The sequence below is a fragment of the Diabrotica virgifera genome, chromosome 8 (genome assembly GCF_917563875.1).
Source record: "Diabrotica virgifera virgifera chromosome 8, PGI_DIABVI_V3a".
NCBI lineage: Eukaryota > Metazoa > Arthropoda > Insecta > Coleoptera > Chrysomelidae > Diabrotica > Diabrotica virgifera.
In genome coordinates this window covers 95,808,697-96,065,307 of record NC_065450.1, presented here as the reverse complement: position 1 = coordinate 96,065,307, position 256,611 = coordinate 95,808,697, and the positions used below count along the sequence as shown (strand labels likewise).

The following is a 256,611-nucleotide window of genomic DNA, read 5'->3' as shown; positions in this document are numbered from 1 at the left end:
AATTGGGCCACATATACTGCACATATAAAGGTTCAAATTTAGATATGAGGCCATCTCAGATTTTGCCTTTTACAAAAATGGCGGACATTCAAAATGGGCGACTATACATATGTGACTTATAGCACGATATCTTTTGAATGAAAAGTCCGATTTTAACCAAATTTGGTACATAGGTTCTTTTTGTAATTTATTCATAAGGTCTATGTCGTGAACTGGAAGAATCGGTTTACCACAAGTTGTGTTTTTCCTGGTTTTTCATGTAAAACTATTTTATATTATGTAAATAATTTATTTTTAATTTTTTTACCCTGTATATATTAATTTTTCATAATGGTAATACCACCATTGAAAAGAGCATAAGAATATGTTTTAGGAAATATTTTGAACTTTTTAGTTATGTTAATTACAATTTAATAAATGCATAACGTATCTTCACATGTACCTTTGTGTGGCAGATTCGTGCAAATATTATAAGAATTATTGTGAATTTAACGGTAGAAGCATATAGTTTCGACCACATATACTACACATACAAAAGTTCAAATTCAGATATGAGGCCATCTCAGATTTTGCCTCTTACAAAAATGGTGAGTATTCAAAATGGCGGCTATACATATGTGAGTAATAGCACGATAGAACGAAAAGTCCGATTTCAGCCAAATTTGTCATGACGTTTTTTTTGTGGATGAATAAGATCGAGGTTTTGAACCGGAAGAATCGGTTCACCAGAAGTTGTGTTTTTACTGTTTTTTTATGTAAAAATCTGTTGTTTTTTCAATTTTTTCACCCTGTATATATTAATTTTTCAAAAAGTTAATACCGCCATTGAAAAGAGTGTAAACATAGTTTTTACGAGAGATTTTGCACTTTTTAGTTATGTTAATTACAATTTAATAAATGCATAACGTATCTTCAGATGTACCTGTGTGCGTCAGATTCATTTTGAATGCCCGCCATTTTTGTAAAAGATAAAATCTGAGATGGCCTCATATCTAAATTTGAATCTTTGTATGTGTAGTGTGTGTGGTCCAAATTATATGATATAACCATTAAATGCACAATAATTCTTATATTATTTGCACGAATCTGCCGCACATAGGTTTATAGGTACATGTGAAGATACATTATGCATTTATTAATTAGTAATTAACGTAATTAAAGAGTTCAAAATATTGCCTAAAAATATTTTTACGCTCTTTTCAACGCCGGTATTAATTTTTTGAAAAATTAATATATACAGGGTGAAAGAATTATTAGAAACACAACATGTTTTTATATAAAAATCAGGAAAAACACAACTTCTGGTAAATCGATTCTTCCGGTTCAAGACTTTGGTCTTGCACATCAAAAGAAGAACCTATATACCAAATTTGGTTGAAATCGGACTTTTCGTTTAAAAGTTATCGTGCTATTAGTCACATATGTATAGTCGCCATTTTGAGTGCCCGCCATTTTTGTAAAAAGTAAAATCTGAGATGGCCTTTTATCTAAATTTGAACCTTGATGTGTGTAGTATATGTAGTCCAAATTATATGCTTCTACGATTAAATTCACAATAATTCTTATAATATTTGTACGAATCTGTCACACATAGGTACATGTGAAGATACATTATGCATTTATTAAATGGTAATTAACATAACTAAAATTTTCAAAATATTTTCTACAAAATAATTTTATGCTCTATTCAATTGCGTTATTACCTTTTTGGAAAATTAATATATACAGAGGGAAAAAATTGAAAAAAAAAACATATTTTTTACATAAACAACCAGTATAAACACAACTTCTGGTAAACCGATTCTTCTGGTTGACCACATCCATCTTGTAAATCAAAAAAAGAACCTATATTCTAAATTTGGTTGAAATCTGAAGTCTCGTTCAAAAGTTATCGTGCTATTAGTCACATATGTATAGTCGCCATTTTGAATCCCCGCCATCTTTGTAAAAGGTAAAATCTGAGATCGCCTCATATCTAAATTTGAACCTTTATATGTGTAGTATATGTGGTCCAAATTATATGCTTGTATCATTAAATGTGCAATTGTATCACATATCGGCCGCACTATAATAATATCCTAAGTGTCTATAATTGAATTTAATTTTTATCGTAACCACCGCATTTCAACCTCATTTTGTGCCTTTGGTATCGTAAACGGCAAGGTAGTACTGACAGATGATATTAAACGCCATAAATCTTGTCGGTTACGTTTACATATTTTGCCGCTTACGATAAGATTAAATGACCAAAATGACCGTTAGGATTACTCAGTGTTATCTTAAATGTGTTAGAACTCAGTGCAAATTTTATTTCCCCAGAACAATTTAAAACAGAAATAGTGGTAGTTTTGATAAAACCTCTTATTCAATAGATACGGTAAATTTTTAATACTTGTTTTTATGGTTTATTGTCTTTTTAATAGAACTTGAGGTCTAATTTACTAATTTGGTAATGACATAACCTATGTTTTTTAGTTGTTCTTGTGCAAATATCATAAATATTATATTTGGAACAAAAATATATCAACTTATAGTAAGTTATATAACAATTAAATACTATACTATCCATACTACCATCTATACATCCACAAAATTTATTACAACTATGTGACTACAGCTATTTCGGCAGAGTGCCTTTCTCAAGTGATTTAGATTACAATGGGTTTGCCATTTTGAAGTCTTTAACTGAAGAGGTTGAGGAGTGGGGAGCTGTTTGTCTCGAGTTGGTCATTCAGAATTATATCTGTATTTTTCAATTTATTAATTTCCATAGATTCTAATAAAGATAGCTTAAGGCCTTTATTTTGAATATGCAGAATTTGAAATTGTTCATTAAAAGAATGATTATGATCTAGAAGGTGAAGTGCGTAAGTTGAAGTGTCTGTTTTTCTATTGTTGAAAGCCCTTTTGTGTTTTGCTATCCGTTTGTCAAAAGTTCTGCCAATTTGACCGATGTAAGTTTTCGGGCAGTCACCACAAGTTAGTTTGTAAACACCACTTTGTAGTTGTTTTCTCTTTCGGCTCTTATTGTTCTTAATATATTTGCTTAAGGTGTTGTTAGTTCTGAAAGCTGGTGTTATTCCTTTCTTTTTTATGTATCCGGCTATTTTTGTTGTTATCTTGCCAGTATATGTGATAGGGAAGAAAGTACTGGGTTCTTTCTGTGGTGGTGGATAGACTAATTTCATAGCTTTCTTATGGAGTTTCTTTTAATAATTTATTTTCAACATTTTAACAATTTTCAAACAATTAACAACATTTTAAACCAAAAACTCCATAAGAAAGTTCTGAAATTAGTCTATCCATCACCACAGAAAGAATTCAGTACCTTCTGCTCTATCACATATACTGGCAAGATAACAACAAAAATAGCCAGATACATAAAAGAGAAAGGAATAACACCAGCTTTCAGAACTAACAACAACTTAAGCAAATATATTAAGAACAATAAGAGCTGAGGGAGAAAACAACTACAGAGTGGTGTTTACAAACTAACTTGTGGTGACTGCCCGAAAACTTACATCGGTCAAACTGGCAGAACCTTTGACAAACGGATAGCATATTATAGAAAACAAACGTTTTCAGTGTTTTATTGTTGTTATATAAAATGAACTTCCATCAAGTAACGGTCGAATTCATCACTTATTGTAGTAAGTTCACCGAAACCTGAAACAAATGTAGGAGAATCAATTTAGAACGAATATTTAAACATAGTTTTTAATTCCAAACAACTTTTTTTATTAACAATTTTCGATATTGTGAAATATAAAGCTACTTTACTCTTGAACAAGATTCATATTTTTTGACATACCTCGTATGAAATTAATAAAATTTAATATCTGATAGCTTTTTTTAAACTGATAATAAAAAGTTACCAATAGGTTCCAAGTTACGCAGACATACTGTATAAGAGCTCAAAAAAATTACATATTTATAATTTTTTAAGCTTATTATTAAATGTATTTTAGGTAAGCTGTACAGAAAAAGGTTTTGATGACTTTGTACAAACATTTTTTTAACTGATATTTTTGGGTCATTGTATTACATTTTTTTTATCTTTCTTAATTTTCTTAAACAGAAGTTGTTTATATTTCATGTCTAAAGCAAAATAGTTTAGTGCATTTTAAAGATTACATATTAAGCTTTAAAAAACACCTATAAAATTGTTATATCTGTTCAAACTTGAGTAATACCCTCTTAAAGTGGTAGTAATTCTGTAAAATAACGAAGTTTTCAAAAATTACATTTTTTTGGACGTCGTATCATTTGAATTAAATTTTTGAGATTTTTTTGAATAGAACATCATTTAGTATAATACAGTGTCACAGAGTGTCACATATTAATATACGTATTAAATTTAATTTTTCTTTGTTGATTTTTATTATTAAAAATATTTTTTCTGTTAAGATACTTACGTTATTTATGAATATTCATTTATAGATTGATATCCTGAAACTATTGTATGTTTATCTTAAGCGACAAGCTTCAACTTAAATTTACACAGACAAGGTCTAACAAAGTATCGTGTGTTACATAATTTAATAAAAGAATGTTATATTACAGTTTTTTTTCTTCAATTAATATTTTTTTATTTACTAATTTATCATAGTTTCAAAATTTTAATTATATTAAAAAAAAGTCGGTAGAAGAAAAAGTCGTCTCCTGTAAAATGTGCGTTTTATCGGTTACATTTTGTCAAAAACCCATCTATACAATCTTTCCTATTAACTACCAAATACTTATTGCTACAAAGCACCATAGTTTAATTCAAAGTCAGATATTATGTTGCTTAAATTTTACCATATTAGAGGGATTCAGACGTCATCTGAGTGACTTTCTTCAAATTTAACAAATATTATAGAAAATTTTTCAAAATAAAACTAGAATTTTATTTTCCACCAAATGAAATATTTTGCCATGTACTATTCATATCAGCTCTTTTTAGCTGTTATATTGTATGTGCTACACATTTTTACCGCATTTAGCGGTTTTTTATTCTTGTATCAGAAGTTTAAAAAAAAATTATAAACGAAATGTACAAACTTGAATGTAATGTTTCTCAATCGCACGTTAAGCGTCATAAACCATTTAAACATTATCGCCAAATTGATCTAGTCGTTACAACGCTACATTTGTCATCCGGCAATACGATCGCAAGTTTGGCGTCGTAACCACTAGACCATTTCGGCGATAATGGTTTAGTGGCTATTACGCTAATCGTGCAATTAAGAGGAAACAGTAGCGATCAACAGGTAGCGAAAACGCGTTCCAAGATTGCGGCTGTAATTTTGAATATTTTTTCGAGATATTTGGCACACGTATTCGTAATATAATAAAGAATGGCGGTACAGAGCCCAATTTGAAAAATATATTAATATGTGGAAATTACTCTGTAATTAAATACAATATTAAAAAAACGAGCCTGTACCGCCATTAAGAAGAACAAAAAAATACACTTTCTTCAAATAAACTTTTTTATCCGATGCCTAGGTTTTGTGTCATTTTGGAACTACTAATGAAATAAAAAAATTTAGTAGTTCCAAAATGACACAAAATCTAGGCATCGTATAAAAAAGTTTATTTGAAGAAAGTGTATTTTTTTGTTCTTCTTAATGGCGGTACAAGCTGTTTTTTTTAATATTGTATTTAATTACAGAGTAATTTCCACATATTAATATATTTTTCAAATTGGGCTCCGTACCGCCATTCCTTATTGTATTACGAATACGTGTGCCAAATATCTCGAAAAAATATTCGACCGTCATCTCTTCGGCGAAATAAATTTTGTAGGTATCTATATCATGTATATGTATACACATTGTATAGAAGTATTTAAATTTAAATAAATGTGAAACTTATTTTTGGATTGAGAAAAAGGATTTATTTCGCGACCGTCATCGCGACCGTCATCTCTTCGACGAAATAAATTTTGTACGTATATTTATTGAAGTGAAAATTTCTTTAACGACGTTGTGCACTTTTTGGATGGAAAACTGTATTATATTGGCGACCGTCATCGCTTCGAAGATACAAATTTTTGAAGTGAAAACTTCCTGAGGGACGTTGTGTAATTTTTGGATACGGAAAAATATTAAATTAGCGACGGTCATCACTTCGACGATATAAATTTTTGAAGTGAAAATTTCTTTAGGGCCGTCGTGCACTTTTCAGATGGGAAAAAAGTATTGAATTAGCCAGCGTCATCGCGACCGTCATCGCTTCGAAGAAATCAATTTTTGAAGTAAAAACTTCTTGAGGGACATTGTGTACTTTTAGGATGGTGAAAAAGTATTGAATTAGCGACTGTCATCGCCACCGTCATCGCTTCGGCGAAATAAATTTTTGAAGTGAAAACTTTTTTTGGGTACGTTGTGCACTTTTTAGATGGGGAAAAATTATTGAACTAGCGACCGTCATCGCTTCGACGAAATAAATATTTGAAGTGAAAACATCTTGAGGGACGTTGTGCACATTTTTGATGGAGAAAAAGTATTAAATTAGCGACCGTCATCGCTTCAACGAAATAAATTTTTGAATTGAAATTTTTTTTAGGGACTTTGTGCACTTCTTGGACGAGGAAAAAGTATTGAATTTGCGACCGTCATCACTTCGCTGAAAGAAATGTTGTACGTATATAAGTTACGTGTATGGATACATAAATAGCATAGGGTATACGCATGGCGTATATGATATATGTATAGCACTTCTTTTTGGATGAGGAAAAAGCATTGAGCTCGTAATTGATTTACTATAAGGAGTTTTCACTTCTGTCGGGACTCCCACGAGTGCCTTCATTTTTTTTTAAATAGAGGGAATTTTTTTATTACAAAATATGAGGGTACTTATCTAGAATGATATTAAACTCAAATAAAAAAATAATGAGTTTACAATTGCAAATACTTCTGAATTTATTCAATAAAAACATGTATTGGGGTCCGAATTTACCCCCCTTGCTCATCCGAAGGTTAAAAGCTGATTCAAGCGCTACGGATTTGGTTTATCTTTATTTGGTTTGGTTTTTCTATCTCTGTTTGAACCTGAAATACTCACCCAAAAAATATGCCCTCTTAACTAAGTCTGACTTAAACATTCAAAATTTTTGAGAGTTTTGGGGATGATGACTCATGACTCCCCAAATGGGGAGGGACGTAAAATCCACATCCTTGGACCAAAATGGATGGTTGGCATATGGAATTGGCGGGACTTTCCTAAACTTTTAGATGGGATTTAGCTCGTTTTTAAATTCAGTCAGGTTGACAGAATCGAAAACTTCGCGTAGATATATACAAGAATAAAAAACCGCTAAACGCCGTAAAAATGAGTGGCGCATAAAATATTCCAGCTACAAAATATCTGATATGAATGTTACGTGGCGCGAAAATGGATTTTCATTTGATGCAAAACAAAATTCTAGTTTTATTTTAAAAGATTTTTCCATAATATTTGCTAAATTTGAAGTAAACGCGCCACAAAAGAGTAACTTTGATACAGTTTGAATTTTGAAACTCTTTTGTGGCGCGTTTACTTCAAATTTAGCAAATGTTACGGAAAAATCTTTTAAAATAAAACTAGAATTTTGTTTTGCATAAAACGAAAATCCATTTTCGCGCCACGTAACATTCATATCAGATCTTTTGTAGCTGGAATATTTTATGCGCCACTCATTTTTACGGCGTTTAGCGGTTTTTTATTCTTGTATCAGGAGTTTTCAAAGTTATTTATAAATTAAATGTATGAATTTGAATGCAATGTTCCTCTATTACACGTCAAGCTTTATAAATGGTCACCTTTGTTGCATTATCTCCCAAATCATCTACAGTATTTCTCATGATCATTTTTCAGTGCGTAACAAATGATAGGAAAAAGGGTAAGTCCGTGATAATACACATTTATGACATTTATTCTAACATGACATTTTAGTTAAATCTGACAGTTGTCACATTTTATTTTCAATTTGGAATAAAAACAAATCAAAAGTGTTTCTTGCATTTATAAGGTGGTATTTTCTTTGATTTGTATAGTCTTATAAATTATACAGATTATATTTGTAATATTATTATCTAATTAAAAAAATATTTTTTTATTATGGCGCCGTCTATCGAAAACTAGAATAACTAGAATAAATGTTATAAAAATGTCACCGACGAAATGTAATCACCGACGTGCCTTTTTTCTGTCACATACAATTTAATGCGTTAGAAAGAAATCGAAAAACTGTGACGCACTGAAAGATGATCATGAGAAATACTGTAGTGTCCATCGAATGTACACTAGATTTTTTTCTATTCGAAATAGATTGAAAAAAAATATATTGAGATGGCCGGTAAATGAAGTCGGATTGCCCGTTGCCAGATCAAATTTAGCGTCGTAACCACTACAACTCATAAACCATTTGGGGAATAATCGTTAATTGGATTATACTTTTGTATCTTAATAACTTCTAAACGGCTTAACCGATTTTGATCAGTAAACATGAGTTTGAAACGTATTGACTAGTATCTGATGGATCTAAGGTAAAGTATGATAACTGAAGCTATTAGGTACAGGAATTACTGAGCTTTCGAAACCGTTTTTCCCACAGGAAATAGATTTTATTATATTTATAAAGCCTATAACCTAAAAATTCGAATTTTCCCGGATATGAGGTATACATCGTTAGATTCGTCTTGAGTCCTTCTACAAACGCTAATTTATTGTCGCAATTCGTACGTTGAAATGTTGAGTAATTGCCGAAAAACCAAAATTTTTAAAGTTTAGTTTTTCAGTTTTTCGGCTATACTGAGTCGTGTGTATGTCTGATCCTGACGGCTTGGACACCATTTGAAAGTTTAAGTCAACACTATTGATTTGGTGTATTTGCGGTTCTCCTGCCTCTTCTTGATCCGAATATATATACCCCCAAAAAATATGCTGTTTTGTACTTACCAAGTCCTATAGCTGGCTTATGGGTGGTCAAAAGTCACAAACTACACCGGTTCTAAATCGGCCCTGACCCCCTCTTTAAACACAGAGAAAAAATATCAAATCGGTTTAACTTTCAAACACACATACATACATATCCACAAACATTTTCTCTTTTTTAAATCAAAATTGAGTCACATTTCCAAGCTCTATAACTTTTGAATGGTATAACCGATTTTCAAAATTAGACATGCGTTGGAAAGGTAATGATCAGTTCTATTAGAAACCGCAAAGGTTGGACAAATTTTTAAACTTTTTGGGAGATTTGGTGACGAAAACGAAAAACAGACCCTAAATAGGAAGGGCCGTAAAATCTACAACCTTGGACCAAAATCGATGGTTGACATATAAATTTGTGAGTCTTTTCTGAACTTTAAGATGGGAGTTGGCCCAATTTTCAATTCAGTCAGATTTAGAAAATCGAAAATTTTGTGTATATATAGTGTCGCGTGTAGGGTGGTGTGGGTGTGCGCCACTGGCGAGAACTGCCGTTCTCTGGCGATGTTCAAAATTAGACATGTGATGTTGGGGGTTGCTGGACGAAGACACTCCCGAACAAACAAACTTAAACTTTCTACATATCTTTATTCTTACAAGGTTAAAGGTACAGTTACAACTACGTCGACCGACATTATAGTTAGGATAGGTCAAGGTGACCCATATCTCGGTAACTATATCCCCTGACCACGCGCCAGCAGAGTTCAGCGAACACACTGATACAACAATGAATGTCTCAGGTACTCGACCTTCCCACTTATATCTTATTATATTAAAAACAATGCCCATATGTATTACCATATATGGTTATGCTATACGTATTTCAATAATGACGTGTGCTGTGTTTGCAGTCTTGCGAATGAGTTGAATACTTTGAACTTTGCTACTATCGTAATAAATTATACAAATTGCAACTATAATATTGACCTTATTCTTATAACAAATAAATTAGGAAAATTCCGTGAGGGTTGTCGTGTACCATCACATCTCTCTGGGCGGGGAAAAGATGAAAGGGAATTTCAGTAACAATTTCCTTTCATCTCTATTTTATATTATTTATGCTGACTGACGTCTCTCCTTTATAAGAAAATTAAACAAACATATTAAAGAAAATGAGAAAAGAAAAAAAATGAGATATATAAATATTTACACTGAACCTTAAGTACTAGTAAAAGTCTTATGGTGGACTATTATTACACTTTTACACTATAACACTTTTCAGTACTTATTCTTTTTATATATTATACAGCTTAACGTTATTTTTATGTATGACTATTTGTTTACCCTTTTTCTCAATAATTACGTTAGGCGTTTCATCTTTAATTACGGTATATGGACCCGAAAACAAACAGTTAAGTTTTGTGTTTGGCTCCTTTTTTATTAATACCTTATCTCCTGGTTTATAAGTTATTTTACTCGTTTTGGCATCATATATTTTTTTTTTTGCTGTGTTTTGTATGTGTTAGTGTTTCTCTGGCCTCCTTTGCGGCTACTTGTAGTCTGTATTTCAGTTCCATGGGATAGTCGTCAAAATTATACAGGGGTTCTATTTCGTTTTGAACATTTGTCGGCAGTCTACATATTTTTCCGAACACTAATTCGAACGGAGTATAACCCGTTGCTGAGTGTACTGAAATGTTATACGAAAAACAGAAATATTGCACCCATGTACTCCAATTTGTAGGGAATTTTGATAGTTGTATCCTAAGGTACGCATTTAAATGTTTGTGAGTATTTTCTAAAGCTCCTATTGTTTCGTGGTGATATGCTGTTGAGTTTAGTTTCTCTATTTGCAATAATGAGCATGTTTCCTTAAATGTTCTTGCCATAAACTCTGAGCCTTGGTCTGTGACTATTTTTCTGGGTACTCCATACCTCAGAATAAAATTTTCTACCAATGCCTTGGCTACTGTTTCGGCTTCTTTGTTCTTTATTACATATCCTTCTATGTATTTACTTAGCTCACATTGCAGTGTCAATATATATCTATTCCCACTGTCATCCATCTCAAATGGTCCTACTAGATCTATAAATATTGTGTCGAATGCGCAGGTGGCAGTCGATGTGATAGTTAGAGGTTGTTTGGTTATGATAGAATGCTTATGTCTTTGACAATCGTCGCATCTCTTCACAAATTCCTCGATATCTTTTCGTAAACTATTCCAAAAATAATATTTCCTTATATTTTTGTACATTCTATTTATTCCGGCATGCCCTCCTGTTGGTAACATGTGAAAATCATTAATTATAATTCTTCTTAATTTTTCATCTGCTATATTCTGTTTGTCTTGTACTATACATATTTTGATATCTCTTTCTTTAAATATTTTAGGATCCTTTCTTATCTCTTCAATAATTGGCTGATTCTTATTATTCTTTACTAGTACTAGTTCCTTTATATTCTTTTGTGCGCACATTTGAATCAAGGCTCTCAACGATGCTCGTAGCGCAGACGTTGATCGAGGTTCTTGATATGTCGAGTTTCTCAACGACGCTCGTAGTGCAGACGTTGATCGAAAATCTCGAATCAGATAAATAATATCGTCTTCTTCATTGTACAATATACTACTATTTGTATTTTCTTCAGCCGAATCTAGCTTCATTGTTTTGCAATCGTCCTTGTCTATCAGTTTTACCTCTACCGCACTTTTCGGGAATTTCAACAATTCGACTACGTCTGGTTGATCAGTCCATTCGCTCTTCGGATCGGTGATTTCCTCCTGCTTTTTCGTTTGTGCTCTCGTCATCACTAATATACTTTTCTCTGAGTCCTTATTTAGTTGCTTTAGTTCTTCTGATGTAACTTCTATTCGTGATAAGGCGTCAGCTGTTACATTTTCAGCTCCTTTCACGTATTTAATTGTAAAGTCGTATTCTTCTAACTTCAATCTAAATTTGGTTAATCTGCTGGAAGGGTTTGTCATACCAAATAGGTACACCAATGGTCGGTGGTCTGTCAAAATAATAAATTCTTTCTGTAGAAGGTAATGTCTCCATTTAGCAATGCTCCATACTATTGCCAGTAATTCTTTTTCTATCGTAGGATAATTCATTTCCGCTTTATTAAGTGTTCTACTGGCATATGCTACCGGTTTGTCATTCCCGTTTGACAAAGTTGCTCCTAGTGCGATGCCAGATGCATCTGTCCGTAGAATAAACGTGTTCTCCTCCGATAAATCTGGGAATTCCATTACGGGGGGGTTTGATAATGACGTCTTGAGGCTTTCAAAAGCTTTTTGGCATTCTGTTGTCCACTCAAATTTTACATTTTTCCTTGATAGTCTATTTAGAGGTGCGGCTATTTCTGCAAAATGATTGATATGTTTTCTGTAATAATTTGCAAAGGCTACGAATCTTTTTGCTTCTTTTGCATTTTGTGGTATTGGATATTGTTCCAATGCGGTGATCTTTTCCGGATCTGGTGCTACACCTTTATTCGAAATCTTGTGTCCTAAATATAATAGTTCTTTTTTCATAAACTCGCATTTAATTGGATTTAATTTCAGATTTACTTTCCTTAGTCTCTCTAATACCTTCACTAAATTCTGATTATGCTGTTGTAGACTGTTGCCAAAGACTATCAAATCATCAAGATATATAAACATGTTTTCATAATTTAAACCTGACATTGCCATAGTCATGGCTCGTGAGAAACATCCTGGGCTTGTCTTTAACCCCATCGGAAGTCGTGTCATTTGATATTGACCTCTATCGGTTGCGAATGCTGTGTACGGTCTGGACTTAGAATCGAGTTCTATTTGGTAATATCCTTGGTATAAATCTAAATGTGAAAAATATGTTGCTCCTGATAAAGCGTCTAGGATTTCTTCTATGCATGGTAATGGAAATCTGTCATTCTCAATTTTGTTGTTTAGTTGTCTGTAATCTATCACAACTCTCCATTTCTTGTTTCCATTTTCATCGTTTTTCTTTGGCACTATAAGTAGTGGAGATGAGAATTCTGATATTGCATTTTCAATAATCCCGTCTTTTAACATTTTGTCTACTTGTCTATTTATTTCCGTTTTTTGTCCGTGTGGTAATCTATACGGTTTTGTATAAGCAGGTGATACTCCTTTTTGCAATTTTATTTTTGCTTTGTATACGTCCGTCGTTGTGCATGGATCGTTTTCTAAGAAAAACACATCGGAATATTTTACACATATTTTTTCTATTGCTCTTTTTTCCTCTAGCGATAAATTTTTTGTGTTTATTATATTCAAAAGTCTTTCGGCACGACTCACCGATTGTTTTGATTCTCCCATGTGGAAAACGTCGAACTTGTCTAATCTTTCGACCTTCGGTCTAAAATTCTTAACAATTATTTCTCTATCATTGATATTTAATATCCTTATTGGTATTTTTCCGTCGACTGGTTTTGAGACTGTTCCTGCCGAGAAAATTCCTTCCGCTATCTCCTGTGGTATAGTTACAAAATCTCCGTAGTGTGTCCCGATCTCGAAAAAAAATAATTTTTCACATCTCCTAGGTATTATTATCGTATAAATTTCTCCCATAGATAGCATTTTAAAATCTCTTCTCATTCCTTCTACATGTAACGATAATTTTAAGGATTCGTAATCTATTGTAGCAAAATATTGGTACAAAAAATCGCTACCAATAACCCCATCGACTTTATTTGTGAAACTCTTCATAACTGCAAATTCCTGTGTCAACGTTATCTTCTCTGAGTTATCTAATATTTCAAGGTCACACAATAAGGTTCCCCTTGTATATATAGTTTTTCCGGTAACACCTCGTAAGCTAATACGTCGGGTTTTGTTTATGTCGGTGTAGTTTTTATCTAAACATTCTTCAAATAAAACGCTGACTGTTGCGCCAGTGTCAATTAATAGTTTTTTGCGTTTTCCTCTGTAATAAACATTAATATAATTTAATCCACTTGCTGTGGAATTATCTGCCTCCATTTGATGGGCCACGAAAAAAATCTACTTCTTGTATTGTGCTTGTGTGTGGTTGCTCTTGGCGGGGCTGCTCCTCTGTTGCGAAATATGCTCCTGGTGAATTTCTGTTGCTGGGGTTTCTACCTTGCGACCAATTATTATTTCTCCCTCGATGACCATGTCCTGCTCCTCTGTTTCTTTGAGACCTACCTCTGTTATGATATTGTCTTACTTCGTTTCCATTTGTATTTCTATTATTATATGTCTTGTTACCTTCTTTTCTCCTGTCAAAACTATTTTTGTATCCGTTTGTTGTATTTCTTCTTCCGCCTCTATATGTTTTATTCATGTGGTACATTCCTGCAGTTTCCGTTCGAGTTAGCGATTCTTCGTTCTTTGCGCTTGTTATCGCTTCCGCTAAAGTGCTAAAGTTCTTGGCTTTCAAAATTGTCTTTATCTTGTCATTTTTTAAACCGTTAGTAAACACGCTTATTGCAATTTTTTCGTTTACTTTGGCCAGCACTTCTTCTGCATCTCTGTTTCCCTCTGCTTGTGCTATTGTTAATTTAGCCATGAGCTCCTCTAAACTTCTTCCAAATTTTTCTATTGACCTATTCTCTTGTTTCGCTGAGTTGATCTCCGCTGACAGAACAGGGATAGATTGTTTTACTAGAAACTTTTCTTTAATATCGGTTATTAGTGCCGCGTTTGAGTTGTAAGTGGTCTTCAGTCGTAATTTTGCTGCTTGCGTTAGTATCACCTTCAACAGGTACTTTGTAAGTTGCGGTTTTCCTTCATGATCTAAAAATTCATCGTACAGTTCAATTGCGTCTGTGAATTCTCTAATTGATTCTTCGGTGTTTCCTATGTGAGGGATCAGGTTCCCTGCTGTTTTCAGTTCGAATTTCTCTCCCATCTTGTCGTTGTTATGTTCAACTTGTCTTTTCCGTAGTTCTGTTTGGACTTTTCCGATCTTTTCTCCAATTTTTGCAATAATATCTGCAATGAATTTGTCTTCTGCTGCCTTACAGCTGTCACCTTTGTATATTTTATGCACCGTCCTAAACTGTTCCGTGATAGTCCTGAGTTTTTCCACCCATTTATCTGTGATTAGCTTATTTTTCCTTCGTTCTATAGTGTCTTTTGTGAGATTCCTATTTAATATAGTTATATCTTCCAGAATACGTTGAAATCTTTCCTCGAACATAAATTCGGCTTGGCCTGCCTACGTTACTCAATAGTATATGGCCTAGTGTCTCGAAGTCTCAATTACTTCGTAAAGCTTATCATTGCCGTTAAGTTTATCAAATATAACAAAATGTAACATATAAAATAATATAATAAAACATAAATGTAAGTAAAATAAAAGGATCAATAATATTGGATAACCGTCAATATTTAAAGTGTCAGTAAATAAGTAAGTGAGTAATTATATAATAAAAAAAAAATCAAAATTTCAATATGAAAATAAAAAAAAATAGTCATCAAACTTACTTCATAAGCAGTTAAACTGTATTGTATTAAAAAGAAAAATTACTCACGAATATGGGTTCATGTGTCTATGCATTTGGTCCTGGATTCTGGGCGTCTAACCTCAGCATCTCCATTGATTTAGATACTTCCTGTCGGATGTGGCGTCGAAGCTGCTTCTTCCATCGTCGATACAGTAGCCATCCGACGATGATTATGGCCAGGCTGAACGATACAATTCCCAAAACTCCAGGGATTGATAGCTTCTCGTTTTCGCCGGTTTCAGCTGTCACACCTCCGCTGTTGCCTGCTTGGTTTATGAAGATCTGTTCCTCTTTTTCTTTATTCTGGTTGTTTCCCATCTTACGTGTAGAGCTGCATACCTCAATCTATATGCGAACCAGAAAACTCCATTCTTTAACTTAAGGCACGGGTCGCCATGTGATGTTGGGGGTTGCTGGACGAAGACACTCCCGAACAAACAAACTTAAACTTTCTACATATCTTTATTCTTACAAGGTTAAAGGTACAGTTACAACTACGTCGACCGACATTATAGTTAGGATAGGTCAAGGTGACCCATATCTCGGTAACTATATCCCCTGACCACGCGCCAGCAGAGTTCAGCGAACACACTGATACAACAATGAATGTCTCAGGTACTCGACCTTCCCACTTATATCTTATTATATTAAAAACAATGCCCATATGTATTACCATATATGGTTATGCTATACGTATTTCAATAATGACGTGTGCTGTGTTTGCAGTCTTGCGAATGAGTTGAATACTTTGAACTTTGCTACTATCGTAATAAATTATACAAATTGCAACTATAATATTGACCTTATTCTTATAACAAATAAATTAGGAAAATTCCGTGAGGGTTGTCGTGCGTTGAAAAGGTAATGGTCAGTACTGTTAGGAGCCGCAAAGGTCGGACTTAAATTTTCGAAGTTTTTGGGAGTTTTGGGGACCAGAACGAAAAACAGACCCTAAATAGGAAGGGTCGTAAAATCGACACCATTGGACCAAAATGGATGGTTGACATATGAATGGGTGAGTCTTTTTCTGAACTTGAAGATGGGAGTTGGCACAATTTTCAATTCAGTCAGATTTAGAAAATTAAAAATTTCGTGTATATAATAGTGTCGCGTGTAAGGGGGTGTATTTCTGCGCCACTGGCGAGAACTGCCGTTATCTGGTAATCTTTCCGATATAAAACTAACAGCTTTGATAACTAGTAAATCGAAAACTATTAATTTTATCAAAAAAATGTATAATGAAAATTTTTTGTTTATAATTAATATTTTTACCAGCATTTGCGGTCGAAATATAAAAAAAATTCCACCCTCGAGATAAGGTGGCAACCACCCCATGGTAAAAGCGTCTTTCGGCATCATATAGATTTTGATCCTTGGACTATCCACTACTTATTGTCAATTTTTTAAACCGAATTTTTTAAATTTTAATAATTGCACCGAATAGACTACAACACGTTATAGAAGAAACATATGTTAACCAGAGAATATTATCGGTGAAAATTAAACTGATGGACGAAGAAATATGGACAATAATAACAGCCTACGGAGTAAATGAAGATGCAAGAAAGGAAGAGAAAGATAAATTTTTCGAGGAGCTCCAAATGCAAATCTATCCATTCTGTAAAAATTGCGAAGTGAAAAATTTCAGTTCCTGGACTAATTATACTTTTGGAGCTCTATAACTTCTGAACGGCTTACCTGATGTTGATCACTAAACATGAATTTAAAACGTATTGACAAGTAATATCTGATGCATTCAAGATCGAGTATGATAACTGAACGTATTACAGGAATTATTGAGCTTGAAAAACCGTTTTTCCCATAAGAAATAGATTTGATCATATTTATGAACCCTATAACTTAAAAATTCGAATTTTCCCAGATATAAGGTATACACCGTTAGACGCGTCCTGAGTCCTTCTACAAACACTCAGTTATTAGCGCAATTCGTAGGTTGAAATTTTGAGTAATTGTCGAAAAACCAAAATTTTCAAAGTTTAATTTTTCAGTTTTTTGGCTATGGTGAGCAGTGCGTATATCTCAGCTTGATCGCTTAGGCGCTATTTGAAAGCTTAACTCAACCCTATCGATTTGGTGTATTTGCGGTTTTCCTGTCTTTCCTTGAACCTAAGATATATACGCCCAAAAATATGCTATTTTGTATATACCTAGTCCTCTAGCTAACTTACGGGTAGTCAGAAGTCAAAAATTAGACCGGTTCTGAATCGGTCCTCACACCCTCTTGAAACACAGACAAAAAATTCAGATTGGTTTAACTTTTCCACACACATACATACAAACATACCTATCCACAAACATTTTCCATTTTTTAAATAAAAATTTTACCGATTTTCAAAAATATAACCGATTTTCAAAATTAAACATGCGTTGGAAAGGTAATGATCTATGCTATCAGAAGCCGCAAAGGTCGGGCTTAAATTTTTGAAATTTTTGGGAGTTTTGGGGACGAGAACGAAAATCAGGCTTTAAATGGGAAGGGCCGTAAAATCCACACCCTTGGACCAAAATGGAGAAGTAACATATGGATGGACGAGTCTTTTCCTAAACTTTAAGATGGGATTTGGCCCAATTTTCCATTCAGTCAGGTTTAGAAAATCGAAAATTTCGTGTATATATAGTGCCGCTTGTAGGGGTGTTGTGCGCCACTGGTGAGAACTGCCGTTCTCTATGGATGTTATAGTCAAAGCCCAAATTTCAGGCACTCCTAGGTTTCACTAGGCAATCCTCAGGTTCAACATACGGTCTTAGTCAAAGCCCGAAATAAATTCCAGTTTCGGCCTTTGACTCGTCAAACCTAGGAGAGACTAAGTTGGTCAGGCAAAGGTCGAAATTGAATTTTAGGAAATCGGGGTTTGACTAGTCAAACCCCGATCAGCTATTAAAATGTCGTAATTTGGTAGATTGTGTTTAATAACATTTTTTAATTTTAATGTTTATTATTTTGATATTGTCGTAATTAAAATACAAAAATTAGTGTTTATTCTCACATATTGAGGCATCGTGGCATTTTGAATTGCACAGTACGTTAGACCTTTTACACTTACATAATTTTGAAGAGCATTTCTTACTGCTGTAGCATGTTATAAAGCCTTGTCCTCCAAATTTAGAATCTTTTGGACTAATTTCTCTTAGAGACAGCTTAACGTCTGAAACGTCTTCGAAATTAAGAAAATTCTCCTAGCATTCTTTTATTTGATTTCTTGAAAAAAGTGTGTTAATTGTTCCGTATTTCGTACGAACTCTATATAAACCGTTAATCGTTTTATCTTATATGATACCCAACATATCTCGAGCATCTCCTTTGGTTCTATCAAAGCATTCAAAGCTGGGGATAGGTATTGTTACATAGACAGAAAAGATTAAAAAAATTGAAGGAGAGGCGCTTAAGGACTTCATGCCCAGGCTAATGTTATGAAACAATTAAGTGAAAAAAAATTTCCTCCAATTTCGATCGGAAAAACTGTAACAATACCTATACCCAGCTTTTATGGAGCCAAAGGAGGTACTCGAAATATTTTGGGTATCACAAGATAAAACAATTGACGGTTTATACAGGACCGTCAATAACGGTTCTGTATAATACAGGATACAGAACACTGTACAAAATAAGCAACAATAAACATACTTTTTTCAAGAAATCAAATAAGAGAATGCTAAGAGAATTTTCTTAATTTCGAAGATGTTCCAGACGTTATGCTGTCTCTAAGAGAAATTAGTACAAAAGATTCTCTACTTGGAGGACAAGACTTTATAAAATGCTAGTGCAATAACAAATGCTCTTCAAAATTATGTAAGTGTAAGAGGTCTAACAGTCTGACGTATTGTGCTACTCTAAATGCCATAATGCCTCAACATGTGAGAATAAACACTAATTTTTTTATTTTAATTACGACAATATTAAAATAGTAAACATTAGAAGTAAAAAATGTTATTAAACCTAAACTAACAAATTACATTTTAATAGCTGATCGGGGTTTGACTAGTCAAACCCCGATTTTATAAAATTAAATTTCGACCTTTGACTGATTAACATAGTCTCTCCTAGGTTTAACTAGTCAAAGGCCGAAACTGTAATTTATTTTGGGCTTTGACTAAGACCGTCAGTCAGACCTGAGAATTTCCTAGTCAAACCTAGGAGTGCCTGAAATTCGGGCTTTGACTATAACATATACATATAGTATCGCAAACGCACGCATAAATGCATGTATAGGTGTGCGCCACTATTACATCCAGAACTGCCGTTCTCTGGGATCAAATTACTTTTCAAAAGTTATGATAAAAAAAATCAGTCAAAATTTTCCTGCGTATATTCCTAAACTATGGTAGCTGACACATTTTACAGGGCATTTGTCATTACGTATAGGGATGTCCACACTGTCCAGCAATAAAAGAACAAAGATAATCATGTTAATCAAATTAAAATATTTAATGTAAAATTATTGAAATTAAAATACTAGCAGAATTACTATATGGTACAACACTAACAAAATAATTTAGAAATTAACAATAGATTACTCACCTTCTTTATATTATTATAAAACCACTAGTTAAATACTCAAATAATTTTATTAAGCTGAAAGGCACAATGACCCAAATTAAAAGCAGAGTACAAACAAAATAAATGTAACAGTTTTAATATCTGCCAATCTAATTATTTTTATCTATGTTTTTTATCTAATTAAGCAAGTAAAATTTCCATTTTCATTAATTTAAATTGATGATTTGATAGTGACTTTTAATTAAAGGAAAGACTATATAATATTATAATTTTTAAATCCCAAATGACAAAGATCTTAATCTTAATGTTGTATTAAACTATTTTCCAACATTCAGCAATCTAAAATTTAGTATTTTTATTTTGAAAATAAAATAAAAAAAATGATGAGGAGAAGTATCCATAATATATATAGTCTGGGCTGATTACCGGAGAATAGGCCATTTTTGGGAAAAGTTATTTACCAGCAATTTTATTACTGGAATCGAATCTTATGATTGTATATATTAATAATATAGGTATGCAAAGTCCGCAGATAGTGTGCTACTTTTTTTATAAACAAAATGGCGACCGAAAATCGTGTTTTTTTCAATTTTTGCTCTATAACTCCAAATATTTTAACTTTACACCAAAAGCACTCAAATAAAAATTCACCGCAATTAAATTCTGCATAGAGACGTGTTTTCCCCGATTCACTTCGATGAAAACTTTCCCCGGAAAAAGCGGGTTCTTCCAACAAAATCTTTAATTTTCAACTAAAATTTTAGAAAAGTAATTGTTAATCAATAACTAAATAACTTGGTAATGTAAAAGCTCTTTTCGTATAGATTATAACTCCAGAAGCCGATGGAAATTGAATGAACAGTTTAGCAACAATTGAATTGTTAATTAAAAATTTACGGTCGCTATAATAACGACAATAATTATGATGCATAAGAATAACTATAATTTTTTCATAAAAAGACACTATACCTATCTAACGTACTTTACAGAATTGAAATTGGAGTATTTAAGCGGCCTCAGGAATATTTTAAAATTATAAACAATTTTTAGGCTTATAAACAAATAGAATATCTCGGGAAATATTAAACTAAATTAAATTGTGAAAACGGTATTCGAAAAACAGCGGCAGGACGCTTGTTTTAAAAGAAAAAACGTTTAATTATGACGAGTGGTTCCTGAGATACAACCGGTCAATGTTGACCGGAATTTACGGCAAAGATATAAAAAAGAGGATCATAATTTTTAAACCATCACCTTTTTATTTTTGTCCTCTTTCTCCACACAAATTCTTGTATCTTTAAAATACTCATAACATATATTATTATAATAAAAACTATCGATAATACGTGTGAAAATTGCCAAAAATAGCAAAATTCCAGTCAAAAATTAGGTTGGAGAAAATGTATCCCTCAAAGTTCAAAATCAGTATACGTTAAAAAAATGCATTTTGTTGGCTTCCATGGAGCAATTTCCTTCATTCTTTTTTTGTTCCCAAGTAACTCGAGTAGAGTCATCGAACTAATGCATTATTAAATGTCAAACTTGCTTTTGCTTTGTTATAATAAATTAATTTATTTATTATAACACAAAATTTTAATTTGTTTAAATAAAAATTGTTTAAATAATTATACAGCTTTCAAATGAAAATATTTATGTTTTTAACTTTAAAAGGTACACTTGTAGTAAGTTTATCTAAAAAAAAGCTTACAACTGGAAAAAATATGTAGTTTTCTGTTCTTATAAATAAATAAATCTATTATAACAAAACAAAAGCAAGTTTGACATTTATAAATGCATTAGTTCGATGGCTCTACTCGAGTTATTACGGAACAAAAAAAGAATGAAGGAAATTGCTCCATGGGAAGCCGAGAAAATGCATTTTTTTTAACGTATACCGATTTTGAACTTTGAGGGTTACATTTTCTCCAACCTAATTTTTGATTAGAATTTTGCTATTTTTGGCAATTTTCACACGTATTATCGATAGTTTTTATTATAATAATATATGTTATAAGTATTTTAAAGATATGAAAATTGGTGTGGAGAAAGAGGACAAAAATAAAAAGGTGATGGTTTAAAAATTATGATCCTATTTTTTATATCTTTGCCGCAAATTCCGGTCAACTTTGACCGGTTGTATCTCAGGAACCGCTTATCATAATTAAACGTTTTTTCTTTTAAAAGAAGCTTTCTGCCACTGCTTTTCGAATACCGTTTTCACAATTTAATTTAGTTTAATATTTCCCGAGATATTCTATTTGTTTATAAGCCTAAAAATTGTTTATAATTTTAAAATATTCCTGAGGCCGCTTAAATAGTCCAATTTCAATTCTGTAAAGTACATTAGATAGGTATAGTGTCTTGTTATGAAAAAATCATAGTTATTCTTATTCATCATAATTATTGTCGTTATTATAGTGACCGTAAATTTTTAATTAACAATTCAATTGTTGCTAAACTGATCATTCAATTTCCATCGGCTTCTGGAATTGTAATCCATATGAAAAGAGCTTTTATATTACCAAGTTATTTATTTATTGATTAACAATTACTTATCTAAAATTTTAGTTGAAAATTAAAAATTTTGTTGGAAAAACCCGCTTTTTCCGGGGAAAGTTTTCATCGAAGTGAATCGGAAAAAACACGTCTCTATGCAGAATTTCAATGCGGTGAATTTTTATTTGGGTGTTTTTGGTGTAAAGTAAAAATCTTTGGAGTTATAGAGCAAAAATTGAAAAAAACACGATTTTCGGTTGCCATTTTGTTCATAAAAAAAGTAGCACACTATCTGCGGACTTTGCATACCTATATTATTAATATATACAATCATAAGATTCGATTGCAGCAATAAAATTGCTGGTAAATAACTTTTCCTTGTATTTTGCTAATTAGCCCAGAGTAATAGTGTATTTCACGAATATACGACTGTTTTGGATTATCGCGACAACGAATATTTTAGTGTGCAAGTACCATAGTAACTTTCTTTAATAGTTATTCCAATAAACAAAAATGTAATTTGCAATTTACTATCGTTTTTCGTATATTGCAAACTAAAATATTCGTTGTCGCGATAATCCAAATCTGTCGTATATTCATGGAATAGGCCTCAATAGGGTATTTTCATAAATGTGGTCTAGAGGCATGATCCTGTGACAAGAAGATAAATCAACCTGCTTGATTGTCTTGCATCCCTATCGCTCACTGTGACGTAAACCAGAGACAACTTTCCTGGCGCCAAGTTGAATTCTTTATTTGTGTTCATGTTCAGTCGTGTTAATACAATAGTTATCGCTCACGTATTGCTTCAAAACGTATTGAATGAGGTTTTTCTTTATTCGTTTATGTAGTAAAAACTTTTATATTATATAGTTATATAAATTTTGTGGTGAAAACCTTCAGTTTACTGTGTTAATATCACTTAATTTGTTTATCGAACGCAAGTTGTTCCCGGCCATCTGTACCTACTTTATAAAGAAGACTAATTTTTTTACCATGTATTGTGCAGTTTTCGAAGTGTCGTTTTTTCATGTTTCCTAGAGACAAACACATACGTAAAGTGTGGGTCTCCAAGTGTTTCAGCGAGACAAATTTAATGTAGATACCGCGAGAATAATATGCTCAAAACGTTTTACAGAAGCTGACTATTGTTTAAAAGAAAAACTATTGGGATTACCTGACAACAAGTGGAAGTTAAGAAATGATGCAATACCTTCTCTTCATTTAATAAAGACCCCAAGTGCTAAAACATCGATTGAAAATACACGCAAAAGAAGAATAGAGATAAGAAAAGTATTAAAAAACATGTAAGTATTTTGATTTTATACAAAATTTAACAACAGACAAAATGTTTCTATAGATACTAATCATCATCATCATTTGGCTCTACAACTCTATGTGAGTCTTGGCCGCGTTTACTATTTCCCTCCATTGTTGTCGGTCCTGAGCATTGCTGTACTCCCATTTTGCGTAGATCGCTGGCTACTGCGTCCTTCCATCTCTTTCTTGGGCGACCAACTGACCTTTTTCCATCGGGCCTTTCCCAGAATGTGGCGTTTAGAAGTCTTTCGTCACTTGATCTTAGTACGTGACCCGCCCATCGTATTCTGTTTGATTTAATGTAGCGTACTATGTTTTCATCTCCGTATATTGTCTGGAGTTCATCATTGTGTCTTCTTCTCCATTCTCCTGTTGTCTCTTCTCTGCAAGGCCCATAGATAGTCCGCAGTATCTTTCTTTCAAGTACCAGTAATTTTGTTGTTTCCCGCTGATTCAGAGTCCAGGTTTCGCTTCCATACGTTATTGTGGGACGAATTATTGTCTTATATACTCTTATTTTTGCTGGTCTTGAGAGTATTTTTGATTTAAGTAGGGTCCTTAAGGAGTAATATGCCCTGTTTCCTGCAATAATCCTGGCTGCCACGTCCTTTTCATAGTTATTTTCAGATGTTATGATCGCTCCCAAGTACTTAAATTCTTTGACGACTTCAAAATTGTATTCATTAATTGTTACGTTTTGTCTAATCCTTGGTCTTGGGTTCTTCGTAACCACCATGTACTTGGTCTTGTCCTCGTTGACCTTAAGACCAACTTTCTTGGCTCCGTTCTCGAATAGGGTGAAAACTTTTTTGCATCTCTGGTGGATTGTGCAATTGTGTCCACGTCATCCGCAAAGGCTAATAGTATTTTTGATCCTTGGGCGGTAAATCCGTTTGTCAGTTGTGGCTGAGCTTTCCTTACTGCATGTTCCAGTGCGAAGTTAAACAGCAGGGGGGCGAGAGGATCTCCTTGTCTAAGTCCGGTGTCAATGAGAAATTCCTCCGACGTGGTGCTGCCAACTCTGATTCGTGCGGAAGCGTTCTCCGTGCTCACCTTTGCTAATCGTACCAGTTTTCCAGGTACTCCCATTTCTACCATAGTCTCCCACAATGCTTCTCTGCTAACAGAATCGTAAGCTTGCTTGAAATCCACGAAGATTTGGTGTACATCGCGGTTGAATTCCCAGTTTTTTTCCAACACCTAGCGTAGGACGAAGATCTGGTCTATAGTCGACCTTCCCGGTCTGAATCTGCTTTGGGAGTCGCCTATTATTTCCTCTGCGTATGGAGTTAATCTTCTAAACAGTATTATGGATATAATCTTGTATGTTGTATTAATTAACGATATTCCTCTATAGTTCCGACATATTTGTTTGTCTCCCTTCTTGTGAATAGGTATTATATGGCTTTCATGCCAGTGTTTCGGTATTTCTTCTCTTTCCCAGACTTCTCTTATAAGATGATATATCTGAAGATGTAGTTTGTCTCCCCCTTTTTTTTTAGTAGTTCCGCCTGTATGCCGTCTGTGCCTGGGGTTTTATGGTTTTTTAGGGACGAAATTGCGGACTTTACTTCAGCTAGTGTGGGCCCTGGTATTTCAGGTTCGGCTAACTGGTACTGTCTTTGTTGCCCTGTCGTTGTGGGGTTTTCTGTATTTAAGAGTTGCTCAAAATATTTTCTCCATTGGCGGCTTATCTCTTCGTCGTCAGTGAGCAATTGTCCTGCATCGTCTTTTATAAATCTTGGGCTGTTGATCGTGTTGCCCGTCATTGTCTTTATGTCCCTATAAAACTGTCTAGACTGACCGGTTCTATGTTCCTCCTCGAGTTGCTGTATTCGTGCTTCTAGGTACTGTTTCTTTTTTCTTCTCAAAAGTCTTCTCGTTTGAGTACTTACTCTGTTGTAGTCTTCCCTGTTCTCTTCTGTAGGTCGCGTTAGTAGCTCCAGCCTCTTGATTGCTTTCTGCTGTAAGCTTTGTTCGCACTCCTGGTCAAACCACTGGTTTTTCTTCTTGTTATTCTTTTGTTTCCCTATCGTTTCCGCTGCGGCGCTTTCTATGGCGTTTGTTTTATTTTGCAATTTCTGGTCTATGGTCAATTCTGGTGTTGATGTCTCTTCCTCTTCCATTGTCTGCAATTTATTTTGGATCAGTGACTGATATTGGCGTTCATTATCAGGTAGATCGAGCCTTGAAATGTCCCATCTGTTTCCTTGTTGGCGTTGCTTTGGATCTCTCGTGTTTAGCCTTGTTCTCATTTTTATTCTGACCAGGAAGTGGTCAGAGTCACTTTCTGCTCCCCTTAAACTGTGTGCGCCGATGATATTGCTAGAGTGTCTTCCGTCGATGAGCACGTGGTCTATCTGGTTTCGTGTGATTCCGTCATTTGACACCCAGGTTACTTTATGTATATTTTTCCTTTGGAACTGTGTAGTTTTCACTACCATATTGTTGGCTACAGCGAACTCTGCCAATCTTGATCCGTTATCATTGGTGTTATCGTGTAAGCTGTGTGTACCGATCACCGCTCTAAGATGGTCCTCTTTACCTAGTTTGGCATTGAAGTCTCCCAGTATGATTGTGACGTCGTGTCTGGGTGCCATTCTGTACTGTTGTTCTAGAATTTCATAAAATTCCTCCTTGTCGTCTTCATTTGCTTCTTCAGTTGGTGCGTGGGTTGACAAGAGGGTTAGGTTAAACCATTTTCCTTTAAGCCTTAGAGAACACATGCGCTTGTTGATTGGTTTGAAATCAATTATGGCAGACTTGAGTTTTCCGTTAACTACAAACCCACATCCAAATTCGTGCCTTTCCTCTTCTCCTGACCAAAAAACCAGGGAATTTTCCATTTGCAGGCTTCCCGATCCTGTCCATCTCATTTCCTGGATCGCTGTTACGTCCATCTTATATTTTTGAAGCTGTTTTATGGCATGTGTTGCAATTCCGGGCCTGAACCAGCTTAGCACGTTCCATGTGCCTAAAAGAATGTCCTTATTTCGTAGCTTGGGTCTAATCCGTGTTTCATGTCTATTCCGAGGCAATAGTATTCGATTCGTAGCGTCTTTTTCCTTGTATGGGTTGCTGGTCCATAGCAAAACCCCTTTTTCGGAGGACCATTTCTCCCTTCCTCGTCAGCCCTGACCCTGCCTTCCACCGGGGTTGGTTACCCAATCTCCAGCAAGGTTGCTCAGGTTCTCCATAGATACTAATGGCCATTTTAATAGAACTATGAGTTCGAAGTAACACTTTATTTTTGATAGCTCCATAAATAACTCATTTTGGATGTATTTTTTACTACGAATATGGAAATGAAATGTGTTCTTTATATATTTAACTTTTATTACAGAGAAAACACAAATAAACTACAACCAGAAATGTCAAATGTGTTAGATCAGATTACAAAACAAGCAGTAGAAGAAACTTGCGACACAAAATTTAAGGATATCGCTACTCAAACTGTAATGTAAGAGAAAAAACCTATTTTTAAAATCTACAAATTTACATAATACATAATATTTGTTGTGATCTACTTAAAAATTATTTAATTTAAGTGAAAACGACATAGTCAAAAAAGCCATGGAATTTTGCAATCTTAATGGAAACTGCAATCGCGTGCGGAAAAGTATGACTTTCTGCACTTGTTAGTAAAATAACTATTTCATGAGCTACAACTTTGTTTTTACTCGATTGGTAGACTTTACTGATACATCATTTTTTTCGGTTTTTTATAAGCTACACTTTTGTTTAGGATATTTTTTCGATCAAATATTTACTTTCTGAGTTATTTGCGAAAAACCGTCTGAAAACGTAGTTTTTTTGTCGAAAAATAAACATTTTCAATCGCAAATAACTCGAAAAGTATTGACTTACATAAAAATCTCTATAGAACAAAATTTGCTTAAAATCAATTAATTTCTTCATTTCCGGTCGTATCTTGAACGTATGTTTTTTCACCCCCGAGAAGGGATGATTGTCACCCCCAAGTAAAAGCAACTAACGGCACAATTTCAACTTTGAAGTGGAGGATAAGTAGAATCTAAATCCAAATTTTCATGCAATTCGGAGTTGCCCCTGAAAATTACACGGTATCGCCGTATTTTCCGTTCATTTACTGGGCTAAGTAATGAAACAGCGTTGCCATATGATTCATCGTCAAAATAAGATACACACAAGTTCCGTGGTTTAGTCTCGCAGTGACGTCATGCGCCAGTCGATTGAATTTAGAATTGCAAGTGTGCATATCTTCCTGTCATAGTATCATGGTCTAGAGGTAACAAAGTACTAGACTCTAAGAATGTACCACAAAAATTTTTTTATTAAAAAGTTCAGTCTTACAAAAGGACGTGTTTTGGCCCAACACGAGCCATCATCAACTAATACAGGTCAATACATCAACACAACAACATAGAACTGACCCACCCAAGAGGAAGAAGGAAGAATCGATTGGTTCAAAACAAATTGTACTGCAAAAACATTCTTAAATTGGTATTAAATGATTTAAATCGTTTTATTTGTAAAAATTATAAGTTTGGAAGCTGAGGATGTTCTTTCATCATTCTTTCATCAAAAGTTAGTGGGATCCATGAAAAGAATGAAAGACAACATCATCATCATCAGTCCCGGATTAAGAATCATGGGGCCCCTAGGTAACCCAAGCTATGAGGCCCCTTAAGAAACCTCAGCCTTCTCCCTCCTAAACCACGGATAACCTCTCCATCTCCGAGCGGTATTCCATAGATATAAGTTTTTAATAATTTTCATTTTTGAAAATAGCCTTTCTTTTGCTGCATTTGTAATCATTAGCGTAAGATAAGTCTTAAAAGCTACTGACACATTTTTGGAAACGTCGATTCGAGTTTGTTCTCGTAAATAACCCAAAATTACTGTGAAGTAGGAATAAATTGTTTTCCCTGTAAGTCTATAAAATATTTGAACTATAAATTTTGGCTATAATTCAACTGCACTAATTCATCTTCAATTGCATCATGATAAGATGAGTATCATCAGGATAGTTTTATGTAGATTTGAAGCACACTTCTTTACTGAGTACCACTCAGTTTTGGAAAAACGTACAAAACACCAAAACACTGAGTTCACTGACTCATAAGCCGTTAACGGACGACTCAGTCCAGTAATTTTCTTATCCAAAATTGGTAGATACGTCTCAATTCTCAATCTTTAACATTTCCCCATCCTATAGAAAAACTTCATTATGATTAGCGTCATCAAAATATAGTTTTCTTGCGGGTTTTCTTTTACTCTCGTCGGAATATTAGAGTACATATTTATATAGATCGAAAGCCTTCTACTCGTAGTAAGTAAAAATTATCTCTTTGGGATTTTAAGAACTCCAAAAGTGAATTTAGAAGCTGAACTGCAGTTCAACCTCTTCTCTCTGTAATGATTTACTGACAGCGCTGATGCGTTCTAAAATTTGTTGCCCAAAACTCATTCAATATAAATGAAAACACTAAGTCTCATGAACTGATTCAGCTTTCTGATTAGTGTCTTGTCTTCAGCAAGAGTATAAAGAGCAAATTTGAAGACGTTGTAACTTTTGAAGCTATTTTCTTGTGGCATTTTTACAATTTTAACTATTTATAATGGGAAATAAGCCACAATATTATTAAAAAATTATTTTTATTAACGTTTCGACGCCCAAATCGGGTGCCGTTGTCAAAATACAAAATACTACTAACATAAACAAAAATCTTGTTGCTTAGTAAAAAAATTCTTCTAATAATTTATTTAATTTGACTCATTTATATCGGCAATTCAGATACATATGATACATTTTAAAGTAGAAGACTTTAAAATGATATTGCCAATATTTATGAGTTGCGTTCCTGGGACGACTTTACTGAAAGATAGTTTCATTCATTACATATTTTTGTTTATGTTAGTAGTATTTTGTATTTTGACAACGGCACCCGATTTGGGCGTCGAAACGTTAATAAAAATCATTTTTTAATAATATTGTGGCTTATTTCCCATTATAAATAGTTAAAGTTGTAACTTTTAGACTAGAAAAAGCTCTTGTTGCATCAGCCATTGCACTCCATCTAGTGTTGTTTGTTCTTTTAAGGACTAGATCGTGGCGAATGGGACCGCTTGTTGGAGTTTAATTTAAGCATTTGATCATACCTTCCCAACGGTGGGTATTTTACTTACTATTTCAACAACTACTGCACCTAACTACACGACAACAGGCATTCTCTTCCAAAGAACAAAACTGCAGACTGCAGACTGACAGGCAGTACTGTTCCTTCTACCAAACGGCTTCTACACTAGCGACTTATTCTCATAACATAGGCTTTCTATGTGAACAAAATTATGCATTGTAATTATACGTCCACCCTCACTTCTATGGTATTGCGTGATATTTTAATTTCTTAACATAATATGATTTATGTATAGTTTTTATTTAATTATTATTATTCATTTTTCGTTTTGGGCCTTGCGAATCCTCCTTTGGGCCCGAGGCCCCTAGGCAACTGCCTACTTTGCCTAATGGTTAATCCGGCACTGATCATCTTCATCATCACATAGCGCTACAACCCTGGGTGGGTCCTGGCTAACGTTACAACTTTTTTCCAATTTGTTCGCTCTTCCATCAACCTAGGTTCAAATGGAATGTTCATTTTCCTGAGATCTGGATGTTATCTCTCCATCGCATTGTGGGACGTCCGAGTGGCCTTTTGCCTGTAGGAATCTCCACTCATACCAGTCTTACAAGTCTCTCGTTATGAAGTCTGCGCACGTGGACTGTCCATCTTAGTCGCTGTGATTAATTTCTTGGACAATATCGGCGTCATTGTAGAGTGCTATTAATTCGATATTGGTTCTGATCCTATACTGGTTCTCTAGCCACTTCCGTGGTTATTTTAACCAAAAAATTTTTTACCCTCGAGAAGGGGTGGGAACCGCCCCAAGATAAAAGCGCCTCAGTATATAGGGTATACTTTGAATTATAAGATAAGTAGAGGCTATTTCCAAAATTGCATTAAAATTCATTCAGTAAGATAGAATTCGGTGGTAATATCCTGTTCTTGCTCTCATTGCCTAGCGTATCTATCGTGTTAGTGATAGTAGTGTATATTTTTTATATGATTATTGATCTGTTTATAACAAAAGTCTATTCTATGAAAAAACACTCATTGGAGTGTTATGTAATATCTATGAAAATGAAAATATCTTAACATTGCGTAGCATATATTTGTTTAATTATAAAAACGTTAATGTATAAAAAATTATCAATGTATGAAAGCATAATATTATCTAAAAAAATATTCATTTATTGATAATACTATGGTCTCTAAGTGTTTCATTGATTACATAGCGATAAAAAATTTGTCAAGATAAATGCACACAGTACCAGTATAACAAATCTACCTATTCCAAAGTCATGAATTTGAATTTGAGATTGATAATTATTGTCTGTTTGTTGCTGTATGCTGGAAACAGAAACAAGGGGGTAAGTTATATTTTGATTAAACATTTAAATGTACAAGCCTATATTTTATTTTTTAAACATATTTCATTAATGTTATTGTGAGTAAAACAATATTCAGCTTGTGGGTAAAGAATAAAATAGTATATTGTGCAACAAGTGCAGAAAGATACTAATTTCTCACGAGTTTGAAAAGTTGCGGTACGAGCGCAAGCGAGTGCCGCAATTTAAACGAGTGAGAAATTATGTTTCTGCACGTGTTTCACACTATACTTTTTCTACAAGCACAGTTTTTCCTAAAAATAAAAATCACAATTTCCAAACGACGATTAATTATAATAGGTACCTATGTGATAAATTTTAAACTGTATTTAATTAATACCTACTAATCAATTTAAATTCCTTATACCTAAATAAATTGCACAGAAATCAGTTAAAAAATTAATGCACTGCCTTAATTTGTTTAAATTTAAACAATTATTACACATTATTGACATTATATTTATGCAGTCACGGATTTACACAAAACCTACTTCATTCGACGTCTCTTGCACAGGTTGCTAAATCCTTATTGGTTATTTGATAACTATAAAATGTTTAATAAGAATAAAATTGTAAAATAAAACAGTTGTAACATCCATAATTTAGTTTCTATGCTATAGTTAAATATAATAATTGTCTTATAGGTTATATATTTGTCTAAAGTTTAACCACGGATGTAAACAGAATATAACGTTACTCAGAATGCGGTAGTCCACGGATGTAAACAGAATATAACGTTACCCAGAATGAGGTAGTCAACTGTGCAGAAAAGAACTTTGCGGCACAGAAACGTCACTTTGCGGCACAGAAACGTCACTTTTCTGCACACTAATGTCAAATATCTTATACTGTGAGAAAATGTCAAAATTGCTAACATAAAACCGTGCAGAAAAGTGCACTTTGAATAGTGGTTGTAGAAAATAGTTATTTTCCTAACTAGTGCGGAAAGTGATACTTTCACGCACCAGACTGCCGTTGACCCGAACGACGCGATAGCGGAGTTCGGGCAAGCAGTCGAGTGCGGGGAAGACACTTTCCTCATGAGTTAGGAACAATATTTTTTCTAGGGCCATACGTTTGGAAAAAAGCCACAAAAAATAGGGTCATATTAATTTTTATTTAGGAGTGAAAATACACAAATTAATTCTTTGACAAGGTTGTCAAAACCCAACTTTTAATATAATGGGTTACCACGACGACGACATTGGTTTCCATGACGGCGATTTAAAACCATTGTAATTGTCTAATGATTTGACTTTTAAATATTGTGTCTAAATAATTTTATTTCATCGAATTATTGCTTCAATTTCATTAAAACATGAACACAATAAGATACATTTGAAATAAATTAGTAAATAATATCTAAATATTAGTTTATTTCATGTATTGTAGTATAATATAATGCCATATTAGAAGGTATTCTACTTTCCCGCACGCCGTGCGGGAAAATTTACTTTCACGCACGCCGTGAGGAAACGAAATGCGTGCGGGAAAGTGGCTGTTTAAGCACGGAAAGTGGATGTTTAGACGTTTGTCAAGTTTGTATATTCCGAAACGCAACAGTCTATCAATTTTTTTATAGATATTTTAAAATGACTTCTGCAAGATGAAATCAAAAAACAATTGTGCATTTTGAAACTACTTGACTTAAGCTTAAGGAAAACTAAAAATATTTCTCGGAAAGTAATGACTTTAGCTATAGGCTTATAGGGAATCTTTATATTCTTCTTCAAATGCCTTGTCCGTTGCGGACGTTGGCTATCATCATAGCAATTTAAATTTTGTTCGCGGCTTTTCTGAATAACTCAATCGATGTTAGTACAAACCATTGGTGTAATTTTTGAATCCATGAATGTCTTCTTCTTCCGGGTTCGCGTTTGCTTTCTATTTTACCCTGTATTATCAGTTGCAATATACATACTGTATTTATCATGCCTCATAATATGACCGAGGGATTCAGGTTTTCGTTTCTTAATTATGAAAGAGATTTCTTTTGGTTTTCCCATTCGACACAGTACCTCTAAGTTGGTGGTCTGAATCGTCCTGGACATTTTAAGGATACGTCGGTACATCCACATTTCGAATGCCTCTAGCTTTTTCATTAATGTTTCCGTTATTTTCCAGGCCTCTGCGTCATACAGCAAGACTGGAAATACCTAGCATTTTAGCAGCCGTATGTTTAGTGGGAGAGATATGTCGCAATGGATGAATATATTTCTTATGTTGTTAAATGTTGCTATTATCTTGTCAACTCTAGATGGTATTTCGGTTGTTTGATCCCATTTCGAGTTTACGACTGTTCCAAGGTGTATAATATATGAATCCTACGTGTTGAATTAAATGATTTTTTATTTTCAATTATCTGGCAGATTTTTGAGTTTTGTTAACCAGCAACCTTTTTTTTATTTATGTTGAGGTTAAGTCATCTTTCTTCACTCATTCTTTATACCCTGTTTATATCTGTTTGTATTCTTGTTTATATCTCTACACCTCCGTATTAATACATTACCTCTACACGGAATGTTTATATTTACATATTACTATTGTTCACCTTATTATGTGAAATAAGTGCTTATTTTAATATGTTATAGCCTTATTATTAATCAATATCGCTGTAATAATATTGTTACTAAACAGGTAAATTTTCATTGTATACCGGGTGTACCAATCAAACTGTGTTTTTTTTTTCTCAAAATTCGCATCACCCTGTGGAATATTCTAGCAGTTATAAAATACTGAAATTAAAACCCAACGATAGCTTCATTTTTCTCAACCATAAAAAAGGTAGCCAAACTAGCTAAATTTTTCATTAATACAGGGTGTTTTTAAATAAGTATGGCAAAGTTTAATGCCCCCTTAAAATAGGGGATGATGAAGAAGATCCAGAGTTAGAAATTAGAACCACGAAAAGATGTAATGAATATAAATATCTCGGATCTATAATATCTAAAGAAGGCACTACCAAAAGAGACATCGAAAAGAGAACGCAGCAGGGCAAAAAAGCGGTAAACATTCTGAGCTCTCTACTGTGGTCTAAAGATATAAGGCAAGAAACGAAATTGACAATCTATCGTACCTTGGTAGAGCCTATTATGACTTATGGGGCAGAAGTTTGGCAGATGACAAAAAAAAGATAGGAAAAGAATAGAAGTAGTAGAAATGGATTATCTAAGGAGAGCGTGTGGTATATCTAAAAAAGATCACATCAGGAATGAAGATATTAGAAGGAGGACACATACTGTATATTCCAGTGTAGATAAAATTGAAACTAGACAACTAGTGTGGTATGGTCACGTGAAACGAATGAATGAAGATAGATGGCCAAAGAAAGCTTTAAATTACATACCACACCAAAGAAGAAGAAGGGGAAGACCTTCAGTTGCCTGGGAAGAAAATGTACGGCACATCATGAAAGATAGAGTCATTAAAGAAGACGAATGGATGGACAGAAAACGATGGCGGTCGAAATGCGAGAAGCGGCAGAGGCTGTAGGAACCTCGCTGATAGATAGATAGAAAGTTTAATGGGTAATTCTGCATGAATAAATAATGACTGTTTGCTTTATAAACGTATGTCCGCAAATGATTCGTTTCCGAGATAGGAGATGTTGCATTGACGATATATTTATTGCGCCATTGGGTAATATGACCCGTATGCGCGCCATTGGTGAATATAAAATTCTTAATTGTATGTCAAAAATGCGCAATAACTACATCCTAAAACTCACCAAATTTTATTTGCATGTCAACCGGTTTTAAAGCAATAAAAAAATGGCCCGTTTGTAAAAAACATTTCAACATCCCGTATCTATTAATAGTGCGGCCGATATGTGAAACAATTGTGCATTAAATTTAATGAGAGAAGCATATAACTTGGACCACATATACTACACATATAAAGGTTCAAATTTAGATATGATGCCATCTCAGGTCTTGCCTTCTACAAAAATGGCGGACATTCAAAATGGTGGCTATACATATGTGTCTAATAGCACGATAACTTTCGAACGAAAGGTCTGATTTTAACCAAGTTTGGTATACAGGTTCCTTTTTTAATTTATAAGATTGATTTCGTAATTCAAAAGAATCGGTATACCGGAAGTTATGTTTTTCCTGTTTTTCTATGTACATACATACATATATAATCGATGATCCTCTTATACCGTAAGGTGTCGAGGTGTCTTCTTTACTCGTTATTCTCTGCGAACTTACGCCACTTTTTTCGGTCCATAGCTAATTCTTTGTCTTCCTGCCACGATTTTCCTCTATTCTGCAATATTTCCATCACACTTGTGTTCCACGTTTTCCTTGGTCGGCCTCTCCTGTTTTTCCCTATTGGCCTCGCTTTCCATGTCATTTTAACCTGTCTGCCGTCGTTAATTCTAAATAAGTGCCCAGTCCATTTTAATTGCTTTTCATGAAATTTTCCTTTAATGATTTTACTTTTAATTCTCTTCTAATCTTCGCTACGTCTTTTATCGATTCTCCTAGCTCCCACAACTTTTCTTAAATATCTCTTAAATTCTTCTCTTGTTTGTCTTTCAATACCCAATTCTTTGCTCCATATGTAGTGATAGGTACGTAAATTGTTTTAAATATTATCATTTTGGTTTTCCTACTTATTTCTTTTTTATTTAAGAAGTTTATATACAGCGAATGATATGTATTTGTGGCTGCTTTTACCCTATTTCCAATTTCGTCTTCTTGTGTCCCCTTCTTATTTAAAATTATTCCAAGGTATTTAAATGTATCTATCTGTTCTATTGTTTTGCCTTGGATTTCAATATTTAAGTTAACATCTTTCTTGGATATTGCCATTACTTTTGTTTTTTCCATATTAATTATTAGATTGTAATTTTTTAATTCTGCCTCCCAGATTTTTATGTTCTCCTCCAAAGCTCTTTCAGTTCTTGCCACAATAACAATATTATCTGCAAATACACAGGCTTCGATTTTTAGTTGTTGTAGATTTCTGTATCCTATGGTATATTTTTTTGTTTTTGGCCAGCATTCTTTAATTACTTCGTCTATTACACAGATAAACAGTAGGGGGCTCAATACCCCTCCTTGTCTGACACCGTCGTTATTTGTAAATTTGCTGGAAATAAGATTGCCTGTTTTTACCTGATTTATGGTATTGCAATACAAACTCTGGATTGTGGTTATCAGTTCCATATCCACTTCCTTATTTGTCAAGCTTTGCCATATTCCCTCCCTGCTTACCATGTTAAAAGCTTTTTTCTTATCTAGGAATCCCAAATATACCGTTTCATCTTTTAGTATGACTTTTTCGAAGATCTGCTGTAGAGTGAAGATATGGTCCTGGACGCAATGTGCTGGCCTAAACCCACTTTGAATATCTGCTTATCTAGGCTCGACTAAATTCCGGAGCTTCCGTTCTAGGATAAATTCGTAGACTTTTAATGTTGAACAGAGCAAGGATATGCCTCTGTAATTTCCACATTCTCTAGAATCTCCTTTTTTTTGTGTATAGGCAATATTATAGCCGTGTTCCAGTCACTCGGTATTTTTTTAGTTTTCCATGTTAAGTTTAACAGTTCATAAAGTTACTTTTTGTCCAATTCTCCCCGATATTTCAACAACTCGGCATCTAATCCATCTATACTTGCAGCTTTGCCTATTTTTAATTGGGTTAAGGCATCTTCCACTTCATTCATTTGTATTTTATTATCCCCAATTACATCTTGTTCTTCTGTGGTTGTATTGTTTAACGTTACTCTTTTGCTGTCTGCTGTTGTCTTGTTTTTGCTTAAAAGTTCCATAAAATATTCTTTCCATCTTTCTATAATGTGGTCTTCTTCAGTTATTATATTCCCATTCCGATCTTTAACCTGCTGAAGCTTCATGTGTGGTTCCTTTCTCATATTTTTTAGGACTCGGTAAAATAATTTATTATTATGGGTTCTATTTTCTTCCATACTTTTCCCAAAATCTTTCCATGTATTTTGTTTTTCTTGTTTAACCATTGTTTTAACTTTGTTTCTTTGGTCTTTATATTTATCGTAGACCAACTGATTTCTGTTTTGTAGATACATTTTCCATAAACGTTTCTTCTCTTTCACTTCTTTTTTAATATCTGCATTCCACCAACTCGTCTGTTTTTTCTTGTTGTTTCTTCTTGTAAATCCACAAACGTTTTCTGCCATTGTCAAGAGTATTTTTTAAATCTAGTCCATTTAATTTCCACATTGTTTATATGTTCACTTTTATCAATCTGTTCAAACTTTTTTTCTGTTTCTTTTATACACTTATTCCTGGTTTCGATATTCCTTAGTTTGTATGTCCTAATTCTTCCGCTGTAGTTTCTTGTAGGTTCCTGAGTCTTATCAACTTCGTTTCTTATAATTTTAATTTTTCCTTCTAGTAAATAATGATCACTACTTATTTCGAAGCTTCTTCTCTTTACTCTAACATCTTTGATTCTAGTTCTTGATTCCCGAGAAACTATGATATAGTCTATTATTGATTTTTCATTGCGTTGGGGAACCTCTCTGGTTATTTTATGTATTTCTTTATGTTCGAAGAAAGTGTTCGTGATGATTAGGTCGTTATCAATGCAGAATTCTAATAATCTTCTCCCATTTGTATTTATTGTTGTTTCTCCATGTTTTCCAATAGTTCCTTGCCATTTTTTGTTTTCATTTCTCACTCGGGAATTAAAATCGCCCAATATTATAAGTGATCCCTTATCCCAGTTGGTACCAAAATTTATTTTTATTTTCGACATTATCATTTTCGCCTGGTGCGTATACTATAATTAATGTTACCACTTCATTTTTATTGCAGCTCATTGATAGCTTCAGCAATCTTTCATTAATAAACTCCCAATTTATTACCATTTTTATTTTGTTTTTGGATATCAAACAAGCTACTCTTGCTAAAGCCCATTCCGTTTCCTTTACCCCTCCAAAAATTAGCATATTACCATCTCCTATTATTTGAGTACCGGTGCCTTTCTTCTTTGTCTCTGTGATGGCTATTGCGCTATAATCAGTGTTACAAAGATTTTCTGTTAATTCCGATTCTTTACCACTTATTCCTCTGACATTCCATGCTGCTATTTTCCATATATCTGATGTTATTTCAATACTTTTCTTATTTTCGTTTTCTACATTTTTTAAGTCCATTTTCATTTCCTTTTTCTTCCAAATTTGTCTCCTTATCAGGTACCTTTTTTATCATACGTTTTTTGAATTTGTATCATTGCTTTCCTTTTTAATCGAGCAGGTCACCTTATCCCATTTCCATATTTCATCATTTACAATGATCTTTTGATACCTGACTTTGACGAATTTTCCTTCTACTCTTTGTTGTTTTGCAACTTCTCTTAATTGTCTTTGTACGTCCCTTTCTTGGGTTGTGTAGTCATCATCTATAAAAATCTTTGTTTCTTTAACATGTCTTAGCAATTTCTTGTTTTTCACTATTTCTGCCTTATCTTTGGATGAACACAATTCCACTTTACATATTCTTTTGTTTTGCTTGGTTATTTCCTTTATTCACATTTTGCGTTTAGCAATGTTGTGATTTTATCCTCTACTTCTTCTTTCAGGAGTTTTATGTCTTTAGTAGTTTCCAAGCTGGTTATAATTATATTGTTTTGGCGTTCCTTCTTTTCCATGCTTTCCATTTTATCTTCCAGAATTTTAATTTGAGATCGCATTTTTTCATTTTCCCTCCTTATTTCTTTTATTTTTCCCAGGCTTTGCTTCCAATCATTTGTCATTTTTTTAACCAGAGCTACTAATTCTTTTCGCTCATTAAGCATTTCTTTCATTTTTTTTCTATGTAAAAATATTTTATTTTGATTTTTTCACCCTGTATATAATTTTTCTTCAAAACTACCCAAAGATCTTGCTAAGTTATGCGCAGCGAAGATCCGGTAGTTCAGCGTATTTCAGCATTAGTATATCCCTGCTGCACAACATTACTTAAATGCAGTATGATTCAATTGTCGGCTTCTTCGTCTGTGCAAGGAGATAGTCTCAAGACATCTTAACGATTTATTGTTAGAGCATAACCACCGATTGTAGTAATTACCTGTGGGTGGAAATATCTGCTTCATGTATATTTAGCTAAAAAGGTGAAAAATGTCAAATCAACAAATGATTAATTTATTGTCGTCAACTCTTATAAACTCCTTCCAGTTTTGGGAAGTGGACTTTTAGGTTCAAAACACTTCCGAACACCTTTTCCTTATTTGCTTCGTGTTTCCCTGTTTAAGTCATCAGGCATGTATACAATACATCCCATTCAACTATATTCTTCTTTGAAGCAGATATTTGATATACCTAAGGTACGAATACACTATTAGAATATTCCTCAAAGGTTTTTGCTAACCCTGATAGCAGCATGTTGATAATTGCAGCACCGTCAATGTTTGTTATTTCAATAGCTAGTTTGCTATTTTTGGTAGGCGAAATTTTTTCAAAACAAACCAACAAGTCAGATTTTTTTCCAGTTCTTGGATTACCCAACTTAGAGAGTGCTGGAGGATAAACTTAAACCTCGTGTTTAAATAACTCATCCAAGTCTTCATTACGTGTTTAGGATGCAATATACAACCTCGAAAATAAAGCAAAATAAGTCATTCTTCATTGATATCAACTACTGTAACTGCTTATTTAATTTCTCACGAGGTGGCTGACGGCTGAAGAGGTTCATGTTGTTTCGTTTTACCGGATCTGATATTGGTTTGGTTTTAATGGTAAGCCTCTCGCTTACATATAACTCACACTGTTCAATTCCAATTATTTCAATATTTAACAATGTGTCTGCAACTGTCGTGTGTATCTACAATATATTTTTCTGCTGTTAGATCAGAGCAATTTTCACTGATCCTAGATCATGCATTACACTAGTTAGTAACTTGATATATTTTAGTTTCATGGTGTCGTTTAGAAGCCATGTTAAGTTTCGCCAATAGAAGCCATGTTAAGTTGTGTCCTGAAAAAATACATGTAGAGATAGAGATAGATTATGCATTTATTAAATGGTAATTAATGTAATTCAAAAGTTCAGAATATTTCCCAAAGAACATTTTTATGCTTTTTTCAATGGCGGTATTATCTTTTTAAAAAAATGCTATATACAGGGTGAATAAATTTAAAAAACATATTTTTACATAAAAAACAGGAAAACCACAACCTTCCGTAAACCGATTCTTCCGGTTTACGAACTTGATATTAGAAATCAAAAAAGGAACCTACGTACCGGGTGTCCCAATAAGAATGGCTCTCGGCCATATCTCAGGAACCGTTCGAATTTTGCAAACTTGGTCTTGTTGAAAACAGCTCTTTTTCGTTAACTTAAGTGTTATAATTTCAAACCAGCCTATTAAGTAATATGCCAGCTAGAAGCGGTTATTTAATTATTTTCAGAAATCTAGTTTTCTTTGGAAAATATTAAATACAAGTATGCATTTTTAAATTAGCAACAGAATAGCGAAAACCGCATGTCGATACCTTTTTTCTATTTCGATATATCTTAAGAAACGTGTAAATTTTAAACCTAACCGTTACTGTCACCGGTAAACGAAGTTTAGCAAAGGTAGTGTGCTGTGGAAAAAACAAAGAAATATTTTCCAGATCTCAACGTATATAATTAATTAAAACAACAATAAGACAAACAACACTATAAAATATAAAAAAGAAATAAGAACAACTACTTAGTGACGACTTAAATGTTCAAATTATTGCCCATCATTTTTGATTCAAGCATTTACTCTTTTAAGAGTAGATTGAACAGTAGTCGTAATTTCTGCTCTCGAAATTCTTTGAATGCGGTTTCGTATTCTCTGGATCATTTTTTCTGGAGTAGGCCTAGCTGCAAAAACAAGGTCTTTAGTCCGTCCCCATACCTAAATAAAAGTGAAATACCAAACCGTCCCCACACTAAACAGTTAAATCTGGTGACAGTCAGATAATTGGATCCTTTCTTTTCGATAATGCTATTATTGGTGAACGCTATCTAATTTTTTTAAGGAATGAATTGCCTCTTCTTCTGGAAGATCTACTGCTAGCAGTTTGTAGGTCCATGTTGTTTGAGCACGATGGTTGTCCCGCGCATTTTTTCAGAGTAGTAAGAGATTTTTAGATGAGTCATTCGCTGATAGATGGATAGGACGTGGAAGCTTATTTTTTGGCTAGCCAGATCACCAGATTTAACTGTTTTAGACTTTTGTTTATAGAGGCGGATTAAAGACCTTGTGTTTGCCGCTAGGCCCACTACTTGAGAAAACATGGTCCAGAGAGTAGGAAACGCCATGCAAAGCATTGCGAGAGCAGAAATTGAGACTGTCGTTCACTGTACTCTTAAAGAGTAAATACTTGCATCGAAAATTATAGGCCATAATTTGAACATTAAAGACGTCACTACACTCAACGAAAAAGGTACGTAATATCAATAAAAATGTTAATTCAGACAACAAACGCAATACTTAAAATTTGTCCAATTCTTGGTTTTATTGGGACAACAAAACGATGTTCATCAATTCATTATTTTCGTTCGTTGAGCTAATGTATTACGTTTATTGAATGGATGAATATTCATTATGTATACTGAAGCGTTTTACATGTCTGCTCATTATGGGGACAAGGAAAGAACTAACTATAAAAATACTGGGGGGTCAGAATGGGGCTAATGAAGAAGAAACAGACACATAAAGCCTCGTTGCAGGACGGCAGCTCATTTGTTGTGCGGGAGCTAGGTCGTAGATTCGTTAGGGAGGGTGAAGGGGTGTTAAGATGACTAAACTACCATAACAAATACAAAGGGTACTTACTCTGACTAGAGGATCTTTCTACTATTTAAAAAAAAGGACGCCGTTCGAAACAAATCCTCTGGTTCATATATGGGTACTTACTAAGACTTTTTTCTCACTTACGGGGTACCAAATGGGGGGACATTCATCATTGATTCCTCTTTGGGGTTAGACTGGGCAACATCTTTTCTTTTACTGGCTTCTATGCCATATTCTTTCTTCTGTACTAAAACTTACACACAGTTGCATTAGAATTTAGTTAAAATTTTTCCAAAACAAGGTTACAGAAATAAAATGGTAGATACACTTACAAAACGTTTATTCAAAACTTTAAACTCTTACCAGGTTTATTCAAAATTTTACTACAAAAACAATGATTACAATGATTACAGACAAAACAATTACAAGTGAACTTGTTGGCAGTATATGTCAAATAAAATTTGACCTATTTATTTCAACACAAGATTTGACGTAGCTGTCAAATGTCATAAGTCACTGCCTTTTTTTACCATTATGAAAGCAAATTTCTTTATACAATTATTTACCAGCAATTTATCCACTTGAAATTTAGTAAAATTAAAAAAACGTATCATACCTTAAAAACAAAAAAAAAACTCTTCGTCACAGTCACAAACTACAGGGGAGGGGTTCATCAACAAACAGGGTCATCGAACTGAGGCAGGGGGCAGGGGGAGGACATGGCTTCTTTCTTCAATTTCAGGACAAATGGGGACTTGGAGACTTCATTTCTGGGAACTGGAAACAAAACATCACGGAACAGGAACGACATTTCTTCGATGAAATCAGGGCTTGACCATCATACATAACACAGGAAAAAATGGGCAACAATGCGGTTTGTAGAACTGCGTGTTTGACTCTCAAGAGGCTTCGATTTTCCATTAAATCCAACACTATATGTGGAAAAAAATCCTCTCAGAGCACTCACCACACATTCAGATCTTCACAGCGACCATTCTACATTTTACCGGCGGGGAACAAAGGGACTACGCCCTACTTCGAGCGAGTACCAGCCGAGGAGCAGGATGCTATCCCCTCGGGACGTAAAGCTGGACTGATTTGCGCTTCGCTCTGAAGCTACTACAGGGGAAAAATACGACGGAAGTACCGAGCGATTTTGATCCTTAGGGATGCTTAGTTGACAAGAACTCAACTTTCAGTTCAAGATTTCTTCTAGAAAGTTCATCTACGCATCTCACTTCTTACAAATTGTAACAAATTGAAATGTTATGCAATACTTCATGGCTGATATTCATGGCTTATAATGATATTGAACTTCACAAAATAAATTTAAAAAAATGGACATTCTTTTTGGGAATTGGGATATTAAATTAATGTTGGAGTTTTTTCAAACGTTACAAAGCCTCCGCGCAAAAGAGAAACCTGGATAAGATTATCCAGTTTTCGATAACAAACAGAAAAAAATCCAACATGGACATCTTAGGTGTGACAGGACAACAATATCAAAATATTTAGATAATGGCTAGTGGGGATTAAACAAAACAAAAAAGTCGTTAGGGATTGGGCTAGCGTGCCATCAATCGCCAGACTCTTTAAAGTCGAGTAGACTTAAATGTTTCTTGACTCTACTAAGAACTGTAGGTGACAAGAGTTTCTGTGCCTTGGGAAAGAAACTAAACTTGTGCCCTGTGTGGACCTCGCTGACATCCACAGCAGTAGCACAAGTGACATACCAGGGCAGACACAGCCTTATCACCTCGTTGCCTAACCGCGAGCGGTTCTCAAAAACTAAAAAAATATGACAGATATACATCTGCCCAAACTCTGCTAACACCTAGCGAGTTTCACGGGACAATTTGGCAACGGTTCTGCAAAATGAGGATTTAGACAATCCAGTCTAAATACCTCAGTGAGATAAAATCTCACCAACAACTTACCTCAACAACTCATTCAAATAAGACAGGGCTAGACAAAGGGGTATATGACAACAACAAGGACTAAAATCAAGACAATATTAACAAGGGGGGAGGGGGGATACGTGTGACAACGACAAAAGACCAAAAAGACTAGTATACTGGGTTCAAACAGGATATCAAACTTTTTAAACAAGACTAAGGGAAATGAACGCAACATATGATATAGAGAACACTACATCATTACGTTTTCACTCAACAGTCCAATCTAGGACATAAGAACCTTTCATGAAAGTTCACAAGACAACTCTCTCATTTTCAAATCACAAGCTGGGGAAAGACTTCATTTTCAAAACAGGGCTACACTTCACTTTTCGAAACAGGGGATAGACTTCATTTTTCAAGACAGGGGGGTTGGGCTTTACTTTTCTAAACTGGGGATAGACTTACTTTTCAAAACTGGGGGCATTTCATTTCTCAAGACTGGGGGTGGACTTTGTTTTTCAAAATGGGGGGCTACTTTTTCAAAACAGGGGATGAAAGCAACACGCAAGGGGAAGACCAAAGGGACATTGGAAAGTATGACAGTTCTGACGAACAACCACTTCCATTTATCGACCGAAAGCAAGCTTCACCTGTACTCAACGCGGCCAGATCCTAACCTCACCAGCCTTGTCACAGCTTCTGCTCTTGGCCTACTTTCAATCAACAAACAGAAGAGAGGTCAACTAACTATTCGCCAAAAAAAATCAAACTCCAGCACGGACACGGGCTAATAGACAACACGGGCTAATAGACAACACGGGACAACAGACAACACGGGCTAATAGACAACACGGGCTAACAGACAACACGGGCTAACAGACAACACGGGCTAATAGACAACACGGGACAACGGGCTCTAAAACTTCCAGACAAAACAGGGATAGACAAACAAACAGACAACAACATACTCAATGACTTCTAGATATACTCAGGGGCTTACAAACACAAACAATATTGAAATTTGGTTCCTATATGAGCTCACACGGGATAAGACATTTCTTGCTCCGACTACTAATGAAAGTGTTCACAGATAGCTGAACAACACTTCCTTCATCACGAGTATTACACTTGTGACATGTCAGATACAAAAAGACATACTTCATTCACGGGGGGACTTCTTCTACTTCACTTCACGGGCTGTTTTCAACTAACCTCTGGCATCCTTTTGACACCTACAAAGATAGATTAGTCAAAAAAACAAGGGGCAACACAGACAAGGGGGGGGTTTTTCTTGAATAAGTGGGGGGCCTCTCGACGGTTTCCCTCTTCACTTCTTCATGAATAAGTGGGGGGCCTCTCCACGGTTTCCCTCTTCACTTCTTCATGGGGTTACTTCTACAAGGGGTGACTTCCTGAATAAGTGGGGGGCCTCTCCACGGTTTCCCTCTTCACTTCTTCACGGGGCCACTTCTCAAGGGGATGACTTCTCAATGGGATGACAAAACTTTCACAGACAATACGGGACTAAGCTCATACACGGACCATACCAACATTACACATCTACTCAAATGACCAAATCAATAAATCACAAAAAACGGTTATTCTGTAAAAAACTGTTGATCTATAGGAATACATGCAAAAAATACAACATACTGTTATACTTCATAAGTGGATTCAATATTCAAAATATTTAACGTTACTTTTTACCAAAATTTTCAAAAAAATTTTACGTTACTTTTTTATTCAACTGTTTGTCTATATATTTCATCAATATTTTCAAAAAAATTCAAATCAATGCTTTCATCATGGGTACAATATCAATACAATACAGTTAGTACGCTACAATAACATACAATTCTGTTCTACGATACTTACAATACAATACAATACCAGTATACATATGGGGTTACAAGTTAAATACACTATGATGTATGAAATGGTACATGCCTATAAAATCAACAGCATGACCAAATCAACATCACAACAAAATGTGTACATACTTACACCTCTTTGGAAAAATTATTAACTTCTGCAACAAAAACTACAAAAATGGGCTCTTTCATGGGGACTAACAGACTGAAACAGTTTCGGGGGCACTAAAAGACATGAAACAGTTTCTGGGGGCAAGACAAGAGGAATCTGGGCTAAACTACATGGGAAGACTGGGGCGATATTTACTCGGGTCAAACTTCAGGGTGTACGTTACAAATGTAACACTAAGTGGGGGGTGGCTAAAGACATTGGGGACTAGTAGATAGGCTAACTACTAGTTGAACATGTCTACAAGCTAGACTTGTAACAATGGGCATACAAAACATGACACGAGTCAAGCTTCCATGTTATCGGAAACACCTGCACCACAAACTGAGATCGGCTGCCCAAGGGGACGGGCACTGCCTAACAGCTGTAGTAGAAATGAGACCGAAAGGAGGCTAAAGCGATATGGTAGTGGGAACATGCAAATGGGGTCTGAGGGAGGCCAAAAAAGACATGCCCCACGTTGTCGGGGCCATTTGGAGCGTTTTGCGTACAACTGGAGCCGGAAGGAGGCTAAAAATGAGTCGGCCTCACACGTTGGGTGCCAGTTGAAGCATTCAACTGGACAAGACAACTACTGGATACTGAAGGAGGCAGAAAAATGAATCGGCCTCACACGTTGGGCGACATTTGAAGCGTTTTACATGTCTGCTCATTATGGGAAACAAGGAGAGACTATCTATAGAGATACTGGGGGGTCTAAATGGGGCTAGTAGAAGGAACAGACATGCAAACCTTCATTGCAAGACGGCAGCTCATTTGTTGTGCGGGAGTTAGGTCGTAGATTCGTTAGGGAGGGTGAAGGGGTGTTAAGATGACTAAACTACCATAACAAATACAAAGGGTACTTACTCTGACTAGAGGATCTTTCTACTATTTAAAAAACAGGACGCCGTTCGAAACAAATCCTCTGGTTCATATATGGGTACTTACTAAGACTTTTTTCTCACTTACGGGGTACCAAATGGGGGGACATTCATCATTGATTCCTCTTTGGGGTTAGACTGGGCAACATCTTTTCTTTTACTGGCTTTTATGCCATATTCTTTCTTCTGTACTAAAACTTACACACAGTTACATTAGAATTTAGTTAAAATTTTTCCAAAACAAGGTTACAGAAATAAAATGGTAGATACACTTACAAAACGTTTATTCAAAACTTTAAACTCTTACCAGGTTTATTCAAAATTTTACTACAAAAACAATGATTACAAACAAAACAATTACCATTGAACTTGTTGGGCAGTATATGTCAAATAAAATTTGACCTATTTATTTCAACACAAGATTTGACGTAGCTGTCAAATGTCATAAGTCACTGCCTTTTTTTACCATTATGAAAGCAAATTTCTTTATACAATTATTTACCAGCAATTTATCCACTTGAAATTTAGTAAAATTAAAAAAACGTATCATACCTTAAAAACAAAAAAAACTTCGTCACAGTCACAAACTACAAGGGAGGGGTTCATCAACAAACAGGGTCATCGAACTGAGGCAGGGGGCAGGGGGAGGACATGGCTTCTTTCTTCAATTTCAGGGCAATCACTGGAGGGTGGGGTGTGGGGTAGACATTCCATACACAAATCACAAAGGGGGCTCTTCTGGGAAATTGAAACTTTTCAGGGCAATCAACTGGAACTTGCATAGGGACAGGAACAAACAAAGACTTCTACACAATGCCGGCTTATAGAACTGCGTCACAACTCAACCAGAGTATGAGAGCACAAAATTCTACCATACAAATCCCTTATGGGGTAGAAAAATCGTCGTGCACTCACACTAGATCTTCATACGACCATTCTATGCTTATTACCGGCGAGGAACAAAAGGGACTACGCCCTAATTCAAGCGAGTACCAGCCGAGGAGAAGACGCTCTCACCTTGGGACATAAAGCTGGACTTATTTGCGCTTCGCTCTGAAGCTACTACAGGGGAAAAATACGACGGAAGTACCGAGCGATTTTGATCCTTAGGGATGCTTAGTTGACAAGAACTCAACTTTCAGTTCAAGATTTCTTCTAGAAAGTTCATCTACGCATCTCACTTCTTACAAATTGTAACAAATTGAAATGTTATGCAATACTTCATGGCTGTGTACAGGGACGGCTTGGGATCTTATAATGATATTGAACTTCACAAAATAAATTTAAAAAAATGGACATTCTTTTTGGGAATTGGGATATTAAATTAATGTTGGAGTTTTTTCAAACGTTACAATACCATAATACCACTTTATTGATATTACGAACTCTGTTCACTGAGTCAACGAACACTATTTATTGAAACAACAACGTCGTTAATTGACCGACGAAGACTATTCGTTGTGTCAATAACAGTGTTGTTTCTCCTAACGTATTTCGTTTATTTCTCCAATTATTTCCGTTTATTGTTACAATTAATTCCGTTCATTGCCACAATAAATACGGTTTTTCTTACAAGCAATTCTATTCATTCTTACAATCAGTTTCTTTCATTCCTACTATGAACGTATTTTATATTAATAATTACTGAATGCAATAGCCCAATGTATGATATTAATTGATTAATAATAATTTTTTAAATCCCCCTTTTTGTCCTTAACCTAAAGGACTTTATACTGTGTAATTTTTCGTATGATTTCACTTATACAGTGTACTGGAATAAGTGTTACACTGCCCCCACCCCCTTATTAACTTATTTATTTTTAGCACATAAGCAAAACGCTCGGACAGGTCGATTTTTAAAATAATCAAAGTATATTATAACATCAATGTTTCGAACTTTACACGATCTGTCTTCAGGTGACAGGCGCGGCGTAACTTTGATTTTTTTTAATGGGAAAGTACGTCATGTGACAGCTTATTTAAAAGCGTTTGAAATAGTGATTCCAAAAATGTATAACACTTTAATCCTTTTCGAGAGCGCAGGTGCAAAATTTCGATCGAATTCTTTTTAAACGCTTTCATTTTTTTGGAATTCTGAGAAAACTAATAAGTATTTTTGAAAAATTTAAACGCAGAATAAAATATTACATTATTACCGATGGCAGAAAGTCCCTTAGAATAAACAAAAAGTTTCTGTTGAATGGTATGCCTATTTTAAATTAAAAATCATACTAAATTTTCTCTTTTTCACCCCTGTGACTTATTAAAATAATCATTATAGAAGTTCTCAGGGACTTCAGACCCTCGATAATACTGTAATATTTTATTTTGCATTTAAATTTTCAAAAATAATAATTAGTTTTCTCAGGATTTGAAAAAAATGAATACATCTAAAAAGAATTCGACCGAAATTTCACGATAATAGACACACAAAAACTTCCTTCTACTACGGAATACACTTGAAAACGAAATGCAATTATTATTCGGCACTTCGGTAACACAGAGAAGCTAGGGAGGGGTATCACGATAAGGAAAATCCGTTAACTTTCAAATGGTCAAGCAAAACATTTATTCTCTCAACAACTACGATTATTGTCACAATGAACGCATTGGTTGTGGGTATTAAATGCAGTAGTAGATTGATTAATGCATTCGTTGTCACAACAATCAATTTACATCTATTCAATAATCATATATTACTCTATATTAACAACATTTGTACATTGCTTTAATGAAATCTGTACTTTGTCACGATAAACCAAGGTAATTGCTTGTCATCTACGAAATCAAGAACGTGAGTTGCTGCCAGAATTAACAGTATTTATTAAATATACGAAACTAAGTTATTGGCTGAATAAATTGAGTGTTATTGATTAATGTACTCTAGTTATTCTCACAATTATGATTCAATCATTGTGACAATAACCAAATACATTCGTCAATGTCTAAAAGTTCTAAAAGTTGTGACAACGAAATACTATTCAGTAATCACTGTTAATCAATATTACGAACTAAATTTTTTTTAAGTGTAAGTAGTTGTTTTTATTTCTTTGTTATATTTCATAGTGTTGTTTGTCCTATTGTTGTTTTAATTAATACACGTTGACATCTAAAAAATGTTTCTTTGTTTTTTCCACAGCACACTACCTTTCCTTTTAACTTCGTTTACCGGTGACAGTAACAGTTATGTTTAAAATTTACACGTTTGTTAAGATATCTCGAGATAAAAAAAGGTATCGACATGCGGTTTTCGCTATTCTGTTGCTAATTTGATCTAATTTTGTAATACAGGATAAAAATTTATTTGTATTTTATAATAAAAATTTTAATTGTATTTAATATTTTCCAAAGAAAGCTAGATTTCTGAAAATAATTAAATAAAGCCTTCTAGCTGGCATATTACTTAATCGGCTGTTTCGAAATTATAACTCTTACATTGATCAAAAAGAGCTGTTTTCAACAAGACTAAGTTTGCAAAATTCGATTTAGCAGAACCAGACTTACAGCCATTTTTTCATAAAAAGGTTCCCACTCACCCCCACCTCTTATTTGCAAAGGTAGACTTAAACTTGTGAAATCAAATATGAGCAGAATTTTATGAAGAATACGATGATTGGATTTCCAGTGCCCTTTCGTTAGGCAAATTTTGTAAAATTTTGATTTTTTAATTTTTGATATTCAATTACGCCCTCTAGCGGTTAACCGACTCTATCGCCCTCTAGCGATGAGATGAAAAATAGAATACAAAGTGTATTTCGATGTGTTAATTCTAGAGTGCGATGTATTAAGAGTATAAGTCAAAAATGAAAATTTTTTATTACGACTTTTCAGTCTTTTTTACCAGTGATGAAATAAATATTACAACTAAATATCAAAATGGTAACGAAATATGATTAATAAATTAGTAATGAACTATTTTACTTTCTACTTTGGTAATACCTTATTAATTATATATTTCAAAATATGGAAGAATCCCGAAAAATCTTTTTTATGACTTACACTCTTAGTACATAGCACGTTAGAATTTACAAATGCTCCGTACAGTAAGTAGCTCATTCAATGATCGTTTTTAGGCGTACATAAATGTGTTAGGAGATAATTTTGAACACCTTATGTAATTGAATATTAAAAATATTTTATTAAAAGTAACTTCTTATTTTTTCAAACATGTTTTTTTGCAAAATGTATTACTGATAAATTATGTTTCGTTCTTTATTTGTTACATTGTTAAATTTACATACAAAAGTAGTGTTTAACTGTCTTCACAAAATATTGTATTTTGTGTTTGTGTGTTTTTTTGTAAAATTTATTACTAATTTTCTTTGTTTATTTGTTGCATTTACATAAAAAATAGTTTTTAATTGTTTCAAAAATGTTGCATGTAGTGATTGTGTTTTTGTTTGTAAAATGTATTACTAATAAATTATTTTTATTTATTTATTTGCTACAGTGTTACATTGATTACCGGATTGATAATCGGTAATCTTCAATTGTCAATTCAGTCATGGCTTACTTAAAATTTAGGTAATTTTAAACACCTAAAATAATTTGCTCTGAAAATTGAAAATATCTCGAAAACTAATAAATTTGGGCATAGGGAATGTTATATAAAAATTAAAGTACGTTAATGTTGCTTTTCAATAATGATATAAAATACAGGGTGTTCCATTTAACATTACTGAGAAAATAATGTACTTGCGTTTTGACTCACCCTGTATTTGATATAAAGAAAATTAGCAATATCAATAATTCTTAAAAATTTTGACAATAAATAAAAAATATGGCATTAATAAACCATTGCTGTTGTGCTTATTTTTATTTATACAGGGAGTTGAACTTGTTACGATTTTCATACAAAATTGGTTATAACTTTGTAAATACCCTGTGTAACATTACAAACCTTTATATTTTTGTGATGGAAAAGTTATCAGGATTTCGAATATAAAATAAAATATAGGATGTTCCATTTAAAAAAAAAACATAAATTAGGTCTGCCACTGTGTTATCGAACACCCTGTAAGATTCTAACTAATTTTGTAATGTGAAGCTCAAAGGTGGCTAAAATTTTTGTTTTTAACTTTTATTGCTATCTATTACTATAGCGGAGCTATTGAGCTTTACCCTACTAATCAATAAATCAATCACCCTGTATATGCCAACTTTGGTTGAATAGTACGTTCTTTAAAGGTAAAATATTGCAAAACCTCTAAATTTAAAAAAACTGCTTGGATTGACATGAAATTTGGCATACACATAGCTAACAAGTCAAAGAAAAAAAGTGATATTGTGCCGATGTGTGATTTTGCCCTAGGGGTGAGTTTCACCCCCTTTTGGTGGTGAAAAATATATGTTCAAAACAAGTCAAAAAAATGGATAAAATGACTAATTCTAAGCAACTTTTGTTCTATAAAGTTTTTTCACCAAGTTAATACTAACTCGAGTTATTTGCGAGTGAATATGTTAATTTCTCTACAAAATAACCACGTTTTCAGACGGTTTTTCGCAAATAACTCAGAAAGCAAGTATTTGGTCGAAAAAAGTTCTTATCAAAAATATAGCACGTAAAAAAGTGAAAAAGATGGTGTCTATATTAGGTCTCTATACCTAGTAGAAGCAGAGTTATAGCTAATGAAATATAGGTTCATATTCGTCAAATTCCAAATTGAATATTTTAACGTGCCATAACCAAAAAACGAAGCACTTTTTTGGGAAAAGCTCATTTTAACTTTTTTAAAGTGTTAAAAACCTATCTTTGTTTTTTAAAAACAATTTTTAGCATCAAAAGTAAACAAGTTACGCTCAAAATAAAGTTGGTCCCTTTTCTTTGGTATGAAATCGGGAAAATCACCCCCTAATTAGCATTTCAAATGAACTTAATTGTTACCACTTCACAAGTTTTTTACTCACGTATGTATTGATCATATGATCTATAAATTTCATCGGTTCAAAGTCCTTATTTTAAAAGGGCTTGACCGAGTCACTTATCACGAGTGTATGCAAATTTAGAAACACCGAATCTTAACCAATTTTTGTCTTACAGAAAAACAAAAAAATACAAAATATTCAGAAAAGTAAAGCCGACTTTTTTTATTGTTTAAGATTTTTGGTATCTCTAAGAATTTTTAAGTTATTTTGAAAAAAAGCATTTTTTCAAAATTAAAATTTTTAAAAATTTTATTTTGAAACCAAATTGTTTCAAAAATAAGCACTTTGAATCGATAAAACTTACAGATCATATAAACACAACATAAGTAAAGTAAAACAAAAGGGACCAACTTTTTTTTGAGCGTAACTTGCTTACATTTGATGCTAAAATTTTTTTTATAAAAACAGAAATAAAGCTTTTTTTAAACACTTTAAAAAAGTTGTAAGTTTTCCCTAAGAATGCTTTATTATTTGGATATTTCACATTGAATTATTTTATTTGGAATTTTTCGAATACGAACCTATTTTTCATTAGCGATAACTCTGCTTTTGCTAGGTATAGAGACCTAGTATATACACCGTTTTTTCACTTTTTTATAGGCTATAGTTTTACTAAGAATATTTTTTTCGGCAAAATGCTTACGTTTTTAGTTATTTGCGAAAAAGGCGTCTAAAAGCGTGGTTATTTTGATGAAAAATGAACATATTCACTTGCAAATAACTCGAAAAGTATTGATTTGGTAGAAAAACTCTATAGAACAAAAGTTGCTTAAAATTAGTCAGTTTATCCATTCCGGGACTTATCTTGGATATATATTTTTTTACCCACGAGATGGGGTGAAATTCACCCCCAGGGCAAAACCACACATCGGCACCATATTACTTTTTTTCTTTGACATGTTAGATATGCGCAAGATAAATTTCATGTCAATCCAAGCGGTTCTTTAAAATTTACAGCAAAAACCGTGAAATAATGTACTAGAAATCGGACTTTTTGTTCGAAAGCTATCGGGCTATTAGATATATAATGTATAGCCGTCATTTTGAATGCCTGCCATTTTTTGTAAAAGGCAAATGTATCTAAATTGAAACGTTTCTATTATACGAAGGCGTAACTATAACTTTAACGAAAAATCCCGATTTAGGTAGATTTTTATTTTTAAATTAAGATATTTTGGCATATATTTCATACGAGTGACGTCATCCATATAGACGTGATGACGTAATCGATGATTTTTTAAATGAGACTAGGGGTCGTGTGATAGCTAATTTGAAAGGGTATTCAATTCTCTATTTAGTAATATAAACATTAAAATAATTGTTTGCGCATCTTGTAACGGCATCTTGTAACTACATCTTGTAACGGCATCATTTAATCACTTGTAACGCCGACCTGAAGATGATCTTTATATTGTATAGACCGAAACCGGTCGTCGAAGTAAATTAAATGATTGTGAGTACGTCTGTGTTCCTTTACTTCATTGAAAATGAAGTCACATATGCAACCCATTCAACAATTAAAATAATTATTTATACAAGGTATCCAAAAAATTTTTTTTTATTAAATTAATCGACAAAAAAGAAGGATATATGTAATTTATTTAATTCAAAATACATTTTTCTATTGTCAGAAAACAGAAAAATGTTTATTTGTCAAATAGGCATTGTTTTTTGGTTAAATTCAATGTTCAAACCAGCTCCCGGCAAAGACCGGCCTCTTGGAAGTTTGAACATTTAATTTAAGCGAAAAGAAATGCTTATTTTTCAAATAAATATTTTTTTCTGTTTTATGACAGCAGAAAAATGTATTTTAAATTAAATTAATAACATACATTCTTCTTTTTTGTCAATTAATTTAATTTAAAACAATTTTTTTGGATTCTGCGTATAAACAATTATGTTAATATTTATATTACTGAATACAGAATTAAATACCCTTTTAAATGGGCTATCACACGACCCCTAGTCTCATTAAAAAATCATCGATTACGTCAGTCGTATGAAATAAATGCCAAAATATCGAAATAAAAATCGATTTGTTTCGGGACTCTTCCTTAAAGTCGCCGGTTTACGAAATATCGAATGTATTCCAGATATTTGCATCATACTCTATGTCGCTCCCCGACTTCGTAAAAAAGTCGCGTTTACACGATGGCAATTGGCGAGACAATTGTCATTGGACAATTGTCATCACGTGGTTGCGGATTGTCGGAGGCCAGTCCAGTTGAAAGGGAAGATGTTTACACGGGGCCAATTGCCATGGCAGTAGACAGCTAAAACATGGCCGACTGCTCGTCATCTAGAGGGAACTGGCAAAAAAGAAGACAGCACTACTGGCCTACACCGTTCACACGGCGCCAATTGTCGCGACAATTGAGATTTCGAGTGGTGGGGGGCTCACTGGGCGCAGCTCATTGTCCTCAGTCTACTCCCGGAGACAACTGAATTTTGGGCCAATTGTGAGGGCAGTTGGCAAGGCAATTGGCCTGAAGTGTTTACACGAAGACAATAATTTCATGCCAGTCAGTTGTCTTCTGACAATTGTCTCGTCAATTGCCATCGTGTAAACGCGACTTGCCATAACCCTAAAATCGCAAACTTTTCAGGAGAGTAAAAACAAGGTTTTATGTCAACTTTTCATTTTTTTTTTTCTCTGGAACTACAGTATCTAAGTTAACCAAATTCTGCACTCATGTTAACTATATATGTATGTAGCTATCTAATGCTAGTATTTATTTTTAGTTATTGAGATTGCTTTACCCTGAAATTCACCCTTAAAATATGATAAGGCGCTATTGCTGGGGCGCCCATATTTAAAATTCGAGGCTTAAGGCCTATGAACCTCTATTAATTAATTGAGATAGACATCGTTTTCTTGAACTATAAATGAAATAAAACTGCAAAATTGTAAAATATTGGTGAATATATTGTACTGTATTTCATAAACTAAATTTGTCATTTTATAAATATACACATAAGGATATTATTCTAAAAACTAAACACTGTAATTGTTTAAAATGATAAGATCATTCATGACTTTAATGGTTCTTAATATGGGACCATAAGCTTCAGTATTGATATTCTCTTCTGTACCTGTAAAACAAAAATGTCAGGGTTAACCTTAAACTATACATCTACTATTATGGTTTCGAATGATCTCTAATTTTAGTCCTTAGGTATACCCTTACCAGTCACGCCTTCAATGCATTCGTACCATCAAATTCAATTTCTGACGTTATAAAATAATCACCGTCCTTTTCTACTTCGGATTGCAAGGAATTGTCGTGAGCTAGGCGCAGCATCAAGCCGGCTCTTGAATTTGTATTCATATTGTGCTAAAGGAATAGGAAGGAACATATTAATTATGTTTATTGAATGTATTTATACATACTGCAGCACATGTATTAAGGAATGTGATAATGCAATGTGTAAAAATTAAATTCGAACTCCGAACAATGAAGGACCAACTCCATAATACGAAGGCACAATGATAGACGAAGCAACGAAGCACAAAAAGCCCAAAACCTAGGAATTTTGTGCAGTAAGATGAATCGTCATGGAACTTTTTGCATTCGATTAGAGAGAGTGTCAGGCAACTTTGTGAACTAAATTTATCTAGGGCAAAAATTTTTGTACATAAGAAAATGCATTTTAAAAGTGCATCTCGAAGAGGTGAAAATGAAAAATTTAGAACTTGGGAAATATTGATGGAAATGAGTTGAATTCCGGGGTTTTGGAGATCGCTGAGCACGACGCACCTTGAAAACCATATGGCAATATCTGCAATTTTTTCATGAAATGACCTTTGAATGCAGTATAATAGGAAAAAAAATCTATTTTTTAATGCTATATAGCAGCGTCTGCAAAAATTTTAAGTTCGGCACCAGAAAGATACATCCCTATGGCTTTGTCGAAAATCGATTCTTCTTTTTATACCATCAGGCATTATCTGCAGTAGTTGATGCTCTACGGTTCTAAAATTGGAACAAAACGTCAGATCTATATGGCAATATGTGCAAAATGTGACCCACGCTCGTAAAATGAAAGCAAGATCTACTAAGGAAACATCCTTTGAATGCAACAAAACATAGAGTGCTGCATAGAGATTTCATTGCAACACTGGAAATAAGCGACAAGACTATAACAAATTGATATACAACGTCGTACTGCAGATGGGTTTATCCCAAAAGAAAAGCGAAGAACTCATAAGATTGGAAAAATAATCAACAAGGTCGTGAAACAATACATAATGATTTACATCGAGTCCATTCCTAGAGTAGAATCTCACTACCTAAGGAAACAAACTACCAGATAATTCGTCAGCGATGACAAAATTCTTGCTGATATTCATCGCGATTATATAAAATTTTGCAAAAAAAAAGGTTCGGTGTTCGGAAATTACGCTACGATGATGACCATATTTCACACGGAATTTAATATAAACTTCTTTAGGCCCAAAAATACTTTTGCTTGCTGTGAGAAAGTTACAGAAATTAACTAGATAAATCGACATTAGAAACAGCCTATAATACTCACCGTCGAGAAGTGGAACTCAATAGGAAAGAGCAATAAATGACTTAAAATCTGCAAAATCCAACACGTGTATCACTGCTTGTTTTGATTTACAATCATTACTACCGACGCCTTCAGGCGAAGTCTTTTTATTTTATTACAAAAGGAGATTATCAACATTTTTTAATTTCACAATTTTTATTTGACCACAAATGCAGGACACTTCTGTCTTTGGTTCGAGCAAATAGCTAATTGTGATTCAAATGAAATAGCGTTGTTGGGCAAAATAAGAACAAGTATATTGTCTATTAGACCAAGGCGGATCTGTAAAAATATTAGTACATTTGGACGTTGAGAGGTGACTCAATTTTTTTTGCAGAAATTGCTTGAAAATAACTCAAATAATAATATTTGAGTTATCCTCCCTCTCAAAAAGGTCCGGAACATTGTTTAAATAATCAAAATGTCAAAAAATTAAGGAAAAATTCGATTTTTTTCTTCGTTTTTTGATTATAACTTTAAAAGTATTCATTTCCGAGAAAAGTTGTACTGACATAAAAGTTGCATAATTAAATTTCCTACAATATAGAACTGGTTAAAAATTTAAAAAATAGTCACCCTTGCTGCAAAATAGCAATAATTGCGAAAAAACTATACAAAAACAAGTATTCGCATTTTACGTTTTTTCAACCATTTATGCTACACTTAAAACCTTTATATTTCACCCAGAAAAACTTTATGATACAGTAAAACAAACTGTAAATTTCATTAAGATCGGTTCAATACATTTTGCAAAATACATTTTGCAATCCAGCATTCGCAAAAAAAATCGTTTTTTTTTAATTGTTACAGGATTGAAAATACAGCAGATAGCAAGTTAAATTTTTTTTTGCGCATAGAAGTGTACTGTACCTTTTATTTGCAATTTGCAAAATTAAAACCGATTAACTGCCACGGCGTCAGGAATTTTTTTAAATAAACATTAATTATTGGTGCTACGCGCAGGACAGCGGATAGTTTGCTCTGATTGGGCATTTCAGTGACCTTTGATAATGATTGATACATTTTAATTTTTATTACATTTCGATATAAATAAATAAATTTGTTTATTGGAAAATAAAAACACATACTCTATCTTTTGAAATAACAGTTTTTTTAGCAAAAACTTTCTTTGTTCATATATATTAACTTAGAGAATAGAAGTTTATTATTTTTAAACATATGCAATTGTTTAAACAATATTTTACAAACAATAATAAAATTAATTTGATTTTTGTGAAATTAAAATATTAAAATACAACAAAATATAGAGTAAGAAAATAATATATTAAATAAAGGTCAGAAGAAATTTTGATGGAAATCAACTTGTGTGAATCGAACACCGCTGTCCTGCACGCAGCACCAAAAATTAATGTTTATTTAAAAATTTTCCTGACGCCGTGGTAATTATTCGATTTTAATTTTGCAAATTGCAAATGAAAGGTACAGTACACTTCTATAAGCAAAAAAAAATTCAACTTACTATCTGTTTTATTTTCAGTCCTGCAACATTTTAAAAAAATGAATTTTTTTTGCGAAAGCTGGATTTTAAAATTTATTTTGCAAAATCTATTAAACCGATCTTAATGAAATTTACAGTGTTGTTTTACTATATCATAAAGTTTTTCTGGGTAAAATATAAAGGTCCTAAGTGTAGCATAAACGGTTGAAAAACGTAAAATGCGAATACTTGTTTTTGAATGGTTTTTTTCGAAATTATTGCTATTTTGCAACAAGGGTGACTATTTTTTAAATTTTTAACCAATCCTATGTTATAGTAAATTTAATTACGCAACTTTTATGTCAGTACAACTTTTCTCAGCAATGAACAGTTTTAAAGTTATATTAAAAAAACCAATCAAAAAATCGAATTTTTCCTTCATATTTTGACATTTTGATTATTTAAACAATGTTCCGGACCATTTTGAGTGGGAGGATAACTCAAATATTATTATTTGAGTTATTTTTAAGCAATATCTGTAAAAAAAATTGAGTCACCTCTCAACGTCCATCTCAAAACAGATGAGCCCTGGACTATATCTTTACCAATCTGCAGTACAGAAAATGAACATACCTAAAATTACCCACAAATTTTTGATAACGTGTCACTCCCAAAATACGGTAGATAACGCGCAGTCTTTGATTGAGAAACAAAAAAAACTTTAAATAAAATATGACCAATTTACGTGCCTGCGCAATGGTTCACAGTACTTCAAACAGCAAAAAAAAACAGGTGAACTTTATAAAATTAATGAAATGATTACATCGGATATATTGGATTTAAAAAAACGATGTAAGGAAATGGGGAACAATTATAACATTGACGAAGAAGGAAATCAGGTCGTCTGGAATGACATAAGATGAGCTAGGTGGAGAAGACACTTAAAAATAAGTTTCAGGTTAAGGCAAGCTTCAAGGATACAGAGTTCAGAACCGTTGGCAAAGACAACGAGGGATGGTGGCTATTATGGAACTAAGTAAAGCATATTCGCATCCACCAGGAATATGCAATTTTAAAAAAACAAGATGTAGACTCTCACTATGTAAGGCTAATGTTATTCAAGAGCACTATCATAGGTTTTATGCAGATTTACACGTGACCAATGCAACAATAGAAACCGAACAGACAGATTATAATATGCAAGACTTTGATTAAGTGTTAACACTAAAAATTTGTAATAAATAAGTACAATCAATAAAAAAAACTGTTATTTTATATGAATTTTTACTGTATCATGTGCGAAAATTGATATTCTTTTAAAACCATATGGTCGTATGTGCTAAACTACCTATTTCCTGGGGGAAATTTTACGTACTTCTTAATTCATATAAAAATATGCAAAATTAAAGATAATTGTGCCAAATACCAGGTTTGCAGCTTAATTTTTGGAATTACAGTAAATAAAATTAACTTTACAAAAACTTAAAATGCTCATAACTCAATATTATGATTTTTGCAGTTACTACCCTATGGTTTTCAAGGTGCGAATTAAGGTATACAGGGTGAGGCAAATAAAGGGCCTATTAGAAATATCTCGAGAACTAAAGACAACAGAATCGTGAAAATTGGAATAAAGGGGTTTTGAAGGATGGTCTATTAAATGAAAATATTTTCATCTCTTTGCAACTTCCGGTTATACCGGAAGTTGCTTATAACTTCGTTTTTTTAAATGGGACACCCTGTATATTTTTACATTTTTGGATTCTATTCGATGTCTTCTTTCTTAAAATATGAGGTTTTGTAATATTATACAGGGTATTTTAAAAGATAATTACGTTCTTTTATTAATTTCGTAGCAAAATTAACACCCTGTAGAATTGTAGTAGTTTAACATCTAAAACTCTACTTACGTTCATATTATTTTTAATATACTTTACTATTGTTAAGAATCATTAGTACAGCTAAATTTTTAATTTTAGTATACAGGGTTGGTCGAAACTCAGAATGAGTATTTTCTGAGTTTTCTTAAATGGAACACCCTGTATTTTAGTATTGTAATGAAATGATATTTTATGGTACTTTTTTATTTCTTAAGCATTCCCTGTACCTAACTGCTTTAATTTGTGCTTAATTGTTAATCGCACCAACAATCTTAACTACGTAGGTATTTTGATAGCTAAACGATTATTGGTAATTTTAAGGACTAGTCTGGATTAATATGTATTTATTTTTGAAAAATTATTTAGGATTTAGTATTTTCACGGCCAACCTAATAAAATTTTACGTATTTTTTCTCGCAATTAATGTTTAGTTTGAATCACCAATAACTCACAAATTAAAGCAGTTAGGTATAGGGAATGCTTAAGAAATAAAAAAGTACTATAAAATATCATTTCAATACAATACAAAAATAGAGGGTGTTTCATTTAAGAAAACTCAGAAAATACTCATTCCGAGTTTCGACCAACCCTGTATACTAAAATTAAAAATTTAGCTATACTAATGATTCTTAACAATAGTAGAATATATTAAAAATCATTTGAACCTAAGTAGAGTTTTAGATGTCAAACTACTACAATTCTACAGGGTGTGAATATTGCTACGAAATTAATAAAAAAAACGTAATTATCTTTTAAAATACCCTGTATAATATTACAAAACCTCATATTTTAAGAAAGAAAACATCGAAGAGAATCCAAAAATGTAAAAATATACAGGGTGTTCCATTTAAAAAAACGAAGTTATAAGCAACTTCCGGTATAACCGGAAGTTGCAAAGAGATGAAAATATTTTCATTTAATAGATCATCCTTCAAAACCCCTTTATTCCAATTTTCATGATTCTTTTGCCTTTAGTTCTCGAGATATTTCTAATAGGCCAGTTATCTGCCTCACCCTATATACAGCTGTTAAACAGTCAGTTTCAAGATTTACAGAAAGGATGCTACAAATTCGCTTTAAATCTCTTAAATACGACTTTTAAACTACTAATAATAATAAGTAATAGCATCTTATGCCAGCATAGATAAATTATAGTTATCCTACAATAACGCCTTAGCACATAATGTAACAGTATTGCAAATGATCTACCATCGGAAATCTCTTTCCAATTAAGTTCGCATTACAGCCATAACACAGGTTAGGGCAGTCAGCAACGTTGAGTGTATCACACAAACGAAGAGAAGTTTTACTTGAATAATTTTTCTTGGTTAACAAATGCATGATCACATGTTAGAGCAATATTGAAAAATGAAAGCTAGGTACTTACCACACATCTACTCTCGACCACAGCGTGACCCAAACTGTCTTGTGGTGGGCTTGCTGTCACTGGAAGCGCCAAAACCGGAAAAACGTCATAACGACACAGGCCCAATATCTTGATTTTATGATAACTAAATTATATGAAATTATTGAACAATGAAGACAACACCTAAATGAACATATTAGGCCAAAAAAGCAATTTTCCATTTTTTAGGGTTATGGCACTAACGAAGTCGGAGAGCGATGTGTAGTATTTGTGGTCGAAATTTTATGCTTCTATCATTAAATACACAATTATTATAATAATCGCTGGTCACCGCTGGTAATCTGATCACCGCTGGTTGACCTATATTATTAGTCTGGAAAAAAGCCTTATCAAATCTCGCGACCCTAGGAGGACGGATGTAGAACTCTACAACCGCCTCTTAGAAGATGCTCTGCGGAATGAAAAGGCTTTAACTCCAGGAACTAATACAGAATTGGAAAGGTACACGGTATCTATCCAAAATAAAATAAGCTACGCTTATAAAAAATCCTGTCCGATAAGGATGGTCCAGGAAAGTCGCAAAACCAACTCTTGGTGGTGCACTGAACTGGAACACCTTAGAAAGACAGCAAGAACTTCTTTTAATAAAGCAAAACGCACCAAACTCAAAGAGGATTGGGATATTTATCAATCAAACCTCAGAGAGTTTAAGAAAGTCTGTAGACAAAAACAAAGAGCTGCTTGGAGGGCCTACTGTGAGGAAATCGAAGATTTTCCGCAAGCTTCCAGGCTACAAAAAGCGCTCTCAAAAGATCCACATCGGCATATCAGCATACTAACAAAGGAAGATGGAAGCAAAACTTCCAACCTTTGCGAAAGTGCTGAGGTCCTGATGAAAACACACTTCCCCGGTTCTAGCATTTCAAAAGCACCAAACTGGACGGAAGAAATAATCATACCCACACCAAATGACTGGCATCTTGCCAGAACATTAATTAGTGAGGAAAAGATAAGATGGGCCATATCGTGCTTCGCCCCTTTTAAGTCACCAGGGCCTGACGGCATATATCCAGCCCTACTACGGTGGGGACTGGATATTCTTTTGCCGCACCTTGTGGTTCAGAGCCTCCTTGGCTCTGAGATATATTCCTAGAGAGTGGAGAGAGGTACGTGTGGTCTTCATACCAAAACCAGGTAGGATGGATTACACCCTACCGAAGGCTTTCCGACCAATTAGCCTGACATCTTTTCTCTTGAAAACGATGGAAAGGCTATGCGAGAGGTACATAAGAGATGAAGTTCTGGTTCATAATCCACTTCATCCAAATCAACATGCATATACTTCGGGAAGATCTACCGATTCTGCACTTCATCAAGTAGTGGGAAGAATTGAAAGATCGCTGGATAATAAAGAATCCACCCTAGGTATATTCATAGACATTGAGGGAGCGTTTGATAAAACAACTTTCCCAACCATCACCCAACAGCTCAATGTCAGGAATGTCCCCCTGGCCGTGAGCGAATGGATATTCAGTATGCTGTCAAATAGAGCAATAAGCATAAATGTAGAAGACGTTTTGGTTAGAGGGATGGTTACGAGGGGATGTCCACAAGGGGGGGTGCTATCACCACTCCTCTGGAACATAGTGTTGGATACCCTGGTTTACCAACTCAGCAAGAACGGTTTCTACACAATAGCCTATGCAGACGATATAACCGTCTTGCAAAGCGGTAAGTTTAAGAACACACTATGCGAGAGATTACAAGTTGCTCTCAGACTAATAGAAACATGGTGTAAGGAACACTCACTGTCTATAAATCCAAAAAAGACAGAGATGGTCCTCTTCACCAGAAAAAGAAGGATCACGGGCTTAATACCCCCTAGGATTCTAAACTGCAGTCTGAATTTCTCTGAAGAGGTGAAATACCTTGGTATTACCCTTGACAGGAAGTTAACATGGAACTCTCACTTAGATAGTAGAGCTAAAAGAGCATATATTGCCTATGAACAGTGTCGGCGAACGGTCGGACGCACTTGGGGCCTTTCGCCCAGGGTGGTCGCCTGGATCTACACTACTGTCATTAGGCCAATGCTAACTTAAGGAGCCATTGCTTGGGTACCAAAAGTGCTACAGGCAACAGCGATCAACAAACTAAACCATATTCAACGGATGGCTTGCCTAAATATAAGAGGTGCCATGAAAACAACACCAACTGCTGCAATGGAGTTGCTCATTGGCATTACCCCTTTAGACATATATGTCAGAGAGGTGGCGCTGATGACGATGATGAGGTTACGCTCAGCGGGTGCAAACCTTTATGTAGGAATGGGACAATTGAGATGTCGTTTCTGGCGGGGTGAGCTGGAGGCACTGCCCCAGCTGCATGCGGGCCATGGATGCGACTCAATTAAACCTACGTTTGTCTTCGACAAACCCTACAAAATCGAAACAAGACAACATAGGGAGTCAAACGTGGTAAATGCATATTGCATCTACACCGATGGCTCCAAAACGAAAGAAGGCTCAGGATGTGGAATATACTCCAGATCATTGAACCTTAGTAAAATGCCAGCGTAGTTCAGACTGAACTGGCTGGTATCTCCATAGCCGCAAAAGAGATAATCGGGAAAGTTATAGCCGGCAAAACTGTAATAATCTGCACAGACAGCAGACAAGCGCTACTAACCCTGAACAGACCACGCGTCATATCAGGGCTAGTAATTGAGTGTCATGAATCACTAGCCCAAGCTTCGGATGGTAACAACATCATCCTGAGGTGGGCTAAAGGACACAGCAGAAATAAAGGCAACCGCATTGCTGACCAGCTGGCTAGAAGGACAGCAGGCCTAAGACTCTTAGGACCTTGTGATCTTTTTGGCTTGTCGACTACAACAATCGCGGAAACTGTCAAATGTCACTCCCACACGCAAACCGTAAGAAGATGGGAAGAAGGGCCAGGATGTAGACTTGCCAAGGTAACACTAAGGAACCTTGGGAAGTCAGCATCAGAAAAGTACTTGAGAATGACCAGGAAAAACCTACGCTTGACCGTTGGTTTTTTAACTGGCCATTGTCAACTAAGAAAACACCTCCACACACTGGGGCTAGTAGACACATCTCTATGCAGGTGTGAACGAGATGACGAAACTGTCGAGCATGTCCTATGTGAATGTCCGGAGTTATCGTCAATACGAGAGTATGCGTTCGGCGAGCCTTGGTCTACACCTGCCGAAATAGGGGAGATGTCACCAGGTGATTTGTCCACCTTCCTGGAAATGGCAGGATGGATAATGAACTAAGGACGACAACCCCCTGGGAGGATGTACAATGGGTCAATTGTGGCCTAAGTGCTGTGGGACTTGACTCACACTCCCTACTCTACAGATACAGATACAGAGAATCGCACAAATCTGCTGTACTAGAAACGAAGCATTTGCGGACATACGTTCATAAAGTAAACTTTCATTATTTTTTATGCAGAATTGCTTCTAGTACGTTCTTTAACGGTAAAATATTGCAAAACCTCTAAATTTTAAAGAACCGCTTGGATTGAAGCCCTTCTCGGGGGTGAAAAACTATATTTTCAAAATAAGTCCGGAAATGGATAAACTGACTAATTCTAAGCAACTTTTGTTCTATAGAGTTTTTTCAACAAGTCAATACTTTTCCAGTTATTTGCGAGTGAATATGTTCATTTTTTCATCAAAATAACCACGTTTTTAGACGGTTTTTCGTAAATAACTCAAAAAGTAAGTATTTTGTCGAAAAAAACATTCCTAGAAAAAATATAGCCTCTAAAAAATTGGAAAAAATGTTGTATATTTAATGTTGTATATATTTTAACCTTTAATAACCAAAAAATTAAGCACTTTTTGGGGAAAACTCATTACAACTTTTTAAAGTGTTAAAAAAATATTTATTTTCGTTTTATAAAAAAAACTCTAGCATCAAAAGTAAACAAGTTGCGCTTAAAATAAAGTCCCTTTACTTCGGTAAAAAATCACTCTCTAATATCATCATCTCAATTAAAGTTAATCCTCACCACTTCACAAGTATCTTCACTCGTGTCTGTATTGTTTATATGATCTGTATGTTTCGTCGGTTCAAGGTCCTTATTTTTGAAAGGGCTTGAACGAGACACTAATCACGAGTGTATGCAAATTTAGAAACACCAAATATTAACAAATTTTGTCTTACAGAAAAACCAAAACACAAAATATTCATAAAATGAAAGACGATATTTTTTATTCTTTGAGATTTTTGGTATCTCTAACAATTTTTGAAGTTATTTGAAGTAACAAGTTATTTTGAAGAAACGCATTTTTTTTTTCAAAATTAAAATTTTATTTTAAAACCAATTTTTTTCAAAAATAAGCACTTTGAATCGATGAAACTTACAGATCATATTATAAACAAAACATAAGTAAAGTAATTTGTGAAGCGGTAACGATTAATTTCATTGAAGTTGCTAAATAACGGATGATCTTCCCGAGTTCATTTTGCCAAAACAAAAGGGACCAACTTTATTTGAGAGTATCTTTCTTACATTTGATGCTAGAAACTTTTTTAAAAACAGAAATAAAGCTTTTGTTAAACACTTTAAAAAGGTTGAAATGAGTTTCCCCAAAAAGTGCTTAATTTTTTTGATATTTCACGTTGAATTATTCTGTTTGCAATTTGGCGAATATAAACCTATTTAAAATCAACTATTTATAATGGGAAATAGGCCAAAATTTTACCAACAAAAGATTTCATTAACGTTTGGAAGCCCAAATCCGGTTTCGTTGTCAAAATACAAAATACTACTAAAATAAACAAAAAATTCTTCTAATAATTTATTTAATCTGACTCATTTTAATTGGCAATTCAGACGTATATTATACATTTTAAAGTAGAAGACTTTAAAATGATATCGTCAATATTTATGAGTTGCGTTCCTGGGACGACTTTACTAAAAGATAGTTCATTCGACTACATGAAATCAATCCCAACTCAAGAATATCCGTCACAAAAAATATCATAGCATGTGATCTGTCTTTAAAAAGACAACCAAATGCAACGATGACAGTAAAATTCTCGTGTTGGAGATTCCAGAGTAATTGAGTTGGGATTGATTTCATGTAATCGAATGAACTATCTTTTAGTAAAGTCGTCCCAGGAACGCAACTCATAAATATTGACGATATCATTTTTAAGTGTTCTACTTTGAAATGTATAATATACGTCTGAATTGCCAATATAAATGAGTCAGGTTAAATAAATTATTAGAAGAATTTTTTTACTTAGCAACAACATTTTTGTTTATTTTAGTAGTATTATGTACTTTGACAACGAAACCCGATTTGGGCTTCGAAACGTTAATAAAATCTTTTTTTGGTAAAATTGTGGCTTATTTCCCATTATAAACTGCCACAAGAAAATAGCTTCAGAACAACATAAACCTATGCTATAACTCTTGTTCTACTAGGTCTGGAGACCTTATACATACACCATTTTTTTTTTAATTTTTACATAGTGCGGCAGATTCGTGCAATATATTATAAGAATTGCACATTTAATGATACAAGCGTATAATTTGGTCCACATATACTGCACAAATAAAGGTTCAAATTTAGATATGAGGCCATCTCAGATTTTGCCTTTTACAAAAATGGCGGTCATTCAAAATGGGCGACTATACATATATGACTAATAGCACGATATCTTTTGAATGAAAAGTCCGATTTCAACCAAATTTGGTACGTAGGTTCGTTTTGTGATTTACAAGATCGATGCCATAAACTGGAAGAATCGTTTTACCAGAAGTTTTGTTTTTCCTGGTTTTTTATGTAAAACTATTTTATATTATGTAAATAATTTATTTTCAATTTTTTCACCCTGTATATATTAATTTTTCAAAATGGTAATACCACTATTGAAAAGAGCGTAAGAATATGTTTTAGGAAATATTTTGAACTTTGTAGTTATGTTAATTATAATTACCATTTAATAAATGCATAACGTATCTTCACATGTACCTATATGTGGCAGATTCGTGCAAATATTATAAGAATTATTGTACATTTAATGGTAGAGTCATATAATTTGGACAACATATACTACACATACAAAAGTTCAAATTTAGATATGAGGCCATCTCAGATTTTGCCTTTTACAAAAATGGCGAGCATTCAAAATGGCGGCTATACATATGTGACTAATAGCACGATAACTTTTGAACGAAAAGTCCGATTTTAGCCAAATTTGGTATCAAGTTTCTTTTTTTGATGAGTAAGATCGAGGTCTTGAACCGGAAGAATCGGTTTACCAGAAGTTGTGTTTTTACTGTTTTTTATGTAAAACTATGTTGTTGTTTTTTTCAATTCTTTCACCCTGTATATATTAATTTTTCAAAAAGGTAATACCGCCATTGAAAATAGTGTAATGATATTTTTTAGGAAAGATTTTGAACATTTTAGTTATGTTAATTACCATTTAATAAATGCATAACGTATCTTCACATGTACCTATGTGCGGTAGATTCATTTTGAATGCCTACCATTTTTGTAAAAGACGAAATCTGAGATGGCCTCATATCTAAATTTGAATCTTTGTATGTGTAGTGTGTGTGGTCCAGATTATATGCTTTTACCATTAAATGTACAATAATTCTTATATTATTTTCACGAATGCGCCGCACATAGGTTCATAGGTACATGTTAAGATACGTTATGCATTTATTAATTGGTAATTAATATAACTAAAGAGTTCAAAATATTTCCTAGAAAATATTTTTACGCTCTTTTCAATGTCGGTATTAACTTTTCGAAAAATTAATATATACAGGGTGAAAGAATTGGTAAAAAACAACATGTTTTTACATATAAATCAGGAAAAACACAACTTCTGGTAAATCGATTCTTCCGGTTCAAGACCTTGGTCTAACACATCAAAATAAGAATCTATATAACAAATTTGGTTGAAATCGGACTTTTCGTTCAAAAGTTATCGTGCTATAAGTCACATATGTATAGTCGCCATTTTGCATGCCCGCCATTTTTGTAAAAGGTAAAATCTGAGATGGCCTTATATCTAAATTTGAACCTTGATGTGTGTAGTATATGTGGTCCAAATTATATGCTTCTACCATTAAATGCACAATAATTCTTATAATGTTTGCACGAATTTGCCACACATACAGTCGGAAAAATGAAAGAATACCCATAAACGAACATATAAAACACGCTGTATTTTCCTGTGATTGTGTCACAAAAAAAATTGTCCAGTGCAAGTACATGTAACAATAATTATTACATGTATTTGCGCTAGCAAATTTTTTGTGTGACACGGTGACAGGAAAATACAGCCTGTTTTATATGTTCGTTCATGGGTATTCTTTCATTTTTCCTACTGTAGGTACTTGTGATGATACGTTATGCATTTATTAAATGATAATTATTAACATAACTAAAAAGTTCAAAATATTTTCTACCAAATATTTTTACTCTCTTTTCAATTGCGGTATTACCTTTTTGAAAAATTAATATATACAGAGGGAAAAAATTGAAAAAAAAAAACATATTTTTATATAAGCAACCAGTAAAAGACAACTTCTGGTAAACCGATTCTTCCGGTTCACCATATCCCTCTTGTAAATCAAAAAGAAAACCTATATACCAAATTTGGTTGAAATCGGACTTTTCGTTCAAAAGTTATGGTACTATTAAACACATAAGTATAGCCGCCATTTTGAACGCCCGCAATTTTTGTAAAAGACAAAATCTGAGATGGCCTCATATCTAAATTTGAACCTTTAATATGTGTAGTATATGTGGTGCAAATTATATGCTTGTATCATTAAATGTGCAATGGTTTCACATATCGGCCGCACTAACAGGCATAATTTATCTAAGAACTTTTTTTTCGATAAAACGTGGTTATTTTGTTGAAAAATGAACATATTACTCGCAAATAACTCCAAAAGCATTGACTTGGCGAAAAATCTCTATTGAACTAAACTTGCTTAAAATGAGTCAGCTTATCCATTTACGGACTTCTTTTGGAAATATATCTTGTTTTCTATGACGTATTAGCTATGCATATGCCAAATTTCATGCCAATTCAAGCGGTTCTTTATAATTTACAGCCAAAAACCGTGAAATAATGTACTATTCTTAAAATTTGCCATACTTATTTAAAAACATCCCGTATTGATGAAAAACATGGCGAGTTGTTAAGTACCTGAGTATTTATGGTCCAACATTAGCGAATGAACAAAGAAAAAAACAGAATGTTGAGAAAACATGAGGGTATAGTTGGGTTTTAATTTCAGTATTTTATAAATGCTAGAATATTCCACAGGTTGATGCAAATTTGAGAAAAAAAAAAGAATGTGTGTGTACTTTGTACGCACGTAAGAAGTTATACTTCTATTATATGATTTCAACGAAATAAATATACTTTCAACAGGGTATTTGTATTTTATTTAAAGATTAAAATAATTTTTACTTACTACTTTCCAAAAATGTTTATTAAAACAATACCACAAATAAAAAAAAATTAGAAAGCACATACGGATTCGAACCGTTGGCCTCTCGAGCTCCAGTCGAACGCTCTACCACTGAGCTATACCACCTTTGTTTTTACGGGTAATAAGATTTCCAGACAAATTGATCAAGTGAAGTGACAAATAGATCAAGTAAAGTATAAAACTACTTTAAATATTACTTACTATCTTATTCCTGAGGAAGATAAATCGAAAGACACAAAAATTATAATAAATATATTTACTAAAAACACTAATATATTCTTTCCACGCCCTTTTTGGACTGATACATACATAACTTAAGAGATTTAGCAACGAACTCTATACTGTCTGTGTGCGCATGCGCGCAGAATAATAAATATTCACTCCCAATCGCACCTAAAGAAGTATAACTTCAAAAACTGTTTGAAGAGAGAGAGAGAGAGAGAGAGAGAGAGAGAGAGAGAGAGAGAGAGAGAGAGAGAGAGAGAGAGAGAGAGAGAGAGAGAGAGAGAGAGAGAGAGAGTGATACGTTGGATCTAAAATCAGACCGTGAAAGGGGCGGTTGGGTTAGTTGTACCACTAGTAATACCACTAGTCGTACCACTAGTGGTATTACTAAGAAAGTTGGAGCGTGAATGCCGATGTTGGATGTTGGAATAAAAATTTCCACTACACTGAAAGTCATAAGTTATAGAAAATGTATGCTCATTTTCATAGTTGATTTTTTCGTGAACGGATTAACGGATTTCGCTATTTTTTTTATTATCTTAGATATTTCTTTAGTATTTACACAGTTGTGCAAAGATTTAATTAAACTCCTTTTTGCACTTATACCGGGTGGAAGAATGAAAGAAAAATAATGTTTTTCTTATATTAAGTTTGAAACACCCTGTAGGGAAAACGAGGTACAAATCTGTGTATAGTTTGGAATCGTATTGTAGTCTTATGTTTTGTGAACATTTTGTTTTTTGAATCTCCCTGATATTTTTAGCTTTCTAAAGATAAAGAAAATGACAAAAAAAAATAGGTGGTTTACTCTTTAACATGTATTTTAACTGAAACAAAACTAAATTAACACTAAAACATAACAACATTAATTCAGAACAACATTAATAAAACATAACAGTTAACAAAACTTTAAAAACAGAAAGGCACATAACGTAAACAGTTCTTATCGACACCTATAAGATGTACTTGTCAATCAGGTAAGGGGTATGCACAGCACAAGATAAGAGAGACGAGATTGTTTAATGGAGGCTCTATGTTTTGAAAGACTAAGACCCCTATGACTTTCTCTGAAAGTCATAGGGGTTCGGTGTCTATCTGGAGGCTCTTTAAATATCGAGAGGTACATTACACATATTCTTTTTCTTTGAACACTCTTTTTCTTTCGCACTATATATAGGAAATCATTTCGTCTTAGTGGTATGATAAGACATGACCACCTCACGTATCGCAGTCGTCAGTTAAAACACATATTTAAAACCGTCTAGTTTATGTGTTATTAAAGATATCAGAGAAATTTAAAAAATAAATGGTTCAGAAAAGATGAGACTACAACTAACAACATAGTATCAATGCATAACCACCATTTTACGTTTTCCTCCCTAAAGGGTGTCTCAAACTCTGGTTAAAACACATTTTAAATTACAAAACCGTCTATTTTCTTTGTTTCTAAAGATATCAGGCACATTAAAAAAACAAAATGTTCACAAAACATAAGACTTATACCACGATTCTGATGCATACTCATTATCTTACCTCGTTCTCCCTACAGGGTGTTTCAAACTTAACATAAGAAAAACATTTCTTTTCCTCCACCCGGTATAAGTACAAAAAAGAAGTTTAAGTAAATCTTTGCACAACTGTGTTAATACTGAAGAAATATCTAAAATAGTAAAAAAAATTAGCGCGATCCGTTAATTAAATCACGAAAAAATCAACTATGAAAATGAGCATAAATTTTCTATATCCCTAACTTATGCCTCGCAGTATATTACGTATGGGATGTCTACAAGTTTCTTTACGCAAACATTCTTAGTTTGCAAATATTTAATAAAAAATAAACTGTCATAAAAATTACCCTTATTAAAATACACGATTCTTTATTATCTACTTTTTGTTGGGACCAATCATTTTCCTTTCTGTAAATAAAGACCAGTTTCTTATTAATCTAAAACTATTTTCTTTTGGCATCTTATGCAAATTTACTATTTGAATTGGGAATAAGCCACGATATTAGTTATACATTAAATTTATTTGATGTTTCCACTTCCACTTCGGAACATTTTCATAACGATTTCCGAAGTAGAAGTCGAAACGTCAAATAAATTTATTTTCTAAGTAACATTGTGATTTATTCCCAATTAAAATGGTAAATTTGCTAAGAGACCGCACTGTAACTAGTATTTCCTCCGTGTATACAATTTGCTTACAACATCAGCTCCAAACAAAGTATCAATTGGTACATCGCTGAACAAAGATCCCTAGGTTCGCAAATAAATAATAGAAAATAACTTTTAATGGCACGAAAAATTGCTACTATTAAAAATACATGATACACCCACACACAGCAAAGTAAATCCCAGCTCCAGTTTAGAAAAAGTTTTTATTTCTTTCTAAAATAGAATATAACTACCCTACATTTTAAAAAGTCGTAAAAATTACAAGAGTCGTAAAAATTAATTAGTTCATATCAGCCCTAGACAAATGCTAGACAAACGAAACTTATGGCATGCTTAATTATGAAACCTCACTCATGTACCAAATTTTTAAAAACACAAATCCTCCGAATTATATTTTGCATAGACATTACTCGATACATTTTTTAGTGTACACCACCGTGAAAACAGGTGGTTGAAAGGTAACACCTTTGTTGGCGGCTAGAAAGATAAAATGTTGGGGCGTGAATGGTCTAGTAGTACGACTAGAGGTACCACAAAGTAGTACCACTAGAGGTACTACAAATCAGAGTGTGAATGGCCCGCCTAAGGCTATAACATATTAAAAAATCACTTAAATCAGATAACAAGTTTAGGAAATTCGAGACACCAAAAATGACCCTTTTTTAAGGTGGACGGTTAATTTTGCCGCTGAGGTATAATGTAATTATCGACCAATATCGCACTAAAAACTCACCCTTTATATATTTCTCTCTTCCAGTTCAATATCTCCCTCTAGATATTATAAAAAGTATTGAAAACGTCTACCAAAACAACAAAATGGAAGTCAGAATAGATGGACAACTTACAGAGCCTATAGATATAGGAAGCGGAATAAGACAGAAAGACTAATTATTGAGTCCTATGCTCTTCAATTTAATCATGGATGAAGTCAACTAAAGAAGTGGATATAGAATGGGAAACCAAGAAGTAAAAATACTCTGCTACGCAGACGTCGCAATATTGATAGCGCGTGATGAAAATAGTCTGCAAAGATTAGTCCACAGATTTAACATAAAAGCAAAAGAATTCAATATGACAATTTCATCTCAGAAAATCAAAACAATAGTAATCAGTAAAGAACCAATCAGATGTAAAATAGAAATTGATGGTATCAGTACTGAACAAGTAATGGAAGTAAAATACCTTGGAATTACATTGTCAGGCTACGGAGACCTGGACAAACAAGTGAGAAATCAAGTACAAAAAGCAAATAGACTGGCAGGATGCCTTAATAACACTATATGGGGAAACCGACATATTGACACTGAGATGAAGTCAAGAATTTATAAAACCAGTGTAAGACCAATAATGACATATGCATCAGAAACAAGACCCGATACAGCCACAACACAGAGACTACTGGAAACGGCAGAGATGAGAGAACTGAGAGGAATTACAGGAAATACACTGAGAGATCGAAACAGGAGTGAAGATATTAAAAGACAATGTAACGTACAGTGTATAAACGAATGTACACTAAATAGCAAAAAAGAATGGAGCAACCACGTAACCAGAAGGGGGAGACACGTGTGGTCAAAATAGCAAGAGATAAATCACCAATCGGTAGAAGAAGTATCGGCCGACCGCGCAAAATATGGAGTGACAACCTTCCATAGAGGTATCAATCCGCCAATGAACAAGCAGAATTGCTTATAAAGAGGAAAAAGAAGAAGAAGTTCGATATCTTACAAAACGCAATATCTCAAGTCTCTGTAGATCTGCCTTTAGGTCGATCTTGCTTGTCATAATATTTGCTTTAAGAGGTATTTTGTTGTTAATTTGGCGCTAATGCCTTACCAGTCTAGTTGTCTTCTTTCTATAAACTTTTATCTTATTTTTTTTTGTTGTAGGTCTTTTCATCTTCTGAAGCTGGAGAACCAGCTGAACAAGATGAGTTAATAGTAGAATTGGAAAATTTAGGCAACATCCGTGGACATATTCTGCAAAGTGCCGAAGGAAAAAATTTCTACGCTTTTCAGGATATTCCCTATGCAGAACCTCCTATAGGACCTAACAGATTTAGGGTATAAGTATTACTTGTTCTGTACAACAGCTCTGAAAATTGTGTCGTTTTTCCAGGAATTACGATTTCTTTAATAATAGATGTAATGTCGTTTTTAGCCCCCCAAACCGCATGGTGCGTGGGAAGGAGTACTGAATGTCACAGAAAATAAAAAAACCTGCGTACAAGTAAACGACCCAAATTCAGTTGAGGACTGCTTGGTTTTGAATGTATATACGCCAGTAGTAAGTTGATTATGTATATAATATGTACGATAATACGTAGGTATGTCAAAATACATTTTTTATGTAGATAAATATGTCTCAATACCTGGAATCATTGACACATTTGTAGTAGATTTTGGCAATTTTGGTGTGGGGGTGGTTCTTTATATTTTCTTGTTAGCTGGGAAATAAGTGATAGATAATCGACAAAATATAAAAAAATAAAAAGGAAAATAGGTATTAGAGCTAAACTAGGACATAATGGATAAAAAAATAAATAAATAATGAACCAATATAAAGTCGAAAAGGCGCCACTTTGTTTTTTAGTTTTGAAAGGGAACACAAAGAAAAACTCTTTAGATAAGCAAATCAAATTTAAGTAAACACAAATCACTATCACAAAATAAATATAAATTATATAAAGATAAATAACCTACATTAATGCGAATTTTCTTACTTATTTGACCAAGATAAGGGAGTTAGATAATAACACTGGTAAACATGAATTTTTAGTCTGAGTTCTGTACCTCTGATTTTGATTACTTATTTTATGCCTAACCTCAATGGGCGGAACGCTGCGTGGCAGACAAAGGGGTGGGGGCAGGGGTGAATATAAAAATTGTAAGAGTTTTTTGTGACGTTCCTGATCGAGATAGTGCACCAAAATTTGGGAATAAGTAGACCATCACATTACTAGGTAAACTCTCCAGAGCCGGAAACCAGAGTGGGGTACGAGGGTAGTTATGACGCTCATATTCGATATAGTGCACCAAAATTTGGGACTAACTAGTGCATAACGTAACTAAGTAAAATACCCAGGGGCGGATCGCTGCTTTTGGGGACAAAGGGGTAGGGGCAGAGGTGAATATATAAATTATAAGGGTTTTTTTGTGACGTTAGTGATAGGGATAGTGCACCAACATTTGGGAATAAATAGGTCATGACGTAACTAAACAAAATCTCTAGGGGCGGAACGCTGTGCGAGGAACAAAGGGGTAAGGGCAGGGGTGTATCTAAAAATTATAAGAGGGTGACGTTCTTGATCGGGATAGTGCACCAAAATTTGGGAATAAGTAAATCATGGCGTAACTTAGCACAATCTCTAGGAACGTAATGCTGCGTGGGGGAACAAAGGGGTGGCGGGCAGGGGTCCCGCCCGCCACCGGTCCCGCAAAAATATAAGAAATTTTAATTTTTTCATTTTTTATGAAAATATTGTGACACCGTTTTTAACAAAGCTAGCTGACCCCACCTAGCTGTCCGCCCTTTTGGATTTTGATTCTACAATGAATCAATTGTGCAAGTTACGGACATATTCTCGATGACGAGCATAATCCAAAGATTTTGCGTATTCACCCTTGTCCGCCCTTGGAGATTTTATTTAGTTTTTTCATGATCTACTTCACTGATACTAATGACCAGACAAGAGAAATCAAGAGGCGAATTGAGATAGCGAGACAATCGTTTGTCAAAATGAAAAAGTTCCTATGCAGCCGACACATAAATATAAACTTAAGAACGAGAGTTATGTGCTAAGGTGCTATGTTTTCTCCGTTCTGTTGTACGGCATGGAAGCTTGGACACTGAAAAAATAAACATCAAAAACATTGAGGCATTCGAGATGTGGTGTTACAGGAGAATGTGGAAAATACCGTGGATAGAAAGAGTAACAAATCAAGATGTTTTGCTGAAGATGGGGAAGGAATGCGAAGTCATAAAAACCATACAAACGAAAAAACTGGATTTTCTAGGCCACATAATGAGAGGAGAAAAGTACTCTCTGCTAAGACTCATAATTCAAGGAAAAATCTCGTGAAAGAGAAATGTGGGACGTAGGAGGATTTCCTGGTTGCCAAATTTAAGGGAGTGGTATGGGTGCAGTTCAATACAGTTGTTCAGAGCTGCAGCCAACAAAGTTAAGATTGCTGTGATGGTAGCCAACCTCCGATAGGAGACAGTACTGCAAGAAGAAGAAGATGATCTACGTATTCCCAAATTTTGGTACACTATCTCGTTAACGAAGGTCACAAAAAACCCCTATATCTGTATATTCAAACCTACCCACCACCCCTTTATACCCAAGCAGCGTTCCGCCCCTGGAGATTTTAGTTAGTTATGTCATGATCTACTTATTGCCAAATTTTGGTGTACTATCTCGATCATGAGCGTCACAAAAAAAATAATAAAAACGGCGATTTTGACCCCCCATAACTACCCTCATGCCCAACTCTGGTTTCCGGCTCCGAGGATTTTACTTAGTTATGTCTTGTTCTACTTATTCCCAAATTTTGGTGCACTCTGTCAATCACGAACGTCGCAAAAAAACCCCTTATATTTTTTGTATTCACCCCTGCCCCACCCCTTTGTCGGCCACGCAGAGTGCCACCCCTGGAGATTTTACTTAGTTACCTCATGACCTACTTATTCCCAAATTTTGGTGCACTCTCTCGGTCATGAGAGAAAGATTCTAACGCTAGCCTAGAGATTTAGAAAATAATCCATAGTCGAAAAAAAAGATGGAGGAAATGATGAAAAAGATGAGTGAAAAATTAGGTTGTATGGATAATAGAGGCATAAGAATAGAACAAAAACTAAATGAATTGCAAAATGATTTACAGCTCATGAAACTGGAAATCGCAGAATTAAAAGCTGAAAATATAGCATTAAAATCAGAAAATAAAGTACACGAAAAAAGAATAGAAGATCTAGAAAGAGAGGTAAGAAAGAAAAATATTATAGTATACGGTATAACAGAGAAAGAAGGTGAACAAGAAAATGATATGATAAAAGTATACAAAATATGGCAATTAAAATCCAAGTTCCACTAAATGAACACACAGACATAATAGACATAAAACGCGTTGGTATACAAAGAGATCCCCTAAGACAGTTACCGAGACCTATACTACTGGAACTTAAAAGCGGTTCCAAAAGAACTGAAATATTGAACCAATCGAAAAGACTAAAAGGAACGGACATTTACCTAAGTGAAGATTATTCCAAGGAGATACAAGACCAGAGAAAAATACTGAAACAACACTTAAAGGAAGCAAGAGAAAGTGGTCAGAAGGCATCGCTAAATTATAATAAGCTAAAAATAAACGACAAAACATATAATGTGGAAAGCTTAGGATACAGAGGACACAAAGCGAAATGATGAATACTAAAACACCTCAAGGAAAACCCAGAGGAAGAACATATACGGAAAGATCACCAGGAGATGACGAAAATGAATCAGAAAATATGGCGAAAATAACCAAGACTGCACATAATTCCGGCACAAAGCCAAAAAACTGAGATTGTATGTAAAAGTAGCACATGGTAAAGAACAAACGACTAGTATCACTAAAACATACCGGCAAACGAATATGGAAAACGCATTTATGGAATGTAAAGAGACTGTAAAGAAAATGAATGAAAACCTGAAAACGAAACTAGCACGGAAAAAGAACAACGAATCAAACATAAGAAAAAGAGATAGAAAAAGAAAAACCAAGAAGAAAAATAGAGTAAAAGTAGGAACCTGGAACGTTCAAACATTATTGAGACCAGGAAAAATGGAAGAGGTAGCAAGAGAAATGCAAAGATACAGAATAGACATACTAGCACTACAAGAAGTACGATGGAAGGGAGAAGGAAATATCAAAAAGAAAAACTACACAATATACTACTCGGGAGAAAACAAGCAAGGAAAAAACGGTACAGCGTTCATGGTTAACAGTAAGATTAGGGACAAAGTTATAGAATTTAAAGCGATAAATGGACGAATGTCGTATATAAAAGTAGAAAACAAACAAGCCAATATGACAATCATAAACATATATGCACCCACAGAAAATGCACCAGAAAATGATAAAATTGAATTGTATGAACAACTGGAAGAATTATATGAAAGATTACCCAGAAATGATATAGTACTAATGGTTGGTGACTTCAATGCAAAAGTAGGCAAAGAACACCAGTATAAGGAAGTAGCAGGGAAAGAAACTATTCATGACGAGACAAACGATAACGGAAGAAAATTATGCCAACTAGCAGCAATAACAAACAGTTACATTATAAGTACAACCTTCATGCACAGAAGAGAGCATAAAGTAACATGGTTGATACCTGGCACAACAGATGGCAATCAGATAGATCACATACTAATATCCAAAAAATGGAAAGCAATAATGCACGATGTCAGATCATATAGAGGAGCAAACGCGGACACAGACCATTTTCTAGTAATAGGAGAAATCAAAATGAAGATAATTAAAGCAGAGAGAACAAGACAAAACAAAAGAAGATGGAAACTGGAGAAGTTAAAAGTACAGGAACTAAGAGAACAATATGAGACAACCCTAAAGGAAAACCTAACACAAGAAAATAACACAGAGGACATATGGAAAAATATAAAAGAATCCATTTTGAATTCAGCTGAAGAGGTGCTAAGACAGAGGGAAATAAAAAGAAGGAAAGAGTGGTTTGATGCAGAATGCGAAAACAAAATCAAACAGAAAAACCAAGCAAGAGATAAATGGATATCAACTAAAGAAGTGCATCATCGAAACGAATATAAAGAAAAAAAGAATTTATTTATTTATTTATTAAGCGCAACAGGCCTTGTAGGCCTAGGGCTAAAATGTTTACATTTCTGATTACATAAATAATATAGTAAATAACTTAATATATCTTACATGACTTATAAATTTTATTTAAATACACTTCAGTCTTTTTATACACTCCTTCACAACCTCTCTCCATCTCCTTCTGTCCAATGCTAGTTCTTTCCATCTCTCAATGTTACTTTTCTTCAAGTCTTCATATACACTGTCCTTCCATCTTTTCCTTGGCCTGCCTTTCCTCCTCTTTTGTATTGGTCTTCGTGAAAGTACCATTTTTGGCATTCGTTTACTTCCTATTCTCTCTATGTGCCCCAAGTATCGTATTCTCTGTGCTTTGATCGTCGTCGTAATCGTTGGCTCTTGATATAGTTCTTCCAATTCTTTATTGGTTCTTCTTCTCCACTGACCTTCTATTTTCACACCTCCATATATTGCTCTTTGCATTTTTCTCTCCCATCTTTCTAACAGGTCTGTTTCTGACTTTTTGAGCACCCATGTTTCGCTTGCGTATGTTACTGTAGGTCTGATAACAGTCTTATAAATTCTTATTTTTGTTTTTCTTGATACGTATTTGGATTTCAATAATGTGCGTAATGCTCCATATTTTTTATTTCCTTTAGCTATTCTTGCCTTTATCTCCCCTTCTTCATGACCATTTTCATCTATTTTGGCTCCCAGGTAAATAATTTCTTTGGCTCTTTTAAACGAGTATGTTTTTTCTCCATCTATTTGTACTATGATGTTATTCTCTTTTTCTTTTTGGATCTCTCCCATTATCATATACTTTGTCTTTTCTTCATTTATTTTAAGTCCGAATTTTTTGGCTTCTGTTATTATGTTTTTCATTAACTTTTGTAGTTCTTTTTTGCTTGTTGCTAATAGCGTCAGATCATCTGCAAATGCTATGCATTGGTGGCCGTTTTTAAATATCGTTTCTTGCATGTTTATTCTGCTTTTCCTGATTATTCCTTCCAATGTTAGATTGAATGCCATTGTTGATAGTGGGTCTCCTTGTCGTAATCTTTCCTTGGTTTTAAACTTTTTGGATGTATACCCTTTCCAAGCTATTTCGTTTGTTGTGTTTTCCATCGTCATCTTTATCATCCTGACAATTTTACTTGGTATCCCCAATTCTTTCATCAGTTCGTACATCTGCTGTCTACTTACTGTGTCGTAAGCCTGCTTAAAGTCTATGAACAAAGCATATAGTACTGTTTTATGTTCGTAACAGGTAGTCTGTATTTCTTTTAAGGCAAATATTTGGTCAGTCGTTGATCTGTTGTTTCTAAAACCTGCCTGGTATTCCCCCAGTATTTTTTCCGAATAATGACTTAGCCTTTTACTTATACTTTGTGCCAAGATTTTGTAAACTATTTCTAATAGTGCGATGCCTCTGTAGTTTTCGTATAGCATTCTATCACCTTTTTTATGTATAGGGCATATTCTTGCTATGGTCCACTCTTCTGGCATTTTTTCTACTTCCCATATTCTTTTTATCAGATCATATATCTCTTTCTGTAGTCTTTTCCCTCCTGATTTTATCATTTCGGCCGATATTTCTGTTATTCCTGGGCTTTTGTTATTTTTCAAGCTCTTTATTTCGTTCTTTATTTCTTGTTCTGTGGGTATTTCTATTGCTATCTGATCATCTTCAATTTCATGGTTTGTTTCCTTTTGTACTTCGCTCTTATTTAGCAGTTCTGTGAAATAGTTTTGCCAGTTTTCCATTATTTTTTCAGGCTCATTTAGCATCATCCCTTTATCATCTCTCATATATGGGTTGTTTTTTTGATATCCTCTTTCCATTTTTTTTGCTTCCTGGTAGAATGATCTTATTTCTTTTTTTTTGAAATTTTTCTTCTATTTCTTTCAGTTTGTTCTCGTTGTATTTTCTCTTTTTGCTTCTACATTTTCTTTTCATGATTTTTCTCAATTCTCTGTATTCTTCTCTAGTGCTTTCTTCGTCATTTGTGAGATTTTTGAGTCTTACTTTTCTTATTGCTTTTGCTATTTCTTGACATTCTTCATCATACCAATCTTTTGTTTTGTGTTTTCTTTTGGTTTTCGCTAGGATTGCTTTACTTGTGTCCAAGATTGCTTCTTTGATATTTTGCCATTGTTTGTCTGGGCTTGACGTTTCTTGTTCCCTGATTAGTCTGTTGGTTATTCCCTGTTCATACTTCTTCTGTGTATTGTTATCTTTTAGTAGTCCTATGTTAAATTGTTTTCCAATTTTTTCTGTTGTGTTATTGTTTCGCTTTATGTTATGCTCGATTTTATATTCTGCTCTCACCAGGTAGTGGTCAGAGTTACAGTCCGCTCCTCTCATGCTCTTTACATTTATTACATTGTTTGCATGCTTCTTCTCTATTAAAATATGGTCTATCTGATTTACTGTCTTCTTATCAGGGGAAATCCACGTTCCTTTATATATATATATATATCTTTTCGGCGTAATTGTGTGCTTCTTATCACCATTTGCCTTTCTGTTGCAAAGCCTATTATTCTTTGGCCATTATCGTTCGACACCTCATGCTTACTATATTTCCCTATTATGTGTTCGTATATATTCTCTCTTCCTACTTTGGCGTTGCAGTCTCCCATTATTATTTTGATGTCAAACCCTGGTAATTTATCATATTCTCTTTCCAATTGCTCGTAGAATTCATCTTTTTCTTCTTCGGTGGCATCTTCAATCGGTGCGTGTACATTTATTATACTTATGTTTCGTTTGTCCCCTTTTAATCTTATTGTGCATAGTCTATCTGATATTGGTTGGAATGCCATTACTCTTTCCTTCCATTTTCGCTGTATTATAAAACCTGTTCCTAACCTTCTGGTTTCTCCCCCGCTTTTAAAAAATACCACGTCTTCTATTTCTACTATTTCTGTTTCCAATTGTTTTGTCTCTTGTAAATCTATTATTTCTACATTATATCTTTTAATTTCTCTAATTAATTCTTTGAGTTTTCCTGTTTCGTATGTGCCTCTTACATTCCCTGTACCCAAGTTGACTTTAGTTTTCTTTTTGTTATCTTTACTTATTGCCTTGTCCATTGCCTGCGTCGTTTCCTTCTTATTTATCCCTGTTGCAAACTGTATCTTGTCATTTTTCGGCTTTTCTTTTTTATTGCTGTCTTGATTTGTTCTATTTCCATAGTTCGTAATCCTATTCTTTGCATTTTTCGTCGTCATTTGTTTCCTTTCATTGCTATTGCTTAGTTTTTTGCTTTGTTCTCTACCACCAACGTTTGGTTCATTCCATCCTAGCGCCATATTTCATGATCGGCATATATTTTCTTATACCCTACTTTCACTTTTCTCCCTTCCTTTCTTAGTTCTTGCGCTTTTTGTCTGACATGTTTCTGTACAATTCTGTCGTTCTTTGATAGGTCATCGTTGATATAAACTAGACCTTCTTCTCGATTTCTCAATTTGGTTTTGTTTCGCATGATTTTTCTTTTATCTTCTTCCTTTTCAAGCTCAACCAGACAAACTTTTTCTCCTAACTTCAGAGCCTTCTCTATTTGTACATCTACTTTTAATTCTGTCTGCATAGAATTTTTCATTGCATGTTTTAGGATATCTGGCCCATTTGTATCTATGTTCAATCCCTGTATAATTATATTTTTCCGCCTTTTTTGATTTTCTAATTTTTCAAGCCGTTCTTCTATTTGATAAACTGCCTGTTTTAGTTTCGTGTTTTCTTCTCTTAATGTTACATTCTCCTGGCGTAGCTCTCTTATTTCATCTCTATATTCTTTCTGCTCTCTACGCATCTCGCTAAGTTCTCTTGATTGTTCCTCGATTTTTAGACTTACTCCTGCCATCATTTCCATAATTTTTTGTATATTCTCCTCCATTTTCTCCTTTCTGTAGGAGGGAGATCTGCTTATTTTTCGACTTTTGTTAAAAGCCCGTTCCAATTCTTCCTCTTTTCTCTTCTTGTCGTTTTCGTCTGTCGTGGTACCGTCACTTTCTGTTCGAAATAATAGCTCTTCGTATTTTTTATCTTCTCTGCTCATTACAACTGGTTCACTTTACTGCGATAAAGGTCTCGTTCGGACTATCTCCGCGGAAACTTAACCTTTCTCAGTGTAGCGTCTTACTTTTTTTCTTTTTTTTTTGATAAAATTATATTGAGCAGTATATACTATTTCGCTCCTCCCTACTTACAGGACTTCCCTGTCGACTTGGCAACACCGCGTTCCAATCAAACAAGAATCCACTTCGAATATCGTAATATCGATGACGTTTTATTTGTTTATGTGTTACGCTTACCTTTGATTTTTGCCAATTTGGAGCACAATTTCAATATTTAGTTTATTATTTTTCGTTCAGCGCGAAGATTACTCACTTAACTTCACACTTTAGCGTTTGCTGTAATTGATTTACTCTGCATTTCGCGAAAAACGGGTTTAATGCAGGAGCAAAATACAATTAATATTTACACACTCAGCGCAACGTTGCCAATCAAAAAACCCTAAAGGAAAACCTAACACAAGAAAATAACACAGAGGACATATGGAAAAATATAAAAGAATCCATTTTGAATTCAGCTGAAGAGGTGCTAAGACAGAGGGAAATAAAAAGAAGGAAAGAGTGGTTTGATGCAGAATGCGAAAACAAAATCAAACAGAAAAACCAAGCAAGAGATAAATGGATATCAACTAAAGAAGTGCATCATCGAAACGAATATAAAGAAAAAAAGAAAGCAGCCGATAATTGTTGCAAGAACAAAAAAGAACTATGGATCGAAGAGCTGTTAAAGGAACTAGAAATGAATAGTAAAGACAGCGCCAAACTATTTGGATACCTAAAAGCTCAACAAAGAAAAGGCAGACCAGTAGTTAAAACTGACAATAGATCATGGGAAACACACTTCACAGAACTATATAGATGCAAAGAAAGCACGGAAGAGGAGGTAGGCGCAATGGAAGACATTAGAGATAATGAAATAGGGATGCCAACACATGATGAATATTTAGCCATCATTCAAAAAATGAAACAGAAAAGAACACCAGGCCCAGATGAAATTCCCAATGAACTAATTAAAAACGGAGGGGAAAAGTTATTAACAAGCATCTATAACCTAATAGTTAGAATATGGGAAGCAGAAGAAATGCCCGAGGATTGGAAAGAAGGCAGAATTATACCAATATTTAAGAAAGGATAAGCAATAAACTGTAACAATTATAGAGCAATATCTCTACTGAGTACAACATATAAAATTCTAACAGCCCTCATCAAACAAAAACTTAATCAATTCACAGAGAAAAAAATTGGGGACTACCAGCAAGGATTCAGAGAAGGCAGATCCACTACAGATGCGATCCACATAGTTACACAAACAATCGAAAAATGCCACGAACACAACATAGAACTCCACATCCTCTTCGTAGACTTCAGACAAGCCTTTGACTGTAATGGAAGAAACAAATTATTTATTAAAATGAAAAATCAAGATATACCAGCAAAATTAATCAGATTAACAAAAATGACCATGGATGGAGCTCGAGCCAAAGTAACAACAGAAGAAGGTAGCACAAAATCAATTGCAATAGAAACAGGAGTGCGACAAGGCGACTCCCTGTCAACCACATTATTCAACATAGCACTAGAAGGAACAGTCAAGGCCAGCAAAATTAAAGGAACTATAGCCCACTCCTCAACATAAATAGTTGCATATGCAGATGATTTAGTTCTTATGGGAAGAGACAAGGAAAGATTAAAAGAAGCAGTAACAATCCTGGCAAAAGAAGCACGGAAAAGAGGTCTAGAAATTAACGAAGGAAAAACAAAATATCTACTCTGCTCTAGAAGAGAAGATAACAGGATGAGAGAAATCAAAATAGAAAACTACACTTTTGAAAGAGTCCAACAATTTAAATATTTGGGAGTAATAGTGAATGGCCAAAACAAGAGAAGTGATGAAGTAACGGAACGAATACTAACAGGCAACAAAACATACTGGAGATATCATAGGCTTATGAAGGACAAGAACTTATCCAGAAATACAAAACTGAAAATATACAGAGTTGCAATCAGACCAGTAGTTACGTACGCAGCTGAGACAATGTGCCTCACGGAAAAAGATGAAGAAAAATTGAGAATATTCGAAAGGAAAATCCTCAGACGCATTATGGGCCCGATAAGAATGGACAACGGAGAAATGAGAAGAAGAATGAACCATGAACTAAGAGACATAATGAAGGGAGAAGATATAGTTAGATTTATTAAATCACACAGGCTGAGATCGCTGGGACACATAGAAAGAAGGAAAAACGACCGACTGATTAAGAAGATCACCAAATGGAAACCGGCAACTGAAAGACCAAGAGGAAGACCCAGAGAGAGATGGGAGGACCAGGTCATGAGAGATATCAAAATTCTGGAAGTGAGAAACTGGAGGGAACTATACACATATCGAAATGAGTGGAAGAAAATAGTAACGAAAGCCAAGTCATATGACAAACTTTGACAACATACAAGTGGAATGCGGAGTGATTCACCGCAATACGCGAATCTGAGAGCTCTAAGTAAGAGCGGCAAACATTCCACCTGGAATGAAAAGCCCTGATGATGATGATCTCGATCACGAACGTCACAAAAAAATCCTTATAATTTTTATATTCACCTCTGCCCCCACCCATTTTTCCCCCACATAGCGTTCCGCCCCTGGAGATTTTACTTAGTTATGCCATAATCTACTTATTCCCAAATTTTATGGGCACTATCTCGATCACGAACGTCACAAAAAACCACTTATAATTTCTATATTCACCCCTGCCCCCACCCCTTTGTCGGACACGCAGCGTTCGTCCTTAAAGATTTTACTTAGTTACGTCATGAACTAGTTATTCCCAAATTTTGGTGCACTATCTCGATCATGAGCGTCAGAAAAAAAAATAGTAAAAACCGCGACTTTGACCCCTTATAACTATCCTCGTCCCCCACTCTGGTTTTCAGCTCTGGGGATTTAACTTAGTTATGTCATGGTCTAGTTATTCCCAAATTTTGGTGCACTATCTCGATCAGGAACGTCACAAAAAACCCAATTATAATTTTTATATTCACCCCTTCCCTTACCCCTTTGTCGGCCACGCAGGTTTCCGACCCTTCTTCTTCTTCTTGACTGGCTTTACAACTCGGGGTGAGTCTTCGCCGCATCCACTTTGGCCCTCCATCGTCTGCGATCTTGCGCTTCGATTTGCCATTGTTGTACCCCAATCCTAGATAGATCGGTTTCAACATCATCCTTCCATCTTTTTCTGGGACGGCCCACTGATCTTCTACCGTCTGGTCTCTCGAAGAATACTGTCTTTAGCACTCTGTCTTCCTCTGATCTTACTACATGACCTGCCCATCTTATCCGATTAGCTTTTATATGTCTGACGATGTTTTCAGTACCATATAGAGTCACCAATTCAGCATTGCGGCGCCTTCTCCACTCTCCTGTCAATTCATCTCTTTGAGGACCAAATATCATTCTGAGGACTTTCCTTTCAAATATCAGCAATTTATTTATTTCTCGCTGATGTAGAGTCCATGTTTCACTCCCATATGTAACAACTGGGCGAATAATTGATATGTACAGTCTTAATTTAGATTGTCTTTTCAGCAGCTTAGATCTTAATAATGATGATAGGGAGTATAATGCTCTATTTCCCGCAGCTATTCTTGCTGAGACCTCTTTTTCTATGTGATTGTCCTCTGTGATTACTGCTCCCAGATATTTAAACTCTTTTACTACTTCAAAGTTGTGGTCATTAATAGTTACGTTCTGCCTAACTCTTGGTCTTGGATTTTTGGTCACCAGCATATATTTCGTCCGACCCTGGAGATTTTAATTAGTTACGTCGTGAACTAGTTATTCCCAAATTTTGGTGCACTATCTCGATCATGAGCGTCACAAATAAAATAATAAAAACCGCGATTTTAACTCCTTATAACTACCCTCGTACACCAATCTGGTTTCCGGCTCTGGGGATTTTACTTAGTTATGTCATGGTCTACTTATTCCCAAATTTTGGTGCACTATCTCAATCAGGAACGTCACAAAAAACCCAATTATAATTTTTATATTCATCCCTTCCCCCACCCCTTTGTCGGCCACGCAGGTTTCCGCCCCTGGAGATTTTAATTAGTTACGTCATGACCTACTTATTCCCAAATTTTGGTGCACTATCTCTATCAAGAGCGTCACAAAAAAAATAATAAAAACCGCGACTTTGACCCCTTATATCTACCCTCGGCCCCCACTCTGGTTTCCGGCCGTTGGGGAAAGTAATGTACACAACTAGTTCAACATATCCCCATATAGTTTTTCCATATTACTTATCACGCACAAAATCCGCTCCCAGCTCTTAGACTAATGACTTTGAAGCTGTCAACCTGTCAACCGTAGAAATAAGCTCTTTGTAATTGTCAACCTAAGATAGTTTCGGAAAAATTGTTTTAAAAATTGAAAGGCCTCAGAATCGTGGCTAATGGTCTTTACGAACTGCTTCATAAGACTTAATTTTATATAAAATGGGGGCATTAAAGCATGGTGGGGATCTACATTTGAAACTCGCTCCGATGAGACCATCAGTGCTGCTGGTAGTGAAGTACATCGGCTATACTATCCCATAAGCGAAGGTAATATGGATGTTTAGTGTTTCCGCCTTGCATTCGCACCTGAAAACCAACTATATTGAAAACCCTTATCACTGGCCACACGTACTCTTCATATTTTAAAACTTGAAGCACCATTTTATTAACGCTCTCGTAATTAACTTTGAGCATTACAGAATGAGCCAGAGGAAGAGATAGAATTCTATTTCCACTGTAAAGAACTGTTTTAAGCTTCTTGTAGAGCTGTCAAACAAAATTTTTTGGCTCCGACTTTAATGAATTTGCCTCAAATATAACAAAAACACTCCACGTCACACTGACTAAGCGTCCATGTAACCACTGTTACCATTGCTCACAGTTAAAAATCTTGCAAATAAATATTTTATTACTACTATGAAATAATTCCATTTATATTTTTTACTAACAGAAATATTTGTTTATAGTACCTAATTCAGTAAATAGTTTCAGCTGCGAATGGTTTCAGCTGTGATGGGAAAATATGGGAACTAACCATACATTTATGATTGTCTCAAAAACATATGGAAAGGAAAGGTTAATTATAGAGCAAACCAAAATAAAAAAAATAAAGACATACAGATATCTGGGAACCTGAGTTAATGTCAATAATGACCAAAGCAAAGAAATTAAAATCCGAATTGAAACTGAAAGCCAAGCATTTATAAAAATGAAGACAATGTTTACAAACAAAGACCTTCAATTGCCTCACAGATTGAGAGTTCTAAGATGCTACATATTTTCTATATTACTATACGGAATGGAAGCTTGGACATTGAAGAGACAATACATGAGAAAAATAGAAGCATTCAAAATATGATGTTACAGAAGAATATTGAAAATTCAGTGGGTTCAAAGGATTACCAATGCTGGAGTGCTACGACGTTTAAATAAGGAGTAAGAAATTATGAACAGTATTAAACCAAGAAAACTAGAATATTTATTTTTATTGGTCCCAATATTGCTCTTAGTTTTTTTCTTTCTTGTATTCTAAGGTTTTCCTTTTGTTTTTTTGTCATGCTAAGGGTTTAGGCTGCATACATCATCGTCGGTCGCATTATTGTTTTTATAGTTTCATTTTTGATTTCATTTCTTACTCAATAACTTATTTTTAAGTAATTTTTTATTTGCATGGAAGCTCTTACTTGCTGTAATAATCCTTTCTTTGATTTCGGTTTCTTTTTCTCCATTGTTTGTTATTAATATTCCTAAATATTTAAATTTTTCGACTTCTTCAAAAGTGTATTCTCCTACTCTAACCTTTCTGTTTTCAAAGATTTTGTCAAATCTCATTATTTTGGTTTTTTCTTGGTTTATTTTTGATCCCATTACTTTTCCTTCTGTTACCATTTCGTTTAGCATTCGTTCCATTGTTTTTCTATTTTTTGTTATTAGCACAATATCATCAGCGTATGTTATTGTTTGTCCTTCTCTCCTTCAGGGGGTGCCTTTGTTGATCTTCCTGACGATGTATTCTAGGGCAAGATTAAACAGAGTTGCTGATAATGAATCTCCTTGTCTCACCCCTTTATTGATGACAAATTCTTCTGTGTCGCCTACTTGAGTTTTTATACTAACTACAGTTCCACTCATTGTCATTTGTATTAATCTTCTTAATTTATTTCGTATTCCGATTTCTTTCAGAGCTACCATTAATTTTGATCTTTTTATTGTATCAAATGCTTGTTGAAAATCTATAAAAAGCAGTTTAATTTCTATTTTCTATCCATTAGCTTTTTCCATAATTTGTTTAACCGTATGTATGGCATCTGTTGTAGACTTTCCCTTAACAAATCCGCATTGATATTGTCCTATGATATTCGTGGTAGCTTCGGTCAGTCTTCATTGTATTAAGGCGGACATGATTTTATATGCTGTGTTTAATTGCGTCAGTCCTCTGTAGTTATTACACATCTGTTGATCTCCTTTTTTATATGATAAATACTGCATACTGTTAGTGATCCTTTTTATGGATATGGATAAAGGTAAATTAGCACCTCTCATCAGGCTTTTCACCTGTGATCCATATCATATTGCGCATATCTCTCTGATTGCATGTTTCTTGTGTTCTGAGACTGATGAATTTTTTGAAGTGTCTTCGTATAATTCTGAACAGTAATTTTCCAGGTCTCTGCAATGCTTTTTATGTCGGCTTTGACTTCTCCATGATTATCCTAAATGGCTTAAAGTTGTGGCTTGAACTCTCGGATCAATTTTTTAACTTTTTTAAATAGTTCATGACTATTATGGCAGTTCGCATGCTGCTCCGGTTCTTGAAGCACGTCATTTACCTAGTTTTTTTATCTCTGATACACATACATTTTATTTTCCTGCTTACCTACTGTATTTCTTGAGTATTAATTACTGTTTTTTACTAGGTTTCCTCTGCCATATACTCTTAAGCTCTGTATTTCTCTCTATTATGAGATTGATCAGCAAATTCTAATTTTGATTAATTACTTAATTATTTTAATTATTACTTATGTAAAACAAAACCAAAATTAAATTAAATTTTCTAACAAATTTTATTCTCAAGGCTATTTTAATTTTAATGCATTACCTTCGGTTTGTGGCTTCTAGTATCTCTAGTTGCTTACTTCATCCAGGGACAAAACAGGGAAATTAAACACACTCGATGTCATATAAATGTTATAAATATTTTTTATTTATCCAATATATCATGAATATAAGATTTAAAATTATACTAAAATTCAATTCTCTTGCAACTATTTCATATCTAATAAATTAAACTTTAGTTCTGATATCTCCTTTGTTTCAACAAAAATTTTATTTAAATAATTCGTTAGACTATTCTTACAAAAAATACTAAAATTTACTTTTCTACTTTTGAAATGATTACTTATTTCTTCTTTAAATTTTGGAATGACTAAATTATGCTATAGAATTGTTCAATACAAAAAATAAACAAATATGGTGTGGATATAAAACAAACTCTCTCCGTTTCACAAAAATTCTGACTAACCTTTTTGTTTCTTCTTTACTTCTTCTCCTGGATTGCGTAGTCCTCGATTCTCCCACACGTGCTCCTAGGATGTAGCGAAAGGTCCTCCTCGTCCAAACTGCTTCACAAACAAACAAACAATGGGACTCGCTCGAAATCTCTATTCAGTTTTCTCTCTGTTCGATATCTTGTGCAAATTGATACTCACCGGCTACTCGTTCTAGACAGAAAACAGGAATCTCCTCGGACACAAGGAAAATTAACTTCTTAACTCGGTCAACGATTTCGTTTTTCCACGATTCTGCTCGCAAAGGCCAATGTCACCACTTTATATCGACTTCTTAAAAACTGTACTGTACTCTCTAGATATTCATTACACAGTCACCATTTTTTTCCTCAAACTCAAACGCAACACTCTCATCATTTCCATCCATCTTTTTCCGCCAATCACAAACATCCTTTGTACCCACTACATCCATATTTTCATTTCTTAAGAACCAATTTATTTTGTATACAACTTTTCCGTTTTGTTAAATTCTAGGAGATACCAAATTAATTTCGTTGTTTCAAAATGCTAAAAAAAGCCTTATATTCTAAACTCAATAAATTTGTTTACTGTCTCTCCTTCTACGAATAATTTACAAATGTCCTATTGTCGATTCCAAAGCGAAATAAAATGTACTTTCTAATCTTCCCGCACCATTGTTTAAGTCCGTTCAGAGACCCATTAACAAACCACTTTAACGATTTCACTTTCCGCGAAAACACTGTTTACTAACTAAATTATAATATTTACAATTTTTGGTCATATACAGGGCGATGAAAATCTATGATCTCGTGGTCTCTGATATAAATTTATTTTCTAAATTTTTCCCATAAAGATTATACAACAATACATAATGTTTGTACTTTTGGGTTTTACGTGGTGTACATTCTTTTTCCGCTAAATATATCCAGCTTTTTATTTCATTTCATGTTTTATTTATGTCTTCTAATAGTTTTGGTTTTCCTTGTTTATAAGTTTCATCTGGAATTCTCCGCAATATTTACCCTTTGCTTTTTTGTTTCATATATGTATGTACATTTCTAGTTCTGCAGTTGAAAAAATAAGAGTATTACTAATAGTATCATTATTTCTTTTTAATTATTAATTTTCAGTAGTAATTGCACGAGAGCTTTAAAATTATCGATTTGTTTCCCGAGTGACACTTTGACAGTTTTAATTTTACGACCCGAAGGGGAGTGCAATTATGTCAAAGTGGCACGAGGGCAACAAGTCGATAATAATTTTTGAGATCGAGGGTAATTCGCTGAGATTATTTCATGAATAAAACTGTCATTTTAAATGATTTTAACTAATATCTTATTCATATCTTCACCTGAATATTTGCTAAACGTGTTTCTTGACCTATGTGACAAGTTGTGAAACATTAATTGTCATTAATGTCACTGAATGTTCATTTTTGCATAGTAACGAAGGGCATCTGACGTAATGCTTGACGACGGGATATTATCAAAAACTATCACTTTAATTTTTTTTCCTTAGCTTTCTATTGGTCGGAATCTCATATAAATAAAATAATCTGATTAATATTACCTTTCGCATAATGTTTTTGCTAGTTTTTAACCTTTTTCCGGACCTTAGACGGTTTTAAAGGATTAGTAATTCCACTCAACTAAACTTGCGTGAATGGAAATACGCCCACTTAAAAATTTGGTAATTTTTGATGTTTCGTATTTCCTAAATCTGTTGGCCGATTTAAGTGATTTTTTACCGCTGTAATTATATTGTTGCTAAGCAGGTAAATTGTCATTTTATACCGGGTGTACGAACCAAACTGTGTTTTTTCTCAAAGTTCGCATCACCCTCTGGAATATTTTAGCATTTATAAAATACTGAAATTAAAACCCAACTATAGCCGCAGGTTTTCTTATCATTTTGTTTTTGATTCATTCGCTATGTTGGATAATAAAAAAGTTAGGTACTTTAACAACTAGACATGTTCTTCATCAATACAGGGTGTTTCTAAATAAGTGCGACAAACTTTAAGGAGTAATTCTGCATGAGAAAATAAGGACGGTTTGCTTAATAAACGTATGTCCGCAAGTGTTTGGTTTCCGAGATACGGGATGTTGAAATGTTTCTTACAAACTGACGATTTATTTATTGCTTTAAAACCGGCTGAGATATGCAAATGAAATTTGGTGGGTTTTAAGATGTATCGGTTTGGCGTGCATATGGGTAATATAACCGATCATATTACCCGTATGCGCGCCAATGGTGAATATTAAATTTAATTGTATGTCAAAAATGTGTAAAAACTACGTCATAAAACCCACCAAATTTCATTTGCATATATCAACCGGTTTTAACACATTGAGTGCCACGCTTTAATCGGGTTACTACTCTCAGGGGCCACTGATATCCACGGCCATGAATGTTAGTCATACGTGTATGAACGACGTGGCCCCTGGCGAAATATCTGTGTCTCTCATATATGAGCGACGTGATACGCATAGGCGTAACCAGGATGATCCTAAGGGGGGGGTTACAACTACCTGAAAGGGGGGGGTTACAACTACTGGAAGGTCTCTGAGGGCTATGGTGTTAAGCGTATAGAGCTCAAAGTACATCCCAATGGGGGGGGGGTTACAACCCCCAAAACCCCCCCCTGGTTACGCCTATGGTGATACGCAATGTGTTAAAGCAATAAGTAAATTGTCAGTTTGTAAGAAAAAATTCAAGATCCCGTATCTCGGAAATGAAACATTTGCGGACATACGTTTATAAAGCAAACTGTCATTATTTTTTCATGCAGAATTACCCCTTAAAGTTAGTCGCACTTATTTAGAAACACCCTGTATTGATGAATAAAATGTCTAGTTGTTAAGGTACCTAATTTTGTTATTATCCAACATAAGCGAATGAATAAAAAAACAGAATGTTAATAAAATTTGAGGCTATAGTTGGGTTTTAATTTCAGTATTTTATAAAATCTAGAATATTCCACAGGGTGATGCGAACTTTGAGAAAAAAACACAGTTTAATTCGTACACACGGTATACAATGAAAATTTACCTGCTTAACAACAATATTATTACAGCGGTATTGTTAAAGAATCAGGCTATAACATATATTAAAAAAATCACAAATGGGCCAACAGGTTTAGGAAATACGAGACATCAAAAATGAACAAATTTTTAAGTGGGCGGATTTATATGCACGCAAGCTTATTTTGTTTTGTAGAGAGCGAGTCCAGTTATATCATTGCCAGTATTCTTTTGGATTCATGGTGGAGCATTCGTTAATGGTAATGGTTCAATACACTCTTTCAACCCAAAGTTTTTGATAGATTACGATATAATAATAGTAACAATAAACTATCGACTAGGACTATTTGGTAAGCATACATATTTTAGTAGTACCAGCTAATTTTTTACCAATTGTACCACTTTTGTCTTGTGATATTTTCACGTTTTATTCTTCTTAGGTATTATACGTAAGTGCACTATTGTATTTCTCTTTTTCTATTTTAGATTAATGAATTGTTACTTGTATAAAATATTGGTTACTTATTATTTGCCCTTTGGTTTTTTATACTATTCTCTTTACTTATAAGTTGCGAATATAAATGTAGTTGCAAATAGGTGTTACCCCGGTATATAAAAATGAGTAGCTAACAAACGTGTCTTTAAAAAACTCGTACAAGACTGTAAAGAATACTGATAGTCCCCCTTCTCACATATGGATCAAAGGCATAAACCCTAACTAAAATAGATGAATCCCCTCTACCGATTTTTGTAAGAAAGGAATCTTCTAAAATGGAATAAGGAAGGCGCAGATATAATCTATTTTCTAGAGACTTTGGCCACATCCCACCACGCTGGCCGATATCCCAATACTAACCTTCGGAGTACGGAGATTATTTGACTTACTTAGATTACGATGATGGGTCAAACGTGACCCATTCTCATTTTATTTATAAGGATGTTTTAAATAGTCAGTATTAATAAACAATATCTTTAATTCAACAAAAAATAAACAAACATGACAATTATAATCCTAAATTATTGTATTTAAATTTTTTAAGAGGGTTTTCCATGAGCATATACTAGTTCGCTCCGGCGGCCAGATTTTAATACCTTACAGAAAACGGGCATGGGTAAATTCGCTCCGGCCATATATTTGAATACGTATACCCGTAAACAGAGACGGCTGCGATTTACGTGTACCTACAAACATATTGAAAATATTCTTCGAAATCCGAAGACCGGGTCAGGACTGACCCGGCATCATAGATGTTACGTAGAGGAAAAACTGTAATTTGCATGTTCACGAATTATATACGAAAAAATTGATTGAAACAAATAAGGAGAACTTCGATCAATCGGATTTGTAAAAAAATTATTTCATAAAATATTAAGAAATAAGTGAATTTCGGGTCACGCTTGACCCAGTCTTCGTACTCCGAAGGCTAATAAAGCTAAAATTGCAGAAAAGGATCTTCTGTGTAAAAGGTATATTTATTTAAAACCCCAATGAAGGGCCACATTAAAAAACAGAACGTTTTCGCTCTAAAGAGAGCATCATCAGTGTTCTAAGCCTAAAATAAGTATAACCATAATTAGTGAAGACAAGAGTAAAAAATTTAAAGTTGACCAAGATAAAAAATTAGGTTGTACTTACAAGCTCTACATACTAAGCCATCAAAAAGACATGGGTTAAAACCCTTAAAATGCCGACCAAAAGTCTTACATTGGCGTGTTATATATTAAACCCTGGCAATGGGTGAAATTTAAACAAGATATACCTCAAAGCATCATATGACTATACCACGAGCATATGGGTGGTTGAGTTGATTTCTCTGTCTTCACAAAGAGAAAGGTGAAAGCCAACTGATTACAGGTGACAGGTGTGAAAGCGTTTCTGACTGATGACAGTACGAGACAGACGGTGTAACATGACGTTTTGTGAACTAATATGTAGTTAGGTACACTAGCCAATAAATTTAAAAAAATTATTTGTGGTAAAATTCGATAATAACAACAAACATCGTGCGCTGGGATTACAAGTATTCACTATTAAGCTAACAAGAATAATATGTTACTAAAGATAGGCAACCAACCATGCATGAGGTGTATTTTAAAATAAAATAAAGATCTTATTTTGTTTTAATAGTTGAAAAATAATAATTTGCCCATATAATCAAATGTATTTAGGGCAGAGAAAATAAGTAGATTTTTTAAACTATTTAACATGATGAGGGCAATGTCTAGGTTGAAGTTTATATTCTTATAAGTATGTAGTTATTTGACATCCAGCACAAAGATGATTGATGTACCTAACTGAATGAAATGAGAAAGTCAACAAAGGTGAAGTTTACAAAACTTCATGTTACACCGTCTGCCTCGTACTGTCATCAGTCAGAAACGCTTTCACACCTGTCACCTGTAATCAGTTGGCTTTCACCTTTCTCTTTGTGAAGACAGAGAAATCAACTCAACAACCCACATGCTCGTGGTATAGTCATATGATACTTTGAGGTATATCTTGTTTAAATTTCACCCATCGCCAGGGTTTAATATATAACACGCCAATGTAAGACTTTTGGTCGGCATTTTAAGGATATCTTTTATCCTAGTCTGGGTCAACCTTTAAAATTTTTTACTCTTGTCTTCACTAATTATGGTTATATACTTATTTTAGGCTTAGAGCACTGATGATGCTCTCTTTAGAGTTAAAACGTTCTGTTTTTTAATGTAGCCCTTTATTGGGGTTTTAAATTAATATACCTTTTACACAGAATATCCTTTTCTTCAATTTTTGTAATTAATGGTATACAGCCAGCTACAGGAAATTTTTCCATAGTGTCTCCATAATAGTCAAATCCCTATATTATAATATTTGCTCAGTCAAGTGTACAACGTATTTATAAGAATAATTAACAACCGGTTGACCTACAAAGTTGATAATTATTAACCAGTAAGACAAGCTGACTTCCGCATAACTACGAACAAACTAGCCACAACAGAAAGAGCAAGAGAAGGGGCAATATTACGTGTACAACTGACAGATAAAAAGAGGAACGATTGGGTAATATCATAAACAAAAGTCGAGGATATTATAACACAAATCAAACTCAAATGGAGCTTCAAAGGTCACACTGCTAGACAAAAAGACCAACTTTGGAATGCCACAACACAACATTGGAGACCTTACGAAGGTGAACGACCAAAAGGAAGAGCACATAATATGGGATAAGTAGATGATATCAGGAAAATATCGGAAGCAAATTATTGGAAGTATTTTGCTCAGCATAGAGATCAATTAAAGGAGTTGGGAGAGGTGCATGTCCAAAAATGGATAATACAAGGCTAAGAAAAAGATATAATCTACTAAGCGAAGGTATCTGCAATTGACAAGATATGTAATCCGGGCTCCAGAATTGAACATCTTAAAAAGGATTTTAACAGCTTAGCCGATAGGAATAGGAATACAGAGAAAATTAAAGATAAGGTGGATAGACGGCGTAACACTGAAAAAATGGTGATGAGGAATGCTGGGAAGATCAGTTCTGCTAATTGGAAAGCCTACAGCCGGACTCAAACGACTCGTGTACTTGGCGAATAATCGTCACTTGCGTATACTTGCCATGTCTTCTGAGTGGGTTACTCCTACAATTATTTGTCACTCGTTCGTCTTCCAACTGTTGTCGGTAAAAATGACCCGAGTCAAAGAGATCACGATTAATCGCACACTTGCGAAGTACATACTTGTTTATACTTGCAGAGTCGGTCAAACGAAATGTATAAATAATTCGCATTTACTGCGACTATTCATTTAGACCAGTGCATTTAGCACTAAAAACACCGGAATAAATCGATTTTTTAATACACCACCTAGAGACTTGCTAGTTTTGCATTGTGTTCAGGATGATGTCAGGAAAAAAGTCTACAATAGAAAAATGGGTGGAAATGCCTAATTAATAATAGGGATGTTCACAAAAAATTAAAAAGTCATTTCAAACATGTAAAACGATTAAGAAACACCCTAGGAATAATTGTCCAAAATTTCAACAAAATTGAAAAAGCCTTTCTATAAAAAATCTTTATTAGAAATCTAGCATTATTTTAAATTTCAAGAACGCTTCTCTATTGGCCTGACGTCACTAGTTGCATACCCCATGCGCGCGCCATTCTCATAGTGTTACTGTTTACCTGTTTGACGTTTCAGGTCATTTTATTTTGTTCTCTTCTTGTTTTATCAGGGTTAAAGTGGAGTTTTATAGTGAATTTGTTTAGTTTAAAGTGGATAGACTGTTTGTAAGGATATATTTTGGGTTTTACAAAAATAAACAAATAAAATGGAAGAAGGTTTTCAGAAAGCCGATTCGTATAAACTACCGACTGTAGTGTAGATGTAACAATGGTGTATGATTTATTGGCATCTTGTAAAAAAAAAAAAATCTACCACAGCTTTACTGAGTGTATATTCCATATAATTTTCCATGTCTTCTTTAAGCTAAAAAAATAAATGCTTAATACTCCACAAAAAAAAAATAGAGAAAGTTGTATGCATGCATTGTACGCATGCATATTGTATACATACATTGGTTGGTTATTACTTTACCTTGGTTAGGTGTATTAAAAATATTTTTATTCTTCTTCATGTGCCTTGTCCGTTGTGGACGTTGGCTATCATCATGGCAATTTTAATTTAATTTGAGGCGTTTCTGAATAACTCGATCGATTTTTGTCCAAATCATTGGCGTAAGTTTTTAAGTCATGAGTGTCTTTTCTTCCGGGTCCGCGTTTGCTCTCTATTTTACCTTGCGTTATCAGTTGGAGTATACGATATTTATCATGCCTCATGATATGACCGAAATATTTAAGATTTCGTTTCTTAATTGTAAAAGAGATTTCTTTTTGTTTTCCCATTCGACGCAATACCTGTACGTTGGTGTGGGTCGCCCAGGATATTTTGAGGATACGTGGGTACACCCACATCTCGAATGCCTCTAGCTTTTTCATTAAAGTTTCCATTGTTGTCCAGGCCTCTGCGCCATATAGCAAGACCGGAAATAATAACATTTTAGCAGCCGCATTTTTAGTGGGAGAGATATTATGTCGCGATGGGTGAAAATATTTCTCATGCATGTTGTTAAATGTTGCTATGTCCTTTTCAACTCTAGATCTTATTTCGGTTGTTTCGTATTTCGAGTTGACAACTGTTCTAAGGTAAAAAATATTTTTGAACTTGGGTATTATACCTACATTTTCATTTCAACCAATCTTTTCACTAAATTATTAATGATTTTAATATAATGTAAAGTCATACCTACATCCACATGTAGTTATTTCAAGGTTTACTTTTACTGTATGTATTATTAGAATCCCGTTTTTAACGAAACTTTTTCATTTACTCTTTAAGGGGGTAGGTGCAAAATCTTGGTCCAATGCTATTTAAATTCATTCATTTTTTTCGAATCCTGAGAAAACTAATAAGTATTTTTGAAAAATGTAAATGCAGAAAGAACAATTACATTATTACCAAGGGCCGAAAGTCTCTGGAAAACTTCTATAATGTTTATTTTATTAAGTTAGTTCTTTAAGTTAGTTATTTTAAGTTCTAGCTGCAACAAACCATTTCTTTTTCTGGTTTAAATTGGCTGGAACGGTAATAAAAATCTTGTCAGAACTATTTTTTGATGTATTTACACACCCAGGAACAAAACACCACTTATTTGGCTTTATTTTTAATAATTAAATACGTAAAAAACTGCGCACATTCAAATACACTGAGTAAATAAGTATACAAAACTAGTCGTCGATCAAAGACGTTACGACTGCTGACGTCACAGACCGTAGCCTCGCTGCAGGGTACCGTTTTTCTAGCCTCCAAGAAAATCAACATTATGAACTCATTTATCTTAAAAAATATACATTTTTAAACAGTTTATGATTGTTACGTTTTTATATACCTTGTAATCTATTGAATTTAACTATATTTAAAAATTAGTGAACATCCCTATTGCTTTTTAAAGTTCTTAACATGCATTGAAAAGTGCATAAACATGTCAAAATAAGCATATTAAGGGCTAAGTTTTGTTACTCGCGGTGTTTTTGAGGTCGCTGAACATGACTACGCAATCAGAATCTACCCCAGGAGCACCTGGTGCCCAGGGTCACTGCTAGGGTACGTCATCTGGAGGTTCGAGTGCTATCGGCCCTAAATTAATGCAATCAGTTTACTTGGAGCTTTGTGGAGTCGATGAATACGAATATGCCATCAGAACCGACCCAGTAGTCCCTGGTGCCTAGTGTCACTGCTGTAGCACGTCACCTTCTGGAGTTTCGAGGATTTTGGTACTAAATTAATACAAACGGATTATACGGAGGTTTGGGTGCTGCTGAATACGAATACTCCATCAGAACCGACCCCCGGATAGGATTTTGTGCCCGTGGTCACTTCTAAGACACGTCATCTTCTAGGGTTTTTAAGGTTTTCGGCACTGAATGCATGTAAATAGATTAAGTAGGCGGTTTTTGGGGTCGCTGAATACGAATACGCCATCAGAACCGACCACCTGGTACACAATGCTAAGGCATGTTATTTTCAGGAGTTTGGAGGGTTTTTGGGCATCAGGTGCAACGGGGGGTCGGTTTTGATGGCGTATTTTTGCTCAGCAACCCCAAAAACTCCCGAGTAATCTATTTGCATAAATTTAGTGCCGAAAACCCTCTAAACTCTAGATGACGTGCCTTAGCAGTGAACCTGGACACCAGGTGCACCGATGGTCAGTTCTGATGGCGTATTCGTCTATTCGTCCTCAGCGACCCAAAAACCCCCGAGTAACAAAATATGGCCCTAATACACTGTTTTCGACCTTTTTAGGCAATTTTGGATGCATATCATGCACTTTTTGCACATTTTGGTTGCACATAAAATGTAACTATGCATTTCCAGCCATTTTTCTATTGTTGACTATTTTACTGGTGTCATCCTGAATACAATGAAAAAAGTTGTAACTTTCTACGTGCTGTATTTAAATATAGATTTTTTTCATAATTTTTGGTCTATTTATTAGTAATCACACCACTGATTCATTTGTCAAGGTCGTTAAGCCAACTGTTTACGCTCGCGTATTTGTAAATTGTACACGTCGTGTGAGTGCCGTGTTTGTCATTGCAATCGCAAACTCGTATACTAGGCGAATATATATAGGCGAATAATTCTGTACTTGCGAAGTATACGAGTCATTTGAGGCCGGCTTAAGCAAGGTCCAAAAATATCGTAAAAATTGTTTAGATTTTACTGACGTGTGTAAAAATCGGAATTGTCATTGCGATGAGATTATGTGATGTGAACACACATTTATCAAGATTTGTTTTCTAAAAGCTTTGAATCTCGCATGGAATCTAATTTTAAAAAAATCGTAATATTTTTTAAACTTTCAACCTTTTTAAAGCGTAGAAACATTTTCATTATTTGTTTGCTTTCAGGATTTTTAACAACGCTTGATGAAAATATACCCGGCAATTTGGGACTCAAAGACCAACTTTTGGCTCTTAAATGGACATATGATCATATTACTCGATTTGGGGGAGATCCTAAGAAAATAACAGTGGGTGGAGAAAGTGCTGGAAGTATGTCTGCTGGATTTCATTTGCTTAGTAAAGCAGCTAGAGGTATGTAATATATTACAAATCTATTATTTTGTAAAAAGACTATACTCATGATAAAAATATAAAACATTAGAGTAAGATAAGGAGATGGGCTCTCAATAGTCCTATTTATTCTATCACTAGACTAATAATAAAAAATCTGTCAAACGGAGGGCTATAAACAATATGACTGCAGTATAATAATATGATATGCGGAAGATATAACTAGTGGCGATAAAAGGACATTAAAGACAACCTTCCAAGAAATAGAAAATGAAGCCAAATTGAGAAAACTGGAAATAAATAAAACTAAAACTAAATACATAAACGTAAGCCAGAAAAAGAAGACACCAATGACACAACTGACAATAGACTCACACAGCAGTGAAGAGGTTGAAACGTTCAAATATTTGGAAGTATTAGTCAACAGAAGAATTCAAAGTATAGATACGAAAAGAAGAATTCAAGCAGGAAATAGAGCATTCGACAGAAATAAAAACATGTTTAGAGATAAAAAAATAAGCCGAATCACAAAAAATAAGACTATAACACCAATAATGGTGTATATGCTTCAGAGACATTTACTTTAACACCAAGAAAAGAAGAACAGCTGAAAGTTTTTGAGAGGAAGATTATGAGAAAATTACTGAGACCAAAGAGGATAGCGCTTGAAAACAAGCATGGCACGCAAAGAAGAAGAAAGAGTGAAAACGAAGAGAATGCAAGACAATGGGTGAATCACGAAATACAAGAATGTATGTGTCAAGAGAACATAATTAGGGCAATAAAAACACAGATCATTAGATGGTATGGAAACATAATTATTAAAGAGAGAACATACAGTTAAGATTTATAACGGAATAGATACTATCAGTTACAAGAACCAAACCTAGACGTAAACTGAGATGGAAACAACAAGTCGAACAAGACTTAAGGAGTATGGAAATTAAACATATTGGAAGGACAATCAAAGAGAGAGAAGAATGGAGAAAGGTAGTGGAAACAGCAAAGTCACATCAGAAATTGTAAAATCAAACCCAAAATGGGATTATTGCCCACACAAAAAAGATCTTTAAGTGAAAACAGCTTCAGTTTCCTTGAGAGCATATCCTCGCTTTTTTTTTTCCTGGAAGTCGTCTGTTGTGTACCGGTTGTACTGCAGCCACTTGGCTTATTGTACATCTTCCATTCGTTTATGAAACCCATTTCAGAATTCTGGAACCCTGTACCAGCTTGTACAGGTCTAGTGGGTGGGTACCATATAAATTTGGAGTCACTTCGATGTCTCCGAAAAGTGTTTGCCGCCTCCGATCCAATGCCTCACAGTCATGCAAAATACGGTTGACGGTTTCAGGTTCTCTTTTACAGAGTCTGCAGCTCAAGTCTCCATGAAACAGCCCCATTGTATGCAGGTGACCCTTAACTGGCGCATGTCCAGTGAGGAAACCTGTTATGATTCTGAGCTGATTCCTGTTTGTTTTCAGCAGTAACTCAGCCCTACTAGCACATGTCCGTCCGGTATACATCTTGCCATGTGTTTGACCGGGTACACTCTCCCAGTGTGAGTTGTGTTGGCTTCGGACCCAGGCTTTTTTTCGTTCACGGACGGTGCTTTTTGGCATTCCCACGGCCGGCTCTGGACCCAGGTATTTTGTAGCTGATGCTCTCTTGGCAAGTGAATCAGCTCTTTCATTGCCGTATATGCCCCGATGACCTGGAACCCATACCAGTATAACACTGTTATGTTGTGCCAGTTTATCAAGTTCTTGTCGACATTCCCACACCAGCCTAGAGTTCACCTTAGGGCTTACAAGAGCCCCAATGGCCGCTTGGCTATCTGTGCATATGTTAACCCGCTGCAGTTCGAATGCCCTTAGGTTGTTTTCTCTTGCACACTGCAAGATTGCAAAAATCTCTGAATGAAATACGGAGGAATATTCTCCCAGTGGAATAAAAATGTTGAAATTTCCACCGCTACAGAATATTCCTGCGCCCGAACCGTCTGCAGTTTTAGACCCGTCCGTATACCAGGTTCAACCCTGCAGTTTGGGTCGAGAGTTTCCTCTGTCCCATTTGTCTCGTGGGCAAATGTCCACTTGAAAAGGTACTTTAGGCTTGTATCTTGATGTCATATGGTCAGAAATCATCATCCATTCGGCACCATTAGTTTAATTCGTTATTCTACTATGTCCTGATTTAACTGGTACGTTGCTCAGGTTTTCTCGCCGTCTATAATATTCCATTCTCGCCTCACCTCTTATTGTTATATGTAAAGGAGGGAGATCCAGTAGTGCCTCCATAGCTGCCGTAGGTGTACCCCTCATAGCCCCAGTGATCCCGAGACAAGCAAGTCCTTGCACCTTGCTTAATTTGATGATGGCACTTTTTTGCTGCACTTTTGGCCACCATACCACTGATTCATATGTAATTGTGGGTTTTACCACCATGTTATAAGTCCCATATACCATGTCTGGTCTCAAACCCCACATTTTTCCATGAGTACGTCAGGCTACCATTAACGTAGTTACCGCTCTCTTCGTTATTATTTCTATCTGCTGATTCCAAGTAAGTCTTGAGTCTAATATTATCCCGAGATACTTTACTTCACTCACCAGATTTAAATGTACCCCGTTTAGACTTAAAGGACCCAATTCCTCTGAATTCCTTCTTTTAGTAAATTTCATGATTTTGGACTTTAGAGGACTGATGTTAAGCCCTACATTTGAAGTCCATTCTGTAACTACGGTCAGAGCCTGTTGCATTCGTTGCTATCGTTGTCGAGTCTAGCTATCAGGCCATCCATGGCCAGATTCCACAATAGAGGAGACAAGACTCCCGCCTGTGGGCAGCCTCTGGCTACCTGAGCTGACACTGTATCCTTTAGCAACGTAGCATATATCACACGGCTCCTCAGCATGCAGTCTATCCATTTGCAGCTTGTTTCGTCTATTCCTTTTAGACGGATTGCCCTTGTGATTGCTTCGTAGGAGGTGTTGTCAAATGCTCCCTCGATATCGAGAAATGCACCCAACATCACCTCTTGGTTTTCTAGAACGCACTCCACCCTCTGTACAAGATGGTGCAGTGCCGTTTCTGTGGAGACTCCCGCTCGATACGCATATTGTCCCTGATGTATCGGACTTTCAACCAATACACCATCCTTGATATGCCTATCGAGCAGTTTTTCTAAGGTCTTCAGTACGAATGACATCAGACTTATTGGCGGCAGAGACTTGGCCCTTTCCTGTCCGATTTTGCCAGGTTTGGGTATAAAAGCCACCCTTATCTAAACTAGCCTGCAGTATCTTACACAATTTTTTAAAAAGAAGGTCGTTTCCCTTCTGTAGAAGTATTGGATAAATCCCGTCCGGACCCGGTGATTTATATGGCTCGAATGAGTTTATTGCCCATTTGATTTTGTCCTGGTTTATAACTTCTTTTGCCACATGCCAGTTTTCCCTAGAACCATAATTCATGATATCCAGTCCGGCTTGCCAGGTGTCTAGTGGTATCAGTTTTGTTTCAGACTCAGGAAAGTGCACCCTGAAAAGCTCTTTCAGAGTGTCTTCACCATTCTGAGTGTATTCACCTGACTCTTTTTGGAGCGAGGGAATACTTATCTGAGGGTCCTTTGAGAGAACTTTATGGAGCCTTGCCATTTCTGAAGTCCCTTCTATCTCTTCACAATGCCTTCTCCACGATTCTCTTTTTGCCCTTCTCAGTTCCTTATTGTAGTCATATATCGTCGCCTTAATACTAGGACTTGATAACTCAAAATTAGTAGTTCTGAGATAAACCAGTTTAAAGATTTTAAAGATATTTTTGCTTCTGCCATGATGATTTGAACAAGAAAATATTGGCAAAAATCTAGACATAATGAATTCAGCCATGATCACTATAGCAAATGAAGTTTTAAAACCAGAACAAGACACAATAAAGAAACAGGATTGGATGACCGATAAAATACTAGACCTTATTCAACAAAGAAAAAATTGGAAAAATAAAGACGAGACTATATATAGAGAAATATATATAGACAAATAAAATACGAGGTTAAGCGAGCAAAAGAAGCCTAGATGAAACAAAGATGTTGCGAGATGGAAGAACTACAAAGAAAACATGACGAGTTTAATATACACAAAAAACTTAAAAAAATTACGTACACTCAGAGAAAAAGAACTCCACACTTTATGAAAAACTCCAAGGGTAAAATAATTCTCGACTTAAACGAAAAAAAGGAAGAATGGACTAACTACATAAAAAAGCTCTTCCTGGACATGAGGCCACCACTTAACACCACAAAGTATAAGAATACTGGTCCTAGTGTTTTAAAAGCCAAAGTAGAGAAAGCCATCAAATAAATCAAAAATGGGAAATCTCCAGGCCCTTACCAAATACCATCAGACTGGCTCCAAGGGTAAAATAATTCTCGACTTAAACGAAAAAAAGGAAGAATGGACTAACTACATAAAAAAGCTCTTCCTGGATATGAGGCCACCACTTAACACCACAAAGTATAAGAATACTGGTCCTAGTGTTTTAAAAGCCAAAGTAGAGAAAGCCATCAAATAAATCAAAAATGGGAAATCTCCAGGCCCTTACCAAATACCATCAGACTGGCTCAAACTTCTAGATGACGACAATATCTCAGAACTAACAAACAATTAGAACCACATATACGAAACTGGAATAATGCCACAAATATGGTTGGAGTCTACATTTATCCCACTTCCAAAAAAACCCAATACATCATCATGTAAAGACTTTAGACTAATTAGTCCCATGAGCCACTCTATCAAGCTACTTCTTAAGATAATTCTTAATAGAATCAAGCAGAAATGTGAACAGACAATGGAAAACAAACAATTTGGTTTTAGAGAAAGTTTGGGAATAAGGGAAGCTATGTTCTCAAAGCTAACATTACTTCAACGATCATGGGAAGTACAGAAACCAATTTACGTCTGCTTTATATATTTTGAGAAGGCGTTTGATAGGGTTCAACATGATAGGGTGTTTGAATATCTAGAAATGATTGGAATAGTTGATAAAGATCTGAGACTTTTACAACATCTATATTGGAATCAAGAAGCTTCTATTCTGGTAGACGGCAAAGAAACAGACAAAATTTGCATTCAAAGAGGTGTCAGACAGGGTTGTGTGTTATCCCCAACTTTGTTTAACGTTTACTCAGAAATAATTTTTAGCGAAGCCTTGGAAGGGCAATGTGGAGTTCGAATACGGGGAGAAACTATTAACAACATCAGATATGCAGACGACACCGCAATCATAGCTGAAAGTATCGACGATCTTCAATTACTTATAGATCGAGTCCCTAGAGAATGCTCTAATAACGGACTTATCATGAATACAACAAAGACTAAGTTACTTTTGGTTAGTAAACAAGACGTCGCGTCGGTCCTATGCAACTAATTGCCAGTAATGAACCGATAACAAAAGTTAAACATTTTAAATATCTAGAATGTTGGATAAACGAGACACTAAATCCGGATGAAAAAATTAAAACTCGTATAGAAATTGCAAGAGGGGCATTTATGTAACTTATGATTCTTCTTTGGGATGGTGAAATCCATAATTATAATTTTCGTTAAAGATTTTCCTGTACATGTTTAATGAAACTTAAGTTGCTGATCTCTCATCGCAGTTGTCACTATAAATTTTGTAAATAACAGTTATGTTTAACACTTGGACGGACAGCACGTCTATAGACGTCTAATTTCCATTGATGTAATGTGACACAACGTCTATAGACGTTGCATTTTTCCTTGTTCCACTTTGCAAAATACATATTATAGTGTCACATCACTTGCTTATACATTTGACGCACTGTCTGTCAACGTGTTAACGATGGGTCGAGGTACTGGCGCTTAGAAGTTGATTCGCAATAATGGGAAGGCACTGCAGGAGAATTTTCAATGTGCGACTTCACTGCTTCAACTAAAAGATGACAGACATTTTTTATTGTGTTTACCTCTTCTGTCCTTCTCAGTAGTATTTCCCTGTGTGCTTTTCTTCATGGCTATCGTTAATCACAATATTTATATAAACACATTGTTTTTTTTTTCTTCTTTTATGGCCTTTCGGAACTGCGCCAATTTAGCCAGCAACACTTCTTAAAATCAACGCCTAACCCAACCTAACATATACCAAGACCATTACGAATCCAATCGAACAATCAAGGGTAGGGAAGGGAAAAAAAAACTTTTCGCGCCCAGGTCGTTCAGGGTTACTAACCCCAGACTAAGTAGGGATACGGGGTATTATTACCAAGGAGATAAGGCAAAGGTAGCGAAGCTAGACCTGATATAAAGCTAGTCCTAAACACATTGTAAATACTGAAATAGTTTTGTACACACTTATGACAACAGGTAAAAGGGGGAGAAGTGTACTTTTGAAGTGTGTAAAATTAATAATTCTTAGCTGAGCGCTTTCGGCTTATAAAGCCATCTTCGGAGCTATGCTACAATAAAAGATCTCTAATGAATAATTGATCTTAGAATTCAAAGTTTAACTTACGTCAAAAAGGTCAAAATACCACTATGAAGAGAGATGGGTTCCATTTATGATATGAAATACTTCTGTTTCTTATGTAGTTTTTATTGGTTGGAAAAAACCTTGTCTGTCTATTTAAAAAAAGCCGAAAGCGCTCAGCTAAGAATTATTAATTTTACAAACTTCAAAAGTACATTTCTCCCCCCTTTTACCTCTAAACACATTGTTTCTAGAAACAAGAACAAACGCTTGATTAAACACTCTTACTCTTAACACAATCGGGCACTAAAGGCAATATTTTAATTTGTGGTTAGTCTGTTTAACGACAACCTGTTTGAGCTTGCCAAACCTTCTAGCAATTCTCGAATTTTTGCATTAACATGAACCGAATCAACGGATAGCAATTACTTGGTAGGTTCAACGATTTCAGAACAACACGCGCTACAACTAGATAACTAGGGTTAGCTAGTTGTAGCATTCAGTGCATGCAGCATTCACGATTATTTCGATTAAATAATAATTTGATAACTCATCTTGTCTAGTTTTAGCACTGAATGTTAGAAGTATTTGAGTTTTATCAACTTTCGTCAATCATAAATAAATGCTTAACCCGTTTGGAGCGAGTTATCAAGTTTTTACACAATATGGAGGCACATAAAATGCACCCTGTGAACTAGTTATCTCAAAAACGCCAATTTTGGAGTTATCAAATTATAGTACTAAGGCAATGAAATATGCATAATAAATGATAATGTTGATATTTATTTATAGGCTTAATTACTGGCATTATTCAACAAAGTGGGTCACCATTATCCAGTGTTCTGCATCCAACAAACGACAGAGAACTGGCATTTGAATTTGGAAAATCGTTAAATAAATCATTCACATCAACCAAATCAAGTGATTTGTTAGAATTATTACAACAAGCTTCGTACTCAGAATTAATGGCTCTAAATAATAAGGTAGATATTCATTTTTATTTACAATATCTACTATATCTATTTTATTATAAGTACCATCTATTCCACTGAATCTAATAAGAATAAAAAAATATAAAAAAAAATTTAAGAAACGCTTTTCTTTAGTTACGAGTGACTAAAATTAAAAATATTATAAAAAAATTAACTAAAAGCAAAAAATAAAAAAAATTGAAACTCGGAGGATTATTTGAAAAAACTGTTAGACAGATTAAATATACAAAAATTTCACACATTCGTTAATAAATTGAAAACATCTAACACATTCCTTAAAGAAAAGCGTGGGGCGCGAAAAGTAAAAAAGTATCATCTATCCTCAAACCGTTTATTCGACGAAGACGCGTTATGTTTGATTTTTTCAATTTTTTAACGAATGTGTGAGATTTTTGTATATTTAATCTGTCTACAGTGTTTTTTTTAATAATCCGTCGAGTTTGAATTTTTTTATCTTCGGCTTTTTGGTTGATTTTTTTTATAATAATTTTAATTTTAATCACTCGTAACTAAAGAAAAGCGTTTCTTTAAAAAAATTTTTTTCTACGGCCGTGCTTAAACAGCCACTTTCTAGCACGCATTTCGTTCCCGAAAGTTGCACTTTCCCGCACGGCGTACGTGAAAGTAAATTTTCCCACAGGACGTGTGGGAAAGTAGAATTCTTTCTAATATGGCATTATAATATACTATAATACATGTAATAAACTAATATTTAGATAATATTTACTAATTTATTTCAACTGTATCTTATTATGTTCATGTTTTAATGAAATTAACGCAATAATTCGATGATATAAAATTATTTTGACATAAAATTTAAAACTCAAATCAGTAGACAATTACAATGGTTTTAAATCGTTTGGTTGACAAAAAGTTTGGTTTTGACAAAAGAATTGTCAAAGAATTAAATTGTGTATTTTCACTCCTAAATAAAAATTGATATGGAAAAAATATTGTTCCTAATATTGTGCAATAGAAAAAATATTGTTCCTAACTCATGCGGAAAGTGTCTTCCCCGCACTCGACTGCTTGCTCGAACTCCGCTATCGCGTCGTTCGGGTCAACGGCAGTCTCGTGCGTGAAAGTATCACTTTCCGCACTAGTTAGGAAAATAGCTATTTATATAACAAGGGAGGAAAGTGCTACTTTTCCTCCCAAGAATGAAGTTTGCCCTCCGCTACGCGTCGGGCAGTAATCATTCAAGGGAGGAAAAGGCACTTTACTCCCATGTTATACATATGGTTTTTCCACCTTCCTCAAATTAATAACAAGTCATTTTTCATTTTTACTTAATTTATTTATGTAACTAACTAACAAAATTTATTAAGACTAAAACTAACAAGTAGGTACAATATAACTGTCAACTGTCAAATATAAGTCAAATTATTAATGTAAACATTGTTAAAAATAAAAATAACAATTTACTGTTTTTTACCATTCTGCAAAATACAGGGTGTTTTATAAATAAACGTTAAAATGTATAGATAGTTACGTAATAGAAAATAGATATTGTACAGGGCGTCAATAAGTTATATTTCATGTATGAAATACCATGACGTCACTTATACTTTTCCTCCCTAGGGAAAAATGTTTCCTCCCTAGAGAGGAAAAGTACAACTTTGCTCCCTACCATCAGGTCCGGAAAAGTATACTTTCGGTAGAGGTAGGTGGAAATAATTATTTTCATATTTTTTTATTTTTTACTTTTTACTTTTACACTTTTTAAACATTAAAATAGGTATATCGTCCTGTTTAAAAAATGATCTACATATATGATAGACACATTTTTTGCATTTATTTTAACATTTGATACACACATTGTACATTTTCTGTAATTTCTTTATACATTTCTCATCAAAATCATTATTTACACCTATAGGCTATTGATTATGTATTTTAGAAAGGAACTACAACGTTAACGGGGTTTTATTGTTTCATATAGTCAATGGACCTCTAGATATGCAAAAACCGCGGAGTGCTACCATTTAAAGGGGTGAGTTTTTGAGAAAGGGGTGAATTAGTCCCTAGGCACAGGGCGAATTAGGGTGAGTTCTATGCACGTTTGGTACAAACACGTCTACAGGAAAAAATTTCCAGGTTAAATTTACTATCGAAATATCACATTTTAAAGTCAAAGATATTTACTTTTACAAAATGTATTCAAAAGAAAAGCAAGAAAAAAACACGAAAGGTAGCATTTTTTTTTCTTGCCCTATAACTCTTTCCACGAGGATATAGGTATTGGCATTACTTTACGGAAAAGAAACTTCCATCCTTTTTCTTTAAAATGACGTTAGGTATAAGTCTGTGTGATTTATAGTTTCCAAAATATGATTTTTCAAATTTCGCCACTCACGACAATTTTAGGCCATTTTCCTTGTTACTTCACAAACATTGTTCTGTAACTTTTTTTTACGCAGCTTTAGGTATATGCAATGTTGCATTTAGTAGGAAGAAACGTCAATTACCTTTAAAATGGTCTATCGTAGAAGGCTCTATGACTATTTTTAAGTAAGATATGGTTTTTCAAAATTTTATACTTTTAATGATCTTTGATATATTTTACGATTATTTTCAAATTTCTCATTATAACTTTTTTATTGTATATTTAGGTATATACATTGTGCAATAAAAAGGAAAGCTTTAATTTTCTTTACTTTAAAATTATTGTGTATTGTAAAAAATTCTAGGTCTATTTTTAAACAAGATATGCTCTTTCAAAGTATGACATATACACATGCAATAGGCCCCCCCACCAAGTTGGAACCATATGGAAAACTTTTTATTATTAACTTTATGAAAAAAATTAGTCTTTATAAAATGCGCTGCATAGTCAAAAACCTAAGATGTAATCATCAGATATAAAATTTTATCAATAGTGTACGAGGTATGTTAAAAAATATGAATTTCGCTTGAGAGTAAAGTACCTTTATATTTCACAATATCGAAAAGTGTTATTAAGAAAAGTTATTTGGAATTAAAAATTATGTTACAATGTGCAAGTATATTCTTCTAATAAAAAAAATAAAAATTTTTAAAATTTTTCTCAAATTATGGATACCCTTGGATATCCTACGATTATCTTGTTTAAAAATAGTCCTAGAGGTGATTGCAATACACCATTTTAAAGTAAAGAAAATAAGCTTTTTTTATTCCAGAATGTTTATACCTAAATGTACAAGAAAAAAATCATAATGAGAAATTCAAAAATTAATCATAAAAAATATCAAAAATCATTAAAAGTATAAAATCTTGAAAAAGCACTTGTTTAAAAATAGTCGTACGACCTTATACAGTAGACCATTTTAAAGGTAATTGACTTCTCTTTCTACTAAATGTACCATTGCATATACCTAGAAATGCGTAGAAAAAAGTTACAGAACAATGTTTGCGAAATAATGGGGAAAATGGCTCAAAAATTCTGTGAGCGGCAAACTTTGAAAAATCCTGTTTCTGAAACTATAAATCCTAGAGACTTCTACCAAACGTCGTTTTAAAGAGGAAGAATGGAAGGTATTTTTCGCTGAAGCAATGCCTACACCTTTATCTCTGTGGAAAAAAATTCTGGGGCAAAAAACAAAATGGCTTTCTTTCGTGTTTTTTTTCTTGCTTTTCTTTTGAATGTATTTTTGTAAAAAAAAATACTTTTGACTTTAAAATATGATATTTCGATAGTAAATTTATCCTGGAATAATTTTCTTGTAGAAGTGTTTTTACCAAAAGTGAATGGAACTCACCTTAATTCACCCTGTGCCTAGGAACTAATTCACCCCTTTCTCAAAAACGCACCCATTTAAATGGTAGCACTCCGCGGTTTTTTCAAATATAGAGGTCAGTTGACGATATGAGACAATAAAATCCCGTTAACGTTGTAGTTCCTTTTAACTCTCTTATTTTGAATATAATCAATAGCCTACTATGTATTACAGTTTTCCCAGTGTTTCATCTCTTTTAATGCTCTACTATTGCACGTTGTAGACCCTGTTAATTTCTAGCGAATTACGAATGCTAATGCTAATTGTAGCACAAAACGTTTCTACCGGTGGTTTTTCTAAGACTACGTTAAAACACGAATTTTTTGAATTCGAGTTTTGGTTGAGGTTTTGTTTCGTATCGTATTGAAATTTAACACGAATAAGCGCCGATGTTTATATAAACAAAGACATGAGCGTTCAAAATCTTCGCAGCTTAGGACGTTTATAAACATGATGTACCAACAGGAAAAGTAGGCGGAATCGGCAAAAAATTTGAAACTTTATTATTTGTTTATGAAGCATAACGTAAACAATTAACGTAGAAAGAGAAATTATGTATAGTTCATATAATTAGCTACAATCTGTAAAAGTTTTAAATTTCTACATTGTAAAAAACATTTTTAATTTAAGCATTTTCCATTAAAATCGTTTTTTTTATTTAAACAATCAATAGACATAAAAAAAATTATTGACCATTCGTGTATTGTTCCCGCGAATGCATATGTCTGCAAATTTGCATTCATTTGCATTGAAGAAAAGGCAGTCAAATTAACGTCTAAAGATTTGACCCATACGATTGAACTAAAGAAAAGCGTTTAAAAAAATTACCCATCTTTTGAAGAACAACTTGCCTAATTAGAACAAACGCTCTGAAATATTTGATAGGATATTATCGGTGGGCTGAACGTTCGTAGGCTAACAGAAATAAGTTTTTTTTATAAAATTTGATTTTATTATTCAATATGGTTATATTCGAACACGGTACAATGATTATAGCGGTCATACAACTTTTCAATACCATTTTTATAATACAATTTTTCTTTACCCTTAAAATAAGCCTCAGTTTAGGCGATTACCTCTTCATTGGTGCTAAATTATTTCTCCAGCGAGCATTCTCTTGAGGTCAGTGTACATGTGGTAGTCGCTGAGAGCCACATCTAGTAAATACGATGGCTGCAGAAGTAATTCTAAGCCCTTCTTCTTCTTCTTTTTGTATAGACATGACTCTGTCTGTTTTTTCAATGTGCCTCTAGTAAGTTGTCGTTCCATCGTTTTTGTGGTCTTCCCACTGATCGTCTTCCTATTGGGGAACCGTCTCTCACTGTCCTTACTACTATTTGTTGTCATTCGGCTTATGTGGTCATTCCATTCTATTCTTCTGTTTCTTACCCAGTTATTAATGTTACCCACCTTGCATCTCCGTCGTATATCTGTACTTCTAGCTCTGTCCGATAAAGTCTTATCATCGATTTTTCGAATGGATTTCATCTCCGCTGTTTCGAGCAATATTTTTGTCTTCTCTGTGTCGAGTCGTGTTTCTGCCGCATATGTCATTATTGGTCTGATGACTGTTTTGTAAATTTTGCCTTTCATTTCATTTCCGATATTTTTATTTCTCCATATTGTGTCATTCAGGCAACCTGCGGCTCTGTTTGCTCTATTAACTTAATCTTCCACTTCTGTTTCGAGCCATCCGTAGCCAGATAGTGTGATGCCTAGGTATTTAAATTCCATCACTTGTTCTATTATCTGACCTTCCAGCTCCAATTTACATCTTATCGGATCTGCTGTTATGACCTTGCATTTTGTCTTTCTTGAGGAAATTAACATGTTAAATTTTCTGGCGATTATCTTGAATTGGTGCAGCATACGTTGTAAATCATCTTCAGTTTGAGAGATTATCACAATAATAATATATCCAATACGTTCCTTTGATATCTTTAGAGTCTCAGCTATCTCGAACAACTTTACTTTATGGTCATCCAAAATTATTTTTTGGACTTTTTTGATGTTTTTGTCCGTAACAGCCTCTTTGGGGCGTCTTGCATCGTCCTCGGTGCTCATTTAGCCTCGTTTAAACTTAGCAAACCATTTCTCAACGGTTGATTTTCCTGGTGAATAATCCGAATAATATTTATCAACCCAAGCTTTGGCTTCAAAAGTATTTTTTTCGCCAAAAAGCAATACTTTATTAAGACACGAAATTCCTTTTTGATCCATTTTTTAAAAACTAACACAAGTTGCTTCACTCAAAATGCTATATCTCATAAATTAATAGTTCGACAACTATCAAATTTATACAGGCATCATTTGAAGGTTGAGGCTGAATAAAAATCATGGGAATTTAATACCAGTGGTGCCATCTATCTGTCAGCCTACGAACTTTTCATCTTACCTGTTACTTGGTCTATGAATGTAAAACTTACCTACCAGGAGAAGCATATCTTCTTCTTCCTCAGTTTTTTCCTTTTCAGGGGTCACTATTCCTTACTCTTCTTCGGCACCCATTTCCGCCCATCGTGTCTTCTTCACCCAAACCTTTCTCTCTGAAGTCCTCTGCCATACAGTCTCTCGTTTTTTTTTGCTCAGTTTTTCTCTACCTCTCCTTTTATTAACTTCTCATAACTCTATCCTGCATCCCATATAGTTTTTATTTCTACATCTAACTTGACCAAACCATTGCAGTCTATGTTCTTGAATTTTTTTGACTGTGATCACCCTAGCAGTTTCCCTTCTTCTCTAGGTGTCGTCACCGCTTCGAAGCTTGGCAATCATCAGAGAGATTTCTACTTTTGAGACCGCAGTTCTAAATAATTCATTATTATTACATCCAAACCATTAACTAAGGTTCCTTAGCCATGAGTTACGTCTCCTTCTTATATTTTCCTCTGGAGTGTTCCTTCCATAATAACCTACTATGGAGTATTAGATATTTACCTCGTCTTATCACATGTCGCTCTCATTATGCAGCATAATGAGAGCATTGCAGAAAAGTCGTATAGATTTTCGGTACTTCTGTCGAAGAATTAGACAGAGAGACACGTTATCTCCCAAACTCTTTACGGAAGTACTTGAACATGCTTTCAAAAAATTGGAGTGGGACGTCAAAGGAATAAATGTCGACGGTGAAAGGCTCTCCCGCCTAAGATTTGCAGACGACATAGTTCTTATAACAACCAACTTAAAAGAGATTAGAACTATGCTTACTGAGTTAGATGCCGCCTCTAAAAAAGTTGGTTTAAACATAAATTTTGGAAAGACACAATGCATGACAAACCTGGTACCAAACGAAAATCCAAAAGTCGACGTCAACGAAATAGCATTGGTCCATAAATATAAATACTTAGGGCATGAAATCCAAATTGCCAGGGACAATCAAACTGTCGAATTACAGAGAAGGATCACCTTAGAATGGGCCGGATATGGAGCTCTATCAGACATCTTCAAGCGCAACTTGCCAAATTATTTGAAAAGGAAGACGTTCAACCAATGTGTGCTTTCGGTCATGACTTACGACGCCGAAACATTATCGTTAACCCAGGCCACAGCAACGAAACTTAGAGTGACCCAAAGAAGAATGGAACGGTCACTACTTGGACTGACTCTCAGAGACAGAGTCAGAAACGAAGAAATCAGAAGAAGGACAGTAGTCAAAGATGTCATAAAGCGACTAGCACGGCTGAAGTGGAATTGGGCGGGCCATGCAGCCAGAATGAAGGACGGGAGGTGAACCCAAAAAATTACAGTGTGGAGACCAAGAGAAGACAGAAGAAGTAGAGGTAGACCACCTACACGATGGACAGACGAACTTCAAAAGGATTGCTGAGAACTGGTTGCAGAAAGCCTAAGATCGACAGAACTGGAAGAAATTATGGGAGGCCTATGTTCAACTTTGAATGCAGAATGCTGGATGATGATGATAATACATGTCGTATATATCTCAGTTTTCTGTTATTACTTGTTAGAAGTACCTCTCTTTCCTTATGCATACGTCTCATTACCTCAACGTTGATTATTCTATCTACCCATGAAATCTTCAGCACTCTTCGGTACATCCACATCTCGAATGCCACCAGTCTTCTCACGTCAATTTTCTTCTCTGTTCACGCCTCCATTCCTAATAGTACACTGCACCTCAGCAGTCGTAAGGTTTGAGTTTCGACAGCAGAGCAGCCTCTTCATTCTTGTAAATGTGCTCCTGGCCTGTTCGATTCTGCTTCCTATCTCTTGACAGCTGTCATTGTTTTCATTAATGGTTGTACGTAGGTATTTGAATTAATTCTCGTACTCTTTCAATAGGCTGATTATGTAGATATATCTCACGAACGTCCTCAGTTGTCTTTGTTATTATCATATATTTCGTCTTGCTTACGTTGAGTGATAGTCACTATTCTTTACTAACTGCACTTCATTAAGCAGTACCTGTAGGTCTTCATGTGATACGGTAAAAGAACTGTATCATCAGCGTATCTCAGGTTATTTATGATCATACCATTAATTCTAATGCCTACGTTTTGTTCATCCATTGCCTTACTGAATATGTCTTCCAAAAATGTATTAAATAATATTGGTGAAAGTATACACCCTTATCGAACACCTTTTTGTATTTCTAATTCTTGAAGTTATGCCATAGTATAAGTTTGAAATTATTCTTATGTCTCTGAGTTCTAATCTTCTTTTTTCTAATGCTTCAGTCAGTTTGTCATGTGTAACCCTATCATAAGCCTTATTATAGTCTATAAAACGCACGTATAGTTCTTTATTCATATTTAGACATCTTTGCGACAGGACGTTAGTGCGAATAGTGCCTCCCTTTTTCCTAGGCCTTTACACTGGCCTTTATGGAATCCAAATTGTGAATCGCTGACGTTTATATCTAGTTTCATGTTCTATTAATAATATTCTATAGTATATACAGGGTGTTTTATTAATAATTGTCCATATAGTAACTGGAGAAACCTTAGCACAAAATACGAAGATTTAACCTAAAACACTTCAATAAAATGTGGTTCCTTACTGAGTTACAGGGTGTTTTATCTAAAAATTTAAAAATTATTTTTGCTCAGCATTTTAAAACTATCCGACGTATCCTTTTCATACTTGGCAGGAAGTATAGGTACTGTACAAACTACTAGATTATGTTAAAAAAACGTTTCTGGCTGTTTACAGAGGCGTACGCCGTGGGAAAGTGAATGGTTGACCCTTTCCAAATTCTACGCCACTGGCGGAATTGCTATTTTAGTTTAATTTTTCGATTCTCCAATATTTTCTATGAAAATAATATCCTCTTCATTCGTAACGATAAAGTCATTAGTTTGCGAGATCTTTGAAGTTAAAAATGAAACGACACGGTTATTTTGATTAATGTAGTGCATCCTTTCAGTTTTAATTTCAAATATCTCGATAACTAATTATTTTATCGTTACGAATGAAGAGTATATTATTTACGTAAAAAGTATTGGAAAATCAAAAAATTACACTAAAATAGCAATTTCTTCAGTGGCGTAGAATTTGGGAAGGGTCAACCAGCAACTATCCCCTGTCGTACGCTTCTGGTAGTAGCTAGAAACGATTATTTATCTTAATTTAGTAGGGTGTACAGTACCTACACTTTCTGCCAAGTATGATAAGGATATGCCAAATAGTTTTAAAGTACTGGCTACAAATAATTTTTAAATTATAATCATATGAATCATATCATAAATTAATCAAAATAACTGTGCCGTTTCATATTTAACTTCAAATATCTCGAAAAATAATTACTTTATCGTTACTAATAAAGAGTATATTATTTACGTAGAAAGTATTGGTGAATCTAAATTGGCACTAAAATAGGAATTCCTCCAGTGGCGTAGAATTTGAGAAGGGTCAACCACTCACTAGCCCTTGTCGTACGCCTCTGGTAGTAGCTAGAAACGTCTGTGTATCATAATTTAGTAGGCTGTATAGAAGTCGCACTTTCTGCCAAGTATGAAAAGGATATGTCGAACAGTTTTAAAATGCTGAGCAAAAATAATTTTTAAATTTTTAGATAAAACACCCTGTAACTCAGTAAGGAACCACATTTTATTTAGGTGTTTTAGGTTAAATCTTCATATTTTAAGCTAAGGTTTCTCCAGTTACTATATGGACAATTATTAATGAAACACCCTGTATAATATTAAATTCTATAAAATTCTAGTATAAATCACGTTTAGCAGGATTTTCTTCTTCTTCTTCTTCTATTTGTATAGACATGATTCTGTCTGGTTTTTCAATGTGCCTCTAGTAAGTTGCCGTTCCATCGTTTTCGTGGTCTTCCCACTGATCGCCTTCCTATTGGGGAACTACTCTATTTGTAGCAGGATTTTCAGTGTATATAACTCAAACTTATTGTACAATAGACAGAGGAACTCTTAGCATTATTCTTTTTTGGAAGACTTACAAAGGTTGATATGGTGTATTCCACGAATATACGACTGTTTTGGATTATCGCGACAACGAATATTTTAGTGTGCAACATAAGAAGTACGAAAGTATTTTGCTATAATAATTACTCCAATAAACAGCAATATAATTTGCAATTTACTTTCGTTCTTCATATTTTGCACAGTAAAATATTCGTTGTCGCGATAATCCAAGAGAATCGTATATTCGTGGAATGGGATATACCAGCTATTCATTTGGTATTATTTTAGTTGTATATATGACGTCGATTAAATCGTCGATTAGCTTTTTTCCTAATCATATTTAATTTATCACAAAAACTTACAGCATCACAATTTTAATATAAAAATTTATTTGATAATAGTTTACTTCTGGAAGAGGAGTAGGATTTATGGATGCCTTGACGTTTAAACCTGTTATCGAGGATGACAATGATGATGCTTTTATTACCGAAACCATGCATAATGCTGTATTGGAAGGTCATTTCAATTTAGTTCCTATTTTAATCGGTTTCAATTCTGAAGAATCTCTGATGTTCTTAGAAAGTAAGTAATATCTACGTACTTTTTTTGCATTTCTTCATCAATGAAACAGGGGTCGCTAAACTCTGCCTGTGTTAGTTGTAGGGTGAACTGAGTAGCTCTATAATGATTGCACCAGGTTCCTGGCCTTGAAAGAGAGGGGAGAAAGAGCAGTAACACCTCGATAAAAAACCAGAGTATAGCTGACTAGCTGATAGCTCTCTAATACCTCTGATAACCTGATAAGGGTCTAGGATTACACATAAAGACCACAACGACGACGAAGGCGGATAAGAAGAACATCTTAAAGACAACGTGAAACCACCCTGTTAATTATTTCTAAGTATATTGCTATGGCGAAGAAAACAAATATCAGGGCACCTAGTTCTGGACAGCTCATTGGTAGACAGGGGTGCTAGGTATTCCCCGGTTCAAAATAGCAAAATTAACCATTAAGTTATAAAACATAAAACAAAACGTAAGACATAAAACATTAGAAGCCTTTATCTTCCACAAAATTTGAAAATGTTGTTGAGGAGACCAAACGCTTGAAATTGCCAGATATTGTACTGGAAATAATTACGACGACCCACAACGTAGAAACGGAGTAGATTTTTGTAAAATCGAAATTAGAAAAATATATCTTCAACTTTGTCCTAATAAATGACAGAATAATACCCATATATAGTCTAAGAGCTGTGAGCGGATTTTGTGCGTGATAAGTAATATGGAAAAACTATACGGTTATATGTTGAATTAGTTGTGTACATGACTTTCACCAACGGCCGGAAACCAGAGTTGGGGCCGAGGGTAGTTTTAAGGGGTCAAAGTCGCGGATTTTATTATTTTTTTTTATGACGGTCATGATCGAGATAGTGCACCAAAATTTGGGAATAAGTAGGTCATGACGTACCTAAGTAAAATCTCTAGGGGCTCAACGCTGCGTGGCCGACAAAGGGGTGGGGGTAGGGGTGAATATAAAAAATATAAGGGGTTTTTTGCGACGTTCGTGATTGAGATAGTGCACCAAAATTTGGGTATAAGTAGACCATGACATAAATAATTAAAATCCCCAGAGCCGAAAACCAGAGTGGGGAAGCAAGGTAGTTATAAGGGGTCAAAGTTCCGTTTTTTATTATTTTTTTTTGTGGCGCTCATGATCGAGATAGTGCACCAAAATTTGGGAATAAGTAGGTCATGACGTAACTAAGTAAAATCTCCAGGAGTGGAACGCTACGTGGCCGATAAAGGGGTGAGGCAGGGGTGAATATAAAAAAATGTAAGGGGTTTTTGGCGACGTTCGTGATTGAGATAGTGCACCAAAATTTGGGAATAAGTAGACCATAATATAAGTAAGTAATATTCCCAGAGGTGGAAACCAGAGTGGCGGACGAGGGTAGTTATAAGGGTAAAAGTCGCGGTTTTTATTATTCTTTTTTGTGGCGCTCATGATGGAGATAGTGCACCAAAATTTGGGAGTAAGTAGGTTATGACGTAACTAAGTAAAATCTTCAGGGGCGGAACGCTGCTTGGGGTACAAAAGGGTGGTAGGCAGGGGTGAGTATAAAAATATATGGGGGTTTTTTGCCGTTCGTGATCGAGATAGTGCACCAAAATTTGGGAATAAGTATATCATGACATTACTAAGTAAAATCTCCAGGGGCGAAACGCTGCGTGAGGGACAAATGTTGTGCCGGTTCACAAAAAAATAATACACACTGTGACTTTGACCCCTTAAAACTACCCTCATCCCCAACTCTGGCTTCCGGCTCTGGGGATTTTACTTAACTAAGCCATGATCTACTTATTCCCAAATTTTGGTGCACTATCACAATCTAGCACGTCGCAAAAAACCCCTTATATTTTTTATATTCACACCTACCCCCACCCCTTTATCGGCCACGCAGCGTTCCACCCCTAGAGATTGTATTTAGTTACCTCATGACCTACTTATTCCCAAATTTTGGTGCACTATCTCGATCATGACCGTCACAAAAAAAATAATAAAAACGGCGATTTTGACCCCTTATAACTACCTTCATGCTCAACTCTGGTTTCCGGCTCTGAGGATTTTACTTAGTTATGTCATGGTCTACTTATTCCCAAATTTTGGTACACTCTCTCAATCACGAATGTCGCAAAAAAAACCCTTATATTTTTTGTATTCACCCCAGCCCCACCCCTTTGTCGGCCACGCAGCGTGCCACGCCTGGAGATTTTACTTAGTTACGTCATGACCTACTTATTACCAAATTTTTGTGCACTCTTTCGATCATGAGCGTCACAAAAAAAAAATAAAAAAACGGCGACTTTGACCCCTTATAACTACCCTCACCCCCAACTCTGGTTCCCAGCTCTGGGGATTTTACTTAGTAATGTCATGATCTACTTATTTCCAAATTTTGGTCCACTATCTCAATCACGAACGTCGCAAAAAAACCTTTATATTTTTTATATTCACCCCTACCCCCAACCCTTTGTCGGCCACGCAGCGTTCCGCCCCTAGAGATTTTACTTAGTTACGTCATGACCTACTTATTCCCAAAATTTGGTGCACTATCTCGATCATGAGCGTCATAAAAAAATTATAAAATCCGCGACTTTGACCCCTTATAACTACCCTCGGCCCCAACTCTGGTTTCCGGTAGTTGGTGAAAGTCATGTACACAACTAATTCAACATATCCCCGTATAGTTTTTCCATATTACTTATCACGCACAAAATCCGCTTCTATCTCTCCGACTATATAGCTGTTTAAACTCAAATATTCATAATTCATATATCCGTAATTAAACAATCAATCAATTAATTAAACATCAAATTGACTTAATTTTGTTATTGTGTGCAACAGGTGCGACCCGAAAAATAGTTGTTCATAAAAAATATATTTGGATATTGCATATTAGCGCTGACTATTAAAATTAAATCCTTTCTCCCGTGTTGAGCTGCCCCCCGCCCCCCCACTTGCAAAAATTAAAAAACAAAACCCTGATTTATGAGCTATTTATGAGCTCTCATATTCCGCAAATTAAAAATTTTGAGCTCGTTACACTGAGCAGAATTTAATATTTTATTGGGGGGGCTGACTCAGCCCCCCACTACTTAAAAATAGGAATATTGAATCGATTTTTGAGGCAGCATTACGAGCTATTTATGGGCTCTTGAAATAATATAGTTTCGATTTTTGAGCTCATCCCTTTCACCCCCAAACAAACCTTTAATTGATTTTACTTAAGAGAAACATGCTGAAAAAAATTAAAATATATCGTATCGCTGATATAATTTCTATACCTTATTCTAAGAATAAACTCTTAAATCATGCGCATTTCGACTATTGAGCTACAACCCCTTCCCAAGAAAACCAGGCTTAAGAGAATTGTACTTAGAATGCATTAAATTAATTATTTGGCGACTAAATATCGTTTAATAATTTATGAGCTCCCAAAATACGCGCCAGTAAGTCATTAAATTGCAATTTATTTTGTATAGTGCAGTCACTGAAGGTAAAAATCAACTATTACCTTCAATTTCGGTGAACCTTCATCGATTTTCACGAAAATTGGTGAGTGGTTAGACGATACCCCAAGAAACAAAGGTGACATGGTGCCTTTACCCTGAGGGTGGATACCACCCTTTGTCGAGGGTGAAAATTATTTTATTAAAAATAAATCCACAAATCGATAGAAGGAGAAATTATAAGCAGAATTTGTTATATAAAGTTATTAAAATAAATCGATACTTTTTGAGTTATTAAAGATCAAAGATTTTAATTATTCGTGAAAAAAGGCATATTTTAAAGCGGTTTTTCGCAAATCACTGAAAAACAGTAAGTTTTTACAAAACAGTTAATAGAAATAATTCGTATAGTTTATATTCTAAGAATAAAATCTTAAATCACGCGCAATTTGATTATTGAGCTACAACCCCTTCGCAAGAAAACCACCCTATCTTCCCGGCGTAAGGGAGAATTTTACTTGAAATGAATTAAATTAATTATTTGGCGACTACATATCGTTTAATAATTTATGAGCTCCCAAAATACGCGCCATAAGGTCATTAAATTGCAATTTCTTTTGTATAGTGCAGTCGCTGAAGGTAAAAATCAACTATTACCTTCAATTTCGATGAACCTTCATCGATTTTCACGAAAATTGGTGAGTGGCTAGAGGATACCGGAATGGGACGTCTCGTCGCCGCCGGTTCATCGCCGCCGTTTCGATGCCGCCGGTTCATCGCCAGTCCATTTCATCGCCGGCCGTTTCATCGCCAGTTAGTCAGTTGATCTTGTATTATGGGAGATGACACGACACGACGTTAAATTTAGTTCAAAACTTATGACAAATCAATAGATAAAAAATATTATTATATTAATTTACTGTTCTATTTCTACTTCCCCTAAATTTGATACTAAACAGTATTAAATTTTTAGTGTTAAATTATATTTTATATTATAAAAGTTTAAAAGTCTATTAAAAGATTAAGTATGGCAACGGAAATGGTCATATCACGCATTTCCTAGAATTCCTAATTAATACTAAAAATAAATAATAAATGTAACTGTCGAAAATTCGGAAATATATCAGTTAGCCATTAACTGACTGGCGATGAACCGGCGGCACCGAAACGGCCGGCGATGAACTGGCGGCATCGAAACGGCGGCGATGAACTGGCGGCGATGAAACGTCCTAGACCCGAGGATACCCCAAGAAACAAAGGTGACATGGTGCCACCTTGCGCCTTTACCCTGAGGGTGGATACCACCCCTTCTCGGGGGTAAAAATTATTTTATTAAAATTAACTCAACAAATCGATAGAAGGACAAATTAAAAGCAGAATTTGTTATATGAAGTTATAAATAAATCAATACTTTTTGAGTTACTAAAGATCAAAGATTTTAATTTTTCGTGAAAAAATTCATGCTTTAAAGAGGTTATTCGTAAATCACTTAAAAATTGTAAGTTTTTATATAAAAGTTATCATTACCAAAATTAAAGCTTTGAAAAACCTTTTATTATTAATAAGTGAGTTATAGGTAATTAAATGTATTTTTTTTTCGGCGAGTACCTATTTAAATCTAATTATTCTTGCCTAATTAACAGGAAAACGATCCACTTTATAAAATATACTTAATATATAATATGTATATATTTGTCAAAAATACTCAGAAATATCAATTAAATGAGCACCGACAGAAGTTAATATCGTCAAAATTAAGCAAGTGAACATGAAAATAATAGGACCCTTTCAAATTTCTAGTAAAAAGTGAAAAATTAAACGAACGCCATTTCCACAAAAATTAAAATCTTACGGGGTTACCCCTATAAGACTTTCTTTACTTTAGCATAGTAATGACCTTAAACATTTTGACCGATTTAGAAGGCATATTTTTAAAATATATATATATATATATATATATATATATACATATATATATATATATATATATATATATATATATATATATATATATATATATATATACATATATATATATACTTATGTATGATTTAAAAAATCAAAATTTTTCAACTTTTCTTAAATTATTTTCTTTTGATAATAACTCCAAAAATACTCCATATACGTAAAAAATGATAGATAACGAGATTTGAGTTTCTTATTAGCAAAGCTTTTACTTGACTTTTGATTTTTGTATGAATCAAAATAACCAAGATAGAAACGTTTAGGCAAAGAATATATAGCTCCTAGAAGAAGCTTTTATATGAAACAGATGGTCAGGTTTATAAGCAGGCTTGTTGACGAGGGATGTTGCGGCCGCAATGCGGGCGGTGGTGGTGAGATCGCGAAAGCTCAGTAGTTTTTGTCAGGTCTATACACCTCCATGGCACCTACTCAGTTCTAGTGCAAAATCCTATGCTAAAACGTTACAGAGCCGTACCTTTCTATTAGAGTATATATTCGTTGGTTTAAGCCTAAATTTTACTGCGAGAACAATGTAACTGGAGCCTTTAGCCTATTATCCTAAAAAATAAAGTATTTGAACGATTAAAAATGTAATACAGTTTTTTAGCTCTTGAAATTACCTTTCAAATAGTTGGATGTGCCTGATGTCATAAACATTCCAAAACAGTTGTTATTCCAAAAAAAAAAAACAATATCATTTTTTTGTAAAAGTTTTTGGAGTATAAATTTTGGTGCTATCAACTTCTTCTGGAACTCATTTGATAGGTATTTCTAAGTACTTTGACAAGTATTTAGTGTTATAAAATCCATCGCTTTCCCGTTATTTAAGCTTGGATTCTTAAATTTGAATACTCGCAGGAAAAAAATATACATACATTCAATTACCTATAACTTACTTTAAATTAATATTAAATGGTTTTTCAAGTAAGAAATTTATTATATTTTTGATTAGCTTCAATTTTAGTGATAAGAACTCTTTTTTGTAAAAACTTACAATTTTTGAGTTATTTACGAAAAATCGCTTTAAAGCATGAATTTTTTTTTCACAAAAATTAAAATATTTGATCTTTAATACCTCAAAAAGAATTGATTTATTTTAATAACATTATACAACAAATTTTGCTTAGAATTTGTCCCTCTAACGATTTGTGGGGTTATTTTTAATAAAGTAATTTTCACCCCCGAGAAGGGGTGACATCTACCCCTGGCTAAAACCGCAAGTTGGTACCATGTTACGTTAAATTTGTTTGTTAAGGTATCCTCTATCCATCCACCAAGTTTTGTGAAAATTATTGAAGGTTCACCGAAATCTAAGGTCATAGTTGATTTTTACCTTCAGTCACTACACTATAGAAAGAAAATTGCAATTCAATAACTGAAATACGTGCATTTTGCGAGCTCATAAACTATTAAATGATATGTAGTCGTCAAATAATTATTTTAATTTATTTTAAGTAAAATTCTCTCTTAAGCCGGGAAGATAGGGTGGTTTTCTTGCGAAGGGGTTGTAGCTCAATAATCAAATTGCGCGTGATTTAAGAGTTATAATATAAACTATATGAATTAAACTTCTATTAACTTTTTTGTAAAAACTTACAGTTTTTTAGTGATTTGCGAAAAACTGCTTTAAAATAATATGTATTTTTTTTTCAAGAATAATTAAAATCTTTGATCTTTAATAACTTAAAAATGTTGATTTATTTTAATTACTTTATATAACTAATTCTGCTTATAATTTGTCCTTCTATCGATTTGTGGATTTATTTTTAATAAAATAATTTTCACCCACGAGAAGGGGTGGTATCCACCCTCAGGGTAAAGGAGCAAGGTGACACCATGTCATGTTGGTTTCTTGGGGTATTCTCTAACCACTCATCAATTTTCGTGAAAATCGATGAAGGTTCACCGAAATTGAAGGTAATAGTTGATTTTTACCTTCAGTGACTGCATTATACAAAAGAAATTGCAATTTAATGAATTAATGGCGCGTATTTTGGGAGCTCATAAGTTATTAAACGATACTTAGTCGCCAAATAATTAATTTAATGTATTTTAAGTACAATTCTCTCTTAAGCCTGGATTATAGGGGGTCTTCTTGGGAAGGGGTTGTAGAAGTTTTTATCACTAAAATTGAAGCTAATAAAAAATATAATAAATTTCTTACTTGAAAAACCATTTAATATTAATTTAAAGTAAGTTATAGGTAATTAAATGTATGTATATTTTTTTCCTGCGAGTATTCAAATCTAAGGATCCAAGCTTAAATAACGGGAAAGCGATGGATTTTATAACACTAAATACTTGTCAAAGTACTTAGAAATATCTATCAAATGCGTTCCAGAAGAAGTTGATAGCACCAAAATTTAAACTCCAACAATTTTTCCAAAAAAATGATATTGGTTTTTTTTGGAATAACTGTTTTGGAATGTTCATGACATCAGGCACATCCAACTATTTGAAAGGTAATTTCAAGAGCTATAAAACTGTATTACATTTTTAATCTTTCAAATACTTTATTTTTTAGGATAATAGGCTAAAGGGCTCCTTGTTATGGTTACCTTGTTCTCGCAGTAAAATTTAGGCTTAAAGCAACGAATATATACTCTAATAGAAAGGTACGGCTCTGTAACATTTTAGCATAGGATTTTGCACTAGAACTGAGTAGGTGCCATGGAGGTGTATAGACCTGACAAGGACTACGGAGCATTCTCGATCTCACCACCACCGCCCGCATTGCGGCCGCAACATCCATCGTCAACAAGCCTGCTTATAAACCTGACCATCTGTTTCATATAAAAGCTTCTTCTAGGAGCTATATATTCTTTGCTTAAACGTTTCTATCTTGGTTATTTTGATTCATACAAAAATCAAAAGACAAGTAAAAGCTTTGCTAATAAGAAACTCAAATTTCGTTATCTATCATTTTTTACGTGTATGGAGTAGTTATGGAGTTATTATCAAAAGAAAATAATTTACGAAAAGTTGAAAAATTTTGATTTTTTTAAATCATATTCATTTAAATCATATTTTTAAATCATGTATATATATATATATATATATATATATATATATATATATATATATATATATATGTTAGATCACTAATCACGTATTTGACTTTTTAAAAAAAGAACTTTATTTGTTACACATTAAATATTCAAACAATAGTACAAAGTAAATTAATTTAAAATGACTACAATAACTGGACTGGTCGAAGTTGCAGCTAAGAGTGGTCCCGGCATCCTAAAATGGTAATTTATAGGTTTGGTATAAAGTGCTGAATCGCTGTTCCCATGAATGTTGGCCAACGGTTCGTACAAAGTTCCTCTGCTGCTTGCTCAGCGGTTTCTGTGGGAATGGTATGATGAAATATGAAGTCGGCGAACTTAGGCTAGTTCAAGGTTAATATTTTCTCATATAACAACTCCCCTTATTAGTGAAAAGTCAATGCCATTGCTTTGACTTTTACAGAGAAATTGGTGTTTCTGCTTCTTCTTCGCTTTCTTGTTGGACATTGGGTCTTCTTCTGAAGGAGGTTAAGCTTTGAAGTTTTTGTCTAATGGAATTCCTGCGTGGTGCTGAAGTTGGAGGCTGATCCTGGGACAAGGAGATTGCAATTTTTGGGAATATTTTGGTTCGATATTTACAGCAAAGGTATAAGATAACTAGGATGATAATCAGGGATAAGGTAGATATGGTGAATAAGGGTAAATGTTCCTGGATGAATGATTGGCTCATGATATGGTCCAGCTCTTCTGAATATTGGTCCAATTTGTGTTGTGCAATATTTAAGTCATCTACGTTGATCTTACTGAGTTTTAGCGGTTTCAATTTTGATAGGTGACTCTTTGTCTCAAAATGGTCACAGCATCTGTAGGGTACGTTAACTGGGTAACTTCTATACGTAATATTTGTATATTTCTCGATTTGGTCTTTGGCATGAATTCTGGTACTGCCAATGAATGCAATACATTCGGGAATTAATCTTAAGATTGAATTTGTTTTGATTATTCGTGTAGTGACATCTTTTCTTGCACATTTGATTGTTACTGGTAATGGATCGGAAATGGTTAGCAACCATAAATTTCGGTCAATTTCTTGAACGTTGTAACCTTGTGCCAAGAGCATGGACATCTGGCAAGTTTTTGGCAAGTTGCTGAGAGGTTTCAAAAGCTGGGCTTCGCATATAGCATCGGTGTCTATGGGGTACGGAAGAATGTCTGTACACATTCTTTGGTTTTGACTGATTTGATTGCAATTTTCGGTGTCCATGGGTAAGACATATGAAATTGAATCATCATCTCGCGCTATGTATTTATGAACAGTTGAAAGTATATGATGAAAACCAGTTTGATTATCTAATATTGGTATTGAATATAGTTGATACAAAGTGAAGATTTCGGGATCAACTAACGGAATTTCGAGAACGAAAACAATTTTTAAATCGAGCTGATAAGCTAGCAGTTTTATTATGTCAATATACTGAGCTATATTTGACATATAAGTGGGTAGAGGCAAAACGTTATTTTGTAATGACTGTGAGATTTCTTTTAATGCTTCCATTAAGTCTATGGGCGAAATAATAGAACTATGTAAAATTTCCAGGCGAGAGAATGTGATAGAATTTAGTATATCATTTAAATAATTTTCTAAAAATACGTAGCTTTCCATTAAGGACTCACATAAATCTAGTATTTGTAATTGTGCTTGGTAAAAGGAGATGTCATTATTAATGTCCAGAAGTGTAGTCTCTATAGTTTTTAAGTCGTTGTTAAAGGTTTCTTCGTCTATTTGCAATTTTTGAATAGAAGTGTTGAAAGTTTTTATAATTGAAGTGGTAACAGATATTTGATTTTTTAAGAGATTTTCAATTTGAGTTTCATCGGAGTTTATCTTATTTATACATTTATTAAAGTATTCGCCGTCAGAGGCGTCCAGATTTCCAGTAATGGATTTCCATATTGTTCCAATACCATTTACTAAACCGCGTTTTACGCGTTTATTATAAGGTACTGTGTCAGAGGTTATTTCTTTATATTTTAAGTTAACGGAGTTTGAGATTTGTTTTAGCAGACTAACATGTGTCTGTACTTCGGCTTGAAAGGCAAGTTTTCTCGGTGTATCCACGTTAATAAATTTTTCTAATAGGTTTTCCAAAATTTTGTCATTGTTGGATATTGTAGTTTTGATAGGCAATAATTCTTTGTAAACAAGTAAAGTCCATTTGTCGTTAGATATTCGTATAGTTCCTTTTTCATGGAAAAATATTCCAATTGTGTTATTAATGGGAGTGAGGAGAACTTGGGATTGGACGATAGAAAGGAGTCCATAGAATCTGTAAAGGAAAATTATTCAAAATAAGGTTTTAGTCTGTCAAAATTTACTTTAGAAGTTTGGTTAGTTTTGGGATTTAGGATAATTGCGGAATTTGTAAAAATTTCTTGAATTTCGAAAGGTCCATTAAAAAGATTTTCCGATTTTGATTTAATTTGGGATTCTTTTACGTAGACTTTATCACCAATTTTAAAATCAGGTCTTTGTGCTGAAATATTTTCGTCAAATCTTACTTTCGCCTTTTCTTTCTGTCTCTCTGTTTTTGCTCTGGCTACTTTGTAAAAATATTCCATGCGATTATTCAGGTCTCGAATATATTTACTCATTAGTGTTTTTTGATTGTATAGAGTTTCTGGTGGTCGGCCTGCAGTGTGCCCAAATATAAGTTCATATGGTGTAAAACCGTGAGTTTTATTTTTTGTGTTGTTATAGCATATTATTGCATAAGGAAGTATAGTGAAGGGATGATCGTTTGGGTTTTCGGCTTGATTTGCTCTAATCATTTCTGAGAGTGTGGCATGAAATCTCTCTACGGATCCATTAGATTGTGGATGGTTAACACTAGAAAATGTTAGTTTGATGTCGTATAATTCGCATAGGTCTTTGATTATAGCATTCTCGAATTCTCGACCGCAGTCGCAATGAATTCTTAATGGTGTTCCATAGTGTTGAAAGAAGAGTAAAAGTGTCTTGGCTACTGTTACTGCTCTTTTGTCTTCTAAAGGATAGGCTTGTGTGAATTTTGTCAGTTCGTCACGAATAGTTAATGCATAATTTCTAGTTGGGTATTCGAATATGTCCATATTGATTCTTTCGAATGGTGTTTTTGGAGTTTCTGTTATGACTAGTGGTCCACTTAAGTTTTTTCTACAAATTTTAACTTTTTGGCAAATTTCACATGCTTTTACAAATTTCTCTACATCTTTTGTTAAATTTTTCCAATTATATTTTTGTTTTATTCTTCTGACAGTTTCGTTTATTCCACGGTGTAAATTATTTTTACCACAATGGTAATGATCTAAAATTTGAGGGATTTCGTCTTCGCTGGCTGTTTTAATTATATTTTGACAGATTCTTAATTTTAATTCTTTGTCAGCAAAAATATAAGAAAATATCTCTAGAATAGGTAGTTCGAGATTATTTTCGACACAATATATTTTTGATTCATCGAATTGATCTTTATTTGCAAAAAGTATAAGAAACAGGTGTGATATTACTCGTTCGGGATCAAAAGGTAATGGTATAATAAAATATTTTCGATCTTTTACTGTTTTGCTGTGTACAATATTAATTCTTCTGTTACTATATTCCATGTTTTCTTCGAATATGTCATTCATTATTTTCTCGTGAAGTTCTTCAAGTTTATTTTGCCAGAAAAAGGTAACAATATTTTTGTTAGATTTGTCTAATAAGTCCGTATTCGATATTTCAACTTTAGAATAATCGATTATCGACTTAGTTCTATAAAGTTCGATAAACTTGTCAAGTTCTTCGGACATTTTTTCTATATCTTCTTCATCGTTGTCTTCCTCGTTTTCTTGTGCGTCCGTGTCGTCTTCATTCGATGCATGTAATGTGATTTTCGATTGAAAGTTTGCACAATCCTTAAAATGGTTAATCTTAATCCTTGAGAGGGCATCAGCGTTTCTGTTTATTTTTCCTGCACGATGTTCTATTTTATAATTGTATTCTTCGAGTTTTAGGCGCCAACGCGCTAATCGGCTTCCGGGATCTTTTATCGAGAAAAGCCATGTAAGGGGTCGATAATCGGTAATAAGTGTGAATTTTCGGCCAAAAAGGTATGGTCTAAAATGTTTGACTGCCCACACAATAGCTAGTAATTCTCTCTCTATGGTTGAATATTTTGTTTCTGCACCGCATAACGTTCTGGAGGCATAAGCTATGGGTAAATCTTTTCCTACTGGGCCTTGTGATAGAACGGCTCCAATCGCGAATGCACTAGCGTCAGTTGTTAGTAAAAATGGTTCCTCAAAATTCGGATATATGAGTATTGGATCTGATGTTAGAATATTTTTGAGTTCGTTAAAGGCTTCTTTGCATTCAGAATTAAAGATAAAAGGTACGTCTTTCTGGAGTAGTTTCGTAAGTGGTTTAGAAATTTTTGCAAAATTTGGAATAAATCTTCTGTAGTAACCGGCTAAGCCTAAAAATGATTTTATTTCTTTGGTGTTCTTTGGTTCCGGGAAGTTTTTGATGGAAGAAATTTTAGCTGGATTTGTTTTTACACCATTTTCTGTTACAAGGTGGCCCAAATATGCCACTTCTTTTCTTAAAAATTCGCATTTGTCTGGCTGTATTTTTAAATTTGCTTTTCGTAACCTTTTAAAAACTTCTGTTAGTCGTGACATGTGATCATGGATAGTGGGTGAGTAGATAATTATGTCATCCATGCATACTAGGCATCTTTCGTTTTGTATTCCCAAGAGGATGTTGTCCATTACTCTTTGGAAAGTAGATGGAGCATTCATTAGTCCGAATGGCATGCGGACAAATTCATAATGCCCATTTTCGACGGAAAAGGCCGTTTTCTGGATGTCTTGTGGCTCTATTTCAATCTGGTGAAATCCAGACGCTAAATCTAGTGTTGTGAAGTATTGGCATCTTCCTAATTGGTCTAATAGTTCTGATATTTGTGGTAGAGGATAACGGTCTTGTACTGTCAGTTCGTTAAGCTTGCGATAATCAACAACAACTCGCCATTTTTGTTTCCCTGAGGCATCCAATTTCTTCGGTACAACCCAGACTGGACTCGAATATGGCGACACGCTTTTCTGGATTATTCCTTCTTCTAACATTTTATTAATTTGCGTCTTTACCTCTTCTTTATGTATTTGAGGATATCTATAGGATTTAGTGAAGATAGGTTTAGCGTTGTTTGTATCGATTTTGTGCTTGATTTCGTTTGTGAAAGTCAATTTGTCGCCTTCGACATAAAATATATCTGCATATTCAGTACAGATATCTAAAATCAGTTCTTGTTCTTCGCAATTTAGGTGATCAATTCTTAGTTGTTCTTTAATTATTCTTGTTCTATCTACTACGGGTTCTCCAAAATCATTTCCGTTGTAGGCTAGGATTGTCTCCGAATTTTTGAAAGGTTCAATTGAAATGTCTGAAAATTCGATTGTCTTCGGCATAGCATTAGCAATTAGGACGGAAGTTAAGAATTCTCCATTTTCGTCTACACGGACTAATGCATGAGGTAATCTAACTTTTTCTATTTCTTGAGCTGATAATATGGCATCTGTATTTGATAAGTTGCATTTTAGTCTGCATATTTGTTCGGTCCGGCTGTCAATGGTAATTATGTTTTTTCCTTTTATTCGTTTTCTCTCCGGTCTTTCAAGATTTTTGTCTTGATCTCGGTTATTTACGATAGTGTATTTTTCATTCATAGGGTTTTGGTATTTTAAATTTGATTCCTGTTTAGAATCTGGTTTAATTTTTATTTTAGGTTCGTTTTGTCTTGTTTCCGTAGGGTGTGTCGGTGATATGTCTTTAGGAGGTGTGTTTGTATCGTGTCCTACCTTGTGAAGGGTGAGAGTTTTAAAATTTGTATGCAACTGTCGGGATTTGAGATCTATTACGCATTCATAATGATCTAGAAAGTCTAGGCCTATTATGCCATCGAAGTCAATGTCTAAATTGAAAATAAAGACTTTGTGGGGATTATCGTCAGTGAAAGGAATAAGGACAGATTCTGTTATTAACAATTTTTGATCGGTTATACCTTGGATAGTAACGTTTTCAGGAAATCTATTATGATAATTGCGTGCTGTGTTTTCTTTGAAAACAGTGATTCCAGCACCTGTGTCGATTAAAAGTTTAAAAGTGTTGGTAGCATCATTAATGTAATATAAATTTTTGGAACTCATGGTATGAAATGGGGTTACAGGAACCTTTGTTCGGGAAAATTGAGATCCGGATGAAAATTGTCTAAGTTGAGTGCCTGGATTTGTTCTTGGATATTCGTAATATCCGTTGAATGGTTCGTATGGTTGGGAGGATGATTTTGATTCTGAAGTGAAAGAAAATCCTGATAATTTTCTGTGTCGAGTGTGTTATTGGTTTCGTAAAAGTTATCTGTTTGTGGATTATTTTCTGTATAATAATCTGTTTCATAGTTTTCGTAGTTATCGGTATTATAATAATTATTATCTGTATAGTAATCGTCTGTATAATAGTTAGTCGTCATTTCATCAGGGTATTCATTTAGAACATGTGCCCTTTGAAAATTTGGGTTTCTTTGAATAACGGATGGACGATTTTGATTTTGATTTTGAGATGAAAAGGAAGGTCTCTGTTGGTTGAAATTTGGATTGTTGGAGGAATATTGATTCCTATTAGGGTTTTGATTGTTTTGATAGTTGTTAGGTCCATTATTATATTGGTTTTGATAACCGTTAGGCCTAGAAAAAGATTGGTTTGGTTGTACGAAACGGGAAGAACGGCATTCAAAATTTTGATGACCTATTCGGCCACAATTTGTGCATTTTGTAAATTGAGACGAGGGTCTTCTAATTGGCTGAGAGGGTTTAGGAATAGTTGTCTTAGAATTGGATTTTTGTTCTTCAAAATATGACAATTGAAGTTCGCGTCGGATACGATTGCTTGCTTCAATGAGATCTTTAGGGTTACTAGCCCTAATAATTTGTCCTAGACGAGGTTCTAAACCGGTTAAAAGTGTGTTTAGGGCCATGGTATCGATTAAGTCACATTGGGCGGTTTTTTGTTCTGCGGATAAATCTGCAATTTGGATCGAGGCGTACATTTTTGCATTCAAAACTTGTAAGCGATTAAAGAAAGTTAGAGGAGATTCGTTAGATAGTTGTCTTAGTCTTTGTAAGTCTTGTATTAAGGAGGTCAGGTCTCTACTGTCTCCGAAATGTAGATTTAGTAATTGTTTTATTTCTTTATAAGAAAGTGGTTTTCTAGAATTAATAAGCTGTGCAGCTTTACCTTTGAGTTTATTTTTTATGTGAATCGTTAAAAGAACGCGCTGATCGCCTGTAGCCATCTTAATAGCACAGTCGCACGCATCTAAAAATGTTGAAAGAGAAATCGGATCGCCTTCAAATTCTGGGATAATGGAAAAAATTTCCGAAAGCTTATATGGTTCGATTTCTTGTTGAGTTTGGGAACGTGTCTCGGGCATTTTGCGGGATATTTTTTAAACGAATATGAAAAAAAAGAAGTCTGGAGAAATATAAAATATCTGTATGTAAGGGAGAAAAAGAAATATGTAGTGGTATATAAAGGGCAAAATGTATCAATAAAAATAAAAATGTTATATAGAGACAAAATGTATCAATAAAAATATCAAATAATATATCAATAAAAATGTATCAAATATATCAATAAAAATATCAAGAGAAAATATACCAAAAATATAGCAAGTAAAAATATGTCAATAAAATATAGTAGAAATATACCAAGTAATAAAAATATGTCAATAAAATATCAGTATAAAATAGTATAAAGAAAATGTCAATATTAATACTTTCAAATATTAGGTAATCAAATTGTATTTTATTTTTTTTATGTATCTTGATTAATAATTGACTTGCAGTATAGTCAATTTCGTAAATTATTAAAACAAAATTATTAACGAGATGATTCAAAATCCACTTACATAAAGAAGAACATCGGGACGCCTTGTTCTCTCTGCTCAGCTACCAGGGGCTTCACTAGGTGTTCCTTCCGTAGATCACAGGAGTGAGGTTGTTCGGAGATGCTTTCTTCTTTAAGGGTCGTCTTGTTCTCTCTGCTCGGCTACCAGGGGCTTCACTGGGTGTTCCTTCCGTAGTTCACAGGAGTGAGGACTTCCGTAGATTCTTTGATCCGTTAAGGGATAAGAATCCGCCGCTGCCAGTGAGTATACACGTGTTCTAGCAACGTTAAACGGATCCTACTGACTGCGCCAATTGTTAGATCACTAATCACGTATTTGACTTTTTAAAAAAAGAACTTTATTTGTTACACATTAAATATTCAAACAATAGTACAAAGTAAATTAATTTAAAATGACTACAATAACTGGACTGGTCGAAGTTGCAGCTAAGAGTGGTCCCGGCATCTGAAAATGGTAATTTATAGGTTTGGTATAAAGTGCTGAATCGCTGTTCCCATGAATGTTGGCCAACGGTTCGTACAAAGTTCCTCTGCTGCTTGCTCAGCGGTTTCTGTGGGAATGGTATGATGAAATATGAAGTCGGCGAACTTAGGCTAGTTCAAGGTTAATATTTTCTCATATAACATATATATATATATATATATATATATATATATATATATATATATATATATATATATATATATATATATATATATATATTTTAAAAATATGCGTTCTAAATCGGTCAAAATGTTTAAGGTCAATACTATGCTAAAGTAAAGAAAGTCTTATAGGGGTTACTAAAGATTTTAGTTTTTGTGGAAATGGCGTTCGCTTAATTTTCCACTTTTTACTATAAATTTGAAAGGGTCCTATTATTTTCATGTTCACTTGCTTAATTTTGACCATATTAACTTCTGTCGGTGCTCATTTAATTGGTATTTCTGAGTACTTTGACAAATATATACATATTATATATATATATATATATATATATATATATATATATATATATATATATATATATATATATATATATATATATATATATATATATATATATATATATATATATATATATATATATATATATATATATATATATATATATATATATATATATATATATATATATATATATATATATATATATATATATATATATATATATATATATATATGTTCGGAAAGATTTCCGCGGTCAGGTAAATGAAAATTACTAAGTTCTCGGGAAGAACCGCGTTGAGAATTTATAACTCGACGTTTCGGCACCCTTTTTGGAGCCATTATCAAGAGGGGTATGGTTCCGTTCGAGTTCGGGGTCTCAATCTGCCTACTCCCCTCACTCGTGACGTACCAGTAGTGTCTTGTTCTCTAGGAGAACGGTCAAGCGGCACTGAGGTCTCAATCTGCCTACTCCTCAGTGTCGAGTGACGACCTGTCTTCGCCTGTGTAGCTCCTTTTATACTCTCAGTGCGCGCGGGAACTGTATGCGCGGGAGAGGCCTGAGTGGGATCGACTGACGTGGGGATTCGCCGAAGCAGCGGTCGCCATGTTGCCGGCAGTCTTTTGGCGTCATCGCGTGTGTTTAGGCTGTGAGGGCGTTTTTCAATTTCGATGGCTTCACGGATGATTCTCGATTTTAAGGAGCGGACAGGGGCGATGGTTTTTGCTTTCTCGAAATCTATTTGGTGACCTGTCTGAATATGATGTTGGGCAAGGGCTGAAGTAGTGTCGGAATGTTTTACAGATATGGAATGTTCGTAGATACGGTTTTGGATTCGTCGGTTTGTCTGTCCTATGTATGTCCGTGGGCAACTGGAACACGGTATCTCGTAGACACCATGGTCTTCATTGGGGATTTGGTCTTTTACGGATCTGACAAGATTGCACAACTTGGAGTGAGTAGTGAAGACGGTTTTGATATTTAGAGGGGTAAGAATTCTACTAATCTTGTCAGTGACACCTTTGATAAAAGGTAGAAAGATTTTGGGTTGATCGGGCGGCAAGTTTTCTTTATTAGTTGGAATGGGATTTAGATGTTTCTGAATGCTCCTATTGATTTGGGTTTTATGGTAGCCGTTTTGTAAGAGTGTTTGCCTTATTGAATTTATTTCAGATGGTCTGTGATTGTCGTCACTAAGCCTTATAGAGCGAGAAACAAGAGTGTTGACAACTGAACTGAGTTGGGCGGGGTGATGATGTGACTGGGCATTGAGATACCGATTTGTATGGGTGGGTTTTCGGTACACGGAATAGCAAAAACTGTGAGGTGGCTGTTTTTGAATAAGTACATCAAGGAATGGTAAAGACTCCTCAGACTCAACTTCCATCGTGAATTGAATACTGGGGTGTATTCCATTCAGGTGGGAGAGGAAGAGATCTAACGTATTTTTACCATGGGGCCAAATGACAAAAGTGTCATCAACGTACCGTAACCAGCAAGTGGGTTTGAGATTTGATGATGACAGGGCTATTGTTTCGAAATGCTCCATGTAGATATCAGCTATTACGGGAGAGAGAGGGGATCCCATTGGGGCACCTTTGATTTGACGGTAGAATTGATTTTGGAATGAAAAGTATGTGTTAGACATGCAATGTTTTATAAGAGATAATGTGTCTTGGGGGATTTGATGTTTGGAGTCCAAGATGGAAATGGTTTCATCAATAGGAATGTTTGTGAATAAAGAAACAATGTCAAAACTGACTAGAATATCTGAGGATGAGATAGAAATATTTTTCAGAAGATCAATGAAATGGAAAGAATTTTTGACGAATGACAAGGCGTTTTCGGCTAGTGGTTGTAGGGATGAGGCGAGATGTTTTGCCAATTTCTGTCAAAATTCAATTTCTGCCAAATTCTGTCTGCCAGAAATTGGCAAAACATCTCGCCTCATCCCTACAACCACTAGCCGAAAACGCCTTGTCATTCGTCAAAAATTCTTTCCATTTCATTGATCTTCTGAAAAATATTTCTATCTCATCCTCAGATATTCTAGTCAGTTTTGACATTGTTTCTTTATTCACCAACATTCCTATTGATGAAACCATTTCCATCTTGGACTCCAAACATCAAATCCCCCAAGACACATTATCTCTTATAAAACATTGCATGTCTAACACATACTTTTCATTCCAAAATCAATTCTACCGTCAAATCAAAGGTGCCCCAATGGGATCCCCTCTCTCTCCCGTAATAGCTGATATCTACATGGAGCATTTCGAAACAATAGCCCTGTCATCATCAAATCTCAAACCCACTTGCTGGTTACGGTACGTTGATGACACTTTTGTCATTTGGCCCCATGGTAAAGATACGTTAGATCTCTTCCTCTCCCACCTGAATGGAATACACCCCAGTATTCAATTCACGATGGAAGTTGAGTCTGAGGAGTCTTTACCATTCCTTGATGTACTTATTCAAAAACAGCCACCTCACAGTTTTTGCTATTCCGTGTACCGAAAACCCACCCATACAAATCGGTATCTCAATGCCCAGTCACATCATCACCCCGCCCAACTCAGTTCAGTTGTCAACACTCTTGTTTCTCGCTCTATAAGGCTTAGTGACGACAATCACAGACCATCTGAAATAAATTCAATAAGGCAAACACTCTTACAAAACGGCTACCATAAAACCCAAATCAATAGGAGCATTCAGAAACATCTAAATCCCATTCCAACTAATAAAGAAAACTTGCCGCCCGATCAACCCAAAATCTTTCTACCTTTTATCAAAGGTGTCACTGACAAGATTAGTAGAATTCTTACCCCTCTAAATATCAAAACCGTCTTCACTACTCACTCCAAGTTGTGCAATCTTGTCAGATCCGTAAAAGACCAAATCCCCAATGAAGACCATGGTGTCTACGAGATACCGTGTTCCAGTTGCCCACGGACATACATAGGACAGACAAACCGACGAATCCAAAACCGTATCTACGAACATTCCATATCTGTAAAACATTCCGACACTACTTCAGCCCTTGCCCAACATCATATTCAGACAGGTCACCAAATAGATTTCGAGAAAGCAAAAACCATCGCCCCTGTCCGCTCCTTAAAATCGAGAATCATCCGTGAAGCCATCGAAATTGAAAAACGCCCTCACAGCCTAAACACACGCGATGACGCCAAAAGACTGCCGGCAACATGGCGACCGCTGCTTCGGCGAATCCCCACGTCAGTCGATCCCACTCAGGCCTCTCCCGCGCGCACTGAGAGTATAAAAGGAGCTACACAGGCGAAGACAGGTCGTCACTCGACACTGAGGAGTAGGCAGATTGAGACCTCAGTGCCGCTTGACCGTTCTCCTAGAGAACAAGACACTACTGGTACGTCACGAGTGAGGGGAGTAGGCAGATTGAGACCCCGAACTCGAACGGAACCATACCCCTCTTGATAATGGCTCCAAAAAGGGTGCCGAAACGTCGAGTTATAAATTCTCAACGCGGTTCTTCCCGAGAACTTAGTAATTTTCATATATATATATATATATATATATATATATATATATATATATATATATATATATATATATATATATATATATATATATATATATATGCTTTCTGTTGTTTTCCGGGTTTGACTCCGCGTTGAATAATTTTGGTTTTGATAAAAACCATTATTTTGACGACGTTTCGGCAAGATCTCACTTGCCATTGTCAAGTCAGGTAGTTCCGCTTCTCGCTGCTGCTTGAAGTAAACTGAATTTTTACTCACGATACCGTCGCTTATGTAGTTGATCCTGATGCTGCTTGCCCTGCGCGAACTCTGGCTCTTGTTATTGGTCCGGTGTAGGTTGCAGTCGTCGGCGGGATGTTACGCGTGGATGTTACGGCCTGATTTATTTTGGTCTTTTTCTTCAATACCGTTTTCCAAGTTGTAGGAAGCCGTTGCGCATCATCTCTTTGGTTTAAGCCGTTGAGATTTCTTTCAATTTCTATCGATTCTCTGATTTCCCGTTTTCTTTTTATTTCGATGTTAGCTAACATCGTTGTTTGGTGCAGGTTTATTGTGTGTCCTGTATTTGCGACATGTTGAGCCAGGGATGACGTGGTTTCTCCCCTTTCGATAGCATTTCGGTGTTCTTCTCGTCTTACCTGGATTCTTCGGTTGGTCTGTCCAATGTACGACTTTCCACAATCCCCACACGGATTCTCGTATACACCTTGGCTTTCTAACGATATTTTGGTCTTTGGTGTTGGTAAAATAGTTGAGATCTTTCTGTCCGTATTAAATATCGTTTCTATGTTGTGTTTTCTCAGCACTCTCCCTATTTTCTCTGTCGTACCCTTCACATATGGCAGAATGGTTTTGCCGAACGGCTTATTGTCTTCTGTAGGGTCCTTATCTCTTCTTCGAGCATTTTGAGCTTTTTCGATGTTGTATGTTGAGAAGCCGTTTTTTCTTAACGCTGTTTTCACGTTATGCATTTCTTCATTTTGATGTTCTTGGTCTGTCAGTCTTTCGGATCTTGTAATCAAGGTTTTGATGACTGAATGCAATTGTGCAGGATGGTGGTGTGAAGCAGCATTTAGATATCTATCGGTATGTGTCGGTTTCCGATACACTGTATGGCCTATGTGTCCGTCTTGTTTCTTTATTATTAACACATCTAAGAATGGAATTTGATCGTTTTCTTCCAGTTCCATGGTAAACTGAATTTTATGGTGGATATTGTTGATGTGTTCTAAAAAAGCCTTTAGTTTTTCTTCTCCGTGGGTCCAGATAATAAAAGTGTCATCCACGTATCTAAGCCACAGTTTGGGTTTGTATTCAGCTGTTTCTATTGCCCGCTGTTCTATTTCCTTCATAAACAAGTTCGCTATTACTGGTGACAGTGGAGAACCCATCGGTGCTCCCTCAATTTGTTTATATCTTTGTTCCTTATAGATGAAATAAGTGTTATTTAAACAGTGTTTGGTTAGGTTTAGTGTATCCGGTGATATTGGATACTTTTTGCTTATGATGTCCAGTGATTCATCTATAGGAACATTCGTGAAAAGTGAGACAACATCGAAGCTGACTAGCAAATGTCCCGGCTCAAGAGTCACACCTTTTATACGCTCGATGAAGTGGCTCGCGTTCTTGACGTAAGAATTCGCTTCTTCCGCGTATGGTTGCAGCTGTTGGGCCAGAAATTTCGCCAGCGGTTGTAAGGGAGATCCGATGGAACTCACAATTGGTCGCAGTGGTAATCCTGCCTTGTGTACCTTGGGTAGGCCGTAAAATTTTGGGCATCTAGATGACTTCTCTCTAGGTATGAGATGGACCTGTTGTTCTTTATTGATATTTGAGGCTTTGATCTTGGCTTTTGTTATTTTCTCTAGATAGGTTGTCGGGTCTGAGTCGTACATTGGACAGACCAACCGAAGAATCCAGGTAAGACGAGAAGAACACCGAAATGCTATCGAAAGGGGAGAAACCACGTCATCCCTGGCTCAACATGTCGCAAATACAGGACACACAATAAACCTGAACCAAACAACGATGTTAGCTAACATCGAAATAAAAAGAAAACGGGAAATCAGAGAATCGATAGAAATTGAAAGAAATCCCAACGGCTTAAACCAAAGAGATGATGCGCAACGGCTTCCTACAACTTGGAAAACGGTATTGAAGAAAAAGACCAAAATAAATCAGGCCGCAACATCCACGCGTAACATCCCACCGACGACTGCAACCTACACCGGACCAATAACAAGAGCCAGAGTTCGCGCAGGGCAAGCAGCATCAGGATCAACTACATAAGCGACGGTATCCTGAGTAAAAATTCAGTTTACTTCAAGCAGCAGCGAGAAGCGGAACTACCTGACTTGACAATGGCAAGTGAGATCTTGCCGAAACGTCGTCAAAATAATGGTTTTTATCAAAACCAAAATTATTCAACGCGGAGTCAAACCCGGAAAACAACAGAAAGCACATATAGCTCCCGCGGAAACTTCAAGTGTAACATATATATATATATATATATATATATATATATATATATATATATATATATATATATATATATATATATATATATATATATATATATATATATGAAAGGAAACGGCAATTGCATTTTATTTCACTTCGACCACCACCGATATTCTACACGACGTGTTTCGAGCTCATGTCAAGCTCTCGTCAGGAACATCTAGGTGGATGGTCGAGGTGTAAGAAAATGCTTTTGGCCTTTCTGGTAATAATAAAATAACCAGACTTCAGTACACTTGGTACGACATCTATATTAATTAAACGAAAAGATTTCTCTGGTATACAGAAGAAACCTTTTCCGTAGCGGACGCGAAAATGTAAATTTCAAAGTCTTCATAAAAGACGATGAACGATAAAAGACACCTCTTTGTGTCACAGATTTGTCTACAAAGCCACGTTATTCGCTACACATTCGTCAATAACGGAGAAGAACCGTGATATGAAAGGAAACGGCAATTGCATTTTATTTCACTTCGACCACCACCGATATTCTACACGACGTGTTTCGAGCTCATGTCAAGCTCTCGTCAGGAACATCTAGGTGGATGGTCGAGGTGTAAGAAAATGCTTTTGGCCTTTCTGGTAATAATAAAATAACCAGACTTCAGTACACTTGCTACGACATCTATATTAATTAAACGAAAAGATTTCTCTGGTATACAGAAGAAATATTTTCCGTAGCGGACGCGAAAATGTAAATTTCAAAGTCTTCATAAAAGACGATGAACGACAAAAGACACCTCTTTGTGTCACAGATTTGTCTACAAAGCCACGTTATTCGCTACACATTCGTCAATAACGGAGAAGAACCGTGATATGAAAGGAAACGGCAATTGCATTTTATTTCACTTCGACCACCACCGATATTCTACACGACGTGTTTCGAGCTCATGTCAAGCTCTCGTCAGGAACATCTAGGTGGATGGTCGAGGTGTAAGAAAATGCTTTTGGCCTTTCTGGTAATAATAAAATAACCAGACTTCAGTACACTTGGTACGACATCTATATTAATTAAACGAAAAGATTTCTCTGGTATACAGAAGAAATCTTTTCCGTAGCGGACGCGAAAATGTAAATTTCAAAGTCTTCATAAAAGACGATGAACGACAAAAGACACCTCTTTGTGTCACAGATTTGTCTACAAAGCCACGTTATTCGCTACACATTCGTCAATAACGGAGAAGAACCGTGATATGAAAGGAAACGGCAATTGCATTTTATTTCACTTCGACCACAACCGATATTCTACACGACGTGTTTCGAGCTCATGTCAAGCTCTCGTCAGGAATATCTAGGTGGATGGTCGAGGTGTAAGAAAATGCTTTTAGCCTTTCTGGTAATAATAAAATAACCAGACTTCAGTACACTTGGTACGACATCTATATTAATTAAACGAAAAGATTTCTCTGGTATACAGAAGAAATCTTTTCCGTAGCGGACGCGAAAGTGTAAATTTCAAAGTCTTCATAAAAGACGATGAACGACAAAAGACACCTCTTTGTGTCACAGATTTGTCTACAAAGCCACGTTATTCGCTACACATTCGTCAATAACGGAGAAGAACCGTGATATGAAAGGAAACGGCAATTGCATTTTATTTCACTTCGACCACCACCGATATTCTACACGACGTGTTTCGAGCTCATGTCAAGCTCTCGTCAGGAACATCTAGGTGGATGGTCGAGGTGTAAGGAAATGCTTTTGGCCTTTCTGGTAATAAAATAAGCAGACTTCAGTATACTTGGTACGACATTTATATTAATTAAACGAAAAGATTTCTCTGGTATACAGAAGAAATCTTTTCCGTAGCGGACGCGAAAATGTAAATTTCAAAGTCTTCATAAAAGACGATGAACGACAAAAGACACCTCTTTGTGTCACAGATTTGTCTACAAAGCCACGTTATTCGCTACACATTCGTCAATAACGGAGAAGAACCGTGATATGAAAGGAAACGGCAATTGCATTTTATGAAGACTTTGAAATTTACATTTTCGCGTCCGCTACGGAAAAGATTTCTTCTGTATACCAGAGAAATCTTTTCGTTTAATTAATATAGATGTCGTACCAAGTGTACTGAAGTCTGGTTATTTTATTATTACCAGAAAGGCCAAAAGCATTTTCTTACACCTCGACCATCCACCTAGATGTTCCTGACGAGAGCTTGACATGAGCTCGAAACACGTCGTGTAGAATATCGGTGGTGGTCGAAGTGAAATAAAATGCAATTGCCGTTTCCTTTCATATCACGGTTCTTCTCCGTTATTGACGAATGTGTAGCGAATAACGTGGCTTTGTAGACAAATCTGTGACACAAAGAGGTGTCTTTTGTCGTTCATCGTCTTTTATGAAGACTTTGAAATTTACATTTTCGCGTCCGCTACGGAAAAATTTCTTCTGTATACCAGAGAAATCTTTTCGTTTAATTAATATAGATGTCGTACCAAGTGTACTGAAGTCTGGTTATTTTATTATTACCAGAAAGGCCAAAAGCATTTTCTTACACCTCGACCATCCACCTAGATGTTCCTGACGAGAGCTTGACATGAGCTCGAAACACGTCGTGTAGAATATCGGTGGTGGTCGAAGTGAAATAAAATGCAATTGCCGTTTCCTTTCATATCACGGTTCTTCTCCGTTATTGACGAATGTGTAGCGAATAACGTGGCTTTGTAGACAAATCTGTGACACAAAGAGGTGTCTTTTGTCGTTCATCGTCTTTTATGAAGACTTTGAAATTTACATTTTCGCGTCCGCTACGGAAAAGATTTCTTCTGTATACCAGAGAAATCTTTTCGTTTAATTAATATAGATGTCGTAGCAAGTGTACTGAAGTCTGGTTATTTTATTATTACCAGAAAGGCCAAAAGCATTTTCTTACACCTCGACCATCCACCTAGATGTTCCTGACGAGAGCTTGACATGAGCTCGAAACACGTCGTGTAGAATATCGGTGGTGGTCGAAGTGAAATAAAATGCAATTGCCGTTTCCTTTCATATCACGGTTCTTCTCCGTTATTGACGAATGTGTAGCGAATAACGTGGCTTTGTAGACAAATCTGTGACACAAAGAGGTGTCTTTTGTCGTTCATCGTCTTTTATGAAGACTTTGAAATTTACATTTTCGCGTCCGCTACGTAAAAGATTTCTTCTGTATACCAGAGAAATCTTTTCGTTTAATTAATATATATATATATATATATATATATATATATATATATATATATATATATATATATATATATATATATATATATATATATATATATATATATTAAGTATATTTTATAAAGTGCATCGTTTTCCTGTTAATTAGTCTAGAACCCCGAAAAAAAATACATTTAATTACCTATAATTCACTTTGAATTAATAATAAAAGGTTTTTCAAAGCTTTAATTTTGGTAATGATAACTTTTATATAAAAACTATAAAAAGCTCACAAATCAGGGCTATCCTTATTATCCTTTAGCTTCTAGACGTTGTAACTGTTCACATATGTATCATTGTAAATTTGGTGTTTCACTACATACACGGCTCCAGCAACGATTCCAGGCTCAGCTAGAAGTGTTAACTGTGCTGATCTTAATCATGGTCCTTCCAGCCGGATCCATTTGATCCTCCGGAAGAAAGATGTATCCAGTGTCCTGTTATCTAGTGCCCAGATAGCGTGTTCCCCAATAGCTATTATAACTATGGATACTATGCTTCTTTTCATGAGCATTTTTTAGTGCGTCACAAATAATAGAAAATAAGGTATTGTCCTTTTCATGATCATTTTTCAGTGCGTAACAAATGATAGGAAAACGGGTAAGTCCGTGATAATACATATTTATGACATTTGTTCTAACATTTATTATTTAGTTATCATTTATTATTTAGTTAAATCTGACAGTTGTCACAGTTTATTTTCAATTTGGAATAAAAACAAATCAAATGTGTTTCTTGCATTTATAAAATGGTATTTTCTTTGATTTGGATAGTCTTATAAATTATACAGATTATATTTGTAATATTATTATCTAATTAAAAAAAATTTATTATGGCGCCATCTATCGACAACTAGAATAACTAGAATAAATGTTATAAAAATGTCACCGACGAAATGTAATCACCGACGTGCCTTTTTTTCTGTCACATACAATTTAATGCATTAGAAAGAAATCGAAAAACTGTGACGCACTGAAAGATGATCATGAGAAATACTGTAAGTCCGTGATAATACACATTTATGACATTTATTCTAACATGACATTTTAGTTAAATCTGACATTTGTCACATTTTATTTGCAATTTGGCATAAAAGCGAATCAAATGTGTTTATTGCATTTATAAAATGGTATTTTCTTTGATTTGTATAGTCTTATAATTTGTACAGATTATATTCGTAGATATATATATATATAATGTAATTAATAAATAATTTTTTTTCGATTATAGCGTCATCTATTGACAATATTGACGAAATGTAATCACCGATGTGCGTTTTTTTCTGTCACATACAATTTAATGCGTTAGAAAGAAATCGAAAAACTGTGACGCACTAAAAGATCCTCATGAGAAAAAGCATAGACCGCACTGCATCGTGGATGAACTCTACGACCGATCCAAAAACAGCACGTGCCCGGTTATGACGTAGGCAATCCAACAGGCTCAATGGAGCAAGATCGGTACCCCCAACCTGTGGCTAGTCATAACTTCGAGCACGCTTTACATTTCCATCATTTGCAATGGGACCCGAACCGAGCGAATCATGGAAAGGGTTGCATTCGTGAAACTTTTACCCAAATGCATCGCCCAGACGAGAAATATCACCCTACTCCCCACTAGCAAAGGAATGGAGAATACAATACAATAATACGTAATACAATAATACGTACAATAATTAAAACTAGGAAACACCTGATACCTTATTCAATTTTGCTTCTTTCAATTAAAACACGTTTCCTTTCTAGTAACTAATAATACACTCGTTGAAGAAAGGGCCAAATTTCTCGATGAGTGTTCAGCAAACCTCGTATCACAATTCCTTAATGTAGCCGAAGAAGATAAGGAGAAACTTGGTACAATTTTAAAAACATTTTACAGCTGTTCTTCGTTTACAGAAGATAAAAATGCATTAATAAAGGTAAGGAGATTGAATACGAATTTTTATATTGTCTTATGGATCTGGTTTAACAAAAATGCGGGAATATATTCCTTAATTCCTTTCCTCGCTAGAAGGGGAATGAAAATAAATTTATCTAAAACACAGATGATGACAAATCTTAGCAGGCTCCTACACCACAGCAATATCCTACAGAAATCGCATATAACATAACATACACTCAACGAAAAAGGTACGTAATATCAATAAAAATGTTAATTCAGACAACAAACGCAATTCTTAAAATTTGTCCAATTCTTGGTTTTATTGGAACAACAAAGCGATGTTCATCAATTCATTATTTTCGTTAGTTGAGCCAATGTATTACGTTTATTGAATGGACGAACATTCATTATGTATACCATAATATCACTTTATTGATATTACGAACTCAGTTCATTGAGTCAACAAACACTATTTATTGAAACAATGAACTTTCATTAGAGAGATATCGCAAATGCATTTTTATCGCACGCTAATAGCGGAATACGCTATTTTGACATGTACGCAAGCGCAGAATGAATGTTACGCTAATACCGGATAGCGTGTCCCGCTATTTAGGTTGAAATAAGGGACGGTAATAACGTTAACGCTAATTTGACATTTGGGATGAAACATAAAAATAATGTATAGAATACAAATTTTATAAACTAAATACTGTGAATCATCTTATGTTGGGAAACACGTGCATTTTTATTTTGTCTACAATAGACTACTTTTGTGGTTAGGATATTATTTATTCAGATATTTTATATTATTTTTATACTAACTATTTATATTTATTGTTGGTTAAATCATTAAAATTAAAATGCATGTCAACCAGCTCAATATCCAAATTCATTTTTCAATAAAAAACAATTACAGTATTCCTCAAAATTAATTTCTAGGTTACATTGTAATACCAAACGTCGGTTGTCATAATAACGTTAAGCCCCGCCCCAGAACATTTGCGATAACTCTCTTGTTGCCTGTGCTGAAATAGAACGTTATACGTTATTTACGTCTTGACACGATATTATCGTTTGCATTTGCGATATCTCTCTATTATGTATACCATAATCTCACTTTATTGATATTACGAACTCTGTTCATTGAGTCAACGAACACTATTTATTGAAACAACAACGTCGTTAATTGACCGACGAAGACCATTCGTTGTGCCAATAACAGTGTTATTTCTCCTAACGTATTTCGTTTATTTCTACAATTATTTCCGTTTATTGTTACAATTAATTCCGTTCATTGTCACAATAAATACGGATATTCTTACAAGCAATTCTATTCATTCTTACAATCGGTTTCGTTCATTCCTACTATGAAGGTATTTTATATTAATAATTACTGAATGCATTAGCCCAATGTATCATATTAATTGATTAATAATAATTTTTTAAATCCCCTTTTTTGTCCTTAACCTTTAGGACTTTACACTATGTGATTTCTCATAAATATTATATCGCTTATACAGTGCACTGGAATAAGTGTTACACCCCCCCCCTTATTAACTTATTTATTTTTAGCACATAAGCAAAACGCTCAGACAGGTCGATTTTTAAAATTATCAAAGTATATTATAACATCAATGTTTTGAACTTTACACGATCCCTCTTCAGGTGACAGGCGTAACTTTGATTTTTTTTAATGGGAAAGTACATCATGTGACAGCTCATTTAAAAGTGTTTGAAATGGTGATTTCAAAAATGTATAACACTTTAATCATTTTTGAGAGCGCAGGGGCAAAATTTCAATCGAATTATTTTTAAACGCATTCATTTTTTTGGAATCCTGAGAAAACTAATAAGTATTTTTGAAAAATTTAACCGCAGAATAAAAGATTACATTATTACTGAGGGCTGAAAGTCCCTTAGAATAAACAAAAAGTTTCTTTTGAATAGTATATTTGAAATAAAAAATCATACTAAATTTTCTCTTTTTCACCCCTGTGACTTATTAAAATAATCATTATAGAAGTTCTCAGGGACGTCAGACCCTCGATAATACTGTAATATTTTATTCTGCGTTTAAATTTTCAAAAATACTAATTATTTTTTTCATTCAGGATTCGAAAATTCATTTTCAGTTCATCTTATAAATAACATCACAAGACAATATTAAAAGTAAACACTTACAAACATAAGACACTGACAAGTTTATTTTTAATTAGAATGTTCTCCCGTATTTACCTTATCAGAAAAAACTTACTTTTATTCAAATATAAAAAATAAGTAATATCTTATCCTCATCTTCCTTCTATTACGGACTACACTTGGAAACAAAATGCAATTATTATTCGGCACTTTCAAGGAAAAGCCGTTACATTTCAAATGGTCAAGCAAAACATTTATTGTCTCAACAACCACGATTATTGTCACAATTAACGCATTGATTGTGGGAATTAAAGGCAGTAATAGATTAATTAATGCATTCGTTGGCACAACAATCAGTGTACATCTATTCAATAATCATATATTACTCTATATTAACAACATTTGTACATTGTTTTAATGAAATCTGTACGTTGTCACGATAAACCAAGGTAATTGCTTGTCATCTACGAAATCAAGAACGTGAGTTGCTGCCACAATTAACAGTATTTATTAAATATATGAAACTAAGTTATTGGCTGAATAAATTGAGTGTTATTGATTAATGTACTCTAGTTATTCTCACAATTATTATTCAATCATTGTGACAATAACCAAGTACATTCGTCAATGTCTAAAAGTTCGTTGAAACAACAAATTAAATTGTTGTGAGAACGAAATACTATTCAATAATCACTGTTAATCAATATTACGAACTAAATTTTTTTGAGTGTAGGTATTGCGAAAATATTATACATGCAGTGAGCAGGTTTGCCAGGTCAGTTTTTATTTCGTAAGTAGTTTTGCTTTAAAAAAATCAGAAAAATTCAGTAGATTTTAAGCCATGTATAATATAGTAAAACCTGAGTTAACGGCCACCTATCAAAATAGGCCACCTGTACTAACGGCTAGTTTCAAAATAACGGCCAGTTTCAAAATTCTTCATACCAATTATATGTAGATTCTCTTATTTATGACCTGGTATTTAAGGTATGTATGTATGTATCGGTTTTAGAACGTCTTTCGACGTTGTCTGATGCCTAACTTCCACGTCCTTCTATCATCCCATTGGCCATCTCTAAGATCCCATGCACTTATTGCTTTGGTTACCCCTTCTGTCCATCTCTTTTTGGGTCTTCCTCGTTTTTTGCGATTTGGTGGTACCCACTGCATGATCTTTTTGGACAATCTTGTGTCTTGCATTCTTTGAACAGGACCATACCAAATAAACTCTTTCCTCTCAATGTCTGTTGTTAAGTAACCATCTATTCCAATTCGTCGTCTTACTTCCTCATTTCGAACTCTTTTCCTACGGGATATACCTAACGATCTTCTAAACACATCCATTTCTACAGCTTTTAAGTTTTTTCCTGTTGTTCTCGGTTATTCTCCAAGTTTCTGCTCCGTAAAGTAGGCTGCTTTTAATAAGTGTTTCATAGATATTGTATTTTCGCTGTATTCCTATTTCGGAGCTCCAAAGTATTCCATTTAGGCAGCCAATTGTTCTTCTAGCTTGTGTTACCCTTTCCTTTATTTCCTCATCGTCTTTTCCCGTTCTATCGAAGATTACTCCCAGGTACGTGTATTCACTACAGGATGTGATTTGTTCATTATCCTCTAGTTCGATATTGGATAACTCAGCTCCTATGGGTAGGTATTTAGTTTTTTCCACATTAATTTCCAAGCCCCACTGTTCATATTCCTCCTTTAGTTTTCTTGCCATATACTGTAGGTCGTCTTTATCATTAGCTATGATCACTTGGTCATGAGTGAATTGTAAGATATATTATAAACAAACCTCTCCGAGGTCTATACCCATACCGTGGCATTTACGTTTCCACTGGTTTTATAGTGCTTTTGCAACATATATCTTGAACAAAGTTGGTGAAATACAGTAGCCCTGGCGCAGACCCTTGTTAACTATGAACTTTTTAGATAGTGTGTTGCCAATTTTTACTTGTGATGTAGAATTTTCATATAGATTTTTTAAGGCGTTGACTAGAGTGTAGCTGATGTTAGTTTCTTGTAGTGATTTCCACAATTTAGTCACAGGAACGCTGTCGTATGCTTTACGGAGGTCAACAAACATGGGATGTGGTATTTAAGTTCACCTTTATAATAAGGACGGCGCCAAATAATACCATATTTTCATATTTTTAAAGATTCATAGAAATTTACCTGTTAAGATTGTCACGCACGGAGAGCTAATTAGCTAATTAATTATTAAAAACAAATTTTAATTTATTAATAATTAGAAATGACTAATAATTAATAAGCTCTCCGTGCGTGACAAGCTTAATAGGTAAATTTCTATGAAGGCTTTAAAAATATATGAGATTATTTGGCCGCGTCCGTATTATAAACGTGGCCTTAAATACCAGGTCATAAATAAGGGAATCTATATAACATAATTGGTTTGAAGAATTTTGGAACTGGCCATTATTTTGAAACTGGCCGTTAAGAGCAAACAGTAGCGATCAACAGGTAGCAACAAACGCGTTCCAATATTGCGGCTCTAATTTGGAATATTTTGTCGAGATATTTGGCAGATATATTCGTAATATAATAAAGAATGGCGGTACAGAGCCCAATTTCAGAAATATGTTAGTATGTGGAAATTACTCTATAATTAAACAAAATATTGAAAAAAGGAGCCTGTACCGCCGTTAAGAAAGACAAAAAAAATACACTATCTTCAAATAAACTATTTTATCCCGTGCCTACCCAAGTAGCAATTTGTCGACGCGACAACGTTGTCTACCGCGTGGCAACGTTTTGTTACAACGTTGTTATTGCCTAGAAGACGACCCAATTCTGCACTAATTTGGTGGACGATTTTTGAGTTGTCTTGACGTTGCCTAGACAACCTTAAGCGTTGCATAAGACAACTGAAGCGACTATAAAAAGTGCCTGCGTGCAATGGTTGCTCAAAGAGTCGGACTGGTTATGTTTTTTTACCTATATAAAAAGTAAACTATTTTGACATCATATCAGGTATTTAAATTTATATAATTACATAAATAAGGACTTAAACAAAATTACCTGATGTGAAATTTAAAAACGCATCTCAGATTACCGTCAAATATGGATATTCCACCTTTAAAAAACACACGCGCTCATTTTTTATCACCTTTTTAACAAAAAATATCCCAGGCAACCAAGTGACGTCATATAACGTTGAAGAAACGTCAGTTTTTGGTTGAATATAACACGTGTTTGAACATTACGTCATATAGACGTCTTTTGTAGGTGATTTTAAATACGTAAGATTAATGACGTTAAAATTACGTTTAAAAAACGTTTTAATTTCAGACAGCCTAAGTCTGACGTCACAAAATTGGGAGGAGCTTGTTTGTTTGTATTGACTCCAAACAATTTCGTTTGGGTATGGTATAGATAACGCTAAATGTTCATAAGAAATTTCTCATTTATTGTTTACGTGGTTTGTGCCTTGTGTGATAAAATAAGACTTTTCATTTAGATATTTAGTTGAAGAAACGTGTAAATTAAGCGATTTTTATGTGTTTTTGCTCAGTGAGTTAGTTTAATGCAGTAATTCTTCTTGACAACTATTTGAGGTTATGTTTATTTGTTTTTAATTAAGCGTTAAATGAAGATATTAAGACAGCGTTAAATTAAGATATTAGTATGCTGGATAACTTGTTAATAAATTATTTATTATTTTCATATATATTCATTTCATATATATTCAGTTTTGACACAGTAAGTAGGTATATATAACTAGTGAAAATTCTAAAATGTGAGGGCTGGTACAATCATGCAGAATTAATTATGCTTCTAGCCTAGCGCACAAGCGATCTTATAAACAAGTGGTAGTACTTATATCTTCGACACATGGGACGTAGGCCTATAGGTTTCATGTTACGTACCTATTTTTTATACTATTTTGAAACATCTGAAAGAGGTCACTTTTTGAAAGTATTAAAGACGTGATTTTACCGACGTGAAAAAAACGTAGATACGATTACGTTTTAAACTCGTCACAATTATGACGTCAAATCGATGAGACAAATACACGTGATTTTCAACGTCAGTACTACGTCATAGAAACACGTCAATTGGTCATTTTTATGACGTGTTATCTACGTTATAAAAACGTCGTTTGGTTGCCTGGGATGTAAATTTAAAAAATCTAATTTTAATATAAAAGCCAGAATTTATGTTAAAGATGTTTTGTATAAATTTAATGTATTGATGGTGCTTTTAAAGGTATTAGAAAATGCCTGCATTTTTTATATTTAGTGTTTTTATTTTCTTTACATCCCAAAAAAAACCAAAATGGTGCATTAAACAACATTACCAATATTACTTAAAATATACCTTATTACCAACCATAGACGGATGAGACAACCGAGAAGTCCAATCGCCGACCAAACACGGCCTGGACCGACTATCCCAACCACTTTAGAACGAACTCTCTTATTGGGTGACAGAGGTCATGTGACCAGTGCAATGAAGTGCATCATTCTCCTTAACAGCGTTGCCACATTTAGTAGATGTCTACTGTTTTGGTATATTTTTGATATTATTTAAAAAATTCTAGTAGGCAATGTTTTTTATTAGATGTTTGGTATATTTCAATATTTTGTTATCACTAAAATAAAATTTGCTTTTTAATAGTATTCACCCCATTTCTAAATTAATTTTCAGACATTTTGTTACAATTTCCCAATGTCATTACCGAAAATAAGATTCAGGACGTAGATGATGATAATAGATGGACAGAGAATAGACAAGCCGGAAACGGCGGGTTCGTTGGGAAAATATTCCCATGAGATATTTTTGCATAATCACATTCGTGAGACATCCCAGAATAAGGTTCAAGAAGTCGCCCACGAGAAAAGTGGGCCAATTTTTTTTTTAACATTTTTTTTTTAATCAAATTGCAAAAATAAATATTTTGGCCCGGACTAATTTTTTTTAGATTTTTTGGACCATTCTGGACAAAAAAGGTCTCTTATAATTTTTCTCTAAAGTTGATCTTTTTCGAGTTAGAAGCAAGTTAAAATTTGAAAAACGCGAAAATGGCCATTTTTAAGGCTTAATAAGTCGGTCAAAAATTATTATTTTGAAAGTCAGAAAGTGACTAAATCAAAGTTTAAAGTCACCGTTACATGATCCCGAAGAGATCTGTTTCATTAATTTACGACTAAGCTGTTATTTTTAATTAATAACAATGAGTGGTTGTATCGTATTGACGCTGCTGTAAATGTGAGTGCGAGGACTGCTGGAATAGCTTCTCTCTCGCACTCAGCATTTACAGCCCCGCACACGTGAATGGCGCTTATTATTATTACTTAAAAATAACAGCTTAGTAATAAAATAATGACGAAAATTTCTTCAGGATCTTGTAGGGGGGGCTTCAAACTTTGATTTAGTCATATATTGACTTTCATAATAATAACTTTTAACCGAGTTATTAAGGAAAATCGCCATTTTTCGTTTTTTTTCAATTTTAAATTGCTTATAAGTCGAAAACGATCAACTTTAGAGAAAAATTATTAGAGACCTTTTTTGTCCAGAATGGTCCAAAAAATTAAAGAAAAAATTGCTCGGGCCAAAAGTATTGATTCTTGCAATTTGATTAAAAAAAATTTTTTAAAAAAAATTGGCCCACTTTTCACTTGGGCGACTTCTTGAACCTTATTCTGGGATGTCTCACGAATGTGATTATGCAAAAAAATTTCAAGGAAATATTTTTCCCTTCGAACCCGCCGTTTTCGCCTTGTCTAGAAATGAAACTGGTAAATACCAGATCTAAATAAGGAAATCTTCATATAATTGGTTTGGAGAATTTTCAAAATGATTGTAACGCTCGGTTTCATAATCAGTTTTTTAAATTTTAAGTAAGTTGGTACCTCTACCTTTATCACAATTCATATATGGGTAAATGTCAACTTTAAAGTGAACTTTACTTAATGTTTACTTTAAGTTGATTATGAAATCGGGCGATTTTGACAGGTAACCGTTAACACAGATTTTACTGTATTTACAGGGCCTAAAAAGAATCTACTGATTTCTATTGATTTTTTGAAAGTAAAACTACTATCCGCTGCAAGATAATTCGGATGGAATTCAGACAAAATATGTACAAAAAGTACATATTTTGTCGGAGTTTCAGCCAAATTATCTTGCAACGGATATAGTACTGAAAGAGTAAGAACTGGCCTGGCAACCCTGTCTAGCAAAGCTGATACAAAGATTAGAGCTTATCAAATCTACTGATAAAACAATGGACAATGGAGAAACCAGCTAATAAAAAACAAATAAACAGGTTGTTAAATAAATCGAAAATTTCCAGCAAAATAAAATATAAAATAATAAGAAAAAAAGTAAGGTTATAAAGTAAATTCTTTTTTGCTCCTGAAGTTGCCGTAAACGTGTCACATATCTATAGAACTATACGTAAAGGCCCTGTGGTCGTGAGAGACAACTACCTAGTCGGCCAGAAAACCCATGGGCGTAAATTAGTTTAGCATTATAACGTTTTCAAGTAGTTGCGATTGTTGAAAAAACTTGACTGTGATATGTAGTTGTCACAATAGTAATAACTTAGTTGCCCATATAACTAAAGATATTACTTAACGTTGTAACATCGTAACGTCAGTCGGGTTAGGGGTCGTTGGCCGAAACAACTGAAAATGCTCTCGGGCAACGTTATATACAGTGCATTTGTTTGTACTGACAACCAATGCGTCGAAAAATTGCTACTTGGGTAGATTTTGTGTCACATTGGAACTACTAAAAATCGATTTTTTTATAACAAGAAATCGAACGTCACTGACTTGTCAACATTTCGCGCCTATGTGTATAAAAATTATTGTTTTTGATAGTATAAACGTCACTGTCAGTGTCGAATTACCGACGCACTGTTGCCTCACTTTTGAAAGTTCGCAGAACTTTCGCAATCTTGGACCGCGTTTGTTGCTACCTGTTGATCGCTATTGTGTGCTCTTAATACAGGTCAGTGTGCGTCTAGAAAGAGTGTTGCCATGGTACCTATATATTAAAAACTGATTGGCTCCGCAATTTTCAAGTCTAATTTCCGTTTTAATGTGGAAGGGGTGAACAGATGATTAGTGTTTTGTTGTTGTTTATTTTGCGTTTACTCTGGTTTAACCTCACATTAGTTAAAAATAATTCACTTGACAGTTATGTACAATTTATATTTTCGTGACATTAGTCGCGCGACTAGGGCAATAAATTTCGCTACATCTGTGCTTGGCTACACTCTACCTTTTTTTTTGGGAGGTGAGAATTTTCAAAAGACCCTCTGGGAAGCTGTCCCAGGTGTGTCGGATTCAGTCCGGCACGCTTCACCGCGGGCCGAGGCCGCCTACCGACTAAACTCCCCCCTCTTTCTCCAGCCGGCGGGTCTGGAACCGCACTTAGCGTGCATATCTGACCCGCCGACCTTACTCTTAACTCCCCTCTGGCACTCTTCGCGTGCATTCCATGAGTTTGGCGGCCTCCTAGCCTCCTCCCCGCAAGAGCCTTACGCCAGACCGGCCGGTGAAGCGACCGTCCAGCGCAACCCTCCCGCGGGTAGGGCGACCGGGATGCCCCCCCTCACGATGGAACTAGCAAAACAGAACCAGTTGGTAATTACGAGCAACGCCAAACATTCTTACTTTCATCAATGCATACTCACACTCTACCTAGACGCACACTGGTACAGGTGGCCGTTAACACAGCTTTTACTGTATTATACATGGCTTAAAAGATATACTGATTTCTACTGATTTTTTGAGAGCAAAACTACTAAGAAATAAAAACTGAACTGGCAACCCTGATGTTTAGTGTTTCATGTTGCGTTTGGATATTGATTTGGTGAAGGAGTCCGCTTATAGTCAGCGAAGAGATATACGTAGGAACAAGATTCACAGATCAGGTAATGGCTTATAAATACCTAGGTCATGAGATTCGCTTAAGCCTGGGTTTCCTCGAAAGCGGCACCGACAAACAGCGATCGTAGCACTGCGATGAATTACGTCAGATTACGGTGAAAAATTTAAGGTTCTTAACTGGGGCAATGGAATGTGCAAGCTCAGCAAGCGGTGGCTTCCAACGCATCCTTGGAAACCAACGCTATTATTTTGCATGGTACAGTTTTTTATGATGTCATTCATCGCAGTGTTACGATCGGAGGTTGTCGGCACCGCTTTCGAGGAAACCAGCGCTTTAGGAAAAGATAACCAAACCGTTGAGCTTCTCCGTCGTATAAGACTGACTTGGGCAGCCTTCGGCAATCTAAACCATATTTTCAAATCGATTGACATACCAATATGTCTTAAAGGAAAAACCTTTAATCAGGGTGTTTTGCCAGTGTTAACTTAGGGAACGGAAATGTTGACCATGACAAGGATAACATTGCAAGAGATCAGTATACCTCAAAGTGCGATGAAGCGTACTATGTTGGGCGTTTAACCAACGCAGCAAACCAAACCGCCAGGGCGTCAGCTGCGACAAAGATCAGAGTGGCTGATGCAGTAGAGAGAAAAGAAACACTGAAATGGAATTGGGCAGGTCACGTGGCTCGAATGACATATAACAGACGGACAAAGCGCATACTGGAATGGAGACCAATAGATGAAGCAAAGGTCGTCCACTAACACGTTGGACTGATGGATCTAAGACGCTGTCATAGGAATTGGATGCAAGAGGTACAAGATCGAAACAGATGGAAAATTATGAGGGAGATTTATGTCCAGCAGTGGACAAGCGAAGATTAAATGATGAATCGTTAATTTGTGTCTGTTAATACAGATCTGCCTCAAACTGAGTATATATTTTCGTTTAGAGATTAGCTTATAGATTAGCTTTCTGGAAACGTACCTATACTACAATTGTCATCAAACTCTTAATGCTTTTTTATCTGGTTGTTTTTACATGCATGGAATGGTATGGTGGTTTTAAAGCAGAGCAAGATAACAAAGTGCATTGAATTTTTAAAATTAAAGGCAATCTATTTGCCAAAACTCTTTAACCTAACCCTAGATGTCTTCAAAATTGCAAATTGGTCAACATATATGGCATTAACGTTAATGGCAACAAGTTAACCCACATCAGATTTACTGACAACATCGTGACTATAACAAGCACACTCGAACAACTTTAAGTTTATTAAAGAACTCACATACAGTTCCCAATAGGTTGGCGTAAAAATGAATATGACAAACACAAAAACAATGACAAACACAGGCGACCCCAGACGTATAACTATAATAGCTTGGGAGGTAGTGTCAAATTTGCGGAGCATTTTAGCATGGCTGTTTTCTTTTTATTTAGTTAGGTGTTCCAAAGCTTATTAACAGTTGATGTGTCAGCTGGCCCAAAACCGGGGATTTTAGGCAAGAAAAGGTCTTCTTCTTCCTCTTTATAAGCAATTCTGCTTGTTCATTGGCGGATTGATACCTCTATGGAAGGTTGTCGCTCCATCTTTTGCGCGGTCGGCCGATACTTCTTCTGCCGATTGGTGATTTATCTCGTGCTATTTTGACCACACGTGTCTCCCCCATTCTGGTTATATGGTTGTTCCATTCTTTTTTTCTATTTAGTGTCCATTCGTTTATACACTGTACGTTACATTGTCTTCTAATATCTTCGTTCCTCTTTCGATCTCTCAGTGTATTTCCTGTAATTCTTCTCAGTACTCTCATCTCTGCCGTTTCCAGTAGTCTTTGTGTTGTGGCTGTATCGGGTCTTGTTTCTGATGCATATGTCATTATTGGTCTTACACTGGCTTTATAAATTCTTGACTTCATCTCAGTGTTAATATGTCGGTTTCGCCATATAGTGTTATTAAGGCATCCTGCCAATCTATTTGCTTTTTGTACTTGATTTCTCACTTCTTTGTCTAGGTCTCCGTAACTTGACAATGTAATTCCAAGGTATTTTACTTCCATTACTTGTTCAATACTGATACCATCAATTTCTATTTTGCATCTGATTGGTTCTTTACTGATTACTAAAGTTTTAGTTTTTTGAGATGAAATTGTCATATTGAATTCTTTTGCTCTTATGTTAAATCTGTTGACTAATCTTTGCAGACTATCTTCATCTTGGGCTATCAATATTGCGTCGTCTGCGTAGCAGAGTATTTTTACTTCTTTGTTTCCCATTCTATATCATCTTCCTTTGTTGACATTTTTGATGATTTCATCCATGATTAAATTGAAAAGCAGAGGACTCAATGAGTCTCCCTGTCTTATTCCGCTGCCTATATCTACAGGTTCTGTAAGATGTCCATCTATTCTGACTTCCGTCTTGTTATTTTGGTAGATGTTCTCAATAGTTTTTATGATATCTAGAGGGATTTCTCTATTATACAGAAGGTGGATTACATCCCTGAGTCTTACTCTGTCAAATGCTTTCTTTAAGTCAATCAGACATAGAAATGCTGGTCTATTATACTCTAGTGATTTCTCAGTAATTTGCTTTATGACGAATATTGCATCTGTACACGATCTTCCAGTACGAAAACCCTGTTGTTCATCTGCTAAACTTATCCTCTGATTCATTACGTCTTGTAAGATTTTAGTTGTAAGTTTTAGGGTAGTATTTAACAAGTTGATACCTCTGTAGTTCTCTGGCTGCTTTTTATCTCCTTTTTTGAATAGTAGGATTAGTTCGCTCGTTCTCCATTCTTCCGGTATTTTACCGTGTTTTATGATTTTGTTAATTAATGTTGTTAATTGTTCTGTCATTGCTGCTCCACAATATTTCAGTAGTTCGTTTGGTATTCCATCCTTACCTGCAGCTTTTCTGTTCTTCAGCTTTTCGAGTGTTTTTCGTACTTCCTGTGCACTTATATTAACATCTTCATCTGTGGTAATTTCTGGTGTTTCCGGTTCTAGCATTATTTGTTCTTCCTCTGCATAAAGCTTTTTTAGATAGTCAATCCATGTATCCTTTTCTATGTGTTTTGGTTCTATTAGTTCCTTTACCTCCATTCTTTGACCTCTTATAAAGCGCCATATTTCCTTTTGGAGACCATAAAAATCATGTTCCATTTCTTTCGAAAAACGTTCCCAGTGATCGTTTTTTATTCTTCTTACTACTGAATGTGTTTCGTTTCTTATGGTCTTATAATTATCGTATGCCTCTTGTGTTTTAGTTGACATGTATTTTAGGTAGGCTTTTTTCTTCTCTTTACATTTTTCCTTCACTTCTGTACAAAACCATGGAGTTCTTCGTCTTGGAAGCGATTTATTTTTATTAATGTTTCTTTCACCAAGAACTTCCTTGGCTGAGGCTAAGATATTAGACTTAATTTTTGCCCAGCTTTCTTCGACTCCGTCACTTTCTGTGATATACATGTTGCTGCTTTTTTCCGTTAGTCTTTTTTGGAATAGGTATCTGGTGGAGTCGTCCTGTAAGCTTTCGACTTTAATCTTGGTGGTGTATTCTGCTGTTTTGTTATCACATAGATGTGTTTTCATTCTGATTTTGCACAATACCAATTTATGATCGCTTCCTATTTCTGCTGATGTTAGTGCTCTTACATCCAAGATTAGAGACGGGTGTAACTCTCTATTCGACAGAATATAGTCTATCATAGATCTTTGTCCTCTAGTGTTTTCAAAAGTGTATTTGTATTGTTCTTTGTGAGGGAAAAATGTATTGTTAATTCGTATTTCATTTATGCTGCAGAGGTCCGTTAGAAGGTCTCCGTTTTCATTTCTGATATTTTCATTATATCGTTGTTTTATTCCCGGAACTGTGTCATTGCCAACACGGGCATTAAAGTCACCCATAATGATTATATATTCATCATTTGGGATCTCGTTTATTACAGTCTGAAGGTGTTCATAGAAGTTTTCTCTTATGGTGGCATCCCTGTTGTTCTCAGGTGCATAGATCGCTATCACGTTCAGAGGCTTGACATCCAGTTTGACTTTTACACTAACTATTCTTTCGGAGATATATCGGCACTCTTGTACTTGGTGTACAAATTTTCTGTGAACTAGCAGTGCGACTCCTTCCTTGGCTCTTGTATCCTTTGCAACACCACTGTAAATCATCAGATAGTCATCCAGCATAATTTGACCCTTTCCTTTTTTCTTTGTCTCTTGTAGTGCACATATGTGTATATTTTTTTCTACAAGCTCTTTTGTGATTTCCTGCTCTCTTGTGTTTAGAGACTTTACATTCCAAGTACCGATGCGAAGTATATTTTTCTTTTTCCATAAATTCGTTGTCCTTTTTCTCGCGTTGGTCGTCGTAATGAAATCATTCCTGTTCCGAGGCATAATCCTGTTTCTATGAGCTATGGTTTTAACGTCTATCAGTAGGGTGCTAACCTGGCTGTAGACCCCCTCCTCCTTTATCCGGGCTTGGGACCGGCAACAGTTCTGTGAGCTACTCGATCACACCAAACAAAACTGCAGGCGGAGTTGCAAGAAAAGGTAAAATATGAAATTTGATGGAAAAACGATGCAACTTATATGCCAATTATTTATCTCCGTGTCTTACATCTATTAATGGCCTACAATACTTGCCTCATAACTTTCGCTCAGGCGACCCAAGTTCAAGTCCTGCCGTTGAAAATTTTTTTGTTTTTAAATTTTACATTTTATTTTGCAAAATAATAATTTTTTTAATACCACGTTTTTATTATTTATACGAGACAATATAAAAAAGTCTGTATGTCTTTTATAGAACCGTAAACTATGCTATTGATCATATTATGACTGACCTTAATAAGCAAATTTGTTGTACATGAACCCCTGAAGGTTCCTGAGTTGGTACGACCAATCTAAGGGAAAAGAGGAGTGCCCCCGCAACATTCTTTTTTATTGTTTTGGACAAAATATTTTTTCTTAATTTTTTATATGTTGTAAAACCGAAAGATAGAACCCTAAGTTTTCAATTTTCTATCACCAACCCCCATTTTTTAAAAGCAATCTAAATATTTCCCTATTCTCTATAATATAAAAAATGAATGTTTTTCTGTATGTCCATTATAGTATCGTAAACTAAGCATTTGGTGGAAAAAAGTATACGCAATATTTTTGAGTATTTTTTTGGCTTTCTGGTAATTTTTGGGTATTTAACTTTTTAAACGTTATTTAGTTCTAAGGCGGTACGAAGTTTGCCGAGTCAGCTAGTTAATAATAAAAAAATATTCTTGGACTAGTGTGGCAAAGATTAAAAAGTATAAATCAATAATTTATGAATTTTGGATTGTAATAAAAACTTTGCTTGAGTTCATCATATGATTAAATGCTTAGTTTACGACTCTATAAAAGACATACAGACATCTTATATTGTGTCTTATAAATAATAAAAACGTGGTATTATCAAAAAATATTATTTTTCAAAATAAAAGGTCAATTTTAAAAACAAAAAAAATTTTCAAAGACAGGAATTGAACCCGGGTCGCTTGAGTGAAAGCTATGAGCTAAGTATTCTAGGCCATTAATAAATGTAAGTCAAGGAGATAAATATTTGACATATAAGTTGTAGCGTTTTTCCATCAAGTTTCACATTTTACCTTTTCTTGTCTAAAATCCCCGGTTTTGGGCCAGCTGACACATCATTAATTGTTAATAAGCTTTGAAACACCTAACTAAATAAAAAGAAAACAGCCATGCTAAAATGCTCCGGTCAAATTTGACACTACCTCCCCGGCTAAAATGACAGTGAGATAGAACAAGTCTATGATAATACCTACCTAGGGAAAATTCTGAAACTTGACAAAGAGAACCACAATAGAAACAGAAATGGTTACAGAAAGACCAATGCTAGGTATACGACTGTCAGATAAACAAAAAGAAACGACTGGATACGAAAACAAAAGTCGACGATATCACAACAAAAATTGCCAAACTTAAATAGGATAGAGGTATGTGGAAGGATTTAAAGAGGCATACGTCCAAGAATGGGCGATAAAAGGCTAAGAAGAAGAGGAAGACAATATATTCATACTTCCTTCCTAAAATTTTAATATTGATACCTTAAGTTCCATTTTCTATCATATTTCGACAAGTAACTTATGATTTGTTTATTTTTAGTATACTAGTGATGAAATTTTTATTCGATCAACAATACGTCAAGCTGAAGCTGCCTCCCGATATGTACCTGTGTACCTTTATGAACTAACATGGTTACCAGATGACAGTACTCTCCTAGGTAAGTTTTGAAAAAACTAATTAACTTTCAACATCTTTATCTTCTAGGATTTTTACTTGTTTTAAATTCAACTTTGTACCTAAAAAATCTCTTGCACAATATTGGTAAGAATATAGATACAAATACAGCTTACGTCAGATTTTTTAAACAATTATTATGGTTTTTTCTTTTTCTTTTTCTTTTTCATTTATACATGCAATTTTGCTTATTAATTGGCGGGTTGTTGCCTCTATGGAAGATTGTCACACTATATCTTGCGCGGTTGGCCAATACTTCTTCTACCACTTGGGGATGTGTCCCTTGCTATTTTAACGACTCTTGTATCCTCCATTTTATTGATGTGATTTTTCCATTTGTTTTTCTATTTAGTGTTCAGCCGTTTATATACTGTACATTGTAACGTTACAAACGTCACATCTTCAGAGTGAAACGAGAAACGATAAACTACTCCAGATAATTGAAATAGTATTCAATAATAATATATACTTCAATTATCCACAATAGCTATCGTTCACCCTGGCCTAGCTCAGTCTCCCAAGCTGTGTGTTCGTTTTGTCCTAATCAAAAATATGAACTGTAAAAATTCAGAATGGAAGCAAACAAAACAATACTTTAACTAATCATGTTTATTGTTTAATAAAGATAAATAAAAATATGACTTAGTAAATGCATTAACAAATTAAAATTCATGCCAAAAACTAAAAATTTTTAGATTATACGTATGGTTTTTGATATTGGTTCGACGGTAACTCCTTGATGTTGAATGGTACTGCTGTAGACTTCTTGTAGACCTGAGCAGATGTTTGGCCTCAGATCCCTGCAGCTAAAGATGTTCGCTGTTGCAGTCTAGCTGTAGTCTAGTGGAGATGAATCCATTATTTCCTGCTTTGTAGTGGCATCAACGGTGATGAAGGCTTGAAGCTCCCGAAGGGAGAAAAGTTGAATTTATTCCCAAAATCTACAAGATAAATACACATCAAACATCAAGAAGTAAAAGCCAAACGAGCCTTTGCCGAATAGTCGTAAAAAGTAGCAATTGGCAAAGAAATATAATAAAATTAATACTGACTAGGGCTTACAATACCGGGATTCCGGGATCCCGAATACCGGGATCCCGGACGATTTTTTCCGGTATTCGATACCGGTATTTATAATAAAAATACCGGTATTTCGGTATTAGCTTAATTTATAAAAAGTGAATTGATGCACAATAAACTTTCTTCTAAAATATTTTTTGCTATTACAAGAAATTATTTTTGAAGATAAACAACCAATTACATTGTAAAAAATATTTATTAAACACTTTTATTACACATGCAAGTTAAGTATAGCACTTTCTAAAAGCGTGAATGTCGTTAATTTAAGGCGAAGGGTTATATCAGCTTCTACAACCAAATTATTAAATTTTGTTTATACAAATACAGAAAATGAGTTATATAAAAATTCTTAAATACCTATTTAAAATTAGACTACTTTATTTTATAAAGAAGCCGTAAGATTTATTAATCAGAATTCTTTTTACATTTTCAGATTTATTTTTCATTTTTTTGTGTATTGTGGTGTATAAATTAGGCTCACTCATTTTTTTAATTATTAATAATAATTGAAAATATATAGCGGTCTAAATACAGAGTAATCCATATAAAATATTTGTCACAGTAAGTTAATTTTTGTATTAATATATTTTAAAGTTAATAGTAGGTATATTACTTTATGAGGCGGAGAAGCATGACTTTTCTTGACGCGCCCGATATTACGCGCTGAACGAAGTGAGGCGCGTAATAGAGGGCAAGTCAAGAAAAGTCGCTTCTTTGCCGAATAAAGTATTCTATTTTTTCTTCAAACGTAGCAATTTTCAACCATAAATAGTACAATTCATAATAAGTATGCATCACTGCGTCCTGAAAATTTCACAGAAAAATGATTTTTTATCAAGTACCAAAATGGAAAGTGTTACCGAAGCGTCATGGGAATACATTCGATCAGCGCAGTAGCCCAAAAAGTAGCTAGTTATTTAAATTTAACGATGCAAGCGCATACACGGGTCACTCTTTACGACGAACTTCAGCAACACTTTTAATTGATGGAGGCGGAAATCTAGAATGCCTCAAACGACATGGGGGCTGGAAATCAAGCACGGTTGCCGAAGGATATATAGAGGATTCAATAAGAAATAAGAACGATAATGCTCAAAAAAATTTAAACCCTCATGATTGGCCAACATCGGGAATGATTGCTGAAAGTTGTGCTCGACCATCAGTATCATCAACAATTACCAATGCGTATCAAGAGTCGGGAACATTTTTGCACGGTTTCAATTTTGAAAATACCTCATTTACTAATTGTACTTTTAATATTACTATAAATAAAAATGATGTTTAATTGTTGTTAATGACATTTGTATTGTTGCTTTGTGACATGTTTCATATTGTTGCCATGACAACATTTTTCCCTCCGCCGTAAAGAAATGGGAAAAAAAAACTGCTGCCGGCGGAGACATCAAACTTTGACAGGATCAAGTTAGATAAATAATGTCATCATTATTTGACGTTTGAAGAAAAATTAATTTACAAATAGCAAATCATAAGTAAAAGTACTATCCTATTATATGCAAAATTTATCCTAGAATCAAATATATACTTAGTTTTCTGTTTGCACATTTTTTGTATCTATCTATTCCTACTCTCTACACTGAGAGAAAAAAATTCTTGACATAAAGGAACTTTATTAATATTTAAGAAAGATCGACTTGGCATATTGCCTAAGAAATATATCTTTGTAGGTAAGATATAATTTTCTAAAATATTTCAAATAAATTCTACTCTAGCCAAAGAAATATATCTTAAACATGATTGAACTATCACTTTCTGGCAAACTTCAAACCCATTTATCAGAAAGAAATTACACTTGATGTTAATTAATTTTATTAGTCATAAAAATATATTTTCTACACATTAGAAAACTATTCTTTCTGAGCAATAATATTTCTTAGTAAGGAATATTATTATTTTACTATTAATAATTATTTTATTTAATGTTAAGAAATATATTTCGCAGAGATAAACGTATATTTAGAGTTAAGTTAATATTTCTTGAAAATAAAGTGATATTACATACGGCGAAATAAATCAGTGTGTTAAGGTAAACTCATTATTTATTAATAAAACAAGATATAAAACGTTATTATTACATACAAATATTTTCTCCACTCTTAAACCACTGGCTTCTACACAACAATAAAAGGATGGAGAGGCAAATCCAACTTCCTCAAATTTTCCTTCTTTTGTTAATAGCACTTTGTATATCAGCAATTCACTAAAACAAAATCGTTATGTAGAAAGAGTAAACTTACTTTAATAATTTTTTTTATAAAGATATAGATATTTATTTTGACAAATTTAGGAAATACAAAAAAAAACAAATACACGGCCCCACATAAGAACTATTAATACTAATATTAATCAATCATATTTATGTAGTTCAAACATGGCATTATTTAACCTACACATCTTTGTTTATTTTTTTCCTTTTGTTAATGAAATATTAATTATTTATCTGTATAATATTAAGTCACACAATAAACATTGTTTAGCTAAAACAAGAGGGAAAATACAACCAATGTAAAACATTGAAGCAGACATAATAATATCTAATTTTTTTAATTTTTATAATCTAAAAGAGACAGCATACCTAATCATTAAGAAATTTTATTACGGGAAAGTATTATTAGTTTACATCTAAGTCATTTAATACATATTAACTAATTCACGGTTTTCGGCAATAACATTTCTTAACCATAAACATATACTTCTTTTAGACTAAATGATTTCTTTATCTCAAATAAATTAACAGAAAAAATCCTCAGCGTTGCACCCGCCACGTTTGATATAGCGTTGTATTGTATATTTTTATAGAAGACGATACATTCAAGAAACCTATTATAGTTGATACATAAGTATACACATTTTTAAAAAGGTACTTACATGTATGAAGTTCTACCATTTTTGGAAGGCCCCGCAGTTGGTTAATAACTCCTTTCTTAATATTGTTCTGAAGCTATATATTATATCATTCTGTCCCAGCTTTAAATTGTGGCATATTTCCCAGTTAGAATAATAAGCTCCTTTATTTCAGAGTCGTCCATCATTATACCTAAAAAGCATATAAAAATACTATTATGTTTTTTTTTTAACCAATCGGATACGCAACAATATTATTATTACATCTTAAATTACTCAATTTACTTTTATTTACCTAATACCTATATAATATAATGTACGTACCTTCAAAATATCCGTTAATTTTTAAAGTACACCAATAAATCCAACATCCATCTATATGAACATGAACATATCACGCCATCTTGACAAACACTGACGACTAAATCATAAATAGTTAATCTGCGCAATTCTTTTGTGGAAGAAAATCTCTTTGCAAGTAATATTTCGGCATTAATGACAAAGTTTTTATTTTATAACCACAGTTACTACAGAGGGTATTTCTGAAGAATTATTTCTTGTGGTTTAAAATATTTATTTGATTGCAAGAAAATTTCTTGTTCACAAATATAAATATGGATTATATTTCTTATACTGCAAAATATTTGTAGTTTTCAATTTAAGAAATAAAAACTTTAGGATAAGAAAATTAAATGTAACCGATAATGCATTTCTTAGTATTGAAGAAATTATCTGTAAGAAATTATTGAGTTGTGTTTAAAAAACTCGTTTCTTTATGTGTGAACGGGTATGTTTAAGTTAATAGGATATGTTTATTTTTAAGAAATTTTGCTCAAAGAAATCGGCGTTTTAGGAGAAAAGAAATTGTTCTCTCGGTGTACATAATGTTATAATAAACAACATCTACTCATTTCAAAACAAGATATAACAGGTTTCATATATTATTTAATAACAAATCGATATAACAACTGACGACAGTATAAATATAACGTGTATATTTTTTATTCATAATACCGGTTTTAATACCGGGATCCCGGTATTTGAAATTTTAAATACCAAATACCGGTATTGAGATTTTGGCACGGTACGATAAGCCCTAATACTGACGATTACTAGCTAAATTATCTGATTTACAAGTGCATATAATATGTAAGTTAAAAAAGAAACAGGTATTTAGAACTGACCATGTGCTCGTAGACATGGAAAGTTAGGTATAGGAAAAAATGATTATAACAAATGAATACATGCTTAGGAAAATTTGTACAGTGATGTTTAAAAACTTATCCCAAGAGAATAACATGGTTTGATGAATAAATAAAGCTAATATTCAAATTTCATACCTTTTTAAGGAATAAGTCTTCCCTTTCACTTTCCGTTTGTGTCAGCGAGCGGGGATGAAGTGTCACTGTCATGTCAGCGAAACATACAACATAGATCATGAAATTTGAAATAACGATCATGGAACACAAGATTAGATCAGATGCTGGAATGTAAGATTATGAAGTATGTTTAGTATGAATTAGATGTTAGACGAAAAGAGAGATAAGAAATAGGATAACGAAAGAGGGCGCCAAACAGGTTTTTAACGGGAAAACAAGTTAAAACAAATACAGAAGATAATTATTAATGAAATATTAAAGAAAATACAATAAAATAATTAATTAAAAATTAAATAGCAAATATGTGACGTTTGTAACGTTACAATATTACATTTTGTTCTGATCTTATCACTCCTTATTAGGTTTCTCAATGTGTCTCATATGATTCTTCTCATTTCTGCCGTCTATGATTTTTTGATTCATAGTATTATTTTAGGAGTACCACATGGAACAGAACTATGGTATTTGTGGGACGGAATATCACTTGGTCCAGTTAATGAAATCTTTCGAAAACCTTTACTAAAATGGTGGACAAATTTTATTAAATACCAGTAAGTATGGATATTTTCCAAAAATTATTAAAAAAAAATAGATGATGGTCAACTTAGTCACTTAGTCAAATTGTATGGTTGAGTAAGTGTTAAATTTGACATTTGCACCAACCGTCCGATCTATAATATGTAGCAAAAATGCGAAATGATCCACAAAATGTATTCCAATTATTTGCACCACGACTATTTCGACAGAGTGCCTTTTTCTTAAGTGATGTATTTGTACTAAGCGTATAGTCTTTAACTGAATAAGTTGTGAAGGAAATAGCTGTTTGTCTCAAGTTGGCATTCAGTATATTATGTATCTATTAAAATTTACCCCTCCAGAAAAAGCTCTAGAGCACAGTAAGTTGTTTCTCTGTTTTGTGGATCTGGAAAAAGCATTTGATGGTACGTCACGTAACAAGATCTGGTAAATATTAAACCGTAGAAATGTGAAACCGAAGCTAATCCAAGCAATAAAGAGTATTAAAGTACTTCCACTCTACCTTTTCCCATGCACGAAATTATTTACGAACTAATATTTATACTAGGTCTCTTTTTAACTAACAAGTAGTTGCTCACAGACACTCTGACAGTACTACGTATCAAAACCACACATCAACGTAAGTTTCACTTTATTTTTTTATTCAACTTGTTTGAAAATGAATCGTGACGCATGGGAAAAGTTAGAGTGAAAGAACTATATAAATGTACACGTAATAATGTAAGAACGAACAACCGCTCATTTCTATAATTCTATATAAGGACAGGTGTAAGACAAGGTGGTGCTCCGAGTCCTTTGTTATTCATCACTCTAATGGATGAAATTGCAAAACAATTCAGGGGTAATGTAGACCAAACTAGGGTTGGGGTGTATAAGTTTTAACAAGTATACGTGTCAAAGCTGACATATATGCTGATGACCTGGTAAGTGTGGCAAAATCGGAAAATATTTTCAAGTAAATGTTAATGTTTGGAATGAAGCTTTTAAGAAATTCGGGGTGAACATTTTTTTCGGGATAAAAAAGTTTTAAATTATTTTTTACAGATGTTTTAGACTGCATTATACATATAAACTTAAATACAGTTGTTCCAATGGATCTTTGCACAAACGTCATGAATGATTGATTGCAAACAAGTTAAATCAAACCATTAAATGAAACGTACGTCGGCATGTAGAATAGAATAGAATAGAATAGAAATATGCTTTATTGTCTTGAAAAAATTTAACAATTTTATAGACAAAGCTTACAAGAATCATAAATAAAAACAATAACAAATACAATTTACTAAAATTATACAAATCGTCAATATAAATACAACATAATAAAGTCAAATAAAAATCAGTAACAATCTGTTGCAAAATTAAAAAAAAAAATTAAAAAAAAAAAATGTACGGTCAATGCAATTATTAGAAAATAGCTATTATACCGTTGGACATATTTTATAAAGTTATGTTATTGAAAAGTTTTGATATTTTCTAAATATTAAGAAGATTGATGGACTCAACACTAAATAGCTTGAACATTATACCGACTGTCAATAATTCTTCTTCATGTACCACGTTCTTTCAGAACGTTGGTTATCATCATAGCTATCTTAATTTCATTCACTTTCACCCTAAATAATATGCTTGTATCAACACAATACCAATCTCGCAAGTCCTTCAACCATAAATTTCTTCTTCGTTCTGGATTGCGTTTTCCTGCTATATTTGAGACTTCTCATTACATGTCCGAAATACTCCAGATTTATCTTCTTGATGTTTTCTATAATCTCAGTAGTCTTGCTGAGACGTTCTAGTATTGTGGAGTTTCGAATCTTCTCCACCTAAGAAACTTAAAATTCCGAAAGCCTCAGGCGATTTAGATCCATTTTATTCACAGTCCAAGACGTGACATTATAAAATAAGACCGAGAACACGTATCAGCGAAGTAGACGGATTCTAAATGCCAATTTTAGGTCTCTGTAGGTAATACTTTGGACATCCTTCTAAAAGCGGCTCTAGCCTTCTCCATCCTGGATCTAGTTTCACCGTGACTCTTTGCGTTATAATTTAACTGATATCAAAGGTAAACAATGTGACCAACTTGCTCAAATTTGATATTATTTACGTATATAGACGATTTTATATTCTGTTGTTTACTTATTACGAGTATTTTGATTTTCCGTATGTTCAGATCAAGACCTGCTTCTTTATCCCTTAAACGCCCAACCTTTTTTAGGTTCCATGTACGCCCAAGGGTGGGTAAAAGGTGTCCACCTCGAAAATAGCTAATATATTTATTGAGAGTTGTTGGAAATGGATTAAACTTAAGAATCTTATGCTTAATAAACACAGCATCTTCTAAAATATTAATATAAACAATTTACAAACCTTACAACAAAATTACAATGTATATCAAAATTAACAAATCAGTAAAAGCCAGTAATTCAGATTTGTCGATTTTCTCCACATTCTTCCTTTCAACCTTGCCATTGGCGGATAATTATGTAGATTATGTAATTATACGTCGATAATTATATGGATTATCTTCCTACCAACGAGAAATTATATAGAAACCTTCAGTAACAGGTTTTGCAAAGGTGTACTTTTTATGCCCACCCACCCATATTTAATTCAAAATGCTACTTTTATTATCATAAATATCGGTAGAACCAAATTAACATTCGATAAAGGGCTGTCTTTTTAACAATAAATAATTTTTAAAAATTTTTTACATACGTAATAAATATGTTACAAGGGAATACGCATTAGGTGGACATTTTTTACCCACCCTTGGGCGTTTAAGGGTTATACATAGCTCTCAACGACACTATCAAGTAGTGTTTGCAGATCTTCTCGAGTAGAAGTTAGGAGTACTGTGTCATCCGCATATCAAATACAGTCAATAAAACAACAAGATATGTCTACAGATTATATCAAGACATTTTTGAGCAAGTACCTTTATCCCAAACAGTGCCCCTTTCGCTCTAAACCAGTTACGGACACCAAACTGTGTGTCATTTAGGTATTCCTAGAATTTATTGTAGATACAGTCATGACGTATTACCTTGAGAAAAATTTTCAATAAATGACTTAACAAACTGATGGTTATATAATCAGCACTGGTTTTTTCTTATTAGTTAGAGCTATGAACAATGAATTGGACCAACCACTAGGTAGGTGTCCGCTGATATAAATGGTATTGAAAAATGAAGTTACAGCCTCTAAAACATTGCTATCATTTTTTATAAGCTTGTATATTTCACTTCGGATTTCATCAGCACCTGTCGCTCTGCCATTTTTGATAATTGTATGGGTTGTATGTTTATGGCTATTAATAATATAAAGATATATAATATATAGTTCCATATTATGAAACTGTAATAATTAATTTAACAAAAAAAAAACAAAAAGTTAAAAAGTAAACTCGAAAATAAACAAATAAGTTTCCGGTCGACAAAGCTATAGCCAGACTCATGTAGTATACAGTATACTGACAATTTGTGAGTCAAAAAATATCCTTGTTTGATTAGCCTAAAAATTAATAATTACAGGAAGTAATTAAATACGAGAGCAAGAGCCAGTCGTTGTAATAACATAATATAAATATGTTTTTTCTACAACCGTGTTAAAAATGCAATTTTTAGCACTCCATACGAGCGTTAAAAATGCTACTTTAAGGCACTAGTGCTTTAAAAAAATTTTAAGGCACTGCAGTTCGTATTGACCGTATAGACAATTTTGATGTAATGTCAAAAAAATATAAAAATGGAATGTCAGTCAAGTTCAAGTAAAAGTTTTTGTAGATATTGTCCTGTAATTACGTTTGTAGAAAAAATATTGTATGATATGCGTGTTAAAAAGTACATTTTTAAGGCACTCATGTGAATTGCAGAACTCGCTATCGCTCATTCTGCAAACTTTCACATGCGTGCCTTAAACGTGTACTTTTAACACTTATATCATAAATAACTATTAAAATAAAAGTTACAAAGAAATATACAAACAAAGACTAAAAGTTTAAAGGATATGAAAAACCATTTTTAAGCACAACAAATCTGCCAATGTTAATGAAAATGATAAACCGTCAAAATTCATAATAAACAAGGATCAAAGTATTGTTTATCCTGGTTTAACTTATTGTGGTTTCTCTGGAAAAGCGGCTTTATTTTGCGATACTAGTTTCTTTGAGTAAAACAGGGAATTCTAGAAAAATTTCATGCATGTGCAAGGATCCGTTAGAATAACTACGTTTAATAGGTCTGTTCCTTTGTTTTTAGGTGTAGCACTAGTTGTGGAAAAGTGTAGAAGTGCTGCACCAAGGCGTTTCTTTGTTAGCTGTAGTGGTATACTCGTTTCGTACAACTCGTTTCTTTGAAGAAGTGTAGCAAGAAAAGTGTAATACTAGTGGAGTTTAATCTATACCTACTTCTGAGAGGGTGGTGGATAACTACACTCGTCTTGAGCAGTATCATCCAACCGTTTTTGACTACAGTCTAGCTGTCACATATGTTTGTTTACCAAAAAATATATTTTCCTTTTCAGTTTAATTTAAATCTAAACACTTCAAAAAGCTTCAATTTAATTAAATTTTTTATTTTGTTGTTTCTAACCTAACCAAAATAACCTGACTTGTTATCGCTTTAAGAGCGTAATTGTCCAGGAAAATATAACCATATAGAATAGAACCTTATAGAACCATAAGGTTTTTGTCTGGACACGGACCCAGCCAAATGTCTGTAAATACAAAAATTCCGGTACCAGTTCGGAGGCATATCCTAATAGTTATTAAAAAATAAGGGTAAAAAATGGCAGTTTTTCCGTTTATTTAAATCGCTACAGGTAAAAATAGAGCAATTAAATATATTATTTGGATTATTCATCTTTTAGGAGAGAAGCACTAGTTTAAAATAACAGTTTTTTAATTATGGTCCGATCATTTTATTGCTTCGGAAATTGCAAAATAATGCTAAAATTTGGAAAATCAAAAATTTGCTACAACTTTTGCAAAAATGAACTTAGGATTTTGATATTGCCCGAAAAGTTGAGTCAAGTAGTCCTTATAATGCAGAAAATAATAATCATATAGCGATTATATGGGAACTATATGAAAGAAAACTTCTATTTTCAACATTAAAAAAATCTAGTACTTTTACATGAATTTCCAAATAAAAAATTCGCCTTGGTCAATTATTAGGGTCAAAGTTAGTTAATTTTTTTCTATTTAATTCACAATTACTTTGTTTCTATAAAATTCTCCTGTCAGTGTTAGTTGCCATACTCCTCCGAGACGCCTTCACTGATTTTTATGCAATTTTAATCGACCCTTTAAAAATACCTGAGCATCGGTCCTAATCTGTTAAGGGGGGTTCCTCCCTTTTGTAATGTTAGAAGGGACATAATATGTACATAACGTATTCTACGAGTACATACAAATTTAAAAAATAGTGATCTAAAACCATCAACAAGTTTCAGAGATATTAAACACAGTATGTGTTTGAATAATAAATTTCATTTTTTGAGTGCATGGATTTTATAATCCTGTCTCTACCGTCCCCGAGCCGATTTCGTTAGAACTTCATGTTTAAAGCTTTAATAAATTAACTACTAAAGTAGCTGTAAATTAAATAAAAAAGTGGCTAATTTTTACTCTAATTGATCTAGGTTAAATTATTTTTTTGTGAAAATTCGTGTAAAAATATTCGTTTTCGAATTACCAAGTGGATTTAGTCTATAGTATTAATAAGGTTATTCAAATTATTTATAAGCCAAAAATTACTATACTTTATGTTTTTGCAAGTGCAATTGCATGTAAAATGTTTTTGCAATTGCAAAAATGAGATTTTTCATTTTTTTTAACATATTGAAAATATAAGTTTGCTTCTTTCATGTTATAGCAGCAGAATCTGAAACGGGCTGTTCTCTTTTTTAATTTCTTGGGGTTGAGAGCGGACTGTATTTCTAATCGGTTGGAACAGCCACGGTGAGCAGACCTAGAATCACTATTCGGTGTAGGTATCTGCTCGTTTGGGGTAGAATTAAAAGGATGGCTAAATATTATGCCGTTTTAATCAAGCGAAGAAAATTATGACAATCAAATCAATTTTACACCGCGTCGGCCCAAGTTTTTGTTTGTATTGAGCGTTGCTATGGGACTAAAGCCGCGTTCGCTCAGCATGTAGGGACAACGTATTAACCATACCGCCGCCCTTGAAATAATCTTGGATTATTTAAATACATTAAGTTATTAAAATAATAGATGGGACAAAGTCTTGGCTGAGGCTATGCATATCAACTATAAAATAAATAGAACAAATTGGTTATAAGCATAAAAAACAAGGTACGTTTACAAAGGAAACAAAAATGAATAAAATGAATAAAAAAGTTCATTTGATATAATTTAGTTATTAGAGAGTGTCAGTGTCCATTTCGATGGGTAGAGGACAAACTTTAGTTACACTGCGTTTAACTATTCCATTTAACGTTAATACACTAACAACGCGCACAACACCGTCCTTGCCAGGATGAAGTTCACAAATACGGCCTCGAGTCCATTGATATACAGGAGAATGTTCGTCTTTTAGAAGAACCATATTGCCTAGCAGATTGGGTGTGTCTTTCTCAAAGCGCCATTTGTAGCGTTGCTGTAGTGTATGTAGGTATTCTGTTTTCCATCTAGACCAGAAGTGCTGGAGCATGAGCTGCAAGTGCTGGTAGCGGGATAATCGGTTTATGGATCCTTCTAACTTTAGATCAGAGACCATGTTTATAGGATGACCAATTAAAAAATGTCCGGGCGTCAAGGCTTCCATATCGTTAGGATCATTGCTCAGAGAAAACAGAGGCCGGGAGTTCAGTACTCCTTCAATTTGCACCAACAAGGTATACAATTCCTCGTAAGACAATGGATTAGTATCAGTTAGGATTCTACGTAAATGAGTTTTTATTGACTTTACAGCACTTTCCCATATACCGCCAAAATGAGGAGATTTTGGGGGAATGAAGTGCCAATTAATTTTGCTTTCTTGGGAGAAGTTTTTAATATTGGAATTTGTTAAAATATCATGAATCTTTAGTAGCTCGTTGTTGGCTCCAACAAAATTACTACCGTTATCAGAATAAATATCAGTGCAAAACCCGCGTCTAGAAGTAAAACGCCTTAGAACACTAATGAAACATTCAGAGGTTAATTCGCTAGCTAGCTCGATGTGCACCGCTTTTGTAGCCATGCACACGAACACACAAATATATGCTTTACTCAAGCGACGATTACGAAACTTTGATTCTCTCAAGAGAAAGGGTCCAGCATAGTCTACGCCAGAGCGGGTAAAGGGATGAGACATAGTGATGCGAGAAGGGGGTAAATCTCCCATTAGGTTTTTGATAGTTTTAGGGCTGGACTTAAAACAAGGAATGCATTTATGTAAAACCTTTCGAACGGCATTTCTTCCATTCAGGGGCCACAATTTTTGACGAACAAATGATAACGTTGCTTGAGCTCCTGAATGAAGGTTTCGTTTATGCTCTTGGGAAATAATGAGTTCAGTAAAGTGGGATTTGTCCGGAAGTAAAATCGGGTGTTTGGAAAAGTATTGCAGATCGGCATTTCGCAGTCTTCCACCAACTCTTATAATATCATTTTTGTCGATAAAAACATGCAAGGAGCTAAGTTTACTGGAAGGCATCACTTGACCTTGCTTTTTTAGAATTTGAATATCTTCAAGAAAATTGCGAGATTGAATGTGTTTTATAAGAAGTATTTTTCCCTTTTCGATTTCATGATCGGTCAGATCACCAAACATTCGAGACTCTTTGGCAAACTTGAGGTTTGATATAAATCTTAGACAATATGCGGTTACATTGATGAGCTTAGAATAGCTGGAGAATCTTTCGATAAGAAGGGAAACTGCATCAGATTTGATTTCCTGGGTGGACAATATAATAGATTTTGGATTTATTTCTGGTAAATCCTGATCTAAATTTTTTGTAAAGTTAGAAACGTGATTAGCTGTGGACCAGGTCTCATTTGGTTGAGATAAGAACGTGGGCCCATGCCACCATAATTCAGAATTATGTAAATCAGTGGGAGTGGCTCCTCTGGATAAGATATCAGCGGGATTAGAATCGGAGCGTGTATGATACCAATTGTCAATGCTTGATAATTGTTGTATCTCTGATACACGGTTACAGACAAAGGTTTTTAAAATACGAGGTTCAAGAGATAACCAATTTAAAACAATTGTGGAGTCGGTATAAAGGTAAGTTCTTTGAATATTGAAATCCAAAAGATCAGTTATCTTTTTAGCAAGACGAGCAAGAACAAGAGCGCCACAAAGCTCAAGTCGAGGTAATGAAATCGCCTTTAAAGGAGCTACGCGTGATTTAGCGCAGAGTAAATTGCTGAGTATATAGCCTTGTGGACTAACGGATCTTATGTAGATGCAAGCGCCATATGCGTTAATCGAACTATCTGAAAACCCATGAAGCTCAAAGTTTGAGGAATTTTTTGAAACAACTTGTCTTGGAATATTATATGCATTTACAAGTGAAAGATTATCGATAAAATGTTTCCAAGTCTTATAAATCTCTGAGGGAACCGGATCGTCCCATGCAATTTTAAGGATCCATAATTTTTGCATTAAAACTTTTACTTGGATAATCATGGGTCCAAGGAACCCCAGAGGATCAAAAATTGATGAAATGGTTGATAAAATCGTTCTTTTTGTTACTAGAGTTGAAGGAGGTTTTATTTTAGATTTAAAATTAAACGAATCGGCTTGAGAGTTCCAAGATATGCCAAGAGCCTTATTATTGGGTGAGTCTGATATAATATATTCAGCGTTAGAGTTTTCTAACTTTAGATTGGGCAATATAGCGTCACTATTGGAGACAAATTTCCGTAAAACGAAACCAAATGAACCTAAAATGGAGGTTAGATTTTTACGAATTAAGATTAATTCCTCCTCGGTGGAGGCACCAGTCACTACATCGTCAACATAAGTATCGAGTTCTAATATGTTACTTTCAATTGGAAAATCGTCCTTTACCAAAATTGATATTTCTTTGAGACACCTTGTTGATAGGTAGGATGAACATGCCATGCCGTAAGTTACGGTATTTAGCTGATAAGTGGAAAGTGTTTCCGTAGGAGTATTTCGCCATATTATGCGTTGAAGATTACGTTGTTCAGGATCAATCAGTATTTGGCGATACATTTTCTCAATATCGCTTGTTAAAACAAAATTATGTTGTCTAAAACGCAGTATTATAGAAAATAGATCGCTTTGTACAGTAGGTCCTATCTTGAGTACATTGTTCAAGGATAACCCTGTTGAGGTGGGAGATGATGCGTCAAACACGATACGGGTTTTGGTAGTTAAACTTTCTTGCTTCTCGACAGCATGATGTGGTAAATAATAAGATATTGTCGAACTCGATTTGTCCGTCTGTAGACCAATGGGAGACATATGTCCCAAAGTGATGTATTCTGACATAAAATCGTTATATGCTTTATTTAGCAAAGGGTTTCTTTGAAGTTTCCTTTCGATTGACAAAAATCGTTTTACAGCGGAATTATAAGATTCACCAAGTTGAGTAATTTGAGGTTTAGTGGGCAGGCGCACTTGAAAACGACCCGTGTTGTCACGTATTGTGGTAGATTTGAAGTAATTTTCACACTCTTCCTCTTCCTGAGTATACTTAGAAGAAGAAGACAAGTTATAGTTTTCTTCTATTTTCCAGAAGTTTTCAATGCTAGATTGGAGCTGGTCATTAGAAGATGTTAATAAGCAAGAGTCAATAGTTGTGTTCAAAGAATAAGCACTCGGAGGGACGGGACCGCTAACAATCCATCCCAATTTGGTTTGTTGCAAAATTGGTTGATTTTTATTACCCCTGATTTGACCTGAGCTTAAGATATTAAAAAACAATCCTGCTCCTATGAGAATATGTACTTCAGAGGGGTCATAAAAATTGGGATCAGCAAGAACAATATTGTCAGGTATATTTAAATGAGTAGTGTTGATATAATGTTGAGGCGTTAAATCGGTAATACGATCGATAACAAGAGCAGGCATTTTAAATGTATAATCACCGTTTAAGGATTTTACTTCTAAATTGACTCTTTTGGTTAAGGAAGTAGTTGATAAATTAATTCCCGAGATTGGCAAGTCAACATGTTCGAAAGTAAGATTTAATTTTTCAAAAAGTTCCTGCGTTATAAAGTTGGATTGACTACCACTATCTAGAACTGCTCTGGTTAGTATAGGTTGACGATTTTTGTTAAGTGTTTTCACAACGGCGGTTGATAAAAATATAAACGAATTAGGGCTTTGATTGGTTGAGTGCAAGTTACAAGAGGATTGGGAAGATGTGGAATTATTTGGTTGGAGAATTGCATTTTGCGAGGTGGATGCAGAACCATTAAAATTGTGGGTTGGCGAGGTTTCACTCGTGCTACTGATGACTTTATTTCTATGCAATAGGCTGTGATGTTTACCCTGGCAGGTTTTACAAAGGTGGGTAGATTTGCATTCACTAGATTTATGAGAAGATCGTAAACAGTTGGTACATAAAAAAGCCTTTTTGGCCTCAGAAAATCGATCAGGTACAGACATGCTATGAAACTTGGTGCAAGAATAAATGAAATGGTTGTCGGCACATAAAGGACATTTATTTTTGTTTTGAGCTAAAAGTGAATGGCTATTCGATTTAAATGACTGTTTAGGAATTTGATCGTATCTTTTATCATTTCCCCTTGAGTTTAGCTTACATTCAATAGACTCCAAAAATTTACATCTATCATTTAAAAATTCAGTGAATTGACTAATAGTAGGTGATTGAATATTTTTGGTAACCTTTTCCCATTCTTTACGAGAGGTTAAATCTAGTTTTGAGGTTAAAAGGTAAATCAAAATAGCATTCCATTCGGAGACTTTTTCTCCTAGGTTCTCTAATGATTTGTAGTGATTTATAAACGTGTCTGCAAATTTTCTTAGAGCGTGAGATGATTCATTCTTAACAAGGCTTAATTCAACAATGGACTTGATATGAGCATGAGTAATGGCTTTCTTGTTCTCGTAGCGCTCAGTTAGTAATTTCCAAGCGACATCGTAGTTTTCTGCAGTAGCAGAAAGGGACATTATGATTTGAGCTGCTTCGCCTTTTAAACTACCTTTGAGATAATAGAATTTTTCAATATTCTGAATATTAGAATTTTTATCGATTAATGCTTCAAAGGTTTGTTTATAGGTTACCCAAGTTTCATAGCTTCCTTGAAATTCAGGTAAAGGAATTGGGGGTAAATAGGTATTTACATGATGATTAGGAGGAGTGATTGAAGAAGGCTGTGCTAATGGTGGAGTTGGGGGCTCAAGAATGAATTTTGCTTTGGCCATAGAGGCATAATATCTGGTTTCGAATTCATTTCTTTCATCTTCTTGAAGATTAATTTCAGGAAGATCACTTGTTAAGCAAAGCTGTTCAATATCACCTTGTATTTTTTCAAATTCTAGAGGAAGATTTTTTAGAGTATCCAAACGAATTTGTAAGTCAATACGACTGGTGCATGATAACGGAGTAACGCATTTTTTTACAAAGTTATCAAATCTGGTTAAGGAGGCTTTAATTATACCACGACGAGCTACTAAATATTTAAGCTTATCTTTAACGTCTTCTTCTGCCATGGTTTGACTAATTTAAAAACGTTAAACAGTAAGCGTTAAGTCGTAATATATAACTTGATGACCCTGTTTATACAAATCAGGTACGCCAATGGCAATCAAATGTTAATTTAATATTACAGTTTTTATTAGAATGGTTTGGAATTAAAATTAAAATATTTTTACTAACCTTGGGAAAGTTTGGTTGCGCCTATGGCGAGGCAAAATGAATTAAAATACTTTAATCAATTTTAAAGGAGGTTGGTTGCGCCTATGGTGAGGCAAAATAAAATTTAAATATTTTAATTAGCTTTAAAAGCGTTTGGGTGCGCCTATGGTGAGGCAAACTAAATTTAAAATATTTTAATTAATTTAAAATAATTTGGTTGCGCCTATGGTGAGGCAAAATAAAATTAAATATTTTAATTAGCTTTAAAAGCGTTTGGGTGCGCCTATGGTGAGGCAAACTAAATGTAAAATATTTTAATTAACTTTAAAATAATTTAGTTGCGCCTATGGTGAGGCAAAATAAAATTAAAATATTTTAATTAGCTTTAAAAGCGTTTGGCTGCGCCTATGGGAAGGCAAAATAATATTTAAAATATTTTAATTAGTTTTAAATGAACTTGGTCGCGCCTATGGTAAGGCAAAATTAGATATTTTAATTATTTTTAAAGAATTTGGTTGCGCCTATGGTGAGGCAAATGAATGTTTAAACGAGTAAGTAACTTTAAAATTATGTTATCCACGCCAATGGTAGGCTTGAAAAGCTTAAGTATAAGCTCAAAATGGGTAAAAAAGGCTTTATTTAAATTTGACGATTATTTTTCAGTTAAAATATATGTCAGGAACCCACTGTCATCCATTGACTTTAAAAAATGTGTATCTCACGCTAATGCAAATTAAAGTTATACAATATGAGGAACTGACCTGTATTCTTCGCTCTGAGTTTACCTGACGTGGTGATAACTGGGTATCCCCTTCGTAGTCTAATGGACTGGGAATTCGGTTCGAAGATGACCATGAAACGGGCTGTTCTTTTTTAATTTCTTGGGGTTGAGAGCGGACTGTATTTCTAATCGGTTGGAACAGCCACGGTGAGCAGACCTAGAATCACTATTCGGTGTAGGTATCTGCTCGTTTGGGGTAGAATTAAAAGGATGGCTAAATATTATGCCGTTTTAATCAAGCGAAGAAAATTATGACAATCAAATCAATTTTACACCGCGTCGGCCCAAGTTTTTGTTTGTATTGAGCGTTGCTATGGGACTAAAGCCGCGTTCGCTCAGCATGTAGGTACAACGTATTAACCAGAATCTATGTATCGTTATTATTTTCTGAGCAATAACATTGAAAAAAATATTTGTGGAATAAACAAATTTAATATTTAAACTAATTGATGAATCGTCTTTGAAAATTTTTGTGCATTAAAAGCACACCACTTGACCCAACTTTTAGCGCAAAATCAAAGCCCTAGATTTATTTTTGCAAAAATTATAGCAACTTTTTATTTTCGAAATTTTAGCCCTTTTTTGCAATTTCCGAAGCAACAAATGATCAGAATAAAATTCAAAATCTGCCATTTTAAACCTTTGCCCATCTACTAAAATATGAATACTCTAAAATAATATATTAACTTATAAACCAGGAAGGATCTGTTTTTAGTTGGATGTGAGAGGTGGCATTCGGATTTTTGCGGATAAAGTTAGGTGATAACTTCGTTAATAATAATTGACTTATGCTCCTTCTCAAATATGCCCGGAACATTAATAAAAAAATAAAATATTTAAAAATTTCAAAAAATTTCGTTTTTTTTTTCTACTTTCTTTGCTTATAACTTTAAAACGATTCATTTTGGAACAAAGTCGTATAGAAATAAAACAAAGATAATTAAATTTTCTATTAGATATAATTGGTTAAAAATGTCTTCATTTAACACCCTTGCTGCAAAATAGCAATAAATATAAAATAAGGGGGCAAAACAAGCCTGTCTTTATTAAATGTTTTTCCGTCACTTAGGTTACACTTGGAACCTTCCTAATTCGCTTAGAAAATTTTTATAATGTGCTAAAACCGTCCACCAAATTTCATTAAAATTGACTTACTAGATTTTGCATAATAATTTTGCAACATAAACTTTTTTTAAAAAATTAAAAATTTTTTAAATCTTGCACAACAAAAACTAGAACATACAAAGATTTGTCAATTTTTTTGCGTATAAAGAAGCACTCCACCTACTTAATGCACTTTACAGAATTGAAATCGGATTATTTAAGCAGCCTCAGCAATGTTTTAAAGTTATAAACAATTTTTTGGCTTATAAACAAATTAGTGCTGTGTCCAGGAGGGGGCGCTACGGGCTTCTTTATTTAGATGGACTTACCCAAGTTTTTTTATGTATTTTGACCCGTAGAACACGAATTTTTTCGGTAACAGTTGATCCGGAATCCGGATGTCGATAAGATTGTTATAAACAACGAACTTGAGGAAATACATAACATCGATTTTTCGCAAAATAAAACATTTTTTTGCATTTCTTGGGTAATTTTAAGCAAAAAATGTTCCTACAAGTTTTTTTGTAGGATGCATAGTTTTCGAGATAAACGCGGTGGAACATTCAAAAAATCGAAAAATTGCAATTTTTGAACGAGAATAACTTTTGATTAAAAAATAAAACAGCAATTCTGCTGAAAGCCTTTGAAAGTTTAAGTCCAATTATACCGGTTTTAATTATTTGCATTGCTAAAATTTAATTTTTTTATTATTAAACAAAGCTATTTGTTTATAAGCCAAAAAATTGTTTATAATTTAAAACATTGCTGAGGCCTCTTAAATAATCCGATTTCAATTCTGTAAAGTGTATTAGATAGGTAAAGCATCTCTTTATAATAATATGTAAAAAAAATTAGACAACTTCTAAATGGTCTACTTTTTGTTCAGAAAGATTTTAAAAAATATGAACTTTTTTAAAAACATTTATATTGCAAATTTATTATGCAAAATATATTAGGTCGATTTTAATTAAATTTGGTAGACCATTTATGTAAGTTATAAGAATTTTCTAAGCGAATTACTAAGGTTATAAGTGCCACCAAAGTGGTTAAGAAACATTGAATAACAACAGGCGTATTTTGCCCACTTATTTTGTATTTATTGCTATATTGCAGAAAAGGTAATACCTTAAGACATTTTTGATCAGACTTATATCATACAAAATTCAATTATCATTATTTTATTTCTGTACGACTTTGTTCCAAAACGAACAGTTTTAAAGTTATAAGCAAAGAAAGCAGAAAAAAACGATGTTTTTCGAAATTTTTAAATATTTTAATTTTTTTATTAATCTTGCGGGCATATTTGAGAAGGAGCATAAGTCAATTATTATTACTGAAGGTGTCACCTAACTTCATCTGCAAAAATCCGAATGCCACCTCTCACATCCAAAAATACCCGTTTTTTTACAGATTAGTCCTGGTCTATGAGACAATTTTTAGCTGTAGCGATTTAAACGAAAAACTGCCATTTTTGTCCCTTAATTGTTAATAACTATTATAATAGGTTTCCGAACTGTGACCGGTATTTTTGTATTCATAATATTAAATGATAATATGTAACTATATTTAGTACCCAAATACCCATTGCAACTGGCTGGGTCAGTGACCCGAACATCGTCTATTTTTACCTTATTTCCCTGGATTATAACTAGAAGATTGACTACACTGAACTACAACTAGATCGCTCCTTTGTTTAGTGGCACACCGATGATTTTCGTTTGACACTCATGGGCCATGGCCAGTGTTTTAGTCTTCACTCAAATGACACCCAACTACAATTGAAACTGTTACACTTAAATACAAAGGAACAGACCTAATGTATAAATATCTTGTGTGGACTGTATTATTGTCGTGGTTCTAATAAATGGATTTATTTTTACTGTATTACATTTATTCTTCTTCTAAAATACAAATGCTTTTCGAAGGTGTACGTAATGAAATTAAATTATTGGATCTTGTCATTCTGACAATCGGCAACTTACAAAATAATAGCAAATATTTCATTGCCACCTTCAAATAATAATAATATTACTGTAATATAAAACACAACAAAATCAACTACATTACACATGTGAGTCCTGTAATGGTAGTAAACAGAGGTCTCTAATAAATCGTTTTAAAACACCATTGGACGTCCAAACTTCCGCTACCCTAGAGATATTGTCTTTTCCAGGAAAAAATTTTAACACTCGTCCAATGTTCCATCGGAAAGACGGTAACTGATTATTCTTGATGAGGACAAGACTGTCCACCATTATTGGAGATGCAGGTTCGTTCCATTTATACTGCTTGTGTAGTTGGGTGACGTTGTCTTTTGAAAACCGATTCCAGAATTATTGTTGCTTCAGTTGTTGCACAAATTGAAGTCTAGATAGTCGGTTAGATGGAACTTCTTGAAAATCAGCATCAGGAGGGTCTGTGATGATCCGTCCAATAAGAAAATGTGAAGGAGTTAGAGGATTTAGGTCATGAGGATCATTGGATAATGCAAATAAAGGCCTGCAATTTAATATTCCTTTAATTTAAATTAATAGTGTATTAAACTCTTCATATGTCAATATTGCATCTTTCAAAATTCTATTAAAATGAAATTTTGTACTTTTGACAGCAGCCTCCCATAGGCCACCAAAATTGGGAGAGTATGGAGGTATGAAATGCCAGATGAAACCCTGATTTGCTGCAAAATCTAAAACAACACCTCGATGTTGTTGTAAAAATTGACCTGATTCCTTAAGTTTTTGTAGGCACCTATAAAAGTAGTACCATTATCTGAGTATATATTTGAAGGCATACCTCGTATTGAAATAAATCTACGTAAATATGCCACAACATTTTCACTCGTTAAATTTGAAACTAATTCAAGATGTATTGACTTGGTTGAAAAACATACAAAAACACATATATAGCATTTGGTAATTAGTTTACCTCTTCCCTTTCTCTCTGCAATTGAAAATGGACCAGCATAGTCTATACCACTATGCTGAAAGGGAAATGATTGCAAAACGCGTTTGTCAGGTAAGTTAGACATGAGTGCTGTACAGAGAGTAGGCTTTTCCTTAAAGCATATCATATAGTCTTTTATAAACTTAGCTAGATTTTTTGCTCCTCTTATCCAATAGTTTCGTCTAATAGAAGACAAAAGTGATTGAGTTCCTGCATGTAAGAGTGTATTTTGTTTGTGGTTAATTATGAGGTGTGATAATGGATGCTTTGAACATAATAATTTTGGATGTTTTATGTCAAAGTTAAGCAAAGTAAAACGTAACCTGCCTCCTACACGGAAGACACCAACCTCATCAATAAAAAATTGCAATGAACGTATTTTATAATGTTTTGGTAATTGTTTATTGGTATTTAGAATGTGAATAATATCATGAAATGACTCAATTTGGGCTGATATATTAAGTTTCATTGTAACACTATTGAGTTTACTTGCATTAAGAGTTCCTTTATTTATAGAAATCTTTTGTAGTTTGTTAAGGTTTTGTAATTGAACATAAAATTCATGCCAAGTTTTCCACAAGTTTTTAGGAATATGTTCATCCCATAGTAATTTTTTAGAGCATAACTCTTGAATAATAATTCTTGCTTTGTTGATATACATGAACTAAGCAATTTTAATCGATCATAAATTTTGGAAATATAAGATAGAATAATTGTTCTTTTTGTAGCATAGTCTGAAGGTGTAATAAACAAATCTGGTTGACTAAGCCATTGAATTCCTAAAGTTTTAGATGATTCATTTTCCTAACATGAGAATTGAGTTGGAAACATTGTTGTCTGCAAGTTCATTTAACAAAGACTGTGAATTAGAAATCCGCTTTCGAAGTTGAAAATGGCCCGAATTTAAAATAGAACAAATTTGTTGACACAAAAGTTTAAGTGTTTGAAAGTCATTGGCACCAGTTAATAGATCGTTTAAATAGAAGTCCTTTAAAACAGTTTTGGAAGCAAGTGGGTATTTATTTGAATGATCAATACCTAACTGATTTAAACATCGTATGCCTAGATATGGAGCAGCTGAAGTGCCATATATGACTGTGTTTAACTGCAAAACCTGAAGCTCTCTCTCTGGATCATCTCTCCAGATAATTCTTTGTAGTGGTTGATGTTCAGGGTGCATTTGAATTTGTCCATATATTTTAATGACATCTGCTGAAACTGCGTAAACGTATTGTCTAAATTTGATTAAAATAGGAAATATACTACTTTGGATCTTAGGACCCACATATTGTATATCATTAAGAAACACACCACTAGTAGTTGTACAGCTTCCATCGAAACTATTCTTAGTTTAGTAGTGAGACTGGATCCTTGGTATAGAGTATAATGAGGGAAGTAATAGGTTTGTAATTGTGTATCAATAGTCCTTTTAACATGGAATAATTGACCAAATTCTTGATATCCATCAATAAATTGCTTGTATAAGTATTTTAACTTTGGATTGGTTGTGAGTCTTTTTTCGAGAGAATAGAAGCGTTTTACCGACGTATCAAAGGAATTGCCTAATATTTCTGGAGGATATTTAAATGGCAATTTAACAATGAATTGTCCATTGTGAGCTCTAGATGTAGTATTTAAAAATAATTGTTCACATTCAATATCATCTTGTGATAGAAAGTTTCTTTCAGGAATTTTTTCTAATTCCCCAAACCTTTTTAATTGCTCATCTCAACTTTCAATAACAGAAAAATTGAAAATGCATTGACTTGAAATGGGTTTTGATATTGGTGCTAAGCCTGCTACTGTCCAACATAGCATTGTATTTTGTAAAATTGGTAAGTTTTTCCCTAATTTTATTTGGCCTTCTGATAGCAAAAACCAAAATTCACTAGCTCCAATTAGTATATCTCTGCATCCTGGCTCATAGAAAGATGGAGCTAACAATTCAATATTTTCAGGAATGTGCCACAGCAGTTGGGGCCCGTGAGGTAGTGCCATAGAGCCATGGCACTACCTTGCTAACTATCAATAACATATTTTTTATCTTCAAAACTTTTTAATTCCTATTAATTTTTTTGTGTGTATTTCTTTTTATCTTCATAAATTATATAAAATATGGCAACTATGGGCGCAATACAATCCCTGCCGACAGCGGAGAGTATTCGACAGGAGAATCTCCTTCGCGCCGAAGTAAGTACTGGCACGAGTAAAGAGAGAAATATTTTACGAGCATTATATGTAAGTGACAGAGAAAGAGCTATATTGGACTATTAGTATGTCGGCGCACACAGTGGAGGCGGTTTCCGCTTACGGTTAAACCGCGCGGACCCGCTTTTAAACGTTTTCAAAAAGAATGCACGTCTTTAAATGTACACGAACATAGTCAAAGCAGGTCCGCGCGGGCCAACCGTTTCAACCCGCCTGACCGCTTTTGCTAGAATGAGAATTTAGTTTTTTTCCGCGCGGTTTTAATGTTTACTCGAATGAGAATTTAGTTTATTCCCTCTTTTATAATAAGAATTAATAGTTCTCCATGGATTAATTTTATAAATTGTACATTATAATAAACAAAAGTAATGAAGTCAATCTTAGTGATACCGTAATTTTGTGTGATTTAGGTATTTCTAAAATCATTCCAGTATTAACTATTGCTAAATAAGTACTTAAAAAATAAATTTACAACAAAACTACTTACCTCAATGTTATAACAAGCCTTTCTTCCGGAAGGATAGCCTGCTTATGTAAATTACACCAGTTTTTAATTAAACGATACTCCTTCTTATTAAAGTGCCTATCCGTTCCGGATGTTGGCGATCATCATGGCTATCTTGACTTTGTTTACCGCAGCGCGGAACAGTTCAGTGGTAGTGGTGTTATACCACTTTCGTAAATTTTGAAGCCAGGAAATGCGTCTTCTTCCCGGTCAGCTTTTACCATTTACCTTCTCTTGGAGAATCAGTTGGAGAAGGCCGTAACGTCCTTGATTTCTCATTACATGTCCTAGATATTCTAATTTTTTTGTTTTGATGGTTATGAGAATTTCACACTCTTTCCCCATTCTACGCAGGACTTCCACATTAGTAATTCGGTCAACCCAGGATATACGTAAGATGCGCCTATAACACCACATTTCGAAAGCTTCGAGCCGATTCACAGATGCAACAGTTAGTGTCCACGTTTTCATTCAGTAGAGCAGAACTGTGAATATGTAGCATTTCAACAGACAGTATTTTGTTTTTAATGATATGTCTCGACATCGTTGTCGACTCATTGAAAATGGGTCTCATTCTAAAGTATACTGCTTTCGCTTTTATTATTCGCTGTTTAATTTCTGTTGAGTAGTCCCATTGGCTATTTAAATTCGTACCCAGATATGTATATTGCTCAACTCTTTCGATATTCTGTTGGTTGACTGTAAGTTTGAGCGTTTAATATTGGTTTTAACGATACTCCACTTTCTCCAAAATATATTTAAAAGTCTCTTGAGTCATTCTCATATACTGGAAGAATCGTTCATTATCTTTTAATTTTTGAAATAGATGATGATATTCTCCATAAATTAATCTTTCTCAATTAATAGGATGTACACCAACTCTCTTTCTTTTCAGTTTAGTCAAAACAGAATTCCAAAGCAATTATATCGTCATCGGAAGACGACCTTTTGCTACAAGTAGTAGACAGTAGACGCAACTGCCAAGTGCCAAATGTGAACGATCTCTCTCGCTTTTACCCGTCTTCACTGTGTTACCATACCCGCGCGCGAGATCCGCGCGGTTTGCCCGTAAGCAGGAACCCGCTTCCACTATGTGTGCCGCCTATACCTTAACATTAGAATCTCTGTGCCAGGCACGAGGGTATGAAGCCAGGTCTATTTATTTTGAGTTTCTTTATGTGCTGGTTTGTCGCTTTAATTGTGTATATTTTCTGTTAAAAAGTTTTTGTATTTATAATTAAACTTTTAGTGCATCATGATCGTGGGTATTTTGATAATATTTTGATTATTTCTTAAGTTTAATTTATTAATTGACAATAAAGATTAGTATTTTAAAAATTTTTTTGGTGGTTTTTCGCTAGAAAAAAAAAACTACAAATGTTATAAGGTGTTGTGGAGCTTTCGAGTTAGCTTTAAGAGGTCACGACGAAAAAGAAAATTCAGACAATAGAGGCATATTTAAGGAGCTGGTCAATTTTAGCGCCGAATTAGACAACGACTTAAAGGTTCATATTATTCAAAGTACCAGATCTTTTAAAGGTGTACCTTCTCCGGACATTTAGTTGCTTCTAATTTATTTATGTCTGAGAAGTTTTCTGCTTATAAGCATCAGTTCTCCGAATCATTTCTTAATGAACCATGGAGACAATTTTAATTTTTAAGCAAAACTCGGTTTGAAACTGAATTAGAAGTAGGTACTGTATTAGCGAGACGAATTAAGTACTACCTCTGGGGCTGTTTCGCTATCGGTTTTATTGTAAGGTTTAAACGATTATTGTGAGGTTTAAAAAGCACATTTGAAGAAACTATTAAACTTTTAAGTATTTTAGTTACCATTCCTATATCAACATCTGAAGCAGAACGCTGTTTTTCGATGTTTACATCGAAACCTAGTGCTTTAGGTATGCTATCTGCAGAAAAGCATTTCGTAAATTGTATTGATAATTTTAATTATAAAGTCATTGAAAACTTTGCAACCAAAAAATAGAAGAATGAACTTCATATATCGTAAACTTTAAAAGTGACATTACAAAAATTTGTGCATGTGTGTGAATAATGAAATAGTATTATTTTTATAAATTGGTTAATAGAGACTAAATCGTAATAACAATTTTCAAGCACTATCAGCAGTAAATGCTGGTGGTAGGTTAAGAGGTTTTTATTATTAATTAATTTACGGAACTGTTTTGATCATTGTTGGACAATTGCTTGGCACCTCAGATCAATAAACTTAAGATATGTACATAAGATAAAAGTATCCGCGCATATTTTTTTTTAGTTTTTGTTGTCAGTATACCTTTTTTTGACAATATCGTGAATCCGTCACTAAAAATTTTGGCGGCTGCCCGAGTTGTGGCACTACCTTCTTAAAGTGGTACGAACCGCCACTGTGCCACAGTGAATTGTTTAAGACATATTATGATCGAGTAGCAGTGCTAATACTTGGTATTACTTTAGAGTTCAAAATTGTAGAAAATTGTTTATTGCTTGAAATTATACCGATGCTGCTTTTTTTATGAATAATGCTTTCAGATTGGTTAATACCGATAATTGGAATATGTCTATTGATCAATGGAATATGGATTTTTTGGCAAAAATGCTCAGTGACTAATTTGATTGTGCACCACTGTCTAAAATTGCTCTAGCTTTTTGAAAATTGTTGTATTTATCCTTAACTTGAAATGGTACAGTAGGCAGCAAAACTTGTGTAACTGGAATCTTATTTTCAACGAGTAAATATGTTTGACTAATAGATGGTTCTCCATTTATAGTTGATTTAATTTGAGAATCAATGTGTAGCAATGTACTATGTTTTTTTAACATTTTTTACAATTATCTAGTCTACACTGATCTTTGGAATGGCTTATATTTGATTTTATTTTAGGTAAAAAGTTATTTTTTATATAGTCAAAAGATTTATTTGAACTGGGAAAATTGTACCATTAGTAACATTAATTGCATTTTTAATCATATAGTTCATTAATATTGCCATAACATCAAAAAATGATGTTGTAAATGACTTTCTTGTTTCATAATTAGTCTCTAGATCTGTCTCATCACATTTCTCCTCTATAGTTCTCTGGAGTTGATTAAATTCTTGTCTTAAATCATGGTAATGAGGTAACCTGTATCCTACATCTGCAATAGTAGGCAAATTGGTATTTATATTTGTAGCAAATTCAGTTAACATTGCTAGTTCTTGAGTCAATGTATTTCTGTTTCTTATTAATTGTTTAATAGACATATTAATAGTCGAAATGAAAATATAGGCTAAGTAGAAATTGTAATCTAGCAATGGTTTGACAAAGGTATAAATAGACCTTTGACAATAATTGTATTTGTATTGTTACAGAAGTAATATCGTACCTCCTAATCCTCGTATAATCGTTCTTTGTAATATAGAAATGGTAAATTGGCAATTGATTGAAAACAGGTATAAATAGACCTGTTAAAATTGAACTTATATTGAACTTGAAACTTAAACTTGAACTTATGGAAATAATATCCCAAGTGTAATTATTGTGCAAAGGTAAATGGACAAATTATTTCATCAAAAATAATTGTATTTTACTTGAAACTTGTATCAGTTTTTGAAATAATAGAAAAAATGCAATATTGACCTAGAAATGTACACCAACGTTAAATTAAATCAGTTCCAAGTTCTAAGTAACTGGAACTGGAATCGAAATGTCAATTTGACAAATATTCAAAAATAAATATTCTAAATGACTTCAAAATAATCGTTGTAAAGTTGCAAAAAGAGGGTAATAAAAATAATGTAAAACTGCAAACCCTTAATTACAGTAATATGATCAGAAAATAGTTTAAAAGGATATCTTCGTGTTATAATTTTAATAGCGTTCTTGAACTGTAATTTATAGTTGACCAGTTCGTTTGCAGATTGAATATCACCTCTTTGTGTAATAATTTCTCTAAAATAGTTCACTACTTGACTGGGCCACTCACTGCTACTATAGACTTCGCTTGTGGCTTCTTCTTCAATAGATCGTTGCAATTGATTTTATTGAATATCACCTCTTTGTGTAATAATTTCTTTAAAATAGTTCATTACTTGACTGGGCCACTGACTGCTACTATAGACTTCGCTTGTGGCGTCTTCTTCAATAGATCGTTGCAATTGATTTTCAAAATATCCGGCTCGAATTGGACCAAAAAATATGTATAAATATCTTGTGCGGACTGTATTATTGTCGTGGTTCTAATAAATGGATTTATTTTTACTGTATTACATTTATTCTTCTTCTAAAATACAAATGCTTTTCGAAGGTGTACGTAATGAAATTAAATTATTGGATCTTGTCATTCTGACAATTGGCAACTTACAAAATAATAGCAAATATTTCATTGCCACCTTATTCAGGATTTAACAGATTATGTATTAAGTTTTAACACCTAATGATATGCCTTATTTCTACATTTTAGAAATCCCACTCCAAAGTCGGATGGAGAACTTCAAAACATAATTTGGGCAGAAGTACAACCCGATTCTGTGAAATATTTAGACATAAATTCGCAGTTTACAGTGAAAGAAAATCCTAGACATTATTATGATTTTAAAAATCTATTTGATCTTTACACCCGTTCACCCTATATAACGTATTAGACTCTAGAGTAATAAATATTGTTATTTATTAAAATAAATATGCAAAAACAATATTTTTGATTTTAATTTTCTTTATTTTGGTCCTTTTTAGTGCAGTCACTGAAGGTTTTCACCTCCGATTTCGTTGAACCTCCATCGATTTTCATGAAAATTGGTGACTAGTTGGAGGATACCTCAAGAAACAAAGGTGATATGATTCCAACTTGCGCTTTTACTCTGAGGGTGGATGCCATCCCTTCTCGGGAGTGAAAATTATTTTATTAAAAATAATATCGATAGAGGGACAAATTATAAGTTAAATTTGTTACGTATATAAAGTTGTTAACATATATCAATACTTTTTGAGTTATTAAAGATCAAAGATTTTAATTTTTTGTAAAAAATACATGTTTTAAAGCTGTTATTCACGTATAACTCAAAAACTATAAGCTTTTACAAAAAAGTTATTATTACTAAAATTGAAGATAATAAAAAATTTAATACACATCTCACTTAAGGAACTAAACTAATTTTAATTCAAATTAAGTTATGGGCACTTTTTTTTTTAAACATCCCATTTATTTACAATCTGTAATAATGATTACAGTAAGTAAATTGTTTAACAATTAAAAGAGACTTGCAGGAGACTGTCCAGTGACAATAACCTATAAAATCATAATTTTAGTACTTAACAAAATTATTTGTGATTAATAAAAAAAACCCTATAAATAAAACTCTAATAAATAAAATATTTTTGAAAATTAAAAATTGAAAATCTTGTTCGTAGATCGCTTGGAGTGTGGCGCTTTAGTCTTCTGTTTGCCTGGGGTCTCATTAGGTTCTTCGCTAGCCTGTTGGGGTGCTCTTGTAGTCGGATGTCATATTTTTGGGCGTAACTGGCAATTTCTTCTTTGACAGTCTTCATTTGGAGATCACGATTGATTTGTTCATTGGGCATGTACCACGGTGCATTTGTGATAATGCGCAAGGTTTTCGATTGTAATCTCTCCAGGATGTCGATATTGGATCTCGACGCAGATCCCCACAGTTGGATACCATAGCTCCATATTGGCTTAATCACTGCCTTGTATACTAAAATTTTATTGTACAAACTCAGTTGTGACCTTTTTCCTATCAGCCAGTACATTCTATTGAGTTTCAGACCCAACTGTTTTCTTTTCGTGAATATGTGTTTCTTCCACGTTAATCTGCGGTCCAAGTGCATACCTAGGTATTTTACATCATCCTTTTGTTGTAGTACTTGATTATTTGATGAGACGGTTGGGCACGTATCTTTTCGATTAGTGAATGTTATATGTACTGACTTGCTTTCGTTTACTTTAATTCGCCATGTTTGTAACCAGATATTTATTCTGTCGAGATTTGTCTGGAGCAGTTGCGAGGCGATGTACGGGTTTGAGTGAGCTGCAATGATTGCTGTGTCATCTGCATATGTGGCTGTGATCATATTTTGGCTTGTAGGAAGATCTGCTGTGTAGAGTAGGTAGAGAACTGGTCCAAGGACACTACCCTGAGGTACTCCAGCTTTGATTGGATATAAGTTAGTGCACTGATCTTTAACTTTGACAAGGAAATGGCGGTCGGAGAGATAGGACTTGAGGATTAGAAAATAGTTGAGAGGAAGGACTTTTCTTATTTTGTATAGCACGCCAGTGTGCCAGACTTTATCAAAAGCCTGCGAGACATCTAAAAAGGCTGCAGAGCAGTATTGCTTCTCTTCTAAGGCTTTGTTTATGGAATTGCAGACTCGATGAATTTGCTCGGTGGCAGCATGTTGTTGTCTAAATCCAAACTGGTGGTTGGGTATTGGCTGCTTTTCCACGAGGATTGGCTGTAATCTGTCTAGTAACAATTTTTCAAAAACCTTTGACATCACTGAAAGTAGACTGACAGGTCTATAGGACTTAACTTCTTCTACAGGCTTGCCTGGTTTGGGTATAAAGATGATTTGTGCCACTTTCCACAAAAGGGGATAGTAACCAGTTCTTAAGATTGCGTTAAAAATCTGTGTCATATATTGCACTCCTTTTTTGGGAAGTTCTTTTAAAATTCTTGCAGTGATTAAGTCGAACCCTGGGGACTTTTTCGGATTCATATCTGTTTGGATATTGTTGAAAACTTGTTTGGCTGTGAATTTCTCCAACGGTGCTTCTAGTTGGTATGGATATTCTAAATACAATTGAATATTATCTTTTGCATCAGAGTTGTTGTGTTGGGCATGTGGTTGGAACACTTCCTCCAGGTATTTGGCAAAGACTGTAGTCTTTTCGTAGTTACTTTTAGCCGATCGTCCGTTACTGGCCCAGATAGGCGGATTATGGGCAATTGAATGTATATATTTTTTTTTCGACGAGTACTCAAATCTAAGCATCCAAGCTGAAATAACGGGAATACGGAGTACGTAATAACGCTAAAATAACGGGAATTTTTATAAAAAATATACCTACGAAGCACTCGTCAAAGTACTCCGGAGTACCTATCAAATGAGCTCCAGAAGAAGTTAATGGCATGAAAATTAAGCAAGTTATGATGAAAATAAAAGAACCCTTTTGAATTTTTTAGGAAAAAGTGAAAAATTAAACACATGTCATTTCCACAAAAATTAAAATTGATAGTAATCCTTACAATATTTTTTTATCAGCAGAAGTAATGATTTCAACTATTTTGACCGGTTTAGAGTGCATATGTTTGAAAAAAAAGATGAAATTTAAAAAAATCATAATTTTTAAAATTAACGTAATTTTCATTTTCCTTTGATAATAACTCCAAAAATACTCAATTTACATAAAAAATAATATATAACCAAATTTTAGTTTTTTCTGTGTCAAATATTCCACTTGTTTTACTATTTCTGTAGGGTACAAAATAACCGAGATAGAAACGTTTAACCCTCGCAGGACCAACCTTTTAGTAGAAACAGCGAGGACCAAGGAGGGTCAATAAATGTCCACACATAAATTAATCAAAAACGTGCTTCTTTATTTACACTAATTTAAAAATAACACTTTTATATTATTCCTCGACGTTAATGGAACAGTTAAAAGATACGAATTTATAATTTACCCTGAGTCTTCGGCTTCAGTGGAATCGGCATCGTCGTAGAATAAAGAAATATTTTTGACTTCTTGCTGTGCTTACCGCATACATACTTGCATTTTGAACACACTATGGCTGTTTTTGCCCACTTATTGGCCTTTTTTCATTTAGATTTTGCTAATTTGACACATGAATGATATCGCCCCTTTCCGTTTTGGGATGGTGTACTTTTATAAAAGTATGGGAAAATGAATTAAATAATAGAAATGCTAATTATGGCATCTAATAGGGCGGTACTACGCCGACAACTACTAATAATTATTTGAGATTTTTAGGAACAAAGGTATTTAGAAACTCGGATGTAATGCAATGTTGTGGATACTTTTTAACCCTCCATGATCCTTCTAGGGTTAAAACTTCAATTTTGCTGCGAGAACCATGTAACCGGGGCCATTTAACCTTTTATTTTCAAAAAAGTAAGCGCTAAAAAAGATTAGAGTTAACGTGCTTTAATTGCCCTTAGAATTAACTTTCAGACAGTTTTTAGGTGAACCTGATATTGTAAAAATTAACGGAGTAATTAAAAAAAAACTTTTTTTTTTTTAATTTTTAAAAGATAAATTTTGAAAAATTTTTGGAGCATAAGTTTTAATGTTATCAACCTGTTCGGGGGCTCATTTGATAGATATTTTTAAGTACTTTGACAAAAATAAGTTTATGTTATAAAATGCATCATTTTCTCGTTATGTAAGCTTGAATACTTAGATTTGACTACTCGTCGAAATAAAATATACATTCAGTGACCTATAACTCACTTTTAGGTAACATCAAAAATTTTTGCTAGTAAGGAGTTTTTTTAGTTTTTTATTAGCTTTAATTTTAGTAATAATAACTTTTTTGTAAAAACTTATAGTTTTTTAGTTATTAATGATAATTATTTGAATAAGAAGAAAGATAGCGGATGGTAATGATAGCATTAATGAAGACGGTAAAAAGAAAAAGCAAAGAGGAGCTAGACATATTTAGCAGGAGCAGAAAAGTGAACCGAACACCAGACAGGTCGAAACCATCAACGAATGAAACCAGCAGCCAAAACGAAATGATGGAACTAATGAGACAATTAGCAAGCGATAATAAAAAGAAAAACAAGGACCTGGAAGATATAAAAAATACAATGGGTAATATGATTGAGGAACTAAAAGAAATTAGGAAGGAAAATAGTGAATAAAAATTGAAAATGAAAGAAATAATAAGAGAAAATGAAAATCTAAAGAAAGAAATAGCTACGATGAAACAAAAAATAGATAAAATAGAAATAACCTTTGAAGCATGTCAGAAAGAAAAGAAGAAAAATAACCTAATAATGAGAGGCTTACCAATAGACACAATAGAAGCAGAGCAACTAGAGAATTTCATAGAAACAGAAATGGGAGTAAAATCAGAAATAAATAGGGTACAAAAGATAAATGAAACAATGTGTGTTATCGAATGTAAAAAATTCGAAGATAAAATGAAAATACTGAAAGTCAAGGGTAAAATAATGAACTATAAGCAACATAGAGTATATATAGAATGTGAGCTAACATTAAAAGAAATAGAAATACAAAGAAACCTTAAGAAGATAGCAGCAGATGAAAGGACGAATGGGAAAAGGACAAACATTGGATATGGTTTCATAGTTATTGAAGGCATTAAGTGGAAATGGAACCAAAAAACAAGCCGGATAGAAAAAGTAACATACAATAACGAACCAACTTGTTCAAAAAACTAGCTGAAGAAAACACAATGACGGACCGAGAAACAAAACAGGCACAGAACAGGAACATGAGCAGATTTAAAGATAATAGCACAAACGTAAGGAAAAACAAATTGAAGTACAACTTAAACACAGAAAAGAACAGAACAATTTTGAAAATGGCATCATGGCATGTAAGAGGTATAAATGGGAAGGAAATAGAACTGGGGGAAGAAATTAGAGATAAGAACATTGAAATAGTAGCTATAACAGAGACAAAAAAAAAGGAAGAGGATCAATAATATTAGAAAACGGAATGTTTCTAATATACAGTGGAGTGGAAGAAAGGAAGATAGCTCAGCCAGGAGTAGCGTGCATGATTAAGAAGGACAGTATCAACAAAGTAAAAATTTGGATATATTACAACGAACGTATACTAAGAGTAGACATATATATGGATACAGACGAAACCAATATAAACCTAATCATATGCTATGGACCAGATAAAGACGCAACAAAAAACGAAAAGAATGAGTTCTGGGACAAATTACAAGAAGTGATAAATGATTGTACAGAGAAAATTGTGATCACAGGAGACATGAACAGTAGAGTGGGGAAAGAAGCAGAAAAATGAAACAATGTCATAGGACCTTATGGGGAGGAAAAAATAAACAAAAATGGAAAATTACTACTTGAATTCTGTCTAGACAATAACCTGGTGATTATGAACACACACTCCCAACATATAAGGATACACAAGATCACAAGAGAAGTCAAAACAAGAGACGAACAATCAATTATAGACTATACTATAGTGCAAAAAAACAGAGAAGAACTGGATAAGAGACGTAAGGGTGAAAAGGAGTTATGAAATTGGTAGTGACCACTATCTACTAGAAACCACATTCAAAAGCAAAAGAAAAGAAATAAAAAGAAATGAGAACATAAACAGAAAACACAAGGAAATAATAAAAATTTATAAACTAAGGGAAGAAACAATGAAAATAAGATACACAGAAGGGCAAGAGAAAGGGATGGACAATGAACATGAAATAACAGAAACAATAGAAGAAGAATGGGGAAAATTTAAAAATGCGATTATCAATATGTGGAACTACAAGAAATAACAACAGAGGGAAACGAACATCTTGGTGGAAAGATGAAAGAGAAAAGAGAAAGGAGAAAGAGAAAAGAGAAATAAAAGAAAAGAAGAAATTATGGAAAGAATACATACAAGACAAAACACAACAAAAATATGAAAATTATAAGAGACAAAGAACAAAAGTTAAAGAGATAGTTAAGAAAGAGAAAAAGAAAAGTTAGGAAAAATTCGGAGAAAAAATGGAAGAAAACAGCACATAAGACGTAAAATTATTTTATAGAACACTGAAAAACCTAAGAAGCAACAAAGAAACGAAACTGAAACAAATAATGAACAAGGAAGGAACAATAATAAATGACGATAAGACAATAATGGAAAGATGGAGGGAACATTTCCAGCTGAACTGAATTAAAATCAAGCAAATACAATGGAGAAGGAAAGACACATCAAGAGAGTATCCATGAGAAACACGGAAAATCCAGAAACTATAGAAAAAGAAGAACTAGAAGAAGCAATAAGAAAGATAAAGATTGGAAAAGCACCAGGAAGCGATGAAGTAGCACCAGAAATAATGAAGTAGCACCAGAAATGATGAAATATATAGGAGTAAAAGCAAAAGAAAAATTGTTATACATATATAACCTAATATGGAAGAGAAAAGTAATACCCAGAGAATGAACAAATGCAGTAATTATACCTATATACAAGAAAGGAAACACAAGAGACTGTAAGAACTATAGAGGTATATCACTACTATGTGTAGCAGCAAAAGTATACGAAACCATAATAGAAAGGAAAATCAGAAAAGAAATCGAACATAAATTAGAGGACGTACAAAGTGGATTCAGGAAAGGACACAACACACAAGACCATATATTCACCATGCAACAAGTAATAGAAAAAGCATTAAAGAAAAATAGAGAAATATATATGAGCTTTATAGACATGGAAAAAGCATTCGACTCAGTCAAAAGAAAAAATATATGGGAAAGCCTAAAGAAGAAGGAAGTAAGTGAAGAACTGATAGAAGCAACAAAGAGTATATACATGAAAACAACAAATACAGTAAGAATGTTAAATATACAGTCAGAACCATTTGAAACAACTCAAGAAGTTAGACAAGGGGGAAGTCTCAGCCAGTGCTAGTCATAAATGTAATAGATGAGATAGTGAAAGAATGTAAGAAAACTGTCAGGAAATACTGCATCGGTTGGAACAGAATGCAAATGATAAACGCTGAGATGTGTATATTTGCAGACTACATAGTATTAATTGCGGAAACAGCAGAAAAATTAAAATAAAACCTAGAGAAATGGAACCTAGAAGCAAGCAAATACAACTTAAACGTAAACAAAGAGAAGACTCAGATAATGAAAATATCAGGGAAACAAGGGACGGAAGATCAATTAGAAGTAATGATAGACCAACAAAACATAATACAGACAAATTCATACAAATACTTAGGAACAGTAATCAACAACAAAGAAGACATCGAGGACGATCTTAACAACAGAATGGAAAACACAGGAAAGCTATTCCAAGCACTAAATAGAGAATTCCTTAATAACAAAGAAATATCAACAAAGACCAAGATGACAATATACAAAACAATATATAGACCTACGGTGACATATGGAGCAGAAAATTGGATATTAAACAAAAGATATCAGAGCAGAATTCAGGCAGCAGAGATGAAATACCTCAGAAGAACGATCGGAGTAAAAAGAACTGATAGAATCAGAAATGAAGAAATAAGAGAAAGACTCAAAATCAAACCGATACTCGACTCAATCAAGGAGAAAAAATTGGCATGGTTCGGACATCTAACCCGGATGGACAATAATAGACAAGTAAAAAGAGTGTGGGACGCCAAACCAACAGGGAAGAATAGAAGAGGAAGACCCATTAAAGAATGGAACAGTGACATTTCGCAGATACTGCAGAGTAAGGGTAAGACTTGGCAGGAAGCAACACAGATGGCATTCAATAGGAAGGAATGGAGAAAGTTTGGTAAGAGCTAGGACAATTCAGAAGATTGTAAAATATTGTAATTTAATGAGTATTATAAATGGCCCAACACTGAAAGGTACAAATGGGTCTACTGATTAAGTAAAGTAATTAATTTTAGTAATAATAACTTTTTTGTGAAAACTTATAGTTTTTTAGTTATTGATGAGAAATCGATTAAAAACATGCACACAAAAATTAAAATTTTGGATCTTTAATAACTGAAAAAGTTTTGATTTATTTGAATAACTTTATATAACAAATTTTGCTTAGAATTTGTCCCTATATCGAATTATGGGGTTATTTTTAATAAAATCATTTTCACACTTTCACACCCGAGAAGGCACCATGAAGAGATCGCACCATGTCACCTTTGTTCCTTGAGATATCCTTTAACCACTCACCCATTTTCATGCATATGAAGAGACTAGTTTGAATGAAAAAGGTGCTTATTTGATATATGATAGCTTATCGTTAAAAGTGAGTAATTTATTCTACGGTCATAAAGACTACACAAATTTAATATTAACACTTATATGCAACGAAGAGAAAATACCAACACAATGGCACGAAAGTGTACCTACATAATAATCCCCATCCATAAAATGGGAGACAAAACCAAGTGCTCTAATTATAGAGGCATTACCTTACTTAATACGGCGTATAAAATCTTATGGAACATCCTATTAAATAGGCTAACACCGTTTGTAGAAAATTTCATAGGGGAATACCAAGCCGGCTCAGAAAAAATAGATCGACCATAGATCAGATTTTTACTTAAGGCAGCTGCTTAAAAAATGACGGGAATTCAATAAAACTATCCATAATGTCTTCATAGATTTCCGACAAGCGTACGACAGCATTAAAAGGGATCAGATGTGGAATGCAATGGCAGAACTTTCAGTTCAAAAAATTTTTTTTCCAGCTAGTTAAGATATGAGTAAGCTGTCACCTCTCCTTTTTAATATAATTCTGAGGAAGGTAGTAAGAACAGCACAAAATAGAATAGAAATAAGAGAGCTAAAGGGAACTACAACGTTAACGGGTTTTATTGTTTCATATGGTCAATGGACCTCTAAATATGAAAAAGCCGCGGAGTGTTACCAATTAAAGGGGTGCATTTTTGAGAAAGGGCTGAATTAGTCCCTAGACACAGGGTGCATTATGGTGAGTTGTTCAAAAAAATTGTTCCAGGTTAAGTTTACTATCGAAATATCATCTTTTAAAATAAAAAATATAATTTTTTACAAAAATATATTAAAAAAAAAGCAAAAAAATATAAGAAGAAAAACAACTTTGTTTTTTGTCCCATAAGTTTTGTTTAAGGGCATGGGCGCAAATATTTTACAGCTCTCCCTAATTTTTCTGTTTTTACGAGGTAAGTTACGCGTAGCAAAATTCTCACTGGTATGGTATATGTAAACATTACTTTACAAAAATGTCATCATTAACTTTAAAAAGAAGTTTTAAATGTTCTTGGATAATTATTGTTACTTGTATAATTGCATTATTAATTTAGTTAATTAATATGATTATTTCATTCATAGGAGATTCTGACCAATAGAAAGCTACAGAAATAAAAATTAAACTGATAATTTTTGATAATATCCCTTCGTCAAGTATATTACGTCAGATGCCCTTCGTTGCTACGAATAAATACATTCAGTGACATTAATGACAATTAATGTTTTAAAAATTATAAAATTGATGAATTTCAACCGTCAAAAATTTATAACAACTGTGTGTTTAATTGTACTAATTTGTACTTACATAAATAAATTACAATAAAATTTTGGTTTTGAACAGTTTTATTCATGAAATAATCGCAACAAATTGCACTCGATCTCTAAATTTATTATCGAGTTTTTGCCTTCGTGACACTTTGACATAATTTCACTCCCCTTCGGGTCGTGAAATTAAAACTGTCAAAATGTCAAGATCTTGTGCAATTACTACTGATAATTTTTTTACTAACTATGTATTCAGTGGTTGTAATAATTTCTATACTGTACAACAAAAACTAATAATCAATCAAGAAAAGAGGAAAAGTGATAAAGTGATTTTTTAATAATATATTGTTACTATGGAACGCTTGCAATTTTGAACATCTTTAACAACAAAATACTTGGATCACAGAATATATCCCGCTGTAGTCTCTGCTTGGATCTTCCATAAATAATAAACAATTAATTTTAATTAAGTTCACTAACGTTCAATAACGTAATTCAATTGTAAATTTCAATAACGTTTTATTAAGTTCTAAATCAATTATTTATCAAATACACTATCAATATTATTTAATCAACAACTCAAGATAGTACCGACGCCATGTCAAATATTTAAAATTGGAAAAATTTGACATTGGATAGTTGTATCTTAGATTTTAGACCAGGTAGAGCATTTTATGAAGCATAACTTTTTTTTTCGTAAAATTGATAATAAAATAGTTTAGACCAGGAAGGATCTGTTTTGAGGTGGATGTGAGAGGTGGCATTCGGATTTTTGCAGGTAAAATTAGGTGGCAACTTTGGTAATTATAATTGACTTACGCTCCTTCTCAAATATGCCCAGAACATTAATAAAAAAATTAGAATATGTAAAAATTTCAAAAAACAGTCAAAAAACTCTCATTGCTTATAACTTTAAAACGATTCATGTTGAAACAAAGTCGTAATGAAATAAAATAAAGATAATTGAATTTTCTATGAGGTACGACTGGTTTAAAATGTCTTCAAATATTACCCTTTCTGCAAAATAACAATAAATACAAAGTAAAGGAGCAAAAAAAGCCTGTTTTTATTCAATGTTTTTAACCACTTTGGTTGCACTTAGAACCTTCATAATTCGCTTAGAAAATTTTTACAACATACTTAATCCGTCCACAAAATTTCATTAAAATCGACATAATAGATTTTGCATAATAATTTTGCAATCTAAATTTTTTTACAATAGTTCAAATTTTTTAAAAACTTTCTGAACAAAAAGTAGACCATTTAGAAGATTGCTAATTTTTTTACATATCAAAAAGCACCTCACTTAAAAACTTTTGAAATACAGATTACAAAAATGTATAATACTTTAATCCTTTTTGAGAGCGTAGGCGCACAATTTTGGTCGAATTTTTTTAAACGCATTTATTTTTTTTTCGAATCCTGAGAAAACTATTAAGCATTTTTAAAAAATCTAAACGCAGAATGAAAGAATACATTATTACCGAGGGCAAAAAGTCCCTTAGAATAAACAAAAAGTTTCTTTTAAATGATATATTTGAAATTAAAAATCAGACCTTTTTTTAATTCAATTTTCTCTTTTTTTTACCCCTGTGACTTATTAAAATAAACATTATAGAAGTTCTCAAGAACTTTCGAAAATCGATAATACTGTTACATTTCATTCTGCGTTTAAATTTTTCAAAAATACTTATTCTCAAGATTCGAAAAAAATGAATGCATTTAAAAATAATTCGACCAAAATTTTGCGCCTACGCTCTCAAAAAGGATTAAAGTAATATACTTACATTTTTGTAATCACTATTTCAAAAGCTTTTAAATGGTGAGTCACATGATGTACTTTCCTAGAAAATCAAAGTTATGCGTGTCACCTGAAGGGGGATAACGTAAAGTTCGAAACATTGATGCTATAATATACTATGATTATTTTATAAATCGACCTGTCCGCGCGTTTTGCTTATGTGCTAAAAATAAATAAGTTAATAAGGGGGGGGGGGGGGAGTGTAACAGTTATTCCAGTGCACTGTATATCAGTGTAAGGTTGCTGTAATTGGATATTTTTATTCACATGACCTCAAATATATAAATTTCATTTGATTTCTAAGTAAGCAAAAAATTTTCAGTAGTAATAACCCGAGGACATTGATAATTGTGCAAAAAAATTTAATAACAGATTTCGAAATCTTATTGCTTAGAAACAAACAGACGCCGTATGCGGAGGTCTGTTTCCGATAAGCAACAAGCTTGAGAAAACTGTTATTACATTTTTGCGGATTTACCAATATTCGAGGGTTATTCGGAAGAAAATGTTTTGCTTTTTCTTGAAATAAATACAAACACAAAATTATTTATTTAAAGTATTAGTAAAGCGCTGGTTTCCTCGAAAGCGGTGCCGAACTACTGCGACCGTAACACTTCGATGAATGACGTCATAAAAACTGTACCATGCAAAATAATAGCGGTGGTTTCCAAGGATGCGTTGGAAGCCACCGCTTGCTGAGTTTGCACATTCCATTGCCGCAGTGAAGAACCTTGAATTTTTCACCGTAATCTGACGTAACTCATCGCAGTGCTACGGTCGCAGTTTGTCGGTGCCGCTTTCGAGGAAACCAGCGCTTAAATGAATAATTCTAAAAATTAAACGAAGACCCAGAGGTGTTAGTTTCAATAACTGACGACGATGTATTTTCACGCATGCTGTTAATAATTAGGACAGTGATGGGCAAAGTACGGCCCGCGGGCCAACTCCGGCCCGCGACAGTATTTAATCCGGCCCGCCGAGGATCCACTCACATGAAGAGTAGGTATACATAGATTCGTAACACAAAATGCATTTTTTCTATAATTCTGGCCCTTCTATAGCATTTATTGCACTTTGTGGCCCCCCATTAAAAAAGTTTGCGCACCACTGAATTAGGGTGTGATGTTCTTGGTTATTTAAGTAAGGTTTTATGGAGCTAGCGTTGTTGTGGCCTATAATCTTTATGAACTACTGTTATAATCTTTATGTAATATTCATTGATAATTTCGTTTATCGCCAACCGTCACTAAAGTCATTAATTATTGTACTCATTTGCCGCCATTTGCGGCAGTAAAGTAACACTTTATCGTACTGAAAGAATAATTTTACTTTACCTGCCGCGATTAATCAAATTAACTGAGATTGAATGTAAATGGTCCATGGCAGTAATCGATTATTTATTTGAGTGACTTTAAATTTATTCACTTTAATTATTAAAAATATTGTACAAAATTTACGTTATTATTAATTAAATTTATGTCAGAATATGAAATTCTGTAGTATTTTGCAATTATATTTATAAAACATAAATCAAAACTTTACAGATTTAGTAATTAGGTATTCATATTCAATATTGATATCTAACAACTATCGATTAAACATCGAAATCAGCTATCATGCAAGAGCCTTTTGTCATTACTGTGACTGTCATACGAAATGTTTATTTTGTGTAAAAGTAAAAGAATTCTTAAATCTTTTAAGTTTCGTATTAATGCAAATATACAGAGTTGGGATAAAGTAGGGAACCAAGCAAATATCTTTGAAACGAAAAAAACAATATTTATGAAACTTTACATGCAAGTACAGTGACGCAAGGGGCATCTGATATCATATCTTTTGTTACTACTCCACTTCCGGTTTCACCGGAAATACCCTTAACTTATTTACTTTAAAAGGGACACCCAGTATATTTTTGCAGATTTTAAAAAAACTTGTTATTTTGAATTCACACATACCAAGTTTGGAAGAAAAAAACTATTAAAACAAGAAATAAATATCTTTACAGTAAAAAAATGGGTTAATTTATTTACGCTAGACCAATGATATTAAAAATAAAAAAAAATAATTTCAAATGTTGAAAATATTTGCTGTTCACCTCCTGACAACGTGCAAGCCTATACATACAATCGTGTCACTTTTTGCAAGATTTCTCCACGTATTCACATTCATCAATTATTCTTTGTCTCAAATCCTGCAAGCATGTTGGTCGCCTAACGTAAACACGTGATTTTCGATAACCCCAAAGAAAAAAATCTAACGGGTTGAGGTCCGGAGAACGAGCGGGCCACGCGGGCCACTCTATGAATCATCTACGTCCAATCCATCGTTTTGGAAAATTCACTTCCAAAAAATGAAAATTCACCATAACCGATTATCATTAATATTTCAGTACGATTAACTTAAATGAACCATTTTTAATACAACTTATTTCTGTCAATTAGGTCAGTAACAGTTTTACCTACTATACTAAATTCAAATAAGTCATGCAGTGCATGTAAACAAAAATTTTAGTCTACAGTATAGATCAGGGGTGGGCAAATACTTTTAAGCGCGGGCCAAAATGATATTTTCAAAATGTCTCCCGGGCCGGAGACCTATACCCAGTATGTACGCTGCGCACACGCTAGTGTTTTTGGCGGAGAAAGAAAGTTTTTTGACATTAATACTATAAGTATTATTTTAAAGCATTTGGACAAATACATTTGACGGTTAATAATAAATATGTAATAGTAATATGTAATAAATTGCCTTACTTGTGTGTACATGCGAACAATTTGTTCTCAGTAAAATTACGAAATTTTTAATATGGTCCATTATATTAAGCCATTACAGGGATCCAGATAAAAAAATGAAATTCAGAAATTCAAGAGCAGCCTTTTTGAAGATGAGGAAATTGCTGAGCAACCAAAGATTCAATCTGCAAATCTGATATGGGATGGTAAAATTTTAGGTCAAGTCAACCATCATAGTCGAAATTCAAAGGTGTCAACTGATCTAGTGTGGTCATGTAGAAAAAATGGACGACGACAGGCTGCCAAAACAAATTTTTAAAATGAACGCCAAGGAAAGAAGGAAGAGAGAAAAGCCGAATCAATCCTGACTGGGTGGCGTTCAGAAGACAATGTCGGAAAGGAACGTTCATCCTGGCGAATGCAACGATGGACGAAGCTGGAAACTGGGAACCGGAAGGCGGAGAACCCTATAAAAAACCGAGATGATAATAAAAATATTAAGTCCACTCTATTCTTCTTTATTGGATTGTTAATGCTGACTTAGTGAGAAAGCTGTAAGCTTTTGAGATGTGGCTTTTTAGGAGAATTTTGAAAATACCATGGACCGATCATATTACGAACGAAATGGTGTTGCACAGAATGGAAAAGGAACAGAGAACATTTGACCATCACTAAAGGGAGAAGGAGAGCAAGGAGAAAGGGCACATACTAATAAATGATAAGTACGTTGTTGTAAGTTGTTGCAGCAGCTGAATATGAAGGGTAAAATCGAAGGAAAAGGGTCCTGGTAGACGACAAATACCCTGGCCGAAAAATATTCATGCCTAGACCGGGTTAAACACACAGACGCTTTTAAGAAAAGCAGAAGATAGAAATTCATTATTTATATGAACACTACAAACACTAATACTGTTGATTTCAACAAAATCGCATAAGAGATTAAGAGCGTAGGCGCAAAATTTCGGACCGATGCTTTTTAAATGCATTCCTTTTTTCGAACCGTGAGAAATCTAATAAATATTTTTGAAAAATTTAAACGCAGAATGAAAGATTACATTATTACCGAGGGCCAAAAGTCCCTTAGAATAAACAAAAAGTTTCTTTGGAATGAGATATTTGAAATTAAAAATCACACTATTTTTTTTCTTTTTTGTTCACCACTGCGACTTACTAAAATAAGCATTGTAGAAGTTTTCAGGGACTTTCGGCCCTGGGCAGTATAATTTTCTCAGGATTTAAAAAAAATAATGCATTTAAAAAGAATTGCGCCTATGGTCTTAAAAAAAGCTTGCGGGATTTTTCAACAGGCCGGATAAAGTAAGCAAAAGGGCCGGATCCGGCCCGCGGGCCGCCTTTTGCCCACCCCTGGTATAGATGGTACTCGTTTATTTCCTACTACGTTATATTAATACAAAAAATTATCTAGACACTTTTTAACACATTTTTTCTACCAAATTTGGTATATGTATATATGAATTAAAAACAACAAGTTCCTTTAAAATCCGCAAAAATATACAGGGCATGTCCCATTTAAATTAAATAAGTTAAGGGTATTTCCGGTGAGACCGGAAGTGAAGTAGTAACAAAAATATGGCAACATATGCCTTTTGCGTCACTGTACTTGCATGCAAAGTTTTATAAATATTGTTCTATTCGTTTCAAAGATATTTGCTTGGTTCCATACTTTATCCCAACCCAGTATATAGTATGAAATGGTATTTTTGGTAATTCGATTATATATAGGACGGTGATAAATATGTAGGTACTGATAATTTTTTAGCAAATATATTTATTTAGATTTTCTACTATTCATCACGGGAAAAGCAACTTCGCTGCGGGAAGCTACATTTCATAAACAATGACTTAACTATTAACGGTATTTTTAATTTTTGGTATTTTACTTTAAGTATTAAAATTAGTATATTATTTAAATATAAATACGATAAAATTGTTTAAAATATATTTATTTCGTTGAAATCATGATAATAGAAATATAACTTCTTTCGTGCGTACAATGTACACACACTCTTTTTTCATTAAAAGGATGTAATTAAGTAAATGTTAAGTAAGTGTTAATGTTTTTTATGATTGGCGATAAAATTTTGTATGCACCACGTCAGTAAAGACTCTTTACTGACTTGGTACATAAATAACTATTATCTTTTCATCATTATCGCAACCAAATCGTGACATGTTGAATTTATATTAATTTATGTGAAACGTCAAAATTGACATTCTTGCGTCTCTGTAGCAACGGAGTGAAAACAGCCCATGGGATTTATTGTCCGTGTAATGTTGCTGTAATTGGTTATTTTTATTCACGTGACCTCAAATAAATAAATTTGATTGGATTTGTAAGTAAGCAAAAAATTTTCATTAAAACAAAATAATTATTTTTGATTTGCAAATGTAAGCATTTTATTCACAAAATATATTACAACATTAAATAACAATCTATTAAAAATTAGGACAATAATAATGAAATTGTATGTCCATATCTCTATAGATTAACTCATATGCCAAGTCACAAAACAATCCAGTATCGGTAAAAAAATCCTATTTCATGGAAAAGGGGACCTATTTATCACAGAGTATTATACAACGGGGGTGTTTAATTTAAGCCTCAACATGCTGCAATTTACTTTCTTCCACTTCTTTCAGTCGTTGATGGTTGTGATGCTATCCAGTCCAACGCTTTTTGTATATTTGGAGGAATAGGGGGAGAGGTTGGTAAATGGGCTCCTTGTGGTTGGAAACCGCCCTCATCATCAGCAACATATGTGAGTGATATTTTGTTACCCTCCTTGTCAGTGTATTCATAATTTCCCTGAGCAGTGATAACTTGAGGATTTTCTGGATCGTTGGTTTTCTTTAAGGTACCTGTTTCTTCAGCTTTTATTCCATTATCAGCTTGAAAACTGAAAACAAAACTTTAGTTATTTAAATTGTTTGTTAAAACCATACATTACATAGATACATAAATCAAGTTAATCTACTACTGGTATCATGTTATTATGACTTTATGAATTACATAGGTAAACTTATTTGCTAAAACATTCGACATTGTACTATTTTTATAGTTCTAGTTGCTTTGTTACCATTACTAATATGAATTTTTCTAATGAGGAACTGATTTATGTAATTTTTGTAATAGGAGAATATAACAAAAATGTGCCACTAGTAATGAGAATTTATCATCAGCAATTCGCTGACTGACGAAAACCAAGAAGAAAAATTGTTCATAGTTTACTAGACCCGTTTCAAAGGACTCAACACTTAGATTACGAGAAATCTGATCGAACATAAACTATTGTAAATGAATCCGTAGTGTCGTTGAGAATCTGCATATTAGTACGAACGTTCTCGTAATCTGTGTCTAGTCCGTCGAAACCGTTCTATTTATAGTAAACTTTGAAACGATTCCCTTTTTGATTATCGTCTATTAGGGAATTGCTGATAATAAATTCTTATTGCCAGTAGCACATTTTTATTATACTCTCCTAGAATAAAAACCATACCAATCAGTTCCCCATTAGAAATATTCCGATTAGTAATTTAAAGAAAGCAACTGGAACTATATAGTATAATGTCAAATGTTTAAGCAAGTTTAGTGTCAAAGTCACTACCTTCGAACTAGGTAGAATATTGTGGTTTTATTAATATTTTATGCACCAACAATCTTAACAAGGTAGGTATTTTGATACATTATCCAATATTAATAAATTAGGGATCAGTCTAGATTAGTTTGTACTTATTTGTTTTCGAAGACTTATTTTCACGGCTAACGTAATAAAATTTCACATAGTTTTTGTTGCAATTAATGTTTGGCTTAAAGAATCACGAATAAGTCAAAAATTAAAGCAGTTAGGTATAGGGAATGCTCAATAAAATATCATTTCATTACAACACTGAAATCCAGGGTGTTCCATTTAAGAAAACTCAGAAAATACTCATTCCGAGTTTCCACCAACATTGTATACTAAAATTAAACATTTTGTTACATTAATAATTTTTATCAACAGTAGACTATAATAAAAATCATTTGAAGAAAGAATTTTTGATTTCAAATCAGTACAATTCTACAGGGTGTGAATGTTGCTACGAAATAAATAAGACAAGGTAATTATCGAAATACCTTGTGTAATATTACAAAACCTCATATTTTAAGAAAGAAGATAACGAGGAGAATCAAAAAATGTAAAGATATATAGGGTGTCCCATTAAAAAAACGAATTTATAACATCTTCTATTCGCTACTTTCAGTTATAAAATACATACATAATAGCTATTTGTATAACAAGGGAGGAAAGTGCTACTTTTTTTCCCGAGAATGAAGTTTACTGTAATCAGTAATCATTCAAGGGAGGAAAAGGCACTTTACTCCCATGTTATACATATGGTTTTTCCACCTTCCTCAAATAACAAGTCATTTTTGCATTTTTTTTTTAATTTATTTATGTAACTAACCAACAAAATTTATTATAACTAAAACTAACAAGTATAGGTACAATATAACTGTCAACTCTCAAATATAAGTCAAATTATTAATGTAAACATTGTTAAATCAGAATAACAATTTACTGTTTTTTACCATTCTGCAAAATACAGTGTGTTTTTAAATAAACGTTAAAATGTATAGATACGTACGTAATAGAAAATAGATATTGTACAGGGCGTCAATAAGTTATATTTAATGAATGAAATACCATGACGTCACTTTTACTTTTCCTCCCTAGGGAGGAAAAGTACAACTTTGCTCCCTACAATCAGGTCCGGAAAAGTATACTTTCGGTAGAGGTAGGTGGAAAAAATATTTTCATCAGATAGTTCACTCTTCATAACCCTTTAATTACAATTCCACGATTGTGTTACTTTTAATTCTCGAGATATCTCTATTTGGCCCTTTATCTGGCTTACCCTGTATATAGGTATAATATATATCCATGTATATATCTATGTATATACCGCAATAACACTGCAGATAAATAAAATAACGATTTAGATTTAGTTTTAATTCACACTTATTCATTTCAGTTACATTGTTTGTATAGATGGGTGTGTAAAATAACGACTTTTACATAAACTAGCAGTATTGCATAAAATCTTATAATTTCAATAAGTCACAGTGCACAAGGTAATCGTTATTATATTTTAACCTCTAATCTCACCGTATATAGCTTTAACGAAAAAATCCGTGCTCGTTACTTACTTCACATCACGACAAAACAATAAATATGTTCTTCCCAACACATAAGAGAGACCTTTCGTGGAATGTCAAGCATATACTGTACCATTGTCTATTACTTACAATGCGTATAACTTACCTACTACAGGAACGGATTCTTGTCTTGTATACCTATTTAACATGGATATAAAATTTATGGAGATCATTTTATATACATATTTTTGGTGTTTATTTGTATTTCTGTTTAAATTTACTACTACTACTACTATCGCTTTACAGCTTTCTCCAACACCTTCCGACTCCTAATCGCCATTCTTCTCTATTTAACCATAGACTTGGAGGGATTTCTCTTTCTTCTAGTCCTTCTTCAATTCCCTCGCTCCAGCTTCTTATCGTCCTTCCTCTTTTCGTTCTCTCTTGTGGTGTTTACGTCAAAACCTGTTTAGAGATCCTGTCATTTGGCATCCTCTGTATATGGCCGTACCATATTAGTTGTTTTGTTTTTATGTCATCAATTATTGTATGTGTATTTATATGTGTATTAATAAGTGTATTTTTCAGTGTTTCGATCTGATGTTCCTTTCGCGAAATATCGCGGGATTCGTATTTAAAATTTTAAATTTACCATTTACCTCTCTCCATGGGACGTCGTGTTTAGTATCATTTGATAGATTTTTGAAAAATATTGAGCACATATTTTTTAGTTTTTCGATCTGTCATTCATTTCGCGAAATATTCGCTTTTTTCTTGTGAAATTTTGGGACTTACCCAATTCTTTACGTCCCGCTTAACCCATTAACCGCCAAGCAAAGAAATACTGCGATAATATGTAATATATTTGATTAATTAGAGTAAAATAAACTTAAACATTCGTAAAAAAATTATTTTACACTTTGATAATGGCAGGTGTCACAACAACAAAATGGTTCGTTTTCGAACCTTTGGCGGAAATGAGGTATAAAAATTAAAATACACAATTTTATTTTTTGTGAAAAGTCTCAAAACATTTAGAGTTTAAATGGTGTGGAAGTTTTGATAAACAAAAATAGTTTGGTTAGAACATTGCCTACACCTTCTGCAGCTTCTTTCTCAAAAACAAATCGAACGGCCCTTTATCTTTTTTAGAAATTATTTTATATATTTCCAGTTTACACTTTCCAATCCTGTATCTTGCTCTGTGCCAGTTGCATAAATTCGACAAATCGACATTGTCTACAAGACTACACAACCTCCCTTATGTAGCCCCCCCCCTACTCCCCCACCCTAGACTATAACAAAACTGAATACCAGAATACCCGTCTTTCTAAAGGTACCAGTTAGGTAATCAGTACAGTTCTAAAGTAATCCACTACGTTCGTAATATTGGACCACCGAGGCACTGCCGCACGGTCGTTGGGGCACTGTTGCACGGTTCGGGAGCGCCAACCATCCACTATGTTCACGAACCTCTTGCACTCCGCGTTCCTTGCAACTGCTCCAATCGATACGGTATGCGCTCCTCTACATATAAACCGACACAAATTGGAACGCCAAGGCGGAGCGCGCACTGTTGCACGGTCAGGGAGTGCCTACCATTCACTATGTTCACAAACCTCTTGCGCTCCGCGCTCCCTGCAACTGCTTCCATCGACCTGCATGCGCTCCTCTACATATAAACCACCACCTATTGGACCGTTGAGGCGGAGCGCACACTGTTGCATGGTCCGAGAGCGCCAACCATCCACTATGTCCACGAACTTCTTGCGCTCCGCGCTCCCTGCAACTGCTCCAATCGATACGGTATGCGCTCCCTTACATATAAACCGCCACAGATTGGAGCGCCGAGGCAGAGTGCGCACAATTGCACAGTCCGGGAGCGCCAAACGTGTCCACTATGTGGAGCAGTTGCAGGAGCTCGGAGCGCAAGCATAGTGGGTACGTGTTTTTACACATAATAAAGAAATATCCCAACAAATTACTGCCTGTGCATCACCTTGAACTTATTCCTGATCAGACAGTTAATATATAACTATAATATAACATATTATGTCGACTTCCGCCAATGGTTCGTTATCGAACCATTATTTTCAAACACGAGATTTGAGGACTCAGAAAAATTTTTTTTTGTATTTTTATAACAATTGTTGTACAAATAGGTTAAAAAAATAATGTTTTAATTTATTTGACCACAAAAGTGTTATGCCAATAAAATTACTACAGTAAAAATAAAGTTGTGTAGAAGGATTGAAAATGTCGGACATTTAGAAAATATTTTTGTGATGAAAGCATGAGTTTGGAAATTAAACAAAATTAAATTTAGTTACACTAATATCTTCTGGTTGCTTAAAAAATAAAAAGATTTAAAAAAAATTAACGAATTGTCAAAAAAAAATTCTACAAAAAAATGGTGCGTTTTCGCACCTTTGGCGCTAAATGGGTTAAATCGTCAGATTTTTGAAATATACACTGTTTTGCATGTACTGAACTTACCTTATCTTAATCTGACGATTTCAAGTTTTTCCAAGGATAGATTTTTTTTTCGGCCCCCCTTTAACGAATTCCTGTGCATTTAGAGCCAATATTATGGTAGAGGTACATTTTCAGGGTACAAAGTTTCTCCCCATGTAATAATCTGACGCGCTCGAGTAACTGCAAAAATCCCCGCTTGGGCTCCCCTACCGTAATGTGACTGTCAAATTTTGCGACTTGTTTTCTCCGTGATATTTTCATTTCTATATCTTTCATACAAGTACCATCTCGGCGTATCATCTTACAACTCTTATTAGTCTATTCTAAACTTTCCTTTCGTGCCAATGTCTTTTAAAAGCAATATTTTTTTTTCGATTCCTCAGAAAACTAATAAGTATTTTTATTAAAAATTTAGACGCATAATAAAAGATTACATTATTGCCGACGGCAGAAAATCCCTTAGAGTAACGAAAAAGTTTCTTTTCAATGATATATTTAAAATTAAAAATCACACTAAAGTTTCTTCTTTTTTTACCCCTGTAACTTATTAAAATAAACATTATAGAAGTTTTCAGGGACGTTCGGCCCTCGGTAATAATGCAATCTTTCGTTCTGCGTTTAAATTTTTCAAAAATGCTTATTAGTGCTCTTAAAATTCGAAGAAAATTAATACATTTAAAGCCCATTGGCAGGAAATTTTGTACCTACGCCCTTTATTTCCTTATCATAATATGAATATGTTATATTCTATGTTGTCCTTGTTTTGTGCAAAAATGACTTGGTCATCGACCAAAAGTAATGAACTGGTATACTTATTACCCCACATTTCTTATACAGTGCATTCGTAAAGTGTGGAAACGGTCTATTATCTCATGACTTAATTATTTTCAGTGTTAAAGATCTCGCAGGTCGATTTTTATTTTTAAATTATGATTTTTGACGTATATCCCATAATAGTGACGTCATCGATTTGGACGTGATGACGTGATCGATGATTTTTTAAATGGGAATAGGGGTCGTGTGGTATCTCATTTGAAAGGTGATTTAATTATTTATTCAGTAACATAAACATTAACATCATTATTTATACAGGGTGGCCAAAAATAATTTTGGAATTAAATTAATTGCCGCAAAAAAAAAGAATATAAATATGTAATTTATTTAACTCAAAATACATTTTACTGCTGTCAGAAAAGAGAAAAAAAATGTTTATTTGACAAATAAACATTGCTTTTTGCTTAAATTAAATGTCAAACAGCCACACACCTGAACAAACAACAGCCACAATTCTTGGCAGTTTGAACATTTAATTTAAGCGAAAAGTAATGTTTATTTATCAAATAAACATTTTTTTTTCTTTTCTGACAACAGTTAAATGTATTTTGAGTTAAAGAAATTACATATATTATTTTTTTGCGGCAATTAATTTAATTCAAAAATTATTTTTTTGACCACCCGGTATAAATAATGATGTTATCTTTATATTACTTAATAGAAAATCACCTTTCAAATGAGCTACGGCACGACCCCTATTCATATTAAAAAAAAATCACCGATGACGTCATCACGCCCAAATCGATGACGTCACTATTATGGGATATAAGTCAGAAAATCATAATTTAAAAATAAAAATCGAGCTGTCAGAGCTGTAACTCTGAAAATAATTAAGGCATAAGATAATAGACCGTTTCCACACTTTGCGAATGCACTGCACCATATTTGCAAAGCCTGATCTGTGTTTATATTAAAAAGTGTAGGTGATATATGATAATATTCCTGTTAGTGATTTTTGTTGTGATGATTGAATTTGATATTTCGTTGCCTAATTTTATTTGCACCTGTATACAGTCTTTGTGATATATTCACCTAAGATAAGATGTGCTTCAATATTTGCCTCTTTGTTTTTTTACTTTATCGTACTATATACGTAGTATAGTATAATAGATAAAGTTATAGGATCGTGCAAAGAAAAATTTTTCAGATTTCACTTTTTTTCGACGTTTTGAGTCCCGCTGAGTCTAAAAAGCAAATAAAAAAAACATGTCGGAAGTATGTACGTACGTACGTACGTACGTACGTATGTCGCCACCGCCCAGCAAAAACTACCGGACCGATTTTGATGAAATTCGGTATGAGTAAGTTTAAAAGAATTTTGTCGAGAAACTAAGCTTTTAAAAAAAACCTCTCAAAGGGGGGCCGAAATAGGGGGGTTATTTAGGGCCCATTTTTGCAAATTTTTACCGAAATGAATGAAATTCAACTCAAAGTAAGCTCATCTATAGGTAACTAAAAATACGGAATTTGACATTTCCAAATTCAAAATGGCGGCCAACATGGCCGACCGCCCACCCGACACATTTCGCTACCTATCTAAAAACCTGTTTAAGATAAGTTTAATTTGAAAACGTCGTTATATAGCTTAAAGATGGGGCTATAAGAAGAATGTTATCGTTTTTCAGAGAAAGTTACGGGTTGCCTATATTTAAGGGGTCAAAATTTGACATAAATTTGAACTAGATTTTCTCAAAAATGGCTCCAAGGAATTTTTTTATTTTTTGATATGTTTTTGATATCCTATCGCTAAATTGAATGACATTAGTCAGATTTCTTAGCTCCCTATAGGAGGCGAGTTATGTATTTTTTATAAAAAAATGTTTGAGTGCCCGTAAGTTCCTTCATAATAGAAACTTAAATTTTAAATTTTGCAGACATATATGGTACTTTATTATCTATTATCACAATAAATTTTACCAAAAATATGGCTTCCGGTTGAACCGGAAATGAATAAAAAATCTTAATCTTTTTAGATGCGCCCTGTATATTTTTACACATTTTGAAAGAATGCAAAATTACCTTTCCAATGACATAAAATTCGTTGCTGTACCTCAAAAACTCGAAAAGTTACGGTAAATAGAAATTTTGCTATAATCTTAAGTGTGTCCTCTCTCACGCGATCACAGCAGAGCATTATTGTAGGGCACTCAATGAGGGTATTTGGCTCCGAATTCTATCCTACTACATTGATGTACTTGATATTTTCACAGTAAGTAGGGAATAGCTCAAGAAACAAAATCTACCCTATATACTATGGCGCTTTTATCTTGGGGCGGTTCCCACTTCTTCAAGGGGGTGGAAAATTTGTTGGTCAAAATAAGCACGGAAGTGGCTAAAGAACCTATGTCTAAGCAAAAACTGGTCTATACTATTTTTTGAGAACTCAATACTTTTTGAGTTATGTGTAGTTGAAAATTGGCCATTTTCATTGAAAAATGACACCTTCTCGGACTGATTTTTTGTGAATACCTTAAAAACTATGCATCGAACTAAAAACACTATATAAAACATTATTTAGATTATAAATAATAAAGAGATTCGTTCATTCGTAAATGTTGTATTTATAATACAAAAATAGATATGGTAGGTGAAAATAGTTTGTTTTTTGGTGCATGCTCAAATTGGTGTATTCAACTTAAAATAACAGAGGAACGGTAGGTTTTAGGTGTATAATGCTACCAACACCTTTTGTAGTGTTTGAAAAGGCCATTAAAAAGAGCACCGTTAAATGTCGGTTACATACAAATTAAGCGAGATATGGTGTAAAAAAATATAAGACTAATGCACTTTAAGGAAAAATGAAAAGTATATACATTTAACTCCCCATCCAACATAATTTAAATGTATTGTTTTTCTTTTGCAATACCTTTTAATATAGTGTTACTTCTACTTTCAAAAAGTTGAACGAGTTTAAAATGAATGGTTTTTGTAGAAAATGTGATCAAATTATAGAATGAATTTTTAAATTTTCTTAAAAATCTTCCTTTTTCTACATGTAATTCGAAAATAAAAATATTTCACCCCTGAGAATTGGTGGGAACCGCCCCCATGATAAAAGCGCCATAGTATATAGGATTGACTTTGAATTAGGAGATTGGACTACTCCCAAAATTTCCTTAAAATCCATGCAGTAGGATAGAATTCGGAGATAATATCTTGACTGGCATAATCGAAATAGAATGAAATGTAAATAATATAAGCTATTAATTTCTCAGAAAAATGAACTAATTTTAAATTCTAAAATATCAAAATAACGAGTAACTTTGTTATTTTTATAGAATGCCAGTATCTAGTACCATAACGATAATAGATCGGTACGATAAAGTTCTCGGGCGACCCTTCCGTCCAGCGTTTTTTTCTATCACTTATCCCATTATCTAGATACGATTTAGCTTTTCATAATCTGGCTTGTTCTCCACCGTAGTGGTTCATGTGCTCTTCTATTGTTTCTTTTATAACTGTGGAAAAGTTTTTTGCTATTTAAGTCATTACAGTGAAATCTCGATAGTTATTTGTCGCTTTTTTGAAAATGGAGAAAGCGGATGATAGATTGCTCTCATTGTAATGTCCCTCTCTGTGTCAATTTTATTGAACAGCACTCGTATAAAAGATATTATCCTTACGCCTTCACTTTTATAAATATAACCTAGACTTGATGCTTTATTATTTTTGGTTTTTTCAGTATTTTAGTTATATTTTCTTCTGTAATTTCGACTTCATTACCCTCAGAGTGTCTTGTGAGATATCCTGATTATTCTCTTGCAATAATTTTGTGTAATTCTTTGTCCATTCCTTCGATGTAATTATCTGTATGATAGGTTTACTTCGTTTTTTACTTCTTATGTTTGTTTATTGATCTGTTAGACACTATCGCGTTGTTTATGTCTCTGCACATTCTCCCTAGTGTTCGTTTTTCTCGAGCCCCTCATTCTTTGCTTGACTTATTGTCTGAGGGTAAAATATTCTTCTAGTGTTCCTGGGGTTGTGTTTTTTAAGTGATGGTCTCCAATACACGATGTACACAACTTTTGGAGTCTATTGGATACCACCGGCTAAGTCGGTGATCACTTCAATTCACCGCGTAATTTGAATTTGTTTTAGAATTAGTCTTTTTTAATTATTTTTTGAAGGATAGTTTTGGTTCTTCAAAATTTATTAAAAGTAACCAAAATGAACAATTTTCCTGGCGTAATGCTGTACGCAAGCTATAGCGTCTATTGAAGACCACCGGCTTAGCGATTTATGAAACTTATCTTTTCCGTTTTGTATAATATTAAAACAGATTTATTTTTTGGATCGAAAGATATATGAAAACTGAGCATTTTCTTTTGAGACGCTGTAAAAGCGTTCAAAATGAAGGCCTTCATATTAAAATGATCAGAAATATTATCAGAAATAATCAGTAGAAGACTAAAAAAAAATGTTAACCAAAATCTGTTGGTGCATTAAGCAGGTCCGACCAGGTCTGTATTTACGTATGGTCTGAATGGGATATAGCTCAGGGCGGCAGAATTCAGGGGACGGCAAATTTTGGCAAAATAATAAAAAATGGTGGGGGAAGGGCGGCAAACTGTGGAGAGCCCAGGGGCGGCAAATCTTCAAATTCGCCTCTGGGTCGGACATCCATAATATATCGTCGGCGTCAGAGCCAAAGCTCGTATGTGCTATGGAATTTGTATGTACATACGAAGTTTGGCTCTGATGCCGACTATATCTAATAATTAATTCCTCTATTATTTCATTTTAAATTATATTTAGTATAATTTTCTCCATAGAAACTATAGTGGACACTTTTTAGTCGGGAAACATCATAGTTTAAGATCTTCTAGAACTTTTTTTTTGGTAGTGAAGTTTCTTTACGTTTTTCACGTATTTTCTGTCATTCATATGTCAAAACATAATGGTACTCACATTATTTATTACAATTGAAAAATTTTTGAAAGCTGCTTCGAAATATGTTCCATTTGAATGAATTTATCAAATATGGGTCCAGGAAAGAAAATTATTGATAAACATCACAGAATCACCAGCAGTCCATCTTATTGACAATTGGACGCGAATCTAGCAATTGATGGTCTGCATTTCTCACTTGTATGACTTAAATAAAGTTAAACTGAATCCGATAAATACCCAGTATATAGAAGACCAAAAAATCAGTATTATAATATTTTAGTTTTTGATAAATATTATGACACTCATTATACAAAGTGAGCTCAACTCTGTAATAAGCAATATAAATCGTAAAAAATAATTGCGGGTAAAGACGAATATCATTTTATTCACGTGTGCTTTCTCTTGCATTCACATTTTATTACTAAAAGGACAAATGTATTTTTTTTAAATCCCACAAACCGCCATCTCATCCTACACCAATGGTTCACGACCCCATTCGTTAATAGTAGTTATCTATGCGGGTGACAGCTCAATGATAGAATGAAAATTTAGACTAGTGAAGATAATAAATTCTTGCCTTAAGCTAAGGGAAATTTATTATTATTGACAGCCAACATTTAGTTATGAAGAAAACCTCTAGGGTGAAAATATCTTTAAATAAGACTAAGCATCTAATAGAAAATTGGGGTGTAGTGATAGATCCCTCCACGTGGTGCACCCTGGGTAACGCTAGATGATCTATCAATTTTTGGGCGCCAAACTAGCCGCTGAGCTCTCCTGGCAACCAGTACGATAAAGAAAAGCAAGAAAAGGAATCTCCATATAGGAATATGGAAAACTACAAAGGTGTTTATCAACACCATTTGACAAGACGTATCAAACCAGTCCTCCGCCTCCGTATAATATGTCAAATAAACATAGAGGGAATTAGTATTATACATTCGCATTATACATTATACAATGTCTCACACAGCCTACGGTGAATAGACAATAAGAAGTAGCTTGAAAACAAAAAACGTCTGTTGTTATAGAACGGCGAGAGGTAGAAAATAGATAGGTACCTGTACAGTACATAAATATAATTTATATTAATAAAGAATCCATTACACGAAAATGTCGATATCTCAACAATATTTGTTCACTGTTTCAAAGTGTTTTAATAGTGAAATAATTGCAGAATATTTTGTTCAATTTTTTGTATGGAATTTTGTTTCGACATGCCGCGTTGGGGCCCCTGAATGTCGGATGCCCCGTTTCATTGATACGGCTGATACGACGGTAGCTACGCCTCTGCTTTAATATGTGCTTTAACTGACGACATGCGATACCTGAGGAGACCATGGCTTATCATATCAACAAGATGAAATTATTTGCTACATATATTGCGAAAGGAACAGAGTGTTTAAATAAAAGAAATCTGTATACTGTACCTCTCGCTATTTAAAGAGACTCCACTTAGACAACAAATTCGTACTTATTCTAAGGAAATTCCACATTAAAATATCACACAGCTTCCATTAAACAATCTCGTCTCACTTATGTTGCGCCGTGCATACCGCCTACCTGGTCGACAGATAGCTCTTATGGGTGTCGATAAGAACTGTTTACCTTATGTGCCTTTACAAGATATTTATAACATAAGATTACAATACAATTCCGAGTTATTCTAACATTTGTACCTCGTCCTCCCTATAGAGTGTCTCAAACTTAACATAAGACAAATATTTGTTTTCTTTCGCCCCGTACAAGTACAAAAAAGAAGTGTGAGTAAACCTTTGCACAACTGTGTCAATACTGAAGAAAAATATAAAATAATAAAAAAATAGGGGAATCTGTTAATCTGTTCACAAAAAAAACCAAATATGGATATGTGCATAATTTTCTATATCCCTAACTTTTGACGAGCAGTTAATTTCACAGCAAACACATTATATGAAAGTCGAAATGTCAATAAAATACGTAATTTTTTTATGAGTATTGAGGTTTGTGTACAGAAAAATCATAGTCAATGCTTATTATCTCTTTTTAATTGCCGTTATTATTATACCAGTTGTTTGGCATGACTTTAAAGAAGCGCAAATACAATCAAGTTTATGTCACGATTTTTGTGGGAAGATATGTGCAATTACCATAACGATTACGAAATTTGCACACCCGATGCATAAATGACTAAAGATAGTACTTAACCTGTGTTTTGATGTTATCTACTACCGATATAGCTAGTTTAGGCATTTGAATAATAGTGCAGTCACTGTCGATTTTTACCTTCGATTTCGTTGAACCTCCATAGATTTTCATGGAAATTGGTAAGTAGGTAAAAGGACACCCCGAGAAACAAAAGACACATTATTATGCCAACTTGCGCTTTTCACCTGAGTTTGGATACCACCACTTCTCAGGGGTGAAAATGATTAGGTATATTAAAAAAATCTCATAAATTCGTAGACGGACAAGTTCTAAACAAAATTTGTTATATCAAGTTATTAAAATAAATCAATATTTTTCAGCAAAATTTAGAGTTTATTTGAATCAACAATTTTAATTTGTCGTGAAAAAATGCATGTTTTAAAGCGGTTTTTCATAACTAACTTAAGAACTATAACTTTTAAAAAAAGTTGTCAGTATTAAGATTGGAGCTAATAATAAATCGATTAAATTATTTAGTGTAAAAATGTTTAAATATGAATTTAAAGTGAATTGTAGGTAATTAAATGTACATTTTTTCGGCGAGTACTTAAATCTAAATATTCAAACGTAAATAAGGGACAACTATACATTTCATATAGTACGTTCTTTAAAGATAAAATATTGCAAAACCTCTGAATTTTAAAGAACCGCTTGGATTGACATGAAATTTGGCATACACATAGCTAACAAGTCAAAGAAAAAAAGTGATATTGTGCCGATGTGTGCTTTTGCCCTAGGGGTGAGTTTCACCCCCTCTTGGGGGTGAAAAATATATTTTCGAAATAAGTCCGGAAATGGACAAAATAACTAATTATAAGCAACTTTTGTTCTATAAAGTTTTTTCACTAAGTTAATACTTTTCGAGTTATTTGCGAGTGAATATGTTAATTTTTCTACAAAATAACCACGTTTTCAGACGGTTTTTCGCAAATAACTCAAAAAGTAAGTATTTGGTCGAAAAAAATTCTTATCAGAAATATAGCACGTAAAAAAGTGAAAAACATGGTGTATATATTAGGTCACTATACCTAGTAGAAGCAGAGTTATAGCTAATGAAAAATAGGTTCATATTCGTCAAATTCCAAATCGAATTTTTGAACGTGCCATAACAAAAAACCGAAACACTTTTTGGGAAAAACTCATTTTGACTTTTTTAAGTGTTTAAAAAAATGCTTATTTTTGTTTTTAAAAAATTTTTTAGCATCAAAAGTAAATAAGTTACGCTCAAAATAAACTTGGTCCCTTTTTTTGGTAAGAAATCGGGAAAATCACCCCCTAATTAGAATTTCAAATGAACTTAATTGTAACCACTTCACAAGTTTTTTACTCGCATATGTATTGATCATATGATCTGTAAGTTTCATTTGTTCAAAGTCCTTATTTTTGAAAGAGCTGTAGTTAAAAGAGCTTGAACGAGTCACTAATCACGAGTGTATGCAAATTTAGAAACACCGAATATTAACCAGTTTTTGTCTTACAGAAAAACAAAAATGTACAAAATATTCAGAAAAGTAAAGCCGACTTTTTTTATTGTTCAAGATTTTTGGTATCTCTAACAATTTTTAAGTTATTTTGAAAAAAAGCATTTTTTTTCAAAATTAAATTTTTTAAAATCTTACGTTAAAACCAAATTTTTTATAAAATAAGCACCTTGAATCGATTAAGCTTACAGATCGTATAAACAAAATATAAGTAAAGTAACTTGTGAAGCGGTAACGATTAATTTCATTTAAAGTTGCTAATTGGGGGGTGATCTTCCAGATTTTTTTTTCAAAACAAAAGGGGCCAACTTTATTTTGAGCGTAACTTGCTTGCATTTGATGTTAGAAATTTTTTTTATAAAAACAGCTTTATAGCTTTTTTCAAACACTTTAAAAAAGTTTTAATGTGTTTTCCCCAAGAATGCTTCGTTATTTGGATATTTCACATGGAATTATTATATTTGGAATTTTTCGAATATGAACCCATTTTCCATTAGCTATAACTCTGCTTTTGCTTAATATAGATACCTTATATATACACCATTTTTTTCACTTTTTTATAGGCTATAGTTTTGCTAAGAATATTTTTTTCGACAAAATGCTTGCGTTTTGAGTTATTTGCGAAAAACCGTCTAAAAACGTGGTTATTTTGTTGAAAAATGAACATATTTACTTGCAAATAACTCGAAAAGTATGGATTTGGCGAAAAACTCTATAGAAGAAAAGTTGCTTAGAATTAGTCAGTTTATCACTTTCGGGACTTACCTTGGACATATATTTTTTCACCCACGAGATGAGGTCAAAGTCACCCCCAGGGCAAAAGCACACATCGGTCCCATATAACTTTTTTTCTTTGACACGTTAGCTATGCGTATACCAAATTCCATGTCAATCCTACCGGTTCTTTAAAATTTACAGCAAAAACCGTGAAACAATGTACTAGTAGAATATACTTGTATATACACAATATATTAAACACTTGCCAAAGTACTCAAGAATGACCTATCAAATAAGCTCCAGAAAAAGTTGATAGCATCAAAATTAAGTGATGATGAAAATAAGAGGACCCTTTTGATTTTTTTAGGAAAGAGCGAAAAATAAACATAAGCCATTTCCACCACTACTAAAATTTATAATAGCCCCTATAAGATTTTCTTTACATTAGCATAAGTTATAACCTCAAAAATTTTGACCGGTTTAGAATGCATATTTTTGAAAGAAAAAAAAAAGATTTAAGAAAATCAGCATTTTCAAAAAAGCGTCGACAACTGTTTAGTAAGTGTATTGTTTAGTAAGTATCTTGAATAAAAAATGCACATTCATTTACTTGTAATGGCTATAATTAACTTTGAGTTAATACTAAAAGGTTCTTCAAGTAAGAAATTTATTGGATTTTTTATTAGTTTTAATTTTGGCATTTTGGCAATGATTTTGTAAAAACTAATTTTTTTGGAGTTATTTATGAAAAACTGTTTTAAAACATGCATTTCTTCACGAAAAATGAAAATCTTTGATCTTTAATAAATCAAAAAGTGTTGATTTGTTTTTAATAAAATAATTTTCACTCCCGAGAAGGGGTGGCATTCTACTCCAGGGTAAAAGCGCAAGTTAGCACAATGTCACATTTGTTTTTTGATGTATCCTCTAACTACTCACCAATTTTCATGCCAATCGATGGGGGCTCAACGAAATCGGAGATCATAGCTCATATCCACCTTTAGTGACTGCACGATATAGCCAGTGTAAACATTTGCATAATTGATTGAAATAACAAAGGTAAAGTATTTAAGGTTATTAAATAGTAAATAAAATAGTAATAAAAATAAAATGAGTAATTGTTTTTAACAAACCGTGGTTTATGGGTTACTTAACAGCTTTTAAATGGCAGCTAAACAATAATATAAACAAATAAAAAACGAAACGATAAAATTCTTTTAACTGTAAAAATAGATAAAAACGCTATCGTAAAAAGATAAATAATGTGAATACCTATAATATTTTTAATAATCAGTTAAAATGATTAATTTAGCTCTCTCTCTCTCTCTCTCTCTCTCTCTCTCTCTCTCTCTCTCTCTCTCTCTCTCTATCTTTCTCTCTCTCTCTTGCTCTCTGCGTGTACCTACATACAATGTGTGAGGTTAAACATCGGACTATGTTGATTATCCACAGATCATAGAAATATTAGACTTAATAATTATTCTGTTATGTATTTTGCTTCTATTTTTATTTCTATCCTGTCATTATCATTTAACGTAATATAAATTCATCTCTAAGTGTAGATAAGTTTGAGTAGGTACTTATACAAATTTTAATCCCGCTATTAGGCCTGGATCCCGCGTACCAAAAAAAGTTTATTATTAGCAAGCTAAAAACTTGTTAATAGCTTAACGGTGTCTAGTCGGACAACTTTTGAGGTATGGGAACACAGAAACAGGGAAAGTTTTAATTGTGGAACGTGATTTTAGTTGTGGAACGTGTCACCCTGACAAGTTTATGGTTGTGAAAACTAGTAGGTTGTTTTTAAGTATATTCAGTAGCAAACTTTATATAATATATTATGAAAAAAATGTTTGTCTGACAAATATGTTGGGCATTTTAATAAGTCCGACACGTAGAAAATGTCAAATGACAGGAATTATGTTGGTGGTAAATAGCAGTCTGATTTTTGCATGAATTTAATGAACGGGTAACAAATCAATTGGAAGTTCTGCCCAACAAAATACATGGAACGTTTTTGTAGTCTAACGTTCCAAATCTGTAACCTGGTCCACAATTAAAACTTCCCCTTTTCCAGTGTTCCCATACATCAAATTTGGTCCGACTAGACACCATTAAGCTATTAACAAATATTCAGCTAGCTATTATTAAACTTTTTTTTGGTACGCGTGATCCAGGCCTATATCTAAGAACATTCGGGAAGACGACACGTTTTTTATTAATTCGCACTCTATTTCTTCTTAATGTGCCTATAGGTGAGAAATGTTGGCGATCATCATAGCAATCTTTATCTTATGTGCCTCAGCACGGAAAAACTGCACAAAGTTATTCTTTCAAAAGATTCAACCATCAGATATCAAATTTTATCAATATTATACGAGGTGTGTCAAAAAATATGAATTTCGCTTAAGAGTAAAGTAGCTTAATTTTTCATAATATTGACAATTTTTATTAAGAAAAGTTGTTTGAAATTAAGAACTATATTCTAGTATGAAACTATATTATTCTAATTAAAAAAAAATTGAAAATCTTTCTTAAATGATTATGGAAAACCAACATTATATTCAGTCATTTCAATTAAAATAAGTCTTTTATTAGTAATTTTACGAAAAAAATGATTCTTTATAAAGTGTTTTTTTTTATTGTCTAAAACCTAAATATTATATCAAATTTTATCAATTTTTATAGGGGGTATGTTAAAAAATATGAAGTTCGCTCAAGAGTAAAATACCTTTATTTTTCACAATATCCAAAATCGTTATTATGAAAAGCTGTTTGGAATTAAAAATTATGGTTTAATATGTAACTACATCCTTCTGATTGAAATATTCTGAACTATACAGGTGCTTTACTTTTGATCTCAATTTATCTTTTTTGACATACCTCGTAAAAAATTGATAAAAGTTGATAAAAGATAGTAATATTTTAGGTTTTAGACCATGCAGAACTTTTTATTAAGGATCACTTTTTTTCGTAAAATTAATAACAAAAGAGTTATAAATTTTTTTGAATTAGAATGGTGTAATAACATATTAGAATATAGTTCTTAAATCTAAACAACTTTTGATAATAGCAATTTTCAATATAGTGAAGACGAAAGCTACTTTACTCTTGGGCGAAATTCATATTTTTTGACACTCCTCGTATAATATTCATAAAATTTGATATCTGATGCTTAAATCTTATGTTTGGGCCATGCAGACCTTTTTATGAAGAATAACTTTTTTCGTAAAACTAATAATAAAAAAGTTTTCCATATGGATACAACTTACAGGGACATACTGGATTTATTGGTATATCTGGATTTATTTGATATAATGTGTCAGAAGTATTCTAACTTTCGAGATTTGATGGTGATAAGTACTTCTTGGTTCTTCTTCATTCTCCTGAGGATCTCCTCATTTATGATTCGGTCAGTACACGGGTTTTTTTAGTATTCTCCGATATAGCCACATCTAAAATGCTTATAATTTTATGAATATGTCAAGGTCCACGAGTGAACACCAAAAAAGAACAGAGGAAACGCAACATCGCAGCATTCTTACTTTTATGCCAAGGAAGAGGTTGTGGCTCTTGAAGAAGTCCATAGAACATAAGCCTATACAAAAATTTGCGCTATTAGTCAGATAAATTCTGTGGATCTCTAAGCTAATTAAACCGCCGTTTATTATTTGTGGCAAATTCTACCATATTTTGTCGATATTTCCCATATATAGCGGCCGTATAGTAGCATATATATTTGTTCAGTACAATTATAATTATAAGCCTTACTCAACCTTTCAGAATGTCCAAAATATGTTCAAATGATTTTATATTAAGGAAAATTGTATTTGGAATCCAGTGATTACTAATCAGTATTTTACAATGGTTTAAAAACTAGCTTTAAAAAGAAAAACATAGGAAAATTTAAGTAGTTATTTGGTTAAATCGCAGAGTTACAGTCTTTGGCAACGAACTGAATGCAAAACAAATACAATGTTGACCATTCCCCACAAAAAAATTTGTTAATACAAAATAGTTACCCACCTCCAGCTATATCCCCCGTCAGGGGCGATTTCGTTGGTTTGACTAATAATTTTAACTTCTTTCTCTCCCTGTGGTGCACCATAGATGTTGAATATACATATACATAATAAACTGATCTGAAAAAAAAATTCGTTTTAATTTTTTGATTACATTAGTAAATGAGTAGGTAACTTATATTTATATTACATCAAAAGTTGTAAACATACTACGAAATGAAATATTTTCTTATAAGAATTATTTTTCATTATAACCAAGAACAAATTGACAAATCTCCAAAGATTAACACACATCTTCAATACATCAGCCAAGAAATACCATATGATAATAGCAGAAAAAACCAATTTTATGACAAAATCTAGATACCCACTACGATGTAAAATATAATTGATGGGAAAATAATAAAGCAGGAAGCAAGGATTAGATATCTGGGAATAGATATAACCAGTTACGGAGGTGTTGAAGAAGAAGTACGACAATAAAGCTTAAAAGCAAGTAAAGCGGCGGGATCTTTTAATGACACAATTTGGAAGAAGAAACACCTAACACAAGACATAAAAGCAAGAATCTATAAAGCAGTAATTAGACCTATATAGACATATACGGCGGAGACAAGACCTGACAAATCTAAAACGAGACGACTACTAGAAACAACAGAGATGAAAATACTCCGCCGAATGTTAGGGAAAAGTCTGTTGGATAGGGAGAGAAGCGAAAACATAAGAAGATCATGCAATGTAGAAGACATAAATGGATGGGTGACAAAACGGAAACAGGAGTTGAACAAACACATTAGTGGAATGACAGAGAAGAGGATAGTACGAATAGCACGAGATAAGTCACCAAATGGATGAAGAAGTATTGGCAGACCAACGATTTAGGAGGCTAATATTGAAGAAGAAATAGGCTTTACAGCTTACATACAAAAAGGAAGAAGAAAAATATCAAGAACAAATTGGTAAAATAAAATAATAAAAGAAAACATTGGCATTGAATTTGCTGTTCGGTGAGCCGGTGCAATTTACCGGGGCTCGAGGATGTAAGGGACCCGGTGTCGACCAAACCAAAGACACAATTTCTCCAATATAGTTACTTAATAAAATTAAACATCTCAAATTGGAATCATTCTTATTGCGTCGTTATTGCGGTTTTCATATTACCGGTGACAGGCGCAGAAGCGGAAAATCTTTTAGTTGTCTTTCTCGGTTAACTGGCGTAGCAACTTTGTGCACTGAGAATAATTGTGTAAAATCATGTGATTTTTCGAAAATTATAGACATATTTGCCAATCAGCAAACTCTAAAAGCACCTGTATTATATTTTCATTATTACAAATAATATAATCAAAATTTAATAAAATCTATATTTGAAATGTTTTTTATTATTTATTATTGATACTTTTATTTCTATAAAAATTAAACAATTTTTTTCAATCTTCCCTTTTTGCCGGGGCCCGCTCTTCACTTCTTACCGGTCATCCCTCTGGGTGGCCCTGTTTAGTTTATAATATAGCCTGCCAGATTTTAATACGAATTTAAACCACGATTTTATCCCTTATGCACTTTTATGTATTGAAAATGATGTGAGATCAGGAAAAAGAAGAGGCAAGTTAGAGTCAAACCGGGTTCGTTTTTCTGAGTATTGAATTTTTCTTATTTTCCACAACTTTTCCAAGGTAAAATTTTTCGATTCCATGACCTGCCGTTGTGCCTTTTTGCAGGTTCCTTATTCCCCCGTCAAAATAGCCCTGATACAAAAAAGCCTCGACAAAATAGCCCCGACAAAATAGATCGCACACAAAATAGCCCCGGTCGAGACAGCCTCGGCTAAAACAGCCCCGGTGAAAACTCCCCCAATAAAAAGTTTTACCTTTTAACAGAGTACCATTTATTTTAAATCACGATTCTAATTGGAAAAGAAGCCACAATTTAACTTAAACAAAAATGTTATTGCTTAGTAAAAAATTCTTCTAATCATTTAATTTAATCTGACTCATTTATATCGGCAATTCAGACATAAATATTGGCAATATCATTTTAAAGTCGTCTACTGCAAAATGTATAATATGAGTTGCGTTCCTGGGACGACTTTATTGAAAGATACTTCATTCCAACAACCACACGCAATGGTGACAGTAAAATTCTCGTATTAGTGATTCCATAGTAAATCACGAGGAAAAACCAGGAATTTTTTTCATGGTTTTTCTTAACAGAAGACACAGTTTAGAGTTCTCTGAAAATACCATTTTTATTTAATGTGGTTAAGATAAACATCTGAATAGAGGATAATTACCACTTCCGAAAAAATGTGTTTTTAAGAAATTATTTCATGATGAAACTGAAGGGAGCTTTTTTGTCGGGACTATTTTGTCGGGGCTATTTTGTGGGCAAGCTATTGTTTCGAGGCTATTTTGTCGGCAGGCTATTTTGTCGGAGCTGTTTTGTGTGCGGGATATTATGTCGGAGCTATTTTGTCGGAGCTTTTTCGACGGGACTATTTTGACGGGGTACCATTTTTAGGTCATAATTGACACCCTTAGGGCACGAGTAGCCTTTATTCCAAAATTTTTAAAAATAGAGTCAATACTCCTCTAATGTTTCGTAAAATGGTATCAGGGAGAAAATCGTCGGAGCAAATGCGATTTTCTTTACAAAAGAAAATTCAATTTTCACCAAGATTTCCCTAGAAAACTCCACAGTTTTTAACACAGCGATACTCAAACTTTTTTTTCCCTGGGCCACATAGAAGCTATTGCCACAGCTTGCCATATCTATGTAAAGTAATATACTTCTTCTTCTTCTTGTGCCACTCCTATCGGAGATTGGAAATCATCAAGGCTACCCTGACTTTGTTTACAGCTGACCTAAAAAGTTCATTAGTGGTGCAGCCAAACCACTCTCTCAAATTTCGCATCCACGACATTCTTCTACGGCCTGGATTCCGTTTTCCTTCTATTTTTCCTTGCATTATATTTTGAAGTAATGCGTATTTATGACCTCTCATCAGGTGACCCAAATACTCGAGTTTTCTTCGTTTTATCGTTAATAAAATTTCTGGGTCTCTTCCTATCCTTCGTATTACTTCAAGATTTGTGATTCTTTCAACCCAACTTATCTTCAGCATTCGACGGTAGCACCACATCTCGAAACTTTCAATATTTTTTATGTTGTTCTGTTTGAGAGTCCAGGCCTCTACACCGTATAATAGCGTGTTAAATACGTAGCCACTTAGCATTCTTAATCGTAGAGGGATGCTTATATCTCTGTTGCAGAAGAATTTTCTCATCTTTATGAAGGTGGCCCTGGCAATTTCGATACGTCTTTTTATTTCATTGTTTTGGTCTCCAGTTTCGTTTATTAAAGTTCCCAAGTATTTGTAACTTGATACTTTTTCAATTTGAATGCCGTTTATACTAATATGTGCTGGTTGTGTCATGATTTTACTGAAGACCATATACTTGGTTTTTTTGATATTAATGTTTATGCCATAATTGTTGCAAGCAATATTTATGTTTGTAAGTAATCGTTGTAATTCTTCTACTGTTCTTGCAACTATTACAGTGTAAGTAATATACAGTATGGTGCAAATGAAAGGAATCAATTCGTTATTTCGTAAGCAGGCGACTTTAAGGAAGAATTGTGAAACATCGATTTTTTGTTTTAAATTACGATTTTCTGGCATATGTATCATACTATCGACGTCATCCATCTGGGCGTGATGACGTAATCGATGATTTTTTTAAATTAGAATAGGGGTCGTGTGCTAGTTCATTTGAAAGGTTATTCACAGGATCCCCAAAAAAATTTTGTTTTGAATTAAATTAATTGACACGAAAAGAAGAATGTATGTCATTTATTTAACTCAAAGTATGTCCTATTGTTGTCAGAAAACAGAAAAAAATGTTTATTTCACAAATAAACATTGCTTTTCGCTTAAATTTATTGTTCAAGCTTCCACCCACCTGCTTCTTGGCAGTTTGAACATTATATTTAAGGGAAAAGCAGTGTTTATTTATCAAATAAAAATTTTCTTCTGTTTTCTGACAACAGTAAAATGTATTTTAAATTAAATAAATTATATCATACATTTTTCTTTTTTTTTTGTCAATTAATTTAATTCAAAACAAAAATTTTTTGGACATACTGTGTACTTAATTATGTTAATGTTTATATTACTATATAGAATTTCAAATGAGCTAGCACACGACCCTATTCTCATTAAAAAAAGATCGATTATGTCATCACGCCCAAATGGATGACGATAGTATGATATATAGGTAAAAAAATCATAATTTAAAAATAAAAATCGACCTGATTCAGGATTTAAGGTCGCCCGCTTACGAAATAACAACGTCGTCCAGGTGCGAATCAGTGTCAGGATAGGTAAACATTTTTTGCATATTTCATTTCTGAATGTGAGGATTCGCACAGGTATGATGAAGCAAACAACGTGAGGAACAAGTAAGCGCAACTTTTGAGAGTTTTATAGTTATCCGGTACTAATTTCCAGAATTCTTCATATTGATTTGCGTCTCTTTTTTCTTTAAAAATTGCCTCCAGATTTGAATACTTTTTAAAAATAATTAGTTCATGTGACAACTTTGCGCTATTAAATCCCAACGGCCGCAAGTTGTATAGTAGCGGCTACTTCTAAGTGCCAGGGATCTTCCAATAATAGAAGACATTTCCTAATGTTTCATAAATCATTAAATCTTTTCTTAAATTCATTGCTCAAGAAAACTAGAAAATTATAAATAAGTAGCATGTTTTTCTGAAAATACATCAATTCCATCTTGTTGAGCTTTCACCAATGTCGGAAAGTTATGCAGATTTTTTATATTAATTTCTTCGATGTACATCTTTAGCTTGTCCACGAAAGCAAATACTTTATTTTTGTCAACTACGAAAATAGTTTTATGTTTACCTTTTAATGTGTAAACGACGATTAAGTTCGCCAAGTTAATGTCCCTGTTATGTCGCAAATAAATGCTAAAAGCCACCACCAACTATCCTACTTGAGTTCAAAACAATTTGATTCAAGGGCATAATGAATCAAATCGTGGATAAAGTTTTATTGACATTCTACGGTCTAATATGGTTTTCAGTTCATTGTATCAGTGTTGCGAGTAAACAGGCTGATTATGCCGTACACGATACGTGTCTGTCTAACGTGGTACGTTGAAGAATCGTGTGATTTGAAAAGCATTGGCTAGTTTGTTGTACAATGGAATGGGGCTACAACGGGAATGTGCGCCGTCTCTTATTCTACGACACGTACCGTCCACATCCCGTCGTAAGATAAATCAGCCTTAACGATAACCTTCCAAATCGAAAGATAGCTCACAGGAGGGTCATTCTCGCTACCCAGGTCTCAAACGTTTGAACTTCTTTTTTCTACAAAACTACGAATAAAAAGATCTGGTATATTCGTACGTATTGGCACTTACGGTCGGTAATGTCATAGAAAAGAAAACTGGGTGTGACTCAACCATAATCAAAAAGGTAAAAAAAACATGCACAGGTTAAGTACCTTATAAAGTGCAGTCTACCATCAAAATAAGTGTAGAGGAAAGTAACCAAATATGGAATAATGCTCTAATATGGAATTCCTAGATTTCTTCAAAAATATAAGTTGGAAGCGCACTACAAGACCATCCTCTATTTCAGTCGCTCTCTTTATTATCGTATTTACACCTCTGTGTCAGCTGCGCGAATGATACGTGTCTAACACGTTTTGTTTTATTCTCTCGCAGAAAATTTCAAAGGTAAATATAGCCAACGAGTATTATTGGTTATTATGCATGAATACAGACTTGTTATGCTATTGCGTATATCAATAGTAGGTACCTTTATTTTGATATTTTATGACCTTCTGTAATTAAAACATTACGACTTGAAAAAATGTGGATAATAGTTTTAACTAATGTACAAATCCAAATATTGACAGTCGTTGGTGCCTAATTATGGAATAGTGGAATAAGTGTAAGTGGGCTCATTATGATTGTGCTGCTCCAGAGTTTCATACATGGATCTGTGATGTCTGCAAGTGATTTAATCTACTTATTTCAATTTTCACAATTTTCTTATTTAAATTTATTTGATCTCAGATGTTTATGTCTATTTTTGTTATTGATACGTTGGTTTATGCCTATATTCCATATATGGGTACCTACCTACTCCATATTTGGTTACTCATTTGGGATTTTGTTTTTTGCTCGATTTTTTTTGTTAATTAAGATATTTAATAGAAGGCTTTTAATTATTACATAAAAATGTATGACTGATGTGTCATAACATTAAATTGTTTTCATTTCTATAAAGGTATTATTTTATATCCCCAAAACAAAATGGTATTCCATAATTGGCGACTTTCCTCTATATAAAAGACTTGGCACACTGATACATAAAATAAGTATGCTACAGAACATATGCCGCCTCTCCGGCCACATGACCTCGTTTTTTCGACTCTAGTTAAGGACCTAATTTTATCGTTTTTGACCCTAGTTAAGGACCTAATCTTGATCCTTGATGCACCTAAGCCCCATCGCTCTCCGATAGGTGCTTAGCCCACTTTCCACTCCAGGAAAAGAACTTCCATCTATTCTTGCCGCCCTTATGCAGATGAATAGGACACACAAATTTCTAACTTACATCCTAGACAGCGCGGAATATCCCCATATATCGTTCTCTAAAGAACACGTCCAGGGATATTCCGGGTCGGAAGAGGGGGGTGGTTTTAGTTGGTAGGCGGCTGGTTATCCTCTCCTGTTCGAGTCCAACAGTACTAGGGACACCTTATGTAGTCTGCTAACGCGTTCCACCTCAATCCAAAAAAAGTACTGTATAGACAAAAAATGAAAAACAAACTTTCCAGAACAAAAAAATACAATTTTATGATTCTCGTCATAGATTCCCGACAAGCGTAAATAATAATATTAAAATAATAAATAAAAAACTTCAACTCGTGAAGATATATATGTGTAAATGACTGTAGATCCAGAATACGGATAGTTAGCAAATTCTCAGAATCATTTGAAATAAGCAGTGGCCTGAAACAAGGAGATGCGCTGTTACCTCTCATGTTTAATGTAATCCTGGAGAAAATAGTAAGAACAGCACAAATTAGAACAGAACTACTGACAGTAAATGGACCATATACGCTCATACGCGGATGACATTGACATTATGTGAAAAACAGTCACCAACGTGAAAGTGACTTTCAATAAGTAGAGGCAAAAAAAGCTGGTTTAAGAATCAATGAAGAGAAAATCAAATGTGCATTAACAGAAAAAACGAGACGATATACAGGGTGTCCCGAATATATTGGTCATAAATTATACCGCAGATTCTGGGGTCAAAAATAGATTGATTGAACCTCACTTACCTATATACAATAATTCACACAAAAAAAGTTACAGCCCTTTGAAGTTACAAAATGAAAATCAATTTTTTTTCATATATCGAAAACTCTTAGAGATTTTTTATTGAAAACAGATATGTGGCATTATTATGGCAGCAACATCTTAAAAAAAATTAAAGTGAAATTTGTGCAATAAATAAAAATTTTATGGGGGTTTTGTTCCCTTCAACCCCCCAAACTTCTGTGTACGTTCCAATTAAATTATTATTGTGGCACCATTAGTTAAACACAATGTTTTTAAAACTTTTTTTGTCTCTTAGTACTTTTTCGATAAGCCAGTTTTTATCGAGATATTTTGAATATTTGTCGAATCCACCACATATTTTGTATATAGTTAACTACGATGATTATAGACCTGTTAATAATCTGAAAATTTATTTATAATTTACATTTTTAGGTATATTTTGAAAAAGAAGCCGCATCTCGATAAAATGTGACTTATCAAAAAAAGACTAGGAGGCACAAAAGTTTTAAAAACATTGTGTTTAACTAATGGTACCACAGTAATATTTTAATTGGAACGTACACAAACATTTGGGGGGTTTAAAGGAACAAAATCCCCATAAAATTTTTATGTAAATATATTAAAAAAGAAGCCTTAACGATAACCTTCTCGATAAAAACTAGCCTATAGAAAAAATACTAAGAGGCAAAAAGGTTTAAAAATGTTGTGTTTAACTAATGGTACCACAATAATGAATTAATTGGAACGTACACAAAAGTTTGGGGGGTTTAAGGGAACAAAACCCCCATAAAATTTTTATGTGGTGGACAAATGTCACTATAATTTTGTTTTAAGATGCTCCTGCCATAATGATGATACATGTCCATCTTCAATAAAAAATCTCTAACAGTTTTCGATATATAGAAAAAAAAACAATTTTCATTTTGTAAATTCAAAGAGCTGTAACTTTTTTTATGAGCACATTTGTACTAAGGTAAGTTAGGTTCAGTCGAACTATTTTTGACCCCAGAATGTGTGGTATAATTTATGACCAAACTTTTCGGGACACCCTTTATAATAGGACTAAAATGTTACAACAGACTCATCTAACTTTGAAAAAATAGAAAGTGTTAAATATTTTGGAGCCGAAATCACCGTCGATAACAATATCACAGAAGAGATAAAAGGGAGAATCCAGGCACTAAATAGATGTATGTATAGCCTCCACAATACTATTAGATCTAAAAACCTAACACGAACATAAAAAATCAGGGTATATAGGACAGTGATTAGACTGATACTCATGCATGGACACTGACAAAGCCCATGGAAAGAAAACTCCGCTGTTTTGAGAGATAAATCGTCAAATGAATCTTTGGAACTTATCATGACCCAAATACTAATCAATGCCGAATGTAGTATGGTATAACTAGACCCAAACCCAGACATCCAAAGTGTAAGTTATCCTCCAACACCAAATTGTTCTATATGGTCCACATAATGTTCAGAAAAAAGTCACACCATTTTGAGCGTCGGGTTTGGGGGGTGAGGGGGAAAAATCGGTAAATTCGTAGCTTTTTATGTTTTCCGTCAATATTTCTAAAACCATGCGGTTTAGCATAAACAACCTCCTATATAAAAATGTTCTATATTAAATTTGAAATTAAAAAGGTCCTTATGCATAATCCTTCTAAAATGAACGGTTCCAAAGTTACGGAGGTAATATAGTAAAATTGATCCATAATAAGGCCTAACCCAAACATCCAAAGTAAAAGTTTTCCACCAACACCAAATTGTTCTACATGGTCCACATATTGTTTAGTAAAAAGTTACACCATTTTGAGCGTCCGATTTGGGAGGGAGATGGGGGAGAAGTCGGCAAATTATTAGTTTTTTTTGTGTTTTTCGTCAATATTTCTAAAACTATGCTTTAGTGTAAAGAATATTCTATACGAAAATGTTCTACATAAAATTTAAAACAAAAAAGGTCCTATACATAATTGTTATAACATTAACGGTTCCAGAGTTACGGAGGGTGAAAGTGGAGGTTTTCGATACTTTTTATATTATTTGAGCATTTTATAATATTATTACTGATGAAAGAAATTTTCTTTAACGGGAAATTTGCTATTTCAGTCGTCGATGGTATGTTAGTGATAATCCCTTAAAGAAACATTAACCTCACCACCCAAAATCATCATCAATTGCCAACAAATATAAAAAGTATCGAAAACTTACACTTTTCACCCTCCGTAACTCTGGAACCGTTGATTTTATAACAATTATGTATAGGACTTTTTATGTTTTAAATTTCATATAGAACATTTTTGTATAGAAAATTGTTTACGCTAAAGTAGCTAAAGCATAGTTTTCGAAATTTTGACGAAAAACGTAAAAAAACTACTAATTTACCGACTTCTCCTTCATCTCCTCCCCAAACTGGACGCTCAAAATGATGATACTTTTTACTGAACAATATGTGGACCATATAGAACAATTTGGTGTTGGAAGAAAACTTTTACTTTGGATGTCTGGGTTAGGCCTTTTTTTGGACCAATAATTATACTATACTATCTCTGTAACTTTGGAACCGTTCATTTTAGAAGGATTATGCATAGGTCTTTTTTATTTTAAATTTAATGTATACAAGGTATGTATACAAGGTTGTTCATGCTAAACCGCATAGTTTTAGAAATATTGACGGAAAACTTAAAAAACTACGAATTTACCGATTTCTCCCACCTCTTCCCCCAAACCCGACGCTCAACATGGTGTGACTTTTTTCTGAACATTATGTGGACCATATAGAACAATTTGGTGCTGGAGGATAACTTTCACTTTGGATGTCTAGGTTATGCCATCTTTTGGATCAATTTTATCATACTAAATGATAACAAATGCCGAGATCAAACAGATGTGTAGGGCTAGCGAAGTATTAAAAGAGATTAAATCCCAATATCTAAGATGGGCATCCATAGACTCCCTAATAACCTCATTGCGAAGCTAATCTGGGAGGAAACCACGACAGGAAGAAGGCCGTCCATGAATGCGATGGAGAGATAACATATTATCAAATTTAAGGACAATAAGGCTGCCCATTAACACGACTATCATGAACGACCGTTCGAGATGAAAGCGATTTGTGCAGTCAGCCAAGACCCACCCCGGGTGATAGTACTACGAAAAGAAGAAGAATAATTTTATAATATAAGTGATAAGCAGGATAAATAAAAATTACCATATATTAAATACTTTACCTACCTTTACTAATATGGAAAAAACTTTACCTTACAATAGACTAAAAGATGCTACGTCTAATTTAGACTAAAATACTGAAGAAAGAAATATAAATAGAAAGATAAAAAGAAAAAAAGACTAGATTAGACTTCGAGAAGGCTTTCGATTCTATTTATTCCAGGGTAGTTAGTAACAGAAACTAACTATTCGTTGGGCTCTGACCAACCAATGCATAGAAGAGACTCCTGAAAATATATTATAAAGAAGCAATAATTAAAGTAAAAATTTATGAAAACACTCCGACAATGTCCGATAACAGAGGCGTCCGACCAGGAAAGGCAATTTCCTCAAAGGTCTTCACCGCAGCCCTAGACCCCAGTTATTAACGAACACATACTCGATCGAATGATGAATTATTCAGAATAATACAACTGACCATATTAGGAATCGAATGGTGTTTCTCAGAATGGGAAGAGACACATAACTTTTTATCACAAGAAAGGAGGATAGCTGCATATTAAATATTTCAGGAACATCCTTCAAAATGCTAAGTAGGAGTCGTTGAAGCCGATTATGAAAAGTTAAATCTAAGGAAAATAAAGTCATGGTGGAAAAATAATATCCTAGCAGATCAGCACTCGTGACTGGACCGGGTTAATCACACAGATACTTTCAAGAAAAGCAGTAGATAGAGACAAATGTGAAATTATTTTAACCAACCTTCATTAGTAGAGCCAGCACTAAAAGAAGAACGAGGTAAACGAGACAACATCTACTACATAGTAGATTTTGAAGAATTGAAGACATAAAATAAGGTAGACAGACAATTAGAGTAGGAATGTTAATATATTTATAGAATACAAATACAGGAGTATAGACAAAAACAACGAGAAAAAGATATAGATGTAATATGAAACACCTACCAATACTAAACTACATCGTCAAAACCAGAACTGAAATAAAATAAACGAAAATACTGAAAACAACAACTGATGTGAAAGATCTATAACTATTAAATTAATAAAAAATCCACGAGGAAAAAATTTCCTGTAGTTGGCTGTATACCATTTATTAGAAAAAACCGTGAAATCCTTTATAAAAGGTATATTTGTTAAAATTCCTATACAGAGCTACATCATAAAACAAACAGAACTAGTTTTCAATCGGTTGACCGATCATCATCAGTGTTTTATTGAATCAAGAACTTTGGTGGTTAGCATGTTTGATTCAAGAAAACACTGATGATGATCGGTCAACCGATTGAAAACTAGTTCTGTTTGTTTTACGATGTAGCCCTGTATAGGGATTTTAACAAATATACCTTTTATAATGGAGTTCACGTTTTTTTTATTAAACTAAACTCCCGTATTAGTAGGGGAGGAACGTACAGTGCTAAATTTGCAGTTACTCAAGGGATATGGGGACCTATTGGGTTGAAAAGAGTAAATCCTAAAACCAAAAAAAGATGTAAAGTTTTCCATAAAGTGGGAGACCCTCCATTTTTTAATTTAATTTTCCATTTCCAATAATCGTTTCTTCTGATTATAGCGCCATCTATCCATAATTCGAAAAAAATTAGGTTAGGTTCAATCGACGTAGGCTACGTCGATTGAACCTGCCGTTTTTGGGTCTAGAATAGGCGTTTTTTGTGTAGGCGCCAAATTTCGGGTTTTAAATTCATTAATTTGTTTCGAATTCTGAGAAAACTAATAAGTATTTTTGAAAAATCTAAACGCAGATTGAAAGATTACATTATTACCGAGGGCCGAAAGTCCCATAGAATAATCAAAAAGTATATTTTGAATGATATATTATTTAAAATTAACGATCACACTAAATTTTCTCTTTTGTTTCGCCCCTGTAACATATTAAAATAAACATTATAGAAGTGTTCAGGGATTTTCGGCCATTGGTAATAACGCAATATTTCATTCTGCGTTTACATTTAAAAAAAATACTTATTAGGTATGTTTTCTTAGTTTTCTTTTTTTCTTACTTTTCTTACTTTTCTTAAGTTTTCTCTACTAATTTATTTACTAAATCTACCTCTAATGAATATGGACACCAGTTATAAACTCAAATCACGAAATAAAAGTTTTCTATTTGATCCTTAATTAAAAATTTTAGTTTTAAAATTATGACTTATTTTATGTGTCATTTTATCTGAACAAATCGTTTTCATAAGTAATGAGCAAAAATAAAAAAATATAGCTGGTTAGTAAAAAAAATTAAATAAATACCTATGAAAGCAATACTATATGTATTTGTAAAAAAATAAATGAGACTATTATTTACTCGTGAGAATATAAGTGCAATTATGATTATGATTAGTTAAAAATTGAACTTACCCTTAGCCAATCCATTTTGTGTCACTACAGCAAACTAGTATTCAATTATGATCCACTACAGTGAGGACTCCAAGTATTTATAGTGCATATAATATATGTGTAAGTAAAATAATTCTTCCCCCACAAGGTACATCTCTATGCGTTTGTTGCAACATTTTATAAATGGCATCATGTACAAACACCCAAATGATCACACAACATTAAATTCTTCCGAGAAGAAGTAACGACTTTATATGACTTAAAATAAGTGCATCTTAATCCTTTTCCACGTATAAAAAATCAAGGTGTTGATTTAAGCTTTAATCTAGCGATGGGAAATATTCTGTAGCAATTGTTTAATTAAAAGAACAAAAAAAATTTAAAACGTTGAAATTGTTGTACAGATATAATAATATACATAAGTGTACTATTTTTTACATATAAATGATTTATGCCTTCTAGATCTCACTATATAAAAAAAATTACAGAAATTTTTGACTGACAAATTTTATTTATTCCACCGTTTAAGCATCAGTCGATACAATAATTAGACCAGGGCGCATCTGTAAAAATATTAGTACATTTGGACGTTGAGAGGTGACTCAAATTTTTTTGCAGAAATTGCTTGAAAATAACTCATATAATAATATTTGAGTTATCCAATCACTCAAAAAGGTCCGGAACATTGTTTAAATAATCAAAATGTCAAAAAATGAAGGAAAAATTCGATTTTTTTTTCGTTTTTTGATTATAACTTTAAAAAGTATTCACTTTCGAGAAAAGTTATGTTGACATAAAAGTTGCGTAATTAAATCTTATATAATATAGAATTGGTTAACAATTTAAAAAATAGTCACCCTGGTTGCAAAATAGCAATAATTGCGAAAACACCATACAAAAACAAGCATTCGCATTTTACGTTGTTCAACCATTTATGATACACTTAGGACCTTCATATTTCACGCAGAAAAATTTTATGATACAGTAAAACAATACTGTAAATTTCATTAAGATCGGTTCAACAGATTTTGCAAAATAAACTTTGCAATCCAGCTTTCGCAAAAAAATTCATTTTTTCAAAATGTTACAGGACTGAAAATAAAACAGATAGCAGGTTCAAATTTTTTTGCGTATAGAAGTGTACTGCACCTTTCATTTGCAATTTGCAAAATTAAAATCTATTAACTACCACGGCGTCAGGAATTTTTTTAAATAAACATTAATTATTGGTGCTACGCGCAGGACAGCGGAGAGTTTGCTCTGATGGGGCATTCCAATGACCTTTGATAATGATTGAAACATTTTAATTTTTATTACTATTTCGATATAAATAAATAAATTTGTTTATTGCAAAATTAAAACACATACTCTGTCCTTTGAAATAACACTGACGCCGTGGTAATTAATCGATTTTAATTTTTAAAATTACAAATGAATGGTACAGTACACTTCTATAAGCAAAAAAATTCAACTTGCTATCTGCTTTATTTTCAGTCCTGCAACATTTTTAAAAAAAGATTTTTTTTTGCGAAAGCTGGATTGCAAAACTTATTTTGCAAAATCTATTAGACTGATCTTAATGAAATTTACAGTGTTTTTTTTTACTATATCATAAAGTTTTTCTGGGTAAAATATCAAGGTCCTTAGTCTAGCATAAATGGTTTAAAAACGTAAAATGCGAATACTTGTTTTTGTATGTTTTTTTTTGCAATTATTGCTATTTTGCAGCAAGGGTGACTATTTTTTAAATTTTTAACTAACTCTATATTGTAGGAAATTTAATTACACAACTTTTATGTCAGCACAAATTTTCTCAGAAATGAACAGTTTTAAAGTTATAATCAAAAAACCAATAAAAAATCGAATTTTTCCTTCATATTTTGACACTTTGATTATTCAAACAATGTTTCGGACCATTTTAAGTGAGAGGATAACTCAAATATTATTATTTCAGTTATTTTCAAGCAATTTCTGCAAAAAAATTTGAGTCACCTCTCAACGTCCATCTCAAAACAGATGCGCCCTGGACTAAATCGCGACAACACTAATATTATGTTAAATTCTTTCTTAAACTTGTTATTTACTATGGGATTTTAAAGTCAAAAAAATGTTATGACTATTAGCAATAATTACAATATCATCATCATCTTTGGCTTTTACAACTCTTCGTGAGTCTTTGCCGCGTTTACTATTGTCTTCCATTGGTTCCGATCCTGTGCTACTATTTCCCATGGTCTCACTTCCATCTTCTCCAGGTCTTCTCTGGCTGCATCTTTCCACCTTTTTCTAGGCCGTCCTGCCGATCTTCTACCGTCTGGTCTTTCCCAAAACAAATTGCTAATCAGTCTGTCGACCTCACTCCGTACCACGTGGCCTGCCCAACTTAGTCTATTAACATTTATCTATCTCACGATGTTTCTCTTCACGAGTCTCTAATTCATTGCTGTATCTGCTGTCACACTGTCCATATAGGGTGGAAGGCACTTATGGAATAAAATTATTTCTGTCCTTGTTTTAAAAATTTTTTAAAAACGCTAAGACCCGTCCTTTTCTAAATGCGCTTTATACACCTAAATTTTAATATACAGGGTGATTCAACGCAAGCCTAGCATAGTCCACAAGCTTGATTTTTAATGGAACACCCTACATATTTTTATATTTTTAAAAGCTGCTTATTAACCTGATTTTAAAAAACCATACAGGACTAATACAGGGTAAACATAAATTTAAATATGCAGGGTGATTCACACAAGTCTAGCATATTCCATGATCTTTAATTTCAATGATACCCTGTATATTTTTATGGTTTTAGAAGCTGCTAAACAACCTTACATCTAAAAAGTGGATTATGTAGGGCCCATTAATAATAATACAAGGTGAAATTTTAAAAATGAAATACCTACATAAAATTTTGAAATTAATAATTTATCATACTTTAAAACATTGGTATTATTTTTTAAATTAGCTCAATAAAGACATATAGTCCGTCCGCTATAACTTTTCCCATGCGGTACGATTCATTTTCAATCAAATTAAGTCAAAACATAAATTGAAACGAACGTCGATGTGTATATACATTTTGTATACTGTATACTATATACTACACACATCGGGGTACGTTTCACTTTCTGTTTTGACTTAATTTGATTGAAAATGAATCGTACCGCATGAGAAAAGTTATAGCGGACGAACTATACATTTTCTAAACTCAGTATAAATCTAATGTGTTTTATATTTAATCTCTTGACGAAATTTATAAATAATACATATCAAAATTTCACCTTCTATTATTCATAATGGACTCTACATAATACACTTTTTTGTGATGAGGTTGTGAAATAGCTTCTAAGAATATAAAAATATACAGAGCGATCCATTAAAACTAGAGATCGTGGACTATGCTATACTTGCGAGAATCGCCCTGTTTATTTAAATTTATGTTTGTAAACCGCCCATTTGAATTTAAAAAATAACGTGTCCCAGTATTTTTATAATTTTCTAAAATAAGGATACAAACAATTTTATTTCGTAAGTGGTTTCCATACTTTATAATTTCAAAATTTCAACCTGTATTATTCATAATACACACTACATGATATAGTTGGTTGAAATCAGGTTATTAAGCAGCTTTTAAAAATATAAAAATACACAGTGTGTTCCATTAAAATTAACGCTTATGGATTCTGCTAGACTTGTATGAATCACCCAGTACATTTAAACTTATGTTTAAAAAGTGCACATTTCTATTTAAAAATCGACAGGTCTCAGCATTTTTTGAAATCAGGACAGAAATAATTTTATTCCAAAAGTGCCTTCCAACTATGTCCATAACTTGCAGGATTTTGCGTTCCCATACTAAGAGTTTATTGACATCTTTCTTTCTCAATGTCCATGTTTCACTTCCGTATGCCACTGCTGGTCGAATTATGGTTTCGTACAATTGGATTTTGGCACGTCTTTAGAGAAGCTTTGACTTCATTAGATGTTAAACGGCAAAGAAAGATTTATACCCTGCCAGTATTCATAATTCAACCTCCCGTTCTCCTGTGTTGTCACTGGTGATTTTTGTTCCTAGGTATTTTAGTTATTTGACCACCTCAAAATTATGATTGTTTATGGTAATGTTTAGTCTTATTCGCTGCCGTTCCTTTCTTGACACGACCATGTATTTAGTTTTTTCTTCGTTTATTTTCAGGCCGACGTTTAGTGTTGATTCTTTAAAGATCGAAACTATATCCTTAAATTCCAGTGTTTTCTGTGCTACTGTATCTACTGTAATTGGGGTGTAAGAATGTGTTATAGAGGTAGCACCTTTTATTGGAACGACCACATCAAACGTCATCGACGGGAGATTGTTTTTGATAACTGGTCCTCATAAGGCACTCAACTCTCACTTATGGCTCCTGCCACATCCCGGGCAACTGCATTGGTCTGCAGGCTAAACTAAGTGAGGGTAGCCAGACATGGTGATAGGTTGGACAGTGGCAGCTGGCTGTTACAAAACTGACCATGCGGCGAGAATCATAGCCACAGAAACGGCACATATACAGCGGTGCAGAAGGCAAAGGGAAACCACTGCACTATTTTCCCAAGAGAATTTCTTCCCATATCGATGACAATTTCAGTAAGTGAAGATGGAATGTGTAGCGACCCGACTCACGCTCGGCGCCATCTCGGTTCCGGGTCGGATGGTGTGAAATTTGCTACCGGCTGCCAAGGTGTGAGGGACCAGGTACCTGGCAAAAATTGTGCGACTGAATCCAAATTTTCATTTAATTTAAGAAAATGTCAGCGAATTGTTACATGGAACGTCCAGGGACTGATCCAAAACCCTGGAAAGTTACACATAATTGAAAAAGAAATGGCAGACCACAATCTTTCGGTACTGGGACTCTCTGAAACTCACTGGAGAGGTAAAGGGCATTTTAAAACCACTGCTGGCAACTTCGTCTATTTTTCAGGCCCAAATAACAAAAGTACAAATTGAGTCGCAATAATTGTACCCTCTAAACTTAACGACTGCGTAATTGGATATAATGCTATTGATGACAGGATAATATCCCTTAAAATGAGAATATCCACCAATACCCTACACCTTGTCCAGGTATACGCTCCTACAACAGCTGCACAAGAAGAGGACATCAACAGGTTCTATGATCGTCTAGAAGAAACTGTTCGCGCTATTCCGAATCGTGAACTCATCATAATTTTAGGAGATTTTAACGCCAAAGTGGGGTCATCTAATGAAAATATTGAAGGAGTGCTGGGCAAAAATGGACTGGGACAGAGAAATGAGAATGACGACCGTCTAGTGGAGAATTCTGTGTAGAACAGCATCTTACAATTACAAACACGTTATATAAACATCATCCACGGAGATTATACACATGGCGCAGCCCAGATGGACGAACAAGGAATCAAATAGACTACATCCTAATAAGATCAAGATGGAAGTCGTCGGCCATCAACTGTAAAACATATCCTGGCGCAGACTGTGGAAGCGATCATCAACTCCTGATATTGAACGTTCGACTTCGTTTTAAAGTTCCCAAAAGAAGACCACAGAGAAAAGTCATGTCTCTAAATCCATCAAAACTCAATGACTTCCAACACAACCTAGACGAAGCTCTCTCTTTAGACCAAGTAGATAGTGACCGGTGTCGCCCAAAATCCCGACAGCCAAAATCCCGAAAGCCAAAATCCCGACAGCCAAAATCCCGACGGCCAAATCACCGACACGCCAGAATCCCGACAGGCCAAAATCCCGACATGCAACAATCCTCGTATAAGTAAAAATTCCGACTTTTGTTTAATACTTTTAATACAGGGCCATAAAATACTTTTGATGGCCATAAACAAAAAACAAGAAATAAATGTAATTATATGTTAAAAAGAAACTTATCAAACCTGTCGGGATTCTGCCCTGTCGGGATTCTGGCGTTTCGGGATTTTGGCCGTCGGAATTGTGGCTGTCGGGATTTTGGCTGTCGGGATTTTGGGGTAGACCCGATAGTGACCCTGAGAGCACTTGGATTTATTTCAAAGATAAGGTAATGGAGGCTGCAAAAGACTGTGAGACAGCGGTTTCCACTGGCCGTAAGCCATGGATATTCGATAACACGTGGACTGTTATTCAACGCAGAAAAGAACACAAAACTAGACACGGAACAAACGATGAATACAGAGCGTTATCGAAAGAAATAAAAAAACAGTGCCGCAAAGACAAAGCTGAATACATCTCTCAAATATGGAGAGAGATAGAGGAACATGGCTGTCGAAATGAACCTTCTTCTTCTTCTTCTTCTTTTTATATAGACATTACTCTGTCTGTTTTTCAATGTGCCTCCAGTAAGTTGTCATTCCATCTTTTTCGTGGTCTTCCCACTGATCGACTATTGGGGAACCGTCTCTCGCCGTCCTTACTACTCTATTTGCTGTCATTCGGCTTATGTGGTCGTTCCATTCTACTCTTCTGCTTTTTACCCAGTTATTAATCTTCTCCACCTTGCATCTCCTCCGTATATCTGCACTCTTAGCTCTATCCCACAGCGTCTTACCATCGATTTTTCGCAATGTTTTCATCTCTGCTGTTTCTAGCATTATTTTTGCCCTTTCTGTATCAGGTCGTGCTTCTGCCGCGTATGTCATAATTGGTCTGATGTCTGTTTTGTAAATTCTGCCTTTCACTTCTTTTCCGATGTTTATATTTCTCCATATTGTTTCATTCAGGCAACCTGCGGCTCTGTTTGCTTTATTCACCTGATCTTCCACTTCTGTTTCGAGCTTTCCGTAGCTGCATAGTGTGATGCCTAGATATTTAAACTCCATGACTTGTTCTATTATTTGACCCTCCAGCTCTAATTTAGACTTTATTAGATTTGCTGTTATAACCATGCATTTAGTCTTTTTTGGGGAAATTAACCTGTTAAATTTTCTAGCGGTTATATTAAATTCGTGCAGCATACGTTGTAAATCATCTTCACTTTGAGAGATTAGTATTGCGTCGTCTGCATAGCAGATTATTTTAAGTTTTTTTCTCCCATTTGGTATCCTTTTTTTGTTCTTACTTTTTTTATTATTTCGTCCATGATCAGGTTGAACAACAGAGGACTCAGGGAATCTCCCTGTCTTAGCCCATTGCCAGCTTCAATTGGGTCAATTAGTTCTTCATCTACTTATACTTTTATTGTGTTGTTCTGGTAGATATTTTCGATCGTTTTAATTATTCCTAGAGGTACCTCTCTTGCGTACAATAAATGGATAACGTCCTTTAATTTGACCCTGTCAAATGCCTTCTTAAGGTCCACGAAACATAAGTATGCCGGTTTGTTGTATTTTAACGATTTTTCTTGAATCTGCCTCATTATAAATATAGCGTCGGTGCATGATTTTCCCGACCTAAAACCTTGTTGTTCTTCTGCTAATGTTATAATTTTATTCAGTTTGTTTGTTATCACTTTGGTCGTTAATTTTAGTGTTGTGTTTAATAAATTAATTCCTCTGTAATTCTCCGGGTCCGATTTTTCTCCCTTTTTGAAGAGAGGTATTAGGATGCCTGATCTCCATTGTTTTGGTATTCTGTTTTGTTCTATTATTTTTTGGATTAGTTTTAATAATTGTTTGGTCAGGTCTTGTCCTCCATACTTTAGGAGTTCATTCGATATTCTGTCCTCTCCTGGTGATTTTCTATTTTTTAATTTCCTTAATGCTTCCGTTACCTCTGCTTCTTCAATATTTATTTCTTCGTTTGTTGTCACTTCAGGTGTTGGTGGTTCGTTATCGTTATCTTTAGCAAACAGAGATCGAACATAGTCTGCCCAAGTTTCCTTCCGAATGTGTTTCGTTTTTATTAGTTCGTTCATCTCTTTTCTTTGTCCTCTGATCATTCTCCATATTTCCTTTTGTGTTCCGTAGAAGTCGTGTTCCATCTGTTTTGAGAAACTCTCCCAATGTTCTCTTTTTATTTGTCTGACTAAAGTGTTTGTTTCGTTTCTAATTCTTTTGTAGTGGTTGTATGCCTGTTGTGTTTGTTGTGTTCTGTATTGTAAAAAGGCTTTCTTCTTTTCTTCACATTTTATCTTCACTTCCTCTCGAAACCATGGGGTTTTCTTTTTTGATATATTGGTATTCGTTACTTTCCTCTCTCCAAGTGATTCTGTTGCTGCGTTAATTATGTTACTTTTGAGTTTTTCCCAGCTTTCCTTGATGTTGTCGTTTTCTAGTATTTCATTATCAGCAATCTTCTCTGATATTATTTTTCTATATAAGTACTCCGTAGATTCCGTACTTAGTCCTTCGACTTTGATTTTTGTTTGTGTTGGTGCCACTCTCTTAGGTGTGAAGCATTTCATGGTGATTCTAACTTTACATAATACTATGCTGTGGTCACTACCTACCTCTGCTGAGTTGAGGCATCTTACGTCAATTATTTTTAATGGATGTATATCTCTGTTAGTTACAACATAATCTATCATAGATCTTTGTCCACGGGTATTATTGAATGTATATTTGTGTTGGTCTTTGTGGTCAAAAAAGGTGTTGTTTATTCGAAGTTCGTTATTCGTGCAGAAGTTTATCATCAGTTCTCCATTTTCGTTTTTGACATTCTCATTATGTTTTTGTTTAATTCCAGGTATTACTTGGTTGCCTATTCAAGCGTTAAAATCCCCCAGTATTATCAACTTTCCTCTAACTTGATCTACTACTTGTTGCAATTGATCGTAGAATATTTCCCTTGTTGTTTGGGGCTTACTATTTTCTGGGCCGTATACTCCTCGAAATGAACCGAGGGATTTATTCCAGAAGATCAAACTCCTTACCAGAGAATTTAAACCTCAAACGTGGTGTGTAATAGATAAGGAAAGTAATCTAAAGACCGATACTGACGAAATATTGGAAACATGGTGAAACTACTGTGACGAGCTATATAAAAATAACGAGGTATCAGCAGAAAATCAGTGGCCCTCTGACTACCCTAGAGAACCTACTGTCTTACTCGCTGAAGTCAAAGATGCAATTAAATCACTAAAGAGAAATAAATCCCCAGGCATTGATTCAATACCATGTGAAATACTACAGTTACTAGGTGACAAAGGAATACATATCATCCATTCTATCTCTATCGCTGTTTGGAATTCAAGAAAATGGCCATCTGATTGGTGCACCTCAATTTATATCCCGCTACACAAAAAAAGAACTACTACTAGATGTGAAAACTACCGCACACTATCACTAATAACACATGCTAGTAAAATCTTTTTGCATATAATCAAAAACAGATTAAAAACCTATCTACATTACCAAATACCTCAGGAACAAGCGGGATTTGTAAAGGGTAAAGGTACAAGGGAACAAATCCTGAACCTAAGACAACTTATTGAAAAGTCTAGAGAATTTCAAGTACCTATGATTATATGCTTCGTTGACTACCAAAAGGCATTTGATTGTGTAAGCTGGATGAATATGTGGTCAATTTTAATAGAAATGGGCGCACCAATGCACCTGGTGACACTTATTAAAAATCTGTACCAGTCTAATATAGCGACAGTACGACTAGATCAGAAGTTCTCAAACCAATTCAAGACCGAGAGAGGTGTTAGACAAGAATGCGTGTTGTCACCTGACTTATTTAACATTTATGGTGAACATGTCATGAGGATGGTTTTAGAAGAATGGGCTGGTGGAGTAACAGTAGCCCGTAGGAAAATCTCCAATTTGAGATTTGCTGATGACACTACACTTATAGCAGCAAATGAGCAAGAAATGTTTGATCTTCTGCGAAGAGTTGATCACGAAAGCAATAAAGTTGGTCTGAAAATCAATAAAGCTAAGACAAAAATAAAGGTGGTCGACAGATTCGACACTATTCAACTGACTAACATGTTACAGGAATACCACTACCAGATAGTAAACACCTTTGTCTATCTCGGGTCTAGTATAACTAACGATGGCAACTGTGAAGCAGAAGTTCGGAGACGTATTGGTATGGCAAAAAATGCGATGAGTCGTCTAACTAAAGTTTGAAAAGGCAGATCTATCTCTCAAAATATCAAGATGAGACTGGTGAATGCCCTTGTATTCTCAATATTTCTATACGAAGCAGAGACTTGGACTCTTCGCGCATGCGAACGCCAAAAAACTGATGCCTTTGAGACAGCTCATGGCACAAACGTTTCCATTCTAAACCAACTCAATATTAAAAAAAGGCTGTCCACAATATTTCTGCAACGAATTCTGCAATTCTTTGATCACGTGGTTCGCAGAGGTAACGACAGTTTGGAGAGATTAATCGTTTCTGGAAACGTTCCGGGGAGAAGATCAAGAAGACGATCACCAACTAGAGAGTTCGACCAAATGGGGAATTCAGCTGGAAACTCATTCTGCGGGGCTCTTAGGGCGGCTGAAGATAGAGACCAATGGAGAAACATTGTTAGGAATATTGGAAGAAATCACGATCCTCAGTAATGGGGAAACGACAAGAGAGAGAGTATCTACGTCATCTGCAAATGCGAGCACAATATTTGCTTCTCTGGTAGTTATGTCTGGTTTGACTCTGGTATACATTTTTCGCACTGCATACTCCAATGCTAGATTAAATAGTAATAGGGACAGCGGGTCTCCTTGTCTGAGTCAGGGAGACGCCGAACGCCTTTGAAGTTTTGCAACCCTATTTAAATTTGTGCAAAGGAATTGTTTACACACGTTCGCGCAACTGTGGTCAACTTCTTTGGTACGCCTAATATTTACAATACGCCAAACGTAAATACAAACAGAGTTTACTTAAAAAGAACAATTTATAAATTTTGTGTGAACTACTAGTGAAATTTGATTCATGTGGGTGATAATCCCATAAAACTACATGAGCCTTTAAGTATCCTCCTCCTCTATATTTTCTCCTTCGTAACCATGTAGTGACATCATGTAATTTGTTTGACTATTTCTCTTCAATTATCTCTGTCCTGTGCGTGTTTTTTGACTTCGATGAAGGAGTAACCAGTCAGGTTCTTAATTCGGTCCGACCATCGTACCGGAGAAATTCCTCTGGATCTTTTACCCTAGACGCTGCCTTGAACTATCACTCGTTCCATGCCTTCTCTTCTAGTTATGTGATCAAAACATCTCCGTGTATTTTTGGTTGATAGTTGTGGTGAATCTAGTTTCTATCTTAAGTTCTGCTAGTATAGAATTATTTGTGCGATGTGCGGTCCATGGTATGTGCAACATTCTGCGATACACCCAAATTTCAAATGCCATTATACGCTTCGGATATGCTTTTTTGATGGTTCATGTCTCTGAAGCGTATGCTCGAACCATACGTAATTTTGTATTGTTTGTAATGTCAGTGTTCTTCCATAGTTTTTAGAGTTTCGATGTGGCCGATCTGGCCATTGTGTTGCGTCTACAGATCTCGTCTTCGCATTCTCTACTGTTAGTAATAACGAAGCTTAAGTAATTGAATTGCATGACCACTTCGTAACCTACCATGTTTCTTATCTCTGTTTGGTTGTTCCTGACTCTTCTATCGATGATCATTAATTTAGTCCTCTTTATATTTATTTTCAAACCATATTCCGTTCTCACCATGCCTAGCCCATTGATAATTTGTTCCAGTTCTTCCAGCTTAAATGCTAGTATAACAACGTCATAAGCATAACGTAGGTTTTTGATTTTTCTTTCTCCTATTGATACTTTACCGTGCCATTCCTCAAAAACTTGACGATGTGTTCACTATATTTATTGAATAGAATGGGTAATATTATACATCCTTGTCGAACTTTTTCGAAATCTAAGTTTTCGAAATCACTTTCCTAACTTTTACAGTAGCGATGTTATTTACATACAGTTATAATAATAAGTAAATTACATATTCTGGAGTACCAAATTCTCCAACTATGCCACATTTTATCCCATTTTATCGAATGCCTTTGAGTAATCAACAAACCACAAATATGTTTTCTTTAAGTTTTGTGTTGTTGGTGGCTTCAGTGATCAACTTTTTTATGTATTCCCAATTGCCACGTTTTTTCAGGGTCTTCGGTAGTCCCTGGTAGGTCAGCTTTTGCTGATGATTCTCTAAACTTTCCCGGGCGTTTTGGAACCATTTTGGTCTTTTATTTATAATTGTTTATGCAAACTTATGCAAGCTTTCTGAAACTTAATGCACAATTCTACTTGTAACATTTTGTGGTCAGAACCACAGTCTGCAGCTGGTTTTATCTTCACGTTGAGTACTGAGCTCCTCCACACCGTTTAATGACAAGATTATAATCAATTTTTTGGTTTTTGTATCGTCCTCCGAGGCGAAGATAATGTTAATAATCTTCGCCGATGATATTTAAACAATATGTTTACTATACTAAGATCCATATCGATGGCAAACTGAAGGAGCAATTCATATCTGTCATTTCACTCGCCTAAGCCATGCTCACCTATCCATCCTTTCAAATGGTCATCTGTTTTCATTTTTCCTATTTTTGCATTCCAATTTCCTATGATCGTCATTAGTTCTTTCTTAGAAACGTTAGCGATACTTTCATGTATCAGGTAGTATGTTTCTTCTACTATATCTTCTGCAGCTTCGAATGTTGGCATATAAACCTGTATAATGTGTATTTTGGCTGGTTTATCGTTTAGGGATATTTTCATTATTCGATCATTTACTGGAAGGTATTCATATACATATTTCGCCAAACGTTTTTAAGTATATCTGGTGCCTAATAAAAATTAATAAAAACATGGTTAACTACCTCCCCTTGTTACCATAAATAAACAGGAGTTAGTAACAAACTAAATTATTGGTAAAATCAATGGGAAAATCCCAATAGTTGGCTGTATACCATAGTTTAAAAAACTCATACAGAAGTAAGAACTTCAACTTGTATTCTGGTATAAAATCGTTTATTAAAAAACTATCTAAAAAGTCATCCAAATGGATTGCAAAACGTTTTCGTTCTAATTCAGAATATCTTCAGTGCATTCTGCTGAGTAGTTTGAAACTAGCACACTATTTAAAG

General features: G+C 34.0%; 2 protein-coding genes across 3 annotated transcripts; one reads left to right on the top strand and one right to left on the bottom strand.

Annotated features, from left to right (window-relative positions):
* Nucleotides 1-31,027: 31,027 nt before the first annotated feature.
* On the top strand, nucleotides 31,028-194,813 carry LOC126890541 (juvenile hormone esterase-like). 2 transcript variants are annotated; one of them, XM_050659548.1, is made up of 11 exons: nucleotides 31,028-31,182; nucleotides 74,728-74,901; nucleotides 74,999-75,124; nucleotides 94,551-94,704; nucleotides 101,807-101,992; nucleotides 109,250-109,440; nucleotides 119,995-120,175; nucleotides 148,481-148,653; nucleotides 164,792-164,909; nucleotides 170,684-170,798; nucleotides 194,580-194,813. In XM_050659548.1, the coding sequence occupies exons 1-11, from the start codon at nucleotides 31,114-31,116 to the stop codon at nucleotides 194,758-194,760; spliced, it is 1,668 nt and encodes a 555-aa protein (XP_050515505.1). In that variant the 5' UTR covers nucleotides 31,028-31,113; the 3' UTR covers nucleotides 194,761-194,813. The 2 variants fall into 2 exon arrangements, with proteins under 2 accessions (XP_050515505.1, XP_050515506.1); XM_050659549.1 differs by lacking the exons at nucleotides 119,995-120,175; nucleotides 148,481-148,653.
* A 16,480-nt stretch (nucleotides 194,814-211,293) lies between these two features.
* LOC126889314 (endocuticle structural glycoprotein SgAbd-4-like) lies at nucleotides 211,294-243,759 on the bottom strand. Its single transcript, XM_050657540.1, has 3 exons — nucleotides 243,620-243,759; nucleotides 230,675-230,790; nucleotides 211,294-211,821 (listed from the first exon to the last, which is right to left on the bottom strand). Exons 1-3 carry the CDS (start codon nucleotides 243,632-243,634, stop codon nucleotides 211,542-211,544), a joined length of 411 nt encoding a protein of 136 aa, XP_050513497.1. The 5' UTR covers nucleotides 243,635-243,759; the 3' UTR covers nucleotides 211,294-211,541.
* Nucleotides 243,760-256,611: the final 12,852 nt, after the last annotated feature.

Coding starts and splice junctions, on each gene's coding strand:
- LOC126890541 (XM_050659548.1), top strand. CDS start 31,114: ATGAATTTGAATTTGAGATTGATAATTATTGTCTGTTTGTTGCTGTAT. Junction 31,183..74,727: donor CTGGAAACAGAAACAAGGGG/GTAAGTTATATT, acceptor TTTTTGTTGTAG/GTCTTTTCATCTTCTGAAGC. Junction 101,993..109,249: donor GCTTAGTAAAGCAGCTAGAG/GTATGTAATATA, acceptor ATTTATTTATAG/GCTTAATTACTGGCATTATT.
- LOC126889314 (XM_050657540.1), bottom strand. Junction 211,822..230,674: donor GACGGGGGATATAGCTGGAG/GTGGGTAACTAT, acceptor TTTTGTTTTCAG/TTTTCAAGCTGATAATGGAA.